This window comes from Talpa occidentalis, unplaced genomic scaffold (genome assembly GCF_014898055.3).
Source record: "Talpa occidentalis isolate TD23 unplaced genomic scaffold, MPIMG_talOcc4v2.1, whole genome shotgun sequence".
In the NCBI taxonomy this organism is placed as follows: Eukaryota; Metazoa; Chordata; class Mammalia; order Eulipotyphla; family Talpidae; genus Talpa; species Talpa occidentalis.
Window position 1 is genome coordinate 19,453,605 of NW_026555331.1, and position 288,358 is coordinate 19,741,962.

General features: G+C 39.2%; 3 protein-coding genes, 3 long non-coding RNA genes and 1 pseudogene across 7 annotated transcripts; 6 read left to right on the top strand and 1 right to left on the bottom strand.

Annotated features, from left to right (window-relative positions):
- The first annotated feature begins 2,483 nt into the window (after positions 1-2,483).
- RAD21 (RAD21 cohesin complex component) lies at positions 2,484-31,532 on the top strand. Its single transcript, XM_037502485.2, has 14 exons — positions 2,484-2,675; positions 10,627-10,801; positions 14,414-14,543; positions 16,013-16,112; positions 18,151-18,257; positions 18,654-18,860; positions 19,295-19,420; positions 19,664-19,786; positions 21,006-21,229; positions 22,319-22,478; positions 22,923-23,071; positions 24,639-24,788; positions 25,922-26,005; positions 28,396-31,532. Exons 2-14 carry the CDS (start codon positions 10,658-10,660, stop codon positions 28,585-28,587), a joined length of 1,896 nt encoding a protein of 631 aa, XP_037358382.1. The 5' UTR covers positions 2,484-2,675; positions 10,627-10,657; the 3' UTR covers positions 28,588-31,532.
- Positions 31,533-43,708: 12,176 nt separating this feature from the next.
- LOC119259145 (uncharacterized) lies at positions 43,709-62,198 on the top strand. The gene is made up of 3 exons (XR_005128440.2): positions 43,709-43,833; positions 46,050-46,158; positions 61,851-62,198. It is a non-coding gene; the product is annotated as an uncharacterized LOC119259145 (long non-coding RNA).
- Positions 62,199-73,783: 11,585 nt separating this feature from the next.
- Positions 73,784-78,342, top strand: LOC129145272 (uncharacterized). Its single transcript, XR_008550576.1, has 3 exons — positions 73,784-73,891; positions 75,522-75,605; positions 78,127-78,342. It is a non-coding gene; the product is annotated as an uncharacterized LOC129145272 (long non-coding RNA).
- Positions 78,343-83,813: 5,471 nt separating this feature from the next.
- Positions 83,814-89,588, bottom strand: UTP23 (UTP23 small subunit processome component). The gene is made up of 3 exons (XM_037528861.2): positions 89,329-89,588; positions 87,040-87,214; positions 83,814-85,070 (listed from the first exon to the last, which is right to left on the bottom strand). The coding sequence occupies exons 1-3, from the start codon at positions 89,514-89,516 to the stop codon at positions 84,687-84,689; spliced, it is 747 nt and encodes a 248-aa protein (XP_037384758.1). The 5' UTR covers positions 89,517-89,588; the 3' UTR covers positions 83,814-84,686.
- A 184-nt stretch (positions 89,589-89,772) lies between these two features.
- Positions 89,773-94,731, top strand: LOC119260496 (uncharacterized). Of its 2 annotated transcripts, XR_005128797.2 has the most exons (5): positions 89,773-89,861; positions 91,013-91,114; positions 92,144-92,294; positions 92,396-92,578; positions 94,458-94,731. It is a non-coding gene; the product is annotated as an uncharacterized LOC119260496 (long non-coding RNA). The 2 variants fall into 2 exon arrangements; XR_008550923.1 differs by having other exon boundaries at positions 92,144-92,578.
- Positions 94,732-95,513: 782 nt separating this feature from the next.
- Positions 95,514-96,514, top strand: LOC119249414 (calponin-2-like; annotated as a pseudogene).
- Positions 96,515-98,398: 1,884 nt separating this feature from the next.
- On the top strand, positions 98,399-192,643 carry EIF3H (eukaryotic translation initiation factor 3 subunit H). The gene is made up of 8 exons (XM_037502499.2): positions 98,399-98,559; positions 120,704-120,860; positions 175,438-175,605; positions 177,123-177,222; positions 178,436-178,585; positions 186,292-186,412; positions 188,331-188,463; positions 190,039-192,643. Exons 1-8 carry the CDS (start codon positions 98,428-98,430, stop codon positions 190,134-190,136), a joined length of 1,059 nt encoding a protein of 352 aa, XP_037358396.1. The 5' UTR covers positions 98,399-98,427; the 3' UTR covers positions 190,137-192,643.
- The last annotated feature ends 95,715 nt before the right edge of the window (positions 192,644-288,358 follow it).

A 288,358-nucleotide genomic window follows, 5' to 3' on the forward strand; every position in this document is an offset into this window, starting at 1 on the left:
TGGTGGTGCAGGGGTTGAGTCTCAGCACTATCAAACTAACTTAAGCCACTGTGTTAGGAGTTCCATCCCTGGCCAGGGAGCTACCCCACGCAGCATAGCAGACCTCTCCTGTCTAGTCCGCTGCTCCCCTCAGCAGTGTATTTCAGTAGATCTGCCTGTTCTGCTCCCCACTCTGTCTCTGGGGTGGGTGGGTGAGGGTCTGATGAGCACTGTGTGCCCTCCCACCATTAGGATTGCCCTGCCTGAAGGGGCACCTGTGGTTGTTACATTGTTGTAAGCGGTCTTATTTAGTTCAGTGGGCCATGGGAGGAGTATGGATATACTCCCCAAGAGAAGCAGAGGCAGGAGAAAAGCAGAAGAGGCAGGAGAGAGAAGGGGAGAAAGAAGCCAGAGAAGCCCAGAATGATGAGTTGCCCGGGGCTTGGAAGCCTGCAAGCCCCCTGGCACCCCTGCCTGCCGTGTATCTGGTTGCTGTACTACATGTAAAAGCTTAAAAAAGCCTGAGAAACTCACCGAGGGCTCCAGGACTTTCCTTTACCCAGTCTTCACGGATCATAGATAACCTGCACAGTCCCCCATCCTGCCCCTACACCCACATGGCACGGTAGACCTCTCCTGTCTCGCCCGCTGCTCCCCTCAGCAGTGTATTTCAGTCAGTCTGCCTGTTCTGTTCCCCACTCTGTCTCTGGTGAATCCTCTCACCCCCCATATCTCTAAGCCTGTGTCCCAGTTGTTGTATTCATAAATAAATATTTTTAAAAAAGAAAATCACATTAAAAACAGTAAAAGTTTGTACATCTTTACTCCACAAGTTGGGATTTCAATGACTATCCTTTATACTAGTTTCTTAAAGGACCCACTTATCTGAAATAGGTTATTTACTCAATGAAACTTTGAATTCTGGCTGCTATAGCCAATTGACTAATGGATTCCAGGCAGTGAGCTATTGGATTCCAAGTCAAAAACAGGGAACTCAAAACAAGCAGAATATAAGACTGCCCACTTTCTTATCTACCTGATGCATCAACCTAAAAAGAGTAAAAATGAGTTGTGTTGTGTATTGTTAAAACCATAGATGAGTCCCAGACTTAAGGCTACTTATTGCTGGCAATGAGAAATCTTGAGGTTTAAAAGTCAGTCTCTCCTGATGCAGGGGTGCCGATGGTATGTATGAGTATTTAAAAGGTGAAGTGACTGGAACACATTGAGTCAGGAAGAAAGGGGCAAAAGGAGAAATCACAGCAGGAGGCTGGGATTGGAAAACTGTGTCATCTTAAACATTTGGGATAACAGCCTAAAAGTTAGGGAAGAATTTTAGAAAGGGAGGAGAGTGAGCAGATGTTTTTTGCAAAGGTTTTATTGGCTGCATTATAGGGAATTGATTAATTGAAGTAAGACAAGAAGAAAGTGAGAGACCAGGTAAGAGCAGAATGAGAGACTAGAAGTTTGAGATGGATGACAACAACATATAATCATTCTCCATCTATCCTGTGTCAATGGATGATCCCCAGTTCCATCTAATTCTGCGAGTGTGCTGACCAGGGGACTCATCATTCAATTCCCTCTACTACCTACCACCCCATAGAAATTAGTCACCAATTCCCATGGGTTTTATTTCCTTAAAAACAATCCCTCAATGAACAAAACTTGCATCTGGACACTTAACATCTGCAAAGTCATCTCCTATATGCCTGGAAGGATCTTTTATCTTGTGTGCAGACACAAGGATTTTCTTTTCCTCTATTTCCACCTTGCTCTCTATTGCCACAGGACTTTTCCATATACTGTATTGTTTTCTGAAACTCAACCTTCACATCCCAGCTCCACCATCAGTTCCTCAGGGGAGACCTCTCCCACTTCCTAGCATCCCCCATTATCAAGTCCCCCTGTCTTTCTGGTTTCTTCTTCATGGTTCAAATAAGTATTTGTAAAAACTTTAAGATTCCTCCCTAGCTGTACTGCAAGCTTCACGAAGGCAGGTATTACCTACGCTCTATTCATCAATTTATCTTCGACCCTATCACCCTGTGTGCTTCCCAGAAGATTGTCTATAAATGACAGCCGACTGAATGAATGAATCCCTACATCTTGTGGAGCTTGAGTTTCCCGTTAGCTACGTCGCTACAGAGCCATTTAAACGAATTTCTGTGTCAGGGGAACGCAAAACTGCACAACAACAGTTCTTTTCTTTAAAACAAGAGCAAGAAAAAAATCCCCCCCTAAATAATCCGCTGGCAAGGCAGGCACTGCGCGTGCGCAATGTGTCCCTTCCGCAACGCTCGAAGGCCCGGTCGCCAGCGAACTACCTCTGCGCATGCTCAGTGTCGGGCTCCACCGCCAGAAGGCGGGCTCCAAAAAAAAAAAAAAGGAAATGGCCACTGCGCCTGCGTCGCTCCCTCTCGGGCTCCGGCTGGCTGCGCAGGCGCACAGGTACCATTTTGACCGTAAACATCCTGCCGATTTGAACCGAGTATTGGGCGGCAGGAAGAGCCGCGGCGTAACGGCCGCCATCTTGTTTGTTTGAGTGAATTGGAAAGGAGGCGGCGGCTGTGGCGGCTGCAGGAGCGGCTCCCAAGCTACACCTTACAAGGGCTCCCCCCTTTCCCCGCCCCCTCCCCCGACCCTTTTCCCCTCCCCAGGCCACCCAGCCCGCCTAATTCCCGGCGGAGAACCAGGTAAGCTGCTCGGCCGCCCCTTCCAGCCCTGCTCCCCCCACCCGCCCGGCCGTCTAGCCTGCGGGGAGCGGGACCCCGCCGGGGCGCGAGGCGGGAGAGCGCGGGGAAAGGCGGGGACCCCCCCGCGCCCGGGCGTGGGGACCCGACGGCCGCCCCCGGGGCGCCCGAGCGCCGGCGCCGCCCGCGCAGGCCCCTGCGCCCCGGGCCCGCCCTCGGCAGTGACCCGCGCCGCCCGCGCCTGTGGGGGCGCAAATGCCGCTCGGCCGGGCCGGGGGCGCGGGGGGGCCCGCGCCGCGGAGGGAGGCGGGGGCTTGAACGAGCGCGCCCCGGGCGCCGGCCGCCGCCTCCCGGGCGAAAATGGCTGTCTGGGAAGACGCGGGATGCGCGGCGGGAGGCGGCGGCGGGCCGGGCGCCCGCGGAGCCGGCGCGCGAGGAAGGAGGCGCCGCGGGGGGGGCCGCCGCGCGGGGTCGGGGCGCGCGGGCCGGCCTGGGCGGGCGCGGCGGGGCCGGAGGGCGGCGGCCGGCCCCTGGCCAGGGACTTGCTGCTGCACCCGCCGCCCCCCTCCACCCCCCCACATGCCCTTTATAAAGAGAAAAATTTGCATTGGAAATAATAAATATTGGGCACACCATGGAAAGCGAGACCCAGGCGAGGTGGTTCTGGGTCTTTGGAATTAGCAGAATTGGATCCCCGCCGCGGGCTGGTCTAAGGATGAGGGATCGCGCGTGGTGGAGACGTCTCGGGAGGGGTGTGTGTGTGTCTCGCCCAGGCTGGGGTGATTTTCCTCCCTGAGAGAGGCTTTGCGAGGCTTTGCGAGGCACAACCACTGGCCAGTGGTTGTGCCTCCCAGGCTTAGCGGACTTGTTCAGATTTGAAAAAAGGCAACGCTGGAGGGTTGGTTTGGCCACCCTGTGATTTGTTCGGTTGGCTTCTAGGTTCCAAAACGCACCTGGGTTTTTCATGGTTTCTGGGGAAGGCTGCTGTTATCAGCTTGTCTGTGCAAGAGAAAGTTAATGTTTGCCTTCATACTGTTTAGAATGATCATTGATTTCCAGGGGGAGAAATTTTTGTTAAAATGAATGTAAATGTCAGTGAACCAGGTGTGTTTGCAGAGTTTTGGAGAAGGGCAGAAGCTTTCCTGTGTTGGAGGGTTTATTGAATTTCTGTGTTTTTCATGTTGGCGGCAACTGATCTTTTAAAAATACATTGACGAGGACGTGCTGCGCTATGTCCTGTGATTACACTTGAAAGAGTTTGTGGATGATTGGAGTTGACCACAGTGCATAACTGAGGAACTTGGTGCTTTTTTATACACAAGTCACGAGTTACAGTGGTATAGAATAATCTTTTTCCTTTTTTAATGGCTATGAAGGCAATTTGTAGTATATTATGGAAGTTTTTTTCTTCGAGTGGTTTCTTTAAAGTATTAAAGTTGAACATTTCTTTCCTGATTGAATTCCTGCTTATTGGAACACAAAAATTCTTAAAACTTTACCTTGTGTAATTTGGTACGCAAGGGAAATTTCTAATTCTTAAGGAATAGATTGTGTATTTTTGTTTAAACGTATCAGAAATGTTAGGCATGATGATCATGCTGACTGGTATGTGCTCTGCTGTGAGATTTTTTTTCAATGTTGCCTGCACCTTCCAGAAGTACTATTAGGTAAGTGTTGGTTGTGCTAGTCTTCGTAATTTTCATGATCCCGTTTAGTGATTATTAACCCCATTGCATGGAGGAGAAAACTAAGAATCAAATGTGAAGGTACTCAACATTACAAAAAACTGAATATGGAGGGAGCTGAATTTGAACCGAGGCCTGCCTGGCTGTAATGTTAGTAACAAAAAGGGCACTCCAGTGGTCAGGGTGGAATAACTTTTCAGACTCTACCCACACCACCCAGAGACAGTTGTGTTTATAAATTAGGTACTGATGTTTTCCAAGCTTACTGAATTGTTGATTTTCAACTTTCCAGGTATTATAGTTATGTAAATTGAACTGCACAGAGATGCTTAAACAGCTTACTTTGCTATATAGTTAGTTAATAGTACAGCAGGATTGTGTCTTGACTCCCACTGTGTAAGTTTTTACTGTGAATAGATGATGTGTGCCCAAAGGTTAAAAAAAACTCAAATAGTACAAAAGGATAGGCCTCACTTTCCTTGAAGACCCATTTTTCCAAAGGTAACTACCAATGTAATTGGTTTTATTTGCACTCCACAGATATTTTATATAAACTTATGCAAGTGCATGTAAATGGAGTCCTCATTTTGTATTGCATATGAGTTACATATATAAAAAGATTGCATGGAACTAACTTTGTGACTGTATAAATTTAAGTCACTTACTAGCAACCAGATAGGTTATTTCTAATGTTTTGTTACTAAAAACTATGCTGGCAAGGTAACAGTGCATAGTTAGAATGTGGGCTCTGAAGTTAAAGTTCTACTTGCATCAAGTACTAGTGACTTGGGGTGTGAAGCTTCCCTCTACCTTTTTGTTTCCTTGTCTGTAAAATGGGCCAATAATTAGTGCATAGTACTGTTAGGAGGATTGGCACATAAAATACTTAAAGCCTTTTTTTTTTTCCTTTAGCTACTGCTCATTAATATATATGTCCATGTATGTCTTTGTCATTACTGAAAGTGTTATTTCTGGTTACAGAGTATGTGTGTTTTAAATTTTCATAAAAAATTGCCAGATTGCCCTTAAAAGTTGTTATACCAATCAATACAACCATAGCCTGCCCTGCTTTCTAACACATGAGTGAAATACTGGTAATGACTAGCTTCATTGTAGATACATGAACTAAATTTGACTTTGATTTTTTTTTTTAAAGCTCTAAAAGAAATTGCCTCTTTTCCATCCTAAATGTCCTAAAATATCAATCTGCCATTTCATATCAAGATTAAATACTTTTTAAGGATCAATTGAAAAAATTGCTGCTCCGAGAAAATTAAAAAATCATGAAATTGCACACTGGGACCAAGTGCAGGCTTACTGCTAAGATCTTTTTGTAAAGAATTAGCAGAATTAAGAATCTACAAAACCTAGAGATTAATCAACCTTTTTAAAAAGACTGGTTAAAGTTTGGCATTACTAAGGGGGAAAGTAGTTTAAAAAAAAACAATAATTAACTTACTCCTTTTTTAGATAGAAACCAATAGTTGATTCACCATTGCATCTCAGGCTTCCTTTAGTTATTAGGGTGATTTCCTCTTGCTAATTGTTTCCCAGATTAATTTTAGCACCACTCTGCTTTGGTTACCCTCCATCCCATGCCAGGAAAGCATCTATTTAGGAATTTCTGCCTCACATAGCTGGGATATTTTAGGCATGGTGCTCCTGACTAGCAACTGAAGTACTGGCCATGAGCTACTGACACCTGTTGAGAAGTGCCAGTGTTTTAATTTATAAGATCTCAAGGATTTTTTACATACATCAGCTTTGAGATCATTTGGTGTTTCCCATCCCCTTTATTAAGTGTGTATTAAATAGCTGTCATGTGGCCGACAGTATTCCATGAACTAAATATAAAGGATTTTTTTTTTTTTTAATTTGGAATACAGCTGTCTTTATGGTGAAACTTGAGACTTGTATATGACGATGGCTGTATTTGTAAGAACACGCTGCCATACTGGATTTTTTTTTTTTTTAAGATTTATTTTTATTTATACAAGCACTGGGTACATTCAGAAGCGCAGGAGGGTGAGAGAATTCACCAGAGCGAGAGCGGGGAGCAGAACAGGCAGAAGGACCGAAGTACACTGCTGAGGGGAGCAGCGGGCGGCAGGAGAGGTCTGAGCCCCATGTGGGACCCTCCTCCGGTGGCCGGGGAGCAGCTTGGGATCAAACTGGCGCTGCAGAGGCTGTGGGCAGCTTTGCAACCCAGCGCTCAACCACTGCGCCACCAGGGAGGCCCCATACTGGATTTTTGTAAAATCATGCCTTTAAAATACTAAGTTGCATCTAAAATATACTTAAGGGGGTGTTATTTGATGATTAAACCATCGAGTTTCACCTGAATTTTTCCTAGTTTAATGTTCTTAGTTCTTTTCTTAATTCCAAATTTAAAATCTTTCACAATATTAGGCATTTGATGAAATCTGTTGTATTTTTTCCTTATGAAAAATTTTTCCTAGTGTGAATTTATGATACCCTGGGAGCCTCTGGCTCAGAATGAGAATTTAGTGCCCCTTGCCATTAAATGAAGGGAAATGGAGATGAAGCAAACATGACTGAATTACCCATCCACCACCACCTCACTCTCCAGAACATTTTGACAAGTATGAAGCTGCTAACCTGTGATATTTTCAATGCGTGCTTTCTGTACATTACTGGAAAGAATGGGCAGTTTTTAATTGAAGGTGTGATAACCAAAGTTCTCATGCTAAAATATATGATCTCTTTGTGAAAACATAAAAGACTAATTTATTCTAGATTTTTTTTAAATAATAATTCAAAAGAAACTTTACAATTCCCTTGGCAGTATATGAGAAATGTGTCTTTTTCTGTGTCCTTACCAGTACTTGGTGTTCAGCTTCCTTTCCTGTTCTTATTTACCATCTTTGTAACTTCTTATATGAGATTTCTCTTCATTTCTTTTGCCCCATTTCTATTAGGATTTTTGTTGTTGACTTTTGAGAGCTCTTTATGTATTCCAGATCCATGTCCTTATTAGATACATAGCTTACGTATATATTTTCCCGTCTCTCTCGTCTGTATTTTCTTGGTAGACTCTTCCATAGAGCAAAAGTTCTTAATTTGATGGTCAGTTTATCAGGTTCTTTCCAAGTTTTGTAGTTTGGCAATTAATTTTGTGATTTATTTTTTAGTTAATTTTTCTATAATGGGATACTTGGTCAAGGTTCTTGTTTGTTTAGTATTTTTCCCCAATGGATGACAGCCTGTCACTGGAACCTTTTGTTAAAAAAAAAAACAAAAACAAAACTGTCCTTCCTCCCTTGGATTGCTTTTGCATCTTTGTAAGAAATCATTTCTGACTTCTTTGTGTGTGGATCTATTTCTGGGTTACTAGGCTGTTCCGTTGAACTGTGTCTTCTTTCCACACAGTGTTGACTGTTGTAGCTAAGACTAAGTCTTGAAATGGGGTAGACAGATTCTTCCCACTTTATTCTTATTTTCCAAAACAATTTTAGCTATTTTAGTTCCTTTGTCTACCTATACACATTTTAGGAAAATCTCTGTTACTATAAAAATATATCACTAGGATTTTTTATATATATATATCATTCTTACATTATTTTTCATTTTTGCACAGTGTATGCATTTTCATTTTGGTTATATTCCCTGTACAGTGCCCACCCCCCACCCCCTTATTTTGACCCTAATTCCTCCTCTCTTCCCTCCCCCCTTTCGGTGTGTCTCTGGTTCATGGTTGCTTGTTGATTTTGATTTTTTCTTTATTATAGTTAGTCTTTTTCCTGGTCCCTTATTTAAGTTTTCTAAATTCCTGCTATGAGTGAGATCATCCATTATTTTTCTTTTTCTTTCTGGCTTATTTCGCTGAGCATGATCCTTTCCAGCTCCATCCATGTTGCTGCAAATTGCATGAGTTTATCTTTTTTGATTGCGAAGTAATATTCCATGGTGTATATGTACCTCATCTTCTTGATCCAGTCATCTATTTTGGGGCATTTGGAGTGTTTCCACAGCTTAGCTATTGTAAACAGTGCTGCTATAAACAAAGGGGTGTAGGTGCCCTTTGGAATTGATGTTTCTGTGTCCTTTGGGTAAATACCTAGGAGTGGAATTGCTGGATCATATGGAAGCTCCATCTTTAGCAGGTTGAGGAATCTCCACACAGCTTTCCATAGTGGTTGTACCATTTTTGCACTCCCACCAGCAATGCAGGAGAGTTCCTTTTTCTCCACATCCTCACCAACATTTGTTGTTGCTAGTTTTTTTAATATGTGCCATTCTCACTGGTGTAAGATGGTATCTCATTGTAATTTTGATTTGCATTTCCCTGATTACAAGAGATGTTGAACATTTTTTCATATGCATGTTGGCCGCTTGCATTTCCTTTTTGGAGAAGTTCTTCTGTCCATTTTTTGACTGGATTATTTAGTTTGTTTTTGTTGAGTCTCTTCAGCTGTTTGTAGATTTTTGTGATCAGTCCTTTATCATTAGTGTTGTGTGCAAAAACTTTCTCCCAGTCAGTGGGGTGTCTCTTTGTTTTGGTTACTGTCTCTTTTGCTGTACAGAAGCTCTTTAATTTGATGTAGTCCCAGCTGTTTATCTTTGCCTTCACTGTCACTGCTTTGGGTGATGTGTCTGTAAAGATGTTTTTGAGGTGCATGTCATGTAGTGTTTCGCCTATAGAAAATATTTTACTAGGATTTTGATAGTTGTGTTAAAGTTTCTTTAAAACCATACATTTATCATGCTACCCAGGAATCACATTTTTAGATATTTATCCCAGAGAAATGAAATCATATGTTCACCATATATTTATACCAGCTTTATTTGAAATAGCAAAAACTGGAAGCAGCCATATGTCCTTAAATAGGGGTATGGCTAAGCAAATTGTGGTTTATCCATCCCATGGAATACTTCCTCATCAGTGAAGAGAAGCATGCCCTTGATCCAACAGCAGCTTGATGGTTCTCACCAGCATTGTTCTGAGACTGAAAAGGCATTCCACAAAGTCACCTACTGTGTGAATTATATATTATCAGATGACAGAAGTGGAGATGAACAGATTTGTGTTTGCCTGAGTTTTGGTACAATAGGTACAAGAGATGGGTATGACAGAGGGATGGGGTGGTGGTCTGTGAGTGCCTTGGTGGTGGGAGCACCGGGATAACCAGAACTGACCAGAGTGGGGAGAGCCTGTGCTTCATAAAGTGGTATAAAACATAAGTGGTGATAACAATGTCAATATCCTGGTTTTGATACCATGTCATACTTACTGGGAGAAATTAGGTAAAGGATATGTGTTACTTCCGAATCATTTTTTGGGACTCCCGTGAATTTAATTTCAAGGAGAAAGGTTTGTTTTTTTAATTTTTAGTGTTTTTCACATGTTATGGGCATGCTTGAGTTACTTCGGTAAAAGTGTGATTTTATATCTTATCCAAGCATGAACATTCAGAGGGGGAGAATTATTCAGCAGGTTTTTATATATACATTACGTACACACATTTTATATATACATTATGTGTGACATACGTACATTATATAATGCATGTTATAAGCCAGGGTTTTCAAACTACCTTTTCGTTTTGTTATATATTAATACATGCTGAAAGAAAAATGTGAATAGCATTTGTATAGTCTAAAACTATTCTAGTTATAAATTTCATATCATCACTGTATTGAATTTAATATTTAAATTGCAGATAATTGTTTTTCAGTTCCTGAGTTAAAAAAATTATATGTATAATACTTTACCTTTTAAAGCATCAGCATTTCTGAACTACTCAACTATAGAATAGGGGCCGCTCACCTACTTATCTGTGCTTGGTGGTAATTGAAATACTTGGCACACTGCTTATTACAGAGGTAGCTAAAAATTTCAGTTTTTAATGAAATTCTTAAATGGAAATTTCCACCTTGATTAATACCTGCCTGAATGTTTTTATTCTTGGACATTCTGTTTTCCCATGTATATTCTTTTGCCCAGTAAGCAAACTGTTCCCACAGTCAGTGATCAGAATGGGAATAGAATTAACACTTGCTAGAACTTCAAAGAGAATAAAAGCTTTTTAGTGATACTTTTACTTTAAAAAAAAAAAAAACCTACCCTTTTATTTTATTTGACTCCTTTGTCCCTTTTCTCTTAAACAATGGTTTATTAAAATCCATTCTAGACTTCACTCAAACCTTTCATAGTTCTCATATCAAAAGAAATAGGAAACTTTTCATATGTGTCTTTATAAATATTTCAGTTCTCAAAAGGTATTTACATTTTTTTTTTCCCTTCCCAGGTTTCCTCCTGTTTCATAGTCAACCAGAACAATGTTCTACGCACATTTTGTCCTCAGTAAAAGAGGGCCTCTGGCCAAAATTTGGCTAGCTGCTCATTGGGATAAGAAGCTGACCAAAGCCCATGTGTTTGAGTGTAATTTAGAGAGCAGCGTGGAGAGTATCATCTCACCAAAGGTATGTTTGATGATGTCTTTTTTGCTTTGGCGATTGTTTGTTGATATGTGGCATTGAACTCTATAACAGCCTTCTGGGTGGGTGTCTCTTCTTACTGGAGACAAAGAAAATCCATAGGTTATCCAGAATTTCAGTTTGATAGTGTCTTCCCTTTAAAATTTTTAAGTACAGAGATACTTAGACTTACTTGTTTTAATGACAGATAAGCATGAAGTCATGCAGAACCCAAATATTTTGTATTTGCTTTCTGGATGTTTATATATGTACATGTATGTGTAGGTGTTCCTAATTTAAGAAATAACAAAATAGCCAAAGGTTTCAAGGACCAAATGTATTACCTATCTACTAAGTAATACCCATACTACTTACTCAATCACAGCTTCTCAGGCCTATTTGTTGTTTCTTGAAGATACTAAGTTTTTTCCCATCTTAGATTTTTTATTTGCTATATTCCTCCCCTAAATACTGAATTACTGTTTTCGCTAGAATGATGGGAAATCCTGAAAATCCTTACCCTTATCTGCCTTGTGACTGCTCTGTTCCTAGAAGAACTTTTGTTGACATCCTCTGAAACTGTTCTGCAGCAATTATTTCCACCCTTGAATTTCACAAGTGGTATAACTTGAAGTAATGTGAGGTTTTTATGTTGCCAAGAAAGGGTCTTTAAAACACACAGACACAATTACATCTGCTAACATCATTAACATTTCATTGAAGAACTGACATGTCTTCAAAAATAAATGAAAGACTTATCTCAAGGACATCCTTGAATATAATTTTTTAATCTATATTACATTTGTGTTTTCAGCGTCCTTTCCTGGACCTTCAATTTATACATATGCATACACACGCAAATTGTCCTGTTGTGAAAATGTTTCAAATCACAACTGTCTGGACCAGCATTGGGAGCCACTCTTTAGAGTCGGCATTTTGAACATTGTTGACATAATATGTTAAGAGTGAGTTCTCATGCATTGTTACTTGAATTAAAAAAATACAAAGATGGTCTCCCTGGTGGTGCAAGGGGTTAAGACACAGCACTATGAAGCTATTTGCAGCCATTGTAGCACACATTTGATCCCCGGGCTGACTCGCCCATTGCTCCCCTCAGCAGTGTATTTCAGTCAGTCTGCCTGTGCTGTTTCCCACTCTGTCTCTGGTGAATCCTCTCACACACACACCCCCCACCTCTGGCCTGTACCCCAGTTCTTGTATGCATAAGTAAATCTTTTAAAAAAATACAAAGAAGAGATTACTCAACCTGACAGAAAAAGAATGGCTCTTTATTGCTGAAAGAGCAATGGAATTACAAAGGAGTAAAGTTGGGATCTAGTGGAGACTTGTTCATAAAGTATGTTTCAGGTGAGAGCAATGTAAGCGGGTATTTGAAAATTATAAAGTTACTGTATATATGGAATTTTGGTTGGTTTTAGAGTTATAGCTAGTGAATTTACTGATACTAAGAACATTTCCATCACATTTTTTAGGAAATACTAATTTGAAAGCTTTACTAAAATGGAAATTTTAATGGTGGCCCTATATAGCCGCATATTCTCTTATCCACAGAACTTACAGACATCAAAAAATGAAAACAGATGACTGAAATTTAAGTGAGATTATTTGAGTATTCATAAATTCATTATAGAAATATTTATGTATATGATTGTGGGGGATTGCCTAGGTAATCCTGGAGTGTTCCAATATATGGCAATATATACTGCATTACCTTTATGACATTCCAAAAAACTCGGAATTTCAAAACACATTTGGCCCCTGGGCTTTGAGATAAAGGATTATAAACATATAATTTGTTGTTTTGGTTGTACATGATTTATTTTTACCAATCTCTTCAGATATTTTTCCTAACCTTTTCTGGCTTTTTGAATTTTAGTTCCTCTGGTTCTATACAATGTAACCATTATGCAACTATGAACAGACTTTTCCTTAACACAGTCTCATTAGAAAATGGTATGATGAATTTTTTCTGTACACACTAAGAAAAGTTACTAATATTTCTGATATGAATTAACAGTTTTCTCTGAGGAGATTATACCAGTTTGCACTGTTGGTGTAGCACTACTTTTTATAGGTAAACTTACTGAGAATAGGAAGAGGAGAAATTGAGCTCATTTCATGAAATTGACAGGTGTGGCTAACCTTTACCATCATAAGCAAATATTGAGGGAGTTTTGGCTTAAAAGAATAATGAATAACAAATGTTTTCATAGCGTATGCAGGTACTTTGTACCCCTGTAGGGACACCACTCAAGAGTACCAGTGTGATACGTGAACGTGTGTACCAGCAGTCACAAAGCAAGGCTTACAGTTCAGGAACAATATAAAAGACTGTAGGGTATGTGTTAGAGAGACAGAGTAACTTTGAAAACCGTTCCTAAGTTAGTTTTTACTTGATTTTTTTCATTTGTTGTTGTCGTAGATTGTGAAGGTATTTCCACAGGGATATGTTGGTTTAGTAGTTTGAAACAAGCATGAGACTTGTGACTCGATTTCAATGTCTTCTCTCCCCTTTCTTTTCCCTCCCCGCCCTTTTTTTTTTTTTTTTTTTTGGTGGGGGTGGGGAGGGCTTCTTTACTCTTTCTGGCTTGGAATCACCACTGACGGACACCTTCTGCAGAGCTTTCCCTGAAAACATGGCCCATGTTCTTTATTGTCCTACATTCTTAATATGAGCTGGTTCAATAGCAGAAATACCATAGTTCTTTTTTCCTTCTTCCTCCTCTCTCAGGTGAAAATGCAGTCAATATTAATCTTAAATTTTCTGTGATCCTATTTTAAAAATAGATTCTTTATTAGGAGCAATGTTTTAATTAGGTATTAACTATCAGGGAAATTTTGATTTTATGTTCTCTTTTTTCCCTTAAAAAAAAATGTCCTTAATAAAGTCAGAGGTGTTTGGAATCATTCTGTTTCAATTGAGTGTTAATTCTCTCATCTTTTCTCAACTATTTTATCCCATCCCATATACTATCCCACATAAGCATTCATCAAGGACTATCTTGAAAAAACAAGCTGAGGGATGTATATATTTTCTAGTGAAAAAAGATGAGTGTTAGTATGCTTTCCTGTCCGATAATAAACACAGTGGAAAGTGCTTTAAAAATAAAGAAATTAACAGTCATATTACGCAACTAGAACTTTGGATTGGTTCGGCAGTTCAGTGTTGTCATTCAAGAAACTTATATCATTCAATTATTTGTCATTGGTTGAATGAAATTACATGCCCATCCAAGATAGGCATCAGTAGAGGGAAATGAAACAACCAGACTTCAAGGCTGGGAACATTTACTTCCAAACAAATAAGAGTTTGAACAAGAAGCACTGACTGTTGATGTGCTAATAACAATAGTCTGTGAAATGTCTTGATAACTGTTTATAGCTATCTTCACGTTTATGTCAATCATGAATACTACTAGTCCAACCCTTGGGGATACTCAGAGAACTTACAAGTAAAAGTTGGGGAAAATACAAGATATTACAAGGCACCTTCAAATGAAAAAAATATACAAACTGCACAAAATACAGGATTATGATTATCTCTAAAACTAGAAATTAGCTCAATACATTAGATTGATATTAATGTTTTTTTCACAGGTGAAGATGGCACTCAGAACATCAGGACATCTCTTACTGGGAGTGGTTCGAATCTATCACAGAAAAGCCAAATATCTCCTTGCAGACTGTAATGAAGCGTTCATTAAGATAAAGATGGCTTTTCGGCCAGGTATTATTGACTTTTTTTCTCTTTTTTAACTTTGAAGTTTCTTATTTTTTTGTGGGAAACTGCTAGATGGATATTCTAGATCAACATATTTTGCCTTAATTGTAATACAAGGAATCCTTTGAAAATAGGGCTGGGGAGGTGATTGTTGAAGGGAGGAAACCATTTTACTCCTATCGTGTTATGAAAATCATCCCTTTTCTTTGGAGCTCCGTTTTGTTTTTTTTTTTTAACCCTGTCTTCCAGTACAATTTAATAGAACTGAATCATTAGAGGTTGAAATCTTAAACTAGCTGTAAGGTGTTGTGTTTTTTGGTATATTTTTTAATATGGCTCAGGTACGAAAATCTTAGGGTTTTTTTTCCTAAATAATTTTAGTATAGTCTTAAACTTACTTTTAATTTGAGACTTTTCATTAAATGTTCTTTGTGGTTTTTTGTTTTGTTTTAGGTAATGATTCTAAAAATGGGCTCTAGCAACCAAACTTCCATCTGCATAGTTACTAGGATATTTATTGGAATTCATTTCTGTAACTTTTTTTTTTTTTTTAAGATTTATTTATTTGTATACAAGAACTGGGGTATAGGTCAGAGGCGCGGAAGGGTGAGAGGATTCACCAGAGACAGAGCGGGGAGCAGAACAGATAGGCAGACCGAAATACACTGCTGAGGGAAGCAGCAGGCGAGACAGGAGAGGTCTGCCGCGCCATATGGGTATCTGCCTGGCTGGCCAGGAATCGAACCACACTGCAGAGGCTTCGGACAGCTTCACAGTGCTGCGCTCAAACTGCTGCGCCACTGGGGAGGCCCCATTTCTATAACTTTCATAATGAATAAAATTTTGTTAAAATAAATAAATTTTGTTATGATAGAAGAGATGCCTTATAGTTTCTACTATAAAGTTATGTTCTAATACTTCAATTTATTTTAATGTAAGAGCAGTGTTGTGAGTTTTTTTTTTTTTTTTTTTTTTTTTTTTGAGCTGGACAGTTTTGGAATAGGCTAAGATACCTCAGTGATTTCTAACATGTGACTACTAAGTACATTTTTGTTTAGATTATATGCTTTTAATTTTGTCTTTTAAAGCAATGCATATTATAGACAGCTTGAAAAAATACAGAGAAAATTAAAGTCATGTAATTTTGCCTTCCTTAAAACAGCAACTCTTTACATTTGGAGCCATTCTTTTGCTTCCTTCATAAGTTTCATGCTTATTTAGAAGACTTACATCCGTTTAAACCCTTAATCAGTTTAGCGCATAATTAGTGCTTTGACTTTTTTTTTGAAATAAAACAAGTGGTATGGCTTATGATTATAGAAAAATAAAAAATGTTTGTTTCAGTGTACTTTTATTATCAACTTTTCTAGAACATAAACTTGGTAAATTATACTACCTACACTTTGTTTTGAGCCCTAAATAATGTGTGGAGTGGCTGTACACGACTTTCAAACATAAACCTTTTTTTTTCCCAGGTGTTGTTGACTTGCCGGAGGAAAATCGAGAAGCTGCTTACAATGCTATTACTTTACCAGAAGAATTTCATGACTTTGATCAGCCACTGCCTGACTTAGAGTATGTCTCTCTCTCTCTTTTTTTAACTTGTTGACATAACATACCAGTAGTATGGCCTCACAAATAGTTTTGACATTGAGTTCACATGTAATTAAAATGCTTATATTTTCATTTAGGATAGTGTATAAATATGAAATGTATAACCTAAAAGTTTTTTCTCCGAGAAAGTCATATAGAAGATGTCAACAGCTAAAATAGCAGAATTCCCATGTGCATAGACCAAAGTTTGTAAATCACTGCTTTATAATTTTTATTTGGAGTTAAATATTAAAGTTACTTTGGTTATCTTTTTGACCAAGCTATGCTTAGCCACAACTTATGTTCATTTTTTAAAAATAAATGTATGAGATAAAAATTTCTGTTAAGAGCAGGAAAGAGATATTGTTAAATTTAAAAAGAGAAAGCTGTATTGAAATGACCATTAGAGCAGAATGTGGTGGTATGTTTTTGCTCATCTTTGGTCCTTCAGATCTAGCTGACAATTGATAACCGAGAAATGCTCTATACCAAGCTCCATTTATTTTCCGGCAGATTTCTCCAGTTTTTTAAATTATCTGTGACTCCCAATTAGCATCCCACCCTACCCCACCCCCGCACTGCTTATACTTCTTAAATTTTTATGGAAATACTTACCTAAAAAGTAGATTAATATTATGAGAGCCCCATGTACTGATCATCTGTGATCATCTGGTTTCTTTATCAATATATTGCCAGTTTTATTTCATCTGTATTTCCCCTAATTCAACCCTTCACCGTTCCACCTCTCTGGATTATTTATACAGTAACATACCTTATTTCATCTGTAAATACTTCAGTATACATCTCTTTAGAGATAACGATTTTAAAAACATCCCTAATAACGCAACATCTTTTTTTTTTTTTTTTTTTTTTTAAGATTTATTTATGTATGTATGTATGCATGCATGCATGCATGCACGCACTGGGTACAGTCAGAGGCGGGGGAGGGTGGGAGAATTCACCAGAGCCAGAGCGGAGAGTAAAACAGAGTGAGGAAGTACACTGCTGAGGGGAGCAGTGGGCGGCAGGAGAGGTCTAGCGCGCCATGTGGGACCTTTGCCCAGCGGCCAGGTATCGAACCGGCGCTGCAGAGGCTGCGGGCAGCTTTTGCAACCCAGCACTCAACCGCTGCGCCACCGGGGAGGCCCAACACAACATCTTTTTAAAAATAACAGTAATTCCTTAAAATAATATGCAGTCAGGATTCACATGTCCCAAGTTGACAAATAAAGACACTCCTTGCCCTTGTTTGAGTTGGGGTCTATGCATAAGTTATAGGTTGCATGTGGTTGATACATCTCATAATTCTCAAGAATGTGTCAATATTAAAGCTCTTCATCCCTCTTACATTTTTCCTTACTGTTTATTTGTTCAAACTGGTGATTGATTTCGAGTATTTACTTTCTGAATTTGGCCAATGACATTCCAGGTTGGTGTCTAACATTATCTTTTTTTAAAATTTATTTTAAACAATATGAGAGTTTATTATTTTTGGAATAAACAGGCTCAGAAAAACCAGGTAACTTCAGTGTTGACAGCCTATAAATTAGAGCATCCTAATGAAAATCCATGCCAATTAACTTTGAAATCATTTTTCAGATTCTTGGATTATATCAATTTGTGTTAAATATTAAGGTTCTTAAACCTTGATAGCTTATATCTATGTCTATCTCTTATAGAGACACTGGGAGGAAGGGATTCTTTTTTATTTATTTATTTATACAAGCACTGGGTAGAGTCAGAAACGCGGGAGGGTGAGAGAATTCACCAGAGCCAGAGGGGAGAGCAGAGCAGGCAGACTGACAAAGTACACTGCTGGGGGGAGCAGCGGGCAGCAGGAGAGGTCTGCATGCCATGTGGGACCCTTGCCTGGCGGCCGGGGATTGAACTGGCGCTGCAGAGGCTGCGGGCAGGTTCGCGACCCAGCACTCAACCGCTGCGCCACCAGGGAGACTGGGATTCTTTATAAATACATTGCAATGAGACTTGAGATTAAAATGTATTTGAAATTCTTTTAAAGTGATATCGACGTGGCCCAGCAGTTCAGCCTGAACCAGAGTAGAGTGGAAGAGATAACCATGAGAGAAGAAGTTGGGAACATCAGTATCTTACAAGAAAATGATTTTGGTAAGACAAATGAGTCACTATTTACCAGATTACGATTATGTTGTGGCACTGTTGGCATTTTGAAAAAGAAAAAATAGGCATAATTAACATTAATAAAGACAGAAAAACGTAAAATTTCATCTAAAGTATTTTCATCAAAAAAGAACTTGTCTTCTGACCAGTATATTGAGTATCATTTCCATTCATGTGCTAATCTTAAGAATTCATTCTTTGCCTACTACTGCTCATCCAGAGATTGAACGATCCGTTAATGTGTGTGAAAAGTCCCAACACTGAAGACCACAGATTAAAAGTTCCAGCTTTGTCAACTATAAATAAATCATTTAGCTTTCTTTTTTAACTTTCTGTTGTGTCGTCTGTAACTTTTCTACTAATGACTGACCAAAATTTGTTCAGGTGACTTTGGAATGGATGATCGTGAAATAATGAGAGAAGGCAGCGCTTTTGAGGATGACGACATGTTAGTAAGCACCAGTGCGTCTAACCTCCTGTTAGAGCCTGAACAGAGCACCAGCAATTTGAATGAGAAAATTAACCATTTGGAGTATGAGGACCAGTATAAGGATGACAATTTCGGAGAAGGAAATGATGGTGGTATATTAGGTAGGTCACAGCGTGGTAGATATCTGGACATGATGTCTTTATTGGGGTGTTTCAAAGCAGTGACTACATCTGTGTCTTGAGTATCTCTAGCTTAGAGGCGTGGATTGTGATCAGCTTTCTGTGAAATCATAGCCTTCATGTTGTCATGCTGCCTGATTTTGTTTAAAAGTGCTTGTCTCAGAGTTTAAAATTTTACTAGTTCTGTAAATTTGTTCTATTTTTGTTTGCTGTCTATGCTAAATAAATGCGCTAAATAGACATGAACCAGAAAATAAGATAGGAAAGGAAAATTTTCATGTTGTTTTACACTGTGTTACCTCGGAGAGGAAGAGATGCGGCTTTAAACCATGTAACAGTGTTTTATTTTCACGTGATGGGCTATTCTTTTATCACTCCTTTCTCAGACCATAACTGAACTCCATTTCCTGTTTCAGATGACAAGCTCATCAGCAACAACGACGGGGGCATCTTCGATGACCCGCCCGCTTTATCGGAGGCGGGGGTCATGCTGCCGGAGCAGCCAGCGCACGACGACTTGGATGAGGATGACAACGTCTCCAGTGAGCGGGGGCATTTGGGGGCAAGCTGGGTTGGCTCCAGGGCTAGGGTCTTGAACCTGCTTGTGAGTGATGGCTGGTCTGATTCTCTTTGGGCAAGTAGATTTTAACTCTGGAGCGACATCCTTATAACTAAAAAAAGTGTTCAAGATTTCCTGGTACAATTTGGGTTTCTTTGCGTTTCTAAGAAGGGTTTTCTGTGTCACACTTTGCGCGTATATTAAATCACCAACACTGTTTTGACAGTGGGTGGGCCTGACAGCCCGGACTCTGTGGATCCTGTTGAGCCGATGCCAACCATGACTGATCAAACAACACTTGTTCCAAATGAGGAAGAAGCCTTCGCTTTGGAGCCCATTGATATCACAGGTGAGCAAACACACTTTTTGACTTAACAGAACTTACAAGGCTCTAGTTCTGGATCTCATCCACAGATCCATGCTGTGATTTAGGTGAGCAAGCTGCTGTCATGGTCCTTTATCACAGATACATCTTTTATATCTATATATCATAATTCAGGCATCTAATGGGCTATCTCTGCAAGTTGCTATGAAATACAGAAGTATAGAACAGACTCTTATTTTTTAAGATTTATTTGTGCATACAAGAACTGGGGCACAGGCCAGAGGTGAAGGGGTGAGAGGATTCACCAGAGACAGAGTGGGGAACACAACAGGCAGATCTACTGAAATACACTGCTGAGGGCAGCAATGGGCGAGACAGGAGAGGTCTTCTGCGCCATGTGGGTGTCTCCCTGGCCAGTGGGGATTGAACTCGGGCTGCAGAGGCTGCGGAAGACCCACAGTGCTGTGCTTAATCCCTTGTGCCACCAGGGAGGCCTGAGAACAGACTTCTTAGTAAATACGTATTTTTGTATTTTGGGGATCCCAAAATGCTAGTAGGTCACATAACAATTAGAAAATAATGCAGGACGTCTCACAGTAAATTTCAAGACTAACCAGTAATTTTGCAGAGTTCTAGATTCTGTGCTACTGGGCTAAAATCTAGGAAAACTGAAAAATGCAATATTTTTAAAACTGGAAATATCGGACATCTAAAATTAGTATTTCTTTCTAGAGTGCTTACTAAGAAACCAAAGTAAAACATTTAATTGGGGGAGTGCTGAGTAAAAGGCGATGTAATTCAGATATGAAACTTTAAATTTTTAGGTGGTTTATAGGCACAGGGGCTAAAATACTTGAAGTCTGATGCTATGTTTTGAATTACACTGTAAGTAGAAGAGTTTCCTAATTATAATCAGATCACAAAAAATTGTTGAAAAGTGAACTTCCGGTTTATAAAGGGTGCTTGCTATGTACCTGACTTGTAAAAATGTAACCAGTCATTACTCTTGCAGAACTTAAATACCAATTAGGGTATTATGTTTATGACATGTATTGCAGAAAACAACAGCTAGGTAAGGGGCATATACTAGTATTTAAAATGGGAGAGAGGCTTTGCTGTGTTGTTAAAAGGCATGTCCTTATGAGGCTTAATTTCTCTGGAAAAAAGCAAGGGCTACAGTGAGCCAAGTGTGGTAGAAGTATGCTGGCCTCTCGGGGAAAATGACATGATCTTCTTTATCTAGTTAAGGAAACAAAAGCCAAGAGGAAGAGGAAGCTAATTGTTGACAGTGTCAAAGAGTTGGATAGCAAGACAATTAGAGCTCAACTTAGTGATTACTCTGATATTGTTACTACTTTGGATCTGGCACCACCTACCAAGAAATTGATGATGTGGAAGGAGACAGGGGGAGTGGAAAAACTCTTCTCTTTACCTGCTCAGCCTTTGTGGAATAACAGACTACTGAAGGTAATATATACTTGTAAAAGTTGTAATTTTTGTATACATTTCGATCATTACAAAATAATTGTAGACCTTTATTGGATCCTTTTATGTCAAGTATCTTTATATGGTACATCTTTTTTTACTTCTTTAAATCATAGTGTATTGAACATCATCTGTCTGCAGATTTTGTATCACCACAAAGATGCAGAGTGATTCTTTTCCTATATTAAAAAAGCCACTGATGTTTTTAATAATAGTTCTCAACCTCCCGTTTTGAACTATTAACTCTGTTTCCCTAGTATGTATTGTCCTTCAAATCTGCACTCTTCAGATGTTGCTTTCTGGCTAAAACATGGGTGATTCTTTCCCACAATAGAGAGTTTTGGTTTCATGGGAATTTTTTTCACTAACAGGCCCTCCACAACTTTAGGTTCCAAGGCATGTGATGAGTGAAGTGGTGGTGTTAGGCTATTTTTCCATGTAAAGTAACAACATGCTCGAGACATTGGTGTTTACTAAAATATTTCAAAGCACTAAAACTGTTATAAAACTGCTGTTTATCAGAAGTATGATTATATATATAACTCTCTGACCCTGGAATTTTTCCCAAGATAGTGATTCAAAATCTAGAAAAAGCCACTTGAGTGAAGTTGTTTACCGTTTAAGAAAGAAAAGGTTTAAAAAAAAAAAACAAAGTTACGAAAAGTGTTAAGTGTAAAATACATGTGTTTTCACTCAAATAATTAAAAAGAAATCTATTGATATGATTACCATTTAACTAAAGGCACACTCCATAAAGGTATTTGATACTCATACACTTAATCTAACTGAAGTAATACGAAGATAAACTGCATAAATTTAAAACCTTATTGTTGTGTCCAAGTTATGAGACAGTGGATGAAAATACTTCATTTTATTTTCAACTTTCCTAAAATCCTGAGGTTACAATTTTGAAGACCTGAGGAACAAATATGATAAAATGGAGAATTCATATGTGTACCCTGATTACAACTTTATTAAAATATACTTATGGGAAATAGCAATGTTTGTGGTAGGTTTTCAGTTAGTGTGTTTTTTTATAACTGAGATTTTCTTTAAAAAAATTTTTTTTAGCTCTTTACACGCTGTCTTACACCACTAGTACCTGAAGACCTTAGGAAAAGGAGGAAAGGAGGAGAGGCTGATAACTTGGATGAATTCCTCAAAGAATTCGAAAACCCAGAGGTTCCCAGAGAGGACCAGCAACAGCAGCATCAGCAGCGTGATGTTATCGGTCTGTTCTATTGGAATATCCCCGATGAAGTTTAAGTGAACATTTGGCTTAAAACTTTTCTATATATTGCTAAAGTAAAATCAGAAACAAAAGAGATACTCAGAATTTTGGACAGAGAGTACATGCACTATTATATTGTCAGACTGCTTTGTTAGTTTTGAAACTTTCTTTTTTCACAATATTTAAGATTCAGAACTGCCCGAATGATGAGTCTGTTAAAGAATTGTTCTGCATTGGACTGGAGATGGGATTTGTCCTCTTTAGGCCCTTTCCCGCCATTAAATATATTGTTGCAAATTTAATAACTTGTGGAGGTAAAATTTTATTTGGCCTTTTTTAGAAAAAGTACCTGTATCTTAGAATTTTACTATTAATAGTAAATGGTTCTAAATTATTGTTGAAAGCTGTATCACCTATGTCTCCTCTTCATATGACTAATTGCAGATGAGCCCATTTTGGAAGAGCCAAGCCGCCTCCAGGAGTCTGGGATGGAGACCAGCAGAACAAACTTGGATGAGTCGGCCATGCCTCCACCTCCACCTCAGGGAGTGAAACGAAAAGCTGGACAGATTGACCCAGAGCCTGTGATCCCTGTAAGCTAATCTCTCTCTCTCAAGATGTTTGGGAGTATTTGATTGTTTTAGATCACTAATAGTAGCAAGTAGTAATCCTTGGTTTAGGCAGAAAATGGCAAGGAATGTGTCCAGAGGTAAACAGTGACAGCCAGATATGAACACACTCTGCCATAAGTGGGAAGATATTTTAGGAATTTTCCTTCTTTGTGACGCTTCTTGAAATAGAGTCCTGCTTCAGAATAGTCTAAAGTGAGTATCCTTGGCTAACATGAAGTCTTTAACTGAACCTGGTTCTGTTTTCTTAAACATTAGTCCAGGGTGAATCTGAAAATTTTAGATCAAATAAGAAAAGCAGTATATGGACCCTGTTGTAATCTGAAAGTGTTACGTGTGTCAGGAGTAAAATGTAACTAACTTCCTACTAAATACAAGAATTTTTGTGCTTGAAAATAAACTAGTAGATACCTATACATTATAGCCAAGTTGGGACAAAATGTTAATTGACCAACAGGTGGGTTAACTTCCTGCTTTGGCTATTATAAAAATTCAGTGAACATGGTGCAGATATCTTTTCAAGGTAGTGGTTTAGTTCCCTTCTGGTAAATACCCAGAAATAGAATTGCTGGATCATTCATTAGTTCTTTTTTAAGGGGTCTCCATACTGGTTTGTATGACTGCCTGATATACACACATTGCCACCAGTAGTACACAATGTTTGTTTTCTTTTCTCCACAACAATAAATGTATGGGCTTAATTGCCGGGCTCTATTCAGTTTATTCTTTCAAAAACATCTGGCAACTACTTTCAGACTACTACTAGACTCATGAAGACAGGAAAACTAAGGTAAGTGTAAGGAAAATAAGGTCTGGTTCAGGCGTCTAACCTTCAGCCTAGTAACCTTTAGCTTTTGGTTTTAAGAAAGTTTATGCCCTCTGGTGGTAGGGAGTTAACAGAAAGGCATGTTTCTGTAAGAGTTCAAGAACAGAGATAGGTAGTGAGGGGGGTTACTCTCATATCACTTTCCTGATACTTTTTCCCTTGTCATTCCTTTATATTCAGCCTTAGAAGGAAACACAGACGATGGACTCAGAAAGATTGTCTCTTTTTTCCTATTTATGCCAGAAGTGTACCAAGGCTGTCATTTAGAACCCAAAATTATGATTTTAACCTATATTGTAATAGCCTTAAGACAGTTAGATGTGGTGATAGTTGGCACTATCAGGCTTGTAAATAAGTTTTTTGCATTACCATGGAGTCACTGGGTTACTCTATTTTTTCCTAAAATGCTGCTACAGAAAGTTTTTAATTTTTTTTTACTGTTTATAGTTTTTAAGAGTCAAATACTTAAAAACCTGTAAACAAAAAAAATATAAAAAAAATTTTGTTCTAGGATAATGCAATGGATTTTTTTTGTAAACTAATGGTGTAGCTTTATAATTAAAGAACAAGATACATACTATTGCTATAATTGTGAAGAAGTATGGAAATATGGCCACAGTATTTCTTGAAAATTTCAACAAATACGTGTTTTTGTACTTGAAGCTACACTTAAAATGTGCATCTTAGATTGTTTTGTTGTTTAAGCCTCAGCAGCCAGAGCAGATGGATATGCCTCCTGTGGAGCTGCCCCCAGAAGAGCCTCCAAATATCTGTCAGTTAATTCCAGAGTTGGAGCTTCTACCAGAAAAAGAGAAAGAGAAAGAGAAGGAAAAAGAAGATGATGAGGAAGAAGAGGTAAGGACATGTAAATGAATCCTGAGGAATAAAGTTTCACTCCAGAAGAGCCAAGTTAATTGATTTTGTGTATCGTGGTATAGTGATAAAATTGTTTAAATATAAGCAAAATTTAACCAAAATCTCAGTGCTCTGGAGCAGTAAGAACCCCAGATTGTATGCTCTGCTCTTTGGTTCCCTCACGGGACCTGGGACTGCCCTTGCAGTAGATCTTGTGGTTAATGGTTAATTCTTAATACCTTTAGCTTCTGGTATACCTCTCTCTGACCTGGAAATCAGAAAACCCAAACTTTTTTTTTTAAGTTGAGGTGTTTTAGAAAAAGGTGTTCTTTTCTCTGGTCATCGAAATTATTGTGTAAAAGTTATAGTCTCTTCTTTTGTTTAAAGTATCTCCCAAATAGCATTAAAACTTTAAGTTTATAAGACTTGTATCCAATCTATAACCTTTCATTTTCATTGGCATTTGTTCATATTTGTAGTTTATAGTGAATGCTACATTGTTTTAAACCAAATTTTAGCTCCGGCTATTCCAGCCTAGGATGTGCCATTATCTGAGACATAGGAATGAATTGATATTAAAAATTGTTGTATAACTGTAGACTCCTCATTCTTTGGAACATGGCGTGTTCTTCCAGCCATAGCCTAGGACCATCTCCCCTCGGGAAGCAGCTTCTGTAGGTGTCTGGGAGTTGGGCATCTCAAGTAAAATATCTTCATGTACCCTAGCGGGTTTATTTTTTTTTAAATCGTGAATACCAGTATTACTCACCTTTGCTAGTGTGCAGGCTCTTTGGTTACTGGTCAATGATGAGGTAAGGAGTCTGCCATAATGTAAGTGATTGAGAGAAAAAAAGGTGTCGTAGTTGATTTATATACCCAGCGTAAGTTCCTTCATTTTAATGGGCCAACAACCAACATCTAAACAACTAGCAATAGTCCATAAGCTACGTTGTATTGATCATATCCTTACAAGAATAGAAGACTAATTTTTTGTAATTTAAGGAATTTTTCAGATTACATACTGGATTCTAAGTGATTTTATTTTTTCAGCAACATCAAGTACAGTTTGAGAGTGTGTGATTGAAGTAGTTTTGTCAGCATTTGTTTTTTGTGTGGGGGTCATTTTCATCCAGGATGAAGATGCTTCTGGGGGTGATCAGGATCAAGAAGAAAGAAGATGGAACAAGAGAACTCAGCAAATGCTTCATGGTCTTCAGGTAAGTCAGTCTTAAGACTTCAAGGACTTGGCATTGCTCCCTCAAAGTCACATGTCACCAAAAATGGTTAGGCCAGACAGAATCCTGGAAAGTATCCGAACACTCACCCCTGCAAAGCAGAACTGTGGTAAGGTATTATGAAACTACTTTGTGTGTCTGTGCTTCTGAATTTTTGGTTAACTTTTACACATCAGATACAGATGAATTATCTTGAGCTGCTATGAAAGCTAGACTTTTTTCCATTTTTATTATAATTTTTACATCATTATTCATTTTTTACAGTGTTTGATTTCTCCTCTCAGGTGTTATCCCCATAAAATTACCTCCATCAATACACCCATGAACCATCACCATAGACTCTTGTGTTCTTCCTTTCCCTGATGATTCCGCTCCTTCGCCCTCCCCGATGAAAGTCTCTGATTTATAGTTTGCTAGTTTTGTTTTTTCCCCTGATCCCTCGTAATGGTTTCCCTATGTTTCTTGTGTTAGTGATTATGCTTATTTCACTGAGCATAATTCCTTCCAGCTCCATCCATGTTGCTGCAAATGGCATAAGTTTATCTTTTGTCATTGCCAAATAGTATTTCATTGTGTATATATGTATATACCCCATCTTCTTGATCCAGTCATCTGTTTTGGGCCATTTAGGTTGTTTCCGTATTTTAGCTGTTGTAAATAGTGCTGCAATAAACATAGGAGTGCAGGTTTCCTTTTCAGTTAATGTTTTTGTGTCCTTTGGGTAGATTCCTACGAGTGGAATTGCTGGGTCATATGGTAGATCCATTTTTAGTAATTTGAGGATCCTCCAAATGGCTTTCCATAGTGGTTGGATCAGTTTGCATTCCACCAGCAATGTAAGAGGGTTCCTTTTTCTCCACATCCTCATCAGCACTTACTAGTTTTCTTAATATGGGCCATTCTTACTGGTTTGAGGTGATATCTCATTGTGGTTTTGATTTGCATTTCCCTGATTCTGGGTGATGTGGAGCATTTTTTCATGTGCCTGTTAGCCATCTGCATTTCCTCTTTGGAGAAGTGTCTTTTTAGCTCTTTTTGTCTGGATTCTTTATTTTGTTTTTGTTCAATTGTGTAAGCTCTGTAGATACCTGATAATCAGTCCATTAACAGTTTTGTGGAGTCTTTAAAGTCGTTTCTGAGATGTATGTCATGGAGGGTTTTGCCTATGTTTTCTATAGTTTCAGTTCTTACATTCAGGTCTTTTATCCATTTTGAGTTGTAGTAATCTAGTTTCATTCTTTTACATGTAGCAGTCCAGTTTGCCCAGCATCACTTACTGAAAAGACTGTCAGTGTTCCAGCGCCTGCCTATTCTTTGCTCCTTTGTCATATATTAATTGTCTATATATGTGTAGCTTTATGTCTGGGTTTTCAGTTCAGTTCCACTGGAATACCGTGCTATTGTAGTTTTAGGCTTTGTAGTATAGTACCTCCATTCTTCCTTTTTGTAGTCAGGAGCACTTTGGCTGTTCAGTGTTTTTTGTGGTTCCATATGCATTTCATTGATAGTTGTTCTGTTTCTTTGCAGACTGCTGTTGAGTTTTTTTTTTTTTTTTAAAGATTTATTTATTTATGCATGCAAGAGCTGGGGTACAGGCCAGAGATGGGGGGGGTGAAAGGATCCACCAGAGACAGTGGGGAACAGAACAGGCAGACTGACTGAAATATACTGCTGCGGGGAGCAGCGGGCAAGACAGGAGAGGTCTGCTCTGCCATGTGGGTTTCTCTCTGGCTGGCCAGGGATCGAACTTGTGCTGCAGAGGCTGCGGATTGCTTCATAAGTGTGGTGCTTAACCCCTTGTGCCACCAGGGGGGCCTGAGATTTTTTATTGGAATTGCATTGAATCTGTAAATTGCTTTCGGTAGAATGGCCATTTTGATGTTAATTCTGCCAATCCATGAGCAGTGACTGACTTTCCATTTCTTTGTATTGGTCTTTCACCTCCTTTGTTAGGTTTATTCCCAAGTTTTTTATTTTGGGGTATATTGGGGAGTACAATTGTGAATGGGATGGTTTTCTTGATTTCTTCTTCAGAGATATTGTTTGCATATGGGAAGGCTGCTGATTTTTGTGTGTTGATTTTGTGACCTGCTACTTTACTAAACTGGTTTATCGTTTTAATTAGTTTTTCTGTGGAGTTTTTAGGTTTCTCAAAATGTATTATCATATTCACAAATAGTGATAGTTTTACTACTACTTTCCCTATTTGGATTCTTTGTATGTCTCTTGCCTAATTGGAAAGCTGAACTCTCTAAACTTTGCTTTTTCTTGGATTTTGTTCCATTTACCCACTGCTCTCCCCCAACAGAATATAGAGTATACTTTTTCTATTATCTGAAATCGTATTCATTTATTTCTCCCTTTTATTTCAGCGAGCTCTTGCTAAAACTGGAGCCGAATCTATCAGTTTGCTTGAATTATGTCGAAACACGAACAGAAAGCAAGCTGCAGCAAAGTTCTACAGCTTCTTGGTTCTTAAAAAGCAGCAAGCTATTGAGTTGACACAGGAAGAACCATACAGTGACATCATTGCAACCCCTGGACCAAGGTTCCACATCATTTGAGCAGCTAGATGCATTATAGCTAGTGTTTATGTCACTAGTGTGTACAAATTGCCCCCATGTGCAGGGCACACAAACCCTTTGAGAAAATTTAGGTTTTTGTCTGTACAAAAGTCGCTGCCTTTTTTTCTTTTTTTCAGTATTTTAAATTTCATCTTTAAGGGAAACTGCTTATGTGGATGTTTGTGATGGAGAAAACAAACACCCCACAGATCCAGAAGAATAGTTCAGAGCAGATGTGTTCAATATTAGCACACATAAATGTTGAGTAACATCTGAGATTTTAAGAACTTTCCATTCCTGCATTGGAAAAGAAACCTTGACTGATAATTTTAGAACTATTCCTTTGACAGAAATTGTCTTTTAGACAGTAATCCCAGCAGTCGTCTTCGAGATCACTTTTTAGGGGTGGTACCCAAAGCAACAGAGTGGTTCTCTTGAGAGTGTAATTTCATAATGGCCAAGGGGGTGTGTAAAATGATGCTGTACTGATCCCCATCAGCTATAAAGAGATAGGAGTTGGTTCATAGCGCTCAGTTTTGTAAATCATTCCATTTGAAACTTTTTAACGAACCTATCCTGAAAAAACTGTTTTAATGAGATTCTAAAATGAGCCAAAATAGACTTTTTTTAGAGTAAAATCACTATAAAAAGCAACTTTCCAATAATTATAAATCAAAGTTTTTTTAAAAATGTCGGATATATTTTGAGTATTCAAATCATGGAAATAAGAATTGTTAATGCCAACTGATGGATCGATGGATGGAAAATTATACACTTGGTTGACTTTTAAACAGACAATGCTGTAAAAACTATGGCTTCTCTGATATTTATTATAAATTTTAGTACTGATCTCTCCAATTCTGCACACTCCCTGTGTTTGGAACTTTATTTTAGTAGCTTTGCAACAGAAATCCTATATCTGGTTTCCAATAATTTAAGAAAAACTTGTCCAGATAAAGTCATTATTACTAACAGACCAGGTAACAACAGAAATTATGTGACTATTATGATTATCAAAACATGTCTTAACTTTTTAGGGCAAAATTACACTGAAAGTTGTAGCTTAAGTGTTGGCACTTTGGGGGGTGGGGTGGGAGGGAGGATCACTTTTGAAACTCAGACTTCAGTGTATACCCAGTAATTTAAAATTATGTGAAATGTTTTAAATTTGTGAACTCGTAATTACTGTTTTGATGATTGTTTCTTGAGGATGGTAATTGTATAAAATTGCTATTGCAGCTTTATTTTCCATATGATGTGCCTGTAAACCATGGATTTCTCTCCCTTTGTAAAAAGACATTGTAGATAATTGAATGTTTGATTATAGAAAGGTCATTAGTTTCTTGTTACACATTTTGTTAGTCTGGTTTTGTTGCTTATCGGGTTTAATATTGTTCTTGAAAATAGTTGATGCTATGTTATGTATAACTTTTCTAATAAAAGTTGTGTTATAAGCTGTATAAGTATAACCAATACCTAATGGTTATTTAGTGAATTGTGTTCCCCAGGAAAAAGAGAGAATTATGCTTCATCTTTTGTTTGCCCTATCTTGAATAATTGTCCATAACTAAGTGAATTTTTCATGAGATCTTACACTGAAAAATGGAAGGTTAGACAAATTTGACCTCTTGGCTACAAGAAGAGTCATATGATCTGAAACTGAATTAAGACAAAAATGAAACTAACTGGCTGGTACTGAGGAATCTTTAAATACAAATTCTGTATTTCTTTGGCACCCTAAACTTAGTGTGAATGTGTTGATGATTGCCAAAATGCCAGGAAATCCAGATCTGAGAAGCCTACTGAAAACCAGTAATGTGGAGTGTGCCCATCTTTGCTTTAAAGTCCTGCTCGCAGCTAAGCCCTGATGTAGCTTAAGCATAAACTGCCATGCTGTTTCTAATAAGAAAATCAGCATTTACTAAGCACCAGTTATCCCCAGACCCAAGGGGGCCTTAATTTGGGGCTCACTGCCTATGCTAAAAAAAAAAAAAAAAACAGACTAGTAAAGAATCACCTAATTTGAAAGTGATGGTAGCTGAGAATTCAGATCTGCGGGTTGTCCAGAAAGGTTTCTCGAATTATAAAAGGCTTGTTACTAAGACTTGAAAGATGGGCTTGGCATAGTAAAATGAGATGTTTTAGTTTAGGTGTAGTAGAAACATGAGTGTTTCAGCTTGGGACTAAGCAATGTTAGGTGGAGACTTTGAAAGAATTTTATGACTGCCTTTGTCAAAGGTCAAGCTGCCAAGGGTGCAGTACAATGAGCAATGAGCCAATGTGGAAACCCAGCTTCTAATCTTAAGGACTTTACAGAGTTTATCTGGGCCTACGGATAAGATAAAATGAAAATCAGGTCCCACCAGTTTCCCAGAGTTGAGAAAATCCTATGAGCTACTTCAAAGCAATTTGAACAGCTGTTAGCTTTTGCTTGTTGGGTAACATTGGCTTTTGATTCAGGCCACTAAGAAAGTGCTTAGGCAAGTTTCCTACCCTTTCTGATCCTAAGGTACTCCATGAGAGAAAGACATCTCCACTTGGATGGTCCACAAGCATCTCAGTCCATCTTGGTGAGTTGTTCCTTCACCTTCCACATCCCATTGGTTTATTTCAACGCATTTGGCAACCTCATTCATTCAAAAGATATCACTAATTGTCAAAATTTTAACAATGCTTATATAAATATGCACTGAAGTTATAAATTTAACTCATAGCCGGGATAATATAAACACCTTAAGAAATGGAACCTTTTCATGTTAAAGGAATGCTGAAATAAAATAGCTGATTTGACTATTGAGCTAGCCAGTGTTGGCAGGGTGATAAAACAGAAAATAATTGTGAAACACCTTTAGTTAGATTCCTTCAGTGCTGTCAAATAAAAGCCACCTTGTGTGATTTTAACTTTCCTAGTACTCTCATTTCAGAAGGTGGAGTTAATATACTTAATCTAGTATGCCCAAAACACTATATTATTTTTAAATTTGGTTTTTTGTTTAATTTTTTACTCAGTGTTAGAAATCTAGTATGTTTTTCATATCTCAATTCACATGATTCCATTTCAGATGTTCGTTGGTCACATGTAAACTAGTGGCCACCATGCTAACAGCTCTAGCATGACATTAAATATTCACACAACCTCAAGATGGTTCTGAAACTGCACAGGGTTCAAGAATGCATAAAGCCTAGTTCTCTGCCTTCATAGTTTACATTCTAGCAGGGGGAGAAATAATTAACTGATTTTATACAAAAATCTAACATTTGAAAAGGTAAATTGTATTACTGATAGGCCAGTCAAAATAAGCCTCATTCAGAAGGTGAAATTCTGAGCAAAAATAAGGATGAGAGTATGGCTTTGGATACAAAATGGATGGCCTCAGTGATTATGTGAGATTTGAAATAAGTCAGAAAGTGAAGGAAGATGTCAGATAGTATAATATAAATCAAAAAATCAAACTACCGTAGGAGCGCTAAAGAATTCAGTGGTCAGCAGAGGGAATGGGGGAGGGAGGCATAGGGAGTATTGGCACAGGTGGCTTAGTGGAGGGTGAGTGGAGTACACATGGAAGAGCAAAAGCGTAACCCCAAGATTTAAAAAAAACTGAAAAAGACGAAAGAGATCAAGAGCTAGACAGGTGGGGGTGTCAAGTGTTTCAGAAAGAGGCTTTAGCAAAGACGGAAAGCTAAGTATGACACATCCAAGGCAAAGCAAGCCAAGACACTGGCTAGAACAGAGAGGGAACGTACAGGGAGACTGGGGGAGGCGAGGACAGCATAGCTGCTCAGGCTTTTGTCTTTTGCAGTCATTCAAGGAGCTTTAAAATACAACGCTCATGTCTTGGTCCCACTCCCTGCAGGATGGTTCCTTGGATTCCAGTTGCCCAATTAGCACAAAGCAGTTGAATGAATGCAAGGAGGGATGGATCTTACAAAGTAATGAGTTTTCTACCACAATTTTTGAGTACAATTGAAGGTCTTAGAAGCTGCATCATTTAATGAATGATTTGGAGTCATCCCCACCTACCCCTAGTGTTCAAACTTGAGAAAATCGCGAGAAGTAGACTGGTGTCTGCATCAAGTGGACCAGGGTTGCCTTAAGATTGTTTATTCAAAGGTAAATCTGGGTCATTGGTGCAGAACTTGCTGAACGTCACAAACAGTAGGCAGCCATTGTAAAAACACAACGGTAGCCGTTGTAAGAAATAAATCAATGCATTCATACTAGAAAAATGAAGTTTTCAGACTAAAATTTTGACAGAGTGGGATACAAAATAAGAACGAAGAGACTAAAGGTCGATGTAAATTTGAGGGAATCTGAATGAAATGCCAGAAGCACCTAGAGGATAATTTCCTAACCCTTCGGCGCATTATTTTTCCTGTCTTCAATGTTCTACAAGGGGAGCAATCCTGGGCTGCAAAGGCGATGACCTAGAAGATCCCTGCTACATACACTGATGGATAATTCAGACACTGGCTGAACATTGCTTGACATTGGAGAACTGGAAAATACCCTCGCCTCTAAATAGGTAGAATGGCAGAGTCACACTCCAGAAACCCCACCAGCAGCGCTGTGCTATACCCTTGAGACAGGACTCAACTGCCAGCTTCTTGAAGACTGAAGGACTGACTTGGACCTCAAATCTCTTGCCTACTTTTAAGACTCCCAACCAAAGAAGAGGACCCCAGAATATCTCATTTTGAAACCAAAGAAACTTGCATCCACAAGACTACATTGAACAAGGAATTGACAGGTGTTTGAGTGCTCATCACTACTATTGCCCTCCTGCTCAGCACAAAGGGAGCAGGCCAAATCACTCATCTCCCTGTCTTTTCCCTAAAAGTCGTCTGTTTTCATGCTTTAAAAGCTACTGCTTTTCTTTTTTTTTTTTTTAAGGGCTAGCCACCTAATTTAGCACACTTACAGGGTCTGACCGTAACCAATCCCAGAGGTTAGGAAAACCAGAGGACACTACACCTCTTGCTTTAACACACTGCAAGTCGCCAGTATCTCCCTGGATGGAGCTGTACCCATAAAGCTGTACCGTATTTTGTGACTGCTGCCTGAGGAAGGGCCTCTGTTAGCTAAAAGTCTTGCTTTCCTGAGTCCATAGGAAATGGAGTTCTTAGGCATTGTTGTTTGCAGTTTAAAAAAAGAAAAGATTAAAAAAATACCTAAGTTATGAAAAATGTTTTAAGTGTAAGGTGTATGTCTTCACTCTGTGAAATACGCACACCCCTAGCTTGTCCCTGTAATGAGTGAATGCATACTTTCTCAGCTACTGCCTGAGGATTCAGCTTCTAAGCAGCCCTCACCTAGGTGCTGTTATCCCCTCTGTCAGCGATCTAGACACTGACAGATCTAGCCATACTCTCAACTACTAGGATCCTGTCAGAGCAAAGAATGCTCCTGGGAAATGCACAGAGACTTGAGAGGCAATTAGGAGCATGGGCTGGATTTACGAATAGGTTCATCTCTTACATGAGACCACTGTATCAGGACAGAGAGGTGGCTACTTTAGTGCACAGAAACAGAGTCAGAAAATGAAACTGGGATAGTTTTGTAAACATGAAAATAACCCCAGGAACAGATCATAAAGAAAGACATAAGTGATTTAACTGATGAGATTTTAAAATAATATAAAGGTGCTCACTGGAGTCAGAAAAACATTACATTAACAAAGTGAGAATTTTAGTAAGGACAAAATACTTTAAAATATCGAGTCGAAGTGACTGACTGGGAGAATAAATACTGACAAATTCAATACAAGTGTTAACAGATCAAGTGAAAGGATCAGCAAACTTAACAGAGCAGTGGGATTCATCCAATGAGAGGAAAAAATGATGAATATAGCTTAAGGGACAGAAGGGATACCCACTAAGACCAATACACGTTATTACGGGGATCTCAGAAGGTGAAGATAGAGGCAGAAAAGCTTATTCAAAGAAATGATGGCTGAAAACTACCCTAACCTGGGAAAGAAACAGAAACCCATTTCTAAGACATATAAAAGATACCAAACAAGATGAATCTAAAGGGGCCCACACCAACACAATAAAGATTAGAATAATATCAAGCAGGTTTTCTGACTATAATGGTATGAAATAGAAACCAATTATAAGACCGACACAAGAAAATTCACAAATGAGATAAAACAACATGCTACTAAATGGCCAATAGGTCAAAAAAAGTAGATCTAAATAAACCTTGAGACAAATGAAAATGGAAATACAACCTACTTATAGGATGCACATCATGATTAAGGGGGATGTTTTCCAGGGATACAAAGATGCTTCAATATATACAATTAATTAACATGTTAAATCACTTTAACAAAATGAATAAAAGTCATATAATCTCAATAGATGAAGAAAGAACACTTGACAAAATTCAACATTCATTGATAATTTGAAAACTCAACAAAGTGGCTAGAGAGAGAATGTATGTAAACATAAAGGGCATATATGACAGGCCCCCAGCTAACAACATACTCAATGGTAATAAACTGAAAGTTTTTCTTCTAATATCAGGATCAAGATAAGGATGTCAACTCTTCACTTTTATACAACATAATATTAGAAGTCCTAGCCAGGCAATTAACCAAAAAATGTAGAATAAACAAGTGTGGTAAAATTGCAGGTTACAGAATCAATATATTATAATCTTGTGTTTCTACAACTTACAATGAACTACCAGAGAAATTTAGGAAACAACTTCATTTACAATTGCATCAAAAATAAAATAACCTAAAATAAAGGAGGTATAAAACCTGTATATGAAACACTAATTTTTTGAAAGAAAATGAAGATGGAAAAAACAAAAGATATTCCATGCTCTTGGATTGGAATTAAAATGTTAAGATGTCCATACTACCCAAAGCAAGCTAAAGATTCAATATAATCCCTATCAAAATTACAATGGCAATTTTTCACGGAAATAGAACAATCCTAAAATATATATGTAACCACAAAGACCCCAATAACCAAAGCCAGCTTGAGAAAAAACAAATCTGGTAACATAATTCTCCCTTATTTCAAACTATATTATAAAGTTATACTAATCAAAACAGTATGGTATTGGTATAAAACCAGCTACAGAGGTCAATGGCACAGAAATGAGAGCTTAGAAATAAACCTTTTTGTACAGTTAATTCATGACAAGTCAAGATTATAGGATGGGAAAGATGAAAAGTCACATGTAAAACAAACTGGATCAGCACTGTGGGAAAACAGTGTGGAAAGTCTCACAAAAACAAAACAGAACTACAAAATGATCCAACATTTCCACTTCACAGTATGTTATTTAAGCACATTTTAAATGTGATAGAGGATTCAAAATTGTTTTTAACATATACAAGCCACACATCTGCAGACAGATCCAGCACATCCACCTCAAGCTTGTGGCTTCTGTTGAGCTGAGTATGAGCACTATAAGGAAAACAATTTTATGCCACTAAGCATGGGCAAAACTCCCTAGATATTTTTCTCAGTCACTGCTTCAAAGAGTGTAGTCTGGCTGCTACCTCTTTAAAGAGTAGGGTTTTAGGTTTTCCAAAGATCTAAATTTGATTCTTTAAATCCACAGGGAGAATTTTTACCTAATTTTATGCTTCAGATTATGCTCTGCTAATACCTGAATGATAACTATTGTAAAAGTATTATGTAAGCATATAATCTAATGGAAACCACTGCTGAGAAGCAGGGCTATAAATATTTAAACCTAGAAACAGAAGCCTCAAATCTCCCAAAGCTAAACAATACAGTGATTCAGAAATGGCATGAATATAAGAGACACATAGGAGATTGTGAATCTGTAGGTTTGAAATTTGGCCCAGGAATCTGAATTTTCATTAAGCACTTCTGCGGTTCTGAAGCAAGCAATTTCCAGTTGATATTTTCAGATACCACAATTTAGCCTTATGCTTAGAGCTTATTTCAAGCACTTGCCAGCATCTGGAGCCCATGGTGGGAGGAAGGGTCCTCCATGACCAGCTATTATTTATGCTCTAGGACTAATCAGTTTTCAATTGGCCAACAGCTGTTCAGCGGGATATTCTCATACAATTCAAGGATAGAATGAAGCTCTCCAAGTTGAGTGAACTGGTACAGTGTTTTTTCCAGAGGGCATCTAGCCAAAGGGGTTCTCATGTCCCATTCTAATTATCCCAGCTGCTGACTGTCTCCTGTGAGCTAGGGAAATGAATAAAGGAGCCAATGGGTGGAAATAAGCATATCAACAGTAATAATCAAAACAGCACTGGTTTCTCTTTATTGAATAAATTTCACCTAGTGGTTGAGGGCATGGGATTAGAGTTAGAGAACAGTGAACATATTATCAGCTTTGCCTCTTAACTAGACACCAGTTTGTGTCAGAGCTTCTCTAAGGTTTGGCGTTCTCCTGCAGAAACTCTTAAGGTCCTTGTGAGGATTAAATAACAGTGCAGTCGAGGCACTTAGGGTAGCGCCTGGCGAGTGGTAAGTGCTCTGTGTCTATTCTTTATAACTCAGGCCACAAATACTGAGAGCTTTTACTCTGAGCAAGGCATGATTTCAGCTGCCAGGTGTACTAACATCATAAGAGAGACAAGGTCACTGCACTCACAGAACTACATTCATGGCAAGTTCAAGGGTATCAGAGCAGTTTCTCAAAAAAATAAGAACAACAACAAAAACTTCTCCTTGATTTCTCCACAGAAGTCATTCCCCCATCTTCTGTTTCAAAATATTTTATTTATTTTTTTTAAGATTTATTTTTATTTATTTATGCATACAAGAACTAGGGTGTAGACCAGAGGTGCGGGGCAGTGGTGTGGTAAGAGAATTCACCAGAGACAGAGCGGGGGGCAGAACAGGCAGATGCACTAAAATACACTGCAGAGGGGAGCAGCAGGCGAGACACAAGAGGTTTGCACCATGTGGGTTAGCTCCCTGGTGGGGGATCGAACTCAGACCTCTGGCAGTGACAGCGCTAAGCCTAACCCCTGAGACACCAGGGAGGTCCTTTTTTTTTTTTTTTAAATTAAATTTTTTTTTATGTTCCCCATACAATTGCAATCTCCTTATTTTAACCCCAATTCCTCCTTTCTCTGCACCCCCCCCCCCCCGCATAGTGTGTCTCTGGTTCATAGTTGTTTCTTGATTTTGTTTTTTTCTTTCTTATAGCTTTTCTTTTTCCTGGTCCCTTATTTAGGTTTTCTAGATTCCTGCTATGAGTGAGACCATCCGGTATTTTTCTTTCTGGCTTATTTTGCTGAGCATGATCCCTTCCAGCTCCATCCATGTTGCTGCAAATTGCGTGTGTTTATCTTTTTTGATTGCTGAGTAATATTCTATGGTGTATATGTACCACATCTTCTTAATCCAGTCATCTGTTTTTGGGCATTTGGGTTGTTTCCAAAGCTTAGCTATTGTAAACAGTGCTGCTATAAACATAGGGGTGCAGGTGCTCTTTGGAATTGATGTTTCTATGTCCTTTGGGTAAATAACTAGGAGTGGAATTGCTGGATCACATGGAAGCTCTATCTTTAGTAGGTTGAGGAATCTCCACAAAGCTTTCCATAGTGGTTGGACCAGTTTGCACTCCCACCAGCAGTGCAGGAGAGTTCTTTTTTCTCCACATCCTCACCAACATTTGTTGTTGCTAGTTTTTTTTAATATGTGCCATTCTCACTGGTGTGAAATGGTATCTTATTGTAGTTTTGATTTGCATTTCCCTGATTGCAAGTGATGTTGAACATTTTTTCATATGCCTGTTAGCCATTTGTATTTCCTCTTTGGAGAAGTTTCTTTTTAGCTCTGCAGCCCATTTTTTGACTGGATTATTTTCTTTGTCAGGGACATCCTTTTATTTGTTTATGTATATCACAATATACAGTCATTTACTTGCTTGTCTTTTTCTTGGCTACTTGACTTATGACCTTCTGTCTGTAATCTCAGAACTCAGCACAGTGAAGCATTCTGCATCAGGGTGTGATAAATTTTTATTAGATTCAGCATTGCCAATGTTGAAGGACAAAAATAGCTGAACAAGCCAATGTTTGCAGATATTAGTTTTGGGACTAGACTATGAAATTTTACTGTTTTAAAAGGTTCGTTCTCTTTCCTTAACTGACAAGAGAAACTAAAAAGGAGAATAACTTATCTGCTAGTTTCCATTTCCCAGTGGTTACGACTTGTTCCATGGAATATTAACTACCTATCCCTTCTAAGACCACCAAAGAAGTCTCCTGCCCCATCTGTGAAGGCCACAGCCTCCTACAGGGCTTGTTCTTGAAAAGGTGGTCAGAATCCCTTAGCAGAAGTGGTTGAATAAGAACAAATAAAGGCTCCAGATTCAGGTGATGCATTGACCTGTTTGGAAGAGAGTCCCTCAGTATTTAAATATGTGGTAAAATACAGAATACCTGATTTGGGGTTTTAAATGCCCCCAATCATTCCTGGTATGAAATTTTGTTTTCCAGGAAACTGCTAGTTTGTTGAACTATAAAGATTTCCCATGACCTGATTAAAAGAAGAAAGCAGAAAAGACTGTTGAAATGCCGTTATTTGGAAAACGCAGGACTATAGAGAAGGCTCTGCTAAAAAGGACAAACACTAGCCTGCTATCTGTAGAAAGTCCAGCAAGATGGCTCAGCTTAAGAGTTCAACTGAGGGGCCTCCCTAGTGGCGCAAGGGGTTAAGCACAGCTCTAAGAAGCTATCCACAGCCTCTGCCGCACGAGTTCCATCCCTGGCTGGCCAAGGAGATACCCACATGGCGCAGCAGACCTCTCCTGACTCGCCCGCTGCTCCCCTTAGCAGTGTATTTCAGGAGATCTGCCTGTTCTGCTCCCCACTCTGTTTCTGGTCAATCCTCTCACCCCCACATCTCTGGCCTTTACCGCAGTTCTTGTAGCATAAATAAATAAACCTTTAAAAAAAAAAAATTTCAGCTGAGGTTACCAGAGCAGGCAGGTAACTATGGTGGCAGAACTATGGTGCTTGCCTGTAGGTGTGGTAACATACACCTGAAGAAGTGGGATCCTCCATTTCTGAATGATACACAGTCTTGTAAATCAATGTTAATACACAGAAATTTCAGTGTTGATGTGTTGGTAAGTCATAATCTAATCTATCCTGATAACACTGAGGCCATAATATAGACAGACCTATTTAAATGACTGAGTTGGGAACTAGAACCAAAATTTCCTGGTTTCCAGACATGCCCTTTTACTATAAAAATTAAAACCTGAGGGCCTCCCTGGTGGCGCAGCGGTTAAGCGCTGGGTTGCGAAGCTGCCTGCAGCCTCTGCAGCGCCAGTTCGATTCCCGGCTGCTCCCCGGCCACCAGAGGAGGGTCCCACATGGCGCGCAGACCTCTCCTGCCGCCCGCTGCTCCCCTCAGCAGTGTACTTTGGTCCTTCTGCCTGCTCTGCTCCCCACTTTGGCTCTGGCGAATTCTCTCATCCTCCCGCGCTTCTGACTGTACCCAGTGCTTGTATAAATAAATAAATAAATAAATAAATCTTTAAAAAAAAAAAAAAAAAAAAAAAAAAATTAAAACCTGACTCTGATAAGGGCCAGAGTTTCTATTGCACCATTTACCATGTGTATGGGAATGACTCCAAAAACCTATCCATGAAAGACCCAGCACATATGGGATATCTCTTAAAGGATTTGGCAGGGCAGGTTGGTTGGAAGCAGATATAAAGACCGAATTCCCAAGCATACCCTGCATGGGACAAAGCTGAAATGTCACTAAAACTAGAGAGCTAGCAGAGGGCTTGCCAACCAGCCCCACAAGGTAACATGAATTACCATAGTTCAAGGCCTGGCCCTCAGGCTTATCCAATTTGGTCAGCAACCCAAAGCATAATCATTGTTCTGGATTCAACTTAGAGTACCCAGTTCAAGTTCACTTAAACCAAAATCTCACTTGTTAATTTATAATAAGAAATATGACAGCAACTTGGCTCACGATTTTGTTGGCCTGATTAATCATAGTATTCTCATAGTTGACATATCTGGTCACTTCTCCATCCTTGAAACATATTCCTGATCTGGCTTCTGGGATATTTTACTCTCACTCTCTTGATCATTTATTTGTTTTTCCTTCCTCACTAGAAATTCATTCTCAGATTCCTTTGTTTATTCCTCTTCATCTCCTTATCCTTCAATTGGAATGCCCCCAAAGCTGTCCTTGAAATTCTTTTCTATCTGCACATTCCTTTGATAATTTCTTCCAGTCTCATGACTCTTAAATAGTATCCACATGCTGGTAACTCTCAACTTTGTTTTCCAGCTGTGACTTTCATCTTGAACTCTTGGCTGCCTATTAGATATATTCACCGAGTTATCTATTAAAACATCTCAACTTTATCCTGTCCGAAATTTACTTCCTGATCTTAGTCCACAAGCAAGCTCCTCCCACAACTTTACCATCACAGCTAGTAGAAATCCCTCCTACTAGAATCCTCTTGGACTGCTCAATTTTTTCCACATATCCTCCACCAAATTCTGTTTCTCTGACTTTGAAATATAGCCACTTCTTATTGCCTTTAGAATGGTCTCCCATGCCAACATCAACTCCCTGAATCACTCACTGCAGCAGTTTCTCTTTTATCTTAGTCTCCTCGCTCCTTCAAACTGGTCCCAACACTAAAGTGATTGCATTAAACTTCTGTCATATCACATCATTGTTTTGTTCAAAATCTTTCAGTGGCTTCATCTCACTCATAAAATGCCAGTCATTAAAAAGGTCTATAAGGTCCCATATAACTTTATTTTCTCACCCATTATCTATCCGGTCACATTTCCTACCTCCTTTCTCCTTGTTCAATTCACTTATTACTTTCCCACTGGCCAAAGCAACTCAAATCACCAAGCTCAGAGCCAGTGTAGAAGGGGATTAGCCAAGGAGTGTGGATTCAAGGAGGGAAATTATGGTGGATACTTTAAAAAGAATCTGGAAATATTATTTTTAAAAGAAAAAACTAGTTGGGAGCTCCTGTACTATAATTATCCTCAAAATATTTTTTTTAATTAAAAGGTTAATACTAGAGGAAAGAACTTTGTACAGTTTTTCAGGGAAACAAATGATTTAAAATATATATTTTTTTAAATTCTGCTTTTCTCTTGCTCAGTGGTCCTATGGGACTGTCAGATATAATGCCATATTCCAGTCGCTTTGACCCCACCCTCATAACTCTGGTCTGGCTAAAACTCAAGGGCTGGCCCAGAAGAGGTCACATGATGCATCATAACCAATCAAATACCTTCCCTGAAAGTAAACTGTGGGGTCTGAGGTTGGGGTGGGAAGGGACAAAAAGTCCTTTGTCTGTTGAGGAAAATAAATCTGGAGATGAAAGTCAGTAGCCATATTTTATTGCACATAGGGAAAGCCTGTCTACAGAATGGAACTAATCTCCCCCCGCCAAAAAAAAAATATATAGTGGCAAAAAGAGAAGCTAACAAGTGGAATTGATTCTAGTTCTTGTTTATGAGGCCCCCCTTCATCACAATGCCCTTTTATGATAAATAGCCCTACGAATTCCTTTTTCGTAAGCTAACTTGAATTGAGTTTCTGTCATCTGCAACCAAAAGCTCTGATTGATTTGAAACCAAATAATAGCTATTAAATAAACCCATCTTTTCATTCTAGCCCAATCATCATACTTAGCTGTCAACTCTTAAATATTTCAAAACTCCACTAGAAAATGCACTGTCGTGAGGGGCATGGAGGAGGAAGAGAGGAGAGCTTGAAAAAAATGAATGAGTTGCTGAGAAAAGGAAACAAATAAGATGAAAAATTACCACTCAGAATGGCCTGACAGAAGGAAAAGGAGACATAAATGGAAGACTTTTGGCAGCCGAGAAAGTAAATGGAAGGATAAGAAAGATGACATGGAATACTAAGAACGGTTTTACGTGCAACACTCGTAGGGGTAAGAACTCAGAACAATGGCTATGGGGTTGTCAGTGGTTGTCTTTGGAAAGATAGACTCAACATCATCATGAGAAAGAAACAAGGGAAGAAAGAGTGATGAGCCAACTACACGTGGCACATTAAATTGAAAAATGACTTGTGAGGAGAATTACTGCTTGATAGAAGCACAGCCCTGTTACTTTTAAATGTTGGTATAATATCAAGGACGCACTAGGATGATACGGGCTTATCCTCACACAAGCTTTATTGTGGGCCACTTTCCCAAAGGATCATACTGTAAAGCATCATCTAGAGCAATTATGTTCCAACTCTTAGTTCCCTTGGGCTTATGGCTACGTTCTGTCTTCCAACAGCCCCCTACATTGTTTCCTCCCAGTTTTTGTCTTTGTTTGACAATGTTTTACATAATCTCACTAAACAACCAAATCCAGACCAATTTTTTTTTAAAGATTTATTTTATTTATATAAGAGCTGGGGTACAGGCCAGATGCGCAAGAGGGTGAGAGGATTCACTAGAGACAGAATAGGGAGCAGAACAGGCAGACGAACCGCAGACACTGCTGAGGGGAGCAGCGGGCAAGACAGGAGAGGTCTGCTGCGCCATGTGGGTTGCTCCAAGGCCAGCAGGGATCAAACTGGCGCTGCAGAGGCTGCTGACAGTTTCACAGTGCTGCACTCAACCACCTGCACCACCAGGGAGGCCCAGAGACCAATTTTTACTTTCAAACACAACATCCTCATTCCTGCCCAGAGTCGTTCCTTTACAATGTACAATTAATGTGAATACTTTGCTTATCATATTTTCAATAGTTGTATAATTATCTATGATTTGTTCACAATGTTTTAACTGAAGAGAAAGGGACTCTCAAGAGATTAAGGGAGAATGATGCATAGCATGTATCAACAGTCCCTGATCCACTCTAAGAGAGAATATATGCATATACTTTGAAATTCATCTGTGCATGAAATAAAACTATATAAGCAAATGGCTTTGGAAAGGGAGTCCAAAATGAAATGAGTCCTAATTATTAATTATAAGATGTTACCTACCTATATTTGTTCACTCATAAGTTTGTTTCCAACTTATGTGAAAGTGTTCCTGAGCAGTGACTGCATTTATGACACAATGGTCCTCCTAATCTGACATCATGGAGATGTGTCCAGGGTACTCCTACCAAGTCACTTTGTGGGAGTTCTTGGCAGTTACCCCAGATCCAAAAACTAGATCACTCCAGTTCTACCCTCCTATTAACCACACCCTATACACTAACTCGATCTTCAGGATGACTAATCTGGATGACCCAATGCGACAAACCAGTGAATCAACAGGTATTCCACTTACTATAAGCTCTGAATAGACCTGAGTTAAATCACTGGTTTCTTGATTAGAATAATTTGGAGGATTTAAAAATTCAGATTCCAGTAGTTTCTGACTCAATGGATTTGTAGTGCAGCCCAGAGACATGTATTTTTTTTTAAGTTTCCCAAACAATTACCATGTACATGCAGATGTGGGAAGAAGCATCTCCAGAAAGAATCACAAACTCAGTTTCCCGTAGGACTCAGGCAAATCAGGCAAAAAATAAGGTTTTCTAGGTCTATATTTCATTTTCCCACTTTTAAGGTAGGAGTTTTAAAATTGTTTTCCTTTCCTCTTTTAAATTTCACAATAAGAAAAACAGTATGAAGTGATAGACACTGATCCTTAATAAGGGAGAGCAACAGAGAGGAACTGTAGCAATCTGGAGAATTCATACTCCATCTAAAAGGAGCCGACCCTTCAGCTCTAGCTGTTGCCTTCCAGTAATTTATACCCTAGAGAGCTAGACGTTTTTATTCACCAAAGGAGGAAAAAAGTCAGAAATTTGAATTTTGGCATGAAATTTGCAAGGTTTTAAATGTTTGAAGCTCATTTGAATGATTTTAAAACATTGTTTGAAAGAAATAAAATTTATGTGCAAAACACAAAAGCCAACAAGCTACAAGGCTGGGATGTGTCCTCTGTTTGCAAATTTTCCTCCTCCTATTGCAGGAATTGCAGGGTTAACAACCAGCTCTAGTGCTTTTACAAAGCTTGTCTTGAACATTTCGGGGATCAGAAATCTCATTTGTCAAATGGTAACAAGAAAATCTGATTCCACCATTGCTCTGAGGATAAATGAAATCATAACTAAGAAAGCACATCATAAACTAAAACATTGATTCTCCTTATAGCAGTTCAAACAGAAAACAGAGTTGCATGCAGCAAAATGTTTGTTAGGCAACAGAAACTAAAAAGTTTTGTCTTTGGTCTTATCTTGGAAAACAAAAGTTCTGGGTTAGAGAGTTTTGTGTTCAAAAAATGACAAGATCAGAGACTTCAACTCAGCATGGCCTTTACTTTTGGCCTGATTATGTTTCCATGGTCTTTTTGTCAAATGGTGAAAGCTGATAGCTTGTCTCAGCAGGAGCCTGCAAGGCTTGGATGCTGGAATCCTCCTGTCTCCTGGCATCATCACCTGCCACAGCTGGAGGGAATGTGAACAGAGAAGGAGGAGTATGCGGAGGGCAGTCAGACTTAGACCAGTAAAGGGATACAGGCCCCGTGCCCTGGTTTTAATGGCTTCAAAGACAGAAGATGGAATTGGTGCTGATTAAATGAGAGGAGGCGCCAAGCCCAAAATGTCAGAGTTAAAGCTATTTCACTGATGTGGAAAGTCATCTTGGCACCAGCTCATACAAAAAGAAGAGAGGCAAAGCTGTCATCAGCTAAGCCTTAGAGGGCAACTTCAGCTCCCCACACCCAGGAAGCACTGCTCCTGGTGGAAGCTGTCAAGTCAGACGGATCAATCCTGGGGCTCCTGCAGTTTATTGAGCCTGAAATGAGTGTAGAAGGTCAGAGTTAAGTTACATCTTCAAATCTTCCAGCTGAGGAGGTGCTGAAAATGAAAAGCTAAGAACTGCTTTATGGCTATCTTATCTTTTCTTAAGGTGACTCTAGCCAGGAATGATATAAAATTTAACTAAAACAGACGCTCCTAACCTGTTTTATGCCATAGACACCTTTAACTATCTGTTGAAGACTGTGAACTGCTTGTCAGAATACCATTTATAAATTCTCAAAATAAAATATATTATAAAAGAAACTGCTCGAATATAATGATCAAAATATTAAATATTTGTGAGATAGTAATAGTGCCTCATTGTTAATGAATTAATTCATGACCTGTAACACTAAGTCTAAAAATTACCACTATTCTGAAATAGTGATGAGCAGTAATGAAGACTAACAGCATGTTGAGAAATCTGCAGTAACCATATTGTGACATGTGAATGCATGTGGTTCCTGTGCTGATGAAATCATAGGTGTTGGTAATACTCCTGTGGTTTGTGGCCTATTATTTATAATAGGAGCAAATTCTATATTTTAATTAGAAGTTAGTAAGGAGGTAATGTTTTTGCTTTGCAAGTTTATAAATCCCTTAGGATCTGAGGACTTCAAATTAAATATCCCTGTTATAAAATGAATGAAACTAATTCAGATAACCCATCTCCTCCCCCCTCAGCAGACAGGCAAATGAACGCAGTGCTTGCAAGCCCTCACTTTGAAAAGCTACAAGTTGATGCTAACCGTTGGTCAGAATATTTGTAAGATGGTAGATTTCAGCTAAATAGGTAAGATCCATTTATTTTCTATAAACTAATTTTCAAATTCGAGACTCCAAATTCAAGACTCTAACTTACAACCAAGTTAGTAAGAAACCTCCTATCCACTATTCTTGGTGTTTCTACCCAACCAGGTTTGGAAAGTTGACATTAGTCCAGAGTCTTCCTCTGTCTCACATCATCTAGGAGGGGGCTTGTGAGTTGATTGTGTCACCACACCTGCTGCCTGCATGATGTCTGTGTCTCCCTCTGATGGCCCCTTAGGGTTCACTGAAGCTCTGCTGCCTGAGACATGGACATTTTCCTTTATTTCTACCTCAGTCCTTTCTTCCTAAAGGTACAATGTGGTTATTCTTCTTTAGAGCTTCTGACCTCCTCATGATTGTTCTGTCACATATTTCTTCCAAGGTCATAAGACAGAGGACAGCTACTTGCTTAAATGGTTTGTAAAAAAGAAAGAAGGAAATAGAGTAAAAAAAAAAAAAGTTCATATTTTAAAATATTATCCCGGCACGTGTCTAAAATCCCACTTGGAATCAACTTCAAAACAAATGCACACACTGGGTATGAAAACCAATCTCTTAACTACACAGAAACTTTATGATTCAGTCAAAATTGTCATTACTCAATTTATCACCCCATCTAATTAAACCATATTTTATTCCAAATAATTTTTAGGCAATCAGCAGGCAAAGAATTGCAGCTCTGAGGATATTAACAATATGTTACGGAAAGGTCTTTCTAAATATGATTTTAAAAAATCAAAATTCAGTAAGAGAATATACCAGTAAATTTGACATGTGAAAATAAAAACCATATGCATGGGACAAAAAAACACCACGAGCGAAGTGAAAAAAGACAAGATACTGGCAAGGGTTTATTAAAAAGGGAGGCTAATCGCCACAGTTTAAAGAGTTCTTAGAAATGAAAGGGAAAAGATCCAACAACTTTTTGGTGGGAGTGGGTGGGAGTGACGGACAAGAAAATACAGGAACGGAAAAGAAATTCAAATTACTCATAAATATAATACACAATTCTCTCACACATAAGAAAACACAAAACCGCACACAGAGATTTCCTCTTCTGGTCAATATGGAACATAGGTACTAGGTTTATCCTCCTCCATGAAAATAAAAATAAAGACAAAATTTATGACTTGAACACAAGGTGTCTCAGGACAGTGGTCAGTGAGAGAAGGGACACACTTCTCTTACTGCGTGGAGAGAGTGTCCATGCTGCAGGGCAGACAGGTGAAACCCAAGTGGCACTTGACAGTCTGAATTGAAGAGGTGGACTTGGTAGTCTGAACGTCAAGATGACTAGACTTCAGAGGACCACCTGTGACAAGGAACTGCACAAAGAACCGTAACATTTTGAAGAGGGACCCCTTGAATCTTAAGCTAAGTAATGATCATTAAACGTATGAAAATAACCACACCTAAAAATCATACAGGGATGGGAACAGTTTGTGTTCCTTCACCCATGGCTAATGAAAGGGGACTGAGTAGAGTCCTCAGAAAATTATTGCCTCCATAGTGGGAAAAATTTAGCCTGAGACTAGATATTGTTTGGCGCACCCCTAGCAAAGTTGTTTTTTTTTTTTAATTTAATTTTATTTATACAAGTGCTGGGGTACAGGCCAGATCACGGGAGGGTGAGAGAATTCACCAGAGACAGAGTGGGGAACAGTAGGCAGACTGATGAAATACACTGCTGAGGGGAGCAGCGGGCCAGACAGGAGAGGTCTGCCACTCCATGTGGGATTCTCGCGGGCAGGCTGGGATCGAACCCGCACTGCAGAGACTGCCAACAGCTTCACAGTTCGGCGCTCAATGGCCTGCTCCACCAGGGAGGTCCGCTAACAAAGTTTAAAAGCAACACTTGAAAGGTACAAACTATTTCTAAGGAACACAACTGCATCCCATTAAAAATGCTCAAGGATATTAAAACACAAAGGAATGCAGCATCCAACAAGAGTGTCTTGGAGCTAATCCATCATTCCAGACCAGGCATGGGTAGGAGGAGGGAATTAAATACTAAGTGAGTCATAAATGGCAAGGATTATAAAATCAATGAACTAAGACATTAAAAATAGTCACGATAATAATATTCTATATGCTGAGAAAGTAGATTGAACATGTTACCTAAAAACACATAAGGTTTTTAAAAATCTACATATAACTTATAGAAGTAAAAAATAAAATTATTGTAATAAAAATTCACTAGAAAAAATTAACAAATATCAGATGTTGAAGAAGAAAAGATGGGTGAAGACAGTAATAGAAAAGAAATATATAGAAAAAAGTGAAATAAAACTAAACAGAGCATCAGTGAGGGAAATAAAATACATTTAATATATAAATGGAGTCACTGAAAAAGAGGAGGGGGCATAAAAATATTTGAGAAAGCAATAGTTTCAAATTTGGTGAACACCAAAATGTTCAAAAAACCCAAATACAAGAAATAAGAAGAATCCTACACCAAGGTACAGTCAGCTGTTTAAAACCACTGAAAGAAAAATCTTTAAAGAATAAAGACCTATTTTGTAGCAAGGAATCAAGATAAAAATAACAGTATAATTTTCACAAGAAACATAGCAAGTCAAGTTTTTGCTACCTATAAGAAACACTCTTAAACTATAAAAACGTAGATAGCTTAAAAAAAAAAAAAAAAAAAAGGTGGAAAAAAGAAAAAAAATGCAAACAAATACTTATCAAAAAAAAAAAAAAAAAAAAAAAAACAAGGGCCTCCCCGGTGGCGCAGTGGTTGAGCGCTGGGTTGTGAAGCTGCCCGCAGCCTCAGCAGCTCCAGTTCGATCCCCGGCTGCTTCCCGGACACCGGAAGAGGGTCCCGCATGGCGCGCAGACCTCTCCTGCCGCCCGCTGCTCCCCTCAGCAGTGTGTTTCAGTAAATCTGTCTGCTCTGCTCCCCGCTCTGGCTCTGGTGAATTTTCTCACCCTCCCATTCTTCTGACTGTACCCAGTGCTTGTATAAATAAATAAATAAATAAATCTTTAAAAATAAAAAAATAAATAATAATTAAAAAAAAAAACCCACAACTAGATTGACTATATTAATTGTGGATAAATCAAACAGAGAATATTACCAGGATCATCTTAAGTGACAAAAGTGTCAATTCATCAAAAGGAGATAGAATCCTAAATATTTATGCACCTAATAACAGAGTTTCAGAATAAGAAGTAAATCTAATAGAGTGCAAAGAGAAATAGGCAAATCAAAAAATTATAGTTGGAGGTTTCATCATCTCTTTCATAAAGTTGTGAGAAAAGTAGATAGAAAATCAGTAAAGATAGGAAATCAGGGTAGGAAACAGAGCAATATATAAAAATCATTTGTATTTCTATATGCTAGTAATACACATTTGAAAAGAAAAAAAATTACAATATCTTTGATAATTGCATTTAAATACATGAAAAATTTAGGCATATACTTGGCAAAAAATTTGTAACATCTGTACTGGAAACTAGGAAATACTACTAGGAGATTTTAAAGAAGGCATAATAAATGGAGAGATATACAGTTTTCTAGAATCAGAGGACTCTTTATCGTTAAGATGTTAATTCCTTCCCAAATTAATGTAATCCCAATTAAAGCCCAACAGGAAATGCAAAGAACTGAGTTTGCTGAAGTAACATTAAAAAAGAGTAACAACATTAAAGGATTTACACTTTCTGACTTCAAGGCTATAAAATCAATGCAATGTCTCAGTGGCTCAGAATAGACAAATCAAAAGAATGGAATAGACTCCAGGAATTGCCAACACATATATTGCCAATTGATTTTTGAAAGGTGTAAAGGCCATTGAGTCAAATAGGGAAAATATCTTTGGAGTAAACAACGTTGTAGTAATTGGCTAGCCACATGCAAAAGAAATGAATCTCAATCCTTAACTCATACCATACACAAAAATTTAAATAAAATGATTCCCAGGCCAAAGTAAAACTTAAACTATAAGACTTCAAAAAGAAAACAAAAGAGAAAATTTTAACGATCTTGGGTTTGGCAAAGATTTCCTAAATACAAAAAGGCAAAAACTACATAAAGGAAAATAATCAGCAATCTGAGTTTCATCAATATTATAAACTTTTGCTCTTTAAGAATCACCATTAAAATGAAAAGTTAAGCCACAGACTAGAAGAAAACATTTTTTATATACACACATATAGCAATGAACTTTTATGACGAAGGTGTAAGGACACTTACAATTCAATAATGAGATAAATGACCCAATTAAAAATAGACAAAAGTCTTAAATAGATACTATACCAAAGAATAGAGGTTTGGAGAGCAAATAAGCACATGAAAAATTGCTCAATATGAGTAGTCATTGTAGAAGCCCAAATTAAAACCTCCTAGGGTGACTAAAATTAATACTGACCATATCTAATTTGGTGAGACTAGGGAACAACTGAAGGCCTGATTCACTGTTACTGGAAATGCAAACTGGCATAACTTTGGTTTAGAAAACCTTGGCATTTTCTTAAAAGGTTGGACTTATACCTACTACATATCCAGTCTTTCCATTTCTGGGCATTTATCAAAGAGAAATTGTAGATTTACATACAAATGCCCACAGAAACTTAATTAACAGTGGCCCACACTGTAATTAAAAAAACTCCGAAAACTTACTCTTTACCCACAGGAGATGAAACACGAGACCAAGAAATTGTGGTGTCACCATGTCATGAAATATTACTCCACAATAAAGAAGGCTTAACTATCAATGAACATGACAACGTAGCTACATCTCAAAATCATTAGGTTAAGCAAAAGAACATAGACACGAAAGAGTACACGCTTCAAGATTCAGTTTATATAAAGTTTCAGAACATGTAAGCTAACCTATAGAGACAAAAAAAAAATGTAAGTGGTTGCCTACAAATAGGAGCAAAAGAAAGAATATTGCAAAGGGCCACAAGGAAACATTTTGTTGTGATGAAAACTTTTTGTATCTTCGTTTTTACAGTGGTTTCATGGGTAGATTTGCCATAATTTATCTAAATGTATACTTTGAATTCAATTTATTGTATATAAATTATACCTCAAAGATGTTTTTTAAAAGGAAGAGCTGTAACATACTCTATCGCTTTTTAAATAGCCTTAAAATTAAAAAGCAGAAGTAGAACAATATCCCGTGTTGTTTTTAATCAAAATATAAATTTCTAAGGACAATTGACAAAATACCAATATATTTTAAATAGAAAAATCCTACAAGGGGGAGGGAGAATGGGGAAGGTGGCAGATCCCCAAGGTGGATATTCGAAGACAAAAGATGTTCAAAATTATTAATGTATGTGGAAAAATCATCCACATGTATTTGTTACTACTCACTCTCCACAGGCATGTGCTTTCACATGGGGGTGAGTACAGACACAGAATAGTCAGTCATCACATCCACCACAGAATCAGACTATAGAATCTTAACACCTAATCTTATAAACTGGATTTCAAATTCTACAGTGAAATAAAAGGTCTGACTCCATTTCTGATGCTTGCTGACAGCTATTAAGCCCTGCCACTTCCCTTTCTCCCTCTGCCCCACATGTGGGAAACCTGACAGAAAAGCCCACAGATGGTCTCCTCTGGTGCCAGAAGGCAATTCAGACCACACAAGCCCTGACCCACAAAGAGGAACCCCCATGCATCCCCATCCCCTAACCATCATAAAACCCCAAGCTAGACTCTTTTCTTTGTTCTTTCGAGTCATTTTTTGGATGAACTTGGGAGTTAGCTCTGATCTCCCCAGAAAGCCTCATTATGTGAATAATAAATCTTTTCATACTCTCTGATTACAAGTATAATGCCAGCAGTTTCAACATCTAAACCAAATTTGGGGGTCAGTTTGGGGGGATACAGCCAGCTTCATTGTACCATCTCAGTGTGGTGATTCTTTACTCATTACTTTCAGGGAAATAAACAGCTAGGATGCTGGGGGAAGCAAGCAATGTGAGTAGAGCAGGCAGCTTCTCAGATGGTCCCTGGTGATCCTCAACTCTTGCTACTCATACTTTTCCCTCTACTTGAGTGTGGATTTGACAAGATCATGGCTGAGGGATGGAATGTTATTTCTGAGATTACTTCTAAGTCAAAGAGACTCTGACTTCCATCTTGCTTGCCTTCTCTGTTCACTCTGAAGGAAGCCAGCAACCATGTTGTGAGAATGAATTCAATTCATTCTCCAAGTGATAGGTATATGAGATTGTAACCAAGTGAGATTGCAACCCCTACCCAAACTCTGATTGCAGCCTCGTGAGAAACCCTAAATTGGAGGCATCCACCAATCTGTTCCCCAACTCCTGACAGAGAAACTGTGAGATAAAGTTTATTGTTTTCAAGACACTAATTTCAGGAGTAATTTTGTTACTCTGTGATAACCGACACAAGGAGTGAGTTCTTGAGGAGGAGGTCTTCTGGAGAGTAGAAATAATTATCAGTAAGGAAGAGGAATGATTAGTGTCTTGGAGACAGTGGGAAGATAAGAAGGCAGAAGTAAATTTTAATAGACTGGAAACAGATCTCATGTTGGTGAGAACAGTGTACTCAGTGATCTTAGTCAAGTGAGGCAGCTCCTGCCACAAGGAACCAGGAGTCACAGTGTCCTTTTTTCCGAGAAAGCCAGTGACCACTTTGCTGTGGGACGGAAAAGTGTCCTTCTTTCTGACTGACTTGAACCTTTGGTGGGTCCCATAGGATCAAGTCATGAAGCTATTGCTTTGTTCTTATAAAAGTAGTCAATAAAAATAGTCTAAGTCAGTGCTCCTTTATCAAACACAATCTCCTTTTATTAGAAGTTTCACAGAGTAATTTCATAATAATTGGCATCCAGTTTTGATTTCCTGTCATTGCTGCTGATTGCTTACACAAAGTGAATGTCTTAAATGAAAAGGTCAGTTCCCCAGTCCCTGCTTCTGTAGAGGCAAACCATCATTTATCTAACAACATTCTTTTAATCAGACTTTTCTTCACATCAACTACAGAGACCTTCAGCCTGGGAAGTTCAAGGGCATGCAATAGGATCTCTCTCAATTTCACTTTACTTCAAATCTCTCTGCTTAATTACCAGTCATCACCTGCTTTTTCCTATTTCAGAAGCAGGGATAGCCCTCCACCTTACAAAGTCAGCACCTCCACTAGACCTCGTAATTCAGTTTCTCTCCCTTTGATGAGTCATCAATCATCTCTACTCACTCTTTTTTACATGCTCCTTCCTCTTAGTTTTCTAATCTTTCCACCCACCAACATCTTTCCCCACCACTGATACCCCTTCCAGTGACCATCCTATTTCTTTTCCACCCTCAGCTGAGTTATTTCTTGACTTGTTTCATGTGCCTATCATTCTACATAATATATTCAAAATCACAACTGCAAGTAGAATTATAGCAGAACGGATTCTGAAGACCTAGCTGCCAGTTCTGATGAACTTACAGATACGCCCGCGATTACATCATCCTAGAGGCACTATTCTGTGTTTGTCAATAGTTCATAGATGTGACAGGAAGTAACTATGCCAGGAATTTAGCAGTCAAATAGGAAGACAGAATCCCTACTGTCTTGGAGCTTACATTCTAGCAGGAGGCAACGAGTCAAAAAGAAAACAAAGTAATATAATTAAACAAGGATAGAGTATGTCAGTCATGTGAAATGCTATGATAAAAATAGAGAAGGGGCTGCACAGAGCACTAAAAGTGGGGACCAAGAGGAGGCAGGACTTTACAGAGAAACTTTAGGGCACAGAGGTGAAGGGAGAAGATTCTGAAGGTAGAAGACCTTGTTTCTTAACCCACTTCTCTCATTTTCTATTATAATTGTGTGTCCTTAAGTAAGTCCCTGGACCTCTTGGTGCTTTTATTTCTTCACCTGTGAAATGATCAGGAGATTGAAACCTATCACATAGGGCTACTGTAAGGGTTCAATGAGTTCACAAGATATGAAGTATTTGGAGTATGACTGCATTCCCAGGCAGAGCTCCAAAAATGTAGCTATTAACACTATTCTCCACCCAATCTATAAGAACTTAGCACCCATTAACATGCTAGATGCATGTATTAAAATAGTATGAGATGCATTCCTGACCTCTCAAGAAAGAAGGAAGACACGACACCATACAAGGTGGTGTAAACCTTCTAATCTTTCAAAACGGTGGCGGGGTGGGGCTAACACTCATATTGTCACTCTAATGTGATATTAAGGTGCTCTAAAAGCATCTTCTCATGTAGGCTGCCTCTTGGCCAACATCATTATCATGAGAAATACTACTTCCCCCATTGTACCTGCTGGAGAACAGAGACACACAGATATCAATTGAGCAATTTAGTGACTCAGCTTGGAGTACATGTCATTGAAGGCATGTGGCAAGTATATTGATTCAGAGAAGAACCTTGACACCACAAAAGTTTGTATTTAACTGAGTATTTAACTGTGTAAACTTGGACAAAAGATTTCACCTCCCAGGATCAGTTTTTTCATGGCAAGAATGAAGACAATTAATTCTGACTATCAGTTTCATGCAAGGATAAAATAAGACGCTGTATATAAGGTAGTCAGCAAAATATTCAACCCATTATAAGCGGCCCAAATAATGGTAGCTTTAAAAGAAAGCAGGACAAAGCAGCTTGTGTCTCTTGATTGTGTCAATATGTACTTGGAGAGAATGCTGCATGAAGTCTCTAAGTCACCTTTGGGTTCATGAGGTGACACCAGGTAAATATCCATATGTACAATGAAATATGGGAACTGAACCAGAGTCCTTCCTAAATCAGTAGCTGCATGAACTTCTCATTTGCCTGGAATCTATAGTAGCAGCAGACCATATTTTCTTACATGGATGTGAGGCTTTCGTATTTCTACTTGTTGAAATCTGAAGAGTAACTATCCCAGTCTTGGGTTTCAAAACAACACAGACTAATAGTGTTTTCCTCACTATGTGCTCTTGAAAAGTTTTCTGTAAGTCAGCTTTTGAAAGCCATCTCAAAGTTTTGAGGGGAAAATTTCAGCATAAAGAATCTTGGGAGCGAACACTTACAGAAAAAGTAATAGGTTACTGCTAGAGTGACCCACTTTATCTATTTTATCTTCTTTCAATGTATAGATTTTCAAATATCCAACTGAGTTAAAGTGGTACACACTTGGGTGGAATCCAGACTTCTTTCTCCAGGAGAGAAAAGCATAAAGACTGCTGAGGGTGATAGTGGGAAAATGTGCTTTCAATGGCAGATTCAAAGCTTAAGAAATTCAACTTCCACAGTCTTGGAAAAGTTGCTCCTAGAAGATGCTTTAGCTGGAATGGGTCCTTAACAACATGAGTCTGCTATGAAGTTATAAACACATACCTGGGATAATGCAAAGTTCTCAGACTTCAGCATGCTGGAAATAACCTATATCTATAACATCTAAATTCCTCCCAAATGCCTCAGATATCAATAGACAAAAGACAGTGTAATTAGTTATATCTCATACCTTCTTCAGCAATCTCTGTGATCTATGTGCAGCAGTGAAAGCTTCATAAAAATGTCAATATGTGGGTCTGAACCCCTGTAGCCTATGCAGTGAGCCTAACTAAGAGGCAACATGAAAGATGAGGTCTGCTATCTACCAAGTACCAGCACAACATGAAGGCGATAAAGAGGATGTGGATCATCTGAGCACACCAGGGATACGTATTCAAAGTTATTCTCCTCTAAGCCATTTTTATGGTTCAGTTAAATGCAATCAAGACAACTACCAAGAAAAAAATCTTTCCCAGACCATATTCTTAAAATGTTTTGCAACCTGCCACACTGGATCTTTATTTAGTTGCAAGCCTTGCAAGTTGAAATCCTTGAAAGAAATAAAAGAGGAGAGGAAACTTGATTGTGGCAGGCAAGCTGGCTGGGAGAAGAAATAGAGGGAGTTCTCTTACACACTGCTGGACACCTGCTAGGTTGCATTTCATTGCCATGTGTGGTCCTGTCTAGGCTCTTAGAGAATAAAGGTGGCTCTTGCTGTTGGAATAATGAAGCTTTTGGATAGTGGCCAGTGTCCTGCTGGAAATGGCTGGCTCCTCTGGTTACTGCTGCCCTTGCAACAGCCCGGATTGTGTCCATGGAAATTTGAGTCAGGCAGTCCTGGGTGTTTGGTGCCTCCTTGCTACCGGTGCAAGTACTGGCAGCTTGCTTAACATCTCTGCTCTCTGGGTCTTTTTCTGTAACATTGGGATCATGTTACCATACGCAGTATCATAACTCTGTCGTGCAGCTAATAGAGGTAATACAGGCACAGCCCAGGACCCAGAGCAAGACCTCTGCTTGATACAATAGGCAGAGATACCATTCAAGCAGCACTAGGGATCCTCAGAGGATTTGCTCCATGGGAATCTTCTTAGCACAATAATAAGAGATGACAGTTATAGAGCATTTAATGCATCAGGCAGGTCATCTTCTAAGTGAATTACCATGAATCAACGCATTTGAGCCTCACAATGCCTCTACATGGCAGGTATAATTATCATGACTGGTTTATAGTGGGGGAGACTCAGGAGGAAGAGGTTACATTACTCACCCCAGAACAATCTGCAAGTGAGGGGTGGAGGTAGGTTTGTGACCAGGCAGTGTGGCTACAGAACCTGTGCATATAACCTCAATGCTTGTGCTGCTGCATAACATGGCATTAAAAATGTACAAGAAAGTGATATTTATAAACACATGGGCTACTTAAACAAGTGGAGTCAGTACACGTGGCAGGTCACATGTACGACATCAGTTCTCACTTAACTCACACATGGCCTAAGTACTCACTTAACATCACCCACAGATTAGTGGAAACTGACCTTAAGCTAAAGGACACTAGCTTAAGGTATCAGTATCAACTGGGATTGTTTTTTTTTTCTCATCAACATTATAATGAAATGATGATGAATGAAATGATACTATTCAAGGACCCGTGTGTGCACAAGCATATATGCCCAAACTCCATTTCTATCCTTAAAGGACCCGCACAAATCAAGCAGCTCTCCAGCTATTCTCTGGACAGTTTGGCATCTTCAAACAGCAACCTGACAACTACCAAAAGAACGCCCAGGGTAACTTCCTCTGATCCTTATGGCATCATAATATGTCAACAGCTTAAGGCACTGAAACCAGAAACCCAGCAATCGCTTTGAATTCATCCTTTCTAATGACCCTCACTCAATGTTCAACAAATATTCTACTGGATCTAGATTATATAACCTAAATTTCTTTTGAATACATCCCTCCTTCTCCAGTCAATACCACTGTTCTAGTTCAAGCACTTACCAATTTCTGTTTGGAGTAAATGGATCAGACTCCTAACCTTTTTCCTTGACAACATTCTTGCTCATTCTTAGTCATAAGATATCTCTTTTTCTTATTGCCGTTGAAATATTACCTAAAACACAAATCTTACAATGTTAGGTGCCTGCAAAAGGCCCTAGCATCTACTGAATGAAATCGAAACTCCTTATCAATATATTTAAGTCCCTCTACAATCTTCTCATCTTTTCCAACCACACATGCATTGACAGATGGTGTTTCCAGACTGGAAAGCCTTCTCCCACCTACATTTCACCACAACTTCTACGTCTTATAGCCTTCATTTGAAAGGTCCCTAATCATCCATTAAGATGCAGCTGAGACGTTACCTCCTATAGGAAGTCTTCCATGACTTCCTCAGGCAGTTAACTGGCTTCACCTAACATATTTCGCTAAAACAGCCAAATTGTAGTGTTTTTCCCCTACCACTAAATATATAAGCTCTTGATGGCAATTGTGTGTGCGCAACATATCCTCACTTCCAGAACAGTCTTTGGCATACAATAGGACCCCAAGAAATATTTATCATATTTTCACAGCCTATCCTTTGAAGTGGAGCTGTTTATTGGTATGTCTTCTTCCTCCATAGGAATGTGAGCTCCTAGGCACAAAGATGGTCTCTTTAACTTCTTTATTCCAGTGCCTGGCCAAAAAAATCAGTGTTCAATGTGTGTTGAATGAATTAATGCATGGACAAATAAATGAATAAACCACACGGACCTCCAGGATTTCCTTTCCTGTCAACATAATCTAAAACCTACTGTTCTAGTAGTATGTAGAGGGAGCTCTCGCCAGAAGCAAATTAAGTCCAGCTGGAAGATGCTGTTATAAAACAAACCAGATTCCAAGAGACCAAAGGGTGCATTGGTTGCATGTATCATGAACATAAATAAAAATATTTATACGTGAAATCCCAACTTTAATTTGGAAAATAAAAGATTTTTGTAGGATGCCTAGTCAATCTTATTTCTTCATCAAAAGAACCTTGAAAAGTCTGTGAGTTGATGTGTGGTGTACAAAGGGCAAAAATCCCACTCAACTGAGGGTTTATAGAGAACTTGTCTCCACAACTGCTCCCTGGAATGTTCACATTCATGACATCATCTCCCTGGGAGGTGGAGGCTAGAGTCACTGCCTCTCTGAGGAAATGAAGACACAGAGCTTCAGGTTATAGGATAAACCCAGGGAGTAACAGACCCTGGAGTCCTGCAATGGGACAGTGGGCTGGTGACCAAATACATGAAATTATGTTACTCAAACTCCAGAATAACAGGTTGTCTTGAGGAACAAATGGGACCCCACCTCCTGAAAGAGGCTTGGTACATCTGCCCAGTTTGTTCCTGGTGACCTTAACACCTGAGCTCACTGCAGAGACAGGTGAGAAATTCCATTCCATTCACTTCATCAAACATCTACTGTGTTCATTCAGTGTCTCCTGTGCTGAGAAAGTGTGATTCTATACACACAGAAGGCATGAATGGCCTCAAGAGACATGGATGATGCACTAAAGACTAGTAACATAGTGTTGGACAATGCAAAGATAGTATTCTTGAGGGATTTAAGGACTAAGGAATTTTAAGAATTATAAAATGGCAACATGTTTATATTTTTGAATGAAAATTTGCCAACAAAGCTGTGAGAACAATATCATCACTTAGACACATACAACAATAGACACAGAGCATGCAAGAGGCCTGAAAATGTATACACCGATATGTTATCAATGGTTTCCCTATAGAGTGAGATCATGATTCGTTATTTGTGTCTTCTATCAACTTTCGTACGTCTATAACTTTTATTTTAAAAAGTTTGAAAAATGAAAAATGGTTTAGAAAGGCAGTGAAAAGTGAAAATATTCCAAGGACGGAGATAAACACATACATGTCACACTCTCCGTTGTTTTCCTGCTAGGACCAGGGCCCCCCTGGACTCCTGCATCCCTAAAATGTGGAATTTGAATTGCAAGAAATAAGTTTCTTGGCTGATTTGGAAAAGCATGTTTTCTGAGCTGCAGCTTCAGCAGTCTTGTCAATCATCATCATCATCATCGCTGCTGATAGGCAGAGCCCCAGCTCTGCCTGGGGACGTGCACTGGAAGTCCTTGTTCTCAGGGGAGTGGTTTCTCTGCAGCCTAGTGTCGGCTTCCAAAACAGGAGCAGCTGGCAGAGCTGCGGTGCTCAGAAGCCAGGGATGCACTGTGGACTTTGAGGAACCCTCAGAGTGTTCTATATTTTGTGGCTTCTCAAAAGTGAGCAAGAGAGACCAGATCGCAACTTATTTTCCTTTGACTTGATGATAGAGAAAATGCATCTTTCCAGCAAAAGGGTTGCAGAGAGGAGGGAAGAGAGAGCGCCAACCTCTCCTCGTCTGCTCTCACTGCTGCTTTCAGCTCAAGAGTCCTTCATTCTCTCATTCAACAAAATTTGCCAGACCTCAGCCCCTGCGGGAGCCCGTGCTAGGTTTGGGAAACATAAAGGCATCTAATAGAGGATGTGTGCCCAGGAGGACTCATGGCCCGCGAGCGAAGCAAAGAAAAAAGCAAGTACAGTATGATCTGTGGCGTGCCATCGCAGAGGTGTGAATCAAAAGTGGTGGGGACAGAGGAGAGAGCGGGTGCTATAAGCTGCCTTTGTCAGCAGCCTTGAGGCAGCAACATGGCCTCTACCCGCCTGAGGTTACGGGTGTAGACAGAAGGCCGAGCAGTTTGACTTCAGAGTTCACACTAACTCAGAAAACACACCAGTCAGAATTAGCTAGGGGCGCACATTGGGACTATTTTCCAGGAACTTGTGTTCTATAACTGGCGAGTGCATGCAATGAGTCCATCCAATTGTCAGATGGTTTTCCAGCAGACAGGTGCAAACTTATGCTGGGCATAGGAGTTTGGGAGAATAGGGAGATTAGTGATAACTACTTCTATTTATCATGTCAAGAACACAAGCCTACTTCTCTGCACCCCAGGTTTAAGACATCCAAAATGAGAATAATGTGTTCTATTTTATTTTATTTTTTTTAAAGATTCATTTATTTATGCGTACAAGAGCTGGGGTACAGGCCAGAGATGTGGGGGTGGGGGCAGTAAGAGGATTCACCAGAGACAGAGTGGGGAGCAGAACAGGCAGATTGACTGAAGTACACTGCTGAGGGGAGTAGCGGGAGAGGCAGGAGAGGTCTGCTGCGCCATGTGGGTTTCTCCCTGGACCGGGGACCGAACTTGTGCTGTAGTGGCTGTGGAATGCCTCAAAGTGCGGTGCTTAACCTGTTGCGCCACCAGGGATGCCCAATGTCTTCTATTTTAGCAGTTGCTGAGAGTTATTATAAAGGGTCAGTGAAAGAACATCGTGAAAGTACATAGAAAAATATAATTTATGTAAATGTAAGGCCATATTTCCCCTTAACCACCAATGTCTAGCAATCCTTACTTCTTAGATTGTTGATTAGTTTGTTGTAGATTAAATATGACTCAAGATCAAATTAATTGTTAGCGAAGAATCCACGATGGTTGCTGGTCATCAGCACAGACCAAATCAGCACTGATACCACAGTAGTAAGTGCTTGTGTACTGAATTATGGAAACTATAGAAGCATACAGAGGTCTTCGCAACACAAACTACTAATTGCGGCTAGTGCTAAATTTGGCTGCCCGGGAGTTTTTACTTACTGATTTATTCTGTGACTTAGACACTTTGAGTATAGCACATCCTTTATTGGGCAGAGGAACCTACTATGGTATTTTTGAAAGATGACATTACGATGTCAGTTTGGTGGCTCACAACCAAAAATTCTTGAATATCATTGAAAAAATATGAGCGTGCATCACATTATAGCAGCTCTTCGTTGGTGATATATGTGTAGGTGTATGTGTAGATGTAGTATGTTACTTTGTGATATAAGATGATATTTCTTATTCCTGGCTGTTGTCAAATATTTTAAAACCACCACCCAAGGAAATAGAAATTATGAAATCCAATTTACAGGCAAATAAACTGAGGTTTGGAGATCTAAAATCATCCACCACCTAAGGCCACATAGGTAGCAAGTGGCAGAATTCATTCTTCCAACATGCACACTGTCTCCTAAAGAAGATAAGACTTACTGAACAATAAATAAAAGACATATATCTAAAGAGGAGACAAACATGTGTTAGTAATTACTATTTTTAATAACATTAGTAGAATGACAGTATTGCAACCTCCTAATTTTATTGTTGAGATGTAACATTTTCCAGACTCACTGATTTATTAACTGTTATAACCCTAGCCATAGTTAGAACTTCGGCTAAATTTTCTTTTCACTGTCATCACTTCTAAACTTGGTTGGAACTCCTCTGCTGTGGGTTTGTTCTGTTTTGATTTCTTTCCTTTGTTATTCCAGACACATCCCTTCACTGTAAGAAGCCATCCACTCCCCCTTCTGGGCTCCCTCCACTCTCCTGCGAGGTGCAGCCTTCCTCAGCTGAGCTGACTACCCAGGGGCACCTAGCTATCTTGGCAGACCCTTGTGGCAAAGTGGCTGAGTGGACAGATTTGCACAGGGGCACTGCACCTGGATAAACAAGACTCCAAGTTGTCAGCTCCAAGGGCAATATTGCTCCACTGGATCATTTTACTGACTACAACCTCAACCATCTCACAGAGAAATTCCTTCCCAACTCAAAGCCTGTAAAACCCCAAGAATGCTTCTTGTTAGTGAGACAGACTTCAGAGTGGTTTTGACAATATAGAAATACCACCAAGGTGATAGTTTAATGATTTTATGTGTTTTTCTTCTTGAGCCTTTTCTGTTTCTTCAAGGCCCACAGATTATTTTTTTTCTACTGTGGCTGAGCAGAGCTCTAATCGGTCCACAAAATCCTTCTGTTTAATGAAAAGTGATCAAATGAAAGTACCCAAAACCACAAAATGGGAGGGAAAACCTTCTACAAACCACCCTGCCCTTACTCATAAAACTAAGAAAATATCCACTTGTGGATAAGTGTGATTTTTTTAGGTCAGTGGGGCATCTTTGAATGAGGAGGTATCATAGAGCTGGAGTCATGGCAGAAAAAATAGGTCTGGGAGTCTGGCTGCTATAGTACTAGGAAGAAGTTTCTATCTCCTTTATGCTGCACAGCAGAGACTCTGTCTTCTGGAGTACATGAGCTTTGGTTAAAAGAAGGCAGGATCAAATGCGTAAATTTTTCCTGTCACCCTTTGTTGAAGAATTAAGAAGAATTTCAAGATGGTGACAGCAGAACATTATGCCAATATTGCACCCCGTGAAGCTGCACAGGTTGCATGTCCATGAAGCCCATGCTGGGGGTGGGGGTGGGGGTGGGAGTTTCCCCATTTAGCATACATACTGACCTGTCACCTGGAAGTTGAGGCATTAAGTAAAATGACCCTAATTCTAGCTCCATCCTCTTGTTACCATTAATGCTGTGGTTCTGGTGCCATGTTCTGATTAGGCTGTGCAGTGAAAATTTAATTAGGATTTCCAACAATACACTAGTTATATTATATGCAATTCCATCTTAAATGCTGGCAAAAATCCTAAGAGGTAAGAATTATTGTCATTTTCATTGTAAGGATAAGAAAACTAAGGCGTAGTGATGATAACTTGTCTAATATTATTTACTAGAAAGTAGCATTTTTAGGAAATATAAAGATCAGAGCAGAATGAAATGAAATGGAGACTAAAAAGACATATTTTCTGAAGCTAAGAGCTACTTCTCAGAAAAAAGAAAATTAAAAACTTTAGCTAAATTTGCCAAGAAAGAGAGAGGACTCAAAGAAATAAAATTAGATTAACATGACAGTAATACAAAGGATCATAAGAGACTAATCTGAATAATTACAAGCTCCAAACTGGATAACCTAGAAGAAATGGATCAATTCATGGAAACATACAACCCACAAAAACTAAAAATCTAATACAAATAAATATGAAATAAAAATCTAAACTGATTACCAGTGAGAAAATGGAACCAATAACCAAAAATCTCCTGACAACAACAAACAAAAAACCTAGGATTAGATGGCTTAACTTGTAAATTCTACCAAACATTCAACGAATTATGTATTGCCAATGCTTCTCAAAATCTTCCCAAATATAGATGAGGAGGGAACACTTTTAAACTCATTTTACAGGGCCAATAATATTTTGATACCAAAACCACATATGGTCACTAAAAGAAAAGAAAATACAGGCCAATATCTGTGAATAAAGCTGGAAAAATCCTCAACAAAATATTAGTAAACCAAATATAACAATACACTACAGGGATCATACGACACGATCAAGTGAGATTTATTTATAACCAGGGATTAAAGAATGGTTCCATATCCATATATCACTCAATTGTGCTACACACATCACATTAACAAATAAAGGATAAAATTCATATTATATATATATATATTTTTTTTTTAAGATTTATTTATTTATTTATACAAGCACTGGGTACAGTCAGAAGCATGGGAGGGTGAGAGAATTCACCAGAGCCAGAGCAGGGAGCAGAACAGGCAGAAGGACCGAAGTACACTGCTGAGGGGAGCAGCGGGCGGCAGGAGAGGTCTGCGCGCCATGTGGGACCCTCCTGCAGTGGCCGGGGAGCAGCCGGGGATCGAACCAGTGCTGCAGAGGCCGCGAGCAGCTTCACAACCCAGCGCTCAACCGCTGCGCCACCAGGGAGGCCCCATATTATATATTTTTATTAGTCATTATTATTCAGTCATAAAAAAGGAAGGAAATCCTGCTACTTGCAACAACACAAAAGGACATTGAAGGCATTATGTTAAATGAAACAAATCAGAGAAGACAAATACTATATGATCTCATTTATATGTAAAATCCAAAACAAAAAAGAAGTAGTCACAGATATTGAGAACAAATGGAAGTTGCGGAGGCAGTGGTGGAAGGTAAGCAAAAGTGAAGGTGGTCAAGAGATACAAATTTCCAGTTATAAGATAAATAAGTCCTGGGGATAAATACTACAGTATGTGACTATAATTAACAATGCCATATTGCATATTTGAAGGTTGCTGAGAGTAGGTCTTAAAAGTTCTTACTGCAAGAAAAAAGTTGTAGTATTTTGTGGCAATTAATGTTAACTGAATTTATTCTGATAATCATTTAGCTCCTTTTGTGTGTATATGCATATGTGTGTCTCTCTCAAATTATTGTGTTTTGTACTTAAAAATGCAATATTGTGTGTCAATTATATCTCCATTTGAAAAATATCAAATGTTATAAGGTTGTGGAGAAATTATCACCTTTGTGTATTGCTGATGGTAAAGCAAAATGGTGTGGCCACTATGGAAAACAGTGTTGCAACTGGTCCAACCACTCTGGAGAGCTGTGTGGAGATTTCTTGACCTACTAAACACAGAGCTTCCATATGATCCAGCAATTCCACTCCTAGGTATTTACCCAAAGGACACAGAAACATCAACTCCAAAGAGCACCTGCACCCCTATGTTTATAGCAGCGCTATTTACAATAGCTAAGCTTTGGAAACAGCCCAAATACCCAAAAATAGATGACTGGATCAAGAAGATGTGGTACATATACACCATGGAATATTACTCAGCATTCAAAAAAGATAAACACATGCAATTTGCAGCAACATGGATGGCGCTAGAAGAGATCATGCTCAACGAAATAAGCCAGAAAGAAAAAGAAAAATACCGGATGGTCTCACTCATAGCAGGAATCTAGAAAACTTAAATAAGGGACCAGGAAAATGAATAACTATAAGAAAGTGAAAATCAAAATCAACAAAAAACTATGAACCAGAGACACTTTTTGGGGGGTGGGGGGGCGGGAGGGGAGGGATTGGGGTCAGAATGGGGGGGTTGAAATTGTATGGGGAATATAAAAATAAAATTTATTATTTAAAAAAAAAAACCAGTGTTGCAGTCCCCCCAAAAATAAACACAGAATTACCATAGGATATAATTCCACTGCTACATATATACCCAAAAGAAGTGAAAGCAGGGACTTGACCCCTTGCTAACGGTGGAAGCAGCTCATGTCCAGTGACAGTTGAATGGATAAACAAAGTGTGGTTATGTTCCTACAACAGAATATTAAAAGGGAAGAATATTTTTGACATGCTGCACAACCTGGAGGACATTATATTAAATTAGCCAGCCACATCACAAAAAGACAAATAATATATGTGAGGCTCCTAGATTGTCAGATTCATGGTGAAGGAAGGACTAAGGAGTTATTGTTTCATGGATACAGAGCTTCAGTCTGGGAAGATGAGAAGTGTTCTAGAAATGAATGATGGCACCATTTGCAGAGCAAGTGAACTTAAATGCCACAGAACTGTGCACTAAAAAATGGTTAAAATGATAAATTTTCAATAAGCATTTTACCACAGTAAAAAAAAAATTGTGGTGTTTTAGAAAGGAAAAAAAGAAGTGGCATTGTGACTGAGTGTGGGATGTGAGTGTAGGGGAGGCAGACAGAGGCACTCAACAATACAATTTAATGGGAGCTAACACAAAATAACTCAATAATTCAGATAAATATTTCCTCAATGCAAAATTAGACTTTTTCTTCTGAGATAATTGTAGATTCATGTGCAATTGTAAGAAATATTCCTGTTACTCTTTACCCAGTTTCTCTCAATAATAACATCTTATAGAACTGTAGTAAAATATCATAAATATATTGGGGCTGTCAGAAAAGCCATAATGCGTTTTTGCTTGAAAAACACAGAAAAAATATGTCATGACTTTTCCGACAACCCAGTAGTATAAAACTATAGCAAAACACCACAACATTGACATAGTGAAGATACACAACATTTCCTACCTGCACAAAATTCATTCATGTTGCCCCTAACCCCCTCAACCATGTCCCATCCATGGTCTAAAAGATCCCCAGCATTCCAAGTCTCCCATGGGGAGAATTAGAAAGAAAACATGGTGAGATTCAGTCTCTGTAACACCTTACTGTCTCGATGCTATTTCTGCCACTGGTAATAAGATTCAAATGTGTTGTAAGACAAGGCCCTGGAAAATCTCTGTTAATATGGGAAATATTGTCAGGGTGATTGTTTCTTCTCCTTTTATACCATATATTCACTTTTTATTGAGCTTGTTAATGTTACAGAGTTCTTGCAGGGCTAAAGTATGCCTGAGAATTCAAAGAAAGAAATGGTGCAATGGACAGCGTCCTCATCCACCCATCATACTGCACATTAAAACTTGATTCATGTGCATTTTGATAACTTCACAATCTTTTAAAAAGTTATAATAGAGTTGGATTTTTAAATCTGCAGTCTTCAGATTTTTAACCCTTAGATAACACTTCCACATATTCACCTCAGTTCATTCCTCAATAACATAATCCCTAACAAAATTATGCCTAAAAAAATGCATACTTTTCAGGGAAAAATATTACTTCAGTGCCAAGAGTTTAAGATTTTTGGTTCCCAAATGAAGTCTTTGGTTTAACCAAGAATTCCTGGTTTCTCACTTAGTTATCCAATGTTTCCTTGGCTGGCTCAGCTTCTTCATACAATGTTCTCAAGAGCCACATAACATTGTCACTGCTCAAATTCTTTGTCTATAGAGGGTGCTCTGACCCCTTGAAACAGACACTGATCACCTCCCCAACATAAATCAATGGGCCTGCCATTTCTTTTTTCCTAACAGAATCCTACTTTTGTCTTATTCATTCATTTCTGAGTATCCTGTTTCTAGAAAGCGTTGGTCCCATCTCAAGTCCAGAAAATATGTTTTTATTTGTCTAAAGACGGGCCCATTTTCTTTGCTACTGGTGTAGCCATGAACTTGTATAAAATTCAGAAGAGTAAAATGTAAGCACTTATGCATGGAAAAAATGACCACCTTGAGTAGCTCTGAAGATGAAGCCAACACAAAGGAGGGCAAAATCCTAAGAATTAAGAAAAGTAAACAGATGTGGCGCCAGACCTTTAGTGCCTACATTTGTCCTTGACAGGTGTTAAGTGAGAAAAATCAATGTCCTTATTTAATTTAGTTGGATTGTGAGTTTTCTACTTTCAGCCAAAGGCATCTTATCTGATAGATCCTAATATCCTACCAAAGATTTGGACCGAGGCACAAGGGAAGCAATGTCCTTTTTACTCTATGGCAATGCAGATATAGCTGATATCAAAGTCTGTACAGCCTCTCTATTTATACACATACACTTTACCGATACAATGTTTGAAGACCATTTGTAAATCATTCTGCAAATTCCTTTAGTTTTCCTTCTAGGTGTTACTTTGATGTTGGACATTTCCCTGTTTAACAACAGATTGAAAACTATATACTAATAGGAAAAAAATCACAGCAGTCCCAGACACAAATCCCCATAGGTGATTTGTATGGAACAAAAAGGTCTCACAGGTAATCAGAAAAATGATATCACATCACACTAGCTCTGCCCTTGTTGGCCTATTTTGTTACTTTAATTACAGACATATGAAAGGACAAATTAGCTAATTCTCTGAGGTGAGTCAGGCAGGGACAGAGCCCAAACCAAAAGGATCCCAGATTTACTTGGCAAGACCACATCTTCCTGGGGAGTTTAGACAATTTATGGATGACACAGCTGCAGATCTTGGCTATTCTGATTTAGCGACCCATGGTGCAAGAAACTGCAATGCAGAGGTAATTACCAGTGGGCGTAAGCGTGGTTCTCAATGCCTGTGGAGCTGCTTATTTTCACTCTGTCTTTCTGGTCCATCCCCATCCATTTCCTTTACAGTTATAAGCTTTGATTGCTGGTCAGTCAATACAGCCTTTGTCAAAGTCCACAAATAAAGGAAAAGAAGAAATAAGGCAGTTACTTGAATAATGCTTCTCAAATATTCAAGGGCAAACAAATCTCCTGGAATATTGTGGTGTGGTTTTTTGTTTTGTTTTGTTTTGTTTTTAAAGATTTATTTATTTATGCATACAAGAACTGGGGTACAGGCCAGAGGTGTGGGGGTGAGAGGATTCACCAGAGACAGATTGGGGAAAAGAACAGGTAGACTGACTGAAAATACACTACTGAGGGGAGCAGCAGCGGACAAGACAGGAGAGGTCTGCTGCGCCATGTGGGTCAGCTCCCTGGCCAGCTGGGAATCGAACTATTGCGCAGAGGCTATGGATCGCTTCACAGTGCTGTGCTTAACCTCTTGCGCCACCAGGAGGCCCTCCTGGAATATTTTTAAAATACAAATTGTGATTCATTATGTCCTAGGTGAGAGCAGAGTTGTATTTCTCATTAGCTCCCAGATATTGCTAATGCTATTGGTCAGTGGACCACTTGGTTAGCAAGATAGGAGGGTCCCATAGCACCAAGAACTGCTTTAGAATTTTCTTAGATAATAATGAGCCTGAGATTTTGCTATTAGGGGACTTGCACTGATGGGTTAAATAGCTTGCAATCATCCAGCCCCTCTAGTGGATGAAATCGTGACATGGAGGGAAAACAGATTTCAGGGAGAGTGTGGAAAGGACATGAAGATGGAGTCTTGGCACTATAGGGATCCTGGTTTCAGTGGCTCCTGCTGAATCCGAGTCTGGTTTTTGAACACTTAATCAGATTGCAGAACCAATAACTTCTTCTCTTTGCTTAATCAACTAGAGCTGAGTTTCTATTATAACCAAGATTCCTGACCATGAAAAATTGGTCCGTAACTAAATAAGTTATTATATAATCTCGTGGAAGAAATATGAACTGGCAAAAAGTATTATTTGAAAAAGAATATTGGCATGGACAAATAATATAAGGTTAAGTAAGAAAACATAATACCAACAGATATACCCAGCATCACCTGAATTATTAAAATTTATGAAGAATATTTGTAGAGTAAATGATTGTCAGGCTTTTCTGCCCTCCCATCATTAGGATTAATGATGGATCCCTGCGGTCCTGAATGCATGCCTGATGGCGGGCACCAGAGTAGGGTGTGGGCATGCGTATGTGGGTACACCTGGGCTGAGAGACTAGGCTCATAGGAGTGGCGTCACGGAATGACCAGAGGGACAATAAGCGAGAGAACAAACGGAAGCAGAGGCGAGAACCAGCAGGAGAGAGAGAACGAGACCACAAGAGAACGCCAGAGAGCCCAGAAAGAATGAAGACTTGCTGGGCACTGGGAGGCCTGCCAGCCTCCTGGTCTCCCCGTGTAGGGTAAGGTAAAAGGTATCAAGCTTTTCTGCCCTCCTGCCATCAGGATAGATGAGGGAACCCTGTGATCCTGAATGCATGCCTGATGGCTGGTACCTGAAGTGGGTACACCTGTGCTAAGACTGTGCTTTTAAGCGCGGCGTCACAGGGACGCCAGAAGAAGCCGAGAAGCAGCAGAAGCCGAAAGAGAAGCCGAGAGAGAAGCAAGAGAAGCAGAAGATGAGAGAAGCCGAGAGAGATGCAAGAGAAGCAGAGCCGAGAGAAGGCCGGAGAGCCCACAGAGTGAAGACCTGCTGGGGGCCGGGAGGCCTGCCAGCCTCCTGGCCCCCCAGCACCCCTGCCTGCCATATGCCTGGTGAACCCCAATAAAAGACTTGCAAAAAACCACTGAGGACTCTGACTCCTCCTTTACCCGGTCTGCATGGGATCAGAAAAACTGCACTGTGCCCTGTTCCTGACCTTTACACCCCGGCACCCCTGCACCCCTGCCTGCCATGTACCTGGTTGCTGCACTACATGTAAAAGCTCAATAAAAGCCTGAAAAAGCCACCGAGGGCTGCAGGACTCCTCCTTCACCCGTCTGCTCGGATCATGGAGAACCAATCCTGACACTACAATGTTAAAAGTCAGTACTCAAAAACATAAGTAAGTAGTTTTGTAGTCTGAAAAGCAGCCTGTTCTAATCCCAGGAACCTGTGAGCCCCACATAAAATAACCTAAAATATCCTATCCGTGTCCTAATCCGCAAAAGTTATGGATATTAACTTAGGTGACAAAAGGGAGTATCGCTAAAGTGATTAAATGAATGATCTTGAGGATAATATAAATCACAAGGGTCCTTTAAAGGGGAGGCCGAAGAGTCAGTGTCAGAGGGGATACAATGATAGAAGCAAACTGGAGTTACATGTTTTGAGGATGGAGGATGGGGTTGTTAGGAACAAAGGAATATGGCTGGCCCAAGAAGTTGGCAAAGAAATGGATTTTGCCCTCAAAGCCTCCAGAGGAAACGGTGCTGCAATACCTGAATTTAGCCCAGTGAAACCGACTTAAAACTTTTGAGCTAGAGCTCTAAGATTAATATTATACCTGGTGGCGCAGCGGTTGAGCTCTGGGTTGCGAAGCTGCCCGCAGCTAGGCAGCGCCGGTTCGATCCCCGGCTGCTCCCCAGCCCCGGAGGAGGGTCCCACATGGCGCGCAGACCTCTCCTGCCGCCTGCTGCTCCCCTCAGCAGTGTACTCGGTCCTTCTGCCTGCTCTGCGCCCCGCTCTGGCTCTGGTGAATTCTCTCACCCTCCCGCGCTTCTGACTGTACCCAGTGCATGTATAAATAAATAAAAATAAATCTAATAAATAAATAAATCTTTAAAAAAATATTATCTTTAGGTTGTTTAAAGCCATTATATTTGTGATTATCTCTTACAGCAGCAATAGGAAACAAATACAGTAGTTGTCTCAGCTTTCCTTTAATGAATTGCTATTTTTATTTATTTTTTTAAAGATTTATTTATTTATTTATACAAGCACTGGGGACAGTCAGAAGCGTGGGAGGATGAGAGAATTCACCAGAGCCAGAGTGGGGACCAGAACAGGTAGACTGACGAAATACACTGCTGAGGGGAGCAGCGGGTGCGGAGGAGAGGTCTACGTGCCATGTGGGACCCTCGCCGGGGGCTGGGATTGAACTGGCACTGCAGAGGCTTCGGGCAGCTTTGCAGCCTCAACCACTATGCCACCAGGGGAGGCCCTGAATTGCTATTTTTATAAGAAACACAATTTAACAATTAGGATAGCTTCTATAAAGTAAGAGGTAATTATACTTTTTTTACATTTTAACTTAGCTTGATTACTGTTCTTTTCTAGGACTATAGGGTATAATCACAGTGAAGTCTTATTTCCACACATCTATCAGGAGAATATGACTCTGTCTTAATAGAATTCTGACCCATCATTCCCCTAGGAAAAGTCCTATCTTCTGCTGTTCATTTTCAACAGGTGACTTATAGCGCAGTTCACAGGATTGACACCTGATAAAAACCAAGGGGCCCACTGACACACACAAGTCGAGAGGCACAAGAAAGACAGGGAAAGCTCATTTGTCCCTCAGAATTCCCACTTCTTAGTGTATTCCCAACACTGAGACTCTGGAATCACGAAAAACCACAATAAAAGCAAACCAAAAAGAAGGTGGCATGCCTGCTATATGTGTCAGGGAGTCTAGTGTAAAAGAGAGCTGAGCACTCCAAATGTTGCCCACAAAACAACTAAATCAGGTTAGAGTGCTGGCCTGGCATCCGCAGTCCCAGGCTAAGCTCACTGTCCCCTTGTGAGCCCGCACAGTCCTCTGTGTAAATTTCTGTCAGGCTTATCCCACCCTGTGCAAGTTACTTATTGGTATATTCATCTCCCCAACTAAACTGATTTCCTCTATGTATGGTCTATGTCTTATTCCTCTTTGATTTCCCAGTTTAATATAGTCCATAGACAAGGTATTTAATAAATGTTTGTTGAAATAAGTTTAATTGAATCCTGGCCTGAGCAACAGAACCTTAGAATTCTTACCCAAGATAATGAAAATTCAAGTTTCTTGATTCTATCTTCAAAGAATTTGCTAAAGTAGAACAACATGACATCTTGACCAACGATCCCCCAGGCTTTGGACAAACAGAGATTCCTTCTAGAGGAAACCCGTCAATTCCTATTTAAGTTTATATTTCAAAGGGTAAAATGCAGACAGTGCCCCAGACCTCCAAATAAATTCATGATGAATGATTGCCCTATTAAGTCCCCTAGTTTCTCTTCCCCAGCATTGATTCAAGCCAGGCCAATACTGATTGATGACAGCTCTATCACTCCATCCTCAAGGAGCTTTGCTTAGTGTGGGTGGAAGTAAAAAAAAAAATTTCTAAAATTCTTGCTCCCTTAAGATTTTTTCAAGAGGCAAGTAAAATGGCTAGATGGAGTTTCTTCAGCATATAGTAATTGTAAATAAGCATTTTGGTTTTGAAGTCATACTAATCTGGTGACTTATAGCTGTAAGTCTTAACTTTTGATAGCTGAGAAACAATGCACATACTATTTTATCTATCTGAACTTTTGTTCTTTTATTTAAAAAAAAAAAAAGAAAACCATCTATCATGGAGACTGTTGTGAATTTTTCTAAATTTTGTAATAGAATTCTTGCATACAGAAAATACTCAAGAAATAATAGTTGCTATTTGTATGAGTAATAATTGTTATTCAAATAAGAGGGAGAGATATATGGATATATATATAAAGTCAATCCAAATGAGAATTCAGGGTTATTTCTAATTAGTTATGTCTTCTCTCTTTGATGGAAATTCTGTGGACCAAGATGAAACCATCCTTGCTTCACCCTTAGATGGACTATAAGGGAGAAAAATACCCAAAGGACATGTATCTTCAAAGGTAGGATTGTTGGATATAGGCAACATCAAACCTACTCTCTCTGAGCAATTTATTTTTTAAAGATTTATTTATTATTTATACAAGCACTGGGTACAGTCGGAAGCGTGGGAGGGTGAGAGAATTCACCAGATTCAGAGTGGGGAGCAGAACAGGCAGACAGACAGAAGACACTGCTGAGGGGAGCAGAGGGCGGCAGGAGAGGTCTGCGTGCCATGTGGGACCCTCTCTGGTGGCCGGGGTTTGAACTGGTGCTGCAGAGACTGCGGGCAGCTTCGCAGCCCAGCGCTCAACCACTGCGCCACCAGGGGAGGCCCTGAGCTATTTTTAATATTTATTTATTTATTTATTTATTTATTTATTATTTATTTATTTATTTAGTAGAAGAGCTGGGGTGTGGGCCAGAGGTACAGGGCAGAGTGGGGGGAGGGAGATGGTGTGCTGAGAGGATTCACCAGAGAGAGTGGGGAGCACAGCAGTCAGATCTACTGAAATACACTGCTAAGGGGAGCAGCAGGCAAGACAGGAAAGGTCTGCTGCACCATATGTGGGTTAGCTCCCTGGCTGGGATGGAACTCAGGCCTCAGTGATAGCTGTGAAACTTAACCCCTAGGCCCCTGGAAGCCCCTGGAGCTATTTATATAAGATTTTAAAATTGTACATTCTAGGTCTCACCTACAAGGGTTTTGTTTTGGTTGGATTGACTGGACCCCAGGAATTGGTATGTTAAGCAGGTGATGCTCTGAGGGATGTTGATGCCATGGTCACCATGGAGAAACTGTTCAACACAAGCTGGAACTGAGTCAGAACAGGAGCTGCTCTGCTGCTATGGTGACCCCCAAACTTAACGAGGTGAGAATGAGGGAGAGTGCCTCAGCTTTCATTCTGTGCCTGTCCTTGTAACTTGGTGAGAAGGGCCTGAAAATGCTCAGAAAAGCAACACTACAGGGCAGTTAAATTTGAGCAAATACTGAGCATGTAACCTGGGAAAGTGTTAAACCCCTTACATCTGAGGCCTAATAGTAGGAAGTCCTTAGAGATGACGTAATGAAATGGCAGGAAGCATAAAAACAAGGCTACTAGGCCTAAGTCATAACTGTCAAAGCTTTAGAGCAAGCAGCATAAACTTATTTGACCCATATTTGGTAATTTATGTGACATTCACTCTATCCTCATTCATTCCTTTAGTTAGCAAATGGTGCCTACTATATAATGAAGTCTCAAAAGGGTTTTCTTTTCTACTAGAGTAGACATAATTTAAATAAGATGGTCAGTTTTTATAAAGGCATCAAGACAGACTGCTGTTTTCTTATGTCACTGATTTAAGAGAAACAGTCATTGAATATCTCCTTGTCTCTGGTACACATCTTTATTAGATGACTTGAGTGTTACTTGAAATGTCACTTGCCTTACCAACTTTTAAAGCCCCCAGGCAGAGATATTTTTTAAATTATTTATAAATAATTTTCTCATTTATAGCTATACCTTGCCTTGTGCTAAAAAATAAAAGTCAGAGTGGTGTTATATATTATGGAATCAAAGAATTTTATGGCTGGAAAGAGTTTTATATAACACTAATCTCAATGTAATAAAATTCATTATTTATATATGTTTCCCATATCACAAACTCAGGAGGAGAGACTGTATCTTATTTATCAATAAATCCTAGCACATCAAGGGTTCAGTAAATAGAGATCCACATATGAGTACCACTAAGTGAATGTTGTCCTTCAAAATGATACTTTGGGAAACTGAATATTTTTCCAATAATACTAATACTCTATAGAATCCCTCTCAAATTTGAAATTATCTTCAGAACAAGTTTCAAAAGCACCTGAGATTATTTTATTTTTTGTTTTGTATGTAAATATATATAAAGATTATGTATGTGTATGTACTGACAACTACTATTTCTGTTTCTCTGGATAACTATATATATTCGATTTCCTCATGTGAAATGGAAAATAGAACCATCTTTTTTTTTGTTTTTTAGAACTGTGCCAAATACCTTACATGTATTATATTAATAATTCTTTAACACTTGCCTGATGTATATAATCATCCTCCATATTTCTACTTACTCAAAGTTCCTGCTCCTTATGGCACTGTCTTCCCTTGGGGTAATATGCTCCTCCACCCCCCCAACTGACTGATTCTCTTTGTATCTCATGGTTAAAATCCAAGGAATGAGAATCTGATGGATCCCAGTTACAGACTGGTCCATGCTGGGCAAAATTCTCAAACCAGGCTACGCTATCATCTGACCTATAATTGGGTTGTCCAGATTCCCACAATTAAGCCAATAAGCTTTGCACAGGTTGTTGACTTAGCAAGCTTGTTCAGGTTGGATCCCCATTTAATTTCTTTTCAAAATGAAGGAAGAGCATCAAGGCCACACCAGAGTGTTCTCTTCCAGAAAAAAAAAAAAAAGTCTAGTAAGTGTTTTTAACCTTAGCAGGTTCTTCTCAATTCTTTTCTTTAGGCATGGAATAAGAAAACCCTGGAGGAGAGTGCTGATGGGGAGACCATTAGAGAAGGCTGGAGCTCCCTCTAGGGGCAGAAAAAGGTATTCTTAAATACAGTACAGGCTCTATAAGCAAATTTCTTTAAGAAATTCAGTAATTTTAAAATACAGCAACATCACCAGAACAACCTGACAGAATCACAGATTTAACAATGCTCCTCTGATAACATAGTCATCCAGCAAATATTAATTATCTGCTATAAACATATAACAGCAAAAGTAATTTTGAAATGGGAAGAGGAACCAAATAAATGTTTTTCCAAAGAAGACATTCAAATGGCCAACAAGTATATGAAAGGGTGATTTATAGCAATCATCAGGAAAATGCAAATCAAAACCACAATGAGATAGTCATTCTAACAGGTATGAGATGCTATCATCAAGGAGACAAGTGTTGTCAAGGATGTGGAAAAAAGGGAACCTTTGTACCCTGTAGGTGGGCATGTAAATTGGTATAGCCCCTGGGCCAACAGTATGGAGATTCCTCAAAAACAAAAAATAGAACTACCATTTGATCTGGCAGTTTCACTCCTGGGTATGTATCTAAAGGAACTGAAAACAGAATATTGAAGAAATACATACATTCCAAATTTATTGCAGCATTGTTCATAATAGCCAAGATATGGGAACATCCTGCCTGGCAGTAGATGAATGGATAGAAGATGTTCTAATTATGTATAGAAACTATTGCTCAACCATGAGAAAGGAGATCCTATTGTTTATGGCAACATAGGAGGAACTTAAGAGCATTTTACTAAGTGAGATTAGATAGAGAAAGGCAAATACTATATGATATCAATTATATGTGAAATCTAAAGGAGATGAACTTGTAGAAACTGGAGTAGAATGACAGTTATTAGGACCTGGGTGATGGGGGAATGGGGAGATGTTGTTTAAGCAGATGAAATTGAAATCACCAGACAAATAAGTCCTGGAATCTAATGCACAGTTTAGAGATCATAGACAATACTACACTATAAACTTCAAAGTTGCTCAGAAACTAGACCATAATTTTTCCCATAACATGCACAAAAAGATATTATGTAAAATGATACAAGTGTTAGCCAACATGGTTGAAATCAAATTGCCATATAAATATATCAAATCAACATGTTGTACACCTTACACTTACACATCTCTCAGTAAAAGTGTATTTTAAAAAGTCGTGTTGTGCGACTGAAATAGATGCAATTCTTGGTCAATTACACCTCAAAAAGGCTGGAAAAATGTTTAAAAATGTTTTAATTTTCAAAATATGGCAATATCTTCAGAAAGCTCTTAGAGTGACATATTTAACAACCCTACTTTGATTACATAGTCATTCAGCAAATATTAGGTATCTATTATCTACCAAGCACTGTGTAAGAAACAGGGTATTCGGAAATTACTGTTTTTAAAAAAATATCACTTTTATGCAATATACTATGTAATTACAATCATTCCACATATAGTGTACATAATAGTCTTATGGGATGCTAGAATTAAAGATGTCTCTCAAAAGGCATCATCTATTTCTGCCACCCAGAAATTCCTTAAATTCCCCATATACATAATCATTTATAACAGTAAGACATCACTTTTTTTTTTAATTTTAATACCTACATGCTTAAAATTCTTGCAACAGGTGTTCTAAAGCTGACAGAAAGAAGAGCAAAATAGACAATAATTAACTGGTTGACAACTTACATTGGGGCAAGAAAGAACAAAGATAGAAATATTAAGCCTGGAGTTTGCTTGGTGTTTGGGTTGGTTGACTGGATATACGGGGTTCTACATTTAGGTCTATGATCCATCTCAAATTAAATTTTGTCTGGAAAGAGTTAAGGGTCAATATTTTTTTTTTTTCTACTTGGATAGATCCAGTTGTAATAGCAACTTTTTGACATTCCATGTAAAATGTGAGTTGGTAAACAAAGAGTTGCCACAAGTCTGATTTCAACAGGTAGACTAAATGGCCTGACAAACCCATCCAAACTGTTTGGCCCAAACAGTTTGGTTCTGTCTGATGACTGTCTCACAATTTCCTGAAGGGAGAAGGCACACACACAGCTGGAGTGTGTCCTATCTCTGCATGCCTGTGCATAGCCCAACCTAGAACAAGCTATGCTGCTGCTCTCCTCCTTCCCATGGACTTATCCTTTAAATATCTGCTCTGAACTCCTTTCTAAGAATCAGGTAAATTCTCCTTCCCTGTACTGGTTCCCTCATGCCTGAATCTCTTAATAAAGCCTTGCCTAGTTCAAGTATATACTCTGGATAATCCTTTTCCTAGAGGGCAAAGAACACTATTTTAATTCATACAGAAACACTTTCTTCATTAAATTCACTTGCCTCTGACTTTCCCATTTTGAATACACACTCCTGGACAGCATGGACTTTATTTTTTCTCTCTTTGCATCTCAATCAGGATTTGATTCTGTACTGACTAATAGGGAAGAAAAATGACAGTAGCTTTAATCAGTGTGTCCATTAGATATTCCTAAGTGACCAATCATTCAAAGGGGAAATATGTTTTGTGTAATAATGGAGCAGAAAAGTACTCACCTTTTCTTACTTTCTCCAGCAAAAGTTCCAAGAATGTGCCCATCTCTGAACAAAGCTGATGGAGGCCAAGAGCATGTGATTGATCGCTGCTAACTCTTAGTCACATGCCAGAGTCTAGCTCTGGGAGTGCCATGAACTCCATCTGAACCACGTGAGCAGAGAAAATAGCTAAGAAGATTTTCACCAAGGACAACTGCAACATTGCTCGCAGAAGAAGGATCAATGAAAGCTGGCAGGTAAGAACCAAATGGCCACTATTAATTATTTTGCATTAGCATTGAATGAAAGCACCTCCTTCAGAGAATTTGATTTGATTTTCTAAAATATCTCATTAGAGACAGATTTGCAGCCAATGATGAAAATAACTGCTTCAAATCAAAATGTTTTCCTTCTCTTCCTTAGGAAGGAAGAGAAGGCTCAAGTCTGTGCCTGAGAAGTTACCAATAAGGGGTGGGTAGGAGAAAGAACAGGGGTGATAGAACAAGCATTTCTTAGATCATCTTCTAAAATATGCGTTTCAGTGACTGCATAGTATTCCATTATACCCTGTATTTATTGAATATGTACTGAATGTCAAACTCTACTTACTTGCAATTCATATTAACCCTATTTTACTAAGAAGAAAACTGAATCAGAGTGAAGGTCCGATTGACTGGAACTGCCCAACTCTCAAATCCAAGTTCTTTTCACCATTGGAGTTTCTCAGCCTCGCTACCCAAGAAATACTGGAGAACATTTACATTACTCAAATGCCAGGGCCCCACCCAAAGTAAGGGAATCTAAATTTCACCATTAGGGTTTGGGCATCTATTAATTTTTTCACTATTCCCGTCATTCTGATGCACCCTAGGGGCTACAATCCACTGTCCCACAACATTCTGCTTCTCACAATAATTGTAAATATCCTATTTCCGACTTCCTTTTCCCCTTTTCACCTTCAGTGAGTGACTTTCTTCTCCTCCTTTTGTTATTTAACCAAAGCTACCAAAATATCTCAGATGGCCCAGAACGTGTTTAGCCAGGACAAGGTTAGGAAAAAAATGCATGATAGGCTATTCCATCCAGAAAGCCTAAAGTACATTCTCACTTTAGTGAGAAATAATAGGGGATGGGAAGGTGCTGTCTTCCCAGGAGGTCAGGGCAAAGTGTGTATTAATGCAAAAACATAATGACATAGACAGACCCTTTGAATGTGGTAAGATGATGGCTACCTTAGAATTGGCTTTTTTTTTTTTTTTTTTTTTGATTTGCAGAGCTACGAAGGAAAAACACAATGTGACTCTGTCCTCTGGAATTAGCAATGACCTCTAGGAAACACAAATTCAGGATTCATGAGAGTACCTAGGTACAGCCTTGACCTGTACCTAGACTTGTTTTAAAATACGTGTTTTATATTTAAAAGAGAATACACACATGCATACACACACACAATCTCTATCTCAATGTCTCCTCAATACACATTCAGATTGTCCCCAATCAGAATAATACATACAACAAAATGAAGAGAATGGAGTAAATGATTTTTAAAGGTAGATAGAATTAATATTACAGTAGGATACACGATTCTTTGTTAACCAACATATTCCAAATATTTCTACCTTTTTGCCAAAATCTAAGATTCTTTTTTCTATCTGCTGGTTATTTCCAAATGTCAAAGTGCTCAAGGAATAAAGTTTTTTAATTAATATTTTATTTTATGTAATTCTTACATCATTTTTCATTTTTGCACAATGTATGCTTTTTCATTTTGATTATAAAGAATAAAGTTTTAAGCTGTGTATGTGGTGCATTGGTAAAGTTAGGAGGTCACAATTTTGTCACACATGTGATACTGAAACAATGTGATACTGAAAGTCATGGGTTAGGAAGGCTGGAGAGCCCATGATTTAGGTGATCATACTAGTTCATTCCATCCAATTCAATTCATTCATTCATTCAACGCTTACTAATACCTGGTGACAGAAATGACATCAAATACTACTAGAACACAAAGATGAAATAAAATCAGATCTTTGAAGTTTAATCAAAGGAAATCTCAGTGACAGTGTCTAAATGCATTGTTTCAGAGGATGTTGATGAGGTATAAAATCGCCGAAGCTTCTCAGGATTAAGGCTGCTCCCTGCCTAACAGCTACCTGAGCTTCCGATCATTCTAAGGGGGATCGCCCCTGTCTATAAGTGTAGACAGTACATGCTACAATGAGCATGGGTCTTCCAAAGTTTGATGCCGTAACAGTTTCCGTCCATGTCATCCGTCCATTCCGTAACAGTTTCCGTCCATGTCATCACTCCTTTTGCACTGATATATACTCTGCTTTCTTAATGTGGATGATGTTCTAAGTGCCAATATGAACATTAGTATATCACGTAGCTAAACATAGCCACGCTTGTGTTGTTCATCACATAGATTATATTTACTAATTCAGTTTTGAGATCAAAATATTTCATTACATAGGGATTTATCAATTTCCCACCAAGTGGAAGAAAACATCGTTGTAAAATAATTGTGTAAAGTGATGTGATGAGCGTTTGGAAGATTTACCTTTTCAGCATTTACTACCTGTGGAAATGTTTGGATAATTTGTAACATTTTGGCAATTGAAGGGAACAGATGGCATCTTTCTGACAGCATCAGGAAGTAGATAGTGAGCATCAGCAAGCTGGCAGAGATCCATTTGGGATTAATTCATAGGAGAAAAAGAAATGAAACATTATCACCCAATAGCTTGTTAGTGTTTTTTTTTTCCCCCTTTAAAGAAACTGGAAGCAATGGCATACATTTTGTTTACTTTTTTAGCTGCACTAAAGCACAGCTAAAGTGCAGAAGTATATTTTATTCAACCCATTTTGTCACATGCCTAATTCATGTATAGTATATCATGTACTTACTGTGTTTTAAAAACCTCTTCATTGAGATCTCATCCATATAACACATTTCACCCATTTAAAATGTACAAATTCGGGGGGCCTCCTGGTGATGCAGGGGGTTAAGTCACAGCACTATGAAGCAATCCGCAGCCACTGCAGCACGAGTTTGATCCCAGGTCAGGGAGGTGACCCATATATGGTGGAACAGACCTCTCCTGTCTCACCCGCTGCTCCCCTCAGCAGTGTACTTCAGTCAATCTGCCTGTTCTGTTCCCCACTCTGTCTCTAGTGAATCGTCTCACACCCCACACCTCTGGACTGTATCCCAGTTCTTGTATGCATAAATAAATCTTTTTTTAAAAAGTATACAAATTCAAAGTTTACTATACATTCATATTGTTGTATATCAATCACCATAATCAACTTAAGACTTTTTTCATTATTCTAAAAAGAAACCTACACCCTTTCACCCCTACCAGTCCCCATCTTTCCCTGCCCTAGGTATCTACTAATCTACTTTCCATCTCTATATATTTCCCTATTTTGGACATTTCATATAAATGGAATCATACAATACATGATCCACTATGACTAGTTTCTTTTACTTAGTATAATGTTTCAAAATCTATCCATGTTGTGGAATTACAATATTTCATTTATTATCAAATGATATTTTATTATATAGACATACCATATTTTGTTAATCCTTCATCAGTTAATGGATGGATATTTGGGTTGTCTTTATTTTTTAGTATTATGAAAAATGCTGTTATGAATTTTTGTGTACAGGCTTTTGTGTAAAAGACATGTTTTGATATACACCTAAGGAGTGGAATTGCTGGGTAATATCATAATTCTGTGTTTAACTTGATCAATTGCCAGTCTGTTAGCACCATTTTACATTCCCACCAGCAATGTATGTGGGTTCCAATTTTACCGCATCTTCAACACCATTAGTTATTTTCTATGTAATTGGAACCATCCTAGTAAGTGTAAAGTGGCATCTCTGTTGTTTGTCTTTCTACTTTCACAATAACTTAGTTTAAAAGATTTTTGGAGAAGAAAAAGGTTATGAAACAGTGTTTTACAATCGTTAAAGATTATCTTAATGTTTAGATAATAATTTTTTGCCTGATCCCTCCTCACCTGTCTTGTAAGTAATATATCATTTGTTCCCTTTGGTGGGCTATCAATTATCCAATTTCAGTCTATATAATTTGAGTAGAGCTGGCCCCGTTCCCCCTACCTCCAGAATGGACACATGAATCAGGTCTGGCTAATTAAAACCCTTTGTTAGATCATGGTTTAGTTCAGAGAGAAAAGCCATGAAAGTTGTGTGAACAGAGAGAATTTCATATAAACAAGTGTTAATTAGGTGTCAAGTTGTTAACCAGGTAACTAAATAGGTAAAAGGGAACTCTTCTGAAGGTCGCAACTGCAAGAAGCAGCTTCTACTCTTAGGGCAAGAGCAGAAAAGGGAAGAGGTTAAAATTATCAACATTTACAAGCTTGAAGGAGGAGCCTTGTGAAGTTAGTGGGCTCTAATGCATTGATGCTGCCCTCTCTTAGCTCAGAGGAGGGTGTACCCAGACATCTGAAAGTAGGCTCTGTCAGTCAATGCTGGTCTCTAGTTTTCTGGTAGGGGGAAAGGAGTGGAAACAATAAATCTGTTTTTTCCAAGTGTTGCAAATTGACCTAGGGAGGATTAGTAAGAAACTGCTACTGCACAGACCAAATAGATGAGTTAAATGGAGATGTAACAGTAATCAAACTTCTGCTTTGTTCCAGTATTTGATGGTAGTAAACTGCATTTCCTCCAATGATATTTTTTTCTTTTAGTTTACTATCCTGGTAGAGAGGAGAAATTACAGATTCCCCATGACCCTTCATACCATAATGCCCCTTAGTCCACAAACCAGAGCTAACAGGTAACTAGCGTGTGAATACAAGCAATATGTTTGACAAACTGTACATTCTGAAACTGGGGGTTCATGGACCAACTCAGTCTCATCTTAAATTAATGGGCTCTGGATCTGTGAGCTAGTTTAGGACTGGAAACTGGAGGAGGCTACGACTCTCCTTTATGAAACTACTTGAAGTAGTTTCATAGCCAGTATTACTGAAAAACTTTGTTTTTAAATAATAGTTGAGGAACACTACCTAATTGCAAAACATTAATATTTATTTTTTCCATCCTTTACATTTGGGGCTTTTTTCCCTGTGCTTATCTTTCCTTACAGGAACTATAAAACTATTCACTTTCTTCCAAAATCTCTAATTTCCTTTTATAAAATGTTCCTGTTGTTAGGAATTTAAAACAGAATCTTGAAATAACAATCTAGACATTTACCTGACTTGCACAGCCTATGTTGTTCTAACTGCAAAGTTCTAATTTCACGTTCTCCAAAAAACCAACTGAGTTCAGTAAGGATGACATTTCTGTAGGGAAAAATTTGAAGTCTCAAATTTAAGTCATTTATTTTAGCCACTGAGAACTTATTCATGATGTACTTCATACCTGATGGTGATACTCTAATGCGGAGTTTAAGAACTGCTGTTATGTCTTCTTAGGCAGCTGTGCATAAAATTTTCATTTGGACCTAATGGATGATTATAACGGTTGAAGGGGCTGAAAGACATGTTTCATTAATTCTTCAGTTACTTTAAATACTTTTTTAAATTAACAGTAAATTTTCAAGAGTATTATTTTGTAATTTTTTGATATTGAAAATTACCATCGCTAAGAAAACCATTCTCTTGGACAAATGGAACTCAAAAAAAAAAAAAAAGTGCAAGGATTTTTTTCTAGGACCTTATAAACACTTTAGAAGTTCTACACAGAGAAAAAGATTACCAACAAAAAATTCTTTATCTTCATAGATAGATGCAAAAAATAACAGTAGACGCAGTCTCAAAAAATGTACTTTCTACACGCTCAACACTCCACTACAGTAAAAGCAGCAGCTCGGGAACAGAAGTGACAAACCTTCCCACATTGGGGGTCTGAGGTTCAGAAGGACCTCCAGGGGAAAGACATGACCTATGAGATCCTTTGAGAGCTTAAAAGATCCCTTAGACTTACCACAGAATGTTGCAATATCAAGTAAATGCAAATAGAAAATGAGGCCAGTATTAATTTCCAGAATAACAAAGTAGTTTAAGACGTAAAGTATCATAGCATGCTACTTGATTCAGTGGTGAACAATGTTTATGATGAAAATACTTAATTTGGGATGTAAAAAGATTGAAATTCTATTAGAAAAGGAGGGAAAAAGAAAATTTTCCATCCTAATAGGAAGTAAATCAACAGTCGGATGAATCCAAAGATAGCATATATTTGGAAAGAGAAATTCTATATTCTCTTGATGAGTTAAAAGAAGTTTTCTCTGAAAGTGAAAATGGAATACTTCTTTATTGTGACAAGCCTTTTGGCATTGACTGACTTTTTTAACTATTTCCATATAATGTTAGGGAATGGAGTCAGTGGTGAGACAGAAAGAGACAAGTTTTACACTGAATAACCACCTCCAAAATAAAGTGAACACTGTCATAACCTAAATCCACCTACATTTTTAAAAAATACAAATAATTTTAGGCAAAGGCATATTTATTTACAAAAATAAACAGTCTTTTATTGTAAATATGTCAACAGTTTTTAAAGGAAATTTACTTTTCACATTTGAATGTCTTTAAAAGAATCCAGAGGATTCATTATCCTTCTGCATTTTGCTTTTCAGAAAACATTTCTGCAGTAGGTCTGTTCCGGATTCTTTTTCTTTTTCTTTTCTTCTCAGAGGCAGATGATTTTGTATCCTGAGCTTTCTTCTTTTTCTTCAAACAGCTGAGAGGATTGGGACCACTTATTTTCTTGTGTTTTTTTCTTCTTCTCTGTTCAGGATTTTTTGCCAACCCCTGCTCCTCTTTGAGTTGCTTGATATTTTGTTTCTCATGCACAGAGACTAGCTGACCTGACTCTACTGCTTTAACAAAGGCAATTGTCTTAGGAGAAGGTTTGTCCAAGACTATAGTGTTCTGAATAATAAACATGAGAGGAATGCCAGGCTTTTTCTTTACTTTCATAGACAAATTCTGATCCTATTGAAAAGAAAAATAAAATTATTTAGGTCAAATATGTAAATAAATTAAATAAGATGCCTTAAATAGATTTCTAATAAGTTGAAGATCACCGTTTTTTCCCCAAGTCAGTATGTCTCGTTAGTGGGAATATATTTTATGATAAAGGAAGAAAATATAAAAATTGAGCATAAACAATTAAGTGTAACAGTGAGAACTGGATTCACCAAAGTTCTAGGAACACAATGAAACACTAATACAAAGGTGAATATGTTAAGTGGTCTCCCTTTTTGACTCCAAGACATGCTTCAGAAAGGGGCAAGAATGCTCAGAGGTTGAAAGAATAGAAATAAAGAATTAGCTGACTCAGATTGTAGACTCAGCTTTGCCTCTAATTATGTGATTTTAAAATTTGGAAAGTATATTTAAGCCAATCTGTATGTATGTCAATTTTTAATTAATATCAACCCAATAGTCTCCTTTCCCTGTCTCTCTCAGTCTTTAAAAGTCTGAAGAGTTCCATATTGGTGGAATGGTCTCAAATAATAGGAAACATGATTTTATAAGAAGCAGTATGAAATACAGGAATGTGAAAAAACATTTATTGACACAGAAAATAATGTCTTTGCTCTACTTATCTTCCTTTCACAAAACCTAAAACATATTATTATACTTCCATGTTAGTAATTTTAAAAAAGGGAATTTCAATAATTAAGGAAAAAATCACTATGCTTAAGATTCCCCAATTACTTAATGACAACTTCTGACTACAAATTAATCTAAAATCCAATATTTTTAAAAGTCTAAACACTTTAATAATAACCAATGTTACCTTTTTTTTCTGATTCTATGTAATGCCACATGACATAATAGAAATTATTAAAACTGAATCCAGTTTTAAAAATAGAATTATCCGTATTATCCAAGGGGTTATAGCCAAAGTATACAAAGAATTCATCCAACATAACAAAAAAACAAGCAACTGAATTTAAAAATGGGCACATCTGAATAGACAATTTTCTAAAGAAGATATGAAAAAAATGCTCAGTGCTCATCGTCACTTTTAATAAGGGTAATCCATGAAGATGTACCTCACATCTGTGGGTATCTCACAAAGATTTCCAACAGGAAGTGTTGCAGAAGATGTGGACAAAGAGGATCCCTAGTACATGGCTGATGGGATTGTAAACTGAAGCAGCCATTTTGGAAAGCAGTCTGGACTTATCTTTAAAAACTGAAAATAAAAATACTGTATGATCCAACAATCCCACTTCTGCGTTTCTATCCAATGAACACAAAATCATGAACTCAAAAAATATGGCCCATGGGCCTCCCCTGGTGGCACAGTGGTTGAGCGCTGGGCTGCAAAGCTGCCCGCAGCCTCTGCAGTGCAGGTTCAATCCCCGGCCACCAGCAAGGGTCCCACAAAGCGCGCAGACCTCTCCTGCTGCCCGCTGCTCCCCTCAGCAGTATACTTCGTCAGTCTGCCTGTTCTGTTCCCCACTCTGGTGAATTCTCTCACCCTCCCGCGCTTCTGACTGTACCCAGTGCTTGTATAAATAAATAAATCTTAAAAAAAAAAAAAAAAAAAAAAGGCCCGTAATGCTTACTGCAGTATTACTTACAATAGACAGAATTTAGAAGCAATTTAAGTGCCCACAGATAGATTTCATACCACGAAATACTATTCAGCTAGTAAGACAAAATGCAGCAAAATGGAAGGAGCTCAAGGGAATTATTTGAAGTAAAGTCAGAAAGAAAAAGACAAATATTACACAACTGCACATATGAGTAATATGAGAAAACAAAGCAGATGAACTGACAAAATAATTATAAACTAGTAGACTGGACACTGATAACAGAACTGAGGTTTCTAAGGTTAAGACAGAAAGGATAGAAAGAGTCAAGGGGCAGAAGGGATGGTGGTGGGAAGGAAAACAGGGAAAGAAATGAATATTGATTTTAAATAAATAAACAAAGCTAGTATTACCTGTGTTGCCATAAAATAATGATGAGGATTTCCTTCTTCAACCATGGAAAGCAGACATTCTGATCCACTGACTGGATTCTTGAAATGGGGACAGTTTCGCACCTGGCATTTTTGTGCAATCAGTTTTGCCCCATATAATTCTTTCCCCAATGTTTCTAACTCTTTTAACACACACCTGAAAAAAACAGTATTAGTAGCTCAAAATTATAATTGATAGATACTAGTTGTTCAAAAAAAACAAGCATAAAAAAACAGTACTCAACTTTATACAACAGCAAACTAAATCTGTCATAGGGCAGCCACAAATCATACAGCAGCCACTTCACTTTTAAAAGACCTGGGTACACGGAGGCTCTATTTGTATACACCAAGTTGAAAGAACAATAACTGTTAAAATTTACTGAGTGCTTTTGTGCCACACAGCATGCTTATTGCTCTTTGTATTTTTTCCTTCGTTTCTAAAGAGTTCTATGAAGTTAGGTAGCCTACTTTAAAATTACCCTTATTTTAAAGTACCTCATTCTGAGAGATTTCAAGTAATATGCTCAAATCCAAACAACTAATAAGTGGTTGAGTTGAAATGTGACTATAAGTAGTTTTACAAGATGCCTTGACCTCCAACCATAGTGCTGTATGTTTCTTCTTTAAGTATAAATTGATACATCTTCAAAATATTTTCAGTTTAGAAAAGTGAAAAACTCTTGAGTCATCAGGTTGTTAAAAAAAAAAAAAAAACTCCCTTTCACTCTGTATTTTTATATTAATATAAGCCACTGTTTCAGTGTCATCTATCCATTTCAAAATGGCATAATTATATTTATCAATAACTGTATTAATTTCTAGTTCCTTTTTCATCCCCAAATCTGTAAATATGGAGTAAATAAAACATTAGCATTTTTATAAGCTTTCTAGGCACCTCTTCCATCACAACTGAAAAAAAAATTATGAAAACTATTAAGTCAAATATTTCATCAACCCTAGCCAGTTCTCCTGCCCACCCTGCCTCGCCTCTCTTCCACTGCCCCATTATACGTTTTAGTTTTTATTTATTTACTTTTAAAGATTTATTTATTTATGCATACAAGAGCTGGGGTACAGGCCAGAGATGCAGGGGGTGAGAGGATTCTCCAGAGACAGACTGACTGAAATACACTGCTGAGGGGAGCATCGGGCAAGACAGGAGAGGTCTGCTGTGCCATGTGGGTTGCTCCCTGGCCCGTGGAAATCGAACTCGCACTGCAGAGGCTGCAGATTGCTTTGTAGTGCGGTGCTTAACTGCTTGCACCAGGAGGGAGGCCCCCAGATTTTAGTTTTTGAAGAGAATTTACTTTCTACAGTCATCAGCATTGGATCTTTATGTTCAAGACCAAATTGTCAACTATTTATTGAATATCTTCTATGTCCCGCCATCAGCTCTTCAAACTCATCACATCCAAAAATCAAACTTCTCCAGAACTTGCTGTCTCTTTGAATTTGTTATCTAACCTGAGTACAAGTCAGAAACCCTATTAGGTCTTTTTCTTCCTCATTCCAATCCCTACCCCATCATCTTTTAGTCCTATAATTTCTCACTGAGTTCCTGCCAGTTCCCTCTGGCCAGTTCAGGTTCCCATTATTTCTCGATTGCACACCCACAGTGTGGCTCTGTCTATCTTCACATCCTTGCTTCTCCTGTTTACTCCTCGCATTGTTGCAATGACCTTCTTTCCCCAAAGACAGCTATCAAGTCTGATCAAATTCCACTGCTCTACTTCCTCAAGACAAATTCCAAATTTCTTCAAACCCAATATGAGTAAACTCTAGATCTACCTACCAGTGGCCAGCAAACACATTTTATTAAGGAAAAAAACCTGACTTTTAAAAAGCATAAATAACAAATTTTTATAAAATTTATAAAGACCCTTATAAAGACCTAAGAGATCTAGAAATCAGATGCAATTCCTGTACTGTTCTTGCATTGTGATCTTAAAAGGCGTCTTTAATCTCTTCATCACCGTCATTAAAATAAACCAACAGCAAGGGAAGGAGAGGAGACCGGCCATTCAGAGAGCTAAAAGCTGGGCGACCCACAATGGAATACTACTCAGCGATGACAAAGCAACAGTGCTGAGACTTAACCCCCTGCGCCACCAGGGAGGCCCCACCTGCGCAGCTGGTTTTCGCTGGACCCCCAAGCGCCCGCCCTGAACTGTCAGCTCCGCGCAGGCGGGTGTCTGCACCCTCGGGGTGGCAGCGGGGGCCCGCGACCCGCCTCCCCCCGCCGCGCCCCTCCCGTGCGGCCAGGCCCACCTGGTGGTGCACAGCTGTGTCTGCCCCATGAGGTAGCGAGGCAGCTGCTCGCGCAGCTGGATGCGGCCCCGCAGCGCCGCCTGACAGAAGGTGCCATCCAGGAGAATCTGGTACGGCTCCCGGACCCCGAAATTGTTGCGGAAGAAGCCGAGATGCTTCTTGGCGTGTTTCTGCCTCGTGATCTTCATGCCTGGTTAGCCCGGCCTGCGAAGCGTCAGGAAACACTCCCCACACGGCGGGCCGGGTACCAGCCGCGCCGGCTTCCCCCGGAAGTGAAGCGCCCTTGACCCCGGAAGCACACGCCCCCATCTTCCCGGCCCAGCCGGCTCGCGTACGTCACGCCAGGCGCACGCGCGGTCCAGCCTGGCTGCTGGCGGTGAAGGGGCTTTGCTGCCTGGCAGGCGGACTCCTGAGTGCGCATGCGTGATCTGGGACCGGGGCTGAGGGACAGCTGCACGTGGCGTTTAGCGCAGGGGCTGGCGTGCAGTGTGCGCGTTTAATCATCATCTTTTTAATCATCATCAGTGCTGATGGTGAGCTTCATGTGCACGCGGCACTGTTCTTCGTAGTTGACCCTGTGCTTTTCCCTTTAATGTTTGTAATTCCAAAGGCAGGGAAATGTAGCATGTAGGACTGCAGCATGTAGGACAACTCTGTTCATCAAAAAATAAAAAAGCCAAAATGAGAGGCAATGGAGCTTTTATTTGGGATTCAAGAATGGCAGCAGTTACTTTGCAAACATGAAGGCAGTCCATAATGGTGATGATCAAATTTAAAATGAGGGGTTTTTTTTCTAGCAAGGTTACTGAGAGATTAAATGAGATTAAAGGGAGTCTCAGACCTGCTGCAAAAGTTAGTGTGCTTGTTTAAAATGCCCATTTCTCAGATCAAATATTGAGGAAGCCGGATACTATTCAGAAAGGATGTGACAATTATTAGTCTCTGTCAGTATTATGCATTTTTGGGTTCCTGAAGTGTTAGGGGGAAAAGGATGTCCCAAAGCTATTTCCATATAGGTTTTGTGGACACCACCCCCACCCCAGGCCAAAGCCAAAGACACCGGGAACTCCAAATCCCATCACCACCAAAGGGAAGGTGGCTGGGACCTGAGGGTGGGGTTCAGCAGCCAGGTTGGTATAAAGCCAGACACGTGGGCTTTGGGGGGATCCCCATTTTGGCTCTCCGCCAGCTCGCAGCATCGGCCAGCTCTGAGAGTGACTTTGGGTTTCCAGGTCGGCGGATAGGGTAGGACGCATTAAAGACTTTATTTCCCTATTTTCTCCCTGAGTTGTACATTTTCCTATTTCCTTTCCTCTTGTAAATAAACCTTTTATTAACCTTTTGTGTGTGTGTGTAGTAGAGTATTCATAAGTCCCTTTAAAGCGAGCGGGTGAGGACCCACAGCCAGGAACCCGTTTAATATCGGGGTTGCTCTGTAACAGCAGGACCCTGGGCGGATGGTATCTCTAGCCAATGTGATATTCTCATTGAGTGGTCTACTGAAGGTTTTTGGCCTCATGCTAACTCACCTGGTATTGGGAAATCAATAATGCCAGGCACGGCCATTATTGGATGAGCTTTTGGGAAATAAGTCTAAACTGAAAATTTCCTTTGAGAATTATTATAATATTAATTTTAATAGTTACGAACCTTTTTTTTTTTTTTTTTTTTTTTTACTTTATAGCTCAGGAGCACCACTGTCACAGCATTGCTCGCTGCTGTTTTTTTCCTCAGGTCACTACACTGGACATTTTCCATTGCAAATAGACATTCACTTTGAACTGAGGTAAGTAGGGGATTAATTTATTTTATTTTTTCATACTCTTTAAATTCTTTATTATGTCTGGATCACCTGTAATTTATAATGTGATGTTGGTCTACTTCATTTTGAAGTGTTTTCTTCATGAAATTTTAATGAAGTCATGTTGACTTGCAAGGTGTGACTAATTCCCAAACAGAACTTTTTCATGAAAGATTCATGCCTAAATGAAATTAAGTAGGTAAATATTCAATTAAATAGATAAACATGCAATTCATAAAGGTTATTTTGTTTAATTTTATAAATGCTAGCATACCAGATAGTTCAGCAAAGATATTTATTGTGAGATTATTCTGCTTTACGTTCATAATTAAATATTTATAAACATTTGTTAACGTCCATTAGCTCCAAAAGAATGCAATGTTCCTCTTATTGTTAGCTAGCTAGCCTTACTCTCCAAATACATAATTTCTCTAAATAAATCATTTAAAACGACTTTGGTTAGCTGCTGCATATCAAGGCCCTGTTAGGTTCTTTCCCAACTTAGGAACTGGCTTATTGTGAATTTTCATATATGGCAGAAAGTGTTTTGAAGGTTGGCTCCAAACACCGGCACATTTTTAAAAGACATTCTTGTGTTTTTCAAATTACGAAAGTAACACATGCCTGTTATATATAACAAGTGGAACAACACAAAGATATTCATTCCTTCTCCATGTCCAAATAACACATGTTAACAACCTGCTTTTTTGGCAAATTTTTCATACTCATATACTCATATATACATATGTATAATGTAAATAGAGATATTTTTTGTTACCATTATTCAGAAAATGGAATAATATTTTATCACCTGTATGCATTTTGCTTTTCTCACCTAACAATCCTTATGGAAATCTTCTCCCTACCCTCTCACACAAACCCCAAGTCTGTCAGCATAGCTGTCACTCATTATTTTAAATGGCTACATGAAATTTACCACAAAATCGCTCTATGTAACATAATGACTGTGGCACAGACTATGAATTGCCACTAAATACTTCTTTTTTGTGTTAGAATCCTAATGGTACTCTGAACAGTAAAGTGCCCAGAGAAGAGAATTTATGTTCTAACTTTCTGAGCAGAGGAATACCATATATTAAGTTCTCGTCAAGGATATGTAAGTATGTATTATACATGGGACTTCCGGAGAGAAGGCTATTTGAAGGTAAGTGATACCCTGTTCCTTTTTACATCATAGTCTCCCTTTTTTCTTTCACCTTTTTTACCTTTTGTCCACCCTCTTCTGTCCTACTCCTTGGAATTTAGATGTGATATATGGAAGACTAGTAGCCCATTTTAGATCATCAGGGAACTTTAAGGATGGAGACCATGTGCTAAGCTGGCAAAGCAGATAAGAGGAGTCTGGGTTATTTGTGATTATGAAACTGTCTCTACATAGATGACTTCCTACTTCTGAACTGCTTTCACGTAAGAAGAAAAATAAACTATGTAGGTTTAAAAAAATATTTTCTTAAGGTTTTTATTCCTGTTTTGAAATTTAATTTTTTGAGAGCAATATTCAGTTTGCAACAGGATTGGGAGGAATATACAGAGATTTCCTCTAAACCTCTTACCCCAACAGATGTATAACCTCTCCCTATATTTTTTAAATCAAGGATAAACCTATATTGACACATTAAATTTCTTTTTATATGCATCCAAACCCAATCCTAATTGATAGTAAGTTAAAACTACTTGCCAGAACTAGAGAATTTTATATTTACAGGTGTCTTTTATCAATTTTGATATTAGTGTTCACTAATATAATAGCCCTTTCTGTGAATAGGTTCAAAATACTAACTATATGTTTTCTGTAAAATATAGAATATTTTCAAAGTAAAATAAACTAAATCCTTTTTATATAACATAGAGGCCTTGACCTTTTTTTGGGGACGGGGGTTCTGTTTTTTGAAAGCCTGAACAATTTGATTTGAACTGGTTATGTCAATGGACTCTGTCTCCTGTTGAGAAAAGTCAGTTAAATATGAAAAAGTCTAGCAGCTTGGACAAAAAACTTCAAATCAGTGTTAGTGTCACCAAGGTGTCAATTGAAGAAAGCAAGCAGGTTTTCTGTCTGTGGACCCAGCCAGTACCAGTAAGCTCTCCCTCCAGAGTAAATGACAAAGGAGAAACTGTCTCTTGGAAAAAGTTTTCAAGAGAGTTCTGTTTGTCAAAGATGTTTCTATACCAAACAGTAACTGTGCCTGCCAGAGGTTATCAGATGACTGTTGTCAGATGGCTGAACAATAAGATTAGAATAACAAATTGGTTTGCTATAATAGGTGATTTGAATGTCATCATACAGAGATTTAAAAAAAAAAAGCCAACAAGGTAAATTGAAAGGAATTCAGTATTTTACTATAAAAGATCTGAAGAGTGCTCTCTTTGGGGATTATACTATAAAGTGTTTAATGGTGTTAAAGCGGTGAAAATGAAAACTGGTACAGAGGAGGGAAAAGTTTAGGTGTGGCAGCAAGGGGCAAAATGTTTTACTTTGATGTATAACAAACTTGCTATTTGAAATTTAATTAAATCGTAACTCAAACTGTGGGAGAAGTTCATACTGTATGGGGTCTTTTATTTTACCCTAGCCAAATATTTTAGAAGATTAACGAATCTTTATAAAATTACTCTAGGTAAGCAAATATTATTACTGTTACTTAAAGAAGCTTAAAGATGAAAAATTATGTCAGATTATGGCATTAAAAGGATTTTCTGAAAACATTATTTATTTATATTGAACAAAATGTTGAAGACAACCCTTTTACTCATGGTTTCGTATATATTTTTAAGCAGCAGGAGAACTTCAGGGCAGAAACTGAAATCCTGGTGGCAAGAAATTAAACAGACTTTCAGTAATTCAGTAGAATATTATTTCAAAGTCTCATATTTATAATTGAATTACACCAACACTAGGTTTCAATTACATGATATACAATATAAAGGTTACTCTTAGGATCTGCTCAAATTTTTTCTACGCAAGTTCACTTTAATACTAGTTGGTAAGTTATAAATCAAAATACTGAAATGAGAGGGTCAAATGTTTTTAAAATTATTGTTATTTTAGCAAACATACGGGAAATACCCACATGCTGTGTCATATGTAGAGATAAATATTATTTTCTTTTTATTGGCTCTCACATTACCCTCTGTATTGTTCCTTTCATAATACTGAACAAATCACTTTGCTCTTCAAAGTATAACCTCATGTGGTCTCATTTCACATATAAACATAAAAGAAAGCATATGAATTAAGTTGATCTGAATGAGATTAAAGAGGAAAACCCCACAATGGCAAGGTTGGGGAGAAATTTTCTTTTTCTTGCAGTCAACATCAAAAGGAAGAAGTGCACCTCCCTGGTGGCGCAATGTGTTAAGACGCAACCTGTGAAGCTGTGAAACTGTCCGCAGACACTGCAGCATGAGTTCGATCCCCAGCCAGGGAGCTACCCACATGGCACAGCACACCTCTCCTGACTCACCCACTGCTCCCCTCAGCAGTGTATTTCAGTAGATCTGCCTGTTCTGTTCCCCACTCTGTCTCTGGTGGGTCCTCTCACCTCCCATATCTCTGGCCTGTACCCCAGTTCTTGTATGCATAAATAAATAAATATGTAAATCTTTAAAAAAAAAAAAAAAGAAGTGCATTAAGTTCATCACTACTGGCAGTTACTTTGAGATAATAGAGGTAACCAGTCTGTGGATAGAACTAAAACATGGCAGAAGGGAGGTTCAAGAGAGTTGTAAAGATGTGAATTGGGGTCTTCATGCTGCTTCTTGTAAGTATACATTACTTCTTGTTTTGAATAATTTAAATTGTTTTCCTTTGTTCACATGTTTGATTTGGTTACTTGGACCTCAGAGCATCCTAATTGATGGAATATTTGTTAAACTCTAGGCAAACAAAATGTATTTTTTTAAAGGAAAAATGATAGTATTACCTCTGTAACAAGTTGCTTTAAAGAAACTTAAGGCATTCCACATATGTTCTGTTTTATCCTAGATGGCACTGTGAAGGGTTAGGGATGCAGAAGTAACTTGCTATTAGCTGCTTTCGACTGTCTTCTGAAGGTGACTTTTCCACTCTAAAGTCAATTTTCAATAATTCTGAATTTGTGGAGACTTCTGTGACCCAGGATGTGGTCTATTTTGATGAGTACTTTATGTGCACTTGAAAAGAATTGATAGTAACTAATTTTCTATTATTAAGAACTAGGCAGGTATAACTATTCCTGTCCCAAGTTGTAATACAACATCAGATCCTAAGAACAAAAACAGGAAAAAATTCAGAGCAGGAATATGCCCTTCACTGGTGTAACCACTGTCAGTTCTGCACAGGTATTTATTGAATGAGTAAACATTTGAAAAATAAGGAATAGGCAAAATGTCATTTGTCTGTCTCGTCCCATCCCTCCATCCAATGATGTTGAACTCTACATACTTCAACAAAGAGTCCTCATGTGGGCTTTTCTCCATAGTTAAGAATTGGCTCCTGTCTAAATGTGACCCTCAGAAAGAGGCAGAGCTCCGCAGCTGGATCCAGGAACTCATAGGCTTCTCTATCAACCCTGACTTCCAGAAAGGTCTGAAGGGTAGAATTATCTTATGAATGCTCATGAACAAGCTGGGGCTGGGCTCAGTCCCCAAGATCAGCAGCTACATGCAGTATTGGCACCAGATAGAAAACCATCAAAGCCATGGTTTGTAACAGGATGAACCCCGTGGACCTGTTTGTGGCCAGTGACCTGTTTGAGAGTGGGAACATGATACAAGCTCAGGTGTCTCTTCTCACCCCTGCAGGGAGGGTCAAGACATAGGGGCTACAGAGCAGTGCAGACAGTAGTGTCAGATATTCAGAGAAGCAGGAGCAGAACTTTGATGACAACACCATGAAGACAGACCAGTGTGACATCAGGCTCCAGATATTCACTAACAAGTGTGGTAGCCCATAGGGCATGACAGCTTATGGTATGAAAAGACATCTGTACGAGCCCAACAACCATATCCTGCTACCATGGACCAGTCAAATGTCAGTCTTCAGATGGCAACCAACAAGTGTACTAGCCAGATGGGCATGATGGCTCCTAGAAACTGGAGCCACATCTAAGTCAATAAACTGGGGACAGCAAGTGTGACAACTCCTCCATGTCCCTTCAGGGCACCAAGAGTCCCCAGGTTTTTGGCCAAGGCAGGCAGATGTATGACCCCAAATACTGCCCACAAGTTGCCATAGCCAGTTGGGATGCCACTACTGAGTGCCCAAGTTCAAGAGAGGCCCTGGAGTATCTGTCCAACTACTATGAGGAGGTGAGGGCTATGAGTTACACTTGTGTGTGGGAGCAGGGGGTGTTGTTGCCCTACATCATCACTTCATCTGAATCTTAAGATTTTTCTGGGTTTCCTTGTTTTTAATATGTGTCCTAGTGCTGCCAGGGGTCTTGTCAGGGCAGCATATTTCTCAGCAAGCTCTGGGCAGAGGTGTAAAGGGATGCGTAAGAAACCTAAGTCTTAAAATGATTTCTATTGCTTTTCCCTTTCTTCTCTTTTCTCTGGTGAACAGTTTGTGGTTTCTGTTGCCACAGATATTTCAGGCAGTTTAAACTAAAGAAATATAATGTGTGTGTGTGTGTGTGTGTGTGTGTGTTTTTCAGGAAATGGGATGGGCATGGTGGAGGAGGTAGCAGGAAAGAAGCAAATCCTCTGGGATAGGGCCAGACCACAGTCCTGAACTACCTTAGGTGTCATGAGACTGAATTTCCCCAATACTTCCAGACCACCAACCCTGGCCCTTCCTGGGGACCCAGTGGGAAAACTGAGGCCCAGATGTGACAGTGGAATTCTGAGTAGTTGAGGTAAAAAGACCCTTCCTTCCTTATACTTGTCCCTTTTCACCTTCCAATGACTGCACAGGAACCCCCCCCCCCCACCCCCGGCCTTCCAGGGGACCAGCCCTTATGAGATAATGTGAAATACTAACTATGAACCAAAAGCAATAAAACCTTTTTATGAAATAAAATGGGTTTTCTAAAGCTGTCAAGTATTCTTCTAAAGATTTGAGATTGATCACAGAATATGTCCTAAATCAGTGAGATTTTTACAGAATGTATCTGCATCATCCTTTGAAACTTTACCTAAAATAAATTTTTTGGTACTTTGCTTATGTAAATCCTACATGAAACTAATAGCTACAAGGGGATTTAGTGTGGTAATTCCTATCAAAATTCCCATGTTTTAATTAATTTCTATGTAATCAGATTAGAAACTGATAACTGAAATCGCATGAGACAAACTGCAATACCAACTCTCCACTAATTAACAGAATGACTTTGGACAAAATTGAGGTCTGTTTTCTAATGTGTATTGGGAGCTGATAGTTCATACTTCACAAAACTGGGAATAGGGACTAATTAAAAAAATTAGAAATGAAGAAATTTTATACATGAGACACTATACACTATGTAAATGTGAGTTATAATGCCATTATGATCAATCCCCTAATGGAGACACATACTAAATATAAAGTGGAAGCACTTTTTTTTTTAAAGATTTATTTTTTATGTAAGTATACAAGAGCTGGGGTACAGGCCAGAGGGTGTGTGTGTGTGAGTGTGTGTGTGTGTGTGTGTATGTGTGTGTAATACACTGCTGAGGGGAGCAGCGGGCAAGTCAGGAGACGTCTGCTGCGCCATGTGGGTTGCTCCCTGGCTGGCTTCGAACTCGAGTTGCAGTGGCTGCAAATAGCTTCATAGGTTAAACCCTTGTGCCACCAGGGAGGCCCCAGAAAGCACTTTTTTTTTTTTAAGATTTATTTATTTATACAAGAACCAGGGCACAGGCTAGAGGTGGGGGGGGGGGTGAGAGGATTCACCAGAGCCAGAGTGGGGTACAGAACAGGCAGTCTGACTGAAACACCCTGCTGAGGGGAACAGCGGGTGAGTCAGGAGAGGTCTGCTGCGCCATGTGGGTAGCTCCCTGGCCAGCCGGGAATCGAACCGGTGCTGCAGCGGCTGCGGACAGCTTCACAGCGCGGCGCCCAACCCCCTGCGCCACTAGAGAGGCCCCAGAAAGCACTTTTTAAAGCTCACTTCCGTCTTCAAGGTTTCAACGCGATGGAGGGGAACACTTGGCACGCAACAAGGCTCCCCTCGTGTGAGGCCAGAAAGAAGCAAAATATGAAGCCCCGCCCAGCCTTTCCCCAGCTCCGCCCCCCAAGCGCGACTCGGGCGTGACGTCACGTAGAGCGCGCACTTCCGCTTCCGGTCACTCACATTTCTCTTTCTTCCTGTCCGGCTGGAAAGATGGCGTCGCGCAAGGAAGGCGCTGGCCCCGCCACCACCTCCTCCAGCTCCTCCGCGGGCGCGGGAGGGAAGGGCAAAGGCAAGGGGGGCTCCGGGGACTCGGCCGTGAAGCAAGTGCAGATCGACGGCCTGGTGAGTGGGGTGCCCTCGGCGCCGGCCCACGTGGGGAGCGCAGTGCCGAGTCCGGTTCCTCTGACGCGCCTCCCGGCGGGTTTCCTCAGGGCTTAGTGAGTTTGAGTCAAGGTTTTTCCTAAAACCCTCTTATTCTGTCTTCACTTGTTGGTGGGGACACGCAGCAGCCTTCTCTGTCTTCTGATGGGAGAGCTGGGGACTGAGGGGGCTGAGGATAGGGGTGTCTGGGTGAGAGAGACAGGTGCTCGGGGTTTCATTCTGAGGCTCGGCGAGGGGACTTTCGGGGGTGCCCTTCTGGAAGACGAGTGGATGATGGAGAAGAGGGACGCATCTTGGACTCCAGGGCTTCTGGAAAGGGAGAGTGAGGCCGACTTCATTGCTGCCCTGCTGGGATCCGACATCTGTCATTTCCCATGTGGAGACTTATTTTGAGCCACTGTTGAGCCAGTGGTTGAGAGAGATACCTGGAGCCGCAGAATTGGAGGAAACATTTGCTTTGACTTTTTTCCTCATCTATGGATCTTAGAGAACCTTATGATTTGGGTTTTGTCTTCCTTCTATTTTCTGCTTGACACACTATGACAAAGTAGATTTTACCCCCCCCTTACCCCCCCACCCCCCCTTTGGGGCCACACGGTGTGGGCTTGATTCCCAACTATAAAGTTAATTGAATGATACTGGGCAAATTAATCTCTTTACCTTACTTTTCTCATCTGAGTTGTTTTGAGAATTGACTCAAATTCTCTATGTGTCATTAACTAAAATTGCTTGCTGTCACTATATAGTATCTCATCGTATGACTATAACACAATTTCCTCATCTATTTTTTTTAAGATTTATTTATACAAGAACCGGGGTACAGGCCAGAGGCACAGGGGTGGGGGGCAGGGTGAGAGGATTCACCAGAGACAGAGCTGGGATCAGAACAGGCAGATGACCGAAGACACTGTGAGGGGAACAGCCTGTTCTACAGGAGAGGTCGGCTGCGCCATGTGGATATCTCCCTGGCCTGCCAGGAATCAAACCCACACTGCAGAGGCCGCAGACAGCTTCACAGCACAGTGCTCAACTCGCTGCGCCACTGCGGAGGCCCGATTTCCTCATCTATTAGTGGACACTTAGCTGCTTGTTTTCTTTATGTGAAATGATATCTCAGTAGTCTTTTATTTTTTATTTTTTTTAAAGATTTATTTATTTACTTATTTATACAAGCCCTGGGTACAGTCATAAGCGCAGGAGGGTGAGAGAATTCACCAGAGCCAGAGCGGGGAGCAGAGCAGGCAGAAGGACCGAAGTACACTGCTGAGGGGAGCAGCAGGCGGCAGGAGGGGGTCTGCGCGCCCCATGTGGGACCCTCCTCCGGTGGCCGGGGAGCAGCCGGGGATCGAACCGGCGCTGCAGAGGCTGCGGGCAGCTTCGCAACCCAGCGCTCAACCGCTGCGCCACCGGGGAGGCCCTCAGTAATCTTTTAATTGTTCCATTCCAGTGTCTGTTAATATATGCTGTGGTTTCAGAGCTCATGCGATCATTTTGAATGGGGGAGTGACTCTTCATCATAGTCAAGGGGTGGTGTTCCTAGACAAGATCAAGCTAATTCTTCCTGTTGAACTTTTCATGTAAACCCATCTTTTCCTCCAAACCCACTTTGAATCTTATTCTATATACTTGATACTCAACAGCATGGCCCGTAGACCAGCAAGACAAGCAGCATTGGCCTCACCAGGTAGCCTGTTAGGAGTGCAGAAATACAGTATCTTAGAATCTCAGGACTCTCTCCTGACTTCTTATACTAGGAGACTTACAGTGTTTGAGAAGTACTAATCTTGTCCATACTGATCTCATCTTTTTCCTGAGCAGCTTGTGTAGCTCATATTGGCATGTGATCATAAACTGTTACTTAATGCTATACTGTTAATATTTTTCTTTTCTCGCTGAAATGACAATGATAAGGCTGAGGTATAAAACATTTTTAACTTCTATAGTTCCAGTGCTTAAAACCCATCGTCATTGAAATTTATTACCTTTTAAATTTTGTCCCCCCGCTTATGTAAAAATCATCTTATTGCTTAAAATTGTTGGCTACCTTATTCCCCCTTTATTGGAAGTAAGGTAAAGGATGTTATTAATAAATATAAAAGTCAGGGTTACATGTACTCTTTTTCCTTTCGGTATCACCTCAGATGTAAGCGCTCATGAACTTAATGCATAGTTTAAGAGGCCCCATTAGTTCCTTGACTATATCCTCTTTTATGCCCTTGTTACTTAGCAGAATTCTCTTGTTTATTTTTTGCTTGTCTTCTCATACTAAAATAACAACTTCTTGAAAGTAGAACTTGAGTCAGGTTTGTTTACTAAAATATTTCCAAGTGTATGGAACAGTGCCGGACACTCAGATAATGAGAATGAATTAATACCATCCCATGGTCTATAAATTTTCTTGAAAATGAATCATAAGGAAACTGGGCTAGCAGATGATTTGTAGAAATTAATAATAGGTTGAAGAGACAAGAACACAGGAGTGAGGCTAAGAGACTAGTTAGTTAGCTTTACAGACTAGATCATATGTCTCTTTTTAGGCATTAGTATTTGTAAGAAAAATCACTTGTTATTTAAGTATCTAGTATTTTTTTCAAAGATTTATTTTTTATTTATTTACCATAGAAGAACTGGGGTCTAGGACAGAGGTGTAAGGGATGAGAGGTTTCACCAGAGACAGAGTGGGGAGCAGAACAGGCGGATCTACTGAAATACACTGCTGAGGGGAGCAGCGGGAGAGACAGGAGAGGTCTGCTGCGCCATGTGGGTCAGCTCCCCACTGCCGGGGATCGAACTCATGTTGTAGAGGCAGACAATAGCTTGATAGTGCTGAGACTTAATCCCTTGTGCCACCATGGAGGCCTTAGGCACCTACTATTTGCAAGACCCTGTATAGGAAGGTTTTACTGGATTATGTATGATCCTCACAATAGCTTTGAGGGTAGATCTTACCTATAAATAAGATTCAGATCTAATGAGAAAATCTTGATGGAAGTGATTTGTGAATCAAAATGAGTAATTCACATTTGTAAAGGGATTCTACTAGACTTGACAGGTATACTGTGTGTGTGTGTGTGTGTGTGTGTGTGTATGATACTGCATGAATTTATAGAGGGTAGATTACAGCTTGCTTAACTCTATGAAATGGAAACCCCTATCTGGAATCCTAGTCTCAAGTGGAATATAGTTTGGTCTTTTTAAAAATGTTTTTATCAACAACAAAAACCTTTAGCTGCTGCTTGCAGTTTTCTGCCTTTACTGGAGAATAAATAAGTTGCTTTGCATGAAAATATTTCATTCAAACAGAATGAAACTCAAGCACCAAAACATTTACATTTTAGCCATCATGATTATAAATCTTTCCGAAGTGTATTGATAAGTTTCTGTTTCTTTAGAGAATATTGAACATAGTGGACTTACCCTTGTTCTGATGACTTAGTAATATTATTAAGAACATAATTTATTGCCTCATATTGGATAGCAGTTCTCAGAAATCCCTTGGGAGGTATTTACGTCTGTTTATTTTATAATAAATGTCCTGTGTCTTTGAATATTAGGTGCCTTGAATATTTTATCTTTCTAGTTGACTGCCCTTTTTTGTTGTTAATTTTATCTTTTATCTCTTTGCTTTCCAGCTTTTCATTTGCTATTGATGAAAAAGCAGATAAGCAGTTTTGTTAGTATTATTTCTAACATGAAACTAAAGTACATTCTGAATGAAGGTTAATTAAATATGCAGTCTGACATTTTGAGTGCTTATATGTTTTTTATTTGATAAGATGCTATTGCCTTTAAATAGTAGATAAAAACATTTGATATAGTTTAATGTATCTTAGGAGCTGATAGGACTTAGTGTGATTGTGTTTATTGTTAGTCATTCAGAAAAAATTAAGTTGCTTTTTTCTTTTTTTAAAGATTTATTTTTTATTTATGCAATAGCTGGGAGGCATGGGAGGATGAGAGGATTCACCACATACAGAGCAGGGAGCAGAACGGGTAGACGGACTGAAAGCACTGCTGAGGGGAGCAGCGGGCGCCAGAGGAGAGGTCTGCCATGTCATGTGGGAATCTCCCTGGCTGGCTGGAAATCGAACCCGCGCTGCAGAGACTGCAGGCACCCTCACAGTCCTGTGCTCAACCTGCTGCGCCACCGGGGAGGCCCTTGAGTTGCCTTTTTTTTTTTTTTTAATTTTATTTAATTTTATATATTTTTTACATCATTTTTCATTTTTGCAAAATGTATGCATTTTCATCTTGGTTATATTCCCCATACAATTCCTATCCCCTTTATTTTGACCCTAATCCCCCCTCTCCCCGCTCCACGTAGTGTGTGTCTGGTTTATAGTTGCTTGTTGATTTTGATTTTTATTTTATTATAGTCTTTTTCCTGATCCCTTATTTTGGTTTTCTGAATTTCTATTATGAGTGAGATCATCCGGTATTTTTCTTTTTCTTTCTGGCTTATTTCGCTGAGCATGATCCCTTCTAGCTCCATCCATGTTGCTGCAAATTGCATGAGTTTATCTTTTTTGATTGCGGAGTAATATTCCATTGTGTATATGTACCACATCTTCTTGATCCAGTGATCTATTTTTGGGCATTTGGGTTGTTTCCATAGCTTAGCTAATGTAAATAGTGCTGCTATAAACATAGGGGTGCAGGTGCCCTTTAGAATGAATGTTTCTGTGTCCTTTGGGTAAATACCTAGGAGTGGAATTGCTGGATCATATGGAAGCTCCATCTTTAGCAGGTTGAGGAATCTCCACACAGCTTTCCATAGTGGTTGGACCAGTTGCACTCCCACCCACAGTGCAGGAGAGTTCCTTTTTCTCCGCATCCTTGCCAGCATTTGTTGTAGCTAGTTTTTTTAATATTTGCCATTCTCACTGGTGTAAGATGGTATCTCATTGTAGTTTTGATTTGCATTTCCCTGATTACAAGTGATGGTGATGCTGAACATTTTTTCATATACCTGTTGTCCATTTGCATTTCCTTTTTAGCTCTTCTGCCCTTTTTTTTTTTTTTTTTTTAAGATTCATTTATTTATGCATATAAGAGCTGGGGTATAGGACAGAGATGTGGGGGGTGAGAGGATTCACCAGAGACAGAGTGGGGAACAGAACAGGCAGACTGAGTGAAACACACTGCTGAAGGGAGCAGTGGGCGAGACAGGAGAGGTCATTGCTACGTGGGTTGCTCCCTGGCCGCCCGGGGATCAAACTCGTGCTGCAGAGGCTGCGGGTTGCTTCATAGTGCAGTGCTTAACCCCTTGCGCCACCAGGGAGGCCCTTCTGCCCATTTTTTGACTGGATTATTTACTTTATTTTTGTTGCGTCTCTTCAGCTCTTTGTAGATTTTTGTGATTAGTCCTTTATCATTAGTGTTGTGTGCAAAAATTTTCTCCCAGTCGGTGGGGTTTCTCTTTGTTTTGGTTACTATCTCTTGCTGTACAGAAGCTCTTTAATTTGATGTAGTCCCAGCTGTTTATCTTTGCCTTCGCTATTACTACTTTGGGTGATGAGTCTTTAGAGATGTTGCTGAGGTGTATGTCATGTAGAGTTTTGCCTGTATTTCCTTCTATATATATTATGGTTTCAGGTCTTATGTCTCATTCTTTAATCCATTTTGAGTTAGTTTTTGTGCATAGTGTGAAGTAGTAGTCAAGCTTCTTTCTTTTGCATGTAGCAACCCAGTTTTCCCAGCACCATTTATTGAACAAACTTTCTTTGCTTCATTGCATGGTCTTTGCTTCTTTGTCAAAGATTAGTTGACTGTAAATCTGTGGGTTTATTTTGGGATTTTCTGTTCAGTTCCATTGGTCCGTGTGTCTGTTCTTGTTCCAATACCATGCAGTTTTGATGATTATGGCTTTGTAGTATAGTTTGAAATCTGGGCATGTGATGCCTCCATTCCCTTCTTTTTTTTTCAGGAGAGCTTTGGCTATTCGGGGTTTTTGGTGGCTCCATATGAATTTCATCAATATTTTTTCTATTTCTTTGAAGAATGTCATTGAAATTTTAATTGGAATAGCATTGAATCTGTAGATTGCTTTTGGTAGGATGGCCATTTTGATAACATTAATTCTTCCACTCTATGAGCAGGGGATGTCTTTCCATTTCTTTGTGTCGTCTTCTATTTCTTTTAACAGTGTTTTATAGTTTTCTTTGTATAGGTTCTTTACCTCTTTTGTTAGGTTTATTCCCAAGTATTTGATTTTGTTTGTTTCAAAAGGGATGGTTTTCTTGATTTCTTCTTCAGATATATTGTTTGTGTATAGGAAGGCTGCTGATTTTTGTGTGTTGATTTTGTATCCTGCTATTTTACTAACTGATTAATTAGTTTTTCTGTGGAGTTTTTGGGGTTTTTTATGTATATTATCATATCATCTGTGAATAGTGATAGTTTGACTTCTTCCTTCCCTATTGTGATTCCTTGTATGTCTTTCTTGTTTGAGTTGCTTTTCAGTGTCATAAAGGTGATAAGTCCTGGAGCTTGAACTCAAGTCACATCTTGCTATCCTTGATCCATTCAGCCTTCCATTATTACAGCTACTTATAACTACTTCAGATATTGTGAGGGCCTTAATAGATGTTAATTTTTATATGCCAGGTACTATTTGGAGTACTTTATTAATATTGTATCATTGGAGCCATAAAACAACACTTTGCTGTAGAGACCATTATTATCCCTATTTTACAATGAGGAAACTCTGGTGCATATAGATTATGTGACTTGATTAATATGGGGGGGGGTTAGAAGTAAAGGTATTCACAAAATAGTCATTGTTTCTTGCTCAAGCAGCAGGAAGTGTATTTTCTAGAACTTAGGTCTCATATAGACCTATAACATTAATATGTCCTAGATAGCTAGTATAGATCTTCCCTGGGTTATGATGGTTAAACTTATGATTGTTTAACTTTATGATGGTGCAAAAGGAATACACATTCAGTAGTAATTGTATTTTGAATTTTGAAATGCAGTCTCCTCCTGGGCTGCCCATATACAGTATGATAATTTCTCATGATGCTAGGCAGTTGGCAGCCACTTGCAGCTTCCAGTCAGCCACCCAGTCATGAGGGTAAACAACTGATACACTACAGACATTTTACTTTTAGTACAATAATGAATAAATGACAAGATATTCAACTTTAATATAAAATAGGCTTTATGTTGTGATTATGCCACCTGTAGGCTATTGTAAAGCACGTTTATGCTAGGGTAGGTGAAACTGTTTGCTAGACTAAGTGAATGCTTTTTAAATTAAATGCTTTTTTTGACTTAAGATAGTTCTAAGTTTGTCATTCTAGATTTATAAAGCTAAATGAAGTCAATTTAGTGAATATTCTCAAATTTGGAAAAAGGCACATGTAACCTATGGATTACACAGATGAAGATACTGGGGATTTTACATTGAGGAAGTTAGGAGGTATATAGGGACTGTATGGGGACTACTGGTAGGTATCGCTAAATGAGGTACTTTAACTTGTTGTTAGTAAGCAAACTAAGTCATCTGACGTTTCCATTCATGATGCTTCCAAGATTTGGATAACTCTGTAGATACTCTGGACATTGTTCCTTTCCCTTTAGGTCAGATGACTTACTGAAATCCATTGCTTTTTTCCAAAAACTTTTACAGTTTTCCAATATTTGTGTATATACACTAGTGATGAAAAGCTTTATAAGTGTTGTTTCTCATTGCTGTCTTGGGAATAATTTAAGGAGTCTAACATACACAGTATTCTCATGGAGGAGATGGTTTGATAAATCAATTGGCATCTCTGGATCTTAGTTCTTACTGCTTTAATATGAGGACAATGCATGGCCTTCCTGCCATAATTAGCAGAAACAATACATATAATTTCCTGTGATGTTTATTCATTGTTTATATAAGTTTTGTACTGGTATTGATTTTTTTTTTAATTTTATTTTTATATTCCCCATACAATTACAACCCCCTTATTTTGACCCCAAGCCCTCCTTTCCCCGCCCCCACCCCCCATCGACTATTTCTGGTTCATAGTTGTTTGTTGATTTTGATATTTTCTTCCTTATAGTTATTCTTTTTCCATGTCCCTTATTTAAGTTTTCTAGATTCCTTCTATGAGTGAGACCATCCGGTATTTTTCTTTTTCTTTCTGGCTTATTTCGCTGAGCATGATCCCTTCCAGCTCCATCCATGTTGCTGCAAATTGCATGTGTTTGTCTTTTTTGAATGCTGAGTAATATTCCATGGTGGTATTGATTTTAATAGTTGGTATTAGATATAGTGAGATTCCTATCTGGATGCCTTACCAAGTGAATGGAATGGAATGAAAATTTTACTTTAGTTGTTGTCATAGGTCTGGCCTGGATGAAGTGGTATATGTTATTCCTCCAATGCCTATTTTAACATTAAAATGTGTGGATGCACACATTTTACGTCCATACTACTGGTTTCTTAGATATAATGTTAATTGTTTGCTTACAAATTTTGTTCTTTTGCATATCTAGGATTTGAGGAGTTTGGCCGAATAACTCCAAGTATTTTCAATCTTGGCAGCATTTTTCTTGACTTACCCAGATACTGGACTAACCTTGATACTGGGGAGAAAAACCTTTGCAAAGCTTGACTATGATGAGGGTCTTTGCTAGTTCTTATTTTTATTTTATTTTATTTTATTTTATTTTAAGATTTATTTATACAAGCACTTGGTACAATCAGAAGCACGGGAGGGTGAGAGAATTCACCAGAGTCAGAGCGGGGAACAGAACAGGCAGACTGATGAAATACACTGCTGAGGGGAGTAAGGGGCGCGGCAGGAGAGGTCTGTCGCGCCCTGTGGGACCCTCTCCGGCAGCCGGGTGAAACGGTGCTGCAGAGGCTGCGGGCAGCTTTGCAGCCCAGCGCTCAATCGCTGCGCAACCAGGGAGGCCCTAATTCTTATTTTTAAAGTGAGATATTTACACTTTTACTTTGTGAAGTCTGCCATAGTTCCTGAGATGAAAATTTCTGGTATTAACATGTACATGAAAAAAATGGATTGCATTTGCTTTTCTCTTGGCAGTTAGTTTATAATTTTGTTTTTGTAAAATATTATTTCAGTTTTGCTACTTGGATACTATTTCACTTAGCAGAGTATCAGAAAATATTTTTAAAGTTATCAGGAAAAAACTATTTTTTTCCATAAACTACTATTTATATGCAGTAGTTTATATAAAATGGTTATACTCTGAAAGCTAAATTTAATAGCACAGTACAGTGTAACTTATATATCTGTCTATTTGATGATAAACTTTTGAAACTGAAATGCTGAGATAGATATTGGCATATACCAGAGTGGTATTCTGAATTTTTGTTGATGTTGGTGCCAAGCCCAAGGGGGGAGGATTGAATGAGCAAAATAATAACTCAGTATTATGGTAATGGTAACTCAGTATTAACTTAGTGAAAAGTTTTTAACCCTTTAAGTGTGAATATTAGCTATATTTTGATATAAAAGCTTAAGATTTTTATTCCCCCCCAAATAATATCTGACTAGTCCCCAAGTGCCTCAGGAATTCATTGAATCCTGATTATTGCTGTATTTTCTTTCTCATTACCTTCTATACCTTTTATCCTGCCACTAACTAGTTTCATTTCATTGAAGTAGCAAATATTTATCTGTGGCACAGTAGGAATGTGCTAAAATGTGAGTTGTGTTTTTTTTTTTTAAGAAGACAAAAACATTGTAAGAAAAGATTGGAGAAATCACAATCATGAAGAAAATCAGTTTTAAGTTTATAGCATGAAGTTGGGTGGCAATATTGAGGTTTTAGGGTTTACTTTTAGTGTTATTTTTCTATTTTGATAAATAGTAGTTGAAGTTAATGGGTTTAAAGGTTATGCATTTTTAAGTATTTTAAATTTGTTGCCAGATTGCTTTCCAGAATAGTTATATAGAGAGTAGTTTCCTTTTCCACTTACAGAATTTGGGTACTATTGCCAACTGAAAGTTGTTATTTTAAAAAAATCAGTCTTTATTTAAAAAATTAAATTTGTATGTTAGTATTGTATGTTAGTATGATTGTTACACTCATTCAACTCAATAAATATTTCCCCTCTGATAGAAGGAAATATCACCATCTGCCCAAATTACCTAGGCTCTTGGTATCATCTTTGATTGTTCCAAAGGGTTTCATTGGATTCTCTTAAGATCACTTAAAGTTTTTTTAGTTTATAACACAATTTATGTCAATACTATTCTTTTTTTGCTCTCCTTTCTGACTGATGCAGAAGCCTCATGACTGGTCATACAGATTCCATTTTGTACTTGGCTGTCACACACAATGCTGCTGAGTAAATAAAAGGTTTGATTTAAGGGTATCCTTTAAAGTAATTAAAACCAAAACCTTTTCCTTTTGGATAGAATAAAACTCCTGATTTACATTTTGTGTAGAAATTCATAGTTTTCAGTTTTGGTCTGAAGGACATCTTGAGGAAAAAGAGAGTGAATAATCAATTCATAGGGTTACTGTGGTTCACTTTTTTTTTTTTTTTAATAGCTGCATGCTTTATTTATTTATTTATTTGTTTGTTTGTTTGTTTATACATGCACTGGGTACAGTCAGAAGCTCGGGAGGGTGAGAGAATTCACCAGAGCCAGAGCGGGGAGCAGAACAGGCAGAAGGAATGAAGTACACTGCTGAGGGGAGCAGCGGGCGGCAGGAGAGGTCTGCGCGCCATGTGGGACCCTCCTCCGGTGGCCGGGTAGCAGCCAGGGATCAAACCGGCGCCGCAGAGGCCGCGGGCAGCTTTGCAACCCAGCGCTCAACCGCTGCGCCACCGGGGAGGCCCTGTGGTTCACTTTTTATACAGAAGAAGTGAAGCCTTTAAATGTATTCAACCTATTTAAACATAGTCATCACACTGAGAAATACAGGCACTTGGTCCTCAAATCAGAAGTCAAAAAGGGGTATGTAGTAAAAAGAAACTTTGTTTCATCCCTATTATCAACCATCTCCTTTCCAGAGGCAATCACAGTTATTCTTTGTTAAGATTTATTTTAGCTGTGCTGGATCTATTTTAGCAGTGCTGTCTGTTGCTAAGGAAGCAGAAACAAACTAATTGAAGTGCCCTCAAGTCATTTAAAGAGCTTCTAATTAAGCAGTGGTCCATACTCCTAAATATAATGAACTTAAGATGTATCAGGAAGTAGACAACTCAGGACAACTTTGAATTGTTTTTGTTTGTATGAGAGGCAATGAACTTTTTTCCAGCTAAGGCTTTCATTATTGATTTTACTTTAGAAAAATTACCTTTCACTTACATGTGGGAAAATTCGCAAGTTAGTTACATATAATGAGTTGGAAAAGTAAGATTTTAATGTTACTAATTAAAGATCCTTTACATTAATATTTAATTGTAATTATACATTTTTATGTTCAACTGCATCATTGTAATGTCATAACTACTTATTTTGATGAGCACTGCAGTTCTTTTGAATTTCTTTTTCATTTTTTAAAGATTTCTTTCTTTATGCATACAAGAGCTGGGGTATAGGCCAGAGAGGATTCACCAGAGGCAGAGTGGGGAGAAGAGCAGGTGGATCCACTGAAACACACTGCTGAGGGGAGCAGCGGGCGAGACAGGAGAGGTCTGCTGCGCCATGTGGGTATCTCCCTGGCCAGGGATCAAACTATGTTTCAGTGGTTGCTGATAGCTTCATAGTGCTGAGACTTAACCCTTTGAGCAACCAGGGAGGCCCCTCTTTTGAGTTTTTTGAGGCTACATTGCCCTTCTCCCCCTTCCCCAATAATTACTTATCTTTGAAAATGTAGGCCATCAGTGAGCATTAGATCCAAAAGAATAATAATGAAATGTGCTCTTTCAACTGAAATATTATAGAGATAATGCTGAGTAAATGTATTGGAGCATTCTAATGATTCCCTTATGTGTCCGCAGCAAAATATCTTTTTTTTTCCCTACTTAAATTTCTTTCACATCAAAACTTAACAGCATCGATTTAAAGCCTATTTATTATTTGACTCAGTCAGTTATGAAATGGAACCCTCATCCCACTTGACCATAAAACGTGTTAAATTTAAGACTAATGCAGTGTTTTGCTCTTTGAATTTACATTTTGGCAATAACTACTGTCTTTCTTCAGTGCTAGAAAAAAATGATGTAGGCTTAACCAAATAAGAAGACTGCCAAGTTCACAGATCAGTCAGTCAAAGAAGCCAAAATTACATGAAAGTCTAGATATTGACTTTACAGAATATACTAAGGGGAGATTTTGTGGCATTAGTTTTTTTGAGACTGAAATTCTTCTACAGTAATAGTTGTTCTTTGGCACTGATTGATGTGAGAAATTCAGGTTGGGGATCTTACCTCCCAGAATCTTCAAAACTGGAGTAAAGCCAGCTAGGAACCCTGCATCCTGCCTGGCCTCTTCTTCAACTGGTGAAGCACTGGGACAGTGTGGCTTTCTCTTTTTATTTCAGATTTTTAAGAAAGTTGGAGTGTAACTGGTCCTTGTTTTTAGTAAATAAAGTGATGTATTTAAGGTAAATTGCATGTAAACATACACAGATACATGTTTATACAATATTTTGAATACATTAATCTCACTCTTGATTTTTAAATGCAGATTAAAAAGATCTTGTCCTGAAACTCTGTGGTTTGGGTTGTTATAGGAACTAATTCTAGGTCTAGATAACTGATAAATCTTAGTTAAAATAGAAATTTGATATGAGGTAGTTGATTTTTAATGTTATAATGTACATTTTATGAGACTGAAAAAAATCTCAAAGGAATGAACTTATTCAATGATATGCTCTTATCCACTCACTTAAATATTTGTTGGTTGGATAGATGGATGGATGGATGAAAGAAATTAAGTGAAATGGTTAATGTAGTAGTAGCAGTATTGGTAACAGTGAACATTTACTAAGGATTGAGTAGGTGTACTGTGTGCTGCATAATTTTGGCAGATTATTTTTAATCCATGCAGCAAATGCCATGAGAATAGGTAGTGACTGATACAGCTCCATGGCAGGAAGGCGAGACTAGGTAACTTATGAACTATGGCCATAGAGCCAGCACACAAAATTTGCTTTGGATTCTAATGCCCAGTCTCTCAGTGCCTGTGCTGTGATTTCACTGTCCATGTAGATGGGAGCTTCATGTTCACATATATTCTCTTAACGGTTGAGTTTTAAGCTTTTACTGTTTTCTCCCCCAGATGTTATTTTTCCCTGTAAAGAATTAAGACTACTTTCTTGAGTTACTGTATGCTAGACAACAAATGAATTAGATTAGCAAATTTTGGGACTTCAGCTGGTCTTAATCATTAGATATAATAATTTATTGTTGTTAGACCATCGATAGGACTGAGAATTCAAGGGCTTCTGCCTCCTTAAGACATTTATTTTTACTTCTTTGAAAGCTGCAGTTTCAGAATAGAAACAGAACTAAGAGAATGGTGATCAGACTTTGGTCAAATTCATCTATTGAGATAATGTTATGTTTTGAGTAATATAAATTAAGAATTGTTAATTATAAAATTTGAATATTCAACTTCTGGAGATGGCAGAGAACTCTACTTGCTTGTTACAGAGTCTGTAAACCAGTGCTGCCCAGCGTGTGGGGAGTGGTTCAGACACTGCTTACTGTCTGCGTGAGCTAGCACAGGATTGACACTGTGTTCAGAAATTTATAGCAGTTCACTGTGCTGTGATTGCCAATCATGTGGTCCCTGGGCTTGTGTTTTCTCTGCCTTAAAAAAAATTACACTTTTCTTGTAAGTAGCTTTTACTCTTTTACTAAAATATTGGTCTTTGGTGGATTGAAGGAAAATGAGTTCTTTACCACTGATAGCTTGAGAAACACTGTTATGAACTATTCTTATTTTTATTTTACTGAATACCATTTTTGTATAATCATAGCCTTAATAATTTTGAATAGAACCATTTCTTAAATACCATTGTGATCACAAAATACCACTAGATTTACTTTTTTTTTTTTTTGGTAAAATATTTTAATAATTTCAACATTTATCTGAGCTGTTTAAAAGATGAACAAGTAAGGGCCTCCCCGGTGGCGCAGCGGTTGAGCGCTGGGTTGTGAAGCTGCCCACAGCCTCTGCAGCGCCGGTTCGATCCCCGGCTGCTCCCTGGCCACCGGAGGAGGGTCCCACGTGGCGCGCAGACCTCTCCTGCCGCCCGCTGCTCCCCTCAGCAGTGTACTTCGGTCCTTCTGCCTGCTCTGCTCCCCACTCTGGCTGTGGTGAATTCTCTCACCCTCCCGCGCTTCTGACTGTACCCAGTGCTTGTATAAATAAATAAATCTTTAAAATAAAAAAAAGATGAACAAGTAAATTCAGTGTTTGCTTACTGTAGATGCAGATTGCAGTCTGAGCATTTCTTGTGAGTTCTCCTTTATTAAAGGGAAGGTTAAAAATGATAGTTGGTTTAGTTTTAACAGTTTAAAACTGCTTATGTTCCTAATGACTTTAACTAGGCTTTCAGCAGGTCCTTTTTATGTCTGTTTCAGGGACAGTAGGAAAATATTGCTTATCCTGGTGAAGATGTATTGCCATAAGTTTGCACAAGTTTTGAATTGCTATTTTGCTGATTTGTAATTAACATGTGGGCTTTTCTTAAACAGACATCTCTGTTGAAAACCAGTCTATGTATCCATAAATTGTCTTCATTCACCTCAGCGGTGTGTGCATATGCATATTTTCTGGTATGTTGTATATTTGTGTCCAATGACATCTAAATAGGGTTGAATAGTAGCTGTCTTGACAGGAGATTACAATTTAAAGTCAGCAGGTGCTCAAAGTTATTGTGTGTGGATATTTTTTCTTTTCCTCCTTTCAAGTCCTATAACCAGGTTTCATTCAGTCCATAGTTTACTAACATACCCAGAGGAACATGCTACAATTTGTTATGTCCACAGTTCTGTCAATAATTGCTATATTTTAAAATCATTTCCATAATTTATTTTCTTTTTAATAAAATTCATACTCATAACTATCACAAAGATTCATAAAAGAAAAGGTGGTTAAGTCTTTCAGCACCATTCTTATTTATACTAACATAAAAGCATAAGTGCACTAAATGTCTGATTGGTTTTTATTACTATTAATTTTTTTAAAGATTTACTTATGTATGCATACAAGAACTGGGGTACAGGCCAGAGGTGTGGAGGTAAGAGGACTCACCAGAGTAGGGAACAGAACAGGCGGATTGACTGAAATACACTGCTGAGGGGAGCAGTGGGTGAGTCAGGAGAGGTCTGCTGTGCTATGTGGGTTGCTCCCTGCTGGGGATCGAACTAGTGCTGCAGTGACTGTGGATAGCTCCATAGGTTGTGTCTTAACCCCTTATGCCACCCTTTTAAAACTGTTTTTAACCATTTGGTTGTCATGGATCTCTTTGGGATTCTGACAAATACCACAAACCTTTTCTCCATGTAAATGCCTGTAAGCGCATAGACACAAAATCATTGCCTATGATTGTAGGAGGTTCTTAGAGCTCTTTGAATTCATCTGAGCCTTCAGGTTTGAATTTTTGCTTGTAGAGCTTACACACTTTGAGAAGTATACTTGTTAATGTTTTTACAATACATTTTTTTTTCTAGCCATGTCTCTGTGTGTGTGAGAGAGAGAGAAAGAGAAACACTTAAACATTTATCCAATTTCTGATGAATTGGTTTTCTGTAAGCAAAGTTTTCCAGGTAACTAAAATTATTAATTATATAACTAATTTCATTAAATTCCCAAATACTTAAAAGTAGAAAAATTCTGAATGTTAATTTTTTAATCTACGCTTATTACAAACTTGAATTAGTACGGAATTCATAAAGAATAAGTGAACTATAATGCAAGGATATAAAATATAATAATGTAGGGATAAACTGTAGTAGGGGTTCTTAATGTAATTCTTTGGATCTTACAGCATTTCAGGGGGTTTTTTGACTCTGAAATTGAGATTTGGTAAAAATATGAATTATTTTACATCAGACTTTTAAAGGGTGTATAGATTTTTTTTACATCAGACTTTCAAAGGGTATATAGATTTTTTAAAAGTTATTGTATTATTTATACACAATAATTATATACAATTATTTGTACAGTTATTTTAAATGTACAGTTTGATAAATTTAGTAGTTGTAAAGATTTGTATAACGACACCACAGTCAAGATGTAAAATACTTGTCTCACATAAATATTATGCTCTAGTTCCTAGCACTTGGGGATTATATCTAGGTCTAATGAATCTTGGATGCTGCTACATTAACTCATAGGATGAATGTGCCGATTGTGTTTTCTCTTCTAGCTTGGCTGGCTATTTAAGCTATACTGTAGTAGAGGGGGTTGAGGTACTTCAAACTGTTCTGAAATTCCAGATTGATTTCTTAAGTAGTATACTTTCAACTCTGAACTTCATTAGAGTTGTTACCTTTATTGCAGGAATTTTGGGTGGTAGCTTCAGAGGCATCGGTTTGTCAATTAAAGGTTGACCCTGACACTGATACGTATTTAGAAATATTGCTGATTAAAAACCATGGTCAATCGTTCCTAAAGGGAATTTCATCAGCAGAAATTATATGAAGTTGCTAGTACTGAATTATGCAATGTATCTTAAGCTGTAACATACCAGTGCTTTTAGTAAAAACATAAAAAGTGGTGCCACTTCCCTCCTAGTGTTTATCCTTAGACCTTTTTGTTTCTCTAAAATACAACTTGTATACTTTATGAAAAGCAAAATATTAGCCATTTATTTAAAAGATTTGAAACCCATACTTTTGGCATGTATTCTCTTCACCTGGCTGCATAAGGCCTCATGACTGACTTCTTGTTCTTCAGTTCTCTACCCAGTGTCATCTTGGAGATGACCCTAGTTAGGTTACCTCAGTTGCACATTTTCCTTTTTATTTTCCTCATAGTGCTCTTCACAGTCTGTAGTCAAATTAATTTTCTTTATTGTCATTCTGAAACAGTGGTTTCAAAGTGTGAGTGAGCATTTTCAGCACTCTCAGAGGGTCTCTGAGATTTAAACTATTTTCATAATAATAAACATTGTCATTTTACTCTTATTCTTTTATGAGTGTTTAATGGAGATTTCCTGCTACATAATGTGTGATGTAAAAGACTGAATGCAGAAGTAGGTATGAGAATCCAAGTATCTGCTATTAAACCAGACATTAATGAGATGTACAAAAATGTAAAACAATGGCATTCTTCTCTTTTCATTAAAATTTCTTTTTTGAGACTATTATAGAGAAATGTGAAACTAGGTCTCTATCGTCATTAAATTTTTTTGTTTTGGAAAATTAAGGTTTCATAAGAATGTAGCTTATATTAGCATGTAATGTGTTTATTATTTTTATTTCATAAATAAATATTTTAAACATTTTTTAGTTTGAATTTCTAATATGTAAATTATCAACATAAAAGTGCTTTGGGGTCCTCAGTAATTTTTAAGTATGTTAAGGACCCTTTGACCAGAAAAAGGTTCATGCTTGCTGTTTTAAAATATGAGCCCCTAGAAATAAAGACCTTATGTGTCTGTAGTTTCATATTCCCCAGACCTGCAGATGTATGTAACTGACTTGTAGAAGTCATTCAATAGCTACTTAGGGGAATGGATTTAATGAGTGAACAAAAGAAGCTGAAATCAACAGAAGTCTGGTGTTCCTGTGCAGGGATTCCGAGTCTGTGTTAAGACTGGTCTTTGCGGATGTCATGTTTTTAGAAAATTATTCTAATTCATCAGAAAGTATAATCTTTATTTTAACTTGGTAGGGAGCTGACAGTTTTTGATATGATTTTGAGAAAGTGATCTTAGAGATTCTGCTCAATCTTCCTTACTGGAAGGTTGGAAGATTTTTTTTTTTTTCATTCTTTATGCTTACTATTTAAAATTTTCAGTTATTGACATAATTTATTTGGATATTTTTAATTGGTATTTATATTTTATCCTATAATACTGAGGATACTTTCTGTCTTCAAAGTTGCTTTTAGCCTTTGTTGCGTTTAGCCTTTTGGTCAAAGTAGGTTTCAATTTTAAAAAGCCAGGCACTTTAAAAAATAGTGTTGTGTTCATTAGAGATTACAAAATAGTCTGCCTTGCTCTTTCCAGTCACCTTCTCTGAATAATGAATACACAGTAGAAGCGGGGAAAATGATTTCCCTAGGCTAACTTTAGATTCATCTGTTTACTATCCCGCAAGGTGCGATTCTTTTTTTAAGATCTGCCCGATCTAGAACATCGGAATCTCAGAAAACTGGGTACTCTTCTAGTAAAACCTGGCCTATTTGGAGAATAACACTTAATGTGCAGGGCAAGGCAAGTAGTAGGTTAATTAGTATTTAGACTCAGAATATGATACTGTATGAGGGAAGGATAGAAGAATTTGGTAATTTAGGTTTCTGCTGGCCAGTTTCTGTCCTTGAGACATAAGTTATAGGAAAATATTCATTTACCCACTCATCTATAGCATAAAAGAACCTGATATGCTCAAATTCATGAGCATTCTTAACTATAGGGTCAAGTCATGTAACACTTTTTTTTTTTTTTAATTTTCTATTTTTTTTATTTTATTTATTTATTTTTAATAGAGGCATGTTTTATTTATTTATATATTTGTTTGTTTGTTTTTTGTTTATACATGCATTGGGTACAGTCAGAAGCGTGGGAGGGTGAGAGAATTCACCAGAGCCAGAGCAGGGAGCAGAGCAGGCAGAAGGACCGAAGTACACTGCTGAGGGGAGCAGCGGGCGGCAGGAGAGGTCTGTGCGCCATGTGGGACCCTCCTCTGGTGGCCGGGGAGCAGCCGGGGATCGAACCGGCGCCGCAGAGGCCGCGGGCAGTTTCGCAACCCAGCGCTCAACCGCTGCGCCACCGGGGAGGCCCTAACACATTTTATTCTGCTGCAGAACACTTGAATGCTTCTGGCATTACCTTTCTTGTTTCTATACAAATAGGACCTGACTTCCTCTTATTTGGGGTGGTATGTGTGCGTTTATAAAATGTTTACATTTGGGTCATTTCTAAATGTACTCACTTTTCTGCATCATAAAGAGTCTTAAAACAACACACTGGTTAATCCCTTGTGTCCATTGTGATCACCTGAAGAATTGCGACAGAACCAAGGAAGACTGGCCTATGTTCCCTCACTAAAAGTTAAATGCAGTGGGGTGTTAGAATCACCTAGAGAACCTGAAAACAAAAAGGAAGGAGAACTTTCCAAAACCCAATATAGGGATTGCAGTCAGATCAGTCATACTGAATTTCAGAGAGCAGGTTCAAACATCAGTAAATTTTAAATACTTTCAATTCTGTGATTTTAAATACGGTGAAGACTCCTCTTGATCTGTTTTAAAAAGCTCCCTGGTCATTTTGATAAAGTGAAAATAAGTTACATAAAACTCCTGAGTAAGTGGGGTTATCTGTGATATTTATAAACAAAATAAGAGCATGTTTTTGTTTTGAAGAACTTTAAAGCTTTCCATGTGTCTGCTTTTAAAGGAGGAACAGGAAGCATGCATCAATAAACAGGATTAATTAAAAATAGATCAGCACTGTTTTATGGACAGAGGCACATAGTTGAGTGAATGGGGAAGAAAATACTAAAGACAGATGAGTGGGGCTGAAACAGGACTTACGTGGTGGAACATTCCCATCTTGTGGCTGGTGAGAATAGTGCTGCTGCAGATTAAATGCTGGATTGTATTCTTGCAACTCGTGCTTTGCTGTTGAGCTTGTGGACTTTAGTGATCTGGGCACAACAACATTTGACTATCAGTAGTATTCCCTTGGTATTGCTGCCTGACTCTGTAGCCCTACACAGAACATTTCCTGCTCTATGCACAAAATTCTGCTTCTATAACCTGGTGATTGGAACTTGAACTGTTGCCACTGCATTCTCTCTGTTCCAACCTTGTATTGTAAGTATGTTTGGAGCAACTAAAGTTAACTTCATTTTTGTGAAGTCATTCGAAGTACCTTGTTGTCAGAAGTTAGGCCTTACCTCCCTGATTTAATTATTCTGTGTCAGATGATCTGTTTCCTCTTCTGTAAAATGGGAAACTAATTTTACTGACTTCATAGAGTGGTTATGAGGGCTAAATGAGTAAGACACTGAGTGGAGCTTGGTATGTCATAAGTGATGGATGAGTGTTTACCATTCATTCTTTCAACCTTTAAGGTACCTTATTGTGCCACTTCTGTGTAACACTGTGTGTAGAGTGTTTGTATGGTGAGTAATACATCCCTTCATTTTTGTGAGAACATTTAAGAGGGAAGACTGAGCAAAACATGGATTCTATCTCATTTATAAATACTGGCAACCTATGGAATGTTTTAATATAGTCAGCAAATCCTTGATTGTTTATTGTCTATGTCAGCTAGTTACTTCTGATCAGGGGTGTCCTTCTGATACTGAAGTGGCTTCTACTTTCAAGTTTGTGATGTAGTTCTGCATTTTTTGAACTAAAGGATTGAGATTTTAGTGTGTTGCAGGAAATGGGAAGGCCGTAAAATGTCAAAATGAAGAATGAATCTGCTTGGTTTCAATAAAAATGGTGTTTTATTTTTTTCTGAGTCATTTCATCAGATTTTATTAAAATTCCGAACCATAAATATTAGAGTTGGAAATTATTTTAGTGATCATCAAGCCGTTCCTGAAGCCTTTTATTTCGGGCAGCTTTAAATGCTACAAGAAAATTTCAATTCCTTGAAATTGAAATCTTTCCTGAAACTATCACCTGTGGTCCTTAGTTTACCTTTCAAAGTAAGGCATGGCTTCTAATGCCTTACTGTGGCCAGGGATATTGTTGTGATAGTTCCTCGCCTGGAGAGAGTGAGACTCCAATGAACTGGTTTTCATCACAGGGCTTCTGCTTTCTCACTTAGAATTACCCTTTTGTTTGTATACGCCTTCATGCCCAGTGTCTTCAGCAGTTAGTTAAACCACCGTGCCCCTCCCATCTCTGAAGTGGGACTATTGATGGTAATTTTTTTTTCTTTGGTCATCATAGAGAACTGAATTATAAGAGTGGTACTCAATAGAACAAGATATTTCTCTTATTAGAGCAGTTGATGCTGTCTGTACAAAGTTACATTTGATCCATTGGCCAGGCATATCAAACTTCTGTGCTTTTGGTTGCATTGCCTCTCAAACCCCTTGCAATTCATTTTAGATTGAAGAGTGTAAGATAGTTTTGAACTGCGTAACTCATTTTTTAAGTATAATATTTGATTTTCTCCCCCCTCCCCCTTTTTTTGGTAAATGTTTATTTGGCCTGGCTTTTTGTGAAGCTGTGTTTGTCCTACTCACCAGTATTCTTTTTTTCATCCATAGGAACCAGGTCTTTCGAATCAGTTCTAGATTTTGTCAAAAGAGCTGTGTTCAGCTCATATGTCTTCTAGCATCTCTCATTTACCTTAATTTTTTTTTTAAAGTTTTATTTATTTACTTATATAAGCACTGGGTACAGTCAGAAGCACGGGAGGGTGAGAGAATTCACCAGAGTCGGAGGGGGTAGCAGAGCAAGCAGACTGACGAAGTACACTGCTGAGGGGAGCAGCGGGTGGCAGGAGAGGTCTGCGCGCCATGTGGGACCCTCACCCGGTGGCCGGGGAGCAGCCAGGGATCGAACCTGTGCTGCAGAGGCTGCGGGCAGCTTCGCAACCCAGTGCTCAACTGCTGCGCCACTGGGGAGGCCCCTAATTGAGATCTTTATCTTTGTGTATTATTGATAATGTTATCATCTGTACCAGGAACTCATCTTCCTTTGTTAGCAGGAGCACGTCCTCTGATAATTTTAGGTTGAGGTGGATATTATTTGATTTGACCAAAAGAACTTGATGCCAGATCTTTGGGGAGCCTTGACCTCCCCAAAGGGGAGGGTGTTTTTGACATGTCTTCAAACTCTAGGAGGTGCAGCTGTGTAGTCAGATGATGTGGGGTTTATTATTAATGTAAAAGTAAAGGAAATGATTTATAAGAAATTTGGTTAGTCCTGTTTTATAATTTTGTGGTTTTAAAAGCCTACTAGTATTGTTTATATTTCTTTGTAATAAAGGAAATAGAAACTGTAAATATGGTCTGTAAGTGCCCTTCTGTACTTTCTTTTAGGTCGTATTAAAGATAATAAAACATTATCAAGAAGAAGGACAAGGAACTGAGGTGGTTCAAGGAGTGCTTTTGGGCCTGGTTGTGGAAGATCGTCTTGAAATTACCAACTGCTTTCCTTTCCCCCAGCATACGGAAGAAGATGCGGACTTTGATGAAGGTAAAGATACTCACCTGTGTGTCTTTGAGGGGTATACAAGAAGTTATTAATGCAATTCTGACCATAACCTTTGGTAGTCTGCTACTGGGAATCTATCAGGTTTCTTAGATTACTTGATTTCTGAGTTTCTTGAAAAAATTGCACAAATTCTCAGGAATGAGGTTTTATATCAAAACTTCACTAGTTTAGACTTAATGGGAATTTGTGATTCGGATTTTAGTAAATTCGCACAGAAGCTGTGTTGATGTTAACATTCTGATGATTAAATCTTCTTGCCAAATGCCTTTATTATGAAGGACAGAAATCATCATTATGTATCCAACATCTATTTTCTTCTGTAGTATTTTGGCTTAACTGTTTAGGAAGAGATGAATTGACCTATTTACTTCTGAAAGAAGATATTCCTTAAGCGTTTTATTTTTGTGTTATAGGTATAAATTGTTTTGTTAATGGAGGCTAATGGCTATTAAAAGCTCATACCAACAGGACAAAGTCAACATTTAAACAGTTAAAAAAAATAGCCTTTTGAAAATAATTTCTTGCTTATCTGTACTCTCAGAGCTCATTTTCTATCTAATTTTTACTATTTATTGTGGTAAAGATCCATAACAAGGTTTATTATTTGATCACTTTTAAACAGACAGTGTAGTAGAGTTGACTGTGTGCGTGTTGTGCAGCAGAGCTCCGCTGAGCAAGTCCTCCCTTTCCCCACCCTTTTCATTTTCCTGGCAACCACCATTTTACTCTCTAAGCATTTGGACTGCTTTAATACCGCATATAAGTCAAATCATGCAGTTAGATCTTTTTGTTGACTGACTTAATGTAACTTAGCTTAATGTCTTCAAGGTTCATTTATATTGTAACACATATACCAATTTACTTTTTTTAATTTTTTATTTAAAATTTTTTTACATCATTGTTCATTTTTAAACAATATTTGCTTCCCCCCATCCCCTCAGGTGTAGTCCCCAAGAGTTTCCTTCACCAATGTACCCATGCACAGTTTACTTTTTTAAAGACCAAATAATATTCCATTCTCTGTATATAAAACATTTTCTTTGTCCAGTCATCTATTGGAGTATATTTAAATTGTTTCCACTTCTTAGTAAAATACTGTGAATAACGCTGCAAAGATCTTTTCAGAAGATCCTGTTTTCAGTTCTCTTGGATATATATTCGTAAGTGGGATGGTAGGATTATATGATATATATAAAAATATATAATATATATAATTTTTTGTGTTACTTTTTTTTTTTTTTAAAGATTTATTTTATTTATTTATACAAGCACTGGGTACAGTCTGAAGCGCGGGAGGGTGAGAGAATTCACCAGAGCCAGAGCAGGGAGCAGAGCAGGCAGAGTGACGAAGTACACTGCTGAGGGGAGCAGCGGGCGGCAGGAGAGGTCTGCGCACCATATGGGACCCTTGCCTGGTGTCTGGGGACGAGGCTGCGGGCAGCTTCACATCCCAGCGCTCAACCGCTGCACCACCCGGTGGGGGGGGGGGGCAATATATATAATTTTTTGAAGAACGTCCTTACTGTTTTTCATAGTGACTTCTGTACTGTTTTTCATAGTGACTGACCAGTTTTTTGTTTTTATTTTTTAAAGATTTATTTATTTATTTGTACAAGCACTGGGTACATTCAGAAGCGCAGGAGGGTGAGAGAATTCACCAGAGCCAGAGCAGGGAGCAGAACAGGCAGAAGGACTGAAGTACACTGCTGAGGGGAGCAGCGGGCGGCAAGAGAGGTCTGCGCGCCATGTGGGACCCTCGCCTGGTGGCCGGGGATTGAACTGGCGTTGGAGAGGCTGCGGGCAGCTTCGCAACCCAGTGCTCAACCGCTGCGCCACCGGGGAGGCCTATGACTGACCAGTTTACATACAATGTACTAAGGGTTCTAATGTCTTCATATCTTACCAACATCTATTATTTTCTGGATTTTTTTAATAGTGGTCCTCTAATAGGTGTAAAGTGATAGCACATTGTGGCTTGATTTTCATTCCCTTAGTAATTATACTCAACATTAACCTCTTATCATATATAGGGTTTATAAATGCTTTCTCCTTAGTTTAAAAATAAATATTTATTTTTGTGTAGAAGAAGTGGGGTGTAGGCCAGAGGTGCAGGGGTTGAGAGGATTCACCAGAGACAGAATGGGGAGCAGAACAGGTGGATTTACTGAAATACACTGCTAAGAGGTGTAGAGGGCAAGACAAGAGACATCTGCTGCTCCATATGTGGGTCAGCTCCTTGGCTGGGGGATTGAACTCAGTTTATCGTGGTTATAGTGCTGAGACTTAAGTCCTAGGCCACCAGGGAGACCCTGTAAATATTTTCTCCTTTTGATTGTTTCCTTTGCTGTGCAGAAGGTTCTGTAATCTGTTTGCCTGTTTTTATTTTTACTGTCTGTGCTTTTTATGTGCTATGTTTTGAAGCTGGTTCTCTATATTTTCTTCTAGGAATTTTAAGCCAGTACCATTTTAGGTTCACTACTGTTGTTTTGTAATATGTTTTGAAATCAAGAAGTATGGCAGCTCCACTTCTTTTTCTGTCCTCAAGGTTATTGAGGACAGACTATTTAGGTCCCTTGAGATTCTATATGAATTTTAGGATTTATTTTTTTTTCATTTTCTGCGTAAAATGCCGTTCGGTTTTCTATAGATCTCTTTGGATATTATGGACATTTTAACGATTTTTAAGTCTTCCAATCCATGAACGTGGTATTATTTTTCCACTTATTTGTATATTATTTTGCTTTTTTTATTCCATTATTTGTAAGTATTCTTTTGAATATCTTGAACGATTTCATTCACCAATCATTTTTTTTCATTAAAGTTATATCTTCAGAAACTAACCAGAGCTATTTTATTCTAAGTACTTGAGTGTTTGCATTTTTTAAAACTAGTGTGCAGTAGGCATTCTTTTTTTTTTTAAACCAGCCAGAATCTTCCTTTTTCATCTGAACTGCTGTAATGTTTATATCTTAGACAGAAATACATTTGACTTTTCTTTGTAGCTCATTCTTTCAATATTAGCATATTTTTATTCACCAGTATACCTGGAGATCCTTAATTACATTTCACTAGTAACTCTTATAGAGCCAGAAGACAAGGGATTGTTAACATAATTTCTTTGACTAACCAGTGAGGAGCCTGAGAGGTTTAGTGACTTTCTCAGTTACTGAGTCAGTGGGACAGAATAGAATAGAATAGAATAGAATCTATTCCAAAAGAGTTTTTATTATCAAACTATTTTCTCAGGGAATTAATTTAGAATTTGAGCAAGAAATAATGTTCATTGCAATTATGGTGGACGAACAGAGCAAAATGTATTACTAATTTTAGTTCTTAGTCATAGAAACGAGTTTATCTTACAGGCTTAAGGTATTTGAACAATGTGCTGTCTCACTAACCTGTACTTTAAGCAGCTCATGCTTTAACAACATGAGAAAACATTTAACAAACTCTGAGATAAGGAAGAGACTTCAATTTAGTATTACACAGTAAAAAAGTACTGGACATTGTGTGCTGTGTACTGTATGTACCTTGCCTATCAGCAGTTACTATTTTGCACAGCTGAAGGTTTTTTATCAGTATCATTTTTCCAGATTAGGAAACTGATGCTCAGTAAGATAAATATCTTGTCCAAATGTGTTTAGCTAGGAATGGGTAAAGCAGAGCTTTACCAAATCTGTGAGTGCCTAGTTGCAAATAACATTTTAGAAATTTTCTCACTATGTGGAATTGCTATTAGATAGTGAAATAAAGATTAAGAGTGTCATGTGTAGGGCATCATTATTTTGTATTTGAAGTATGTTTTAGGGGTAAAAACTAAGTTCATTTTTCTTAGTTTACTTTTTTCTTTCTAAATTATGTTTATTGAGGAGTAAAGTAGCTTTACATTTTGTGTCTGCTCTAGGATTGAAAAACTAGTAGGATTTGCCATTTTTCTTACACATGTGAGAAAAATTAAGACAGTCCCCTATATTTATTTATGATCTCATTTCAGTATTGAATTTTAGCTTCTCTCATATCATCCATTTGTTCAATGGGTATTAGTTTGTAGTCACCATTCAGATTTTATTAAACACAGATTACTACTAAACTTTCCTGTTGTATGGGTATATCTTAGAATAGTCTTGTCTGGGTCATTTTAAGTCATGGTCAAGTCCCACTGTTTTGCTTACTGATTTTCTGTGATTTTATGCTAAAACTATTTTTACTTTGGGAAGGATATTCTGCCATCCACATTAGGAAAGTAAAATACTCCTCAAATATTCCATACTTTTAATGATTTTGAGTAGCCTGTAGTTTTTTTTTGTTGTTGTTGTTGTTTTGGTGCTTTGTGTAAAGTAGAAATTTCTTATCTGCAGTCCAAGAAGTGGTATGTTTTAAATCAGGGATTGACAAACTATGATCTGTGAACCTCCTTTAGTACGTAAAATTTTTTTAGAATACTTCTATGCTGATTCCTGTATGCATTTTCTGTGGCTGTGTTCCTGTTATGATGGCATAATTGAGTAGTTGTGACTGAGACTATATGGGCACCAAGCTTGAAGTATACTATATGTGACCTTTTAAGAAGGCTTGACCACTCCCTTTTATATATAACTGTTTCTTGTTTTCCATCATAAGATTGAAGAATAAGGTGACAGTTCTATCTTTTCATTATAAATTGATGACATTTTGCTGTTAATTTCTTCTTGATGTTCCCCTTAACATTGACTCAACCCAGAATGTACTGTGGACACTAATGAAAATGCTAGTGGCGCTGTGTTGATTTTATTGGTGCACCTAGAAACTAGCTTTTGTTTTAATTGCGTGTTTCCTTTTAAAAAAATAAAAACCCACATGTTGAATCATTGGAGGAATTGTAATAATAGAAAAGAAAGATACTCAACTCATGGTTGCAGACATGACTGGCCAGCTATTGTGGAAAGGCATTTGAGACCAAAACACTCCAGTGGGAAACTCAGTTCTATACATAGGATCCATGTGACTCTGAATAGCTTCACTTCCTGAGAAAGTATTTTCTGTAAGATCTTTCATTTAGTACATATTAATTGCTTACTTACAGAGTACTAAAAATACAGCTTAAAGATAACTTTCTTATGAGATTGACACTTTGGGTAGTGAAACCTTGGATTATGTTACAGTGGCGTGATTCAAAACCAAGAAAACTGTTGTAGCTGTGAATTTTTTTTTTTGTTTCTGTCCTTTAATTTACATTTTCTTTTTGTACTTATGATAATTCTCTTTTGAGTGGTTTAAATCTTGATATACTTTTATATTATAAAATGTAGTTTCTAGTTGAAAGTGAGAGAGTATGTGCCTTAAGTAGAGTAGAAAGATTCATATTAAAATTCCCATTAGGGGGCACTATTATCAAACTTAGGAGAACTGGAGACTAATTTGTTTTCTCAGACATGCAACCTGAGGCTTGCTAAAAGGGAAAAAAGTATTTTCATCTGATAAGAAGCAGATACTGTTTTATACAACTGAATTTCTTAAATATGTTATAAAGTGCACTGAATTAAATGCAGATCCAATAACTCACTGTCTTGTTTTTCAACAGACTAAATCAATTTAATATTGCAGGTGATATAAGAAGCTTACTTTATTCTGTATCAGAGCCAAATCCATAATTTTCATAGTTGGAATGGACAAATTTTTTGTTTTGCTTTCTTTAAGTTACTAACAAAGAATGATCCTTGGCCTTCAAAATAAGTTTCTTTCATAAACAAAGCATGAAAATATATTACTGAAATGAAGTTAGGAGGATAAAGTGATAGCTAACTTACGCCGACAGTATTAACATATGCGACATGAATTACTGAAGGCGTTTGTACATTAAAGTAAGACACACACACAGAACTTTTAGCTTTTTTGTTCATTTTCAGGGATTTGAAATTTTTCTTTTTTATTTCTCAAGTTTGGTGTCACAGTAAGAAATCCTGGTGTATACACAATTTTATCATTAAGCTTCCAAAAAGAAAACAATGGTGTAGAATCCAGATTTTTCAAAGGTTAAAATATGAATCTGCAAAATCATATTAAAATAAAAGGTATTCATGGTCATTTCTTCACAACATAGTTTTTTTTTTTTTTTTTTTTAAATCACTGTGGTACAGAGAGAGTACGTTTGTGCAGTGATGTTTTTTACCTAAGTCAACCATATTTTATGTTGGAGAAAACCTCTGTTTAATGTCTTGTTTCCTGAAGTCTTTCACCTTCCTTTTCTTAGCTTGCCTGCAATCCGCATTCAGGGCAAAACAGTTGAAACCTTGTTTTGGCTTTGCATTGCTTTTGAGATCAAGGAAGAATTAAGGGAGGGTTGAGAAAGCATCTCATTTTTTTTTTTATTTTTTTAAGACAGATAGGAACATTTTTGTCAAGACAGGATGTTTATTTTGTATTATCTTCTATCTGTACGACTAGTCTATGAATATTGTGATCCATTAGATCTTTTTAAAATCCTGGCTGTTTTTTCCTTTTTTTGCGTTTTTTAAAAAGTGCTTTTCTGAGTAGTATATATAGTTTTGGAGTGTGGTTTGAAACTTATTGGATAAGTAGAAATGTGTTTACTTTGTGACCTGAAATCACGAAGGCATGATAAAATGTTTCATGTATGTCAGAAAAAAAAATTAGTTCTTAGCAATTCATTTCATCATTTGTTCAGCAAATTGCCTTGAAGTGGGTGGTGAAAAAGATACAAAGATATGAAATCTTGGTTACAGCTTAGCAGGATTTTTAAGTGGAAGAGACACGTGCACAAATAAAGAATTGTGAAACAGAATTGATGTAAGTCTAGAATGAAGGAAAAGAAATATTTGGAACACTCAAATATAAGCTGCTAATTCCTTTTCAAGGATCCCTTTTCAAGGTGGTTTGATTTTGTAGATGGATGTCAGTTGTACTTTTTTAAAGGAGGTTATATCTTGTGAGTTTATTCTGTCACATTTCTGAACCCTGATAAATGATCCAAGCATCTCTAGAAATCAAAAACATGTATTTAATATATCTTCAACTTGGCATCTTTATTGTTCAGAGATAATTAGGTTCTTGACAATATTTTTCAGATTTTGTTATGGCTTTTTATAACCAGATAGAGAAACTGTTTTTGAAGTCCAGATTTTTGCTACATAGAAGGACTCTGGGCAATATTTAACAAACTATTTCTAATATATCTCATTTTAAGTGAAACACTTTGTAAGAAGGAAACTAGAAAAGACTATACCGATTATAATCCTCCAGGGTTGATCTCTTTGTTATTCATAGTAGTATTTTGAAAATGTAAAACCATTCACATGGAAAGATTTATTGATGAATATTTAGGGCAATGAACTTTAGATTATTACTTAAATTATTTTGATTGCTTTGAAAGCATATGGTTTATGATTTGAAACTACCTTAAGAACCTTCAAAGTGATTAGAATATGAGAAGTAAAATCCAAATGTGAAGCATCAATCCCAAAACTTTCATAACTTTTTTGTTCTTTCAGGTTGGGTGTCTCAGGAATTTTAATACACGATTAGGAGCAAAGTCTTGCTTCATTTTAAACATTTGAAAAATATTCTTGTGTTTAGTTCATATTTCAAAATTTAGGTCTTATTATTTTCTTTAATATGAATTGTACATGGAAGGATATATTATTGAAAATGTGGTCAAGGTAAAAGATTTTTCTGCTTAAAGAAATTAAAGTGCTTTACACTGTGCCCTCCCTTGGTCCCTAAAGCGTAAGTGCTATGGTTTGGAAAGAAGCCAAGTAAAACCTGTTCAAATTTTGTGCAGACTTAAAGTAATACTTTAAGATTTGAAAATTACAGGTGGATACAGTACTTAAATAGTATTTAAAATTCCTCACTTTCCCAAGTCTAAAATATAATCCTTAAATTACTATGCCCACTAGTTTAAATTTTAATTAAATAAAAATTGTCTTACTTTTGAACCACATCAACTTTAGATATAGGTATTTGCATTTATTACTAAACATTGAGATAATAACCATTATAAATGAACTGTTTGGGCACTAAATGAAATGTCAGAAAGTCACAGTTACAGTATATAACCAAAGGTCATTACTATTTGTTTTTCCAAAATTTGTCCTAACCCACACTGTTTATCTTACTTCCTATCTTTCCCAGGAAAAGAGTTACCTGTCTTCATTCCCCCAATTAAATATATTTGTAAGTTTTATAAATTCATAGATTATAATTAGATTGGCTGTTTTGGTGCTGTACTAAATTTTCCCACTGTCCTTGCTTGATAATAAAAGGTGCCACCTTAGTCATTCAGTGAAGTGTTTGGCTTGTTTTTATAATCTCTCTAGGTGAAATTTCATGTCTTCATATACATTTGAGATTATGCTTTGTGGCTTACCTGTTATCAGTTTCACAATAGTGTTTTCATCCCTTTATCTCTCTTCCACTGTGAGGATTATTTGCTGCCTTTTTAAAAACAATTTTTACTCAGTATAAAGTAGATGCTTTCCTTTTCTTTTAATTCTTTTTTTTTTTTAAAGATTTATTTATGCATACAAGAACTAGGGTACAGGCCAGAGGTGTAGAGGGTGAGAGGATTCACCAGAGACAGAACGGGGAACAGAACAGGCAGACTGACCAAAACACACTGCTAAGGGGAGCAGCGGGCGAGACAGGAGAGGTCTGCTGTGCCATGTGTGTTGGGACTTTGGCATGCTGTGAACCCCAGTGACAGCAGTGACAACTGCCACAGCTGCCCCACAAATACCAGTTGTCCCTAGGCTACTGTAGGTTTCCATCTTGTCTATCTGCTCTCACTTTACCATCCTTCTCTGTGGCTTTTCTTTCCTTATTCCTTTGTTACTCATTCACAAATCAACATTTTTTTTTTTAAAAGATTTATTTATTTATATATACAAGAACTGGGGTACAGGCCAGAGGTGTGGAGGGTAAAAGGATTCACCAGAGACAGAGTGGGGAACAGAACAGGCAGATTGACTGAAGTACACTGCTGAGGGGAGCAGCGAACGAGTTAGGAGAGGTCTGCTGCGCCTTGTGGGTTGCTCCCTGGCCGGCTGGGGATTGAACTCGTGCTGCAGAGGTTGCATCTTAACCCCTTGCACCACCAGGGAGGCCCTACAAATCAGCATTTCAGTGGAAACTCTGCCAGGTATTTGCAGTGGTCATTCCATACTTTTTTTCTCTGCTGTGGACATTTTCGGAAGTTTTCATTATTTAAAGAACGTAGCTGTTTTAAGAAGTATGGAGAGATTTTCTAGCACATTATGTTAGTGAGATCAGTGAGGATAGTATTACTATTTAGGAGAAAGTGCTTAGAAAATATTTTTGTGTCATTGGAGAAAAACTTGGGTTTGCAAAGCTATATAGCTGCCCATCTAAACATCTCCAGTTTGTAGTTCAAAGTGATTCTATTGTTATGTAAAATTATTTTGTTCCTAAAATTTATAAGTTCATTGTTTTCATTTACAAATTTTATTTTTTATCTCAATTGGTAGCAACTCCCATACTTTTAAAGTTTCTGTCAATAAATGAATGTCTTTTACCAATATTCTTTTAAAAGTTTTAGAAGTCTTTCACCAATATTCTTACTAATGTATATTATTGCACTTAATTATAGACTTTTATCTCCTTTTCCTAATATTCCCGTTATTACTCCCAACCTGAAAACTTATAAACAAAACATTAAAAATTCAGTACTATATGAGAGTGAAATTTTGTATGAAATGTGCTGATATAATATCTTAATTGGTATTAGCCATTTTCTCTAGTGATAAAATGAGGAGTTAATGTGAAAAACTAAGATCACTGAATCATGTCTGAATTACCTTGCTCCTTTGAGATATTTGTTATGACTGTGTTTCCTATGTTTTCTCTAAATTTGCCAGGTATGTATTTCTTTCCTGATTTTCTCCTTATCCCACGAGCTGCGTTGATTAAAAAAAAAAATTAGCCAATTCCACACACATGGCAAAAATGTGTAAACAGTTGAGAAAATTCCTGGAATCACTCTTAAACAGATCTTGCAAACTTTCTGAAAGGCATCAAAGGAAGGAAATTTAGGTGGGGTTTTGCCTAAAGTTGTGGCATACTGCTACTTTAATCGTAAGTCACATTTACACAGTGGGTCACAATATGAACTTTCGTAATTTTTTTTTAGCAGATGGAAAACTGAGGATCAGAGGGGCCAACCTTAAAATTAGTAGAAAATCCTGAACTAGAAACCCCAGTGTGCCTCTGCAGTATGGAATACATTATCTCAATTTAGGAAGACTATCAGTTATTCCAGTATTTTGTCAGACTCTCTTTGAATGATACATGCCTACGGTTGTGATTTACAGGAACAATGCATTTAACTAAAAAACACTTCTTGTTATGATTTACTATCAGTACTGCTGGACTCCACTTCCAGTGATTGTTGAATTTAACACTAGAAAAAGTTGCCTAAGATTGTGTTTACTCTAGGTATTAAATACAAATAAATGACAATTTTAACCTTCAAGTCATCAGATTAGTGATCATTGAATACATATATAGATAGCTCAGATACCCTATCTAAATGCTGAAAGTTAGCACAGCTTCTAGTATTTTGCTACACAGAATAGAAAAACTTTTGAAAGTAATAGATTGACCTGGATAGGTTAAGGGAGGAAAAATATTTTTGTTAAATGCCACTGAATGCAATTACATACAATAGTTTGAATAGCTGGTTTAATTTAACTTAGGAAATCAGTGTCTGACTGATGACACAGGAAGACTTTCTAGAATGCATTGCTTTGCAGATGACTTAAGCAGACAATACTGATAAAGTCTGTCATGTGAATTTCCTTCTTTACTGAGTACACAGTATGGTTAAGTGGTATGTTGTGCAATGCTTCCAATCTGCTGCCATCTGCACAAGCAGAGCGAGCGAGCAGAGAACATGGAAATGAAATGGATCAGTTAGTTGTAAGGAATCTGTGTGAACACTGGGTGCCACTCATGAAACACTGAGAAGTTAGTGATGTTCCTTTATAACCATTACAACTGGTGTTGTGCATGTACATCACACGTGTGTAACATTGCAGCTCTCACAATTCACATTTGAGATATCCATGTACCTATTTATACTTCACGCAGCCTAGCAAATCCAGGGACAGTAACCAGAATCATGCCACTCTTTTCTTGTGCTCTCTCGTTATTTATTTATATATATATATATATATATATATATATATATATATATATATACACACACACACACACTCTTTTTTTGCTGCTTTAGTATTTGTCATGAGTGTTGAGGTAGTTTTAATAATCCTTAGTGTTCTTATTTTACACAAATGGAATCTTTTGGGAAACAAATTTTGCTATAAAACAAGTTTACTTAGAGACATTTAAGTACTTTCTAAAAAGGTTTTAGGATTTATAAATGGGAAAATTGCTTCAGAATCTTATACGTTGTAAACAACCACGAAACATAGGAATGATGGAGAAATTGTGTACAGGTAAGAGGAATTGACGGTCAAATTTAACCTTATACCTTTGTCAGTAGAGAAACCTCTTATTTGAGTCTGAGGTTTATAAACTATAAAACAGCTTTTCTGTGTGTGCCTATCACTACCTTTTTGATATAAACAGGAGAGCTCTTATAAAATGGTGTTAACCATGAGTCATCTGGTACCTCAGAATTAACATAACCTTACATAGTTGACTAATAATACAAAGCCACCGTGGTTTCTGTGGTTTTACCAACCATGACTCCAGTTCTAAAACATTTAAAATGAGACCTGCTCCCTCTTTGTAAATTTTTTGGGGACAAAGAGTAGTCTTATCAAAAAACTGCAGCAACTTAAGCAGATCCATAACTGGGGGAATTAATAACAGAAAGTTTTTGTTGACACCAGGAAGTAGATTAAATAGTGCAATTGTGGTAATGAGTACCATATATGATAAGCCTGAGCCACCTGGGTTTTATTAGGCTGCTTGATACTTTGATCACAATATTATTTCAAGACTTGTCTATTTAAATTGCTAGGGTTTCTTGTCATCTTTGTTATTTAGACTATAATTTCTTTCACTGCAAAAAGATTTTTTAAAAGAAAGACTGGCCAAACCAAAGTTCTAGGGAGGTACAAGTTCAGCTAAGGGAATTTAGAAGGAGAGAACTTGTTGAATATAAAATTAAAAACTTGAAAGTATAGCATTTGAATATCAAATTCATCTGACCTTGCTTCTCTTTAATTTTTGCTTGGATCATACTTATATTCTGTTTATTGTATGGCAGTAGGTTACTATAAGAATGTTTTATATAATTCAATTAATTATTGTTTTATACACATATATGCATTGAAAGTATATATTTCATATTTTGAGACTGTAGTACTGTTACTAGGTTCCCTTCAGCTGGCATTAAGTGGTTTTGATGAACATCTTTGAGAATTTATGGAAAGATTTTTAACTACTTCACTCATAATGAATGAATTACACTAATCACAGAATTTAGTTTGCTTGATAAATTGTCTCACTTTGAACTTGAAATTCTTTTTTGAACTTGAAATTTTAAGCTTTAGTTAGCCTATTAATATAGAAGAATGAAATTTTTAGTAACAAAAATTATCAAACTTTTACTAATTTTCTTTATTATAGAAATAATCTTTCACAGGTATTTAATGGTATCTTTGTTACGTATTTAAACACATGTTAGGTCTTGGGAAAGTAATCATTTTGGCTAGTATAGGGAGAGCAGAGAAGATTTAAATGACAAGATATTGTTGTCAGTATAATATTAATAATAATTAGGTACCATTTTGAGAATTTCCATGTAAAATGCTTTGTACATTTATCTCTAACTTTCACTGTTTGATTTTTGATGCTCTTATAATTTGGCTTGAATTTTCCATATCCCAGTGAAACTTTTAAGTCTGGTTAAGGACACTTTTACGAATGTAACGATCTTTTAATATACCTGATTTGCCTTTAGCAGCGAATGGAGTGTATGGAAGTGACAACCAATGTCCTTTTTGTTTTCCTTTATAAGACAAACAAGAAAAGTATTAAAAATAGAAAAAAAAATTGAACATTGGAAAGATTGCTTACCAAAATTTTGCAATATTCTTATTTTTGGAAAGTAGGGTAGTATTTTAAGTCTTAGAGAGATATGTGACTCATTGATTCGGGAAAGATGAACTCATATAAAAGGCAGAGGACAGATTTAAGAACAAGCATGTGATGCAAGCTTAGAAAAATGAGATCTGTCAGAGCAAAGACTTAGTTTGGGGGAGTGATCTGAAATAATAATAGGGTGGGATTATGAAAGACAAGAATGCTTGAAAAAGAAGCTTAGACTTGAAGAAGTTTTGAGTTAATCTAAGTTCCTCAGCATGAAGTAGGACTGTGCTAGTATAAACTCAGTATTTTGTGGCTAGAGGCAGGAAAAACAGATAGTGCAGTTCATTTTGAACAAAATAAAGGTGGAAGCCATAGGAATGAAAAGGTGAAGACTAGAGAGAGATGAAAGAAATGGCCAAAGATTGACTTCAAGGGTATATATACACATATTTTGAGGGTTTAACTTTATGTAGGAAGTAACTTTAATATCTGACACTCTAGAAAAATTAAATCCCTGTTTATCACCCCTTTTCCTTTTGAATAGCTTGTAAAAACAAAACACCAGTTCTGTGATAATGGTACGTATGACAGAGCAGATGGATAAAGCAAATGTAAGCTGTTAATAACCAGCAGGGGGATTCCTGCACTTTGATAACAGTACCAACTTGACTAAACTACTAAGATTTTTCAATTCAAGGAGTAATTTGAAAGCCTTTTGAAAGCATATATCTGACACTTCAGAATAGTATGATATAGATAGATACAGACTGATGCTTTTAGGGCTGTCTTAAGAGAGGATTAAATTTTATTATCAAGCTCCAAAAGGACATAACCAAGATGTACTAAAAATAGAAATAGCATATCCAACAGAATAGTCCACTCATGGGATAGGGTTCCTTAGACATTTGTGCCCTGTCTTAATAGTTTTGTAATTTTTTGGGATTCACTCTTTTAACAGAAATTTGCTGAGTGCAGTGTCAGGAACATTGCCAGATATTGAGGGTTAACATAATGAGCAAGGGAAGGAGAGCGGCATTAAAGTTAGCCAAATAAAATAATTTTAAGTTGTGGTAAATACTGTGGAAGAAGTAAACAGATACTTTAAGGAGTAGTGTCTCTCCTTAAACGGGTTCCTTCAGAGAGTCCCTGGTACAGAGGTAAATTCAGCTGAAGGATGAAGTGTATGCAGCTGAAGTGAAGAATAAGGAGCTAGCTGTGTGAAGAACCAGGAGTAGAGGAAGACCAAGTGCAAAGGCCAGTCTTGATGTGGGAAATGAGCTTGACCTTATTTAGTAACTCTCAGAAAGCTAGTCTGGCTGAAAATCCTGCTGAATGAGAAACAAGTCCCTCTGTCACTCTGAGCCTTACAGGAGTTGGGTTTTATTCATTAAGCAGCAAGAAGCTAGTGAACTGAAAACTTCTAAGTTATCTAGTTTTATTGTTGTTTATAATTTTGTGACTTAATCTAGGACCTTCTTCTTGGTGTTGCATTTGAAATATTTGTGGAAATTCATCTTGTTTCCATCTTTGTTGTTGGTATTTATTCCAATGAAGTTTACCCATGGCTGCCTAGTAGCTTCCATTAGCTAGCTGATCTGGAATCTTCATTTTTTATTAGCTTGTTTCATTTTGAAATAATTTTAGATGTACTTAAAAGTTGAAAATATTGAGTGCAGAGTTCCCTGCTAGCCCTCAGCCAGGCTTCCTTGTAATGTTATTTTACATTTCTGTGGTACATTAATCAAAGAAACCAGTATTGCTGCATTACTGTTAACTAATCTCTAAACTTTATCCAGTTTCACCATTAATATCTTTCCCAGGTTTTAACCCAGTATACCACATTGCACTTAGTTGTCTGTCATCTTAGAGTCCTCTGGCCTGTGACATTTCTCAGATTTCCTTCTTTTGCATTATCTAGGTAGTTTTGAGTAGTACTGGTTAAGTGTTAAATGTCCCTTAGTTTGTGTTTACTGGTTTTGAGAGAAATTTAAACCCAGAGTGGTGAAGTGCCCTCATTATGTTCTGTAGAGACTAGATTGACACCAGTGACATCACAGGTGATGCTAACTTTGGTCACTTCGATAAGGGGTGTCTGATGTCCTTTTGAATTTTCACGCTATTTGGACATTCTTCATAACTTAATGGAAACATTTAGACATGAATGTTTTGGTTGAAAAAATTAGAGTTTCTCTGTTGGAAGAAACAGCTTCAATAATTTTTCTTTTTATATTTATTTATTCTTAACAGTTTGATATCTAAGCAACATGGGTAAATGTTATATGTTATGTGCCTTAATATGTAACTTCCGCACAGATTAGATGAAAGTTTTGCTTTACTTATGTGCTGTAGCATATTGGACATACTATTGGGTATCTGAATTCATTCAGGTGGGTTAGTATATCCCATCTGATAGAATAGGAATTAGATGTCGGAAAACATTTATCGTAGCTAATCAATATCAGAAATACTTAATAGCAGTTAACATTTTCCATCTTTGATGCTACACAGTGTTATTGGCATAGTTTGATTCCACTGCAAAGTACCTTTTGTACAAAAAAAACCCCACAAAACAACCCTGAACTTTTACATTTGAGGTAAATACAGCTTTGACCACTGTCATAGGGTGTGCTACCAATGTGGGAACCACACATTGGCATACAGTCTTGAAATTATGTGAAAAATGATGGGGATATGCTTGAAATAATTTGCTCAGAAATTTGCTTAGCCTTAACTTGTGTGTTCTCTTTTGGATATCTGTGAAAGACTTCACTTTTAAACACTTAAAGTTAAAAAAAAAAAGAAGGAAAGGATATATTTTTAGGGAAAATCCATTGATTTCCCTTTTTGTAGTTTTTAAACTTTCATTTGATTATTCACTACAAGGATCTCTTCATATTTGTAACTAACCTTACATTTCTGTGTATAGAGTAATAGAGCAACTGTGCATCAAGTTTTTATTATCAGTAAAATAGATACTTGATTTTACTAGCTATTAGTAAGAACATTATATAAGACACTTTTCTCCTCTTTCATTTTAACTGGGAACATCACTAATAAGTAAAAGGCTTGAAAATTAACAGTGGTGAGGTAGTAGTCTTTGAGTACAATAACACCTTCATTGTGATTATACTCTTAATGATAACATTACAACCACAGATGTTTATTGGGCATTTCTCATGTGCCAAAAATGGTGTTATGAAATTGTCATGCAGTTATTTAATCTTATTGATACTTTATACAGTGAGTACTAGTGCTGTTCCTTTTTGCTTATGTTTACAGAAATCAAGAGCCACTGCTACTCTGTGTGGGTGGAATCAGGATACATTGCCTGCACTCTGAACCTCCTCATAGGAACCTTTTTGTTGGTTTTCAATTGTGAGGAGGTAGAAGGGTGCAGAGTTCATCTGAATATTAAAAGGAAATGATGTTATGATGTGAACAGTTTGTAGTGTCCTGATCCTTAAGTCCCCTAAAGCTGGTTGTAAGGTTCTTGGTAATCTTGATGCTTGAATGTCTGTACCATTCTCCCCAACTGCACCTCAAGTGAATCAGTTTACTTACAGTAGTTTAAAATAGCATTGATATCTAATCAAAAGCTGCACATTCTTTTCAGTAATTCTGATGAGTAGTTTATACTATGTGATCATTCATACTTGAGTCTCTACTGTGTTGTCCAAGGCATGATAAAAGGTACATAACAGTAAGATAAATTTCAAGGGATAAGTGAAACTTGGTTCCTGCTATTTCAACCTATGTGTGGAGGCAAGATTTAAATAGGGGGATTAAAATGATAAAGAGATAGTATGTAATTATGGCCAAATTAGAATAGGAAGTCATTTGAGCAGTAAATTGAACTTAGTGGGATTTGAGCGCCATCTTGAAGTTAGGTAGTCCCTCTTCTCGCTCTGCTTTTTTTGACATTACACCCGTCTTCCCATTCTGCCAACCATACTGTAAGCCACTTACTGTTTCCCACCCTAACTGAAATCTGTCTTATTACTGGACAATGGATTATTCTGTTCTTGCTAATTAAATCTTGATATTTCAGGGCTCAGTTTAGATGTTATTTCCAAACCCCATATACATATCCCTGAGACAGGGATATTCTTACGTGTTCTTACAGTCATCTGTTTATTTCTAACAGTGCTTATTAGACTTTATATATTTTAAATTCTTCAAGTAATATTAGATTTGCATAAGCCATAAGGGAGTTCTTGCATAAGCTTCACCAGGCATCCCTTAATATAGCATCTTATATAGCCATGGTGTATTTGTTATAATTAAGAATTAGTGTAACGCCACTAACTAAACTACAGATTTTACTTAGATTTCTCCAGTGTTCCCACTCTTGTTCTTTTTCTAAGAACATGGATTCTTGGAAATTCATTGGATCTGATAGCAAGGTCCCATCCAGGGAAGGGGGTGGGAGGGCCTGTGTGGGGCGGGAGCACGGTGGATTGCGGTGGTGGACTCCTGGTGCTCTGATGGAGGGTGAGCTACGGCAGTAACACATGGGATGGGGGTAAGGGTCCTACTTTCAAAATACAAACAACGATGTAAAACATTACCTCAATTTAAAAAAATAAGTTACAAAATTAACTGTGTTAGTTTTCTTCTTAAAAAGTAATTTTTTGATTAATAAAGATATTATTCCCTAATTTTAACACGTTATTGTAAAAGGATTTTTTTTTCCTTAGCTTTGAAGAACTGATTAGAGTAAAGCAATTTAACAAAATAAATTTAGACCAGAAGTCTTATTTTATGATTAAAGATAGCTGGGTGAATGTTTTGAGCATACCCTATATTTAGAAGGGTGGACTTAACTTGGGAAAGCATATAATTTCTAAGTAAATTAGCAGTGATAGAAAAATCCATTCCCATTTCTCAAAAAAGGTGTTTAAAAGTACCAGTGTTATGTTTAACCTATCTTTTGCATTATAATTGTACTTTCTAAATCCCAAGCATTCTAAATTTAGCTTTCATATTGGATGCTATTTTACTTATGGATGTCTTTCTGGTTTCCCTTGAAACTCTATAAATCTTTTTTTTTTTTTTTAATTTTTTTTAAGAGAATGTGGTTATTCCACTGGAAGCCATACTTGCTTTTGGCATTTGACTTTTTTTGCTAACCAGGTAGCTATATTTTTAAGAGGACTTTTCTTTAAGAAGAACTTGAAGACTTTAGGAGATTGATAATTGACTTTAATTTTTTGATTCAGCTGCTGTTGCCATCACCCCACTAAATGTTTTCACTCCTGCTTTTTTCCCTGGGCAGTTAAACATTTCTTTCTCCAGTGCCAGATTATTAGTGACCACTTATGCTATTAAAGTACTCTGTCTTCTATTTCATTGTTTCCATTAAAAAATATAATCATTTGCCACTGATCTAGAGAGCTCTTGCCCATACAAGAGTGTCCATTTAAATTATATGTTTTGGTAAAATTTAAGGGAAAAGTTTGTTGAACTTAGAGGAGTCAAATGTGGAGTGTTTTAGCAGTGACAAAAATTGATGGGACATTGAATTGCGAAATAAATAAAATGTAAATAAGTCATTATCTTCGGGTCGAACTTTTTTGTAATTCATAAAATGATATAGTTGTGTGACTTCTAACTTGTTTAGTCCACACACATACATCGTAGTAATATACAAAACTACTTGTGTGTGATAAGTATGTATACACTAAACAGTGCCATCTCCGTCTTTTGCCAAGATGAGTGACTGATACTAATATCTAGTATCTCCCAGTAAAAGATATCTTAAAACAGTGAAATGTACAGGTCACCAGCATTAAAGAAGTAGGACTAGACATGATAGATTAAGATTTATCAAAGTGGGGGAAAGAAGTTGGTGATAAGGTGAGGTTTTGAAAATAGAGGCTATTGCATGACTAAGGGTCTGAGTAATGAAGGGCTTGTTAAACGTTTTTAGTCTTTTAGCTTTGGTTTCCTCATCTGTAAAACTGAAACAGTTGATACCTACAACATAGTGTATGTAAAATGTGTCCTTTCTGTTCAAGAGTTTGACCTTTCTGTCACTGACAATGGGCAAACTTTGAAGACTTTTTTTTTTTTTTTTTTTTTTTTACAGAGATTCTCGATAACCTTTATTTTTTTTTTTTTTTTTTATAAATTTTATTGTTATATTCCCCATACAATTGCCGCCCCCCATTCTGACCCCAATCCCTCCCCTCCCGCCCCCGCCCCCCTAAAAGTGTCTCTGGTTCATAGTTTTTTGTTGATTTTGATTTTCACTTTCTTATAGTTATTCATTTTCCTGGTCCATTATTTAAGTTTTCTAGATTCCTGCTATGAGTGAGACCATCCGGTATTTTTCTTTTTCTTTTTGGCTTATTTCGCTGAGCATGATCCCTTCCAGCGCCATCCATGTTGCAGCAAATTGCATGTGTTTATCTTTTTTGAATGCTGAGTAATATTCCATGGTATATATGTACCACATCTTCTTGATCCAGTCATCTATTTTTGGGCATTTGGGTTGTTTCCAAAGCTTAGCTATTGTAAACAGTGCTGCTATAAACATAGGGGTGCAGGTGTTCTTTGGAATTGATGTTTCTGTGTCCTTTGGGTAAATACCTAGGAGTGGAATTGCTGGGTCATATGGAAGCTCTATGTTTAGTAGGTCCAGAAATCTCCACACAGCTTTCCACAGTGGTTGGACCAGTTTGCACTCCCACCAACAGTGCAGAAGAGTTCCTTTTTCTCCACACCCTCGCCAACATTTGTTGTTGCTAGTTTTTTTAATATGTGCCATTCTCACTGGTGTAAGATGGTATCTCATGGTAGTTTTGATTTGCATTTCCCTGATGACAAGTGATGTTGAACATTTTTTCATATGCCTGTTGGCCATTTGCATTTCCTCTTCAGAGAAGTTTCTTTTAAGCTCTTCTGCCCATTTTTTGACTGGATTATTTTCTTTGTTGTTGTTGAGTCTCATCAGCTCTTTGCAGATTTTTGTGATCAGTCCTTTATCATTAGTGTTGGGTGCAAAAATGTTCTCCCAGTTGGTGGGGTTTCTCTTTGTTTTTGTTATTGTCTCTTTTTCTGTGCAAAAGCTCTTTAATTTGATATAGTCCCAGCTGTTTATCTTTGCCTTCACTATCACTGCTTTGGGTGATGTGTCTGTAAAGATGTCTTTGATGTGCAAATCACGTAGTGTTTCGCCTATATTTCCTTCTATATATTTTATGGTTTCAGGTCTTATGTCTAGTTCTTTAATCCATTTTGAGTTGATTTTTGTGTATGGTGTGAGGTGGTGGTCAAGCTTCATTCTTTTGCATGTAGCGACCCAGTTTTCCCAGCAAAATCAAAACTTTGAAGACTTTTTACGAGCATTACACTGTTCATATCTGTTTTAAGAAAAAAATCATTAGTCTGCAGGAAGGTCAGTTAGAGCTTTGGTGCCTGGAATGAAGAGAAGGGGTAGGTACAAGAAATTTGATGCATCTTATTAGCAAAGGGGTAATTTGCATAGTGAGTGACAGCCAGCTTGACTTAGACTAGGGTTTATGAGGGTCTGGAAAATTGTGACTTAAACTCATTTAGAATAAAAAGTATCTGGTTTACTTCTTTGACTAATCAGCCTTATCAGATTATAATATCAGATTGATCAACTTGTTAAAGCTATGGTAAAAGTAACTATTATAATTATTTTGCATGTGAAATCATAGCTACCTAAGAGTCATGATAATGGCCCTCTGCTGTAATAGTCAAGGCAGATGGGCGCTGCAGTTACACAAACTCGCTGCATTTGAATTTGATCTGATCTTGAGATTGATAATACCTACCATCAACCCTTTCGAGTAGTTCTGGAAATTAAGAAAGAATGCATGTAAATCATTAAGGCAGTGACTGATTCATAGTAAGCTCTTAGACTGGTAGATAGTGTTATTTTTCACAAAAGCACAATATTGGGTTCAGTATATGCCCGGAGGCATATGAAACATATAGGTCCTATCTTCCACCATAACATAATTTAACTTAGTCATTTGAGATTATGTTCATCACATTTCAAGATCAAGTCTTATTGAGTAGGCTAATTTGCATTGTATAATACAAAGTAATCAGGGCGAGTTGAAATTTAGATTTTTAAACAATGTGATATTTAATAGGAACAAATAAAGATTTAGACCCTGAGGGAAGAAACATACACTATTAACTAGTTCATTGTGAGCAGGACAGGCTCAGCTAGAGGTTTCTGGTAAAGGCTGTTAAAAAAAAAGAACTTTGTAACATAATGCAGCAGAAGCCTCACTTAAAGGAATAGGGACAGTGGCTTGAGTATAGAAAAGATGTAATTATTGGTATAGTTCCAGTTTAATTTGTAACTCCCTAGTGAAAGGAATAAACTTTACTTTGTTCCCAGTCCTTATGAAGGCATTTATTTTATGAACTTTTTAACAATATGGACAGATTTGGTGTATCTGCCTTTTTTGTTTGGCTGTATATACTGCCTTAACTGTTTTTATTTCATTTGTTTTTTTTCTTTAAAAACTTTTTTTTTTAAATTGTGGGGTTTTTTGAGGGGGGGGAGCTCTTCTGCAGTCTCATGCTTTTTCAATTATATGTTCACAGATTGAAGACTAAGCATGATTCAAGGATTAATTATATGAATATATAGTAGAGATTCAGAGTAATGCTAATAAGAACTTGTTTTGGACAGAATCAAATTATTTCAGAAGAATTTTGCATAGTATTTTGGAATCTGATCATTGATGTAGGTAAGAAATATGCTTGTCTTCTCTCAAGTCTCAATCAGCAATTATATAGCTAGAAAACTTTGAATAGTATCAGGAAAGAACCATTTCCAGGTTGTCTTGTGGGGGGTGGGATGGAGAAGGGGCTAGCATTTCAAAACTTTGCAAACATTCTATTCAAATTTTTTTATTTAATCACACATCTATTTCTGTCTATTTACTGATGGTTTTCTATTTTATTCAATGAGTTATATGTTACATTCTATCCCATTCAAGGTAGATGTGTCCTTTTGTGGTGTCCCCCTCAGTTGAACATTTCTTTGCTCTTTGGCATAGCATGATATTCTTCACTCATTTTGTAGTTTCCCTTGTCACAGCTTTGGAATCATCCACTTCTCAGAGGAGCCCTATGTCCTCCAAGAGAGGCATAGTACCTAGAATTGACAGCTGGATACTGAATATGCTCACAGCTGTTAGAGTGTCACTTCTTTGTCTTCTGAACTGACAGAGAAAGGGAATGTGTGTATTTAAATACACAAATGACACATGTGTTTATGTACATCTCTATTGAAAGCTCTAAGTTCATGCTGAAACCTCCCACTCTGCTGGCTTGCCAGTTTTTCCTTTTATGTTTGTCATTTCTTTCTCTGACAGTGAAAACAGTCATTAATCTCAATACATGTATTTTGTTGATTAATTCCTCCTTTATGTAACTGATCTATTTCTACCTTATTCTATTTCTATGTATATTTTGTTGATTAATTCCTCCTTTATGTAACTGATCTATTTATCCCTTTTCCTGTGCAAATGTCCTCATCTTGTTCAGACTCCAAGTACACATGCTATCCATCCATGGCCTCCGTGCCCTGTGCCCCCCATTTGGGCTTCAGTCCCCTGTGCCAGGCTACCCGTTACAGATTGGTATTCCTTAACCTTGCTCAGGGGCTCACTCTCCATCCTGTGCTTTCTCCCAATGCCCAGGTGTCTCCCTTTGCTAGTCTTTCACTTCACGTATTAGCCACTCGTTCTTGTGAAGTTGCCTTTCCTAACTGTGTTCAGGCTCAGACACTCTCTTCACGTGTGTACTCTGACACTCTGCGCTGCTCCATTATATGCCTCTCCTCCTCTGAGCTGTGGCAGAAAAAAATGTATTTGTGCAGCCACACCAATTTAGAAGGTTGACTCTACTCTCTAAACCTTTGACTCTGCTCTCTAAACCTAAAATCCCCTAGATGGGATTTTCTTACTGCTGTTTTGATTTTAAAGGCAGTGTGAGCATGATCATGGGATCAGGAAATATGGAGAGAGGCTTATTTTCTCACTCCATGTTACTGTGTTAGTCTATACCTCCAGGGGTTTGCTCTAACCCTTTTTATCTTCCCTCAGGGATTAAGTATCTACATCACATAGCATCTCCAGCTCATCTGAACACAATGTAGTTTCTCGCCAACTCTTTGAGGGCCAGGTTATAGAACTTCTCTCATGAATAATTTACATATAAGTCAAATATTTCAATGTTCAAAAAACAAAACCGTGAAAACTAAAAGAAAACATGACTGAATTATTTAACATGCAATCTCAGATTAGGTAAGACTTTTCTGTATGTGGCACAGCCCAGAAGGCATAGAATATGTTGATAAATCAAAAAATAAAAACATCTGTGCGACAAAGTGAAAGAAAATGTTTGCAGTTTAGCACTGACAAAAGACCAATTTCTTAATTATATGTAAATTGATTTTTTTTTTTTAATTTAAGTTGCATATATTTTATTTTTTTATTTTATTTTTTTTAGAGGCATGTTTTATTTGTTTGTTTGTTTGTTTGTTTGTTTTTGTTTATACATACACTGGGTACAGTCAGAAGTGAGGGAGGGTGAGAGAATTCACCAGAGCCAGAGCAGGGAGCAGAGCAGGCAGAAGGACCGAAGTACACTGCTGAGGGGAGCAGCGGGTGGCAGGAGAGGTCTGCGCGCCATGTGGGACCTTCCTCTGGTGGCTGGGGAGCAGCCGGGGATCGAACCGGTGCCGCAGAGGCCGCGGGCAGCTTCGCAACCCAGCGCTCAACCGCTGCGCCACTGGGAAGGCCCTGTAAATTGATTTTTTTATCAAATGGGGGAAGAAAAACAGACCAGTGGGCAAAGGTGGTTCAGATGTTTCAAAGGAAAAGATAAACAAAGAATACTTAAGTGTCCTAAAAAGGGTACTCAATCTTAGACAATAATGAAAGAAATGAAATTTGAAATTACAACAAAATACCAGTTTCACCTTCATATTTGTGACGATTAAAAAGCTTTTTGGCATACTGAAGACAAACTTGACATTCTAAAATGGAAACATTTGTCTTTACTTTGCAGTTTCACTTAAAACAATCTGTATGTCTCCTTATACCTATGTGCAGTGATGTACATACAACTTTTTTACAGGAATGTTTAATATCAAAAGATTTATAAAACCTAATGCCCACAATTAAAGATTAAGGGGAACGATTAAAGATGGTATATCTATTCAATGGGAGGCCATTGAACAGATAAAGTTTTGAAAAATTCTCTATGAACAGTTGTGGAAAATCTCCCGGACATTTTTTTTTTAAGTATGCTAAAATTGGCGTTGAATTATGTGAATTTATTAACTTTATATGTACCACACTTGTAGACTGCCTCTTTCAGCATGAACCTACACAAACTGGAAAGATGGGTGATCTCCAGGGGCCTACAAGTGGAGGGAAACTTAGTTTTTACTTTAAACTCCTTTGTGCTTACTGAATTCTTAAGCATTGATATGTGTTACTTAGGGGAAACACTGTAAAATTACATGGGCAAATTAATCTTAATTTTATATTAATATACTTTGATGTTAATGCTCAGAGGCAATTTCCTTGGTAAATTGCTACTTACTGTTTATCTTCAGTGTAAATGACTTCATTTTTGAAGTCAAGTTGTTGGTTGAACCTCATTTTGAGTCTGTGTCTTGGGAGGACAGGTTTGTTAGATATAAAGCAATTTTTACATGAAATTTTTTGTGTGAAATTTAAATGGCACTACAATGGACTGTTGACACTCACAAATTTATCATTCTTACTTCCAACTTGGGGTCAGAGTGTATAATCATTTAGTGAATTAGCTAGCAGACTGCCCAGTACAGCACTCATTACCCACTTATTACAGCACAATGTGATTCTTTGTTCATTATCATGTTATGGTTGATGCCATTTGAGAAGTGTTTATTTGTTTATTTCTAGAAAAAATGGCCCTGAAAATAGCCACCCTTCACTCTTAGGAGGCTGTTCTGTTATGCTATTATAGTCAGGAACAAGCAATTACTAAAATATGCCGGTGTCTGAATAATGCTAATTAGTTATGAAATAAAAATACAAATTCCCACTATTTTAACACTCACTGTTTTTTGGTTATATGTTAGCTCTATTTGCTTATATAAAACCAGATTTAGTATTTTTACTTTCTGATCTTGCATCATTGTTACTAAAGTTTAACTGTTACTCAGGAGACATAACATTTTTGTTTTAATTATGTGCTTTTCTGGAAATCAACTTTGAGCATTTAAAGATTTGAGCCTCAGATCTTTTCTATAAAAATTACTTTGGCAATAATTCCATTTTATTCCCAGATAGAGGTAAGCAGAGAATATGGTTTTGATATAAAAATAAAATTAATTTAAGCTTTATGCCAGATAGAAGAATTTGGGATTTATTAAGATACAATAGTTGGTAAATCCAACTGAAGACCTCCTGTTCTCTTAGTAGAGTCTTACATTTAATATTAAACTATTTCAATATTTTATCCTAGAAAATAAACTCATTAAGCATAGTATATGAACACAGTATTTCTAAATAAATATTTCAGTGCCATAATACATGATGAAAATGTAATATGAGTGACAGGAAAAGGGTCCTTAAAACATTTTAAAACAATATTTACTTTTAGTCAAAGTTAATAAGCTGAATGGCTGTTTTTTACTCAGAAGATTTCATTGGACCTTACTGTATTGGTGCCTTTTGTTGTTGTTATAATCATAGTTCTGAAAAAAATATGTAGTTTGTACTTTTGTAAATCTAATAATCTATAAATGTGCTGAGAATTTGCCATTAAGAGGAATTTTGGGTAAATCTTTTCAAAGTGAATGATTCTTTTCTCCAGTTTCTCTTAGTTTATTTCATATTATAGAAATCATGTTGAACTTTTATTGGATTTAAGGAGCCTTCCAGAGTGCTTTCGAAATTACTTGTATATTTTCTATGCTTATCCCTAGAGTCTGTTTTTAGTTCAGTCCAGTAAGTAGAAAGTTGATGCCTGAGTTGGGATCCAAGGGAGGATTTCTTAGGGGGGTGTTAATCTAGAATGCAACACTTTATCCACCAATGTGAAACGGTGAGTATTGGCAAAACAGAATTTCGTATTGGAGATTTCACTAGCTTTGAGAAAACATCTGTTCCAAGAGGAATAATATAAAAAGTAATTGTGTCTAATCTACCAACTATTCAAAATAAAATTTTATATATCAGCTGTCTTTTTTTAATTAGAAGAACATTTATTTTGTAGATTTTATATATATTTCGTAAGTTAGCTTCCTGGTAGTGGTGTTTTGAGGCAAAGTTCAAATGAAGATTGGTGTGGCTGACAAGAAATGCAAAATTATTTAGTACATGTTAACCAAAAGAAAGAACACTTGATAGTACATGTATTTGTAGTGTCCTTAGCATTTTAAACATCCCCCCACCCCCCAAAAAAGGCCGGGTTTGTAAAAGGTGGGTGGGAGTAGGTCAAAACCAAAAGGTGGCATTGAGTTGGATTCTGCTATTAGCACTGCTAGCAACGTTTCATACAAAGTATAGTACTATACATATTTTGGATGCTGTGTTATTTATAAACAGAAAATGAAAATTGTTTTTATGTTCCTTAACTTTATAATTTAACCAACCTTTACTCCCAGAAGTTGACATTAAACTTACTAATGCAGCAGACTGATTTGCACTAGGGTTAATAAATGTCTATTTGATCTAAGAATACCGGAAAACAACAAAGTTTACCTCATTATAAATATTGTTGAGTATATTATTAGAGCACAGTGCTGTCACTAACTTTGGTGGAAATCACTATGGATGTTGCTGTGATAATGTGTTCATATTGTGCTCACATTCTACTCTTTTACCGGTAGCCTTTGATATGTTGAGAATAATGGGTTTCTTATTCACTTGCTTAACTTACTAAATATTCTTAAAGCATTTTCTACCTGTGTTTTTACTTTTCTCTTTATTTAAAATTAATGCAGAGAGCAGAACTAATCTTTGAATATTTGCTGTATCTAATTATATTAGACATTTTTTTCCACACAGAGAATTATAAGAAAAGTAGGCTATAATCAGCCGATGTAAATCAGCCCAGAAATGATAGTTAGGATCAAAGTAGTTGTTAGAGCAGTCTGGAAGGATGAATACATCTAGTATGTCTGCTGTACTGATCTTTCAGCAAGTTGCTTTAGCTCATTTTGAAATTTTTGCCTGGTGCTCCCAACCCAGGATTTTAAAGGAAGGGAGCAGGTGTTTTTTCCTTTTAATTGTATTAGTCCTTAATTTGATTGTTTTAGATTGCTATATTTTCATTATCAGCAAGTTGACTTCTGTAGTTACTGTTAGGGGTCCATCAGAATTTTCCTCAAGACCAAGTAGTAGGAAACAAAGAAGTGGGAGTAGGGGCAGTGTGGAGTCATGGGCATGAAATTTGGTATCTTCGAAGAATAGGCATGACTGATTTTTAGTCATAATTCTAAACATAGAAATAACTTTTAACAGATATTAAAGTGAGAGCGGGTATGTCTAGATAGCATATGTGGGAGGAGTAGATCTGGCATTACTATAGCCACCAGATGTCAAAACCCATGGATTTTATAGGATAAGTTCATATACTGTTGGTTCCTTTCATTTTACCCCTACTAGTTATTTAAATACAGGAAATCTGACTTTTCAATGTGATAGGACTTCTGGCTAAATTTCAAATTTTTAAAAGCCAGGTTCATAGTTTTTAATTTATATAATAGGGATGCATTGGTTTTAGCGCTGTGTGTCGTTGATGAACTCATATACAACCTCTGTTGTCAAACTCTTTTATGTGAGGCTTGTTTTCTTGGCTCAAGTTGTACTTTGTTCTAAACAAATACATTGTGATTAGTTGTTGGATGAAGGAATGAAATCCTGCATTCAGCTGATGGGTGTGTTAATTTAATTTAGAAATTTAAAGTCATTTAAACATATAGTTTGGATTATTCCATCATCTGCATTATTTCAAAACATGTGAGGATAGAAAAATTGTTTTCACTTGTATTAAGGTATTTTAACAACTTTACTAAGTGACAATTCCTATGCCATACAGTTCATCCATTTAAAGTGTACAATTTAGTGGTTTTTCATATAGTCACAGATTTGTGCAGCCATTACTATGATTTTTAGAACCTTTTCATCACCACAAAAAGAAGCCCTGTGCCCTTTAGCTCTTACCTCCTTACCCCTCCTCCATCCCTAGCCTTAAGCAGCTGCTAATCTACTTTCTATTTCTATAGATTCCCCTGTTTTGTATATTTCATGTGAATGGAATCATATTGTATGGTCTTTGTGATTGACTGACTTTTTTCTTTAGTCTTTTCCTGATTTTAGTATGTATCAGTATGTGTGTACATATTTTTTATTGTGAGAAAATAAATGTAACAAACTGTCATATTAGCAAATCTTAAGCATACAGTTAATCAGTGTTAATATAGTCATATATATTGTGCAACCATTATCACCCCAGGTAGGACTCTGTGCGTGTTAAGCAATAACTTCTTCTTCCTTCCCTCAGATCCTGGTAACCTTTTATCTACTGTCTGTCTCTATGAATTTGATTTTCCAGGTACTTCATGTAGGTGGAACCTTGTAATATTTATTCTGTTGTGTCTGACTTATTTTCTTTAGCATTATGTTTTCAAGCTTCATTCCTATTGTAGCATGTATCAGAGCATCATCCCTTGTTATGACTAATAGCACACATTTTGTTCCATTCATCAGTTAATAGGCATTTGGCTATTATGAATAATGCTGCTGTAAACATTGGTGTACTACTTTCTATATGGACATTGTTTTCATTTCTCTGGGGTTTATATTTTTGAGGAAACTGCTGGATCATATGGTAACTCCATGTATGATCATTTGAGGAACTGCCATATATTCCCAAAGCTATTGCACCATTTACTCATTTAATTTTAAAAATGAAGGTCATTAATTTTGAGCTCCTTGCATCATTTAAATAATCTCATCTAACTTAAATACATTTTTATTGCAAAATATGTGTTCAGAAGTATGTAAAACACATATACAATTTGATGAATAATTATAAAGCAACCATACACATATTCACTACTGTCAAGAAATCAAGGAGATAGTATCTCCTTGAATGTTCCTTGCTGCTTTTATTCAGTATTATGTTTGTAAGATTCCTCATCTATCGTTCATCTTTATTGCTTTGGAATATCATATTTTATTTATTCCTCTACCTTCAGTGGACATTTGAGTTGTGTCCAGTTTTTATCTGAAATTTCTAGATTTTTAAAAGTACAGCACACATGAAAACATTTTGTGTGTTGAATTTTCAGTTTTTCAGTTCTTCCTTAAGGTATGAATACCAGGGAGATTAGACATCATTCTGTCTTTAGAGCTAGTCCTTGAACATAATCAGAAGGTATTTCACTACTGTCTAATATGTGTTGTGAGTTTGACAGTAGTTGCCTGTTGCAAAGTTTTGGGAACTTTTCCCTTGGTATTCAAATGTGTTTCTTCAGTTTATCCCAGTAATATGAGTATCATAAAATAAAAGTGAGAGAAAAAATGAGTTAAATTGGTTTGACTAATTAGGCTATTTTATCTTACTTCTTTGCATTGACCAGAAACATTTTGTTGTGTTGCATTTAAATTGAGGTCAGAAATTCTATTGACCTTTTGAAATACTCTATTTTTAACTATCCTTAGCTTGTATTGTAAATATATGTGGGCAGTAGTAAAACCTGATGCATTCTGGATTAGTGTCCTGAGTATTTCAGGTTTCTTGAACAAATGATTGCTTTCAGGACCAAATTTCTATTATCAGCAGCTTTAAAAGGAATCATGGAGTACATAAGTAACTTACAGTCTGCATTGTTAGAAGTTTTTTATTTAGGTGGTTTTCAGTAGATTTGGAAATTATTCCAGAAATGAAAGCAACCATGGAAAAAACACGTTAGAGATGATACAGGGCCTCCCTGGTGGTGCAGCGGTTGAGCCCTGGGCTGAGAAGCTGCCTGCAGCCTCTGCAGCACCAGTTCAATCCCCGGCCACCAGCGAGGGTCCCACATGGCGCCCAGACCTCTCCTGCCACTCCCGCTGCTCCCCTTAGCAGTATATTTTGTCAGTCTGCCTGTTCTGCTCCCCTCTCTGGCTCTAGTGAATTCTCTGACCCTCCCACGCTTCTGACTGTACCTTGCTTGTATAAACAAACAAACAAACAAATAAATAAATAAATAAATCTTTAAAAAAAATAGAAATGATGTAGTTTTTAAAACCCTGTAAAAATGCCCCCAATTAAACTTGTCTCTCTCAGCCCTTCTAATTTAAAGAAAATTAGTCAAGTAGAAGACACTCCATAAAACCTATCAAATGGCTGAATCATTTTCTCTGGAATGTCTACATTTGTCTTTGATGTTATAGTAACAAGATAACAATATAAATTGTAGTGGTTATTTATTTGAAAACGTGCAGGTCACGCTGTTGACTTGTGAATTTGTGTTCCTTTTGCTGCATCTCCAAGGTTGGGGCAGGCGCGATGTGGATTTCTAATCTTTATCTTGAAATTGTACACTTTGTTGATTCTAACTAATTGGAATTTTTTTTTTATAATATCTCTTTAATACTGTATCCCACCTACAATGCCTTTTCGAAATTTGGTGTTATCTTGATGGCACACTTACTTTTTGCACAAGCATCCTTTAAAGGTCGAGCAGATTACATTTTTCATATTAACTGCTCGGTCTGTTCCTATTACCTAATCTTCAGGCTTTCATTATCATCTCTTTCCTCAATTACTGTTTAACCTCGAATAAGTTTCCATACTCAAGTTTTTTTCCTTTTAAGTCCATCCTCCACTCCTAAGTGATGCCTTAGAACAGAAGTCTGAGAGTGTCATTCCCTTACTAAAAACCCCTCTCTGGCATCTTCTTGTTTGCACAGTAAAGTCCAAGTCTCCTTGGCCTGTGGCCCTTTGAGATTTGGCTCAGTTCTGTGTTTCTGTTTTATTTCTGCTTCTTCCTTCAGTGCATATTATAGGAGATTGTTTATGAAGTTCCCCAACAGTTCTTACTCTTCCACACTTCTATGCCTTTGCACAGTGGTTTCCTCAGGCCAGAATACCACTCACTTTTTCTGCCTGGCAAGCACCAACCCATCCTTCAAAATGGAGCACAATTTTTGTTTTGTTTTGTTTTGTTATTGAAACTCTAGAGTCTTTCCTAATGTCCCTGTCCCATCGTCCTCTTTGCATTAACCCTCACCCTGTATACATTTGTTGAATTTATTGCCTGGTATTATTAATTTGACTGTCTTAGATACTCTGAATTGCTAGAAGGCAAGGGCTCTATCTTGCTCCAGGCTTGGCTGTAACTTACCATAGTGCCTACAAATAAGATATGCGCTCAGGAAATACTGGTGGAAATCATCTGGAACAGGAGTTGGAACTGACAGGAATCACTGAATATCTTTTCATATACTATTTTTAATGTCACATGGATGACTTGAGCCCATTTTAGTCACCTATTTTTCTTTTTCCAGGATGGACCATGTTATCCTTTTTGATTAAGTAGTAGTCCAGATAACCATAGAACTACCATGAAAACACAACAGTCACTCCATAGGGCTTATCAGTGACTTTGAACTTGGTATAAAATCAATTCCTGCTGTGACACTAAATGTTTTATATTTAAGTAATATGGTTTTAATTCAGAATATGGAACCCAAAATAAGCTTCATAAATAACACTTGTGAACTATTCCCTGAGGCTTTTGTGATTATTTGTTTAGTCCACAGTGAAGAGGGAGAAATGAGAATTCAAGTATTCATTCTCTTCATTGACGACTTCCTGTGTTTAATGGCAGAATTTGTCTGTAATTGTATTCTTTTTTTCTACTGTCAGTGAAGTTTATTGTATTAAAATGCTGGTAAAAATTCAGTGTCTCTTTCATGGGTACTAATGGAAGTAGCTGATAGTGTGAGGTGATGGAAACATTTTATTTCTAAACACTTTTAAGTTTGCAGTTGATTTCTTTTACTCTAGGGGACTGATCCTTCACAGCTGTTGGAAATGTAAGTAGGTTTCTCTCCTGCTGTGCAGATCTTTCCTTGTTTGGGAACCTTTCATGGCACAGTAGGGGCTTTTAAAAGTGTCACAAATGTAACGCAATTTATACTGCAGTGAGCATACAATTTTGTTGTTGCTGTTCATAGCAGAAAATTGAAAGTTAAAAATGGACGGAGGAGAAAGAATGCTAAAGCAAGTGTGTTTGTGAAAGCTGCCATTTTTGAGTTAATAATGCCATCTTTTCTGGTCTGGACTTTCTCAGTTTTTTTCCTTTCCTGTTTCTTCACCAAACTCTCTTCTTGGTGAATTGAAAAATAAAAGCAGAATAAATTGATGAATCGCAGACAAGAAATAGCATACATCCTGTATTGATTAATGCCTAGATTAATATACTGGGGGATTGGGGGATGAATGTAGTCAGCGATCACATGATAGAAGCGTCTACTACATAGGTGCGTATCTTGAACCTGAAGTGTGTGCTTGCTACAGCAGTATTTCTCCAAGTATGCTGAGGCCCAGTTGTTAGCACATTGCTAAGAAAAGGAATGCTGAAGATGATGCTTTTTCAGTACCTTTTTATTCTCCATTATGCTTTTACCACTTAGCGTGGAGATTGCAGCTATCACACTGGAATACTAACCTTCGCAGCAGATGTGACCCTGAAGCATGTTACACATTTCCCCAGATGTTCCATTTCTCTTTAGGGCAAACTTCTGGTTAGTTTCTTGTATCAAACAGTTAAGAAATCAGAATTTGAAGTTTATTTTAGACATACTATGGTTGTTTATAGATAAGGAAAAAAATCACAGCTTTTTTTAAACTTAAAGACTGGGTGTTTGCATAATATCAAATAAATTATACTGTGAGTTGTGTTTTTTTAACTTTTTTTCTAGTTGATATTGCATCTCCATTATATATGGAAAAGTTTGGAAAATATGTATTTCAAGAAGTACCTCATAGGAAAAATGAGTAAACTAGCATTCTTTGTGCAACAAATATTTATGATTTGCATACTCCTTCCAGAAAAGTGTTTGAAGGAGATGCAACTTTCTTGCTAATTTGACAACTTAAAACATTTTGTAATTGAGCAAATTGTGGATATTCTTAATCAAAACATCTGCAGGATGTTGATTTATAAACACTGTAAAATGCTGTGTTGTTTTCATGCTATGCATACTTCCTGTAGTGTATGCTTATAGTTCAAAAGAATTATTTTCTTATCTGTTTCCTTCAATCTTTTAATTTCAGCACCAGTTGTAATTCTCAGTCGGCAAAAGTTTCATGGTATTTCAAATGTTTTTCCTTCCCATCAGTAATGATCTAGCAATTTTATATTATTAACATAAAGGAGTATAATTTTGTGAAACTAATAGTAGCTAAGAAGAAATGCTATGTATTGTTTCTTTGGAAAAATAGGAATAGGATAGCCACAAGGTGGTAATTTTAAAGTGTGTGTTAATTGAAGAAAGGGAAGAATCTTGGTATCATTTCTTTTGGAAACTTTGTTTCATTCTGCATCTTCACTTTAGGGGGAATCCAGCAAGAACAGTATTATAGTGGATGTATTTCCAAGATACACTGTCTGTACTTGTACTTTCAGCAAATACTTTGGGAAAAACCCTTGTGTCTGGAAGATGTACATCTGGTGAGAACTTGATCATTTCCTCCCAGTTGCATCTTGGCTCTCTCTGGTGGTTGTACTATAATAGTTTCTTTCTGACATCAAAGCACAGAAGATAGGCGCTTCTTATTAATAGTCAAATGACAGCTACCAATTTGTGATTAGCCCTTTTTTCCAGATAGGAAATTATTAGGTACAGTTCTTATTTTCTCCTTTTTCACTCAGTATTTTAAAATTGTACTACAGTACTGAATGATTTTTACACATTATCTATGAAATGAGGCTCACAGTACCTACATCATCAACCTGCTGGGAGGATTATTATCATAAATACCAATGAACTCCCTGCCACCTAGTAAGCTAACGATATAGGCTATGATTGTCTTGTGGCTTTGCCAGAAATAAAGAGAATCAACACAGGTAACCTGCCTTTGTTATATAAATCACTAAGTACATATGATTTTAAGCATTTAAAAATTGCATCTTTGTGATAGCCAGAGACATTAAGGTCAGAGGTGCAGGAGGGTGAGAGAATTCACCAGAGAGAGCGGGGAGCAGAACAGGCAGATGGACCGCAGACACTGCTGAGGGGAGCAGCGGGTGAGGTAGGAGAGGTAGGCTGCACCATGTGGGTTGCTACCTGGCTGGCCAGGAATCGAACCTGTGCTGCAGAGGCTGTGGACAGATTCACAGCGTAGCGCTCAACCCGCTGAGCCACTGGGGAGGCCCTCAACCCTTTATTAATTTAAAAAATCTTTGTGGTTTAAATAAACATTTTACTTAATGTCATCTATTCCTGTGCACACGTGCCATTGCCAAGTTGAGAAAGTTACATTCAGGTTCTTGGAGACTGAACTTTGTGTTCTTCAAAAGTTCATATGTTGATGCTCTGCCCCCAGTGTGGTGGTACTTGGAGATGGGGACTTTAGGAGTTAGTGACAGCTAGGTGAAGCCCCGAGGGTGGGGACCCTGGCCTGATATAATCATTGTCCTTAAAAAAGAGATACCGGAAAGCTTGCTTGCTTGCTTGCACCCTCTCTCTCTTCACCATGTTAGGACACAGGCCTGAGTGGGATATCTAGCAGTCAGGAAGAGGGTTCTCTCCAGGCAGTGAATGAGCCAGCATTTTCATCTTCAATTTTTCTAGTATCCAGAACTGTGAGAAAATAAATTTCTGTTGTTTAAGCCTCCCAGTCTGTGGTATTGTATGGCAGCCCAAGCCAACTAATGCACAAGCGAAGATCAAAATTGCAGTACTCAGGTATGAAATAGGCTGATCGCTCTCTTGCTAAGGTGATGTCATTATATAGGGCATTCTGTCTGCTTAATGTGTAGGATATGGTTCTCTCTGCTTTCATTTCTGATATAGGAGCAGAAGTTTATTGAAATTTTTGTTTTATGATGCCATCTGTAAAATGTTAATGTTCGGTAGATGGTAGGTATTCTGAGATGTTTTAACCTTCCCTATTCATGGAAGTTTACTTGATTTTCTCTGGACAGGCACTTAATATGTCAGTCATAATTCATTGTCGGTGATTATCATCTAAGCAGAGGTCTCTGGTAAAGTTCATACATCACAACTATAGCAAACAACATATAACAGCATTTCATTATTTATGTATTCTCTCTGTTAGGTTGTTGAATAGGAGCAACAGGCAATTGGAAGGTATGACTTTTTCCCCTAAGAAAGCAAACATTTCCTAGTTAAGTGGCTCTTTTCTACTTTGCATAACATTAAAAAAATTGCATTGTAAGTTTGTAGAGATGGTATGTTTATTAAGTAGAGCACAAGCAAATAGAGTAATTTTTGCCTTTTACCTATTATGAGTAATTCAATCAGAATATGCATCTTCTACCCTCTTGAAATGTGACCTATAAAGTGACATTTGAACTGCACTGCCTCTGAAGACTGGAATATCGTAAAAGAGTTTTTCATTTGGGTTTGAGAAGTCCTTGGAGAAAGCCCTTCTAGCATTGCCTAATCTGTGAAAGTAAAGCAGGACAGAGATGCCTGGGGAGAAAGCCATGGTGACAGTGAAAGTAAATAAAATGGATATTCTCTGATCACTGTGAGTAAGTTAACTTTTTAGGGCCGCTAGTGAGATAGCATTCACTTATATTATGCTCTGGATCTCTGTTTTGACCTGATGGCCAGGCTTCCTTTTCCCATACATTCTTACTCAGTAGCCTGTGAGTTTTGCTGAGCTCTTAGTGTGACTTGATCATTCCTAAAGTATAGTGGACAATTCTGTAGCAAATGGACCCACTTTCATGCTCTTTCATCTGAATATCACCTTTGACATTAGGAATTTCTGTCTCTTGGACCCTCTGGTACAGTTCCATACATCTGGTTTCCCTCTGGAGATGCTTCTGTTACTGAACTCAGATTCTTACAGCTCTCTTGTCTTTCCTTTTCCCATCTTATCTGTATCTTTAAAGTTAACTATCACTTTTGAGAGCATGTAAATTTTATTAGGAATTAGTGAACAGAATGTCCTCTTTTAGTCCATGCTGAGTTTTTCTCTTTTATTTATTAATTTTTTAAAAAGATTTATTTATTTATGCATACAAGAGCTGGGGTACAGGCCAGAGAAGCGGGGATGAGAGGATTCACCAGAGACAGAGTGGGGAAAAGAACAGGCAGATTGACTGAAATGCACTGCTGAGGGGAGCAGCAGGTGCGACAGGAGAGGTCTGCTGAGCCATGTGGGTTGCTCCCTGGCCGGCCGGGGATCAAACTCGTGCTACAGAGGCTGCAGATTGCTTCATAGTGCTTAACCCCTTGAGCCACCAGGGAGGCCCCAAGTTTTCCTCTTTTAAATATTATTTGGATTATAAAAAATTAATAGAACAATATTTCAGAGAATTTGGAAAGTGGAGAATTATCCATCTCTCATCTTTAACATAATGATGGCTAGTAATTTATGTTAAGTTTTTAAGATATACTTAAAAATTTAAATTTTAGAGTGATTTTGCCTTTTGTATCCTATTGCACGCTATATCCTATCCCATACATTACAGATTGTTCACACATCTTCACCATCATTAAAACCATACTGTATTTTCTTTTTCCAAATTTTGCAGTTAAATGCTCTACCACTGAGCTATACCCCCTCTTTTTCCAAATTTTGAATTTATAACCTTCCTGCTGATTTCTAGGAGAGGAATCAGAGTCATAGTATATAAACACTTCTATGGTATGTTGAAAAGGATATATATGGACTGCATAACTGGGAAGTCTAGCTTTGAGTTGTGATACTCACTTTTATGTTATATAGGTGTTATTCATGTGATAAATGGAAAAGCTAACCCATGCCTTACATTTGAAATATGGGACAGTTCTGATTGATTGATTGAAATACAAAAATGCTTAGTATAAATAGAATTTATTCTTGTGTCAGCATTTTTCTTTAAAGGTTGTTGCTCTCGGTGGTATATGAAGATACCATTTAACTGTGACCATGTATTTTATCATAAAACTGGAGTACGTTAATGCCAAATGGATACCAAATCATGTGGGTCATCAGAACATGAGTATAAAAAAGTGACCTTAGAACATGTATCATCTTACAGGTAAACCACATCTTCACCGTTAGTGAGCAATTTTTTTCAAGTTATAAATTTTATAGGTGAAATTATATATTTAAATTGATTGCAAATAATGTTGAATTGTGGACTGCTTATTTGAATAAACCCAATGGAGAATTTATAAATTTTCCTTTTAAACATAATCTTAAATATTATCTTCATTTTTCAGTGTATTTTTTTGAAAAATAAAGTAAAATTAACTCTGTAATGTTGAGTCAGCCTTTCTAACTACAGACAGTCATATACAGTGCTCATTGAAGTTTCTAATAGTTTGAAACAATTACAGTGCACCACATTAGCTGTCAGAATTTTTTTCTCTTCCCTTGATATTAATCACTCTGGATAAATTTGCAAGTTACTGTTCCTTTTGTAGACCTATGGAGACCTAGCATAGGATTCATCTACATCTTAACAAGGACTTACTAAAACTCCCTCTTGTGCCAGCGGTCTACTTGGTACTGGGGACACAGTCTACTGGGAAAATATATACATAATCAGGCAATTATCGCATAGTGGGACAATCTGAAAGCAGAGGTATAATGAATGCAGTGAACTTAACTGAACTTGGGAACTAGGGAACTGGAAAGGGAAGGTCTCCCGAAAGGATTTCTGAGCTAAGATGAGTAATATTATACATGCCTAGCTTTTCTCTTGCCTGCCATTTATTTTAGTACTGTTGTGTTAATTCAGGCTTGTGGTCTGCCCACCTCCAGTGCTTTTTCCAATTATAATAGTATTGGTAAATAGTATTGACCAAGAGACAAGTTATAAGAAGGCATGATTGCTGTAATGGGCCTCAAGTGCGAGATCTCAGTCACACATAGATTTGTTTCTAGTTTTTCTAAACTTGTAAAAAAACATTGTATGTTCTTGACATCACATCTTAATATTAGTGAATGTTATAAGTTAAATGCTGTTTAATATAGCAGATGTACTTTTTTAAATTTAGCCCTTAATTTCTACCTTCAAATTTTGATGTTCAGAGGAAAGGCATTAAAATAATTATGTTCATATAAATTGTAGCTACTGAACTGTAAGATAGACATCATTTTTCAAGTTATATAGTCATTTTTCTATAGTCTTATAATAGTTAGATTCTTAAAGATTGTACATGTACTGTAAAGGACAGTGAGCTGATGAGTGTGTCTCAGGTAATAGTAGTGAAGTTTATTTTGATTATAATTTTTATATCAATCACATATTTTTGTTGAATTTGAATTATTCACTCACTGTTATACTCTCATCTTAAAAATGAGGTAGAGGTTCTTTCAGTCTTAAAAACAGCAACATAATCATTATGTTTCAAATAAATTGTGACAGTTGAGCAGGACTATACTGCCTAAATCAGTGTTGGGGGGATGGGGTAGGGGCTGGAGTTTGCTTTCCAGGGAACATTGGTCAGTGTTTGGAGACATTTTGGTTGTCACTACTTCAGGGTGTGCTGCTGGCATCTAGCGGGTAGAGGCCAGGGATTCTGTGAAATATCCTGCAATGTACAAGATGCTTCCACCCCCAGCCTCACAAACAAGAATTATGTGGCCCAAAATGTTGGTGATGCCAAAGGTGAGAAATTCAGACCTACGTGGAACAAGGATCTGTATATGCTGAGAATGAGAATCTGGGAATATGGTGATTTACACAAGCAAATGAAAAAGAAAAATTTGAATAGGAATTACTATGGCACATTCCTGAAAATGTTTTACTGACTTCTTGAGTCATTTGTGCCTAGTTCCCAGAACTTTTGGTTATTTATGAAACTTGATCAAGTGGGGCATAGTGGCATCGAAATATTTTGTGTGATTTTGAAATGAAGTACAATGCCCCCATTTTTGATAGCCAATAAAATTTTTCCAGGAAAAACGTAAAATGATACTTTACAAAGAGTTAATTCCAAAAATAAGCCTGTTACTGAAGTTAGACAAGAGTCCTAACAGAGTATCAGTCAAAATAGCGATCTTAACCCTTTTTTAAGCATAACCAAGTAGAAATCACTACATCGCAGAGAACTTTGTAAAATCAGCAGCAAAGTTAATGACAAATGGTATCTTTGGAGAGAAAACAGAGTAGCAAAGTTGTTTCCTTTGCAAATGGCTACTGGGTAAGATTGCCTAGTTTGAATAGCATAAAATATGCAGAAGCACTTACTATGAGTTAGTTGCCACTAACTCTGCCACTAACTCACCTCACAGTTGGTGTGCACAGAAGCACTCATTCTTAGCATATTTGTTGCTTTTGTATGAAGGAGAAGTGCTGAAGATATTTTATTCATTGAAAATCCATGATTCAAGAGGACAGTTTTAACAGTTATTTTGTAAACTGTGATAAAGACCTGGAAAAAATATGTTGGACTTCCAAACTGGTAGCGTGCAATTGTTTTAGCAAATAGGGCATTATTACCACAGTACTGTTGGGGCACTGGGGAAAATCCCTCCAGCCCTCTGGGTTCATCTGAGACTGGATGACTAAATGACAGATTAGTAAGAGAAAGACCCAATTTAGCAACATAATGTGCAGAGAATTTGCATGACTGTATACTCTAAAGTAAATGGGGTAAAACTGGGGTTCTTGTAGTGTCCCAAGGGTCCTGTGGCATCAGGAGAGGCAAAGGTTTCACTTAAGCGTGAGGGTATGACTGCATGTGTTAAGACCTGCATGTACCCAGCCTAAAGATAGGTTTCTCCCATTAAAGAAACAAAACAAAAAACTTGTTTCTGAAGGTATCCCTAAGTCTAGGTTATCTTCATTCTTTAGGAGCTACAGTTTCACCCAAGGCTCACAAGACCTGATTGACCTTAGTTCCACTTACCAAGGTGACACTTAATGGGAAAGGCCTGCTCTGGACATCTTGGGAAAAGTTTGTCTCATCTTTTCAGGGGAGGATAGATTCACTATTCACAGTTTCATTGGTTCTAGACTTTCTCCTTCCTCCTTCCCAGTCCCTTTTGCACCTGAACGTCTATGAAATTGAGGTCCGTTTTTTTAATCCATGGTGTCTTATAATTAAAATTGGCAGCACTTTCCCTTTCTTACACTCAGTGGGATTTAAGGCTTGATGAAATGTTATTCTGCTTTCTAATCTTAATTCAGTATGGAAGGAAATAGTGAAGATAATATAATTTCAGCATCTGAATATTCATCTTTAGTACACGCTGAATGAAAAATGTGTGGTAGAAGATTGACCTTGCTTTTTCCAGACTGCCTGTGAGAAGAAAGCTGTATGAATCCTTGACTTGAGAGATTACATTTTCACCCCTTCTTTATGACACAATTAACGCCAATAAAAGTTATTTCTCTTCCTTCAATTTATTTGCTAAAGTGCTATATTTTAGCTTCGTATGTATTCTGAGTAGCTTTATATTGTAAGATCTGAGAAAAAAGAACAACTTTTAGCATTTGAGACTATGATGCTGGCATGAATAAAGTGTTCCAAGACTAGATCATTTTAATCTATTGGAGGAAGAAGTCAAGATTGTTGGACATATTTTAAATCCTACTGCAGAAGGATATGAATAGCTCTAGAGCTTAATGAAATCATGGATTAGAATCTAGTCTCCAAAATTCCCCTAATTGAAATATTAATGTTTAGGTGTAATATGTTTCTTGGACAGATTCAATGACAACTCACCATAATTTTGGAGTTTCTGTTTCTTCCATATTTTTAGGATCACATGACAATAATAAAATGATCGCTGCTTTTCCTTATGACCTAGAAGTTCTTGAATTTAGTAGAAATAGAATGAGGAAAGAAGCCATCTAATATACAACCTATAATTCCAGTTACCCATCTCAGGACTGTGTATTTATTTATTTTTTTTAAAGACCTATTTATGCATACAAGAGCTCAGGGTACAGGCCAGAGGTGCGAGGATTCACCAGAGACAGAGTGAGGAGCAAAACAAGCAGATTGACCAAAATATGCAGCTGGAGGGACCAGTGGGCAAGACAGGAGAGGTCTGCTGTGCCATGTGGGTCAGCTCCCTGGCTGGGTCAGCTCAGTGGCTGTGGATAGCTTCATAGTGCTGACACTTAACCCCTTGCGCCACCAGGGAGGCCCCAGGGCTGTATATTTAAACCTTGGAGAGAGATGCAAATCATCTGTCACAGATACACAGCAGTTTTGTTTTTTATTTTATTAAAACTCGTATTTATATAATTGAAATTAGGATAACAACTTCAAAAAAAAAAAAAACACTTGAAATTGATGCTTTTCAAGAGTGCCAAATGTCCACTGAATGATCTGAAGATAATGCAAGTTTGAGAGATATTATCCCAGTGCTTTTTGGTTGAAATAAAATTAAGTGTTGGGAGAAAAATCTAATGGCATCTTTGCAGTTTCTTCCTCCCTCTTAGGGGAGGAAGCCCCAGGCCCGTTTTCTGTGTGGGAGCCTTTGCACTTATGCACCTCTCTCCAGAACTCTTGTTCATTCTTAAACCTCGCTCTTTGTGTACCCCATCTTCTGACCACTCCTGTTAGGGCTCTAAACCATATTTTTAGTGAAATAACTCCCCTCTCCCATTTCTCCCTGGGATGTTAGCTCCTGAAGGCACAATGGAGATTGATTTCAAAATGCACGTGAAATTTTACTCATGGTGGATTTTATCTGATTCCTTAACTCTTAAAATGTCATGTTTCTCACTATCATTTTAGTATTCTTTGCTATAATCTTCATTACCATGTGATGAGCATTAAATCAAATCATTTTTTTCTCATTTGAGACAAAATTAAAAATTAGATGATTTTAAAGCTGAAATTTTAAGGGCAGTTTGGTTATTTGGAAGTTTTCCTCAAATTTGTGTTCTGCTTAATGGCAAAACTAAAATTGTAATTCAGTTCTCTTGCTTTCTCAGCCTGCACTTGTTCTTTTGAACTGTATTATTTTGCAAGGTAAGACCTCAGGCCTTTTTCTCCTGAGCTTGATTTCCTGGTTGTATTAACAAAGATAGTTTGTTCACTTTAAAGATTGCAGAGAACTGTATGGTATTACCCAGATCTTTCCTTTAGCAACATTAAGCATTTGAGTGCATGCAGGAATGCTTCTGAAGCCCTGTGTGTGATAGCTGTGCCCCTCCAGTAGAACATCAGCTTCATCACCTGTGCTGGACAGCACCTAAACGTCTGGCACATGACAGCTCAGAATAAATACTTGTAATGTGAATATATGAATATATTCATGTATTTGAAGGAACAAAGGTATGAATTTGTTACTTAAGACACACCCCCCCACCACCACCAAATTTAAGGAGAATGCATCTCTAAGCCCTTTGGAATGCTTTTATCTGAGTATTATAATCTTTTCTGCAGGGAAAAGATATATATCCTTTGGGGATAAGAGGGTTTTGTTGTTGTTAAACTGATATTACCTGGTTTGACAATGCTTTGAAACACTGCGAATGCTTTGATTAAACCTAGCTTTTCAGCCAGGTATTGTTTGATCTGCTTTGGCGCATATTCAAAAGCCTCATCATAAACTGCTCAGTATCTGTGGACCCTGTAGTGAGCGACAATTATCTTTTTGGGGAGCTAGGGATCAAGTTCAGAGAAAGTAAAACAGAGATATACCCTTTTTTTAGATATTTATCTGTGCATCTCCACATGTTTATTTATAGTTGTGCAGTTTATTTCTATCAGTATAGCTCATAGAGGTTAATTCTATTTCCAACATTGGGCAGGATACTGCCTGTCAATTGAGAAAGCTAATTACTTGCTCTGTTTTGTAGCTTTCGAACATTTTTCTATAGTAATTTTCTTGCCTTTCAGTGGTTTTCACTTTACCCCACTGCTCACTGTTTCATCTTCCTCTCTAATTCAAGAGGCCATCCATAGAAAATCATCTTTAGGAGTTTCAGAATACACTATGACAGCTGATTTAGACAAGTCTTAGTAATGGCCTCTAGAGATCTCTGTAAAAACCCTAAAAGATAACAGGGTTACTAAATTGGTCAAGGATGGTTCTTAGTGTGGGTAGAACTGGACCCCTCCAAGATACACTTGTAACGCAGACAAATCCAATTTGTGTTAAGCTTCATTTTATAATAGAACATTTTTATAGCACCCCACCCCTACCCCCAAGTGTGTATTTTTCTCAAATACACAAGTGTGTATTTTTCTCAAATACAGAAGGGGTCCCTCTGGTAGGATCACCACTCTTAATCATATCAAGTTGTGGGGTAAAGGCATGTATTTTCTTTTATCCACCTCTGGAATTCCTGGTCTTAATCACAAAGTAGTTTAGGTGAAGTCTACATCCAGCTTCCTTCATGATGAAACTTCATCTTTGCAGCACAAGGTTGAGAGTGGATTGTTCTGTTGGGTCTCCTGCTGAAAGCTGGAGACCTTGGGCCTCTCTAGGCCTTGGCCTGGCATTCTTATTCTTCCTGGTGGTGTATCTGTGTTCATCTCGCTGCTCTCTGTGCCTCTCTTCTCACTGCTCTCTGCAACTGAATTGATTCCTGCTTCACGCTGAGCTTCTCCACTTCTTCACCCGCTCCCCTCCCACTTACATAGAGAGGAGTAGAAAGTTTCTTGGGAGCCACAACCACATTTGCCTTATTCTCCTTTGTGTCTCAGTACTTGTTAACTCTCTTTTAGGTCTTGAGCCCCTTTGAGAATTTGATGAAAGCTTTGAACCTCCCCACAAAAGTCCATATATGTTAGGTTTTGGGAAAAGGACGTTATGACAGGAAAAATAACATGGCCTTATTAAAAGCAGTTCACAGGTTTTCTAATCTCAGATATTGTGGCTGCCATGTGAGTTTATGCTTGATCATTTTCTCAGCATTGACCTCCATATAAAAATAGGTTTGGATGAAGTGACGCGTAAAGGGAAAGGAGGAGGGGACGAGAAAGGGTGGGTTGAGAGTATGGTTTTTAGTACTTAGATTTCTCTGATCTAAATAATCTATAAGAAAAACTTGCCCTTCTGCCTTTGCTTTTTTATAACTCTTGTCACTTTGCATTTCTTGACTGCTTTCAACTTTCCTTAGGTTGCAGTTCAGGACATTCTTTTTTTAAATTTTATATATTTTTTACATCATTTTTCATTTTTGCACAATGTATGCATTTTCATCTTGGTTATATTCCCCACACAATTCTCACCCCCTTTATTTTGACCCTAATCCCTTCTCCCCCCCCCCCCCAAGTGTGTCTCTGGTTTATAGTTGCTTGTTGTTTTGATTTTTACTTTATTATAATCAGGGTATTCTTACAAGATCATATCCCTCAGACTTTCTTCTTACAGCATTTTTAATATTGGTATTCTCATCCAAACTGTCCTACTGTTTAAAGGTAAAGGAAACTATTTTTGGACAATCAAGGCTCCGGAGTAGATCATCCCACCAAGTGACAGACATCATAGATGGTTCTAAAGCTGTTTGTTATCTGTAATTCAGTTTAGCTACTTCACTTAGGTGGGCAGTGTTTCCAGTAACCTTTACCCAACCTTCTGCATAAACTGGCACTGCTGCTTGTTCTTCCTTCCCATCCTCATCTGTTTCCAGTATTTTTAAAACTACCTGTCAGGGAGTGGGGGAGGGGAGTAGGGAGCTTATTTCCTTTCTTTGGAGGAGTTATAAATGGAATCAGGAGATAGAAACTTATATAGTACAATGCAATTATATTGTTATATACACAGTAATAATAGAACATCCAAGATTACCTTTTCTTGAAATCTAATTTCTGTAGCTTGTCTCTTTCTTTATTGAATCTGTTCTTTATTGTACTGAATATAATTAGCTTATAGTTTTAGTATCTAAGAAGTATTTTTTTCCTTTTGCAATCCTTTTTCATGGTAGATTGTTTTTGATCATTCTCATATTTGTACACATGAATTCTGTCTCATGAAATGGATGTAACAAATTTATAGACTTTCTTTTTGGTAGCCACATTTATAAGCTCTACTCCCCTTCCCCATTTTCCTGATTTTCCCCTACTCCAATATGAACATTTAGGCAGAGTTTACACAATATTTGGCAACCAAATCAATCAACCCTAATTATCCAAAAAGTTTTCCTTTGGCCCATGTAAGTACTATAACCTCTGGATTCTAAATAACATTTCTGTATCCTGGGTGATGGTGAAAGACTTTTGAGTTCTTCTTCAGGTTATTCAGTGCACCAAGATCTTGTGGATGATTTCATTTAATTCTCTCGCCTACCTTAAGAAGTAGGTAACTTTTCTCCCATTTTACAGCAGAGGAGACCTCTAGGTTGCAGTAATTTGTCCTAGATTACATAACATGTGTGGTAAAGATGGTATCTTAGCTTTGCTGCTTTAATAAAATACTATAGACCAGATAGATTAAACAACAGGAATTGATGTTTTGCCGATTTGGAGACTAGAAACCCAAAATAAGAGCCAGAGGGTTGGTGTCAGTACTGAGGGCTGTTTCCTTGTGTCGCAGTCGCCACCAGATGGGCCTTTAGATGGCTTGAGTGCTCAGCAGGCCAGTAGGTGGTGAGACAGAGAAAGCGAGCTCTCTTGTGTTTCTTCCTATAAGAGCACCGATCCCATCGTAAGAACCCCACCTTTATGATCTCAACTAAACCTAAACCCATTACTTCCCGAAGCTCCCATCTGTAAACCATTACATTGGGGATTAGGACTTTAAAATAAGAATTTTAGGTGGTTCACAATTCAGTCCACACCATATTCAGACTAGGCTGGCTGCTTAGATTCTGAGTAGTTTGGTATCCTATCCTATTTTCTGCTCCCACAATTTATTTTAGAAACTCTGGTATCCAGGTATTTGGTGACTGTGATGAATGTAGGCAAGTTGCCAGCATTTGACAATTCTGTAGATACTTGTATACGTATTCCTTTAATATACATGTATTACACAATTCTTTTCCCCAGAAAATATGGGAAATAAAAGTAAGAATAAGCAAACAAAAATCATCTATGATCTCACCCTCTGGAGAGTTATTGCTATTACTACTTTAAGCATACTTCTTTCTCCTCAGGAGGAGAGAGAAACCCAAATTGTTTACATATTGACACGTATGTACATGGTTTAGAGTTGTGTATTTTTTTTAATATTTTCCCTCAGCATTTCCCAAGCATTTTTCCATATCATTTAAAATTTTTAGAAATATTCTAAATGATTTTTGCCTAGAAGAAAACAAATTTGAGAACTACTCAGCAGGTAGATAAATTTATGAGCTGAGTGTGGGAGTAATCAGGACTGATGACTCAGAGTGCCCCTCACTGAGTGAGAAAACGTAGAAGGGGTAGAGTTGGAGGGTGGGATGGATGAAGTCAATTTATACCTTTATAGTGTACCATACCGATGGACTTTCCCCCTGAAATTGTTAAGCAAAGAGCCATCTGATCGGGACTGGAAGTAAGTCTTCTAAATTGTGATCATTTCGTGGGAAGTTGAAACCACCATTTTCTAGGTGAGGAAGTGAAGGCTCAGAGAGAAATGCGTTAACTCTCAGGTCACTGAGAGTTCCTTTTGGAAGATGATGTCACGATGACTTTATCAGACTCCCAGCACAGGTGTCGTTCAGTAAATGGTTTCAGAACGTACAATTTTGTTTGTGCACTGCAAACAGTACCTCCAAAGAGGATCGTTGGTTCTCTGTTTTGAATATTTAGTGCGCATTACTGATGCATCCCATTCTATTTTTTGACAACTGGAATTTGAATTGATGGCTAGTTTCACACAGGATGAAGCTATTAATTCATTTTGATAGTCCCTTCCCCCTTCTAAAATAACTTGTGCAGACTGTTTTCTGTGTTATGAAAAGTATTCATGAGGCCACTTTCTCCTTTTTACATTAAAAACCAAGATGTATAGGAAGGTAAATCAAGTGTGATTGCTCTGTTACAGAAGTGTCTTCTATTTCTCAAATTGCATGTGTTGTTCTTTGAAACCCCAACACAAAAATTTGAATACTAGGAAAAGTCTGAGATGTGATGTTTTTCTCTTTTTGATAATATAAATGATCACATTTCCCCTGTTGCTTTGATTGCCAGAGTGTTCAGAGTTAAATTTGTATATTTTAATCAAAATACCTGTGGCTCACTTCACATTGTTCAGCTCCTCTGCCTGGAGTTTAGTTTCCACTTTCTACATTCTCATTTATTCTTTCCCTAGTTTTGATCTTATTGATTTATATGTTTCAGTGCGAGTTACTTCACGTCTATATGAGCATGCTAGGGTGAGAGATCTGTCTGGATACGTGGATACTTGCAGCATCTCACTTTGTTTCAGCATTAATCTAGTACCTGATTCATAGCTGCAAATATGCCAAAGGTGTTACACCCTTCCCCTTGAAAGAGCTCATTACATCATGTGAAATACATAGTTTCCTAAATTCTGAGATGCTCATTTTTTCTAATGCACTGAATCTTCATTGTGCAGTGAAAGGTTTAGAGCCCTCGGTGCCCCAACCTGGTGAATTTACTTTGTTGGTATAAACAGATCTCAAATGACATACAACTAACTGAGCAGTTGCGCGCTATCATCCTCTTACATGCTTGTGTTTTCATGACCAAAGACATAAATCTCTGTGTATATTAAATCCTCATAACCTCAAAGAAATAGGATCCTCTGGCTGTGTTTCATGATTTGGTTAAGATAACATTGTTAATTTGTTACAGGATGTACATGTTATTTTCTGTGAATAATCCAGTTTATTTCTTAAAAGACATCTTAAAACACTAAAATCTTTCAATATCCTGATTTCCAACAATTTTGAAACTCTTACTAATTGTATAAGGTAGCGTAAAATCCCTTCCCCTAACATTCTGTTATCCCCAGTTTGTCATTTAGCAGAAATTATTTTTCAAAAATCATAAACACTTAAAAAACGAAACTGCTGAGACAAATTTTTTTTAATGTTTGATTTTTAAGAAAATTAGTATTTTTGTTAATTCTTTTAAAATACAACATATTAGGGGTCTCCCTGGTGGCACAGAGGTTAAAGTCTCAGCACTATCAAGCTGTCGCCAACCAATGCAGCGTGAATTTGATCGCAGGCCAGGGAGCTGACCCACATGGCACAGCAGACCTCTCCTGTCTCGCCCACTGCTCCCCTCAACTGTGTTATTTCAGTAGATCCACCTCTTCTACTACCCACTCTGTCTCTGATGAATCCTCTCACCACCACCACCCCCCCCCCGCACTTCTGGCCTATGCCGCAGTTCTTGTATGCTTAAATAAATAAATCTTTAAAATGGAACATATTAGTTTAGGTAGGATGGAATTCATATTGGACACTTCATTGTGAAAAATTGAGCTGTTAGCCAAATCCATAAGCAGTCACAGGCGTGGATCTAATTAACAGATGCATTATTTGGAATTTGGCTAAAAACGGGGTGAGTATGTGATGCAGGCTAGATGAAAGAGAATATGGAAATTTTAAGATGTGTACACCCTAGTTCTTTCCACACAAAGTAGACTCTTATTTAATTCCTTTTTTTCAAATGCACATTCTGTTTGCCTAAATCTACATCTGCTGCTAGCTTTGAACGATGCCTGAAACGTATGTGTGACTTGGCAGAGAGTCTGATACGAAGAGGAAAGCGCAGAATAGTTTGTCTTGTTAAATAATGGGGCAGAGCCATCATGCTTAGCCTGTCGGTGCTCACCGGCATCCCTTGCTGCTGCCAGGAAAGGAGTTTATAATTGTTTTCTTAAAAGTCCTACTTGGGTTACCATTCTTGCTAGAACAGAAAAGAGATTTTGATGAATTCCTCTTCCCTGTCATGTTTGTTGAAATCATTGATTTGTTTCAGGAAAGTTGTGGGGCTTTGTTTGTTTGCTTCCTTTTAAAGCCATTTGTTTCTCTTGATTGAGTTTAGTTTGTTTCTTGGCTGCAAAGAGCATGTCCTAGATCTGGTCTCTGTTCCCTTACTTGATGTGTTTGTGCAGGTCTTCTTTGATTTGAGTCAGAACTTTGTTACAGAGTAGTCTGGGCATAAGTTTCAAATAGTAAGGAGTTCAGTTGCATATTTGTGATTTGGACTTTGACATTTAAAAATCTTTGAAGATAGTTTATCACTACCTAAAATTTTACTAGTGGTGGTAAATTAATGGTCAACTTAGTGATCATACATGCACAAGTTATGGTTTCTGAAAACCCAGAAATTGTGTGTTTTTTGTTATGTGCATTACACTTAATTGATTTTAAAAATAATTTATTTATACTTTATAAATAGAGATGAAATTCTGTAAATGGTTGGTTGCCTGGACTGTAGAGTCAGCGAGTTTGAAGTCAGATTGAATTCTATGACTTTACAAGCTGTGGTAAACAGCTTTTCTACAAGGATTTCAATAATCATGATTAGCTTATTTATTGTGAGGAATACAGTCAGATAACATATATAGACCACTTAGCAAGAAGCCTAACATAATAAATGCTCACTAAGTACTGGTTTCTTTCCTGCTTAGTTCTCTCTCCAGTCTATATCTATGTATATTTTAAATGTAATTCTATTATGACATGTTAAAATAATTAGATTTATTTGATACCATATTAAATGACTGCATCCATTAAATTGTCTTTGATTTTTGAAACTTAAATTAGGTTACTTGTCCTGTAAGAGTTCTTTAATAAGACAACTGTAACACTTTTTCTTAATCTGCCAGACAGATCTCAAGTTTTATACTATAGCTTTAACTTTCTACTTTCAGCTATTTGCAGCCTTGCCAACTGTGGCAATTCTTTGTTCCTGTTTTCACTGAGAAATTGTATTTTAACAAGGACTCACTTAAAATAATAAAGTTCAAAAAGATGATTTCAAAAAGGAGGTGTAAAATCCTTTTTTTGAGTAGAGAATTGAAGGTGAAAGTGCTGATTAATTACTAAACTGAAAAGTTTCTACTCTATTGCTCTTTCCAGTGATCTTCAGGAAAACTCAACTCTCAAATTCTTGTTTGGTTGTTTGCCAGTGTAACCACAGATATAGCATTTAAATAGAAGACAACGTATCATTTTCAGTGTTTTCGTATTTGGAGATAAAACAAGAGAAAGCCCAACAAATGTGGTGGGTTTTTGAAAGGAATCGTTATTGGGCAGCCTGCCTCAGTTAAGACAGCTTTAGCTCTAGGCAATTTAAAATTGACTGTTTTGCAAAGAGGATATCTGGAAAAAGTGAATATGAATATACTGGTGCCAAACTTCGAACAGTTATTTAGTGTTGTAAACCAGCTTCTCCTTTGCTTGGGAGGAGAGACTTAGCCAATTAAGACAATTGTAGAAGTTGAAGAGATTTATAAAACTTCAGTTTGTTTTATAATCCTTCCAAATTTTGTAGTGCTACCTCAATTGCATGTAAGTGTGACTTTTGTATTAGTAATTTGAGTTGGCTAAATACTAACTACCAATTTGTCTTTGAAATTCATTTGTTGCCCAGTTTCTCCTTCCGTAGGGTGTTTGTTTTTTAAACGAAGAATGTTTAAAAGGCTTTTTTCTTAACTTTTCACTACACAATCCTGAGTTCTTCTGCTGAATATTATCATAATTTTTAAAATAGTCCTTCAAAAACATCTTCCCTTTGCTATTTATCTTTGGGGAAATTCCTCAGGAATATTCAGCCATTAACTGAGAAGAGAATATTATTGGTTGAAATCCCTGCTTGGGCTTCTGTTCAATATGAGAACTTGAGAACAGAAACGAAAGCATGTCTAACCCAGAACCAACCGTGCAAAGTTGCCAGTAAATGCTTGTTTCTTACTTCATTGCTCTGCATTAAATCTGCAACAGGGAGTTAGGGCATTTTCTCGAAAGGAGAGGGCCCTTTTTTTCTTTTCTTTCTTTTTCTATGATTCTCTTCCTTCTTAGGTGTGAGGTACTCCCTAAATAGAGTGAACCATCTCTCTGTGTAGCCACATCTTTACACCCTGCTGTTAAAACTCCAGCCTAGGAAAGTGAGGCTGAGCTAGCATGGGAAGGCAGTGACACCACCTCCTACTCATCAGAGCCTGTGGACTGGGACACTACATTGTCTCAGTCACCTTCAGATGCCATGAGCTCTTTCCCTCCCCCAGTTCCTGGATTCCATTACTAAATTGGGCCTCTGTGCATGCCTACTATGCATTAGCTAGCCACCCTCTATATACACCCCACTACTCCAGGATAATTCTGAAAGAGACTAGCAAAGGTATGAAAGCAGTGGTATTTGCCTGGGTGATTAGAATCTGGAATCACTGCTCATTATTTCCTGTGTAAAATTGACTTGCATGTCTCCATTTTATGATTTTTTTCCCCCTATCTCTATCATAGGCCAGAGGGATAAATAGCTGTCAACTGGTGAGTGGCTCAGATAAGTTGATGGATGGTTGCTGCTAGGAGGCACAGGTTTGAGTTTTACTGGGTCAGCCTGCTGTGCATTTCTTACCCTTGCTTAGGTTTACCAGGGTGCTTTTGCTGGGTTGGGCTTTGTATTTTTTTTAAAAAGTTGAGCTGGGGGAGAGTTTTGAAAACTGTGTGGGTGAAGGGTCATGTCTACACCAACATTGGAATGAGGACACCGATCTAAAAGTCTGCAGAGATAAGAAAAAACACTGCTTTAAAAAATTGTCACTGAATTAATTGAAAAAAGAATGTATATTGAATCAAGATGACCTCTTTAAACTGCGTTTATTGGAGCTGCACATGAGTAGTCCTAGTGAAGTTTTGGCCTTAGAGCCCCTCAGCTTCTCCGTGGAGTTCTTAGCCCCTTTATCTTAACATTTCAAGGATCAATTGCAGTCCTTTTAGAGCCTTTTTTCCTCTGGGTTAAAGTTGTTTTTAGGTGATAAATCCAAACCAAGAGAGAGAATGATGGGAAATTTCACAAAGAAAAGGGACCAGCACTTATATTTGGGTGGATTTCAGTGGATTGCAGATTTTCAGAAGCAGTTTTATCAATTCATCCATCATTATTTTTAACCCTTACATTTATATATTCAGTTTTTATTAAAGCCATGTAGAATCGTGTGTGCCGTGATATCTTGAGCTATAGAAGAGGATGGATGTGCTTCTCCCCTGCCACTAGCTATATGGGCTCCCCAGTTCCCAAAAACACATACCTCATAACAGCGGGAACGCCACAGGCCTCATCATATCCCTTAGCCTCTTCCCTAACTGAAAGAAATACTTCATTTTCATTCTTATCCAAGGACCTATAAGGTAGATAAAACTCTGGATAAAAATTTGGAGCTTTTCTACTGACCTTGGAAGTTGTTTTTCCCTTAACCATCCAGAAATTGTTATAAAATGTGTCGTATTCAGGCTATTTGAGGAGAGACTTAATAAGATTGCAGGATTTTTTTCACAGAAATGCGTTTTTATTTTAAGTATTAATGGAGAACCCTGAGTTAATTCATAGAGAAATCGCTACTTAGCATACGCAGTGAGCATTGTGGAGTCACAGCATTTATTTGACTGGCAGATATTTTTTGGAGATGGGAAAAGTAGTGAGCATCAGGGAAGGGTCAGCAAGATACACTGCGGGAGAAGCCTCAGAGCTGGCGTGACAGCCTGAGATCTTGAGAGTCAAAGTCATTTTTCCACTTACATTGTAAGTTGGCAGGATCTAATCTCTGCAATATTACAGCTAAATTCTATATTTACAGTTGTTTTGGAAATACTGAATTTAAAAAAAAAAAGTTCAATTCACATTTGCCCTGGCTATTGCTTGATACTCTTCCCTCATCTCTTCCCTGTCCTCTTAAAATAAATTGTAAGTTCAGTTCTGGCTCATATTTATGATATTGGGACTTTCTATAAGTTAAATTTGGTTAAAATTCATTAGCCAACTCAGTGATTTTACAATTTTTAAACGTTAAGAGGGTTTCAAAGCAAAACATGACAGGTAACAGTTGTTCTATCTCAAATTTATGTGTTTGATAGGATTGTGCTACACAGGGGGAGGGCCTCTTACGTGCTAAAGAGACAAAAGTTAAGGAAAAAAACAATTGATTAAGATTAGTGTATTAATTTTTTACTGCTCTTACAGGCCAGCAGGTGGTATAGAAAATGAAAACCTTTAAAAAAAGAACAAACCAATAGAATACTAGAGCAGTTGATGAGTTGTCTGCCATCTTTTACTATGAGAAATACAACTTTTCCAAGCAGATTTATAATTTCTTTGCCTAGTAACAAGTGTTGAAAAATAAAAACTCTGTCCATCTGAGCAAAGTTCTGTTATACTTTATGATCCCGAGTCTTGTTTTCTTTGTAAAACCATAGCTCTATAACCAAGGAAATGTCAGACATATAACTTTACTTATGCTAAAACACGATTAAGAGTTTTAAAAATGAAATGGGTTGGATTCCAAGTTAAGCAGATATGTTTACTCAGTATAGTCATGCATTCACTATAATAGAAATAGCTGGGATATTATGCTGACTATAATACTTCCTCTTGTATTAAATATTTGCTACTCATTAGGCTATATTGCTTTTTAAAGTGTTTTATTATATTGTCATTTTGCACCTCTTTCAGGTAATATTGTTTAAAATTAATATATGTAAAAGTCATTAATTTAACAAAAATTCAGTCATCCAACTTCTTTCTATACATAGTGATTAAATGTATCTATTCTGATGAAAAAGTGTCTGTTAACACAAAGGAGCACACAGACAAGAAAAAAGAATTCTTTTTTAAGTGTAGCATATACAGCAGGGGGCACCAGATGAAGGCAAAAATGAATTCTTGTATTTTAAATCAGCAACAGCCTGTATCCTGTTCATATATAAATAATGTGGTTGTTAATTGTTTCCTCATTAATTTTTCTTGATGGTTTTGACTTGTTAGTACTAAAATCTGTGTTGAAGAAGACGTTGATAACTATTCTAACTTTTTAACTCAAATGATAACTATTCTCTCTTTAAATGAAAGTTCTTACAACAACCAGTTTAGTAATGGCAGAAATTTTTCCTTAAAAATTAACTAATTTTAGAGTTTTAAAAAGGGGAGTGGAAAGTACATTTACTAAATTATTCCTTGTTTAGAGCAGTCATTATTTTTGTTTTAATTCCTTTTCTACAAAAATATGCTTTCATTAATGAAAACAAAAGGAAAGTCCCAAATGATCAGAAAGCTTAATTTTATTGCCTTTGTATGTGAACTGAATGTATTTTAAATCTGGAAACCTGCTTACTTTGACTAATAGTTCATATATGAATTTGTTTCCAGAATGGCTTGATTTTAATATCGGTGGCATTATTAAATCGTTTTTCTTTTTTCCTCCTCCTTCTCTCATCCAGTTCAGTATCAGATGGAAATGATGCGGAGCCTTCGCCATGTGAACATTGACCATCTCCATGTAGGCTGGTATCAGTCCACGTACTATGGCTCCTTCGTCACCCGGGCGCTCCTGGATTCTCAGTTCAGTTACCAGCATGCCATTGAAGAATCTGTCGTTCTCATTTACGGTTAGTAGGAGGTTCCTTTATTATTCTTTTCTTCCCTCAGTATTATTACTTCTATTTTTGCTTTCTGTCTTTTTGCCTTAAGAGCAGCCTGGCAGACCTTCTCAAGTAAATACCAGCCCTGTTTCTGCAGCAGCCTCAGCAGCAGCTAAGTCTAGACAGGGTTTCCTTCTTTCTGTTTATTTTTCTTGCTATCAGAGCCCTGATGTGTACATTTTGGAATGCTGGAGTAGCTGCTTCATTTTTATTCCTCCATCTCCCCTCCCTCACTTGAAGGGGCTGGTGGAACTAGACCAGATGTCTAACAAACCCCGATTGCTAGAGTGTCTGGCTCTGTACGTGACTGACCAATCATAACTCGGCGTGCCAAGTTTTTTTTTTATACCTCTGACAGCAGCGTACAAAACCTGGACTGTTTCTTAGCACAAAGATTTTTTTCTTTTCGTCCTATTTAATGGTGTTTCCTCAAGCTCTCCAGACCAGATGTTCTGTGCTGTATCAGAACTGTAGGCAATTTAACAGCTTTATAGCCTTCCCCCTCCCCAAACACTCACAGTTTGCCATATCTGGCAGACTTGCATATAGTTTCCAGCTGAGAAGTAAATGTAACGTCCTGAGTATCTGTCAGAAAAAATACTAATGAATACGATCAATCTTATGAGCTGCCCCCAAATTGTTTCAGTATGTTAACAATTGGATTACAGTAAAGAACAAGTTGTTAAAGTGTACTTATATTGGCTGGAAACATTGCATCATCAGACCTTGATGAATTTTCCACTTGTTTCAATCTATTTTGGTTTTCATTTTATCACCTATTGCTAAAAGTTTCACTGTGTTAAGTTTCAGACAACATGAATGTTAACACAGGTTTTAGGCGAATATTGGCATGCCAGAGCCGTTATCATGCAGCAAGTGCTAAGCTCCCTTACTCATGGAGTGTTTAAGCAGTTAGTTTTGACAAAATCAGCTTCACTAAAACTAAAAAGACGCTTTTGTCATAGCACTTTGACTTAAGTGGTTTTGTTTGTAAAATCTGTTTTAACTAAGAAATTTGAACAGTGATTACTAGGATGGTTAAATTTTGCTTGCAGGGCTATTCATTTAAATTAATTGACTGAAGAGCTACCTAAAAATGTCTGTAGTGAATTTTCATATTTTACTATTCATCAGTGCTTCTGATTGTAGAAGAGGTATATAAAATGCATATAACATGGAAATTTAATTTTTTATCGAAATTACTGGTTCTAGCTGAAGACTAGATTGAAAATAATTATATTTTGAATCTTCTGTTTTTACTTTAGGCAAGAGGTTATTCTATTATAAGTAGGATGGTAGTTTCCTAACTTTTTGCTTACTATTTGCTGTGTTGGTTTGAATCTGCTTTAAATTGTGTCCTGATTATTTTAATCTTTGTTTTGCCAAGGTTGCATATAAGCAATAAAATGTGCCTTAGACCCATGTCATTTGAGCACTGGCAGTGACAAAATGCTTAGTTATTTCTTTTTCTTTCCTTATTTGAGATCCCATAAAAACTGCCCAAGGATCTCTCTCATTGAAGGCATACAGACTGACTCCTAAACTGATGGAAGTTTGTAAAGAGAAGGATTTTTCTCCTGAAGCGTAAGTGTTTGTACGTCTATGAGGCATGTGGTAAGGGATTGGGTATTTTTTTTTTTTTTTTTTTTTTTTAAGATTTTCGTTTGCCACAGTCATTGAATCCAGTGTGCTGGTGTGGTAATGCTTTTGCCATGTGGACAGTAGAAGTTTCCTGCATGGCTGAGTGCCACTTGACTTCTCCTTTTCCGTGTTTAAACTATTCTTTATGGAATGTCTCATCTGTTGTTCTCACCAAAGATGAATTTGTTTAAAATGGGAATTCATTAGCTGCTGAATTTGAAGAAATAAATGATTAAATAAAGGACAATAGAACTCCTGATGGCTGCTGTCACATTGTAACTCTGTGTCAGAGCACTTGTGTCCTGTGTATCTTATTTTTTGAGTTCCTATTTCAGGAGGAGGGTTGGAAGATATTTTAAGGATTCATAAGGAATGTGACTTTTTGGATGTTTTATGAATGACATATATGCAGAAAGTTAATTGATAAAGCATTTTTGTGATCCTACGTAATGGCATGGGGATATTTACATCAACATTTTTGTTTTAAACATTCAGAATTCTTTTCTCTTTCTGTTAATTATAGGAATTTTTATTTCTTATTACATCAAAGTGGCTTTAAATTCATGTAGGACAGACAGTTCACAGCTAGTTTTCCACTGAATCCTAAAGAAAATAAGATACAAAGAGTTAGTTCTCAAACATTTCCCGGGTATGGTAGTTATAGCTGAACTATGTGCAGCTACATTCTTGCTATGTTCTGAACCACTGAATGTGAAATATCCTATGAGTGCTTTGGTGTTAATCTCTTTAGTTCAAGTAAGCTTTTAAACTTTTTTAAGAACTGGAGTATTTTTCCCCCTAGGTATTTGCTTTATTTGAAATGTTTTAGATGAAGATTGTATAGCATAACTTCCTATGACATTTACATTTTAGTACTGAAGAAGTTTTGAAGATACCTGATTACAAAGAAGTTTAATTTTTTGCCAAGAATCTTACTTTGTGGACTTATGATACAAATTTGCGTCATTTTCAGTTATTCAAATCACTCGAGTTATGCTTGACTCTGTAGAACTTTAGTTTCTCCCCTTTTTTTTTTAAAGTGCTAAATGAAACAAAGCTCCCAGAGAGGACCTGTAATTAGGGAAAATATCTGAGATAGTCAATTTAATACTTACTTCTGACCACCAGACTAACGTATTTTTAACATGCTTCACAGATTGAAAAAGGCAAGTATCACCTTTGAGTACATGTTTGAAGAAGTGCCGATTGTAATTAAAAATTCACATCTGATCAACGTCCTAATGTGGGAGCTTGAGAAGAAGTCAGCCGTAGCAGATAAACATGAATTGCTCAGTCTTGCTAGCAGGTAAGTGACCCTGCCGAATGAAAAGTCCCTTTTTATCACTCTCTGTAAAAGATTCTTTTACTTAGAATTTATTAACCTATGAAGCAAGAAAAAAAATTACTTGAGCACATTTTGAGGTTACTAAGACATATGTAACAACATGTAGTACTTGTCCGGCCCTGCTAAGATCCCAGGAAAACCGCCAAACTGATAAACTGAACAGTATTTGAATACTAATAGCTCCTATTATAAGAATGCTCTGCTGCCTTTGCTGTATTATTTTTGCTTTGATATGGTAAATGCCCATGGGGGAAGTTTCTTTATTTGTCTCAGCTTTATTTATTGTATACTGTCCTTAGAGGCCTACTGTTTTATGTCTGGATATTTAATAATGCTCAGGAGAAAAACAAAAATGCTTCTTTGTTTTGCCGGTGCCATATCCCCTTGTTCAGATGCAGGCTCTCTTAGCAGTAAACTTCCAGTTTGAATTTTCAACTAAAACGAGAATTTTCTGAACCTGACACTGGCTTTTGCTATCTTAGGCAGTAGTTACATTATTTCCTTCATTGTGACTGCTTTCACTGTCTGCTTGCTATGATAGTATTTATTTTATTGGTGAAACGCTAAGTGAGGTATTCTGGGACAGATCGTTTCCTTCATGGAATTAATATTTCTTTTGTCCCCATCTACTGCTCATAACAGAAATATGAGCAGAGCTATAACATATATGCTTTGCTCAAGTTTAAATACCCTTTAAGCTTGAATCTAGTGATTGTTTTCCAATGGGAAGGTTACAGCAGATTGAATGGACAGAGTAAATGAGTCAATCAAATGCACTTGTTCAATGACTAAAGGAAACAAAGTATATTTTCTTAAGCTACCAGCTTGGAGCAGCAGCTCAGTTATTTATCAGGTTTTTAGTTATCTCCGATAAAAGCTTATACCAGGCAACACAGAGTTTGTGCTTCTTCACTCTAAGACAAGTGAGATAACCAGGAAGGGAGAGCCAGTGTTCTCCATGCTCTGCAGGGGGAGACTGTGGTTGGAGCACCACATCCCATTGCATGAATGCGTCACTGGAAAGTCTTTACTGGTGAAGGTGGAAACTGAATAGTAAACCAGTTTGCTCTGTGTTGCATCCAGGTTGCAGGGCTTATTTGGCACTAAAGAGTATACTGTTTTCAAACAAGTAGTCAGAAAAGTTCTTTAATTTGTCTCTTTTAAAAGGTCATATTTTTCTTACTGCTTTTACAGGCACACTCTGCACACCTGTGTTTAAAAGCATTGTGTTAAGAACCTTTTTCAGTATGCAAGGTTAAAATTTGGTGTGTTATGTATATAGTTATATGATAATTTTAGTTGACTACATGAAAGCTTTTGCTTATATAATTTATGTCCTAACCTTTTTTTAAGCTTCCTTTATTGAGCATACAAACCAAATACAGCCTTTTTGTGCTTTCATATTATCATTGAGCCAGTCTGTAATGTCTGTTTGTCCATAGCAGCATTTGTAATATCCAAAAAGATGATCCCAGTTTTCTATAGCAACTAAGATCTGGACAGATGTTTCATAATCTTATCTTCTGTAGTTTGTGTGAACTAGAAAGAGAGGCTCCTTGCTTTCCATGGGAAGTTATTCAGAAGGTAAATTGATGTTCCTGTTGAGAGGAACAAATGAAACAGCCTTGAAGCAGTACTTCTAATAGTGGACTAGTCCATTGACCCAATGGATAATACTATTTTAAAAAACTAAAATATAGCCTTTGTACATTTCAAATTTTAATTCTTTTGCATTAATAGTGTGATGATAGTAGTTAGGTAAGTTGCCGTAAAAATTTTTCTGAGAAATTATGTCAGAAATCATTCTTAAGCAGCTCCTTAAAATTTTGCTTGGCTTTACTTTTCACAACCTGTATATGGCATCAGTTCTTTGATTTACCTCATCAATTTGTTCTGTGTGGTGAATAAAACATGCCATATTCCTTTCCATTAAAAAAATTCTAATCTTTAATTTTATTAGATGGAAATTGTAGTGATAGTGGTTCCATAACAACCTTTATTAATTCTTTACAGTGTGTTACACAAACCACCATTTCACACATGAAAAAACAATTGTTTTTTATTTCCTCTTCTAAAAGTAAACTAAGGCAAGCATCATATATTAAAGATAATAAGGAAAAAATGATACTGTGACCAGGATAGGCTTATCATGCATGTCTCATTTCACATCTGTTTAAGTTATCTGTTTTCAGTTCTTTGTTTCCGTGGCAATAAAAGAAAAGGCTATATTATTGAAACTCCTAACAATAACTCTCTGTTTCAATATTCTTGTTGAACTGGTACTGAAAAGATCCCCATAAAATTGCTCTTGGTAATGGACCTGATTGCCTGTGAATGTTATCTGTGAAATAGTTAGGTATTATTGTTAATTCCTTTTGCCCTTTAAGGCCCATATCGTGTAGGCTTTTGAGTATCTGATTGGATATATTTCTGAAGAGCAGGCTAGTAATATAAATGTTATGAAATGTTTAAATTTTACATGTCTATGCTTGTGTTCTTTCACTATAAGTACACAGGCCTGCAACATACTGTATCCCTGTTATACATTAAAGATTTTTTTTGGTGGAGAGGAAGGCTCTGTTCTAATACTACCTTTCCCATTAATAAAATCAGCATAGTCAGTCTCCAACATTTAAGGTCTGGGAATAATTAACAGATCTTTCTGTTCCTCCATCACGCCTCCCCCCAAATCCCTCAAAACACCCAATCATGGATTGGTGGTGATCTTTCCCTTTGCTAAATTCCTTTTACACTTAATAGCATAAGCAACTTATTTAATAACTAATTATGTACTTAATTATAACATTTCTTATAGTTAATACAACTTTTGAGCCTCAGTTGGTAAAAGTAAAGGAATCAGTGTCTCCGCTTAAGCCAGTCCTGTTCCTGCCATTCCTGCCTTGTCAGGACTTGTTCTTCTTTGCCCTCTATCCTCAGACATCTGTAGTTTGCTTCTGTGTGGTTCTTTTCTATTACTTTTGTTGTTTTTCCCATTTGAAAAAAAATTCTGAATATGTTCAATTTTTAAGAAAAATTGAAAGTTAAAAAACATCGAACACTCATGAGCCTTTATCTAGATTCATCAGTTGTATATCTTGCCACATTTGCACCCATTCTACCACTATTTTTTTCTGAAACATTTGAAAGTAAATTGCCAGTGTGACACTTAACTCCTGAATGTTTATGCATTCATATCCTTTGAATAACACATTTAAAAATCTCCCTCATAAAAAGGTAATAAGCAGAGTTACAGAAAGAGCACCTTTTGACTTCATGCCATGATTAACCTTATGACCTTTTGTTTCATTCCACTTTCCCCACTCACACTCCATTTTATTTATTGAAATGACATTAATTTACAACAGTGGATAGGTTTTTAAAAATAATTTATATATATTTTCCATCATTGTTCTTTTTTTTTTTTTTTTTTTTAACAATGTTTGCTTTCTTTTCTCAGGTGTAGTCCCCATAGAATTTCCACCACCAGTTCACCTGTGCACCATCACCATAGTACCTTGTGTTCTTCCTGCCCTCATTTTAAGCCTCCTTCTCCCCTTCCCCTGCAGAATGTATCTGATTTATAGTTGTCTGTTTATTTTTGTTTTGTTGTGTTGTCTTTTATTATTATTTTCCCCTGATCTCTTATTTGTTCCCCTATATTCCTCCTGTAAGTGAAACCATCCAATATTTTTCTTTTTCCTTCTCACTTATTTCACTGCGCATAATCCCTTCTAGCTCCATCCATGTTTCTGTGAATGGCATTAGCTTATCTTTTTTGATTGCTGAATAGTATTCCATTGTGTATATATACCATATTTTCTTGATCCAGTCATCTATTTTTGGGCATTTGGGTTGTTTCCAAGTCTTACCTATATAAATAATGCTGCAATAAACATAGGGGTACAGGTATCCTTTTGAATTAATGTTTTTGTGTCCTTTGGGTAGAACCCTAGGAGTGGAATTGCTGGATCATATGGTAGCTCCATTTTTAGTAGTCTGAGGATCCTCCACACAGCTTTCCATAGTGGTTGGACCAGTTTGCATTCCCACCAACAGTGTAGGAGAGCTCCTTTTTCACCACATCCTCCCCAGCATTTGTTGTTGCTAGTTTTTTTTTTTTTAATATGTGCGTTTTTTACTGGTGTAAGATGGTCTCTTATTGTGGTTTTGATTTGCATTTCCCTGATTATGAGGGATACAACATTGGATAGGTTTAAGGTCTGCAGTTTCTCACCTCAGCACCTGTGTATATATCATACCATGCCCACCACCCAATGTTCAGTCACCATCCATCACCAACCAATAAATTAAGCCTCCTCTATCTGTCCCCCAAAACTTCCTTTCCCTCTGTTTACTGTATTCTGTTATCAGAGACTTGACTGTCTCCTTTGTATGCTGTTGGATTCTTTGTCATTAATTATCCACTATCTGGGTTTGTTTCCTGGACTTTTGATTGTATTCCATTGATCCATATGCCTTTTTAAAATTCCACTATTATACTGTTTTGATTGCTGTGGCTTTGTACTATAGTTTCAAATCAGGGACCATGATACCTTTGCTTTTTTTAATTTGATTATTCAAGGTATTTTGTGGTTTTATAGAAATCTTAGGATTTTTTGTTCTATTTCTGTGACAACTGCCATCAGGATTATAATAGAGATTGTGATGAATCTATATCTTGTTTTAGGTAGATTGGTCATTTTGGCAATATTGAATGGGGATGTCTTTCCATTTCTTTGTGTCATTTTCAGGGTACAGGTCTTTAATTCCTTGCTTAACTGTATTCATAGATATTTTTCTTCTTTTTGATGTGATTATAAGTGGCAGTGATTTTTTTTTTCATTTCTCTTACCCTTTATTTGCATATGAAAACATACAGATTTTTGTCCATTGTTTTTGTAACCTGCAATTTTACTATATTTGTTTACTATTCCTTGCAGTTTTTTCATGGTGTTTAAATTTAGAGTTTTCTATATATTATATTATGTCTTACACATATAGTCATGATTTTATTTCTTCCTTCCCAGTCTGGATACCTCTCCTTTTTTTTCAGTAACCGAATGTCTTGGTAGAATTTTCTACTTGTCACCATCTACATTTCATTCTACAAACTGATCTTACAAATATTTGCAGATTTCTTTGCAATGGTCTATCCTGTGTTTTTAGAGCTCACACTAAAATAAGAGATTCCTTATTATTTTATCACTGGATGTTGTAGACTCAAACATTTAATATTGTTGATAACCTTTTCTTCCTAAAATTCTTTATTTGGAGTCTGTGAAACTACAATTCTTTTGAGTTCTTCTTCTTCACAGTAAACTCACTTCTCTTCAACCCCCATATCAGTGTTCACCAGGATCTGTCTTTTCTATGTACATTTCTGAAAATATTCCATCTTTTTTTTCATGTCTTTGGCTGTCTTAGGTGTGAACCTCATTATTTCTATTCCTGATCACTTTTGCAGGCTCCTAACTTCCTGCTTTTAACCTTTTCTTCTTTCATTGTAGTGGTCTTGCTAAATATGAATTGAATGATCATATTACTCCTTTGCTTACAATTTTTGGCTAGTTTCCCATCGCTCTTACAATAGAATCTCAACGTTATTTGTGCTGTGCCTGTTTTGTGTCATTTCAGTTTCATTGCTCTGTTTTTCCCCAGTCTTCCTCTTTTCTTTCGCTACTGGTGTACTGAGTTCCTTGTCGTCCATGCCAGAGTCTCCAAACATGCTGCCTTCATTCAGTATCTCAAGATTGTTTTGGCTGTTCGAGTTCTTTCGTGGTTGCATAAGTGTCCCTTCCCACCTTCTTTGTCTGTATTACCTTTTCAAAAACTCGGCTTTCAGCTGTCAGGTAAATCTGTAAAGTCTCATCTGATACTACCAAACTATTTTATGCTTTTGTCATCCCGTCTATTATAGCAGTTACCCCACTATGTGGTATCTCTTTATCCTTTCTTCTCACTAGAATGTGTTGAGTACAACAGTGTCTTGCATAATTTAATCTTTGGTATCTAGTAGAATGACTAGCAAAGTATGTGTTCAGTAATGAGTTGAAAGAATGGGTATGAGGGCACACAATATTGTTAAGTTTTAATCCTGAAGGTATTTGGAAAGCGGTATAGCTATAATCAATGAATCAAGACATTTGGCTACCTAATCAGGAAAAAAACTAATTTCTTTACCTTGCACCATTCACCCAAATACTTAATTATGGGCAAATTGAAATCAAACTATTAAGAAATTAGATAAAAGCAGAAGTGGATAACTAATCTGGCTTCCAAAGAAGTATTTTAATATTAAAAGTATGTGATTCACAAATTTATAATGGAGTAAAATAAATATGAATTAAAATTTAATTTTAAAAAAGCATTTGATTTCCATACAGATTAAATCATCAGACTGAGTCACTGGGCTAAAGCTTTATAGTAGGGTCAGACCTGAGATTAAAAGATAAATTCATTTACACATACCAGTTTTCTCTTCTTCCCACAAATATGTACAATTCCAGAGCACCATTTACTTTGGAATTGAGGGGTCTCATTTACACAAACTGTCTTGTGTGGTGTTGCTAGTGACTTCCCATATGTGCTTGTCTGACTTCCCTAATCTATCACTGTACTGTAGCTGTGCCTGGCCTCTTTTATCTGTCCAATACTTGTTCGTATGATGCCTTTAGCACTTGTGCTTTCTTTTTCTATAGGACTTTTTGCATGGCTGATTCATTCCAATCTTGTGCTTTCAGCCTGTCATCTCTTCAATGCAATACTCTGACCATACTAAGTCTCTGTACCTCCCCATCCCTTCTTCTTTCCCCCAGGCAGCTGTAAACTCAATGAAGGACCTCAAATGTCTCATTCACTACATTTCCCTACTTACTAATGCTGAGACTGACACATAATAGATATGTAGTAAATATGTTTGAAATGAATGAATGATTCCTGTTTGTCAGCTAGTTATTTTTGCAGTATATATGTTTAGTAGCAGGCTTTAACCATGGTAGGAGATAGTTACAGATAGAAATCACTTACGGTAATAATCATTAACATCACATAAGATTTTGGTAAATGAGCTGTAACAGAAATTTCTAGAGAGGAAAAGAAGTATGAAAAATTATTATAAATTCTAGGAAGGGCGAGAGGAAAGGGATTCCTCTTCTCCTGACTTTGCATAATAAATGCTGTTTTTGCTCTTTTAGAACCTGCTAGATAGAGGAATCTTATGCCAGAAGTCTTAGTATATTCACATAGTTCTTCTTTTCCGATGGATGTTGATTTAAATTCTCTAACAGAGACTGGGGGTGTTAAGGAAAAATGGTATAGGAATACTGAATTTAGGGTAAACATGGTTGTCTATAACTTGTGTTATAGATCTTTTGCTAGATATGTTTAACATCCACCCCATACCCACTGAGCAATCACTTACTGCGACTACATTTATATCCTCTGACAATAAGAAATGAACTATTTTAAAAAAAACCTTTGTAATTGGTTAAGAGTCAATAATAAGGTTTAACAACAAGCTGACTCATTCTTTTTTCTTTCTCTCTCTCTGTGTGTGCGCGCATTTTCATTCTTGAAGCAAATAGATCCGTTTAATACCTTAGAACTGTTAAGAGGAGTACCAGAACTATAACTTTAAAGGATGATGTGTCTGCATCTTTATATTTCAGCAATCATTTGGGGAAGAATCTACAGTTGCTGATGGACAGAGTAGATGATATGAGCCAAGATATAGTTAAATATAACACATACATGAGGAACACGAGTAAACAGCAGCAGCAGAAACATCAGGTTGGTATTATGGAAAAAATCAACATAGTTTGTTTCTAAGTACAATCCTTCAAAAGAGATCTTCAGAATACTCTAAATTATCTTTGATAAAGCAATGACTGTTAGCTAGTAACTCTATCATAGTTAAAAACATTATTCTTGGCATAGTATGTTTGTTCCTAATGTATTATTTACAAGTTGTACTTAAAAATACCTGTCTTAAAGAGAGCCAGTGTATTAAACTCAGATTGTAATGCCAAGGTTATGCAAATAAGAGATACATTTATTGAGAAAATCAGAGGCAAAGAGATTCTAGAGTGTCACAGCTCATTTCTTTACTAACTATAATTGGTTTGGTAGTGGCTCATTGCAGCATAGTTAGCAATCTTCATTTCATTTAAAAAACTGAGCAATTTTGATAGGGAATAATAGACCAACTGCTGTGAAATAGATAGTATAATACAGATAAAAATCCTAGAATTACCTGAATATTCTCTGATGCACATATATACTGTTATGGCCATTTAACCTTTACTTTATTAGTGTTACCTGAAGGCCACATGATTTTCACAGTTCCTAGAATGTTACTTTTGGACTATATTGCTCTGAAGAGTTCTTAGCATTTGATTCATAGATACGATTTGATTCTAGTGTGTTTATCTGTGAAAGTATTTGTATATGACTGTTCTCTGCTCATTAAAGTGTACTTTAAAGTAGGTGTTAGTAAATACAGAGTTCTGAGCACTCCTAAATGATTCTGGGAATATTTAAATTTTTTAACGTCTAAACTCATTTAGTAGAATTTAAAATACTTTATTTCTATCATGTTTAGAATTGTTAAAAATACAAATTCATAGCCTCTCCCTTTTTAGCTGAAAAGATGGTGGTGAAAACTGATAAACTGAGAGAGGGAGTCGGGGAAGGAAAGACTCGATTCTGTCCTCTACTGATTTTTCCTTTAGGAAGGGACTTAACTGGGGAGGGCGGGGAGTGGGTGTCAAGGTGACCCGTCACCTGTGAGAGAGTTCGTTTGGAAACTGATCTTACAGATACTTGCAGGATTATAATATATCTTAAAATTTTGCACTAGACATTCTTACCAGCACGATTTCTCCTCTGCTTTAGAGGTGTCCCGCTTCTACTCACATAAACCATGTGAGTGTAAGAATCTTTGCAAAGCGAGTTGCCACTCTTCTTTGGAAGGAAGGGTCACCTTTTTTTTCCCTTGATTTTCAGAGGAATCCGAGGACTAAAATTTTTACTGATTCACCTTGGATTCTCATCTGACTTTTTAAGTCTGCATGTGGATTGTTATTTCTTCTGCTGTTAAAAGTAATCCACAACTATTAGCTCTTGATAATAATTTGATCGAGACCTTTATATGTAGTCCTGTCTTCTCCTTAGAGAATCATAGCAATCGAGAGTTAGAAACTTTTTGAAGCATCATCTAGGATAATATTCATTCTTAAAGAGCTAAAGCACAGATGATTATCCTTTAAGAATAGCAAATTAATAATTATTATAATAATAATAGTATAATGTAATAAGATCATTAGTATTACTGTTATTTTAAGTCACTAGAAAGTTGAAAGAATTCTCCAATATGGTAGTTCATTACGTAGCTTTTAAAGATGAATCATACTTGTAATTCTGTCATTTATTTTATTTTCATAAAGAGTAAAGTTATTCCCATTTACTCTAATCAGGGGCTTCTTTGCCTAATTAGAGAGTCTTGGAGCTCAAGGTGACAGTAGAGTTTACAGCGAGGAATTATCTTTTACTGTTTTCATATTTAGCATCTCAGAAGCTACAAAGAATATAAAACTGAGATTGAGATTCAGAGCAGTGGGGATTTGCTGGTTTGGTCAGAAAGGGAGGTCTTTTTTTTTCCTGTGCAGGTGGAGAAAAATAACCAAATTGTGTTCCCTCTGAATATTAGTATCAGCAGCGTCGCCAACAGGAGAACATGCAGCGCCAGAGTCGTGGTGAACCCCCACTCCCTGAGGAGGATCTTTCCAAACTCTTTAAACCACCCCAACCCCCTGCCAGGATGGATTCTCTGCTCATTGCAGGTATTGTTGCCCAGCACAAAACATGGCTGGTTTTCTCTGTTCTTTAGGAAGCAGATGAGAGTGAAAGATTTACAAATAGAAATATGTCATAAAAGCTAGTATATTTTAAATAGTTGAATGGTGAATTTGAACCTAGTGCTTTCTAATTCCTGGAATTTAAGAGTTTGCCAGTCTTTGTTATTTATATGGCCCTTTTATTACTTTACTCATTTTATTTTTTTTAAAGATTTATTTATTTGTGCATACAAGAACTGGGGTACAGACCAGAGGTGTTGGGGCAGGGGAGTTCACCAGAGACAGAGTGGGGAACAGAACAGGCGGATTGACTGAAACACGCTGCTGAGGGGAGCAGCGGGTGAGAGAGGAGAGGTCTGCTGCACCATGTAGGTTATCTCCCTGGCCAGGGATTGAACTCATGTTACAGTGGCTGCCTATAGCTTCATAGTGCTGCAACTTAACGCTTTGTGCCACCAGGGAGTCCCCAGTACTTTATTCTTTTTAAAGGTGACATTACAAACATTCTATAATGAAAAGATTTTATTTGAGTTAACTCTTATAGGGGCCAAGAAAAAAAAAAAAAAATGTCGTTTAGTATGGCCAAAAGACTGTTTAGCTTAAACCTCTTACCTTTCACCTGCTAGTCTAGCATTGAGCCAAAGTCTATGTGGTATTTGAATTAAACTGAATTTTCTAACTGGAAGTAAAGTATTCCCCTTACTTTTAAGTTGTTGCAACGTGAGCGTAATCTGTGTGGGCTGGGAAATGTAACATTGACCATACCTTTAAGTGAGAGAGCTCTTATGCCCTATGCTAGGTCTTCATTTTGAATAAATAATATTTATGCTCTCATTTAGCTATAATAGCCTTATTTCTGTTTAAATGTTGTTAAATACTATTTGATACAATAAGCCAACTGTCTATGAAAGATTTGTTAGCATGAAATCTATTCAAAGTTGATCTACAATTTTTCAATTGTAATTTTAATGTGGGAGGAAAGTCCAAATTCCTTTTAAACTTTCTAGTACATATATAAATTAAGTTTGGGAAACTAATACACATTCCTTACTTAAGTTCTAGTCCAAGCAGAATTTATTTCTTATACTTTCAAAATTGTATAACTGTTGTATCAGATTAAGACTTAAAAAGCAGTGATGGAGCTCTTTCTCCAGCTCTCTCTGCTCCTGCTTTGTATTGTCTGGGGAACGAGCCCTTAATATTTCCAGAGTATGGACTAGAAACTATACATGTTCACATGGAGGTCAGGTGGGCCAGGCTAGCTTGCAGTTCTTTTTCCTTTCTACCTGGCCACAGAGGGCCAGTATTTTTTTTTCTTACTTCTTTCATAAGGTACAGTGTTGATAAGTTGTAGTTTTCTTCATTCTCCATGTAAACAAGAGTGGAAGGTAGCGTATTTCCAAAAGAACTTATTTTTTATTATACCAGATGGGAAAATAGAATTAACTCCTGCAAGCTCTTAATTCAAAAATTATGTTGATTTTCTTGGTTTGACTAGTGTTCTAGGTCATTTTATAATTTGTGGAACATTATGACTCTCTTTCTTTCCCAAATGTACAGGCCAAATTAACACTTACTGCCAGAACATCAAGGAATTCACTGCCCAAAACTTAGGCAAACTCTTCATGGCCCAGGCTCTTCAAGAATACAACAACTAAGAAAAGGAAGTTTCCAGAAAAGGAGTTGACATGGACTCTTGTATTCACACTGGGGCAACTTTTGGAAGAAATATATTTGCATATTGAAAAGTCTTTCTAGCCAGTAATAAAATTAAAATTGAATAGTCTACTGTTTGATCATTTCATTTCAGACATATCATGTCTACTGTATTGCTTTTGTTCTGCGTATCCCCGTTTATTTCCAAGAGACAAAACAAGCTTCATCAGGCTCATGCTTACAGGGTCCATCACCTTTGCTGCCTCTGAGGTGCCACATTTTTACCATACAGTCCAGGGCTGCTTGTTTCCTTTCATGACCCAGAGCCCTGGCACCTTCTATTAATTCTTATGCTTCATCGCTCCCAAATGAGCACCCCTCAAAGCCCAGGCTTCACGTTTGTGCAGGGAATCTTGTCCCTCGCCCCAGAATGGCTTGGCATACTTTCCATAGGTCCACCTTTTCATTTCTTCAGGTGATCGTTGAGCAGTCCCCCTTCTCATAGACCATTGGGCACAGGAATTAAAAAAGAACTCATTTTGTGTGAAAAATGATATTTATTCCTTGTATGTTTTTGTGTTTAGATCTTCATGTTTTTATTTTTCATACCATGATATATAATTGTAATCGCAAGTTTTATGAATGCGAAAGTAGAATTGGGGGACAGTTTTTATATCAGAGATAAAGCTATTTTAATATTTTGTATTTGAATGCTTATCAAAGATCCTGCTGTGTATATAACGCCAGAATCAGTGAGATCTACCACCCTGGTGAAGGTGTGCCTTGAGACTCATATGGTCATATTCACTTTGAAGGCATGACCCATTGGAGCATGATCAAAGGAATGGAGAATTGAGGTTAAAAAAAAAATGGGGGGGGGCATTATTTTGAAAGGACCACTAGGGCTCCACTATTAGGCAACCGTTTTGAAACCTGGCTCTTTTCCCTTTAGTGTGATCTTAGACAAGTTGTTTAAACTCACTGTGCCTCACTGTCCTCATTCAGGTGAGGCAAGGGGACTAGGGTATTACCGTACTGGGTGAGTGTCATTGTTAGAGAAATATTGGGGAGTGTGTAAAGAGTGGTTGGTTGGAAGCAGGCTCTCAGTATGTATTGTGCTGAGGGGCACACAGCTATCTACACAGGATATTGGGTTGCCAGTAAGACTTTACACTTAAAAGACTCAGGGCCTTGAGCATTCTAGAATCCAAGTACTTGGCTCACATGTGTAATAATTTCCTAGAGTGAATTCCTAGAACTGAGTTTAGTGGTCACAGGGTATATAAAGTTGTAGGCGTCTTTCCTGTGTTGCTAAATTGCCTCCAGGAAAGGTGGTATTGATTTGTATTCCCACCGAGGGTGATTCCTTATTTGAAGGAACACTTATTTGAACACTTGAATATGACTGTTAAGTAGAGGGGCATATATAGATGAATCTAGTTATGGTCCCTGCTCTTGTGGACTGTATACTGGCTCATTAAACAGTATTTGCCTACATTTGGAATTTTACTGTGGGGTTAAAGCATTCTTGAAGTATTAAAGAGCAAAATGAATATCAGTTCAAACAAAACCTACTTACTGCTTTCTTCATGGTTTAAGATTAACAGAATTCAATTATATTTTTCAAAGGTGTGATTCTTAAACTCCATATGACTGTTTTGTTATCCATAAATCAGAATAATATGTGAGTACACACTTAATGGAAGATTTCAATAGTTTTTGAGTTAGGAATTACTGTAGTGGGAAAAACTGTTTAGGAAAAACATGTCAATGGAAATTAAATCTCCACAGTATGTAGTGTTAGGGAATAGCTTCTGTTAGCATTTGATTTGAGTGCTATATTCTGACATTTTTCAGGAACAAATACATGTGGTTCATCTTCTATAAATATTTGCAGTTTCTTCAAGTTGAAATGAGAAAAGCTCAGTACCAGAGTACCAGGTCTAATAAATCATTCACTTACCCAAGAAAAAAAGACAGAAAAGTCTAATATGTTAATTCAGTGGAAAATTAAATGTTATGAACCAAGAAAGTAAAACATATTGACCTTAACCCCATAATCATTAATAACCTTTATAATGTTCTAGAAAACATAACATTATGTTAGTTGAAAGTGCCTAAGAATTTCTTTGTAATCTGCCCAAAGTACCTTATTCTTTTAATATCAAGGTAAACTATTTTTCACCATTTTTAGAAACTTGGAAATTAAGATGTACTTAATCTAATGTAAGTTAGTGGAGGCTGGTGTGATTTCTCACAGCCTCTAAATATTTAAATTTTAGTGTCTTCTAAAATGTTACTATATTGTTCAAACTGTTTGTAACATTCTTTAGAAAACCGCTATCAACTTCATTTTCTAACTATGCTGGAATTAAACTGTGGATATCAAAATGTGAAAAATCTTTAATTTTTGAAATAACAGGTTTTAGGTATACATCATTATTGAAAAAAACTTGATTGTAAGCTCCATTTTTATAGTAAACACTTCTCATTCAAATTATGTGATGCAACATTTGTCAATGTTTTTCTTTTCTCACTGGACATCTTTTTCTATGGTAGTGCTATCATAGAAATGGGGTAAGGGAGGGCCTCCCCTGGTGGTGCAGCGGTTGAGCGCTGGGCTGCAAGCAGCCTCTGCAGCACCAGTTCGATCCCCGGCCACCGGCAAGGGTCCCACAAAAAAAAAAAAAAAAGAAATGGGGTAAGGGTGCTTAAAAGAGGTAGTATTAACCTGGGGTCGGTTCACGTGGCTAGAACTTCTTTTCAATAGGTCGCAGATACATATTTAGTTTCCATGTGCAACCTTTCTCTCCTCCAAAAAGTATAAGAAAACCCACTGATACTGTACTGTAAAGAAAGGTAAACATGATTTTCTCTTCATCTGAAAACTATTGCTTTTACATTAGGACAAAAGTACTTTAATGCAGGATGGGCCCATTTCCAAGTATCCTTATTTAAAGTCAACTTGATTGCAGTAGGAAAATATTCCTATTGCTTCTGGCATTTGCGTCAACCTCAAGACATAAACTCAGGTGTCACTTCTGTTTCCTTCAGTAATATTTTTTTTTTTCATTGATCCTTCTCCAGGCTGCAGACATTTCTGGCTTCTATCTACCTTTGTGGACATGGAGGCAAAGGATTTGTTTAACTTTCAGCAGTGTTTACTGCTTCTGACGGTAAATGGTCCTTGCTTTTCTTCTTGGCCTGTAGTCTTTCTTGCTAGTGTTTTACTTTGTATGCATTGGAAACGATTCTTATTTTGTCAAATCTCCTGGGTACTCTTTCTGTACCTTTGTTTATCTTGTCATTTGGCTTTCACTTACTTAACTCATTCCTAGATTCAATCTGCCTGTGATCCTTTGGTTTTGATTCTTGCCCTTCTGCATTTAGAGATTTTTAGATTGCATTTCAGTTTTAAAAAATAGTCACAAGGATTTTAATTTTCCCCACGCATCTCTGAATGTCATAATTCTCCGCTCAAGCAGGCAAGGGTCCCAATAACCTCATCTAGATCACAATGGTGAGGGTCTGTTTTTCTCCTTGATGCGTGCAGCTCCCATTATTGCTAATGAAAGGTCTTCATGTGCATTAAGGGGAAACTAGACCTCTAATGAGATACATAGAGGAATTATAGCTGATGATTTCCACATCTCGCCCACTGTACTATAACAGAAATGCACTCTCAGGAGGCAATGGGCCAAAGAAATACAAAATGCATGTGCTGCCGACTTAAAATATCTAATCTGGTCTTAATGGATGGGCAGTATTGTTTTGGCTTGTAGTCTCTGATAATCCACACCTGCATTAAGGGGACCCCTATTATGGAGGTGAAAGACCCCGATACTTGGAGAAGAAAGTGAATAGACTAATTACAGTGCATTTGAAACAGCTTTTAAGAATGATCTACATTGTTAAATCATTGTACAGTTCACCAAGTGCTTGCCCATATATTTTCTCATTTGGAATGGAAAAGGAATATAAATGTGTTAATGAATCCAATGTGGTTGGTACTGAGAATACCAAAGGAATGTGAAATTTATAATTCCTGCTCAAGGGTGATGACACCAAACTTCAAAAAGGTTGTGATGAACCATAACGCGCTCACTCCTGGGTTGCAGGCCCAGAAATGGAGTTCATGTCTTGAGTTCTCTTACCAGTACATGGCACAACCTCTCGTCAACACAACTCTTGGAAAATAGTCCTTGTATTCAGAGAGCTTCCTGTCGGTATGGTATCTTCATTTCTGTGGAAAACCGCTTTGTCCCCTGACCCTGTCCATTTCTGGGAATTGTTTCACTCCCTGAATATTCATAGGCTCCTAATGGTGAACCCGCAATGTTCCTATTTATCAATGGGCTAAGGTACAGAACTCACCTAATCAGTGACCTTTTTCTTATCAACAGGAACGGAGGTCAAAGGATTCCAGCTCACATCGACTAGAGAATATTTAACCTCTTGTTTAATCATTTTGTGATAGAAGGCTGAGTACCAGGGAAGAGCTGAGGGGAATAAGCAGAGAGGAGCAACCATCAGAGAATGCCACTGGGTTCCTAACACTTGGGTTTTCTGTTCCAGAGTCCCTTTCTGAGACCTGTTTGCATTCCTGCCCTCGCGTCTCACAAAAACACATTTTAATCTTAACTATACAGCTTTGTTTTTTTTTCCCTCTGCAGCGTTTGAATTGGTTACTGTTACTTCAAGCTTCAAGACTGTCTAACTCATAGATGTACCAAGGCTAATTTGCTCTTGGTCTCAACAGTTTTAACAAAGTACAGCCTTTGAGAGTCAAGAGGAGAGTAACAATGATTTTGCATATATATTATTATAATTTTAGAACAGGAGAAAACATAGCCTGATCTCTTGGCCATGACCAACACCTCCATTCACAGATGTGGAATCGGGCGCTGAGAGCTTTAAATATTGTTTCCAAAATAGCTAAATCTTTCACTGTATTAAACTTTGCCCCTTATATACTGAGATTTTGTGCTCCTAAGATGCTTTCTGACACACCGTGGAGTTGAGATCTGTTCGCTACAGTATTTGGAGCACAAAAGATGCAGATTCTCAAGGAGCAAGGAGTTCATTACCAATTCAAGCCTCTTGCATCTCCCCATCATAGCTGGGAAGTAGCCGGGAAGTAGATGGAAGAGGTGAGCTTTTGCTGCTTTGCTTAAGATTAGTGGTGTAAACAGGTGGCGGGTATTCTAAATTTGGTCTGAGATGAAAACATTTCAAGCAAACAAAACTAAGCTACGTTTTTTTGACAGTGAAATATTTCTTTAGAAATGCAGATGTCAGTTTTATTAAACTACCAATCCTCATTGAAAAAGGAAGTGTGTGTGGTGTGAGCGTGTGTGTGTGTGTGTGTGTGTGTAAGAGAGATCCTGACAAAACTTTGGAAGAGTCACCTTTGCCTCTGCCATCTAAATGTATGATGAAATGGTATTGAAGTCCATTCCCTCCCACTGCCAAACTTATGGAAGGAGAACTGGAGCAATTTGTTAGAAACAAAGACATTTGCATTTGTGATGTTCATGTCATTCTGTTCATGCTTCTGTGAATTCACAAATGTACACAAATTCAGAAATCATCTGGGGTAGGAGAGGGAGAAAGGGAAGGTGTTGATTTTGCATTTTGATGAAGCCCTGATGTGGCAAATCTCAGATGACAATCTCCCATCTTGTCTCAACGGACTGTAGCAATTGATGCTCTGCCGAAAGCGACTAGAGGCTGGCCATGCAAATCCTCCATGGGTCCTGAATATATTCAGTGTTATTCAGCAGCAAATCATTGCTCCCAATTTAAAGCACACTTGGACAAAAATGATTTTTTCCTGATGCTCTTATGTACTAGATGCTCGCTTCTCATTACCTCTAGGAAGAAAACAACCAACCATCCAGCCAACCAGTAAGAGTGGCATTTTCCTGAAAAAGATTGAGTGTTGCTTACCCTGTCAGTTCAGTATTTTTGAGTCTCTCTTTATATCTAATTTGGCAAGTGGGTTTTAGCTTTGAAAATGGAGCATCACTGTGGGATAAAAGTAGAATCACACACACTTTTAAAATGGTGATTATCGTGGGTTTTTCTTTATACTGTGGTAACCAAGGGCACCTTCCGGTCATCGAGCAAGTGCGCCAGTCACTGCTCAGCACTGGGCCTGATTGATCCTCAAGGACTCACCCAAGGGCAGTGGTTCCTAGGGCAGCCCCTGGGGAGCATCACCTGGGAGCTTGTCATAAATACAAATTCTCAGCCCCCAACTCAGATTTGCTCAAAACGGGAGCTTTCAGGGTGAGGTCTAGCCATCTGGGTTCATAGACCTCACTTGTGATTCCGATGCTGGCGTTTGCTGTGGACCAGTGAGTGGTTCCTGGAATGGATTACGTCACTGTTGCTCCAGGAAGTTTTGAACAAATCAGATCTGAAATAAGGTAGGAATCTTTTTGTTTTTAACATTGTCAAATACACTTTTGGGGAGACATAGTGCAACGAGCCGTCACAGCGAGGAGGCACCTCCATCAGAGGAGACTAGCAACACTATGGCAGGCCATGGAGAAGCAGGGCAGCCCACAGCAGAAGGATCCCTGGCCTGCGGACTGCTTGGCCTGATGGGGCACAGAAGTGGAGGGAGAGGGAGTGAAGGGGAAAGAAGAGATGAGGGGAAGAGGAAGAAGGGACAAGTCTGACAGGCCAGAAGGAGTCACTGGTTCTGAGAGCCCGTATGCTTCTCTGATTTCAAACCAGGTCTTTGGGGAGTCTGAGACCAGGGCAGGGCTTCCTTACCTGGCTGCGGGGGTAGATGGGGCAGTGGCCACCTGGAGGCAGCACTGTCCTGCCCTGAAAGACTAGTGCCACTCTAAGGTGCCCTGAGCAGAGCCTTACTGACACAAATTGTTTGCAATCTACCCCGAGTCCCAGCAGTGAGGGGAGAGGAATCATGCCAGTCTCTCTCTTACCCATAATTAGGATCAAGGAAACAGACTTTAAAAAACAAAATACAAGATTCAAATACACACAGTTTTTCAGCCAAAAAAAAAAAAGGGAAAAAAAAAGCCAAAACACCAGCCCCGTATTCTTGAGTGAAAAGTACATTGGTATTGGGGTCGGGGGCTGTGGCTGGGGTGGGGATGGGAGGTGGGTAGTTACACTTTTTTGCCTCCATATTGAATTGAAACATGTGCGAATCTGCTTGAAGTGATAGCTCCAAAATAACTCAATGTTTTCAGAGATTGCTTGTGCATTTGAGCACTACGACTGAGTGTTACACCAGAGCGTGTAAGACATTTCAACATCCAGTGAAGGGGTTGCTTCTTGCGCCCCTTTATAAATTGGCCCCTCTCAGCAAAGTCTCTGAGCAAAGAGCCTATTCAGAGTGCAGGCTCGCACAGCCCGCCTGGAGAAGGCTCATCTGCACACCTCAGCCAACGGGAACAAATCATTGGTGTCATCGAAAATAGAGTTCTCGTCTTTCTTGCTGCCAATAGCCCTTTCTTCTCTCTACTTCTAACTTTTTTTTTGCAGTGTTTTCTGAATGTCTCCATTTAAAAGCATATAGAAATTTAGATTTAATTTGTTACAGCTTGCATTTAAAACTCTGGGGAAAAAATGAGCAGTAATTGGAAGATAACAGTAGCAGCTGCCTAACCAGTTGTTTCAAAATATGGCAATAAAATATTCAACTTGAGGCTTGCTATTTTTGTGTATGCTTGTCTGTCATTGGTTATGATAGATTTCTACCCTCCTTCCCCAGTTAATATTTTAGGAGGGGGCAAGGGAGGACACTTAAGACAAGTTGAGGACTTAGATTATTACCCCTGAAGGTAAATGTGTAATAAATGAGGTCGTGACTACAAACTTCTACAGACCAGTAATTATTCTCTCTTAAAAGCAGAGAGCGGGGTGGGTAGGTAATTGACCTGGACTAAGAGGCAGTCTCAGATTTTGGATACTATTGTTGGGAAGAAGCCTGCCACCAACTGGACACATAAATCTTATGAAGAGCTGGGCTTAAGAGGGTGAGTAAGCAGTTGTGATGGAAGATGCAGTTTACTTGCATTACAAATGGAGGCATGGAATGGGTAGAGTTCATGAAATGAACATTGAACACCACGCAAGGATGGAGTTTCATGATTCCTGTAAATGGAATTAGCCTGCAGCAACAGCATGACTATACCCGTTATTTTAGTGAAAATGGGATACAATATACCTGTGAAACAGAGCACAGTGCAGTTGTATGGGCAAGCTGGGAAGGTAGCAGAAGAGGTGGCAGTGCCATGAAATGGTGTGGGCCCTTTGCTGAGGATGAAGGAGGTGGAGTTGCTCCCCAAATTGCATTCCAAGAAAGATGAGTTTTGTGGGATACTGTACTACTTGGGGGAAGAAAACCCAAAACTTTTCCATTCAAGTAAATTTGAGCCAAGCTGGTTTAGACAGTATTAGACTGGGTCCTCTGATAATAGAGTGATGGGTAAAGTTTAAATACGCAGAGCAGCTAGTGGCTGCCCTCGGCATAGTTGCTGGTTGGTAGCTGTGTGCTGATGGGCCAGTGGCTCCTGTTTCTTGTCTTTCAAATGGGCATCATAAGTGGCCACATGAAGTGGCCAGGATATGTCCCACCAATAATGGCCATTTCATGTGCTTAGTTCAGCCTCATTCTGTTAGCACTCTGTGTGCAGAGTGATCTCATAGGATTGTTGGGAAAATTAAAAATGAGATAATGGGGTAAAGTTCTGTACTCAGAGCAGCAAGGATTTGTGAAGGTGGTTGATGGTGTGAGCCGTGTGCCCAAAGCATTGTAACCTCCTAGCGCGCCAGCTTGGAGATGGGGCTCCAGGGGAAGGTTGCCATAAAGCAGCAGTCAGCAATTTTTTTCTGCAAAAGACTAGATAGATAGTCAATATTTTAGGCTTTGTGGACCATATGGTCTCTATAGCAACACCGCAACACTGTCATTGTGCTGAGAAAATTGTGTTACATAGGTGATACATAAAGGAATAAGTGTGGCTGTTTCAAGAAAATTTTACTTAGAAAAATCAGGCATTGGTCTGGCTTTGACCCTGGAGATACAGCTTCCTGGCCTTTCATTTTTTCAATTTTTTTTTTTATTTTAGCATAGAAGAACTGGGGTATAGGCCAGAAGTATGGGGGTGGGGGTTAGAGGATTCACCAAAGACAGAGTAGGGAGCAGGATAGGCGGATCTACTGAAATACACAGCTAAGGGGAGCAGAGGGCGAGACAGGAAAGGTCTGCTGCACCATGTGGGTTAACTCCCTGGCCCGGATCGTACTCAGCCTGTAGCATGATAGCACTGAGACTTAACCCCTAGGGCACCAGGGAGGCCCCTAAACAAAGGAAGGCATTGAGTTGTAGAGGCAAGAAAACTGAAGTGAGTGGAGAGTAAAGTTTTGTTTCCAAAGTTGCCATTGAATGTTTGCAGTTAACTCGGAACCTTTATCAGTGGCTTAGTATTTTCTAATAAACTCCTAACCTGAGGACTGGAAGGCGCTGCCATAAAGGTAGTTCTAAACTTAGACAAGGTATAGTAGCATTTTTCTAGGGCTATTTTATGTTCATATTTTATTCATTCAACAAATTCTCTTTTAGTAACCTCAACGAGCGCTTTGGGACTATGGTGATGATGTTACCCTTGCTCAGGAGGAAAATTCTCGGGCAGGGGACAGTTATTTTTGGAGCGTTATGTTTGATTAAAATGGAAAGGTCTGCTGGATGAATTATTAACCCCTCCGCTTTTTGAGAAAACCCCTTTTCCTGAGTAGAAGAGAGCATGGTAAACGAGAAGGTGAGGTCTTCAAATGTAACCTAGTCTAGAGAAGAAAAAAACGAGTTTTCCTAAGACATTTACCGGTGAGGACTTGGGAAGAAGTCAGGCGTAGTGAGTGGAGTTAGCGTTTTGCTGCAGTCTTGTGTGGAAGATCCTCTGTTCTGTTTATACAGCAGACTCAGCTTCCAGCCACAGATGTTTCCGGCACCTGGTTAATTCATCCAGGAAAGGCTCATGCTCATTAAGCCCTCCAAGTCCCAGAGCTGAGTTTTATGGGTGGGGAAACTGAGGTACTGAATTTGGTTGTGGAATTGGCACAGATCACGGCTTGCTGGATGTAGGACTCAGGCCAACACAACTGGCCCCACGTACGGGACCAAGGTCTCCCTCCTGGGACTCCCTGACTTTCTAGCGTGGCTGAGACGTCTCAGACCCTGGACTCCAGTTAGACTTAAGAAGTATTAGAGGGACTTGCGATCCTGCTGGGAGAAAACCCTTAGGACAAAGGAGAGGCTTAAATCAGGAAACTAGATGTTGCTTCCCAGCCAAAGAACTTTGGCTGCATCAGAACAGGGAGTCCGAGGGCCACTGTCAGAGACGGGCGCGTGTGGAAGCAGGGTCTCTGCCCTCCCTTTCATGAGCTGCTGCTTCTGCCCCCTGAGTGGCCCCGCCTGGGGTTGTCAGTCAATGGAGATGGATCTTGGACCCAAACTGGATCGATCCCCCTCTTGACGGTCGAGGTATCATCTGTCCATCTGTCCGTTTCTGTTTTGCTCAGCTGTTCCAGAGCTGGAGCGTGGTGTCTCTGGTCTGGCTACCAACCGAGAGGGGACACTTTGAATAAGCTTGTTTAATAGGATTAAACAATTTTGCATTCTGGAAATTAGGAAAAAAGAGAACCTGTTGGCTTTGTAACTGGAGCATCTTGTCATTTGCCAAAATGAGCAAATCAATTTTGTTTAAAAAGAGAAGCTCCATCGAATTTTCTTGGACACTTGGGATATCAGTAATTCTAAAAATTGTTGGGAGGCCAGCTCTTAGCAGAAGGAGGGAGGAAGAAGGAAATAAAAATAGACTCTTTTCTAGTCGCCTGGTTGAAACTAGCCCAGAGCAGGCACAGAGATAATGTGAAGACTAAAAATAACAAAATGCCACATCTTAAAAAGGCTGAAGGTCAACTTTCATTAGGCACAGGAATGGTTAGCAAGTGGGCGTTGCACTGTTTGGAAAGTCAACTGATTCGGGTATTCCAGGACCTGCAAGCGCAGACAGAGCCTGTGTGAGGGCAAATCTATCCAGCTGAGCTCGGGGCCCTGAAGCTCCATCCAGAAAACACATGTTAGGTGTTCCTGGGTGACGTAGTGCTAAGCTAAGCAGCACCTTAAGAACACACATACCGGGGCCTCCCGGTGGCGCAGTGGTTGAGCGCTGGGTTGCAAAGCTGCCTGCAGCCTCTGCAGCGCCAGTTCGATCCCCGGCTGCTCCCCGGCCACCGGAGGAGGGTCCCACATGGTGCCGCCCGCTGCTCCCCTCAGTCAGCAGTGTACCTCGGTCCTTCTTCCTTCTGCCTGCTCTGCTCCCTGCTCTGGCTCTGGTGAATTCTCTCACCCTCCCGCGCTTCTGACTGTACCCAGTGCTTGTATAAATATACAAATAAATAAATAAATAAATAAATAAATAAATAAATATCTAAAAAAAAAAAAAAAAAACACATACCGAAGATCAATCTTATCATCTGGGCTATTCAAAAGTTTTATTAACAACTTCTTTGAAAAGTGAGGAGACTTGAGATGTCATGAATAGGACTCAGGTTAACAAGCAATGGCTTTGTGACTAAGATTTGGGGTATTTTGTTGCTGCAGCAAAACTTAATTTGGATCTTGATTTATCGAGCCTTAGTTTTCTCATCCGTGAGTAGGTATGAGGTTAACTTCATACTGTTAATGTGAAAACTCAACACATTAATGTTTAAAAATTGTGTGGTCAACATCTAACACATGGTAGGTGCTCAGTTAAAGGGCTGATGCCGATGCTGATGTTAGTGTTGACAAGGCCCTGGGAGAGAGAGCCGGAAGGAATAAACGCTGGGTAGCAAGAGACTCGGACTGCAGCCCAGTGCCAATATAACTTTGGCCAGAGGACTAGGGAGCCCTTGGTACTAAATCGCTTGCCCTGGGAGTCCCATTTCTGCCAGGAATGGCCGGCATCAGTGCTGTCCTCAGGCACTGGCTGGGAATAGCCTGTGGGAAGAGAGGCCTTGGCACCACTCCATGGGGGGTGTATGGCACAGCAGCTGGGGCCAGTGGTCACCACCCTCCCTGTAGCCAGAAGGCACATTTTAAGGGCTGCCGCATTGCCTGTGCAGCGTGTTCTGTCTGGAGAGGGAGAAAAGCTTTAAACAAATAATTACATAAGCAATCGGTGAGTTGCAATTGTGATTAGAGCCATCAAGGAGAAGGATCTGAGGCCCATGAGATGAAATCACCCAGAATCTGCCATTATGAAAGTCTGGGAAGACTTGCTGGAGGAAGAGATTTCTTGGGGCTGGGGATGGAAAGACAAGCAGAGTTTGGGGAAGAGGGACTGAATGGTTATGCCAGAATGAGACTCTGGGGCTGGGGGGCATTTCAAATGGAGAAAGAGATAGCAGCGTGGCTATCTGACAAATTGTTACAGAAATGATAGGGGTTCAATTTTAAAAAAAGGATCACTTCTGCTCTTCCCTCATGTTCTTTCCTTTGGGATTTAACGACTGCATTTGTTTCTGGAAAAGCTTCCCTCTTCCCCCGCCCTCCCCCCAACCACACACACACACACACACACACACACACACACACACACACACACACACACACACACCGGCAGGCATACACACACTCTAGGGAGACACAACAGAGACCTTGCACATAAAAGAACAAGCAAGTCAGGATTTATCTGCTCCACGGGGCACGTGGGGACCTGGTGGCCTTACTGCTGCAGACTCTCCATCAAGGCATTGGTACTGCTAATTGTTGGGGAGAGGAGAGGTTCCAGTCACCTCCTCAAAATCCGAGAATGATAAAATGCTGGGCTATTTGTTGTATCTCAAGGACACAACCTGCCACTTTAATATCTGGAGAGACAGCAAGCCCTGAGGCCCTTGACTTCTCTCTTGTCCCTCCTCCCTCCTCTCAAGCCCAGCTCTCCCAGCCCTGGGCCCTGTTAACCCTGTTAGGGGGCTGGGGGACGGACCACGCGACGATTCAATGAGGTCAGAGAAGACTCCTGCATACCAACAAGCAGATTTGTGTGGGCTGCTGTTGAGCAAGAGGGGCCGGGAGAGAGAAAGAGCTTCCAGACTTCCTGTGAGCCTTTCTCTGAAATCCATGGCTTTTCTTAAACTCTAGAAACCTTAGCTGATTTCAAAAATAGGCCAGTGTCCTTAAAAGCTGTCGGCCCTCACCTCACCACCCCAGCTGGACCCTCTGACCTGGATAATCAAGGACGCTGTCCTGAGAGCAGCTGAGGTGGCTTCCCACCCCTCGGGCCGGCTGCTCCCTTCAGTTGCTGCGCCCCAGTGCCTGCTATCGTTTCCTCTTTGTGCCCTAAATATATTAACACTCTGTCTAAATCTTCTCTGCAGCCTTTTCTCACAGGAAATAGCATTTCTTTCTTTTTTTTTGAAATGATTTATTTATTTATGCATACAAGAGCTGGGGTGCAGGCCAGATGCAGGGGTGAGAGGATTCACCAGAGACAGACTGGGGGACAGAACAGGCAGACTGACAGAAGTACACTGCTGAGGGGAGCAGCGGGCGAGCCAGGAGAGGTCTGCTGTGCCATGTGGGTTTCTCCCTGGCCGGCCAGGGATCGAACTCGTGCTGCAGAGGCTGCGGGTTGCTTCATAGTGTGGTGCTTAACCCCTTGCGCCAGCAGGGAGCCCCAGAAAACAGCATTTCTAACATGACTTAACAGAAATGAGTTCTGCATGAGGAAGCCTTCCATTCTGTTTTCCGGCCATGCACCTGAAGGATCCTGAGACTAGAATCCGTCCTGGGCTGTATTAGTATTTTATCTGCTCTTCCTAGTGAGAGGCGTGCTCCCTCCCACGCGCCCTCGCACCTCATTTCCAAGTCTGTACATCTCATTGTGCATCTGCTGTTGCTCTACCCGGGCCTGAGTGGCCGCTGACAGTGATTGGCAGGAAAGGGTTTCCAAGAATATTCAAAAAGAAAGAAAGAAAAGAAAAGAGTGAAAAAGAAAGAGAAGAGCAAGGAGAGGGAGGGAGCAAACCAACTGGAAAAAGAGGGGAAGTTTTGCTGCAGAGTGAGGAACCCACGGCCTGGCCTGCTCTCGTGACTGATGGCACAGCCCAGCACGCCGGCCCTGGCATTACAGCTACCAGCTGGCCTCCCGCATCACCCATATGACACCCTCCTTTGGAGCTGATAAATCCTGTGCTCAAAGCGCTGACTGGGGGGTTTCCGGCTTGCGTTTTCTCAGCCCTTACTGATCTTGATTTTAAGCATAAGAATCCAGGTTTGCCAAGGAAGAAGGCTGGATGTGGGGACACCCAGTTCCCACAGTGTACCCCACCACCAGGTAAGCTGTGGCTCAGACTCAATCTAGGAGCCCGAACGCCTAGATCCAGAGAGGGTAGGGGCCAGCTCTCAGCTGCTTTTCGCGTTGTGGGCTCTCCTCCCTTCCCCAGTGTTATGCCTTAGGCGGTGTCTAGGCAGCATCAGAGAGACTGTAAGGAAAGGTACGACCCACAGAGTTATTCTCCAGGTGCAGCAGTAGGTGCGATTTGTATCTTGATGGGGTCCTAAAAACACCTCCCTTCCCTGCAGAAAGTAGCTTCCATTTCGGCTCCAGGATGTGGGTCACCCTGTCACTGGAGGGGCAGGAACCGGTCACTGCTACACCCTTGAGAATCCCTGGTGCCGCTTGCCTCGTGCACACCTGAGCTGCCACGTGAGGTGTCAAGCAGGAGCCACTCAGAAATAAGGGAGCCTTTGCGAATTCTTAAAACAGAGGGAGAATGCAGGAAATGGATCCAACAGGTAGAGAAAAGCTGAGAAGAAGCCACTAGGGGCCTGATGTTCTGCAACCACAAAGGCAGAATGTGGAGACTAAGGCCACAGATGGGCCTCAGTCACCCGGCAGGAACAGGGTCCAAGTGGGTCTTCCTTATGAGGACACCTGCCTTATCAGAGCAGGGTCTTAGCCCTTCTGGCTCATTTCCTCTTAATTATCTCCCCTAAAGGTTTTATCTCCAAATATGATCACTTTGATTTAAGATTTCTGAGCTCCAGAAAGGTCAAAGAATACAAATGTGTTGTTTTAAGTCGCTAAGTGTCTCATACTTAGTTATGGCAGCAAGAGAAAATTCACGAGCCGACTGTGCCAGAGAAGCAACATGTGCAAATGCCCCGTGGCAGGAAGGTACTGGGTGTGCCGATTCCATTTATTGACTATTTTCACTTAGCAAATTCATTTATATTGAAGATTTTATCAAGCATTTTTCACTTGAGAGATAAGCAACTTTGCTTCTGCCTAACTGCGCACCCTGACTTTCCTCCCTGTTAAAACTGCCTATTTATTTGTGTTTCTCCTCCTTTAACAATAAACTCCTTGAGTGTAGAGGTCTAACTTTTTTCATTACTTTATTCCCAGTGCTGGCACAGTAAGCACCAAGACACTGTATTTTGTTGTTTTTGGTTTTTTTTTTATAGATTTTTTTTCTTTTTTTTTATTTTTTAAAGATTTATTTATTTATTTACACAAGCACTGGGTACAGTCAGAAGCGCGGGAGGATGAGAGAATTCACCAGAGCCAGAGCAGGGAGCAGAGCAGGCAGAAGGACCGAAGTACACTGCTGAGGGGAGCAGCGGGCGGCAGGAGAGGTCTGCGCGCCATGTGGGACCCTCCTCCTGTGGCCGGGGAGCAGCTGGGGATCGAACCTGAGCTGCAGAGGCTGCGGGCAGCTTCGCAACCCAGCGCTCAACCACTGCGCCACCGGGGAGGCCCGTTGTTTTTTTTTTTTAAGATTTATTTATTTATACAAGCACTGGGGTACAGGCCAGAGGCGCGGGAGGGTGACAGAATCCACCAGAGACAGAGCAGGGAGCAGGACAGGCGAAAGGACCAAAATGCACTGCTGAGGGGAACAGCAGGCGTGACAGGAGAGGTCTGTCGCGCCATGTGGGTATCTCCCTGGCTGGCCGGCCGGGAATCAAACCAGCGTCGCAGAGGCTGCGGACAGCTTCACAGGGGAGGCCCAAGACACTGTATTTTGAAAGCTGAAGAACCTCCCCTCTTTCAGATAAACCCATAGGGCCACATGATGGCCTGTAGGGCGCTCTCCGGGAATATTCTCTGCCCACTGTTACCTGGATTTGTGGGTGGCGATGATAGATGCCGGGGACGGAGACGAAGACCGACAGTCCTCAGGGTTTCCAGAACACTGAGCTGAGTTTCTGATGTATTTATTTGATTGGGTTCCCACTTCATCTGTGGGGTGGCAAGGCCTATTCTTTGTGTGAGGGTGTCAGTGGGGCCACTCATTAATGGTGATGGGGATCAAGGCACCACGGTTGCTGGTGAGGGGAGAGCAAGGCCTTCAAGGTCACCACCTCATTAAAGAATTTGTTGCTTAGTTCCTGTGCAATCTTTCTGAGCCCAGCTGCCATGGTAACGGGGAAGTTAGCAAAATCCTTGTGGGGTCTGAGGAGGCGCTCTCCCCTCCGCTCTGCTCCCTGGGGTGGTCACTGGCCTTTGTCTCCCTCCCAGCTCCAGCACAAGCCTCACCAGCTGGGGAGCAGCGCTTTCATCAGAACCCTTGGAAGCTGTTCAGGGTGTTGGACGCTGATTTTTCAGACTGTCTGCTCACCAGCGTCTTCATTATTTCACACTCCAAATACTTGAAACTGCCATTGGGTCACCCTAGCTGCCTGCAATTAACCACTGGCTTTGAAAATCCAGCTGTGCTCAGCATTTCACTGATGATTACAGATGCAGGGAAGGAGGTCGTGCTCTCTAGTAAGACAGTTGTCACTGGGGGAGGCAGGAGAGATGGTGTCAGAAGGAAGATGAGTGTCTGGGTGGGCGTGCAGGGGGCAGTGGGATGCTGGGGAGAGAGAAAGGGAACAGGAGAGAAAGTGCAGAGGGGCCAACGGGCAGAGGCTGGTCATTAGGACAGGACAGGGGGAAAAGGCTCCTGGGAGACTGGGAGGCGTGGGGGGTGTGTGTGTGATGTGCATGCACATTTGTGTGTTGGTTTTGCACTTAAAGATGGAGAAAGTGTCAGAAACAGTGGGGCCCTGTGTGCCTGCTGCCTCATGTAGACGTCCCCTCCAATGGAAGCGTTACTATTCTCATCTGTGTAGATGAAGTGGAGGCTCGGGCGGGTTAAGCAGCGTGTCAGGGTGGTGCATCGCGAGGTCAGGGTTCAAATCCAACTCATTCTGTCTATAGACCTTGGCCCACCCTAGTCTTTATTGTAAATTTAAAAGGAATAAATGTCAGACAGTGGCTCTGCCCCACTGCAGTTTCAGGGGCCTGGTAGAACAGGTCATGCGGCAGTGACAAATGAGCCCGTCTGGGGGCTGCGGAGCCAAGGGCTTATCCTGCACTGAATGCTCTGTCCGCTGTGGTGGATTCGCCAGACAACTTGTGCTGCTGGAACAGCTTCCACATTGACAGCCCCGTGCTGTTGGTGCTGTTGGTGGTGAAGGGAGGTAAGACTACCAGAGTACCGGGGAATGGAAGCTGGCTCTTGAAGTCTCTGCGTATATGGAACTCACCTCTGGCTCGTGCAGCCAAGGTTGCTGCTAATGGGTCAGGAAAGCAAATCTAGGGAGAGTATTAGATGCTATTGAATGTCAATAAGCTCGACCACAAGCAGCTTGTGGATATTCAGGGGCTTCACTATCCCTTTCCCCGAGACAGTTCGGGTCTTGGGCATGGAGGTGTGTGGCAGGTGCCAGGCAGTCAGTACTGAGGCAGGAACATGTGGTAGGCAGAGGCCAGAAGACTCTCCCAAGACAGGAGTTGTGTTGCCTTGGGGTTGCTTGACCTCTATGCGCCTGTTTCCTCATTGGAAAAATGGCAGTCCATCTTCCTGGGGGGGTGTCCATGATCAAAGGAGATTGTCGATAAAGGGCTATCAGTAAGTGTTGGGGGGCTCCCCCTCCTCCTGACTCAGAATTATCTTTTCTTCATGTTCAGAACGTGTCTTAAGATTGGATAAAACCGGGCCTCCCCCGTGGCGCAGCGGTTGAGCACTGGGTTGTGAAGCTGCCCGCAGCCTCTGTGGCGCCGGTTCGATCCCCGGCTGCTCCCCGGCCACGGGAGGAGGGTCCCGCATGGCGCGCAGACCTCTCCTGCCGCCTGCTGCTCCCCTCAGCAGTGTACTTCGGTCCTTCTGCCTGCTCTGCTCCCCGCTCTGGCTCTGGTGAATTCTCTCACCCTCCCGCGCTTCTGACTGTACCCAGTGCTGTATAAATAAATAAATAAATCTTAAAAAAAAAAAAAAGATTGGATAAAACCATTCAGAGAAATGATACAGTAGTGAACGTAACTGGTGTTACATTAAAGAATGATTTTTAAGAAGTTACCAGAAGGTAGAAAAAGCTCTTCCTTAATTAAGGAATTATTAAATTTTTTCTGCTTCTTTGGAAACTATCAACCAGACCAAGGCTTTTTACAGCAGAAAAGAGTGGAGGAACACATGTGTCTTTTGTTCTCACATTTATTTTGTATGTGTTTTACATCACACATGGTAGAAGAATATATAAGCGATTACTGGGGTGTGGTTGGAAACTACTGGTCCTAAGCATTTGTGATTACATATAAAATACTCATTTTAAATGAATCAGACTAGGGGTGCTCAGCCTGGGTTCCACAAAATATAGATAGTGAGGCCAGTTTGCAGGATGACATGATAAGCGAGCGCGTGGATGTGGACATCATTGTCCCTGTCCTATCCTTTGCGATGTGACCTGGCAGCTTCTCTCCTCAATGAATCTATTTGCTCTCATTTGAAGCTAAACTGGCTTTTGGCTTGCTTTGCCCACTAGAATGCAGACGTCAGTAGTTCTGAACCCGTCCTGAGCTTCAGTCTCAGCTCCTGCACATAACCGTGGTGTCCTGAGCCTGTCCAGCTGCCTGAACTAAGTTTCTGGAAGATGAGAGATTCCCATGGAGGAAAAATAGGTTGTTCCCACTGAGGGTCCCCCAGATCATCCGCACCCTTGCCCTCCAGGTCAGTCACCACAAAGCCATGAACTGGCGTGGCTGAGACCAGAACAGTCTGTCTGAGCCCAGCCCAGATGGCCGATGGGCAGCATTGTCACCCAGATAAATGCTCATTGTCTGCAGATGTTGCTTTGGGGGATGATTTTTAGGCACCAAAATCTAACTGACATTCAAGAAATAAAAGGCTTCTACAGAAAATTCAATGGGATAGATTGGACCACACAGAGCAAACTCTGTTTCTCTTGTGTTATACTTTCAATCATCACTTTATGCTAACCGGCACGAGAAGGGTAGACACCATGTTTACAAATATTTTCCATGGAAACGCAACCCCTGCCCTCCTTACCATGTATTACAGTTTTAGGAAATATGTTGGGGACTGTAGATTAAAAAAAAATTTTGGTTCACAATTTTTTTGGTCTAGTCATCAATATTAAAAATCAGGGGTTAGACCCAGAAGCCCAGATGCTCGGTGCTGCAAGCTCTCCGAGGACAGAGGGCCTCCTTGTCGTATGTGCTGCTGCATCCCCAGCACCTACTGTTGTCAAACTGAGGAGTGACAGAAAAATTTGGATGTGAACAAAGGTGAATAAATAAGTGGGGTTTGCTGTCTGGGAGGGACGCTATGCCACAGGGCAGAATGAGAACCGAAAGGGCAGAACCAAGCTATTTTGGGAGCTAGCTAATCGCAATCATCTATTAGCGAGGGCTCAAGCTGAGTCCTGGGCTGGTGTAGGTGCCAAGTACTCAGGCTGTGCCTGGGGCTGGCTAGTGATTGCCACTAAATCACAAGTTGCTATCTAGTACTAACGAGTGCAGATGTGTATTATTTTTTCTTTTTCTCAGCTTTATTGAGTATACTTGACAAATAAAAGTGTGAGATATTAAAAATGCATGGCGTTTTGATTTGATCTGTGCATAGATTGTGAAAGGATCCCCACCTCCCCACTCCCATCCTGCTGGCTAATTATCCATCACCTGACTTATTTCTTTCTCTTTCCCCACGAATGATGTGCATTGAATCTGCAAACTACTTTAAAACTTTTTTCCATCTCACAAATATTTACATTTTTGAATTTAAATTTCAAAGGTGATTGTCCATCCACATTTGACTCCTCTTCAAAGATGAAGAGATACAACAGCAGACCAGAAACCTCCGTGCTGGCGAGGAACTGGTACCGCTTTCTACAGCCAAGACAACATGTCTGCTGGTCCTTCTTCATCAGTCCTGGTCACTCAAGACGTTTCTCCCAGCCCCCATGAGAGATGGCCAACATGGTCCACGCAGGAGCAGCTACAGCAAGAGGGTGATGGTTTGTCTCAAAAGGGGACCATACTTAGGTGGGTTTGCTATGTTCACATACCTCAGTGGACCAGACATGGTCTATGTTTCCTCCAGGAGACTGGTGGAAACTTCTTAAGTGTGGGGGAAGGAAAGGTGTTGAGTTGTGTACAAAATAACCAGCAGACATGAAATATTTTCTGAAAACCTACTGCATCTTAGGCTAGAGCTGGTGATGTTCACAATTCCTTGCTTGAGGACTTCATCCAACGTCAGCCGGGAAAGCTAATGGGCACATTTTGTTAGCAGCTAAGGTGTGTGGATATGATAGCACACGGCCCAGCAACAAAGAGTGCCACGCGCTGTTCTTAGTTCTCTACATGGGGTGACACATTTTATTTCTCACTCCTACTTAAAATGAGAACTTAAATGAAGAAATTGAAGCAAAGACACATTAAGAAACTTACCCGAGGCCACAAAGCAAGCTGGGCTTAAGCCCAAGAACTTGAGTACCAAGTGTTTGAACTCAACTAGTCACACATCCTGGCTCAGCAGGGACTTCACAGAGGAGGAGGTTGGGGCTGCACTTTGAAGGTGAGGGAGCTTGGCAGATATGCTGGTGACTGAAGTCCTCACAGGCAAGGTGATGAAACCAAAAGGAAGTAAGCATCCCAATTACCCAATAGTGGAAGCAGCAGCCTGGGGAGAACATGTTGGTCATTTGTAAGTGGGTATTGGTGAGGCTCAGAGCTATTTGTGCCTGACTTTCTCCAAAGGACTGGTAAGAATTAAATAATGCACCACCTCCACCTGCCTTTTTAGACAGACACTTCCATGCAAGACTGACGAATGGACAGCTGTGACTGGAAGACCAGAGTCAGGTAGAGGCCTCTTTTAAACTGTCATCTCTGAGGGTGATTCTGAGGTGGGAATAAAGCCTGAGGAGACAATGGAAGTGTGTGCTGACCCCTGCCTCAGAGGAGAGTCTGAGAGTCCCCTTGTTTCACACAGCACAGGGTATCACAGCATCTGGAGAGGCTCATCCTACGCGACATGGCAGTTTAATGGTGCTTCCTTCACAAACCCCACAAAACCCAAATGAGCTCTGGAGATTCCAGAGATGGGAATTTTATAAAAGGCAATGACTTGCTTCTCTGAGGGTCCTCGAAGACTGCAGTTGTTGAAGTATTTCCCTTCCAGCAAGATCTTCTGGCATCCATTGTCCAGGAGTTTTGAATAACTAGCTTCACCCACCTTCGTCACGGCCCTCTGTCATCACATGCCTTCCCTCCACCAGCACTAGACTCATCTCACCTGAGGCCATGAAGCAAGTCATCCAGACTTTTTGAGGTTGTCCTGAAAAAAGTTGCTTTTCCCTTTTTATTTTATTTCCTTATTGATAAAATGGTTAATAGCACCTAGGGACCTTGTACAGATAGAACAAGAGAATAAGTTGTACCAGAGTGTCTGGCACATAGTGAACCCTTTTTAACTGCTTTTTCTCTCTCCCTCACTCTCCCATTACCCTGTTCTCTCCCACCCACCCCCTCCCCACTTCCCCCTCTTCCTTCATCACTACTTTCCCTTTCTCCTGGGCCTCCTTCCCAAATCTCCTTTATCGTCTCTTATTGTTTATTGTCAGAGTTTGATAAACACAACTCCACATCAGTGCCTGTGTGGCTTCTTCTGATTTGCTCAGCTCCAAACATGACATGGATCAGTCAAGATCTCAACAAAAAATATATGACCTATAATCCTATCAGGTGGCCTGAGGAGTCTCTAATGGAGGAAGTATGTGTAAAGGCTTAGGAAGGGTGGAGGGCATTAGAGCCAATTTCTGAATCTTGTAGCAGACCTAGTAACACCCTTCCATCTGAAGGGACGAGCAGAGTGTTTCAGCTGGCTTTTGCTGTGATAATAACCTCAGTATCTCAGTGGTTTATGACAACAAAATATCCCGCTCTTTTTTTTTTTAAGATTTATTTATTTATGCATACAAGAATTGGGGTACAGGCGAGAGATGTGGGGGTGAGAGGATTCACCAGAGACAGAGTGAGGAGCAGAACTGTCAGACTGACTGAAATACACTGCTGAGGGGAACAGTGGGCGAGACAGGAGGGGTCTGCTGCGATGCGCCATGTGGGTTGCTCCCTGGTCGGCAGGGGATCGAACTCGTGCTGCAGTGACTGTGGATAGCTTCATAGGTTGTATCTTAACCCCTGATGCCACCACGGAGGCCCCCAAATGTCCCATTTTTATGCGTGTTACCCGAGGCTCGCAGGCTGACTCTGGTTCTGCTCAGCTCTGACAGGCTTAGCTGGGTTTACTTGGTCTTGGATGAGTCCCACATATCTTCTTACTTGAGAAGACTGACGGCCACCTCTCCTGAGGGAGTGCAGAAGAGGGGCAGAGCCAAACTATGTGAGCGCACACACACTGCTTTTACCCTGTGAGGTGATGTCACCCCGACTTATGTTCCATTGACCAAAACAAGCCAAAAGACCAAGGCCAAAATCACTGGGGTGGGGATCATACTCTGCCCTGAGAGATAAAGTGAAGATTTGTGAGTAAGTGATGCAATCTATCATAGGGAGAGAGTGGTCAGGGACCCTGGAGACAGACAGAGCTATGAGGAGGGGATGTCCAACAGGAGCGGAGACTTTGCATCAAGGGCACAGCCAACAGGGAGCACAGACAGGGAGAAATAAATGCTTCCCTGCCCCCAATCTCTGCTCAGTTCTCCTTGTTCCTGTGTCCAACCAGAAGCCAAAGGCAAGAGAGCTTGTTCTGTGTCATTACTAGGCCGTTTCCCGGGGCAGAGAACTGGGTGGAAGATGTTAGAAGAGTGGTTCTGGCGCGGCCAATGGAAGATGATTTGGTTTCTATCAAGGGTATCAGATTGGATTCATAATATGGATATTAACATTGCAGCAAATGTATTACAAACATTTTTTAAAGACCAGCAACTCCTCATTCCTAAATCACTTAGGAAGAATTCCAAGTTGAGGTTCATAAAGTTAAAATAAGGGGGAAAATTAAGATGGCAATAAATCTTCTTCAAGATCCTGCTATAAATCTAGGAGAAAACCCTTTTGGGTGACATAAGGCATAACCTTTAACAGCTAATAGTCTACAAACTGTTTGCATCTGACTCTTCTGAGTCCCTAAGTGGTTTCCATTCCAACATTGTCATTTATCTTGTGATATTTACTTTATTGTGGTAAGTTGTGATGTCTTTTTTTTCTCCTCAGTGAGTCTGTGATAAAATAAACTCACCAGAGTAAAAGGAATGCCAACTTACTAACAAGTGTCACTTAGAAGGGACTGGAACCAAGCAGGTCCAGCAAAAGGTGTAAGTAAGGTTTTGCATCCCCCAAATTCAATCTGGAGGAGGTGGTCATCTCTGTGTTTATGAGTTGTTACAGCCTGTTGATTTAAAGCCTCTAAACTCTAGAGGATTTTGGATGCAAAGGATCTCAGCAAAGCTCTGTTTTTTCAGCTAATCATTCTCTCCTCAGTTCCCCAAGTCCTTCTGGGACATGATCCCCTCATGTTTCCCAGGTAGCTTAGACTCCCTCGTCTCCCTATCAGGCCTGTTTCTGCAGGGGGAGGAGAAGGCTCGGATGGTCCACCCATAGTCTTACCTCTGCCCAAAGGCTGGAGAATTCTGCTGATCTGTCCATTGCTCTCAATGCCCATTTTCTAGCTTCCTTTTCCTTACCCCCATACAAAACAAAAAGTTACCAACCTGGGTGGTGAGAGCCTGAGATATGGATGGAAATCATTCTTTCTCTGCCTAATTCCCAAGCGTGATGAGTTCTGTAGATCCTGCTCACCCAGAGACCCCTATCACAAGTTGGTCATCCTCGATCTGACTGGCAGCTGGGCTGAGAAGCTTGGATCTGTTCACAGATTTCACCATCTCCATTGACATGGGAAGAAGACTAAACTTCAGAAGCCCATTTTGTGGGAATGCCTAGGGCTTGTTCTGCTTTAACAAGGATGGTGATCTGTTTTTATTCAATATTTGTTCTTTGTGAGAATGCTTCCTTAATCAAGAACTCTAGAGGAGAGGAGTTTAGGAGGGAGATTTAGCACTAGACCTTATCCCAACTTAAGCCCTTTCCTTAGGCTGAATATTCTCTCTTTTCCTGCACAAAATGTACTTGAGCAGATACCGAATAGCACAGAGAACTTAGTGTTGAAAAATACTTGAGTTCTAGTATCAACCTTGCCACGATTCAACTTGGAAATGAGATCTTGGACAAATTGATGCCTCTGAATGTCTTCCATTGTCTGACAGGATTCAGTTGCAACTAACATAAACCACCCTGACTATTCCTACTCAGAAGGGAAGTAAGGTGCTCATAAAATCCTTGAGTGGATGGAGGAGTGGTCTGAGGCTTCAGGAGTGACTACCAGAACAACATTTCACAACCAGTGCACTTGGGGAGCTGCCACCTTGGTTGAAATCAGGAAGCCAGGGGATCAGGAAGCTGACACTACAACTGAAGGGGCCAGGAACATACTGTCTGGTGTAATCCAGGAACAGATTACAACAGCAACCGTTGCCTGCAGACCTATGCCACGGTTTCTAGATTCATAGCAACAAAATTTGGGCACTGGTACTCTGCCTTTTACCTCCAGGAAGTCAGTGACTGGCCTGGGAACTTTGCCATTGTTACTGCAAGAAAACCCCCATGAATAAGCAGTCAGCCGCAACAGCAGGAGGTTCTAAAATGAGACATTTACCTTCATTATACTTTCCAAGAGCTCATGCAATTGTTTATGTTTGGGCAATCTAAATCACATTCAAATTTTAACTACAAGATAATGAGAAATACCACTTTCAGTTTTTTAGCCTTTGCAGTTTAGGAAGGCATGCTGGGTTAGTGGTATAGAACCCAAAATTAGAAATACATTTTAATCAAAACCCAGACAGTGTGTGTGTGTGCTAGGATGTGTGTATTAGTATGTGTATGTGTTAGTATATATATGTACATGGATATGTAGCATTTTACAAAACAATGTAAACCTTATTATTTTTAAAAATATATTTATTACATCATCCTTCATTTTTGTACAATGTATGATGTTCCCATGAAATTCCCAGCACCAATTCATCCGTGCACCATCACCATAGTAACTTGGGCCCTTCCCACCCATGTTCTGATCCTTCTTTGTGCCTCCTCCCCTACAGAATGCCTCTGATCTATGGTTGCCTGTTGATTTTCGTTTTCACTTTATTATAGTTATTTTTTTTTCCTGATCCCTTATTTGGCTCCTCTACATTCCTCCTATAAGTGAAACCATCCAATATTTTTTTTTCTTTCTGGCTTATTTTGGTAAGCATAATCCCTTCCAGCTCCATCCATGTTGCTGTGAATGGCATGAGTTTATCCTTTTTGATTGCTGAGTAATATTCCATTATGTACATATACCACATCTTCTTGATCCAGTCATCTATTTTTGGGCATTTGGATTGTTTCCATAGCTTACCTGTTGTCAATAGTGCTGCAATAAACATAGGCGGGCAGGTGTCCTTCTGAATTGACGTGTTCGTGTCCTTTGGGTAGATACCTAGGAGTGGAATTGCTGTTTAATACACTCCAGTATTTTCTATCCCATCCCATCCCGTCCTGTCCTGTCCTGTCTCATCCTGTTCCATCCCATTCTGTCCCATCCTATCCCATCCTATCCTATCCATCCTATCTTATTCTATGCCATTCGCTCTGTTCTGTTCTGCTTCATTCCATTCCATTTCAAGTTTAATAAATTGCTTGTGAACATTAACTTTTTGATTTCAAACCCAAGTAATTGTAATTTCAAGTTGATAAGTCCTGCACTAGAAGAAGGTTGCTGACCTCAATGCACATATCCACTGAATATAATCTATCTTGGAAAGGACTTTGCACATTAAGTGACATGGATTCCGTAGGATGGCACTCTCTTGGATCCTGTTTCCCAGGGAGTCCACTGTCACAAATTGCTGCAATCACTTAATATGAACACATTTCTGGATATGTCTCAATTGGTTGGAATGCTATTCTTCTCAAGGAGCGAAATATGAATGTTCACTCAAGTTTTCTCCAATCAGTTCCATACCCTGATTCAGTGTTTTGAACTGTGGAGGTGATGGAAGTAGCTCATGCCTGAACCCACTCACCATAGTGCCAACCACTCCATTTTCTTGGTGGGATTGGACATCTATGTGCATCTCTGACAACTGTGGAGGGACGCCGCTTTAGCTATGAGTCTTTGCATGACATGGGTCTTCTTTTACCAGCCACCACTCAAAACACACATGCAATAACTCAGCCACTGATGTGTTTACTCCCCTGATTTCAGACACGCACACACACACACACACACACACAGAATCCCTATTCCTATAGTGTTCAAATTAGAAGAAATTTATTTTTCTTTATCTGCTAACCAAATTTTTCCTCTTGATTATTTATGAATTCTAGATCTAATGCTTAAGGCTAATTACTAATTCCCTCCTGCCTTAATAGTAAACTCCTATTTATCCCTCAAAACACCAACTCAAATTAAACTTTTTTTGTGAAGCTCTGTCGTCTGAGCTTCTACAACACTGTTTCATTTCTTTTTCTTTTTCTTTTTTTAAAAGATATATTTATTTATTCATATAAGAGCTGGGGCGAGGGCAGAAATGTGGGGTGTGAGAGGATTCACCAGACACAGTGTGTGGAACAAAACAGGTAGACTGACTGAAATACACTGCTGAGGGGAGCAGCAGGTGAGACAGGAGAGGTCTGCTGCACCATGTGGGTCACCTCTTTGGCTAGGGATCGAACTCATGCTGCAGTGGCTGCAGATTGTTTCATAGGTTGCTTCTTAACCCCTTGTGCCACCAGGGAGGCCCTTGTTTACATTTCTTTTTGTAGCTTTTATTGTATCTCATGATTTGTTCTGTCTACGCCTCCTCTTAGATTAACCATCTTGAATAACATTTTGAATACATTTCAATACATTTCATTTTTGTATCTACAATACTGGGTCTTCAAGAGAATATTTGATAAATGGACACATGAATAACTATTCTAACAGATCCCTTCAACTTCAAATCTGTTTGTAGTTTGTTAAAAATAGTTTCTTTCTGTGTGCAGCTTTAGAAAATGGTAAATGGGACACGACTAGGTTTTTCAATATAAAGATAATTTTTGAAATGTCATTATTCAATAAATAATAAAAGGAGATACAAAGAAGAATACAGATTCTTCCTTCCTAGAAATCTCCACCTAGCAGTGGAGACCAGAGTGATAGGAGCCTCTACTGAGCACTTCCCCTGAGCAGGCCCAACAGTGCATACTTTTCAAACATTATTTTAAATCCTCATCATAGCCCATCCTGTGAGATGTTACCATCTCCCTCTTGCAAGTGGAAAACATGAAGAGCAGGGAATCTGAGTAAGCCCAGTATCTCACTCGCTGAAGGTGGAGAAGAGGGTGGTGGGGGGTGCAGAGAATGCAACATCATATCACAGCATCACAAATCTGCCCCCACCATATTGCTATTGGACGGCTTGACTCCCAAAGAAAGCATTTAAAGATGTGTCTGAGTCATAACAACGTGAACAACATGGGATGTGAATTAGCTTCATATATTATGTAAAATCAGGTGTATTCGTACTTGTTGTTAGTGAGGATGACCTCCACAGATGACAAGGGATCTGTCTAATCTAAGGTGGATTCATTCCCCTTTTGTCAACCCTCTTTCTTCACTCTCATCCGGATATGTTATTGCCACCAGTTTCTGTGGCAGTTACCTCCTCATATCCAGTCCCCCCATTATACTTGGTCAGAAAGGCCCTGATTTTCAGCTGAACACATTGCTACTAGTAAAAGACTATGTTCTCCAGCCTTCCTTGCAGTCTTGCAAACATGTTTTGGCTAATAGATGGACGCATAAGTGTTGCTGAAGATTCTAGAAAATGTGTTTGAAGAGAAGAAGTGGTCCCTTTTTCTGTGATCTACCCTTCAGTCTGAAACCCGGATGTGATGGCTGGAGTTCTAGCAGCCATTTACAACCATCTAATAGAAAGGTAAATGAAACCTATGTCCTTGACGGCTTTGTGGAATCACTCTATCAGCCCTGGAATGGTTACCTTTGCATTTCTTGATTCCTTCCTTCCTTTTTTGGGTGTGTGTGATGGAATAAAGTAGAGTGTTTAAACGACTGTTAATTTGAGTTTTCTTTCACAGGCAGCCATACCTAATCCTCATTGATATAAAATCTCACTGGCTCACCAATGTCAGACCTCAAGTATGTGTGTGAAGTGTCTGTCTGGAGGCAGGACTGACACAGCATTGTAGGGGCTCAGAAAGGGGAGCAGCTCACCTCTATTTGAGGTGAGAGAATCTCATCAATGTCATTCCGGCTTCAAGGTGAGTGGCCAGCATGAAGGCTTTCACACAGCTACTTGGGCTATGAGCTGTGTCTCATATACTCAGTTATCTCATGGGGATCAGTCCAATGATGCCCTATCCTACCTGCTGAGGACTTGTCCACCTACTAGCTTCTCTCAGCAAGGACACTGGATGGATAGCCCCATGTGGGAGACTATCTCTTAGGAGGCCTGTAGCCTAGGACCAGAAAGGGCACAATGGGAGCTAGAGAGAACCCAGCTAATTCACTTGAAAGATGAGCAAATTAGGTTTTTAGTAGTGAAGTGACATAAGCAGAAAGGGATGGTGCTGGGGTAATAATCTGGGTTTCTTCATCTCAAATTTGTTATCTTTTACAAATGTGGCACTCCGTGTTGCCTGGGGTGTTAGTCCCGTTAATCCCCAAGAAGCAGATGCCAAGACAGGATTCATGTGCAATGGTTTTCTTAGGGGAAATGCCTGTGTTAGAGAAAATTGGAGGAAGCTGAAAAATCTTGGGAGAGTTGGCAGACAATGCTGTAAGTCAGACTCCAAGGGAAGGAGAGGGAGGGAGGCTGGCCAGAGCATCCTGGACTGCTGTGTAGCCTCAGGCAGCCCTGGAAAGGCTGTGGTAAGTCTTCCAACCACAGTTGGCCAACACAGGAGTCCTGTGTCTCCCAGAAATGGGTTGGCCTCAGTGTCCTTGACATGGGAGCAGCTGTGGGCCTCCCCACAAGTACAGCAATGGAGCTCAAAGTCAGATCCCTTGGTCAATTATGCTCCTGCAGTTAGAGGTCTACAAAGTGCATTGCCATAGTCATGACACCTGGCATTAATCTTCTGCCAATGCTTTTACCCTTGTAATATAATTTATACTGTGTGCATACAATTTGTGTTTTTACAGACAGGAAGGATAGATACATACTTGTGTGTGTGTGTGTGTTGGAAAGGGGGTAATGACATGGCTGAATCTTCCATTTCTTGTGACTGAACAGAGTGAATTTCAAGCCATGCTCTTGAAGCCAGATATTGAGATCCATTTGATGGGGAGTGGCCCAGTCATTGAACCTGATAGGTGGGATTGCAGTCGTAAGCCATGGAATCAAAGCAACTGCATTACTTTTCTCTTATAATTTGTTTGGCACAGGTCAACCAGAATTGCTGGTTAAGCTCACTGACATTCTCTAGAAAATTGTAATAAGTGAGATCTTAAGCAAATTTCAACTATAGGTAAGTGACTAATTCTTCTTTTGATTCCATATGTCATTCTGCTTGTTCCTTTAAGTCAGGGCTACAAGACAGGTGGGGGGTATAAACATGTCTTGTGTAGGGTAGACTCTGACACTCACATGTGATCTACAGGCCATGCAAGAAAGACTCAGAGTCTCAAGTTTCTTAGACATTTCTCCAGAACCAGAATTCCTGGAGGTTGAGTATGTGGACCCCATGGACCATGGAAACATCTTTGATTGGTGCTGAGCCAGGTGGAGGGAAGTGCAGGTGCTGCCTACATGGTGCCCTATTTTTTGTTCTCTCAGTGTCTCTCATATTCCTCATAGAAGGAAGGATTCATTTGCCTTATATTCAATAAACATTTATAGCACACGAGCTATGTGGGAGCCACAGAAATAAATGAATATTGTTTCCATCCACAGGAAGCATATGATATGGTAGGTTGATGGGTGGATAGGGAATATGAGGAGGGAGAGAGGGTGATGGGGGAAGGGGAAGAGAGAGAGACAGACAGACAGAAAGAGATTATGCTACCAGATGGCAAAAGAAAACCATGTGATTCAACCTGCAGGACTCAGAACAGACCTTATGGAAGAAGTAATATCTAAAATATCTAAATGGTAGAGGAAGAACAGACATTCATCAGTAAGAATGGGGTGGGCGGGCACTCCTTGCAACATCGTCATGTATGCAGTAATGATAGGCAGTTTGTGTCACTAGAACAGAGATCCTCATAGTGTGTTACAGGAACCCTGGGGAAGATTACTGAGATTTTTTTTTTTTTTCCCCAAAGTGTTCTTGTAAGTTTCATTGTCCAAAAGATCTACCATTGAGTTTCCTCAATGCTACATGAAATGTGACATCACAACAGATTAAATGCACAAGCAAATAGGAGACTCTGGCTATCTGCTGTTTAGCCATACTTTCAAGAGATCCACAAACATGCAAATTAATACCACTCTTTTCTCATATTTTTTTCCTGCTTTGGAAAACATACTTTTTTTTCATAAAACATTTGTTATTTATTTGACCTATAATGGATTCGTTAGTTTAAAATCAATCGGTAAAATATTTTTAAATGTATAAGTTTTCACGCTTACAGTAATAGGTAAAATTCATATAAACAATTGTTCTGTGAAATCATCAATCAATAACTTTTAAGAGTATAAAGAGGTTAAATTACCTTGCAAAAAGGGGACTTTGTATGTGTGATCAAGTATTTGGAGATGGAGAGATGACCCTAGATATCATGGTGGGCCCAAGGTAATCATAAAGATTCTTGTTAGAGGGAGCAAGAAGGCCATGTCAGAGAGATGAAAGGGCACAACAGAAACAGAGCTAGAGAGGCGTGCCTTGAACATGGAGGAATAGACAGGAGGCAAGAAGAGCAGGTGGCCTCTTACCTCTGGGAAAGGCAAGTCTTCCCAGGGCCTCCAGAAGAATGTAGCTCAGTCCATATCTTGATTTTAGCTTCTAAGATCAAAACTTCTGACCACAGAACTGCAAGGTAATAAATTCGTGTTGTTTTAAGGTACTGTGTTTGAGGCAATTTGTTACAGCAGCAAAGGGAAAACAGTACACCCCACTCCTACCTCTGCCAACATGAAACCCTCAAAAGTCCTGTAGGGTCACTTAGCTCTGAGCAGAATTCCCATTGAGGATGCCTACTGGCCAGTCTCTGTTTATAAACAGATTCCTTTTCACAAAGCCTGGTGGGTGAGAACTTTTCATGCTGCAGGTGTATGTCTGATGCGGTGACAAGAGCTAAGCAAGCTGGAGTGCTGTAGGCTCTCAAATTTCTCTTCATTGCCACAAGTTTTTATGTTTCAGTCTTGCACTCAGTTTATTTTAATAATAAAGTGATAATCATTGAAAACATGTATGGATTAATTCATGCATTTATTTAAAAATTATTTATTGAGCATCTTCTAGACCCCAGGCAGGCTCTGTTCTAGACACTGAGGGTTGAGTGGAGAATAAGACAGAGAGGACTCTGCCCGTGTGGGAGATGATAAGCTGGGGAGCTGACACATAAACCACACCAGATCAGAATGTGATCATGCAATGTGTAATGATGGCGGTGGGCCAGGATGTCATTTTATTTGTGGCATTCAGGGAAGTCTTCTCTGAGCAGGTAACATTTAAATCAAGTCCTGACAGCAGAGAGCCAGCCAGTTTCTTGAGGAACTGGAGAGATTTAGTTTCACTATTCCAGACAGAGGGTACAGCAAGTGTAAAAAGTCCCACATTGGAAAGAGTCCAAGGTGTTGGGGGACAGGAAGGGGGCTGACCTGGCTAGAGATGATGAGCGGGTAGGAGAGTGACTAAGGAGAGGCTGGTGACCTGTTAGTTTAGGGCCTTAAGATGACACTGAAGCAGAACAGGGAGCCTAGATTGTATTTAACTGCAGTGTGAAGCCATGGGGATTTTTCACCTGAGGGAGTGAGATGATCAAAGTTTTGTTTTAAAATATTACCCTGGCAGCTCTGTGGAGAATGGATCATGGGGAAGCAAGAATGGGAGCAGGGAGACCCATTCAGCTAGTTTATTGTAGTCCAGGGACATGATAATGGTGATCTGGGTTAGGAGAGTAACCGGGGAGTTGAATATAAATTATCAAACTCATGATATATTTTGGGGAAAAGACTTTGGGTCTAGGTGACAAATTGAATGTGTGGGGAAAGCGTGGGGAGGCATAAGAGAGAGAGATCACGCCTAGGTTTCTGAATGAAAGATGGCTACTTTTCCTGAGATGGAGAGCAGAGCAGGAAATCCTGAGCTTTCTTTAGGAAATGCTGAGTTTAGCGCCTCCTGCAAGAGGGGCAGGCCAAGATGGCAGGCTAGTATTTGCATGTGTGACTTTAGGTCAGAGGGGATGATTTCCAGGCCTGGATGATATCACCATTGAAGAGACAGTGTAGACTAAGAGGCAAGGCTGCGACAGAGCTTAGAGTTCAGACAGGCATGTTGAAGAGGGGCCAAGCAACGTGCTGGTGCTTGGCAGGCATCAGTTTATCCAACCGCCTAGTCCATTTCATTGCATTCTATTGTTGATCATCTCTACACTTTGCTTCTCACTCCTGACCATAATTGGAAAATCTGGTCTGCCTTGTTCAAGCATTTCTAACTGTTGGCTGAATCGAACAAAGAATGAAACTTTTATGACTATGAGTTTTTCACATAAGAGCAGCTTCCTGGAACTTACTGTAAGAAGAAAGACACAAGACAGGCAGCTGGGGGAGGTAGGGAGGCATCTGATTAAGCAGAAGCCTCCTCACTTCATCCTTCAGGAGAGGTTGGCCATGAAACCAGCTCCATAAAGAAAGGAAAGCCAGGATCTTTGCCGCTGAAAATATTTGGGACATGCAGCCTTGGGGTTGACTCTTTGATTGATCCAGTCACTGACCTTACTTCAGTACAGACACAAAGGATCACTCTAGTATGGTGTGACAGATCAAAAAAGGTTTTTTTTTTTTTATCTTTCTTTATCTCATCTCCTCTCACCATACCCAGTCAAGATGACACCTATGGATGCAAAGACAGAAACCATAACTTTACCCTCCAGCTAATTCCATAGAAATTATGATACAAGTCACCTTGGACTATAAGGAGATTGGAAAGGAGGTGACAATGTACTCCACAAGAAGACCTGCACAGTGATGACTCCAGCACATGAAGCAGAATGAAATCCTTTTGGCACAGTCAGAAGTGCCATGTGCCGTGTCAGTAAGAGGTGAAAGAGTGGACGTCAGCGCTCAGTTTCTGTCTTGTAAGAACATATTGAAATGTACATGCAAAACTGCCAACAATAAATACTGGACATCATTTTCCCACCCCTTCTTTTCTTAGATAGACCCTCTAATTATTTATTTTCATGTGAGATTACTTTACAACAACAAATTCTGAACTCATGAGTAGAAGACCTGGGTTCTTGCCTTTTCTTTCTTGCTATCTGATGATCTGATGTTGAGTCTTAGTTTCCCAATGTTAAGAAAAAAAAAGTGAGGGGCTGATGAGGTTTGATGTAAAGGTTAGTGTATATTCTAGAAGCAGAAACCTTTTGAGAGTCTTATAAAGTGCACATACATAAATAAATGGACCTGTATACAGACTGGAAAACCTCCTGGAGGGGATAGAGATCAGGCTGCCAGAATCATCAGACAAAATATTCCATCAGTGAGTTGGCTGAGGTGCAAGCTGTATATTATCTTTATAAATGGCAAACTAGATGCCCCAAATCCAATTCTTTTAATTGAAATCACAGAGAAATAAGCAAACTTTGCAAAAGAGCAGGAGTGCGGATTGTATCTGTGGCCAGATCTAGAGCTAACTAATGTTTTATTAGGGTGCCATACAGAATGACACATTTGATGCATTTAGTCAATAAACATTTACTGAGCACTTACTATGTGCCACTCTCCTAGGCACTAGAGGTAAGAAAGCAGACATAAGAATGTCCCTGTTCTTCTAGAAATAATGGTGTGATTGGAGGATGCAGACAAGGAAAGAGAATCAAAATGCTGTGTGGGAAGTATTTCTCGAAGGGAGTTAGAGGGGAGCGAGCCTAGTACAGACATGCAGGTGAACATCTCAAAGAAGGTGTTCAGTGGGTCAGGCTACCACACACATGACCAGAGATTGGGTGGCTTAAACAACAGGGATGAATTTGCTCACAGTCTTGAAGCTACAAGTCCCAGGTCAAGGGGCTGGCCAATTAGATTCCTAGTGAGAAACTTCTTCCCAGCTGGCAGATGATTGCCTTCTCATGGTGTCCTCACAAGGCAGAGAGACAAAGAGAGGGAGACGACCCCTCCCCCTAGGCAGAGGTGACCTCATAGTCCTCAGTGCTCCCATGCTGCCATAGCAGAGGCTGGGGCCTCTCTGGGAAGCCATTTTGGTCCATCCTGGTTCAATACAACTGGTTCCTTCATGAGAAGGAAATATGAGATAGTATGAACCAAAGAGAGTGAAGGCGAGCTGCTTCTGAGTGTGTGCCAACCCTTTAGTACCCAGTGCTCGTCCATCATACTGATCTTTTTGCTTTTGCTTAGCAACAAGCCATCCCCAAACTAAGGGTCTTAAAACAACAAACCTTTTATTTAGCTCATGGTATTGTAGGTTGTTTGGGAGTGTCCTCTGGTTTGGGCAAGTGCACATCATCTTTGCTGGCCTCTTGCAAGTGACTGTGGATTGCAGGCAGGCAAGACAGACTGGTGTCGGGTTGACCTCGGGTAGTGTCATGCACATGTCTGGCTGCTGGCACTTGCAAACAGGGGCACCTTAGTTTTCCTCATTGTGACCCCCCGAGAGCTGGCCTGTGATTGCCTTTTCAATACTTTGTCCATGATCCCTATGGGCCAGCCACCCTTACTTGTCCACTTCTCCTCACAAGTCAGGGACCATTGTCTGTTTTGCTAAGTGCCAATCAATTCTGAATAAATGAATGAATGAAAATCTTCTTGCACTTGCCCAGAATAAATAACCTTGACGGAAAGGGATAAGACTAAGAATACCAGCCTGCTATGTACACCTCTGTGACAAAGAACTTCCTCCCAATGTGTCCCTATGCCCCCACCACCTCATATTCGAGACTCCGTTCAGATGTCATCTCCTTGGATGCTTTTCATTGTTCCCTGGCCAAATTAATCAGTCTTCCTTGTTTCCACACAGCTCTAGACAGACCTTCATTGTAACTTGAGTCATATGATTCTACTGATTGTTTATGTTTCTCTTTCACAACTAAACTCTGAGGGCCTTGAGGTTGTGTGATAAGGAGGAATCTGCTCATAATGTGTCCTCAGCATGTCGACACTTGAATCCTGAGTTCAAGCTGGATTACTGCGTGACCCTCTATCAAAAGGGATTCATTTAATAACATTTATTTGACAAATATTTCTAGAGTTCCTACTGTGTGCCAGGCACAAAGTTGGCACTGGGGATAAAATGGAGTGTTTGATCTAGAGGAAGAATGTACAAGGAAACAAAGAGGTGTTTCTAAGTTCCAAAGCTGTGAGTGATGAGAGGGGATAACTGGAGGCCTGTTCTTTAGGTTGACCAGGAAGACCTCAGGAAGACCTCAAATTTGAATTTGAAATGAAAGCTACTCATGTGAAGGGCAGAGAAAGTAGCAGGTGTGGTAAGTATGGAGCCCTGGCCAAGGAGATTGCAATGCTAATATGGCTCACGAACTGGGGTCAAAGGAGTGTTTAGAGAAGTAGCTGGCTTGTGAATAGCTGGATCCTCTTTGTCTATATATGTCTATTTGGCGTGTAATGGGTGCTTAACAAATACTTGCAGAATGAATGAATAAATGCATAATTGGAAGATTGAAGTCAGACCTGGATGTCAAATAAAAGCTGGACTATAAGAAGGTGAGAAGACTTCCTGTGGCACTTTTCTTTGTCTTCTTACCTGTGTCCCAGTTTTGGCTAACAGACCACGGAACCAGGACCCATTCTAATGGACTGCATGGTGTGGAAATCACCCATGAATATGCTTTGCTGGTTCTCTTTACTGGCTTCCTGTCCAGTTCTCTGTACTGGGTGCCTGCTTCCACAGGACAGGGCAGCCATATCAAGGGTCATCAATCCCTGTCACCATCACTTCCTGTCACCATTCTGGGTCATAATATCTTCTGCTACATCCCTTCTCTGCTGTACTCTCTTACCTTTTCTTACCAAACCACCAGCTTAACGAAAAAGCGACCAATGAAATGTAAACATGGCACTACACTCAGATTTGCATCTGTGTCCCAGAAATCAAGGCTATCCCCTGCCCTCAACTGCCCCCCACCCCCCCCCACTAGGCTAAGCTTGTCTCCTGGCCTCTTCTTTCTTAGTGTGAGAAATTTCCCGGGAGACTTCTCACTCCTATATGTAAATATCCTGCTGGCCGCCCTGCCTGATCAGTTCATTAAATCTGTTTAGACTATTTGAATCCCTGAAGAGGACCTAACTAAGGCCGAGGCTGGGATGTCCTGCAGGCCTGAGGCTATTTTTTTATTCTCCTCCACCCTCCCCAAAGCCTTTATTTTCTCTTCCTCTGAGGAGAAGTTTGGTAAAGGCATTCCCCAAGATATGGAAAACTGAGGCAGCCTAGTGTTTTACAATTGCAAGAGACCAAGCTGAAAGTCAAGAGAATGAATTTTGAAGTGTAGAAAGGGGCATATTTTAGGATGCTCCTGAAATCATCAAGTTATGTTTCATCTGTGCTTAAAATATTCTTCTGCTATGCCATGCTATGCTGTGCCTGGGTGGGCAGAGTCGGGGTAAACAGCAGCAGGGCGGGGAGCAGACCGGAGCGAGTCACTCCTGGTTAGAGAGATTGGGTAGCTCTGTCAATTTATCAGGCACAACAAGACCCTGGGGCCAGGCACACTGGGTGTGGAATCCCGCTGGATCCCTCACTACCAGCTTAGGGAGCACAGGTCACATCACCTCCCCGTGCCTCACTTTTCTCTTCTGTGAAACGGGTGGAATAACAGTTGAGAGCACTGACTTCAGAGTGACACTCAGATGCCCCATGTCTGGGAATTTGAGCAAGTGATTTTGATGGAGGACAGGAATAGAAAAAACTGAAAAGGAGGCACCCCAAGACCAGAAACCTGGCTCACGCAAGGAGGTGGGGGTAGAAGAGATTAGCATCGCCATTGACACAGCTATGGAAACCAAGATCCTTAGGTGCAGACGACACAGTTGCAGAAACTAGTATCCTTAGGTGCAGACTGGGATCCTTAGGCATGCACGCCTAGATTGCAAAGCGTTCATCCAAGCAGGTATCCGAGGGCGCAGCCAAAGGTAAAGACATGGAGATTGAGGGCCCTCCCTGGTGGCGCAGCGGTTGAGCGCTGGGCTGCGAAGCTGCCCGCAGCCTCTGCAGCGCCGGTTCGATCCCCAGCCACTGGCGAGGGTCCCACATGTCACGACAGACCTCTCCTGTTGTGCCCGCTGCTCCCCTCAGCAGTGTATTTCATCAGTCTGCCTGTTCTGTTCCCCACTCTGGCTCTGGTCAATTTTCTCACCCTCCAGCGCTTCTGACTGTACCCAGAGCTTGTATAAATAAATAAATAAATCTTTAAAAAAAAAAAAAAAAAAGAAGATATGGAGATTGAGCCCCTTGTGGAATCTCGGGTCCCTTTCAAATTCTACATAGTTATCCAAAATTAGCAACCAACTGAAGGCTCACAAGGCGTGACCCCTCCCAAACAGAAGTCTATCCCCGTGCAGTCTGCCCTGGCTCGGGCAGCCTCCCCAAGGCCGGGCCTGCAACCACGCAGGCCTCTCTCAGCAAACCTGTTCCTTCGGGGCAGCTCTCCTTCCGCTGTGTCTATGCAAGTGTCCTATATTCTTCTGTCCCTTTCCCTAATAAACCTGCTCTTTAAGGATAACGAACGTCTATGTCTCTTGGAGAAACTCGCCGGGTAACTCCCACGTGTCGCTGAAACGGGAGCTCTGGTGACACCCTTCCCAGGGTGAACCCAAGGGCCCCACACTGCAAACCCACAGACTCCAAAAATGACAACAATTTCACCTCCTCGGGCCTCCATTTCCTGATCAAGTGGTGATAAGAATAGCAGCCTGCTTGCTGGCGTGTTGGGAGGATTACGTGAGTGCACGCGCAGGAAGCTCGTACAACAGCGCCTGGCACGTGGGAAGCAGTGGGTGAATTGTTCCTCTTATTGCTGATATTCTTGCCTTTTTTTTTAAAAAGATTTATTTATGCATACAAGAGCTGGGGTACAGGCCAGAGGTGTGGGGGGTAAGAGGATTCACCAGAGACAGCGTGGGGAGCAGAACAGGCAGACTGAATGAAGTATGCTGCCAGGGGAGCAGCGGGCTTTTTGTGCCCACCTCACAGGTGGTGTGAGAACGGATGAGACATGAAGCCTGCGAGCAACCTGCCTGGCCTGTGGTAAGAGACGTCACCCAGCGCTCTCATCGGGTGACCTCAGCACTGGCTCTAAGCACCTGAGTGTCCTGCACTCAGTTCTTCCTGAGCTTGTTAAGGTGAGTTGACAAGTTGAGGAGAGGGAGGCCGCTCAGCCTTGCTTTTCACTTCCACACACTCCAATGACCCAGTTTTCTTCAGGATCTTCTGTGAGGAATGTCAAAAGCTTTCATGCGTGGAGGAGCTGCCCTTCCACCTGACGAGGCAACAGCCGGGGGAGTCCTGCCGAGTGCTATCAGAGTGCGGTGGGTTTACGGTGTCACGTTAAGGGTGTTCTGATTTCTCTGCTCTATAAAACACCCCATATAAACTATAAAATGAAATATTTACATTTTTACATACCTAGAAGTCCTGGGTGGGTAGAGTAAAGTGATTTGGTAGATTTCCAAATCCATGAGGCTTTGGGGATTCTGGTTTTGCTTCACCTGATGCAAACCGATACTCCATGGATTGTATAGAAAGCACATTTTTCTGCTTAAGTTATTCTTAGTGGGGAGCTGGAGACAATATTGGCTCTGGGAGAGCTTGAATATAGGCTGCTGGGGCGCTTTAAGTGAACAGTCGCTCAAGTGTTTGATAACCAGAGCGGGGGGGAGTTTTTATATATGTATATACATATATATATATAAAACATTATTTTTTTCTGTTTATATGAAAAGGAATTTTAAAGGCATGCACTTCTAAAAATTTCCTCTTGCAGCTGGTTAGTTTTCTGAGCCACCATGAAGACAGAGCTAACACCCTGCCAAAGTTTAATCATAAACTGATAGCTGTAGCTTGGAAAGATCTGATTTAATAAGCCGACAGATAAGTCAAACACCCACAAATGGTAATTCACAGCTGCAAAGGCCATGTTTTAAAATCACCCTGGTGAATTACATGTTTCTGAAAAAGTAACTACGTATCTGAGAAATTATGTTCTTTGGTAATACTTTAGACAATATTTTTGTGGTGTCACCTCACTAGGTTATAAATAACACAGTCCCTTCTGATTTTTATTTTCCTAGATTAGCTGGTTAGCACTAGCTCTGGCTTCCTGGCCATAAGTGAAGTGCACTCTGTTCCGTAGCAAATGCTCTATCCTTCCTCTCCCAGCCAGCTCCAGGAGACGCTGTGGGGTACAGATGTCAGCTGCCAGGGTGGCTTTGGGGATCCTCTCTTCTGAAGGACTTTCCCATCTCCCTCCCCTGCCTACTCCACAGGCCATCACCTTACAGGAAAGCATCACTCCTGCTCATTCATTGTTAGCCACTTGCTCTGCCTTCCCTGCTGTCCATCACCTGGAGGAAAGGTGATCTTTGTCCAAATTACATATAGGAGCTTCATTAGGTAGTAAAGGGTCCTGTTTAGGGGTGCCAAAGGCCATGGGGGACTCTCCATCCCTAGGGAGTGAGGGGGCAGTAAGATGCAGGGTTTGAGGATGCTTCTGCCTTCTCTTGCATGAGTTGGGCTGGGCAGGGAGTCTTAAGAACCACAATAGTAGCGCCAGTGATAACAACAAATGGTGGCAGATTGTATTTTCCACAGTTGGCTGCAGCACTGTCTTCAGCCTGCTTGCTCTTCCAAAACTGAACTTGCCACTCCTTCGTCAGAAGTCAGCATCTATTGTTCCACCCCCTTGGTGGTTAGAGCTCTGCCCCATAGGCTCTGGTGGAAGTGACACTGGCACTGGTGTGGCCACTGCCTCAGCTTTCAGCCTCTCGGAGATCAGCTGCCACCAGGGTCTCCGTGATCACCAAGAGGTGAGAAAACCAAGTCTCATGGGGAGGCCCTGTAGGGTGAGACACCATGTGAGTGAGCAGCGGGGGAGGCCAAGAGGCACAGGAAAAAGAAGCACAGACACCTGCTTGAAGTCACAGTCTCAGAGGCAGACTCGTGGAATCGTCTAGTGAATCCAACCCCAGCTCCAATCTGGATGACCTGCCCCAATGCCACCAGGCCATCCACAGAATCCTGAGAGAGAAGACACAGCCAATTCAAACCACCAATTTTTTTTTTTTTCTGGGAGGGGAGGGCCGTTGTGCTGCATTGATAAGCAAAACACTCACCCCCATCCTGTCAGGTCCTGTGAAAAGAAAAATCCTTGTTTTTCATACTGAATGTTCTTTTGTTTCTTGCAACTTTATTGCTGGGATATGGGATGTGATGGAAACCTTGTTGTGATGAAATACCAGTAAGCAATGTCCAAGTTTTCTCATGAAGTATTTCACTCCCCCCACCCCCACCCCCTTTACCCTGTTTCTACCACTCTACGACACAAGATGTGCGTGAACATACGAATCCAGCCATTCATGTATTGATTCAGTTATTTAGTCATGGATGTGACCGCTTCTGAGAGTCCAGCTCTCCTGCCCCATGGGACTACACTGGCCAGGAGTCTCCTGTGTGAGAACAGTGGATGACAGCACCAGGTAAGGCTGGGCACAGGTATCTATGAAGCCCAGTGAGCCTCACTTAACATCATCAGTAGGTTCTTGGAGGGCCACAAGGGGTAAGACGCAAACTATGAAGCAATCCACAGCCTCTGCAGCACGAGTTCAATCCCCTGCCGGCCATGGAACAACCCACATGACGCAGCAGACCTCTCCTGTCTTGCCCACTGCTACCCTCAGCAGTGTATTTCAGTCAGTCTGCCTGTTCTGTTCCCCACTCTGTCTCTGGTGAATCCTCTCACACACACACCCCCAACCCCGCCCACACCTCTGGCCTATACCCCAGCTCTTGTATACATAAATACATAAAGCTTCAAAAAAGTAGGTTCTTGGAAATGGCAACTTTAAACGAAACAACATCAAACAAAAGCAGGTATAATGTGGTTTTGTTCAACATCAACATTATAGTGAAAATTATGTTGAACAAAACAATGTTATTCTCACTTCTGTTGGCCCTGTCCCAAGGCCCAAACAGTGTCCACAAGCCACACTCGGCCTGGGGCACTCTCTAAGAGTGTCCTGCATGGTGGCCCCTGAGCATGAAGTCTTACAGTCATTGGAGCAGCTGCTCAGTGTCCAACAGGTGACTGAAATCCACCTTGACCCTTGCAAACCATGCTTTTTCCCATCCACCCAAACATCCCCCAGGCTCAAGCTCTAGTGGCATATGTAGTCTGACTCACTTGGTTTTCCTTGCCTGCTAGTGTTTACTGCTTGCTTCTTCTTTTTTTTTTTTTTTAAAGATCATGTATTTTTTTTTTTTAAGATTTATTTTTATTTATTTATACAAGCACTGGGTACAGTCAGAAGCACGGGAGGGTGAGAGAATTCACCAGAGCCAGAGCGGGAAGTAGAGCAGGCAGAAGGACTGAAGTACACTGCTGAGGGGAGCAGCGGGCGGCAGGAGAGGTCTGTGCGCCATGTGGGACCCTCCTCCGGTGGCAGGGGAGCAGCTGGGGATCGAACCGGCGCTGCAGAGGCCGTGGGCAGCTTCACAACCCAACGCTCATCTGCTGTGCCACCGGGGAGGCCCTACCGATTGCTTCTTACGCACTCAGTGAGGCTCCTCAATGAGGCTGGACTTTCCTGGGAAACCTTATTCTTCACTTTCATTCCTTGCATGGATGGTATTGGAACTTAGAACATAATTACCTAACAGTCAAATGATGAATGCGAAACTGGATCAGAAAGATTATAAGAAATTAGAAATAAAAAGGATATAAGGGAAAGCCTTACACATATTTAGTCATCTGTAGAATTCTTAGCCTGTGTCAGGCATGGGATTCAGCACTTTCTAGTCATTAACATATAGAACCTTTACAACTCAATAAGGTAGGGAATATTATTCTTATTTTGTACTGGGGAAACTGAATCCTAGAGGGTGAATTACTCTGTCAAGATCATATTGCTAGTTAAGTGGTAAACCTGGGAATCCAACCCACAGCATTTAATTCTGAGGTTTATGCTACTACCTTGACCCTCTATTGCCTTACCTTCGAAGCTCAATGTGCCAATCAAGTGGGGCTGTCTGTCAAATATCATGCAGTTTTGTGTGTCTGGTTTCCCAACATCTCTATACTTTCCAATTCTGAAGCTTATATGTTTGGGCTTAGATTCAGCAAACTTTCATTTCTAGCCCTTAACTTAGTTTGGATATCTTATCCAAAAATTTGGATCTAATGTGTATATTTCTTGTGGAAGCAAAAAGTGCAAACCTTCCAGCATCTGTTACTTATAATTGCTCTGCATTAAATTACAATTTTGGATTTAAATTTGAAAAAGTGCATTTAAGTACCAAGACTTTGATGTGGAAATGAACAAGGGTAGGAAGTAACTGATACTCTCCATATTTTTCTTTACTAGAGGGAAATGTGTAAAAGAACTCAGAGTCAAGGGAAGGTGCCTTGTGTTTGTTCTGATCCTTTGGAGAATGTTGTGGAATGTCATCATTGTGCTGGTGTTGAGGACCTGAAGTCACACATGTCTCCATAAATCTAGTCTGTTTAGCCTCCCAATTTTACCTCCTGCACCACCTGACTTATGTTCTCAGTCTTCACTGGGCCTTCTTTCCTGCAAATGAGCTAGCTCCTCATTGGAATACCTGAGTAGAAGCCAATACCACTCACCCTTGTTTCTCAATGAGAGCCCTTTGGTCAGCACAAAAACCTTTATAAATCAAGTTAAAATAGCATGGATGAGGGCAATTCATACGAATTAGTAAGAAAAATCTAACTGGATAGAATTATAGGTAAAAGATGTAATCAGAGTGTATTAGTCTGTTTGGTCGTATCTAATACCACAGACCTGGGTGGCTGAAACAATGGACATTTATTTCTTGTAGTTCAGGAGACTGGGAAGTCCAAGCTCAAGGTGATGACAAGATAGATCTAATTCTAGGCTTTTCTCTTGGCCATCTTGCCGTGTGCCCGTATGATCTCCTTTATGTGAGTGTGGGGAGAGAGTTAGCTTCCTGGTGCTCTTGTTATAAGGACATTAATCCATTGGGATCAAGATTTTATCCTTATGATCTTATTTAACCTTAATTACTTCCTTAAAGGGCTTATTTTAAATTCAGCCACACAGAAAGTCAGTGCTTCGACATTTGACTTGTGGAAGGGCTGCATATTCAAAACACAACACAGGGAATTCCCAGAAAGAATACGCAAGAGCTGGGGTGCAGGCCAGAGGTGTTGGGGTGACAGGATTTACAAGAGACAGAGTGGGAAGCAGAACAGGCAGATCCACTGAAATATACTGCTGAGGGGAGCAGCGAGCAAGACAGGAAAGGTCTGCTGTGCCATGTGGGTCAGCTCCCTGGCCAGGGATCGAACTCGTGCCCCAGTAGCTGGTGATAGCTTAATAGCACTGAGACTTAACCCCTGAGCCACCAGGGAGGCCCAGCATGACATTTTTATACTTCTTTGGTGGAAGTAGGAACTTTGAAGGGCAGTTTGACAATACCTATAAACATCAAGTATGTGTGTATTTATACCTTGAATCAGTAATCTACTTCAGGAAATTCACTTTGTAGATACAAAATTATGCCAATGTAGCCAGTAGAAGTTATTATAGCAGCTTTGTTTGAATTAGTCAAAGAACTGCAGTCAATGTCAATGTCAATCGATAGGACAAAGTTTAAGAAATTGTGTTAATTTGTTTGATAAAATGTGCACACATATCCAAGTAGTTGTATTATTTTGTTAGGGTTGCCATCAAAAATACTGCAGACTGGGTGACTTAATAGAAAATTATTTTGTTGTTATTCTAGAGACTAGAGGTCTAAGATCAAGGTGCTTGTAGTGTTGGTTTCCTCTTGAGGTCTCTCTCCTTGGCTTGTAGGTGGTTACCCGTTCATTGCCTTTTGACATGGTCCCTGTGCTAGTGTGCCCTGTATGTCTAAATTTTCTCTTCTTCTTGACACTAATCAGACTGGAGTGTTCTCCATTCAAAGCATCTCATTATCTCCAAATATTATTACATTTTGAGGTACGAGGAGTTAGAGCTTCAACGTGTAATTTTGGGAGACACAATGACCATGACAGGTGAAAAGAAAAATGGATAATGTAATGAATTGTTTAATCTTTTATATGTAATTTAGAAAATGTATTTAGAAAATACATTAAGATTGGTATATGCACTGAAAATTTATAAATGTCTCCAAGTAGCTCTAAAACTGACCTACTTTTGGGGTAAAAAATATCTGGATGAGTCTGGAGTGTAGTTTAGGGTATTTTACTGTTTTAATATCAGCAAGGGCTACCTAGATAGTGAGGTTATACATCATTTTATTTTTTTTGCCTTTAATTTCATGTTGAAAAACTTTAACAATATTAAATAAAATACTCTAAAAATGAACAACAAGAAAATTGAGTGGTAGCGGGCAAGATGATTGTGAGAGATTTCCCGGTTTCTGGCTAAATTTCAGTGTTTACAGTGTGTTGTAGGTATATTGATGGCCCTTGAGACAAACTTCTATAAAGTTTCATAACCCGTGGCCCCATCCCCATGTTGCTGCTATTATTTTGACGTATATGTTTTTCTTCAAGGTTAGCCTATGCTAGGGAAGTGTGTGTGTCCTCTTCTTAGAAATAGACTGAACAGAAAAAAAAAAAAGATATTATTATCAACATCTGCCTATCTCCATGCTATTGATCTGCTAGAGGGATTAAACATAGCAAATTAATGATGGCCCACCTTCTGTTACCAGCTGGCTCTTGGGTCACCTTCTCAGGTCATCAGTGTGTTCATTAAATGTCAAGGAATTTTAACATTTGTTCAAGGTCAATATGATTCAGAGGAAAATCTACTGTAGAGGAGAAGCCACACACCTTTCTCCAAAGTGAAATCTTATTCATTTTCCCATCACTTGCTGATGGGAACTGACATGCTGCTACTTCTCTGTAATACCAGAATTCTTTGAATTGAAACATTTTGAGTTTTGACCCATGAGGAGAGGAGGGGAGAAAATTACATATATTAAGGGCCAACCATGTACCAAATGCTTTATATATATTATTTTACTTGGCCTTCACACAACTCTAGGAAACGAGTAATATTATAGTTCAGGAAAAAGAATCAGAGAGGTTCAGTTATTTGGAAAGATGTGCGAACACTTACGTTCAAAGCAATGTTATCAGGTAGCCAAGACATGGAATCCACCTTCTGGCCATTTATGTGTGACTAGATAAAGAAGGTGTAGTATATACACTCAATGGAATACTACTCAGCTACTAAAAATGATGAAATCTTGTCTTTTATGATAACATGGATATATCTTGAGGTGATTAGGCTAAGTGAAATAAATCAGAAATTTTAGGATGGCTTCAATATGTAGAATATAAATAACCAAAGTAAGCAAACTGGTTAAACACCAAAATTGCATCTTAGACTCTGAAAAATGTGGCAGTTACCGGGAGGAATCGGACAGATTCCGTAAGTGGAGAGGGTCGATTTGACAGTGTGGGGGTGTAAAGCATACACACATATTGATGGAGGTCAGAGCTGTACTCCTGGAATCACATAGTTATCTAAATGAATGGAAAATCTGTAACATTTCTTTACAAAATAATTTTAACTGCAGAAAAGGAAGAGGCATCAGAGAGGTTAAGGAATAATTTTGAAGTCCAGCAGCTGTTGTGTGGGAGCCAGCATCCATGACCAGGTTTTTGGATTTGAAAGCTTGTGCTCAGGTCAGCATCTGCCAACAGTTCACTGACAAGGCCTCTGCAGGGCCCTCCAGCTACCAGGCGTGGGGCTTGGTGAGGCGGAGCAGGCCACCAGGTCCATGGTCTGGGTTTCCTTTGGAAACTGGATGATGAGAATCCATCCTCATCCGAAAGGATACCCTGGCTAAAACCTGTAGTGGGGCTGCTGGTGGGGTTTCTGCTAAACTCTTTCTTGTACAAAGGAGAAGAATGAGACCCAGAAGATGAAGTGAATTTTACTCTGATTACTTATTTGTTTATTTATTTTTGAAAAAAGATTTATTTATTTATGCATATAAAAACTGGGATGTAGGCCAGAGGTGTGGGGGGTGAGAGGATTCACCAGAGACAGAGTGGGGAGCAGAACAGGCAGATTGAGTGAAGTACACTGCTGAGGGGAGCAGCGGGCGAGACAGGAGAGGTCTGCTGCGCAATGTGGGTCAGCTCCCTGGCTGGGAATTGAACTCATGCTGTAGTGGCGGGCGATAGCTTGATAGCACTGAGACTTAACCCCTGCGCCACCAGGGAGGCCCTACTCTTATTACTTAAATTCCCATATTTTTTCATTCTTTTTCTTTCTACAGATTTAAAGACTGAACTAGCAAAATCTGCAATGCGGGGAGATAGTTTACCGGTGTGTTCTCTCTGGGGTACGTGACCTCCTTCTTCTTTATTTGCATACTTCAATGCACTTTTGTATCATGCTGTGTTTTTCAGGATTTCACTAAGAAATAAAACTAAAATCCTCATTTATTATATATATTCTCTTGGTAAAAATTTTAAAATATGCAGAAATGTGAAACAGAAAATGCAATTCTATATAATTTCTCACTGCGGAGAGAAAAGTTTGGGGTGTAATCTTCCAAATATTTTACTATACTATAAATGAATAATACACCCCCTGCTGAGCCACACTGAAGCCTGAGACAAAAGAAAAAAATCATCCATACTGATTTTGTCCTAATTTAAAATATTGATATTTTGTTTATTATAGATTTTTTTTTGCATTACTTCAATTGTTGAAACATCATTTTGCATATTTAAAATATTCTTTGTCTTGATTACTGAATGTTTTGCCTTCCCTTAATTTTTCACCTGAGGTAAATTCTGTTGTTCTGCCTCATTTGTCTTACCCTGGTCCTGGAATTATTAAAGTGTGTTAAATTTAAATTACTATTATTAAATTATTAAATGCATTATTATTTAAAATTGGAACTTGTTTTGCAAATTAAAAGGCTCATCCTCTAAGAGGAGTTTAGGTAACACTTGTTCTGTAATTCTGGGGAGTCACTGTTCTTGTGTTGGTTCCCCCAGTCCCTCCAACAGCCCAGTGAGGGAGGTATTGCATATATTGCTTCCATTTTGCAGATGGAAACACTGAGGCTTGGAGATTTAAGTGTGAAGGCGGCACAGCTAGTTTGGGAAAGAGCTGGGGTCTGGCCTCATGCACCGGGGTTTATAGTGCATGTGCCCTGGCTGACCACGCATTTCTCTCTGTCTCTCTTTGCACACAGTGTCCTATTCCCTCTTTTTCTCCACCCCACCCCTGCCCAGTGCCTACAGAGACCACGTCTCAAGTGGACTTTTGACCACGACGACTGTGGCGGCTCCTCTTTTGTGCCAGTGCTCTTATTTGGAAGATAATTGAGCCAGCAATCTGGCTGCTGTGTATGCAGAACAAGCCACCTCTTCACTAGCTCAGGGGAAACATTTGGAGCACAGATTGCAAAGCACCTGAATTTGAAATGTTTATTTCTTGGCTGGCTTTTATTTTCTTCCAACTATCAAAGGAACTCTGGCTGAAGTTGACGCATTAATCACTTGTCTAATTTCATTTCTTAAAACCTAGTTATTTTTAAATGATAAGTAACATGATTTACTGCCCTTTTTGATTTAGAAACCTGTTCAAAATGCAGAGTGGTGTCTGCCTCTTTGTTAGCATAGTCTTTGGATGCTTTTTCTTTTACTTCTTGTGATAATTAAATGCTTATGTTTCTTTCATTTAAAATGCACGTTCATTAATGATAGAGTTCATGCTCCCTGGACCATTTAATTTAGGTATTGGCTGTTTCTAATAAAATACAATATGGTGGTTGTCCCTAGATAAGTGGGTTAAGAGGAGGAATACCCTGACCATTCTGATTATTTTGCGGCACGTTCCTTGCCCACTTGAGGTAGTTAGCAAAAGCCTGCTAATAAGGTCGCCAATTCCATCCCTAGATGGCTCAGTTCCATTGTCAAAGTCTGCTCTCTGACTTGGAGGTGTGGAACATTAATCATAGGGGTGGGGGGGGGAGAGAGAGAGAGAGAGAGAGAGAGAGAGAGAGAGAGAGAATTCCTTCAAGTCTTTTCATTACTTCTTCCAGGTCAGGTAGGGTGGATTCCTTTAAGCATCAGGGAGAAAGAACCGTGTTAGGCTTGGAGATTTAAGTTCTTTCTCTCCTGTATCCAAATCCCATGTGTTTTTATTACATCATGTTATCTCCAATGTCTGCTTTGGTCTCTATAATGGTTAATTTTCTATCCCAGTTTGGTCTCGCTATTTAGTCACCCTATCACCATGTTGGGGTGGTTGGGAATGGAGGTGGTAAGTCAGGAGTGTAGGGGCTGAATTGTGTCCCCCTCAAATTCAGATGTTCAAGTCTTGACCCCCCAGTACCTCAAAATATTACTACATTTGGAGACAGGGTCTTTAAAGGAACAATTAAATTAAAACAAGGAGACCATGAACAACGAACGTCTTATAAGACGAGATCAAGGCACAGACAGGCAGGGAGGAGATGGCCATCTGGATGCCAAGAGGAGGTGCCTCTGAAGAAACCAGCCTTGTTGAATCCTTGATCTCTGCTCTCCAGTCCCCAGCACTGTGAGAAAGTGAATTCTGTTGTTAAAGTCACCCAGTCTATGGTGTGACGTTGTGGCTGCCCTAGGAATCTAATTCAGGTGGACAGTGGGTAAAACAGGGCGGACTTTTGAAATGAATGACATGTATTTTTGGTAAGCCAGTCAAGTGAAGATCTTATTAGTTTTACTGTCTCTGTAATTTGCCTACCTGTAAATAGATTTTCTGTGCTTGAATTGTTGTGATTCCCCATGTTATAATGAAGTAGCTTTTGTGGCCTAAATGGAGGAAGTATGCTAAGTGGTTGGAAAATGCCATGAATCACCTCTAAGGAATGAGCTGTGGAAGACTAAGGAGAGATTTCCTTCCAAGGCAGCTGCTGAAAGACGGCTCACTCCCTTGGTGGAGGGGAAGACAGTGCTGGGTCCCACATGCCATCACTGTGCCGTGGGCTGCCCTTACGTGGCTCCTTTCATTTTATCACAAACTTTCATGATGTGTTCTATTTACAGATAAGAACACATTTGTTTGTCTTCTGAGGACGTGGCAATTGCAGAAACCAGAAACCCGATCAGGTCTGCCTGTATCCAAATCCCATGTGTTTCTCTTATACCATAATATCTCTAAAAACTGCTTTGGGCTCTATGATGGTTAATTTTATATCCTAGTTTGGGCTAGCTATTTAGTCAAACATCAGTCTAGAAGTTTCTCTGAAGGTAATTTTTAGGATGAATGAACAAAACCAGTCGATTTTGAGCTAAGCTGGTTATCCTCTCAGTATTGGATGAGCTGCATCCAATCAGTTGAAGGCTTTAGAACAAGATTGACATTTCATAAAGAAACAGAAATTTTGCCTCAACACGTCTATGTAGGAACCTGCCTGAATCGCTGCCTGCTGACTTGCTTTGCAGATTAGAGTCTCAAGAGGACAACATCAACTCTGACCTAAATTTCCAACTTGCTGACCTGTCTTACAGATTTTGAACTTGCAATTTCCCTAATTGTGTGAGCCAATTCCTTAAATTTCTCCCTACTTCTATGTACTTGGTTTTGTTGCTCAGGAGAGTCCTGACTGCTACTCTCTCTAATTAAACTTGAGTCTTCAACTTGGAAGATAGGAAGTCTCACCACTACATTAGAATAAATCACCTGCTGTGACAAATACATCCCCAAATGTCAGTGGGTTGGCACAATAAAAATTTCATTTCCTATGTAATGTGGTCCAACAGAATCTTGGTGTGTTGGCCTTCTCCACAGTGATTAGGGAATCAGGCTTCCATTTGCTGGCTCTACATCTTCCAGGGTTTCTGAGTCCAGGATCCTCTGCATTTGGCTGGGAGGAGGGAAGCGAGAGCAGGCTGTCAAGAGGACTGATAGAGGTGAGACCTACAGTTGGCATATCTTTTCTCCAACATTCCATTGTCCAGCGTGCCACCACATGGCATTTCCAGCTGCAAGGACACTGGAACATGTAGCCTTCCCAGTATTGTCCAGAAGGGGGACAAGAAACGGGTGTTAGAGAGCAGTGACTTTTTCACACCCCACACCACATGTCCACACAGCACAGACATAAAGGAAAGTGGTAGGGGAAAAAATTCAGCAGAATAAAGGGATGTTTTTGAATGGGAACAGTATATTTCTATGGTCTATCTTTAGATATTTATTTTATTTTATTTTATTTTTTTAACTGTCTCCAAACATTGCCATTTCTGTCCTTGGGGATGATCAAGATGATGTCTTTTTTTTTTTTAAAGATTTTTTATTTATTTATACAAGCACTGGGTATAGTCAGAAGTGTGTGAGGGTGAGAGAATTCACCAGAGTCAGAGGGGGGAGCAGAGCAGGCAGAATGACGTACACTGCTGAGGGGAGCAGCGGGTGGCAGGAGAGGTCTGCACGCCACGTGGGACCCTCACCCGGTGGCCGGGGATTGAACTAGTGCTGCAGAGGCTGCGGGCAGCTTCGCAACCCAGTGCTCAACCGCTGTGCCACCGGGGAGGCCCTCTATGGTCTATTATTTTTAAACTCTACCTGTGGAATTATTATTTCAATTCATAGATGCACCCTCCTATTAAACTAACTATAAGATTCTTGCCCCCCAAATAAAAATTTTCCAAAAACTTCATGTTGGAAAAATAATGGTATATACAATCAAAGGTAGCTTTGAGCAAGAAGGGTGGTGGGAGGGGGCGGGAATCTGTTTCCATCTGATACTAGATGAGGCCTTAATACATTGTGAAGCATTTCATCTAAGATACCATTGAACACCAACAGGGAACAATCAGGACTGATGATCTTCTAGAAAAAATGTACGAGCACATGCTCTGTTGGTGATTTTGTCATTCAGTACAATTTTTGCAGAAAGCAGTGTGAAGAGACCTACCTATGAGGAGCCGTCAGATGTACCTACACTTTGACCCAGTAACATTGCCTCTAGAACGTTAAGGAAAGAATTCAGCTTAAAAGAGAAAAAGCTGCATATAAAGGTGTGTTCATTGCATTATTAGACTTTTTAAAATAAATATTTATTTATTTATGCACATAAGAACTGGGGTGTAGACCAGAGGTGTAGGGTGTGTGTGTGTGTGTGTTGGTGACAGAATTCACCAGAGAGAATGGGGAGCAGAACAGGTAAATCTACTGAAATACACTGCTGAGGGGAGCAGCAGCCGAGACAGGAGAGGTCTGCTGCGCCTTGTGGGTAACCTCCCTGGCCAGGAATGGAACTCATGCTGCAGTGGCCGGTGATAGCTTGATAGCACTGTATTTTTAACCCCTGCACCACCAGGGAGGCCCTGCTTTATTAGTCTTAATTGGTGCTAAATTTACAAATATCTAGTAATTCTCTTTCTTGAGAATTCTCTTTTTATAAACAACCAGCATCTCACCAGTCACCTGAACAATAGGATTTTGCTTTAAATTGATAAGGAAAAGCAGAAGCAAAGCAGGGCTGTGGCCAAATATCTGCCCACCAGTCCGGACCCCCACTGTCTTCGTAGATCTAAACTTAAGTTTCTTTTTCTTCCTTAGTCTGGAAAGTGCACTGTAGTCATTATTAAGACAATTTTCCTAACTGGAAAAAGCCTCAAATCCTGCTTACCTTTGGAGATTCTTTTCAGGGAACAGAAAAGAAAAAAAAAAGATAAAAGCATAACCCAGCCTCGCTAATGTTTGCCAAGCAGAGGTGTCCCAGGGAGGGTCTGATCAGTCTGCGCTGTGATTTGTGTATGTACAGAGGATTCTGAGGCAGAAATAATAGCCTGGTTTCTTCTTACAAGTCACAGGCATCTTTGTTGAGCTACCCTTTATCCAAAGGTGTTTGAGGTGAATGCTTGGGTGGCTTTGCTGGGAGCATAGAGATAGGGCGGGAAGGGGGCTTCTCTCCTCATTTCTTTTTTTATTTATAATAAATTTTATTTTTATATTCCCCATACACTTGCAACCCCCTTATTTTGACCCCAATCCCTCCCCTCCCGCCCCCACCCCCCATAGAGTGTCTCTGGTTCATAGTTTTTTGTTGATTTTGATTTTCACTTTCTTATAGTTATTCATTTTCCTGGTCCCTTATTTAAGTTTTCTAGATTCCTGCTATGAGTGAGACCATCCGGTATTTTTCTTTTTCTTTCTGGCTTATTTCTTATTCGAGCCCAAAGCCAGCGTGCAGAAGTTAGTGGTGCAGGATCCCCAGTGCATTGGGACACCCTATTTCTTGTAGGGGGGCTGCAGCAGTAAATCCACTAGGTGGCACTAGCGAGCAAAGGGGCAGGGGTTGGGGATGAGGCCCACCTGAGCGCCTGGGCTGGTCATTGAATGCAAATCCTCCTGAGACGCTTCTCTAGCTTCTCCTCAGCCCCCTAATGAGCAACCACAGGGAGACAAGCCCTTAGAAACGCCTAAGTTTCTTTGAGGAGTCAACCCAGCAGCCGGGCTAGCTAATGCATTTTCAAAAGAGGTCTCTGTTGAAGACACAAGTGGGAACAGATTTACCAAGAGAAATGGCAATAGAGACAGAAATCATAACAGCAAACACAATAATTATAGGATTGCCAAAGACACAATAACAAGTCTTTCCCAATGCCTCCCACTGTCCTGGCCGGACTCCCTGCTTTGGGGGCCCCGAGGCCTGTGCTCATGACGACTGCGGTCCCTGCGCTAAGTGCCGGGCCTGCCCGCCCTGTGGTTCCGAGCCCAGCCTGGAGTCCTGGGCACGCACCCCCACAGTGGCGGTGGAGCTTTAAATAAACACCGCCGAGGGGAAGAGAGAGGGAAATAAGAAGCCTGTGTTCTCGCACAGCACACAACAAGGCTCCTTGTGGCTCCAGCGCAGGGGCTCCCCTTCCAGCTGTCCCAAACATTTTCTCTTCCAAGAAAGCACTTTACAAACGGTACCTCGGAGGACAGGAACAGTTTTGAGTCACCAACCACACAGCGAGCCGGAGGTCTGGGATAGTCCCTCGGTGCTGGGTCCAGGGGACGGCTGCTTGGAGCCTGGGACTCGGTGTTCCTGCGGTGGCCAGGTGTGAGCCAGATGCTGGCTTTTCTCCTCAGCTCAGGATCGTCCTGGCATGGGCCGTGGGTCCTGGCTGCTGTGGGTCCAGCCCAGGATCTCTGTGGAATTCTTAGCTTTCCATTTTAGCTGTACTTTTTTTGCTCTTTCTTTTCTTCTTTTCCATTCCTGATTTCTCTCTCTCCTGCCACCTTATTTTCATTTGTTGAGCATTGACTAAGCAAAGAACACTGTGCTGGATGCTTAGGAGGCTGCAAGGAAGTGAAAGGCGTGTTTTCCCCTTCCAAGGAGCTGAGAGCCTGGTGTTAGACAGTAGCCTGGACTAGGGGTGAAGACTCCTCTGTTCCAGAATTTCTCTGTCATGGTTCAGTAGTATGACCTTGGCCAGGTCACTGAACATTTGCTCAGTTCAGTTGCCCCATCTGTCATACAAGCATCTCCTATCCTTTTCTGAACTCTGTTGAGTTTTGATGCTGTCAAATAAGTAGTTCGCTGACATGACGAAGAAACATAACATTGCAGAATTCTGAGAAATCTTTGTTGAAGGGTTGGTCCTGAGTTAAGTTCCAAAAGATGTATAGGGAATATAAGCAAAGAGAAAACCTACTAACCCAGGGGTGAGAGGTATGTGTGGGGAGGAAGTCATGTGTTTGGATGAGTGTCCAAGGCATTAAAAGGGAAGGGAAGATAAGGCAAATACTCTCAAAGATAGATCTTGGCTATGAAACACTGAGAGCAAATGTCACATCAAGTGGTTTCTTTGTCTTAAACACAATCACCTCAATAATGGTGGCATCACCATTGAATACAATGAAGAGAGCAGCTCTCATGGGGGAGGTGCTGAGTGAAGTTCCAGATGTGTTGAAGTTGAGATGGGATAGGACAGCTGTTGACAGTGCCCAGCGTGCACATAAAGGTGTACAGTCAACCCTTAGGAAAAGGGTCATGAATGACCCTCAGAGACTGAGGAATCACTTGGCTGCTGAAGTGATGAGACTGGCATCACTTCATCTGACAAAAGGTGAGAAAAGGGAAGAGCGAGCCAGGATTCCAGGTAGGGGGATACTGGGTCTGGCACTACCAAAAAATGAAGGGGACCTGAAAAAACTCTGCTGGGATCGGGAACAGATGGTCACTGTTGCACTTTCCTGATTTTGTAATTAATTCTTCCCCTGTCTTTTATGGAAATGTCTGGTGGAACAGGTAGGGAAGTTTGGCGGGTTTAGTTTCTCTAAGAGTCTTTTTGCTTGTTCATTTATTTTTAAGAGAAAACCTTGAGGAAATTGAGTTGGAGTGTGGAAAACCCTTATTTTACAATATTATTGCGAGATTTATAGTCAATTTAATGTAGTCACTATTTCATTCCTTAAACATTCATACCTAAGTTGAGATTAAAACATGGAAAGTATCTACTTTTTGGGAGAGGGGATGTGGCAGGCCTCTGTGGGCATTTGAATAAAGTATGACCTTTTCCCCCTGAAAATACACAAAAAATTAGCATGAAAATTTAGGTGCAGGTTGGGCCTCCCTGGTGGCTCCGGGGTTAAAGACAGAGCATCAAGCTATGGCAGCCACTGCAGCAGGAGTTCGATCCCCAGCTGTCAGGGAGCTACTCACATGGCACAGCAGACCTCTCCTGCCTTACCTTCTTCTCTCCTCAGCAATGTATTTCAGTAGATCTGCCTCTTCTGCTCTGCACTCTCTCTGCTGAGTCCTCTCCCACCCCCACCTCTGGATTATACCCCAGTTCTAACATGCATAAATAAATAAATCTTTAAAAAAAATTTAGGTGCAGTTTTCCTAAGGTCCCTGTGGAATCTTGTATTCAGTGAAGAGCTCTTAAGCATGCTCTGGTTACTTACAATATTTTTTTCATAATTTATTTTTTTTAATTTATATCTTTTACATCATTGTATACCTCTTGTGTCCATTTTTTTAAAATTTGTAAATTAAAGGTGATCCTTTGCACAGCAAGATTAGATGAGCAAACCAGGATAACATGTTCCGAGCAAGGCAGCACGTGTTGAGCACTATTTGTTACTGACTATGATTATGATTGCCATTACATGAAATTTCTTTGACTAAGTGTTCCCTGGACAAAGTTCTTTTTTCTGAAAGTATTCACTCGATCATTTTCCTTCCTTCTCATTTTTTATTAATTTATTCAAGGATCGCGGGAACCAAAGAAAACTAAAGCTGTACAATCCCCATCATTAAGAAGCTCTCAAACTAGTGACATGTAATCAGACACTCTCTTCCAGAGGCTTCGAAGTCAAGATTTCGAGCAAGTAAAGGCCAAAGAAATAAGTCTGGACCAAAAGTCAGTATTTCTGTTGGTAAGATTTTAGAAGAGAATTATAACCTATACTACATTGAGGGCTTATGTGTTTGGAATCCACTAATTTGATGAGATTGAAATGAAATCTTAGGGCCTCCCCAGTGGCGCAGCGGTTGAGCGCTGGGTTGTGAAGCTGCCCGCAGCCTCCGCAGAGCTGGTTCGATCCCCAGCTGCTCCCCGGCCACCGGAGGAGGGTCCCACATGGCGCGCAGACCTCTCCTGCCGCCCGCTGCTCCCCTCAGCAGTGTACTTCGGTCCTTCTGCCTGCTCTGCTCCCCGCTCTGGCTCTGGTGAATTCTCTCACCCTCCCGCGCTTCTGACTGTACCCAGTGCTTGTATAAATAAATAAATAAATCTTTAAAAAAAAAAAAAAAAAAAAAGAAATGAAATCTTAGACTGAGGAGTAGCAGAACTTCTACTTTTCTTAACAAAGTAATAATACAAAGAAATTATCAGAGCTCCTCGTGGATACGGCCCATGAAGTGTTCTGATAAGACTAGTTTTATTTTTATTGTGGCATCCTGAAGCTTATTGTCACTGTTAGCTTAATTTAGGCTGTGAGCTACCAGAGGGCAGAGAGTCTGTTTCATTAATTTTTGTGCCTAATTCTGACTAATTGGATGTATGATAGTATTTAAAGGGGAAAAGAATTTTCCATTCATTTTAATGCCATTTTGGCAGAATGTATTTACACAGAACTCATTAGGGTTAAATTGCCAATGATTATCTGTTCATTAAGCTGTCTTCCTGGCCAACACCTTGCCAGACTATGATTTGTATTGTTAGAGAAAGTATTAAGATAACTTTAGGCATATTGGATAATTGAGAAGTTTCACTAACTCAGAAAGGCCAATTAGATTAGTGTGATGCTCATATTACTCCTTTAGAAAAGCTTTCATTTTAACAGGAAAATTTAGGAAAAGCCTATGAATTCACTTACCTTTGGTATCCCTGGGATTAAGAAAGAGCTCAATAAAACACTTTAAAATTAAAATTCTTTTGAAATAGTTGTATGTACCACTTGAGGCCCATTCTGTATTTTTTACATTAAGACTGAACAAGATTCTGAATATGAAATCAAACTGGGATTTGCTTTTGAACAATGTGAAGGGAAAAACAGATGTATTTTTCATGATTTGCTAGGAATATGTACTTTGAGTTAAACCATTTTTCATAAAAACTGAAGACAAGGTGCCCTTTTACACTGAATAAGCTAGAATGTGGGACCATTCCCAAATTTCTTGGTCTGGCTTTTGAAGCCACCCAGTGTCCAAGTTCAGACTACTTTTCCAGTCTATCTTTTCCATGTCTCCCTAAATGCGGTTGCCTTCGTGCCCTGACACATCTATTTCCATTTACCCCAAGTCCTGTGTCTTCTAGCTATTCCCCCTAACCCTCCCAGCCCACTGAATTCCTCCCCCAACCTCAGCATTTAACATTCAGATAAAATCCTACCATCCTCTGGGAAATAGTCTCAACCCTCTCTTGGCTCCATTTGGAAATTATCACCCCACCCACGCTTGTTTTTTAATTAATGGTTATTGAGTGATCACTCCAAGCCAGTCACGGTGTGAAGTGCTTCACCTGCATTTATCTTAATAACACGATGAGGCAGGTAATGTTATTAGCCCCATTTTACAGATAGAGAAACAGGTTTTGAATGGCTGGTTAATTTTCTCAAAATCATACAGCAAGGGAATGGCAGAGCCAAGGTGTTGACCCATTTCCAATGGCCTCCAAAGCCTGAATTCTTAATCACCATATCCTGCTTCCCCTTAACTCCCCTTAGCATGCTTTTTTCCAGTCCTTCCTTTACTGAAACTTTCATTTTTTAAGTAGTTTTAGTGTTTGTCCTGCACTTTTCTCTGATTTTCAATTGGATCATGAAATCCTTTGAGGGCAGAGACGCTGCCTCCCTGTTAATATTCTGCTTTGGTTTCTTGCAGAGTAACTTTCCTCTAGTGGATACTTGGAAAATACTTCCTGAAGAAGTAATAGCAACATAGCTAGAACATAGAAGTAACGGTGACATTAGAACCAATGGATTTCCCAAATCCTGAAAATCAGAATTAGCCCACAACTTCAGAAAATGACATCAGGTATTTGAGAAATCAGCTTTATCTGCAAGTTAGTTGGCAAGGAAGAAGGAAACAAACTCAAATTTGCTCTCCAATTAAGGAAGGATATGAGCTTATATGTCTTGGGTACCAGGGCTGAGAATAAATGAGTTAAACTTTATTGTCTGAAAAGCCAGTTAGGGGCAAAGAAAGGTGGACTTGGCTGAAGTTCATTGGCTGGTCACAGGGCACTTCATACGAGGAGTACGAAGGGACTTTCTTCAGATACCTGGAGTCTTGAAGTTATGTTGGCGTGTCCCTGCCTCTGGGCAGCCCCCTCCTGCGGTGTCTTCCATGCTCCAACTGGCCTTGGAGCTCGGTTCAAGGTTGTTTGCTTCTACTTGCTCAGGCTTGACAGATAATGTCCAGGTTCTGCTGTCTGCAAATGGAAGCCTCAAAGGGAAAAGTTTAGATAAGTTTTTTTTCCTTCCCCTGTACTTTAGTTTCTGAAGCCAGTTTAATCATGTCCTCACAGATTGTTGTAGACTGAATGTTGTGTTCTCCCCAGATCCCCCTGCTGAAGTCCCAACTCCAATGCGATGGAATTTGGAGGTGGGTTGTTTTTTTGAGGGGAAATTAGGGTTAGATGGAGTTGGAAGGGTGGACTCTCATCATGGGGTTTTAGAACAACAGGAAGAGAAATACATTTCTCTCTTTCACTGCCATGTGAATATGTAGTGAAAAGACAGCTGTCTGCAAGGCAGGACCCCAATTAATTGTCATGTAGATCTTGGACTTCCAGCTTCCAGAACTGTGAATAGAGCAGTAAAATAAATGTTTACTGCTTAAGTCATCCAGCCCATGGTATTTTGGTATAGCATCCCGAGCAGATAAAGATACTGAAATATCTTAATAACAAGAGGTACTTTGAAAATTTATGGAGTGTTGGGATCAAAGAAAAACAGCAAATGGGCCCCTAGAGGGAAAGACTTGAAGAAGCCTTCGTGTGCACTTAGCTTCCACAAGTGGGTTTGCCTGGTGAGCAGTTGGAGCAGGGTGAAAGGGTACACGTGCTAGCTAACAGAGAAAATTTTCACTCCAGTCTCAAATGATCAGAAAAGGGATCTAAGTGCATTCACTCATGCCTGTTGTTTTTTCAAAGTCCACTCACTGCCTCTCTGGACTTGCTGTCTCCCTACTCACACTCAGCCTCTGTTGATTGCTTTTGCTCCCGCACCTTCTCCCATGTCTCCGCAGCTGGCTACGTCAGTACCGCTAGCCTAGTGTGTGAACTAGGCTTCCTCAGAAGGTGGGAGTGTGTCCAGGTGGCAGAGGTAGTCATAGGTGCAGCAGAGTGAGGTTATTCTGGAAATTCTGGGGAAAGCAGTGGGGGAATATTTGGGAGACAAGTTGGTCTCAGGAACTGAGTTGAAGAGTGAGCTCCCTGTGGTGACTTTGAAAAGGGTTATGTGAGCTGCATAACGGTCTCCTTGGAGTGCTGTGGCAGCAAAGATGACATGAGAGAGGAAAGTCATTGCAGGACTTTTAACTTTTGACTGTAATGACACCTAAGCCTAGAGTGCACTCACTAAACGCTGTTCCTGGTTGAACCTGAGCCATCTCATTTCATTCCTTACGTCAACTTAAGTCATAGGCACTGTGAAAAACGCCCATTGTACAGACAAGGAAGTTGAGGCAGAGTGAGGGTAAATTAAGTCTCAAGGTAATAGATGATACATGGAAGAAACAGGAATTGAGCCTATACAACACAGATTGCTTCTAGAGTGTGTGCTTTTAATCACTCTTCCCTACAAGAGAATACAGTCCCTCTTGTGGAGAGGGCCCAAAGAGTCAGCAGGCACTGCTGGGTCACTATTTTCTAGAAGTGACTATTTGAAAACAGCAATTTTTGTCTCAACAAATTTATGTTTGGTACTTCCTTGATTTCCAAATGCATTTATATGGGTGGTACACTGACATTTGTGAGTGAGACAGTGGTGCAAAGGAAGGTAGCAAGGCAAAAATGAAAAGGACCATTTTAATATTAATCCGTACACAACTAGGATGGGATAGATTATAGTACGATTACAAACAACCCCTCAATCACAGTGGCTTAATGGACTATATCCTATTTCTCATGTCAGAAGAGCAGCACCAGCTGTGCAATATCAGAGCTCCGTCTCGATTAGTACTTACGAGATCACTGCAATGGGGAAGATAGAGTCTTGCACCAGCACTTAAAGTACATACTCACATCACTGCTGTCCACATTTTATTGGATACAGCAAGTCATAGAGCCAAGCCTCATTTCAAGGTGGTGGAGAAGGCGAACCAGAATGAGTTGAGCAGCACTCAGCTAGCCCAGCGCCTGGACGCGCTTAAGCAGAGTATAGATCCCGAGTTAGCCCTGGGATGGTGGTGAATGTGGCATAATGCAGTCTGCAGACATGAAGGAATGACACACATGGACCAGCCACATTCTTTTTCTCTTAAGGATTGCTCATTCCAGGGGAGGAAGACAGCAAGCACCGAGCAGATGCCCAGATAAAATATCAGCATTCAAAAATACTGTCATAAAAAGTGTTTCCTATTCATCTGATTATGTGAAGAGGGAGCAATTATGTGGTTGTGTGGAATCATGGGAAACAAACTCTCCTGTGTTTCTGTCCAGGCTTGGTAGGACAGGCTTTATGGCCACTTTCATCTCCAAAAAAGTCTCCATGTAAGAACTCTTATTCACAATCCACAGTTCATAAAATTTTATCAAGTGCCAACATTAAAACTCAATTTACTTGTTTCCTTTTAAGTATCATTTTGTGTTTTTTTTTTTTCCTCTTCAGGATTTGAGTTGAGAACCCTCTTTAGATTGATAAGAATGCTTTTATTTTCTAATTTGATTAATGAGTGTTTCTTCAATTATGTTTTTGAGAATTAGAAGTTACTTTGGGTAGTTTCTGATGCTTCCTGGCTTGTCATAAATGTAAGAAATGAACAGCTTTGAATTCATTTTCTGCCCCTCTTCTCCCTCCCCATCATTTCTCCCCTGATCTTTTCACCTCTTCTTTCCTCTACCCCCTCTCTCCTCTCTTCCTCATGCCCCACTTCCATCCTTTATGTAACTGTTATTTTCCCGGCTCCACATCTGCCTTCTGTCTGACAAATTCCACCTGTCCCTAAGGGCAAACCTAACATCCATCCCTGGGGAAACCTTCCTTTTCCATTCACACCCGTGTGTGTCCCTGGAATGAACTTCTCTAGTGTCAAGTGCTTCTTCTTCAGTGCTCATATGAAAATGTGGTTCTATGAGAATTTGTGGGCTTATTTGCTGAACGTCTTCCTCCTCCACCAATAAAACTGTGAGGCCTGTGAAAGCAGCCACCAGCACCCCCTTTTCATGGCCGTGCTTATGTCCTCACTCAGCTGCCGAGCCGCGGCAGGCAGGAGGGCAGGCACTGCTGGGGGCCTGTGTGGTCAGGAGAGCTGCTGCTCTCCCCTGTCCTTCTATCTGGGTGACTTAGTCGCTTTCTATTGGGTTGAGAGGTGCAGGTCCACTCCGATGGGAACCAACTGACAGCAGAGAACCCCTGTGAAAACAAGAGCTGTGGCAACAAAAATACCTGCTCAACATTGTCCTGATTTCTTTAAGTGTTGATGTTTTGTGGAGAGTGGGCAAGTGATATTTTGGGCCGATATAAGTTTATTGCTTCAAAACTCCAAAGTTTAAAGGTGGTATTAATGGAGTGGTACATGGGGAGGGTGGGGGGGTAGGAGGAACACCCCATTTTTTCCACCATTTACGTAAGGCCCTTTTCTGCCTGCCTGCATGTCCGATATGATAGACTGAAAGCACCATTTTCTTGGTAAAACAAACACAGACTTCTCTTTAAAAACACCTTTTGATACTTTATGAGTAGGGCTGGTGTATGTAACCGATCAAGACCAACATATGGCTTATTATGACATTTAACTGATTAAAATAGTCTAGACATAAACTTGAGATTTCAGAAATGTTTAAGTTAAGTAAGAAATACATTTTAACGTACAGTAGATGTGTACTTAGTCCTAGGCCACCTGTATCCCTACAGGAATTACAGAGCAGGAAGTACTTTTGACTCAAGAAGTGTGTCTGAAAATTAAGGTTGTAAATTAACAACAGCTTGTCTATTAGATTATTTCAGCCATAAAGGACTCAGTATGTTTCAAAATGCTCATGATTTTCAATATGTTTCTGTGGCTCAATTTAATAAAGAGTGATGCTGGGAATGGCTTTGGCTTAAAGGTCTGCAAAAGCACATTTTTAGAAAATCCCAGAGAATAAATAGTAGCTGCTAGTTAGGCTGTGGTAAAACACACCTGTGGCTAATGGAAAAGGAAAAGTTTGAGCTGCCCCTTGGCACCAACCTCGGAGCCTGCACCAGGGAGAGGCTGTGGCTTCGTGGTATGTGCCCAGCCTTGGCCCAGACGGGGCACCCGGATCCTCATCCTACCTCCCAGGCCTTGGGGACAACAGTCATTCTCTCTGTTTTGTTTTCCTCACGAATAATGAGGCCGAATTAACAAACAGGTAACTGTGAGGGTTAATTGGTTAAGTTGGGGCCAGGCACTGGGAAGTGAAGCATGCCATGATTAGTTGTGAGGCAATCCTGAAGTTTGGTTTAGGTTGTGATTGTTTTTTTATGAGCTTCTCTGTCCATGTGACCACTTCTGGATTTTTAGGAGGAGGCAAAGTCAGAGAAAGACATAGGGGTGGGGCAGGGGACAGGCCTCTCTGGCCTTTTGAGTGAGAGAGGGGAAAAGGAGCAAGAAATATTGAGAAGGAAAGGAGGCCGGAGGGAGTGAGATAAGAGAAGGGAAAATAAGAAGTAAAAGGAAGAGAGAGCGAGAGAGGAAGAGAGTGGACACCTCTCAGGTCTCTGGGGGGTCGAGTTCGCATGTATTTTATGAATTTGGGAAACACTGGAATTGACTGGAATGTGATCCCGAGACAATGGGATTGGTCTTTTGTCTTTCTCCTGAAGCCAGCTGTTGTGCTGGCTGGTAGATATGAAGCTCACGGTAACCCGAATGAAGCCTGTTCACTGTACTTGTTTTGCCAAGGTTTTGATAACTGTCCGAGTATGTGAACTATATTAACTGTTTCCTTTTCTGGAGCAGTCAGTGGCTAGGACACAGGCAGGGCGGTCTGGGGAACTGGGTTTTTCTCCCAGATTGACTGGGAGGCTTTAAGTGGGGCACTTCCTTCACCTCATTGGTTTCCTCCTTTGAAAAATGAGAGGTTAGATGAGCCCAGGTGTAGCAGTTAGTTTTTGCTGCATGACAAACCACCCAGAAACTTGGTGGCTGGAAAGAGCAAACATTTATTTAGCTCACAGTTGTGTGGGTTGGCATCAGGGTCTGGACTCCTCTGGGTGATTTAGCTGTTAGGACTGGGCTTCTCTGACCTCAGCTGGACTTGCTCATGTGTCTGTGGGCAGCCGGTGGGGCACCTGGGGCCAGCTGGTTTATGATGATCACGTCTGGGCGATGAGATGACTGGAGTCTTTCTTCACGAGCTTGCGCATCCTCCAGTGGCCTAAGCACAGGCTGATGCCTGAGTTGGTCAAAGGTTCTAAAAGAGTAGAAACTGCAAGGCCTCTGGAGGCCTAGACTCAGAACTGGCACCATCAAGTCATACACTAGCCCAGAATGGAAGGTGGGTAAATAGACTACAGTTCTTGATGGGAGCAGCTGTGGAGTATTGCAGCCAGTATTTTCTTCAAACTACCACACCAAGGTACTTTTCGGTCTCAGTAGACAATGTACAGAAATCAGGACTAGGAGGAGAAAAGCAGCTATGCTTTAGAGTTCACATTGAAGAAGCTGAGGTTATCAATACTGAGTGCTGTTTTGAATTCATTATGAGACTTAATTTTTTCAACACTTTTGTTGATTTTAATCACTGTACGAGGCAGCCTTTGGTTATACACTAATAAGAAAACTCTCAAGTATTTAATGAAGTATTTTATAGAGAGATTTAGATATGCACAATGCCTAGTGAATAATGGATATTTGATCATTTTTGAACACAGAAACTAATACATGTGTTAATAGATCAGATTGTATGTTAGTTTTTACAACATGAATTTTTACTGCTGTGGCAATTTAGAAAAGGGACATACAGAGATGAAAATAAAAGTCATTTTTCACTTCATCACCAGAGATAATAATGTGTCATTGTTAATTTGAAGTTCCTTCAAGAACTTTTTCCAGTATGTATGTGGGGGTGGGGTGTCTGCTGCACACATGGGTCATACTACAATACTGTTTTTATAATCTGCTCTTTCACTTTGTTAAGCACATAGTTACTGCCTCATTTTTGAGGATTGCTTACATTCTTGTGCCTACATGAGCCATTATCTACTAAACCCATTCTCCGTTGTATTTTCTGGCTTTTAAATTTTTTTGAAAAAATCATGAACATTTTGGTGCTGAATACTTGGAATACATTTGTGATATGATAATTGTGATATACTTGGGCTTGGTCCTTGGTTCCTGGCACAGGGCTCCAAAAACCCTAGGAATTTCCTAAGTGCTGGGAATAACTTTTACCATTCCTAAGGACACTCTTTTGAGCACTCCTGATTCACGTTAATGAGGAGACTTAGGGTGGGTACCCCACATAGCCACAGGGTGGAGTGGGGCACCAGAAAGCCAAGTGATTAGCAGGTGGGAAATTTTAGCCCTACCCACCAACCCTGGGAGGAGGAAGCAGGGTGGGGTGTGAGTTGAAGGTGCTGAAGATAAACTGTAAATTCTTTTGAACAATAAAATGTGATGCATTTTTGGGCTAGTGAATGCATCTATGTGCTAGGAAGGGTGGGACACCCTAGTTCCGCAGACATAGAAACTCCTGCCAACCGTTCTGGATCGCCCCCATGTACCTTTTCATCTAACTGTTCATCTATATCCTTTGAAATAAACTGGTAGTCTAGTAAGTCAACTATTTTTGCTGAGCTGTTATGAGCTGTTCTAGCAAATTGTTTGAACCAAAGGAGAGGGGTTGTGGGAATCTCTGGATTTAGCCATAAGTTTAGAAGTAGAGGTAATAACCCGGACTTACTATTGGCATCTGATGTGGGGGTCGGGTGAGAAGGAAGTCTTGTGGGGTGGAGCCTTTAACCTATGAGATCAGATGCTAATTACAGGTAGATAGTATCAGAATTGAGTTAAATTGCTAGGATATCCAGTCAGATTCTGCTGAGAATTGGAGAATTGTTTGTTGCTATTGGGAAACATGTCAACATTCTTGAATAGTTTCTAGGATATATTTCTAGACATAGTGTTGCTATGTCAAAGGGTAGGCATATTTTAAAGACTTTGAAAAAAACCCAAGGAAGTTTCAACCATTGGCTCACATATTTCTTGACAAGAATCCCCAGATTCCTTGTTCTACCATGTTCAACACAAATTTATAAATGGTTCTAAGTCTCTTTGTGATGACTATCTCACTAGAGGTTATACAACTCTCATAATAAACAAATTGTAGAACTGGAAAGAATCTCAAAGATCCTTAAGCCTAACCCCAAACACACAACTTAAATGCCTTCACCTTCTTGCTGCATTCACTTAATGGTGTCGGGTTTACAGAAACACAGCACATTACAGTGAGGCATGTCTGACAAACGTCAGCCTCACTAAGAGCTGGTGTGACTGAGTTTCTGCTCTTTCTATGACCAGGGAAGAGGTGTGTGGAGCAGACTTCTAAATGGCTCTGGATTTTCAAAAGGAGCAAAATAAGTTGCTCAGTTAGCTCAGTTGCTCATGTACCTCAATAGAGTGCAAACATAATTAGCAAATTCTCTGCTCAGTGTTGAGACTTTGGGAGAAACTACTAACGTAGAGCTAGAATATTCTACTGGAAGGGGAAAATGAAAAATAAACACATCTGCAGCAAGCATAAAAAGTAGATAAATTCTGCAAGATTTTTCTGCTATTCTTTACAAATATTAGGAAGATAATTAGCAATTCTTAATTCTATTCAGTGTTCAGAGTTCTAATTCTTGTGTTGGTTGGCATGTAGTTCAAGCCCAGGGAGCAGATTTAAAATAAGCAAGCAAACAAAAACAAACACGCAAGCAAGAAAGTAAGCAAGCAAACGAACATAACCATCCATCAGTCCTACTTTTGCCTGGACCCTTTTTCCTCCAAAGGGAGGGTAGATTTCAAATTAGTAGTAGCACTTGTTCATGTTTCTATAAATTTATGAAATTGCCATGAACCAGTGCACACCACAGACTCACACCTGGTGATTGCTCAGTCCTTCAAGTCGGAGCTATTGTTCTGACTCCTTACCGTGATTCTCTTCTAGAAGATTCTCATTCAGTCTGCTTTCCTGATGAGTCTATTCAAATAGATCTGAATTGTGTTTGGTGGACATGACTTTGGCTCAGGCTGAATATTCTAAAACAATATTTATCAAATTCACAGTATTTTGCACCCATTTTTACCCCAGAAATCCTCAATGGCATTCATTCACTTAGCAGTTTTTGCAGTTTCCTTGTGAAAGTCACCGAGGCATGAAGACTTGAATCACCTACAATAGTGACCTGCTTTGTTATTAAATCTTCCCTGACTTTTTTTATTTTCATAAAAAAATACAAGCACAGCAATAGTCACAGAATTTCATGTTTCTTATCACCAAGTAACTCTCTCCCATTCATCAGGCTTGAGCCTTCACTGTTTCTCTGTCTTCCTTGAATGTGATGAAGATCCCTTTTTTAAAATTTAAATTCTGCACAATATATGATTTCTCCCCTTAGCTGTGGTCACTGTAGTTCTCCCACCACCAAAGCACCATAGTCCACCAGCATATTCCTTTGAGTTCTCCCCTTCCCCACTCACATCATGGATGCTTCATGGATATGGTCAGATTTCAAGGTTTGTCTTTGTTTGACCCTTTGCTTGGTTTTTCTATATTCCACATATAAATGAAGCCCTCCAATATTTAGCTCTTTCCTTTTAATGTATTTTGTTAGCTTCAACCCCTCCAGCTCCATCCATGTTGCCTCATTTTTGATGGCTGAGTAGTATTCCATTCTGTGTATGTACCACATCTTCTTGATTCATTCATCTCTTTGGGGGCATTTCAATTGTTTCCATATCTTGGCTATAGTGCTGCAAAGTACATAGAAGTGCAGGTTTCCTTTCAAATTAGTGTTTTGTGTTCTTTGGGTAGATTTCTAGACGTGGAATAGCTGGGTCATATGGCAGATATGTCTTGAGGAAATTTCACCCAAGTGGCTGGACTTGTTTACATTTCCACCAGCAGTGCAAAAGTGTTCCTTTTCCTCCACATCCTTACTGGCATTTGTTGTTTCTGGACTTTTTTTATATGATCTATTCTCACCACTGTGAGGTATTATCTCATTGTGGGTTTGATTTGCATTTCCCTGATAACAAGTGATGATGAATATTTTTTCATATGCCTGTTGGCCATTTGCATTTCTTCTTTGGAGAAGTATCTATCTAGTTCTTATGCCCAGGTTTTTTGCTGAGTTGTGTGAGCTTTTTGTAGATCTTTGATATCAGTCCCTTATCAGATTCATGGTATACAAATATTTTCTTCCATTCAGTGGGGTGTCCTTTGTTTCAGTTACTGTCTCTTTTGCTGTGCAGAGCTTTTTAGTTTGATTTGGTCCTGGCAGTTTATATTCTCCTTTGTTTTTCTTGCTTCTGGAGATGAATTCTCAAAGTTCTTTCTGAAGATTATATCATTGAGTGTTTTGCCTATGTTTTTTCTTCTACATATTTTATGATTTCAGGTTTTACATACAAGTTAAAAATTCCTTTATTTTGTGTAAAAAAGAAAAATAATGTAAGAATTATATGTAAAAAAAAAGCCCTTTATTGGTTTTCATGAACACTTGTTTTGTCTCTAGTTTGGTTCATACTGACTATGTTCTCTGGTGGAGTTATTATAGATCATTAATTACAACAACAGCAACACATCAATGTCAGTTCAGTGCCTTTACAGCTTGTTATGTTAAATATTAATGTGGAGAAGATCAGTTCTGGATTTACCAAAATTTGCAGAAAATCTCTTCTGGGATTTCAAGATAGACTTTGAAGACAGGGAAAGGAAACTTGGGAATACTGTGGTTAAACCTCCCCATGGTAAGGGGCAAATTTACTTCTGAAAAAAATTATAACACAGTGTTTGGTACAAAAACAGCATTGAATCAATGCTTGGGGAATAAAAGAAAAGAACTGAGAGGAAGGACTATTTGCAAGGGTGGCTGATGTCAAGAAGATAATAAGTTCCCTGTGACATAAAAAGGGAATTTAGGAGACAAACACTAGAACCAAAGACCTGGGGTGGAGACTATGAGGAGCTTACATCTTGAAAATCTCACGTTTGCATCTTCTCCGTTGTTTTTCAATCAATTCAGTTTGATTTAATCTAATGTCACCTATTACACATCATTAGTGGTCTGGCATGATGTGGGGGTGTTGTCAGCCTAAGGATAGTGATGCTATCATCTTGGAATGCTTGAGGCACTTGCCAGGGCTCCACACTGCTTGTAGTGAGCCCCTATTGATATCTCCCCCACCAGAGCCAACACTCTGGTGGCCAGTCCTCTGTGTTTCTTATTACAATTGCAGGATGCACCTCAGTAACAACCATCAGGGAACTTTGAAGAGTAAGATTTATTACTCACATGGCCTAGAGAGTACACAGCATGGCTGAAGGCCACACAAGGATACAGTGGGGAGAGAGAGAGAGCATGTGGGCTGGGGTTCTCCTTTTTTATTGGTGTCCTAAGGTGGGAGTGTCCAGCATTTAGCAGCTTCACTCTTTATTGGCAAATTTAAAACATAAGTGTGGGGTTGAAGGAGCAGGAAGTGAGAAGTGGGGTTACACAAATGATTAGTTATATGGGTAACTCAGGACTTTCTAAAAGTGAAACTTCTTCAGTGGGGGTAGCCTGACTCCTTATCTGGTTGGTTTGCTAGTAAATGTGTCATCCAGTTGGCAATATTTATTTGAATTGGATGTCTTTGAAATGGATGCCTTAAAAAGCTACAGGGATTATCAAGAAAAATGAGAACTGCTTCTGCCCTCAAAGAACCCACATCCAGAGTATGGCAGAGTGGACAAATGTACGAAGAATAATTACAGGGCATCATCATAAGGGTTATACAAGGTGTTCAAGGCTTAGAGGTGGTGCACAGGAAGGTACAGAGGGGAATGGGAGGGTCTAGAAAGTTCCCATATTTTCTTTTTTTTTTTTTTTTTTTTTTTTTTCTAGAGGCATGTCTTATTTATTTATTTATTTATTATTTGTTTGTTTGTTTGGTTTATACATGCACTGGGTACAGTCAGAAGCGCGGGAGGGCGAGAGAATTCACCAGAGCCAGAGCGGGGAGCAGAGCAGGCAGAAGGACCGAAGTACACTGCTGAGGGGAGCAGCGGGCGGCAGGAAAGGTCTGCACACCATGTGGGACCCTCCTCCGGTGGCAGGGGAGCAGCCGGGGATCGAACCAGCGCCGCAGAGGCCGCGGGCAGCTTCGCAACCCAGCGCTCAACCGCTGCGCCACCGGGGAGGCCCTCCCATATTTTCATCTCCTTGGATTTTCTGGACCTTTCACTGCTAGCCCTTCATTTCAGTTTTCTCTGACACCAACTTCTCCCATTTAATAAATACCAGCTTATGTAAAGAGTGCTTCCCATAGAAGGCATGGCTCAAGGACTTTATGAGTCCAGGGAGGTCAGTCTTATATTTAACCTCATTTTACAGATGAGGAAAACTGAGACACAGAGAAATTAAACAAATTGTCCAAGGTCAGGTTTGGCCTTGGGGTCAAGTTTGAATTCGGGGCAGGCCAGCTCTGAAGCTTATGCTGGTGACGCCACTTAGTCAGCCTGTTCTTCCTACCGCCCTATGCCAGAGCACGTGTTGACCATGTATTCTGTTTGTGGCTAATTCCACCACCTCCTTTTATTTATCTTGTTATTTGTTCCATATCCTCAATGTGATACCATGAAGACAGTGGTCATGACTTATCTTTTAGTAACCCCAGTCCCCAGCATGAACGCTCAGCATGAAGACAGGAAATGATTATGTGATCAAAATCTGTGTTCTTCACGGTAGAGTATGGTGGAAGACTGTGGGAATGTTGGTAATGGGAAAACTCTGGTGATTGCATCTGAGGGGAGAAATCCCATATTATGAAAAAATAAACAAGGATATTTAAACAAACAAGCAAAAAAAAAAAAACAAGTTATGTGCTCTTAATGGGTTAAGAAGATGTGGTATATATGCACAGTGGAATACTATTCATCTATATAAAAGATGAAATCTCGCCATTTGTGACAATGTGAGTGGAACTGGAGAATATGCTAAGTGCAATACGTCAGCAGAGGAAAGACAAATAACAGATCATTTCACTCAGGTTTACAATATAAAGAAACAAAACAAAGGAACAAACAACACCAATCCAAAACAAACCCCAGGAATCTGACAGTAGAATTGAGGTTACGAGAGCCTTCCCAGTGGCGCAGCAGTTGAGCACTGTGCTCCAAAGCTGTCCACAGCTTCTGCAGCACCAGTTCAATTCCCCGCCGGCCAGGGAGATACCACATGGCGCAGCAGACCTCTCCTGACTCGCCCGCTGCTCCCCCCAGCAGTGTATTTCAGTCAGTCTGCCTGTTCTGCTCCCCGCTCTGTCTCTGGTGAATTCTCTCACCCTCCTGTACTTCTGACCTGTACCCCAGCTCTTGTATAAATAAATAAATAAATGTTAAAAAAAAGAATCATACATCCCTGAATCAGATACAGCTTTGAAACCAATATTATTGCAATAAAAATCAATAAAATTTTAAAAGAAGAACAAAATGCAAAAAGCCAAAGCCAAATCCTGTGCTCTTGAAAGTCAGACAGCTCTAGGAATGAATAACATAACATCTGACATAACTTTTTGGGGAGAAGCAATTGGCTTTTTCCTTTCCTTTCAGTTTTTTTTCTTGATAATCCAAAATCAAACTCTAAGGGTATGTAATAGCCACACCTCTCTTCTCTCAGCCACCCTCTTCTCCTTGTTGAATATTTTCCTACAAAGATCGTCCCACTTAAGAAGTAGCTTTGTTTTACATACAACCTTCTCGGGATCTAATTAGTCGGGGCCCGTCTGCCTTGGGACACACTACGGATAATTTCAACGTAAGACCTTCTGTTTATTTGCTCTTTGGGATCAGAAAATAAGCAGTTGAAAGATGTTTGCCCTTGAAAACATGTTCGAGAATTAACTGCCGGTTTGAGATGTTATCTGCCAAGTTTGAGCCCCAAACACATTTTATACCTGAGCTAAGTCTCTGAAAACAGGGATTTGGTAATTGAAGCGCTGACCTGATGTTATCTATAATATGCAGACAGGCACAGCTCTCCCAGCAGGGAAAACTTACAGAGGGGCAGAGAGAGAAAGAGCGAGCCGGGGATAGTGGAAAATTTGAAGAAATAGCCCTTTAGGCACATCTTGTATCCACGCCCTCAACTGTATGAAGTAGTTGTAAGGAGTTCTTTCCTTTCCCCCACTCTGAGTCTGCACTTCCTTGAAATTCTTAATCTGAAAATTATACCATTCAAAATAAAATTCAGAAATCTATTCACCAAAACAGCAACACAGAGCCGTGATTGATGAGGAACCCAAAGGCCTATGTTTCGGTTGCAAGATTTAATTCTAGGACTTTATTTTTGTTTTTTTCATAACTTGTGTTTTTACTTCTTTTCCTTTCTCAGAGCTTTCCCCCCTCAAAACTAAATTATATCTTAGGTTTTTGAAATAGCTTCAAAGCGAACGCCTGCATTTTTAAAAATAGTTCCCTCTTCTCTGAAGGTAGAGTGTTTGAATTTATTTCAGGTTTTGAGGTAGGACACACCTCCAGGCCACAAGGAGAGAAAATACCCAACACCCTTGGCGATTCTACCCTCCTCTTTATCCTTTCACAGATGTGCAGTGATACCCTAGACTCTACTTCCCCTTTTGTACCTCAAGAGCGTGTGCTGCTTTATTCAAAAGGACGGGCTGATGGCTGGTCCAAGCCTGGTGTCCCTGCCTCTGCTTTTTTGGCTAGTTTAGGTATGTTTTGTCCTCTCGGTGGCCATCTCTATGACAGACACTTGCCTCTCCCTGTGGTACTGCTTAACAGGTTGGTCAACTCCTGTCTTGCTCCCTGCCCCTAAATGTTCCTCCTCTGCTTGTTTTCCTGGTGCCCACCGGAATGTATTTTGTGAGCCAGGCCAGCAGAAGGCCAGCCGGCACCTCAGGCCTGGCAGCTGGCCAGAACAGCTGAAGCACTGCAGACACTAGGTTTCTGGCAGCCATTTCACACAGAGGATAGGATGGCAACCACCAGCCTCCAAATAAGACTGCCTAAACAAACAAACAAACAGGTAAACAAAAAATGCCAAATACAAACACAAACGAAACCACACACACTGAGAAAAGCACAAAGCAAAAACTGAAGAATGTCATTGCTTGGGGCTTTCACCTACCGTGTGCCTGGTGCCCCAGAGCTGGTGGGGCGGCTGGGTGGTTTTGAGATTCCTGTGGTCTGAACACACACCCTCTTCATCACCAAGATGTGCCTGGAAAAAAGTGGTCATGGGACAGGCCTCTGATTTATTTTCTGATAAAATAACCTTTCTCTCTGAGGCTTCCCATCCCAGCTTGCAGAGAACCAGTCTTTATTCCTGTCCACCAAAGCTTTCTGCAAATTAGGTCATCGTCTGTGGCCCTCCAGCCCTGTTCCCGCCCACCCTGCCAACACTACTGTTTCCTTCGCCGTGTTTCCCAGGCTACGCCAAACGTCGACGTGGAGGACAGTCACAGGCAAATTATAGAATTTCTTTAAGTGGAAGGAATTAGTTGTCTTTTGGAGCCAAGAACAACAAAAACCTTGCCTGACATTGGAAAATGATAGCTTTTGATATGTCATCTCTTTCCTGACCGTTCCCCACGCATTTTCATCTACTCTCCATTTCACAACTAATTGGAAGCCTGTCCCGAATTATCTCAAAGTCTCAAAAGATGACCTACATTGGCTGGACCTCACGGTGCATTCCTAATCTCTCTGTCATGTCAACACCCTTCTTTAAATTAGTGCTACTGACTTTCTCCTTTTGGGTATATTCCACATCTCATAGAGGGGCGGAGGTGGAAATTCCACTTGGGCAATGAGAACATGGATAATATCTTTTCCTTTGTTGTGTCCATTTCACCAAGTGTAAATCTTTAAGTGTTGCCATTGAGCAAGACATACATTAGAACTCCAGGACACTGCTGGCGCATAATAGTTACTTTAAAATGTCAGTTTCTGTGTCCTTCCTTAATTCTCTAAGCTAGCATCTAACATTAGGGGAAATGCTATTTAGAATCGCCTATGAGTTGCTAAAGAGGTAGGTCTTGGCACCTCTTAGTTCACTGAATGTTTACGCGATAGGGACTACATGTTTGGAAATGCTTGGGTAACGCCATATTACTTGAGAGGGAGGAAAGCTATTTAGGATTGGGGCTACGGTGGGAGATTCTGGGATGAGAGATTTGAGAGAGGAGCTATGTTGAATGGACGAAGTTGTGGGCTTTGGGATAGATGATGTAAAATCCCCATGTGCCAACTTTTTCCTGTCCCCCATGAATTCTGCAGAAAAATCAACATCCTTCCATAATATTCTTGGTGAGAGTGGGTTATTTGGTGGGATATGAAGTCCTTTGTATTTTGGCATCAGCATGAAGACAGGTTGGCCTGAGCAGGATTGATTTTCTCGTTTGTTCTTTCTCCCCTCCCTTTGTCTCTGTTTCTTGTTCCTTTTTCAAGTCCCGATCTTGCCTCTCTCCTTTTCTCTTTGCTGATTTAGAGCTTCTGGGTCATTAAGCTGTGTGTTCTTTTTTGTGTTACCCTATTTTTAAAGAGAATACAAATTAGGATCCCACGGTGACATAAGAACTCATGTATCATGGATGACCGCAATGTCTTTCTTTTTTTTTTTTTTTTAAAGATTTATTTATTTATGCATACAAGATCTGGGGTATAAGCCAGAAGTGTGGGGGTGGTGAGAGGATTCACCAGAGACAGAGTGGAGAACAGAACAGGCAGATTGACTGAAGTACACTGCTGAGGGGAGCAGCAGGTGAGTCAGGAGAGGTCTGCTGCGCCATGTGGGTTGCTCCCTGCCTGGCCAGGAATCGAACTCATGCTGCAGTGGCTGCAGATAGCTTCATAGTGCTGTGCTTAACCTCTTGTGCCACCAGGGAGGCCTTGCAATGTCTTTCTTAATGGATGGGGGATAACTCACAAGAAGGGAGGAGCTGGATGGGGGAAATCCAGTACAAGTTTTGTTTTGTTTGTTTTCTTTTAAACTACTTTTGGGAGGTAATTGTCTATTGGAGAAGACAGCCAAGTAAACAGTGATAGGGTGATTTGTACTAAAATGGAGTATTTCGTAGGATGAGGTCGAAGCCCAGGAGAGCAGAGATTTTTCTGCACTGCAGAAGACTTCAAACAAGTGTAAAGAACAGTGAGTGAACCACTGCAGTGGCCCTGTTATGTGTCCTGGCTCCATTTTGAACTCACCATAGTGCCAGAGATACCCATTTTGAGGGCTGAGAGAGAAGGGGCTTTAATGAGATCTCTCTGTGGCTTTGGATAGTACCAGAGCAGATACAAAACATCAGACAAGGTTGTCCACTTTACCTGTTGTTTTGCATTGTAAGGTTTCAGTTGTCATGGTCAATCTATTCTGAAAATATTATGTACAATAAGATGTTGAGAGAGCTTTAGAGAGAGCAGAGCACATTCACATAGCTTTTATTAGAGCATATTTTTATAATTATTCTATTTTATTATTAGTTATTACTGTTATGCTAGTTTTTAAATTAAAATTTATCATAGGTTTGTATGTATAGGACTTGCTACCATCTGTGGTTTCAGGTCTCTACCGGAGGGTCTTAGAATATATTTCCTGAGGATAAGGAGCATGCCATTTTATCTGGAAGCAAGGAGAAAGGGCGTCTGGAGGAGGAAAGAGATGAAAGATCATTTTTGTGGTTTGTTGTTTTGCTTCAGGCATTGTTAGTTAGCTTTAGTCCCAGATTCAGCAACCACACCACTGTATGCTGCCTTTGGAGTGGGTTGAGAATAGAAAGAGAATCCCCAGATTTGGCAAGGCTGGGATCAAAATCCCAGCTTTTACTTTTTTACTGATATGTGGTCTTAGGTTGGTCACTTAAACTTTCAGATCATTAACTTCATCTCATGCATTTTATTTTGTGATTAGTTTCCATGCCTTATTTCATCTAAAGTGTCCATATTTCATAAGTGAGCATAGCTAATGTTACAGTAATAACATAGGTTTTAACTATATTGGTATGAATGGGACTAGATGATAACAAATTACTATCTTAATTTTGTTACCAAAAATATCAGTAAATAATTTTCAGGACATTATTAAAGCTGGAAATCCAGACATTTTATCTATAAATAAGGACTTATTGGCCAATGTAAGAAAATTGCCACCTCTGGAAATTTTTTAATAAAACATGTATTAAAGAGCATGCTAATTACCATGTGCTGCAACTCTGAATGTGATGTACTTTGAATAAGAGAAATTGCTCAAATGCACTGTAATAGCAAAGTCTTTTCTTCTCAATGTAAACAACTCCTGGCTTCAGAGCAGCATTTGCACTGAATCACTAAAAGCAGCATTTGGACTGAATCACTGAATCACTACGGAAACATCATTAATGAGAGGGCTGGGGTTTCAACTAGGTCTGACATTAACCCCATGAAGTGAAGTTTGTATATTTGATGGGTCACTTCTTTGGGTCTGAAATCTTGGGCATATGTTGGAGTTCAAGATAATGCTTTTGGAACCAAATTTGATGCTTCTAGAAAACTCTCCTAGGGATGAGCTTAGCTGTCCTCCCTGGAGGGTTGGGATGGGGACAGTGGTGGAGAAGCCGTACTTACTTCAGGAAGACTCATGGGTCCTCTTGAAGATGGGAGATTTTTTAGGCTTGAATACGTGGTTTGGAACTAAACTAGACACCTCATTTCCTAGACTTATCTACATGTATTCCTTGTCTTCACTCCCTAAACCATCTCCCAGCTGCCTGCTCCAAGTCTAAACTACCTAACCATGGTACTCAAGACTCATTTTATCTAAACCTAATTCACATTTCCCCGTCCTACATCTCTCTGATTGGCCTTAATCCACACTCTCATCACATAAAATTACATACATTTCCCAGGCCTTCTTTGGCGGAAATCACTTATAGTTTGTGCCATGCTCACTGCTTACAGTAACCCACTCCCATACCTGCCTTCTCTGCTGGGTTAAATTCTCATTATCCAGGACTGACTTGAGAATGTCACCTTCTCTGAAATCTTTCCCATGTTCATAGTGAGGATTAATGACTCTTCTATAGTTTTTTTGTTTACATATCACAGTCCAATGCAGTCCCAACAGTGAGCTCATTCTCTCTCCCACCCATGATAAGATTATGCGTTCTTCAAGGACAGGTACATGAGAACCCATGGATCAAGAAAACCCAGACAAAGGAGCATTTTGGTAAAGAGGTTCTCATAAGATTTTGCATATTTTATTTTGTATATTTTATTTATATACAAAATATACAAAATGTACACACATCAATGTGTACACATCTTGACACCCTTTTAGTCAGTAATCTCCCTTCCCTACCTTATGTCTCCAGTATCCTGACCTGTACCATCATAGATTAGTTTTGCTTATTTTGAACTTTATATAATATATTTATATAGTATAAATTCTTTTGTGTCTGACATTTTTACTCAACATTATGTATGTGAGATGTATCCATCTTGCCCATTTTCTGTTGGGTTTATTACTTCTTATGCTGAGTAGCAATTCACTATGTGAATACACAACACTTTATTTAGACTTCCTATTTTTTATGGACATTTGAATTCTTCCAAGTTATGATTTTTACAAATAAAGCAGCTATGAACATCCCCATACATGTGTGTGTGTTGGTGGACATAAGCGCCTATGTCTACCAGGGATATCGGGAAGGAAGTTGTTAAGTCTTGGAATGTTTTTATATTTAGATTTTACAAACTTTTTCCCAGGTGGATGAGCCAATTTCCCTCTCATCAGCAGTGTTAGAGATTTCTGGTTGTCCCAGATTCTTGCTGACCCTTGGCAGTCTTTATATTTTAGCTATTCTGGGGGAGTGGATTGTGATATATTATTAGCTCATTTTTTCCCCTCACAACTAATGAAGTTGAGCATCTATTCTTAGGTTTATTGACTATTCTGCTATTTTCTCTTGTGAAGTATCTGTTCAAGTCTTTTTAAGAGTCAGATTCTCAGCTGCAGTAGCCAGGCAATATCCACCCAGTTCAGGGATTTGCCAATAACATTGCTTGGCAGGTTCCTTTATTTATTTTTTTAAAGATTTATTTACTTAGGCATACAAGAACTGGGGTACAGGGCAGAGGCAGGGGGGTGGGTGGGATGATCCACCAGAGACAGAGTGGGGAACAGAATGGGCAGATTGACTGAAATACACTGCTGAGGGGAGAAGCAGGCAAGTCAGGAGAGGTCTGATGTGCCATGTGGGTAGCTCGCTGGCCGGGGATTGAACTCTATGCTACAGTGGCTGCGAATTGCTTCATAGGTTGCATCTTAACTCCTTGAGCCACCAGGGAGGCCCTTGGCAGGTTCCTTTAATACAGGGCCTACTAATAGCATCCAAAGAGAAATTTGAGGTAGACTGAACTATACCATGTAATGGCAATTATATACAGAACTATACGTGAGCTCAGTTATTTGGCACAACAGTCACATCAGAGGCTTGATCTAAATTTCTAATCTCCTCTCACTGTGAATTTGTTGAAAGCTCTGAACCCACAGATCATTCTTCTAAGGATTCAATCTGTGTGTGTCTAGATTTCTTTTCTTTGGGGTCCAAATTCTGCCACTCTTCTGCATATCTCCTGCTATTTAAATGGACCAGGCTCACTCTTTTGTACTGGGACTTTATTACTACTGGCAATTAATTATCAGCCTCTTGGTCTATGTACCCAAAGTCCATGTTTTAAGAATAGAGCTTTATCAAGTCAGTTCTGTTCAAAGAATTCTCCTCTCCTTTTTTTTTTTTTTTCTCTCTCTCTCCTTACTGCTGCCACTATTTCTATCTTACAGTGGCCTCTCCCAGGAGACCTTGTAGCTGGTCATCTCTCTTTGTGGGCTATCAGGCTACCACTGATCAAGGGTTTTAGCTGCTTGACTTTCATACCATGAGGGCCATTTTTGTTGAATAATTGACTTGTAATGAGCTGGGATTGAGTGGCATGGGGTGTTATCTGTACTGGTGTTTCCTGGCAGGTTTGCCTTCATGAGAGAATATTAGGAAACCCAGGCACCTTTGTGGTTATGACTCAAATAGTGTTAAGGACTCTGTTGATCTAAAATATGCACCCTTTCCAGCTTCTAGCTGCTCTGGTATTTCACCACCACTAGAATATACTCTTTGAATTAAAGTAGCACCATGAGACATCTGTTATTAGATTATTTCTATGTTACCTACAAAGAGGAGAATACAAAGTCTGTGACATCCATTCACATTTTAGCGAGAATTTCATTTATTCTCAGCCAAGGGCACCAGAACCACAGGACCCCATTAATTCTAGGAGTCAGGAAATCAGTGCGCACGTGCACAAGGATACTGCTTTATATTGTGTGGCTCCAGACAAGTTATTTCACTCCCCTGAAACTTAGTTTTCTTATCTATAAAATGGAGATAATATCTTCTCTGCTTAACTCATAGGGTAGCTAGGAGGACCAAATGAAATGATGTATATGAAAATGCCTGGTATAATCTAAAGGATGAATCACACCTTATATTTATTTTGATAATAATCATGATTGTTGGAGTGTGGTAAAAAATGAAGAGGCGTTGGAGGCAAATTGCTTGCTTTACAATTTTGCTCTTGGCTACAAGCTTGGAACACAAATTGACTGATGGATCCTTATCTATATGGAGAGTTTTATACTATTATGCAAATAATAGCTGAAAAGTTGAATTTATATACACATGGTACAGATGAGCCCGTTAGTGAATGATTATTATTTTTATTAAAAATAAATGTAATGTATGAATGAAATGGCTTGCTTTATTTCTAGAACATCAAACACGCAGTTCGGGTGATAGTCCTTTCAATGAAATTGATAAAGTTCATTTATTTTGGTGTGGGACAGATAGATGCAGAACAAAGCATATAATCCTTAGGCTGGGCTGGCAAATTAGATTGGTTCCGGGTTGTTTTCACTTTTCTACTTTATCCTCTTGGACTTGGTTGAGACATCGTTGCTCTCTGGAGAATAGGGGCACTATTAAAATAGACCAGACGAGCCTCCCCAGCCTGGTTCATTTTATGTCAATCAGATGAATTTCAATTGAAGGAATGAAGGAGGTGTACAAATCTCATCTAGAGACATCTATTTATTATTATTTGAAAATGCATCTTGTTTTTGCTTTGGAGAAAGACCTATGCTGATTTCCCAGGTGCAGGCAGAGTCATAGAATGTTTGAGTTGGAAGAGACTGTACTAATTATCTAGTCCAACCCTCTCACTTTATGTTTAGGGAACTGAGATATAAAAAGATTTAATAACTTGCCCAAGGTCACATTGCTAGTCCATGTAGAGCTGTAACTAGAAACCAGGTTTCCTGTCCTCTGGCAGGACACTTTCTCAGACCCTCTGCTACATCTAAGGGTGCAGAAAAAAAAAAGTTTTCATTAAACAATTGCCTCCTCATAGGCTTACGTACAAAAGATTATTTCCTGGTTTTCATAATATTGGATTGCACTTTTAAGGAGACAAAAACACATGAAACAATTCCCCACCTTTGGAGGGGAAGGAATGTATCATGTCCCCTGGCATAGTGCCTGGTCCTTAGAAAACACTCAATCTGTGCATTTGTTGAGCGCTCAGTCTGTAACAATGCAATCTGATGGAGATGGTGGGAGCACCCACATTTATCAGAATCCCTGCCATGATGGCTAAAGGTTCTACCAAGGTACTGTTTCAGAGGCTCACAGCTGGAAATGTTCATTGATAACATTTTTAGGTAACATTTTAGTGTTCTGAAGTCTGAAATAATGGTGCTGAGACCTTCATCCTAAAGGTTCTTAATGCTTGAGATCCATGGATTCCAGATGCAATATGGTAAAAAAGTATTTTAATATGCCTTGATATTTTTTGTTTAAATCTTTAAGAAGGAGGGCCTCCCCGGTGGCGCAGTGGTTGAGTGCTGGGCTGCAAAGCTGCCTGCAGCCTCTGCAACGCCAGTTCGATCACTGGCCGCAAGGGTCCCACATGGCGCACAGACCTCTCCTGCTGTTCCCGCTGCTCCCCTCAGCAGTGTACTTCGTAAGTCTGCCTGTTCTGTTCCCTGCTCTGGCTCTGGTGAATTCTCTCACCCTCCCGTGCTTCTGACTGTACCCAGTGCTTGAATAAACAAACAAACAAACAAACAAACAAACAAATAAATAAATAAATCTTTAAAAATAAAATAAAAAAATTTAAGAAGGAAAGTAAACATTACTTGCATTTTTTAAAAAATATGTATTTATTTATGCATATAAGAACTGGGGTGTAAGCCAGAGGTGCGGTGAATGGATTCACCTTAGAGAGTAGGAAGCAGAACAGGCAAATCTACTGAAATACACTGCTGAGGGGAGCAGAAGGCACGACAGGAGAGGTCTGCTTGCCATGTGGATTGCTCCCTGGCTGCAGTGGCTGGCTATAGCTTGATAGCGCTGTCTTCAACCCCTGCGCCACCAGGGAGGCCCTGACTTGTGTTTTATACAGGGGTTAGCAATACTGTCATGGGGCTCTGAGTGAGAGTGAGATTCTTCCCTGCAGACAGTCAACAGTGGGGGTCTCATTTGCTTCCAGTGTATTTTCATAGAATGGGCTTTAATGATAAGGGTTGTATGAAGTTTAATTTTATCAAATTATATGTGCACACACAGGCATTTATATAAAATACATATATGATGATTAATTTTATGTGTCCACTTGGGTAGGCTATGGTGCCCCATTGCAAACCCCAGTTGCAAGTTATACCATTTTTTATATTGCAGTTTCTCTAAACAAAAAATGAGACTGTGATTAGCATAGCCTCTTACAACTCAATCCTTTCATGTCTCTATTCAGATGAGATTTTTAAACGTGATTCATATTTAAATTGTGACTTTGAGTAAAGAAGATTATTCTCCATAATGTGGGTGGTTCTCATCTAATCAGTAGAAGAATTTAAGAGCAAAGAATAAGGTTTTTCCCAAAGGATAAAGAATTCAAATTCAAGATGGCAACATCAGCTTTTTTTTTTTTTTTTTACATATATCTTTTTTTTTTTTAATAATAAATTTTATTGTTATATTCCCCATACAATTGCAGCCCCCCATTCTGACCCCAATCCCTCCCTCCCGCCCCCGCCCCAAAAAGTGTCTCTGGTTCATAGTTTTTTGTTGATTTTGATTTTCACTTTCTTATAGTTATTCATTTCCTGGTCCCTTATTTAAGTTTTCTAGATTCCTGCTATGAGTGAGACCATCGGTATTTTCTTTTTCTTTTTGGCTTATTTTCGCTGAGCATGATCCCTTCCAGCGCCATCCATGTTGCTGCAAATTGCATGTGTTTATCTTTTTTGAATGCTGAGTAATATTCCATGGTATATATGTACCACATCTTCTTGATCCAGTCATCTATTTTTGGGCATTTGGGTTGTTTCCAAAGCTTAGCTATTGTAAACAGTGCTGCTATAAACATAGGGGTGCAGGTGTTCTTTGGAATTGATGTTTCTGTGTCCTTTGGGTAAATACCTAGGAGTGGAATTGCTGGATCATATGGAAGCTCTATGTTTAGTAGGTCCAGAAATCTCCACACAGCTCTCCACAGTGGTTGGACCAGTTTGCACTCCCACCAACAGTGCAGAAGAGTTCCTTTTTCTCCACACCCTCGCCAGCATTTGTTGTTGCTAGTTTTTTTAATATGTGCCATTCTCACTGGTGTAAGATGGTATCTCATGGTAGTTTTGATTTGCATTTCCTGATGGCAAGTGATGTTGAACATTTTTTCATATGCCTGTTGGCCATTTGCATTTCCTCTTCAGAGAAGTTTCTTTTTAGCTCTTCTGCCCATTTTTTGACTGGATTATTTTCTTTGTTTTTGTTGAGTCTCATCAGCTCTTTGCAGATTTTTGTGATCAGTCCTTTATCATTAGTGTTGGGTGCAAAAATGTTCTCCCAGTTGGTGGGGTTTCTCTTTGTTTTTGTTATTGTCTCTTTTGCTGTGCAGAAGCTCTTTAATTTGATGTAGTCCCAGCTGTTTATCTTTGCCTTCACTATCACTGCTTTGGGTGATGTGTCTGTAAAGATGTCTTTGATGTGCAAATCCCGTAGTGTTTCGCCTATATTTCCTTCTATATATTTTATGGTTTCAGGTCTTATGTCTAGTTCTTTAATCCATTTTGAGTTGTTTTTGTGTATGGTGTGAGGTAGTGGTCAAGCTTCATTCTTTTGCATGTAGCGACCCAGTTTTCCCAGCACCATTTATTGAACAAACTTTCTTTGCTCCAATGCATAGTCTTTGCTCCTTTGTCAAAGATTAGTTGACCATAAATCTGTGGGTTTATTTCTGGATTTTCTATTCGATTCCATTGGTCTGTATGTCTGTTCTTGTTCCAATACCATGCAGTTTTGATGATTATGGCTTTGTAGTATAGTTTGAAGTCTGGGAGTGTGATGCCTCCATTCCTTCTTTTTTTTTCAGGAGAGCTTTGGCTATTCGGGGTTTTTTTGTGATTCCATATGAATTTCATCAATAATTGTTCTATTTCTTTGAAGAATGACATTGAAATTTTGATTGGAATAGCATTGAATCTGTATATTGCTTTTGGAAGGATGGCCATTTTAATAATGTTTATTCTTCCAATCCATGAGCAGGATATCTCTCCATTTCTTTGTGTCTTCTTCTATTTCTTTAACAGTGTTTTTGTAGTTTTCTTTGTATAGGTCCTTTACCTCTTTTGTTAGATTTATTCCCAAATATTTGATTTTTTTTGTTTCAATAACGAAAGGGATGGTTTTTTTGATTTCTTCTTCTTCAGATTTTATTGTTGTGTATAGGAAGGCTACTGACTTTTGCGTGTTGATTTTGTATCCTGCCATTTACTGAACTGATTGATGAGTTGAATTAGCTTTTCTGTGGAGTTTTTGGGGTTCTCTATGTATAATATCATATCGTCTGCAAATAGTGATAGTTTGACTTCTTCTTTTCCTATTTGGATTCCTTGGATGTCTTTCTCTTGTCTTATTGCCCTGGCTAGGACTTCCAGTATTATATTGAAAAGCAGTGGTGAGAGTGGACATCCTTGTCTTGTTCCAGATCTTAATGGAATTGCTTTCAGCTTTTCACCATTGAGAATGATACTGGCTGTTGGCTTGTCATAGATGGCCTTTATGATGTTGAGGTATGTTCCTTGTATCCCAAGAATTTCAAGGGCTTTTATCATGAATGGGTGTTGCACTTTGTCGAAAGCTTTCTCAGCATCTATTGATATTATCATATGGTTTTTATATTTCTTTTTGTTGATGTGTTGGATAACGTTGATTGATTTTCGGATGTTAAACCATCCTTGTGCCCCTGGAATGAATCCTACTTGGTCGTGGTGAATTATCTTATGGATACATTGTTGGATTCTGATGGCTAAAATTTTATTGAGGATTTTTGCATCAGTGTTCATTAGGGAGATTGGCCTGTAGTTTTCCTTTTTTGTGTTGTCCTTGTTCGGTTTTGGTATTAGTGTAATGTTGGCTTCATAGAACGTGTTTGGTATTGTCCCTTCCTTCTCAATTTTTGGAAGAGTTTGTGAAGGATAGGCACTAATTCGTCTCTGAATGTTTGGTAGAGTTCATTTGTAAATCCATCAGGTCCTGGGCTTTTGTTTTTGGGGAGGTTTTTGATTACCATTTCAATTTCGCTAATTGTAATTGGTCTGTTTAGGTGTTCTATTTCTTCTTTATCTAGCTTTGGGTGATTGTAGAGTTGTAGGAATTTGTCCATCTCCTCTAGATTGTTAAACTTGTTTCCATATAACTGTTCATAGTAGTTACTGATTATTCTTTTGATTTCTGCTGTGTCCGTTGTGATTTCTCCTCTTTCATTGATGATCCTGTTTATTTGTGCTTTCTCCCTTTTTTCCTTTGTGAGCCTGGCTAGGGGTTTGTCTATTTTATTATTTTTTCAAAGAACCAGCTTTTGGTTTCATTGATCTTTTGGATTTTTTTTTAGTTTCAATTTCATTTATTTCTGCTTTGGTTTTTATTATTTCTTTTCTTCTACTGGTTTGGGTTTTTTTGTTGTTCTTTTCTAGATCTTTGAGCTTCGAGATTAGGTTGTTTCTTTGAGTTCTTTCTTGTTTCTTGATGTGAGCTTCTATTGCTATATATTTTCCTCTTATTACTGCTTTTGCTGCATCCCATACATTTAGGATATTGGTGTCCTCCTTGTCGTTCAATTCAAAAAATTTTTAATTTCTTCTTTGATCTCCTCATTAGTCCAGTGGTCTTCCAGTAGTGTGGTTTTTAATCTCCATGAAGTAGGAAAGTTCCTTGCCTTCTTTTTATGGTTTATTTCTAGTTTGATGCCTTCATGGTCAGAAAAGATGGTTGATATGATTTCAATCTTGATGTATCTGTTGATGTTTGTCTTGTGCCCCAGTATGTGATCGATCCTGGAGAATGATCCGTGTGCGCTTGAGAAAAATGTGTACTCCGTTTTTTTGGGGTTTAGTGTTCTATAGATGTCTGTTAAGCCCAATTGCTCTAGGTCCTTATTTAGAGCTTTGGTTTCTTTACTTATTTTTGTCTTGTTGATCTATCCATTGTTGATAGTGGTGTGTTGAAGTCTCCCACTACGTATGTGTTTTCTCTGATGTCTGTTTTCAGAGAGGACAACAGTTGTCTGATATATTTTGGTGCTCCTTCGTTTGGTGAGTATATGTTAATGAGTGTTATTTCTTCTTGAAGTATTGTCCCCTTGATCATAATGTAGTGACCATTGGGGTCTCTTTTTATCTTTTTGAGTTTGAAATCTGTTTTATCTGATATAAGTATAGCTGTTCCTGCTTTCTTTTTTGGTCCATTTGCTTGTAGGATTGTTTTCCATCCTTTGACTTTGAGCCTATTTTTATCTTTTGTAGCTAAATGTGTTTCCTGGAGACAGCAAAAGTTTGGGTTTTGTTTCTTAATCCAGGCTGCAACTCTGTGTCTTTTTATTGAAGAGTTTAGTCCATTTACATTTAGAGTTAATATTGATATGTTAACATCTGTATTTGCCATTGTGTTTGTCTTTCCTTTGATTTTATTTATTTATTCTTTTAATAACTTTTTTTTTTTTTTGGCCTTCTTTCATTGTTATTCGTCCCTCTGAGGTTCTGGCTTTAGGACTCCTTGTAGTATTTTTGAGAGTGGGGTTTAGTTGCAATGAAATTCCGGAGTTTCTGTTTGTCTGGGAAGGTCCATATTCTTTCTTCAAAGAGGAAGGAGAGCTTTGCGGGATAGAGTATTCTTGGTTGGCATCTGTTTTCTTGGAGTCTGTTGACTATGTCCCTCCACTCTCTCCTTGCCCGTAGTGTTTCTTCGGAGAAGTCTGATGTCAGCCTAATTGGCTTTCCTTTGAATGTTATCTGTTTCTTCCCTCTTGCCAGCTTCATTATTTTTTCCTTGTCCTGGATTCTAGGGAGCTTTACTATTATGTGTCTTGCTGTATTTTTTCTTTCGTCGTGGAAGTTTGGTGTTCTTCTTGCTTCTTGTATATCAATTTTCAGCTCCTTCTTCACATTTGGGAAGTTCTCTTCAATTATCTCTTTGAATATTTTCTCTGTTCCTACTTCTCTCTCCTCTCCTTCTGGTATTCCTATAACTCTTATATTTCCTTTCCTCATGGAGTCAGATAGTTCCCGAAGTCTTTCTTCATTCTTTTTCCTTCGTACTTCTCTTTCCTTTTCTGTTTTGGTTCTTTTTATTTCTGTGTCTTCAAGAGTACTTATTCGTTCTTCCATTTCATCAATTCTGCTTTCATTGCTTTTCCCAGAATTCTTTAGTTCTTCCACTAATTCTTTGATCTCCTGCATTTCTTTTACTTCCCTCTTTAGGGACTCAATTTCATTCTTCTGATCGTTGATTATTTTTCCCTTATCATTGTTTTCCTTTATGACTTCTGTCAGTTTTTTAATCACGGCAATTTTAAATTCTCTTTCTGGAAGGCTCAGAAGTTCTTCCAAGTTACTGTCATTGCAATCTGGGGGCTGGTTTTCTTTTGTGGTGTGCTTTTTCTCTGGAGAGTTGCTAGGTTGCGTGTGGTTCTTCTCCTCCCTACTGTCTGTTTCTAATTTGCCGTATGCGTTGGGACACTGTGTTGATGGGACTGGCCGGCATCTTGGGTGGGCTTCTCTGCTCCCCTCTGGTTCCTCCAGGAGTCATCTGTCAGTTTCAAGCAGTCTTTATTGGAGAAAGGTCCCTGTCCTAAAATGCCGATGTGGGGACACACTCCCCTGTGCACCTGGTCTGCCCAGCGGTGGGTTCCTGTTCCCCTCTGGGCTTGGACTGCAGGCCAGAGGGGGTCTGGCGTGGGCGAACTTCCCCTGCTCACCTCTGGCTCCTGAGGAAGCCTTGTGCAGGTAGTCTTTACTGAAGAAATGTCCCTGTTCTAAAATGGTGATGTGGGACACACTCCCTGCGCGTCCAGTCTCAGGCACACTCTTCTGCGCGCCTGGTCTGCCCCGGCTGTGGGTGCTCGCTCTCCCTGTGGGCTCAGACTACTTGTTCGGAAGGGGCCCGGTGTGGGCTAACTCCCCAGCTGGCCACTAGCTCCTTCAGGAGCCTGTGCTGGCTTCAAGTCGCTAGGTGGCGCCAGAGATCTCTCCTAGAGCCCTTGGGGAGCTGATTTTCCACCCCGTGGGACAGGGAGCAGAGCGGGGATGGTAGGGTACACCTCAACGGCTTTGGGGTGCTGTGTCTGCCTTGTGCCCCACCGTCGTGGGGAACCCACGCCCCTAATTTCGTGCCCCGGGTCTCAGTTCAAAGCCCTCAGTTCCAGGACGCGGGCTGTAGCCCAGTTCAGTGGCGCGGGAATGGCGCCTTTTGCACCGCTCCCGTGCCTGGACGCCTGGTTCCTGCTCACTCAGGGAGGGACCTTCACCTCAGTGAGGACCTCTGCGCGTCTCCCCGCAAGCCTAGGTCGTCTCCCAAGCCTAGGTCGCAGGCGCGGGGACCTGGGCAGCCGCGATCCCGGTCTGCACTTGCTTTTCAAGAGCGCCAAGCGCGCCGCTTTCCCGCGCCAGCTTACCGGCAGCCGGGCTGTGTGCGCGTCTCCCGGGTCTTTGTTCTTCTCTAATGGCGCCCGGAGCCGTTCGCTCACTGCCGCGGCGAATCCTGCAGGGTTCGCCTCAGCTCCCGTTCACGGGGTGTGGTGGCTGCAATAGTTCCTTTCCACTCACAGTCCCGCTTGCTGCGTCGTTTGTTCTTGTTGGCCGTTTTAGTTTGTTGTTTTCCTCCTCTCTGCCGGTCGGAGAGTCGCAACATCAGCTCTTACCTGAATTTCCAGCCTGCTGGATTGACCTATGAATTTTGTACTTGAAACCCTCACATTTGTGTAAGTCAATTTCATAAAATTAATCTTTCTCTCTATAAATATACTTTATGAGTAGATACTTAATTTATTGACTATTACAATGCAGTAGAAATTTAACAACTTCTATTGAGACTGTGAGTGTCCATTTTTGGTTGCATAGTTTCAACAATGATCTCATTAAAGTTTTTTTTAGTTATCAGATTTTAATTTTTTATAAAATCACAGGTTTCAAATTGCTAACAAGTGGCTCTCCCTAGAATGCTACCCAAAGATACTTTTGAAGGTATTTTTAATCTGTCTCTTGCCATAAATGTGATGTCTTGAAAACAAATAAGAAATCACTACTTTACAAAGTAAATTCTTACTAAGAAGAAAGAATTTTCAAGATGCAAGTTTAGAAACTAGATTGTGTTTTTGTCTCTCAAAGTGATTATCCCAATCACCTACAAATTTTTTTTGTATCTATATATTAGAACAAAATGTAGAAACAGAATTTTCTAAGCTGAATGAAAGTCTATTGTACAGTACATTATCTAACTCACTTGTGAAACGTAGGAAAATATAGCATCTTCCAATTAATTTGCAAGCAAAAATGAATGGCAAAAGGGAAAATAGAAACTTATAAACTAAATTTCAACCAAAACTTTTGTATAATTAATCCTTAACAAATAAGCATGGCTATGTAACTAAAGCCAATCATGCATTCCTTCCACTGGAATATAAGTCTGTGGGAGATATTTTTTTCAGTTCCAAATGTCAATAAAATTAAATGCCCAAATATACAGAGCTGAAAAGCAAATTACAGAATTGAGGTATCAACAAGCGTTTCAGAACTAATGCCAAACACTCAGTCTCTTTGCTTACTCTAAAATATTATTAATAATAATTTAATTATTTTGTTTGACCATTGAAGAATTAATTTAAATTCCTACTGCTTGTTATATTTTATAAATCTATGCAACTTATCTGCATAGTAGTCCAAGTCATGGTTTATAAATAAGTATATGGATGTTGTAGTTGAGTGCTCAAAATCTACTTATGTTTGGGGTGAATAGAGACATTTGGAATAGAATGCTAGGATTATGGAAGCGTAAGTGGCTGAAGCATGCCCCCATGTGGTGGGGTGAATGGTCACAGATGTAACCACCTGCTTCAGAACTCTACTGGCCCTGCTTCAGGACAGGAAGTAAGGAAACAATCTGTGCCTAGTGGAAAACCCCAGGGGTTTAAAGCAAGGCTGAGGGCAATTATGCCTACTGGAATCTATCCAGGAGGCTAATACCCCTCTTCTTGCAGAAACACCATGTGACTCAGAGGGGAGGAGAGAAGGAGAAGTACTTGGAATCCTATCAGGAAATACAGGAAATTTAATTTTGAAATTAGAGAAAGTTTTCATTTAATGGGATTAAGGGAAGCATTGGGTAAGGACTGTTTAAAAATGTAAAAATGTGCATAGAACAGCAGCCTGCCAAGAACTTATACTAAGTACTCTCCCCTCCCCTTTATCTAGAATGGCTCTTTGTATTTTTTTTTTTCAACTGAAGTATTAAACTACTTTGCTAGTTGGTCCATTTTAGAACATGCTTTCAAATGAAAAAGATACATGATTGTTGTGATTTTTTCCTCTCTTCAGAATATATAACTTTGAGTCAAACTATCAAGGTCTGGTTGGGTTTGGAGTGAAAGATTCCCTTCTTGAGGTGTTTACTAAGGAAAAAGATACTGAGGAGCGAACCAGATAGGAATGGAGCCAGTTTTTGTTTGTTTTACTATAAATTTCTAATGCCAGAGTAATTCCTGCCTCTGAATAGATTTGGTAAGGCCTTTGCATGCAATGGTGCCTTTGGAGAAAGATAGGGAGGGATGAAGTTTTCAAAGGAGATATTGTATTTTATTGCACAATTCTCTCCTTCCTCTTGGCAAATATTTGACTATTATGCAGGGAGAGGAGCTGGGAGAGAGAAGGAGATTATATAGAGGACACTTTGATACCAGTTCCCCTTCAGAACCTCTGTGGGCTCAATAAAGCGATCGAGGGGAGAGGGGCAGTTTTAGTGCTTGTCTTTACACTCAGCAGAGGTTGTTGCTGAAGTCAACATTTGCTCTTCTGCAAGACTTTTTCCCAAGTCTGTCTCTCCTCAGTAACATCTGGATGAAAGGCAACCAGTCTCTGAGGTTCAGAAGAGGTGCTACTTCATTAACTGTAGCCTGTAAATTAGGGACATGTCTGAGAACCCAAGGCATGGTCTGGGGGTGTGTGAGATGGTTGGTGGACATATAAAGTATAGAATTAGGTCTCTCTCTCACAACTCATAGGTGACCATCCAGAAATCTCTTATCTCAGCCTTCAGAATATATCCAGAATCCAACCAATTTGCAACCTTCTACCATTGTGCACATGTCTAAGCCACCACCACTTTGCTCCTGGACAAAGTCCCTTAGCTGGTTTCTTTGTTTCACCCTCATCCCACCCCGCCCCCATAGCTCTTGCCAATATACTGTCCTGGTATCCTTCCTCCCTGTCTCCCACCCTCAAGGTAATTACTTGATTTTTTTCAGAGTCTTGGAGTTATTTTTGTTTTGTTTTGCTGGTTTATTTTCTTTGGTTATTTATATTCCACATATGAGTGAAAATCCAGTAATTGTGTTTCACTTTCTGACCTATTTCACTCAGCATAATCACCTAAAGATCCTCCATTTTGTCCTAAAAGACACTATTTTCATCTCTTTTAAAAGCTGAGTTAGATTCCATGGTGTATACATACCGTGCTTTCTTTATCCTGTCAATGAGCATTTAGGTTGACACCACCATGTCTTGGCTATTGTATAAAATGCTGCTATGAACATAGGGGTACGTGTCTTTTTGTATTAGTGTTTTCATGTTCTTTAGATAAATATCTGAAAGTGCTGTTACCCAATCATATGGTATTTCCATTTTTCATTCTTTAGGGATTCTCCATACTGTTTTTCACATAGGCTGTACTAATTTACATTCCCACCAACAGTCCATGAGTTCTCTATATCCTTGCCAACTTTGGTTGCTTCCAGTCTTTTGATAAAGACTTCTATCACAGAGTGAGATGATCTCATTGTGGTCTTGATTTGCATTTCTCTTATAGTAGGTGATGCTGAATTTTTTTTTCATGTGGCCGTGGGCCATCTTTCTGTCTTCTTTGGAGAAGTGTCTAGTTAGAACTTTCACCCATTTTTTGATTAGGTTGTTTTTTATTGTTGTGTTGTATGATTGCTTTATATATTTTGGAAATCAACACCTTGTTGGATGTATGATGTGCAAATATCTTCTTCCAGTCTGTAGGTTGGCTTTTTATTTTTTGGTGGTGTACTTATGGTACAAAAGCTTCTTAGTTTGATGTAGTCTCATTTATTTATCACTGCTTTTGTTCCCTTTGCCATTGGTGTTGAGTCCCCAAATGTATATCTGAGATTGATATCCGGGAATGTATTCCCTTTGTTTTTTAAAAATGAATTTTATGGTTTCATGTCTTATATCGAAGTCTTTATTCCATTTTAAATTAAGTTTTTGTGTGGCATTAAATAATGACCTATTTTATTTACTTACTTTTTGCATGATGCTGTACATATTTTCCAACACCAGTTAGGAAAGAGGCTTTCTTTTTCCATTGTATTTTGGTCTTGGATCCTTTCTTATAGACCGTTGTTGTGTGGGTTTATTTCTGGACTCTCTATTATATTGTTTTAGGTTCCTATTTTTGTTTCAGTACTGGGTACTGTTTTGATTACTATGACTTTGTAGTAGAATTTGAAGTTATGGAGTATGTTACCTCTCTTTTTCTTCTCTACTCTCAGGATTGTACTTGCTGTCTGATGTCTTCTGTGGTTCCATACAAATATTTTATTGTTTTCCTTGAAAAATGTCACTAGGATTTGATAGTTATTTCATGGAATCTATAAGCTGCTTTAGGTAAGTTTTTGTCCTTTTTCCCTCCTCTTCAAAGTTCGATTTTTGATAATTAACAATGATGTGTCATGGTGTTGGCCATTTCCATTCCATGCTTCTTGACATCTGTATTTATTTCTTTGCTTAAGTTTGGAAAGTTCTCAGAATTTCTCTGAATACCGACTTTGCTCCCTTTCTCTTTATTCACCCTCAGAGATACTCATTATTTTTTATGTTTCCTTTTCTAATAGAATCTCATATTTCATGGAGAGTTTCTTCATTTTTCCTAAATTTTATTTCAGTCTCCTCTTCCACTTGAATTATTTATACATTTTTTTTATCGTCTATTCTAAGATTCTTTCTTCTGCAACAGTTTTCTATGACTATTTTCAATTATTTCATTGTATTACTTACATCCATCATTTCTGCTTGAGTTTTTTTAAAATAACTTCAGTTTTTTGTTAAAAAAATTCTTTTATTCAAAGATCTTTTCTGATGTACTCACCCTGCCTTTATGTGTTTAATTGATAGTATTGAACATTATTGTGCTTCTTCATAATTACCTTTCTGAATTACTTGTTAACTCCTCCAATTCTGAGTCATAAAACTTGGATTCAGCTTTGTTATCTCTTTCCGTGTTGTGTTCCCTAGGTTGTGCCATTCTTCACATGGGTGTTGGCCATTCTCCTAACCCCCCCAGTAGGCGGTGCTGCAGCTTTAGTTTTGGGATCCTCCTTGTTTATCGAGGCAGTGGGAGGAAGGAATCAGTGGGAGGTCAGATACCTTGAGTTAATGTTCACTGTCTTCGGTGTGGGAGGGCAAGCTAGGACTGGGAAACCTGTAGTAGTTCTTTTCTCTGAAATCAAATCAAACTCTACTCTGTGCTTGAGAAGATTTGTAGGTCCCCATCTCAGTATCTTAGCACACCACATTTTGCAGCAGATTTTTATGAAGCCTCAGAAGGAAAGGGTAACCAGGTATGTTTCTGTTTCTGCTCCTGCTAATACAAAACTAATGCTCCTGGGATGATCAGTGTGTCTCAGGAGTCAGTCAGGAAACCATATATTATTTCATGCTTAATTTGGAGGTCCCCTGTGCAGTGTGAGTGTAACCGAGTCAATGCCTTTCCCTAGTTTGTCCACCAGACCTAGGTTTCCCATATATCCTTATGTCCATCAGACCTATGTTTCCCATATATCATATATGTTTCCCATATATCCTTATCTTTTCCCTGCTCTAAAACATTAGTGAGTAATAAAGCGTCCACATCAAAGAGAAAGATGCATTGACTCTGGTGATGATGTGGGTGAAAAAGCAGATAGTTGTTTGAGGGAGAGATTTACCTGGAGAGCTATTCTGCCATGTGTTGTTTCCATTCATCATTATCATTTTAGTGTATTTTTCTGTGCATATTTGAGTTAATGAACTTCTACAGTTCTTTAGTATTTTTGCTTTCTTTTCAAAGGCCTAGTACACTATAATTACTATTGAACATCTCACGTTCTTGTTATAGTTGTTTAGGTTTATAGAATTTACCCCCTTTAATTAAAACACAGTAATTATTGTTCACAGGCAACAGATGATTTCATTTACTGATATTAGTACATTTTTCTGTATCTGTTCATGGTTTTTTATCTCATGATGTCCTTGTGGATTGATCTTTTCCATTGTTAAAGCATATTTTCTAATGGTTTTCTTAGAGACTGTCAAAGGGTGGGAATAAACACTTTTGGTCCCTTTCGGCTGCAAAATTCTTATTTCTGTAATAACATTTGAACAAAAATTTAACTGGGTATAAAACTTTAGACTGATATGTATTTTCCCTCAGCTTTTTGTAGGTCCTGCTGCACTGATAGTCCTTTGCTATCTATGGCACAACTTAAGAAGTCCTCTCAAGGGCTAGTACTTGTTAATTCTTTGAGATTATTTCCTCTTTCTGAGATTATTTCCTTATACTTACTGTCCTGACAATATAAATTTGTTTTTACTTAACAGAAGCCTCTATTACTCTGAAAGCTCACTTCTCTTGATTTGCAATGCTCAGCAAATACCATTTCAGATATTGCCTCTTTACTGCTTCCTCTATTCTCTACTTTGCAGACTCCTATTAAATATTGTATGCTCATTTTGTTTTCCATATCTCTTAGCTATCATAATTTTTTAAAAACTCGTTTTGTTTTTCTGTGTCATATTCTAGATTACTTCCTCAGATCTATCTTCTAATTCATGAAATCTTTCATCAACCAGCAATGGTCCAGAATTCATCCTGTCATGGCATTTGTTTGTTTGTTTCAATAACCATAATTTGTTTGTCAGGCTTAACTGGCCTTTTTTAATAACTTCTTTTTATTTTCTGATATCTGTCTGCTTAGTAAGCCTTTGTACTTTTCAATGGAGATGTACTTAATTTTAATGTCTTTGATATTGCTATAAAATCAGTTTCATTTTGTAGTAAATTTGTGTTCAAGTTGTTTATTGATGGATTGATGGGCTGTTCATTTTGGCATTGCATTTCCACGTGCATTTTGAAATATTTATTTCTGTGCTCATTTTGAATGGAGGGGATTTCATTTTTTTCTTTTTAGTGGTTTCACACAGTTTCAGTCACTTGTCATTTTGAGTCCCTAATCCAGAGTGAGGTCTGGTAAAGGCAGTTATGGGGATCCTTGTCTAGGAGCATGCTATAGATAGAACTGTGATCTTAAGGCTGTTTTTTTTTTTTTTTGTTTGTTTGTTTGTTTGTTTTTAGAGAAAGGAGGAGATTTATTTTTTTTTTATTTTTTTTTTTTTTAAATATTAAATTTTATTTTTATATTCCCCCATACAATTGCAAACGCCCCATTCTGCCAATCCTTCCCCTCCCGCCCCCACCCCCCAAAAGTGTCTCTGGTTCATAGTTTTGTTGATTTTGATTTTCACTTTCTTATATTCATTTTCCTGGTCCCTTATTTAAGTTTTCTAGATTCCTGCTATGAGTGAGACCATCCGGTATTTTTCTTTTTCTTTTTGGCTTATTTCGCTGAGCATGATCCCTTCCAGTGCCATCCATGTTACTGCAAATTGCATGTGTTTATCTTTTTTGAATGCTGAGTAATATTCCATGGTATATATGTACCACATCTTCTTGACAGTCATTATTTTTGGGCATTTGGGTTGTTTCCAAAGCTTAGCTATTGTAAACAGTGCTGCTATAAACATAGGAGTGCAGGTGCTCTTTGGAATTGATGTTTCTGTGTCCTTTGGGTAAATACCTAGGAGTGGAATTGCTGGATCATATGGAAGCTCTATGTTTAGTAGGTCCAGAAATCTCCACACAGCTCTCCATAGTGGTTGGACCAGTTTGCACTCCCACCAACAGTGCACAAGAGTTCCTTTTTCTCCACATCCTCGCCAACATTTGTTGTTGCTAGTTTTTTTAATATGTGCCATTCTCACTGGTGTGAGATGGTATCTCATGGTAGTTTTGATTTGCATTTCCCTGATTACAAGTGATGTTGAACATTTTTTCATATGTCTGTTGGCCATTTGCATTTCCAAGGAGGAGATTTAGATACAGAGAGTCATTCTCAAAAGAAAATTGTTATATAAAGATGGTGGCAGAAATTGAAGTTATGCTGCTATAAGATAAATAATACCTGGGGTCACTAGATGAAGCAAGGAAAGATTCTTCCTTAGGTCCTTTAGAGGGAGCATGACCCAATCAACCACTTGATTTCTGATGTATAGCCTCTAAAGTTGTGAGAGAATACATTTATGTTGTTTTTGGCCACCCAGTTTATGACACTTTGTTATGCAAGCCCTAAGAAATAATACACAGTGACTTGGGGCATGTTGCAGTTCCCAGAGGCAGAGGGTAGTTTGAGTTGGTCCTTTGTTATGCACTTTCTTGAGACATGCTTGCCCCAGAGATTGGTCCGAGCTATTTTTAATTTTGTGCCTTCTCTGGAATGAAAAGGCTGAGATAATCCACTCTAATTCTTTTAAATTTTTTTTTTTTTAGATTTATTTTATTTTATTTATTTATTTATTATCATACAAGCACTGGGTATAGTCAGAAGCGTGGGAGGGTGAGAGAATTCACCAGAGCCAGAGCGGGGAGCAGAGCAGGCAGAAAGATCGAAGCACACTGCTGAGGGGAGCAGCGGGCAGCAGAGAGGTCTGCGCGCCATGTGGGACCCTCCTCCGGTGGCCAGGGAGCAGCCGGGGATTGAACCGGCGCCGCAGAGGCTGCAGGCAGCTTCGCAACCCAGCGCTCAACCGCTGCGCCACCGGGGAGGCCCAATCCACTCTAATTCTTGATTTCAATAGTGAGACTGGCTTGTGAGCCCATAGTCCTACACCCTAATATAGATAAATACGTACCTGTTGCTGCTGTGTTTCAACTCTGAACCTACCAGTGCTGAGATTTCAGTTTTATGTATTATTTTGCATTTCTGTCCCATCCATAGCCTACAAAGATAAAATTGGTTTTTAGCAACTGTATCTTCTTGGTTTCCTTTTTAAATATTTTATCAATCATTTTGTACATTTAGAGCATAGGGGGTGAAAGATGGAATTTACCATGGCATTTTAACTAGAAGTCTATGATGTTAACGTTTGCTTTCTGTTCACTATTAAACTATACATATCGGTATTTTTTGTTTATATAAGCTCCTTATAAACACACTGTTTAATGGCTGTATAATATTCCATCAAATGAAAGTGGGATAGTTCTTTAAGGAGAGTCTTTGTAGTGATAAAAGACTTTGTCTTGAAATATCTCAACCTGACAATTTAAAGAATCATTTTAAGAATATTAAAGGAATTGGTGTTGATATAAGTCCCCATTTTTGTGTTTCAGAGTGGAGGCAGTAAAGTTGAGTGACTAACTTGAGAAGTGTCTAGTTGTGTTATAAATTCCCTGAGCAACAAGCTTTATTTAAGTGAGGCTTGGCAATCCACTGAGTGGTTTAAGTGGTTTCCATGGAATTTCTCTTGGTTTCTGAATATAACCTCAGGTTATATGCTGTGAAGATAGTTTTGACATTTTTAAATGATTGCAACTAGAAATCAAAAAATTTTTCCATTGGAGGTGGGGAATAGGCAACAAACTGCCTTCCTCTCAATAGCTGGGATTCAGTTTTTGGTACTTAGAGCTTTCTCCTGAGATTCTAATGGGCAACACTTACCCCATCCTTCTCGAACGTGACACTGAAAGCAGTTATTTGTGTTTAGAGAGCAATGTGAGTTTCCACTCATATCACAATAGCATCTGTCTCAGAAATGTGTGGAGCAAACCAGTGTTCTGAACAGTATTCTTTTTCATAAAAAAAGGGAAAAAAGATTGAAGATAGACTTAAGAAATGTACCAATAAGTGGTACATTTATCAAATACATTTATCAAAAGTTATACTTCTCTCCATTGATTGAGGAAAACAATTTCATTATCTCAAATCATAGTATTGTAAAGGTTGCCAGGCCCGTAGCTATACTTAGACCAGCTCTTATTTGATTCGTGAATCTATTTTACAATACATGCAAAAAGTGTTCATTAAACTTTTGTTTGAATATCTCATTGTAGGGAAACATTACTTGTATTTCATTACTTATATTACTTACATACTTATTACAATAGCAACATATTCCCATTGTTGGACAGCCATAATTGTTAGAAAGTTCTTTATATTGAGCAGAAGATTCATTTGTGCTAATTTTTTTTTAAGATTTATTTATTTATACAAGAGCTGGGGTACAGGCCAGAGGTGCAGGAGGGTGAGAGAATTCACCAGAGACAGAGTGGGGAGCAAAACAGGCAGATGGACCGAAGACACTGCTGAGGGGCACAGTGGGTGTGACATGAGAGGTCTCCCGCACCATGTGGGTCTCAACCTGGCCGGCTGGAAATCGAACCAGCACTGCAGAGGCTGTGGAAAGCTTCACAGCGCTGCACTCATCCTGCTGTGCCACTGGGGAGGCCCTGTGCTAATTTTTGTCTAGAAATTCCTGTCTAGAAATTTGTGCTAATTGTGTGTCAGGAGTCACAGACTATGTCTAGAATTTTTTCCATTAGGAACACATTTTGCTTATGTAAAGATACTTAGTAAAATCTTTTTGGATCCCCTTTTCTTTAGGCAACATATCTCAGTTCCTTCAAATACTCTGTTTCTTTCTTTGTCAGCTGAAATGATGCAGGTTGGCTCTAGAACTGAGGCCAGAGGTAGTGTCTTAAAACACAATGAGAGTACAACTGTATGAGTCGTGCAAAGGCCAGTGAATAACATCATAAAGTTCAAAACCAGAGACCATTAATTAGGAAGGAGCTGGTGCCAGGAAGCTGTAGAAGCAGGCTGAAATCTG

Coding starts and splice junctions, on each gene's coding strand:
- RAD21 (XM_037502485.2), top strand. CDS start 10,658: ATGTTCTACGCACATTTTGTCCTCAGTAAAAGAGGGCCTCTGGCCAAA. Junction 19,787..21,005: donor GGAGCCCATTGATATCACAG/GTGAGCAAACAC, acceptor TTCTTTATCTAG/TTAAGGAAACAAAAGCCAAG. Junction 24,789..25,921: donor AAGATGATGAGGAAGAAGAG/GTAAGGACATGT, acceptor ATTTTCATCCAG/GATGAAGATGCTTCTGGGGG.
- UTP23 (XM_037528861.2), bottom strand. CDS start 89,516: ATGAAGATCACGAGGCAGAAACACGCCAAGAAGCATCTCGGCTTCTTC. Junction 87,215..89,328: donor ACACAGCTGTGCACCACCAG/GTGGGCCTGGCC, acceptor TGTTTTTTTCAG/GTGTGTGTTAAAAGAGTTAG. Junction 85,071..87,039: donor ATTATTTTATGGCAACACAG/GTAATACTAGCT, acceptor TCTTTTCAATAG/GATCAGAATTTGTCTATGAA.
- EIF3H (XM_037502499.2), top strand. CDS start 98,428: ATGGCGTCGCGCAAGGAAGGCGCTGGCCCCGCCACCACCTCCTCCAGC. Junction 177,223..178,435: donor AAGGATTTTTCTCCTGAAGC/GTAAGTGTTTGT, acceptor CATGCTTCACAG/ATTGAAAAAGGCAAGTATCA. Junction 186,413..188,330: donor AGCAGCAGCAGAAACATCAG/GTTGGTATTATG, acceptor TCTGAATATTAG/TATCAGCAGCGTCGCCAACA.